At 41.9% G+C, this 270,224-nt stretch overlaps 1 protein-coding gene across 3 annotated transcripts; it reads right to left on the minus strand.

The window, feature by feature from the left end:
- Positions 1–22,759: 22,759 nt before the first annotated feature.
- Positions 22,760–226,393, minus strand: KCNIP1 (potassium voltage-gated channel interacting protein 1). Of its 3 annotated transcripts, XM_030459314.1 has the most exons (9): positions 225,951–226,075; positions 84,683–84,774; positions 38,439–38,563; positions 31,717–31,786; positions 29,170–29,240; positions 26,977–27,084; positions 25,895–25,999; positions 25,260–25,322; positions 22,760–23,018 (listed from the first exon to the last, which is right to left on the minus strand). In XM_030459314.1, exons 3-9 carry the CDS (start codon positions 38,538–38,540, stop codon positions 22,971–22,973), a joined length of 567 nt encoding a protein of 188 aa, XP_030315174.1. In that variant the 5' UTR covers positions 38,541–38,563; positions 84,683–84,774; positions 225,951–226,075; the 3' UTR covers positions 22,760–22,970. The 3 variants fall into 3 exon arrangements, with proteins under 3 accessions (XP_030315174.1, XP_030315176.1, XP_030315175.1); XM_030459316.1 differs by lacking the exons at positions 84,683–84,774; positions 225,951–226,075 and adding an exon at positions 226,276–226,393; XM_030459315.1 differs by lacking the exon at positions 84,683–84,774.
- Between the last annotated feature and the right edge of the window lie 43,831 nt (positions 226,394–270,224).

The following is a 270,224-nucleotide window of genomic DNA, read 5'->3' on the forward strand; positions in this document are numbered from 1 at the left end:
CTATGAATTAGCATTAAGTTGAAGTATAAGAATTCAAGCACTTCAGCTAAGAAGCAACACCTGATAAGCATCCCTCAGGAGCATGTTTTGCACAGGGGTTGTGATTGCATTTTGTGCATGAGTCACTTTCTAAACTGTTTGACTCTATCTAATCCTAACCACTAAGACTGCATTTTGAAAAAAGGAAATAATATTCTATTTATTTTGATGACTGACCAAGAGGATGGAGACCTCTTATGTAGTAAAAAGCCTTCTTGGGACCCTGTTGAGTCTTCAGTTAACACAACTGGAATGTGCACTGCAGTGTGTGCTACCACTATCTAGTGAGAGCAGTTGAAAAAAAAAAAGAATTAATAAATTTATAGCAGGTGCTGCCACAGACCTGTGTGAACCACAGAGTCTTGATTTCTCTGTGACACTGCTAAGTCTTTGCAAAACAAAGAAAATACTATTTTTGGTATTTGGTATATTGGCTGTGAATATAATAAACTCATCAAAGACTGCAAGGCAGTAAAAGAGGGATCTGTAAGTATCAAAGGGCTGAATACTATTCCTAAAGCTCACAGGCAAGAAAAAGGTGCCACAGTGTCTGAAGCTGAATATACCAAAGCATTTCTTTACTATTTAGTGTATCAGCTAACATAGTTCTACTTTTATAGTGCAGGTATGAGCTTCATTTTATAATATGAGCTTATTATATGAGCATATTTTTATATTAGCTTTCATCAAAAGTTACCATCCTCATTAGCACAGAAAATTGCTGTTCTGGTTGGAACTGAACCTGTGTCCTGTTGGGTCCTCTGTTTCAGAATATCTGAATTCTACCAAGTTGGGTAATAATTTGACCAAGTCCAGAAGGTCATTATTGGTCCAGCCCAGGCCCCAGCAAGGCACATGCTGGCTCTTGTGGGCTGGCTGCTTAGTTCTGCTTTTTGTTTTTATCTCTTGGCTTAAGTGGTTATCTGGAATCGTGGGCAGTAAACAGGTGACTTCATAATACTTGTAGAAATACTTAAAGAACTTGTGTGAACTGCTGCTGTTGGTAAAAAGTAGATTCCTTCCATCTATGTCACTGTCATGAAAAATTACCTCTCAGTTCCAGGAACAGCAGCCACTGCCCAGGGGACTCGCTGAGATTGTAGCACACACCCACACCAGCTCAGGCACCCTGGCAGGGTTTCAGCCCATGGCTGACCCTCAGTCCCCATTCAGGGGCTGATTCCCACGGTGGGCAACAGGGAGCAGCACCTGCACCCACAGGACACTGACAACCACCCAGAGAAAGCCCCAGGCTGCAGATGACAAGGCAACACCAGGTAACTTCAAAATACAGAGCCCTACCTAATTCCTGTGCTCTAGTACTGTGAGGGGAACACACATTTATACACACTGACTTTGTAGGCAGCCCTACTTCCAGTGTGAGAGAGAGGGGAACCAGAGCTATTAACTGTAAAGCACCCCATAAATTGCAGACCCAGTTCCTGTCTTGTTTTTCCAACAAAAGTCAGAAGCAATTCCAAGAAGGATTCACTTAAAATTAGATTCAGTATTTATGTCAAAACCATGCTCATGCAATGCACTTGTGTTCTCAAGATGTAAACTCATCCTCCCAGTGACCTGTGGGAAGTAGCGGCTATGCTCACACTTGCCCACCCAACATGGAACACAGGTCTGCCTGTAGCTTGCAAGCCTGACTTTTTTTACTCTGTTTCAGCAAATGCAATTTGCATTAAATGTATAAAGAATTACAGTATTATACAGCAATCTGGCATGCTCCAGGCAGCTCTTTTCCCCCTGCACTAGACACCTTACCTGCAGCTCTATCTGCTGATCATCAGTCTCCCCTGGCTGCAAATCCTGGAGCTCACAGCTTCAGCCTCAGTCAATTCCTGCAGGTTTCATTCAGCCTGCCCCTCACTGCCGGCAGGGATCGAGGTCTGGCTGCAGCAGGTTCATCCTCCTCCCCTCCCAGGCAGGCAGCTCACCAGCCTCAGCTTCTTTTGCTCTCCACTCCCCAGCCTCGTGTTATTGTAACCCTATAGAGATGGTCCCTCCCACCCCAGCTCGCTGAGCTACTCCATTGTGTGTGTACAGGTATTTTATGTGAGACATAATTACTCCTGTTCCTATCAGCTGAGACAAACATGCACGAGATTAACTATTTAAGTCCCTCACAGGGCATGGAATGATGCATGCACCCTGAGTACCTTCCAAACTGTACATGTAAAGAGGAAGAGGACAACTGTAGGTACTTGTGACAATAATGGTAAATAAAGTTGGTTTAGTGAGCAGCTGTACTGAGTGCTCTGCTCAGTTCTGTGTGTGCTAGAGGAGGGAATAGGAAATTAAAGGTAAGTATTTTGTAAAGATTCTACTATGAGCAGAGTTTGGTAAGAATGAATGTCATTTAGATAGAAAAGAATTAGCAGGGACAAGGGAATTCTTGCAGAAAATACAAACATTTTGTTTCTGATTATGGTCAAATTGTATCAGACAAAGGGCATGGTAAGTACACCAAAAGGCTCCAGCAGACACACAGCCCCGAAGTCCAGAGTGAACATGCAGAATTTTTTTCTTCCAAGCTTCCTGCTAACGGTAAAATGTAAAATAACCAACCTGCAGATGCACTGGATAATTTTAAATTGCTTTTCTTGGTCATTGTGAAAAATAAGGGTTTAAAATTGTAGTTTATTGTTTTGTTGAGTGTATCTTTCAGTTGAATCATAGAATCATAGAATCATAGAATTGGCTGGGTTGGAAGGGACCTCAGAGATCATCGAGTCCAACCCTTTTACCACCGTTGCAGTTGCTAGACTATGGCACTGAGTGCCATATCCAGTCTCTTTTTAAATATCTCCAGGGACGGAGAATCCACTACTTCCCTGGGCAGCCCATTCCAATGCCGGATCACTCTCTCCGTAAAGAAATTCTTTCTAATATCTAACCTAAATTTCCCCTGGCACAACTTAAGACCATGCCCTCTTGTCTTGTTGAACGTCGTCTGGCAAAAGAGACCAACCCCCACCCGGTTACAACCTCCTTTCAGGGAGTTGTAGACAGTGATGAGGTCTCCCCTGAGCCTCCTCTTCTCCAGCCTCAACACCCCCAGCTCTCTCAGCCTCTCCTCATAGGGTCTGTGCTCGAGTCCCTTCACCAGCCTGGTTGCCCTCCTTTGGACCTGTTCCAGGACCTCGATATCCTTCCTGAACTGGGGGGCCCAGAACTGGACACAGTACTCGAGGTGTGGCCTCACCAGGGCTGAGTACAGGGGCAGAATCAATTCCTTGGATCTGCTGGCGACGCTGTTCCGGATACAGGCCAGGATGCCATTGGCTTTCTTGGCCACCTGGGCACACTGCTGGCTCATGTTCAGCTTCCTGTCAATCCAGACTCCCAGGTCCCTTTCTGCCTGGCTGCTCTCCAGCCACTCTGTCCCCAGCCTGTAACGCTCATGGGGTTATTGTGGCCAAAGTGCAGGACCCGGCACTTGGCCGTGTTAAACCTCATCCCATTGGAATCAGCCCAACTCTCTGTCCAGGTCCCTCTGCAGAGCCCTCCTGCCTTCCAGTTGATCGACACTTCCCCCCAGCTTAGTGTCATCTGCGAATTTGCTGATGATGGACTCAATCCCCTCATCTAGATCATCAATGAAGATATTGAACAGAACCGGGCCCAACACTGATCCCTGGGGGACACCACTAGTGACCGGCTGCCAACTGGATGCAGCCCCGTTCAGCACCACTCTCTGGGCCCGGCCCTCCAGCCAGTTCTTAACCCAGCACAGGGTGCTCCTGTCCAAGGCACGGGCTGATAGTTTTTTCAGGAGGATGCTGTGGGAGATGGTGTCAAAGGCCTTGCTGAAGTCCAGGTAGACCACATCCACAGCCTTCCCCTCATCCACTCTACGGGTCACCTGATCATAAAAGGAGATCAGGTTGGTCAGGCATGACCTGCCCTTCCTAAACCTGTGCTGGCTGGGTCTGATCCCTTGCCCATCCTGCAGGTGCTGTGTGATTGCACTGAGGATGATCTGTTCCATGACCCTGCCAGGCACTGAGGTCAGGCTGACGGGCCTGTAGTTTCCTGGGTCCTCTTTCCAGCCCTTTTTGTGGATTGGCGTGACATTCGCCAACTTCCAAATCATCTGGGATGTCCCCAGTGAGCCAGGACTGTTGGTAGATGACAGAGAGAGGCTTGGCAAGCTCTTCTGCCAGCTCCTTCATTACCCTTGGGTGGATCCCATCTGGTCCCATAGACTTGTGGGGATCCAAGCATCTTAGTAGGTCACTGACTGTGTCCTTCAGGATTACAGGGGGGCTGTTTAGATTCATGTCACTTTCTATGAGCTCCAGAAGACATCCATCTTCAGGGTAACCTGTCTTTCTGGTGAAAACTGAGGTAAAGAAGGTGTTAAATACCTCAGCCTTTTCTTCATCTTTGACAACTATATTCCCACCCGTGTCCAGTAAAGGATAGATGTTTTCCTTGCCCCTTCTTTTGCTGCTGATGTATCTGTAGAAGGACTTTTTGTTATTCTTCACAGAGGTGGCGAGATTCCGTTCACATTGTGCCTTTGTCTCTCTGATTTTCTTTCGACATGACTTAACAATATTCCTTAATTCCTCCTCAGTAGTTAGCCCTTTTTCCATAATTGGTAGGCCCTCCTCTTAACCCTAATTTCTTTCAGAGTCTCCCAATTCAGCCAGGCCGGTCGTCTTCCCCACCGGCTCGCCTTTGGGCACACTGGGACAGCCTGCTCCTGTGCTTTCAAAACTTGTTCCTTGAAGTACGACCATCCCTCCTGTACCCCTCTGTTATCAAGGTCTGTTTCCCAGGGTATACTCTGAACAAGTCTTCTAATAGGCCAAAACCTGCCCTCCGGAAGTCCAGCGTAGAGGTCTTATTGACGACCCTCCTTGTATCCCTGAATATTGAAAACTTTATTATTTCATGGTCGCTAAGTCCCAGGCGTCCACCAACCACCACATCTCCCACCAGCTCCTCTCTGTTTGTGAAAAGAAGGTTAAGCGAGGCTCCATCCCTGGTGGGCTCATTTACTAGCTGGAGCAGGAAATTATCCTCTATACACTCCAGGAATCTCCTAGACTGCTTCCTCTCTGTGGTGTGGAGTTCCCAGCAGATGTCTGGTAGATTAAAGTCGCCCACAAGAACAAGGGATGACGATTTGGAGACATCCTCCAGCTGCCTGTAGAATAATTCATCATCCTCATCATCTTGATTGGGTGGTCTGTAACAGACTCCCATCACGATATCAGCCTTGTTGACCTTCCCCTTGATTCTGATCCACAGGCACTCCACCTTATTATTACAGACTTCAATTTCTACACTGTCAAGAGACTCCCTAACATATGGGGCTACCCCTCCGCCTCTCCTACCCTGCCTGTCCCTTCTGAAGATCCTATAGCCATCCATGGTAGCACTCCAGTCATGGGAGTCATCCCACCATGTTTCCGTGATAGTGACTACATCATAGCTTTCCTGATGCACGATGGCTTCCAGCTCCTCTTGTTTGTTGCCCATGCTGCGTGCATTGGTGTACATGCACTTTAGCTGGGCTGCTGGTTTGTCTCGTACCTTGGGTAGACCACCCTTAGGCTCCTTTCTGGAGAGCCCAGTTTCAACCCCATCCCCCTTCAAACCTAGTTTAAAGCCCTCCTTATCAGCCTCTCCAACCTATACGCTAGAGTCCTTTTCCCCTTGTTAGGTGAAGTCCATCTGTTTTGAGTACACTAGGTAGTACGGAAGTTGTCCCATGGTCGAAAAACCCAAAGTTCCGCCGGTGGCACCAATCCCTTAGCCACCTATTGATCGGATTAGTTTTCCTAGTTCTCTCCTCATTCAGGTCTTCTATTGCTGGAACCGAGGCGAACACCACCTGTGCTCCTGACCCATCAACTCAACGACCCAGTGCCTTCAAGTCCTTTTTAATCACCTTTGTGCTTCATCCAGCAATGTCATCACTGCCAGCCTGGACTACCAACAGTGGATAATAATCTGAGGTATGAATTAGTTGGGGGAGTCTCCTACTAATATCCCTCACCCGGGCACCGGGAAGGCAGCAATAATAATAATGTTTGTTTGGTCAGTTTGTTCAGATGGCATGTTGTTTCCTGTTGTTTTGGAGTGTATTTGTAAGTGTACTTACAAGAAAGAAAAGCCAGAAAAACAGGAGGTGGGGCCGACCGCAGGGGCCCGCGAAACAGGGACGTCACGTGACCATTCCCCTCAGTAACAGAGAGAAGCCCGTGAGGCAAGAACCAGTGCTGGGGGAGCCCGCGGGATGGGAACCAATGATGAACTGATGGGAGACTGAGGGGAAGGGCTTTATGAAAAGCCTAAAGGGCCGGTTTTACCTTATTGAAGGTGTGAGCCGGTGGTGGGGCTGCGGCTCCCTGGCCACCCAGCGTGCTGCAGCACACTGCTTTACTTGTATCTCTCTCAATAAAAAGTTTTTAAACATAGAGTCGGTGTTTTTGACAGTCATCTTTGATGGCCAGGACAAAGGGAAACAGTTTCCCTTGTAGCACTGTGCTAGCTGGTCTCCAATGCTTTCTGTGCAACCTCCAGGCCTGTGTTGCAGGCAGCTCTGTAGGGCTGTTCAGCAATGAATGTCATTTAGTGGGGCAACTGCTATGTGCCCTGGCCACCCTTCCAGGAGGAAAAGCAGGAGAGACTTGCTGACCCCTCAGAGAAAGAAAGGAGTGATGGACAGCGTCACTTCACTCTCGTTGAGCAGCTGCTTCCTGTGAGCACATGGGTGTCCTGGTGTGCCAACCTCAGCACCACCTTGCCCAGCAAGTGAAAGGACCCAGGGTGGCTGAGGGGAAGGATTAAGGATGGGCAGAGCTGCCAGTAACTCACTAATTGAAGGCTTGACAGCACTGACAAATTACATAAGTAAAAATTATCCAGTGGGGCCCTAAGGAGCACAGTTCAGACATAGTCATTCATCTTACATATATATTAGTCTGAATTTCTGTAGGGCAGTGAAACATTCCTCAACACAATCAGTTTTAGGAGCAAACCAACCATGTAAGATCTTGAACACTTCCCTAGCCCACTTTTTCCCCAATATATTTATTTTGTTCTTGCACGCAGCGCAGACAAAACCAAGCTGCAGCTGCATGTCCTTCCATGCCAACATTCATTTTTCCTCAATAAATACTCAATACCCTTATAACACAATGCATATAGAAACACAAAGTGCCAGCATTTGACTTGGAGTAGAATTTAGCTTTTAGTAGATAAATGCTTTAAGAGGAATAATTCATCCATATCCGTTTACCCAGACCTGAGGCTCCTCCCAGCTAGCCTGGTGATGTGACCTGTGGCAGGCAGATCTGTAGAGCACCAGCTTTATTTAAAATAATCCTTCATATGCAAAGTCATCAATAACTGCTAGCCTACTCCCTAAAAGACACATCAATTGACAGAGGCTATTGTAACTCCTTAAAATATTAATGCCCTATCAGGGAGCCAATTTCACTGGGCCTAGGGACTGTTCCATTATTAAAAATTATGCCCCAGCCTTAAATAAATTAACTTAATAAATGTCTTACCATGAATACAAATTCCTGTTTAGGGCTTGCAAATAAAATGATTGAAAGCTATTCTCTGAGGACAGATGAGGTGTTTAAACTTGAAAAAGAGAAAGGGCTACCATATTCATTAGTCTTCTGTTTTAAATGGACTTCTTTTTTTAAACTGAGTGCATCCCTTCTGGAAGGGAAGGGGAAATCTTCAGAAAATGGTTACATTTTCTTACACTGGGCTCACATGGTTTTAATTCTTCAGATACACAGATCTCTACTCATCTCCAAAGGATGCAAGGAAGCTGCTTGTAATTTTCCTGCTTTTAGCTGCCTCTGGGGTGGCTTTTAATGGAATTTATCTCTAAGGCAAAAGAAATAAGCTGGATATGGGATCTTTTTTGCAACCTTTCTGATTCAGCCAAGTGGAATAAGTGTGGCTATTTTTTCATCCTGACTTGTGTCTTTTATTTGTATATTTTCAGTTTGGGTCTGAACTGTACATGTATGTGTAAACTGGAAATTAAGAACTGGAAACACTGCATCCATTTTTAAGGCATTTGATCTTCTTAAGCTAGGACTGAGAAAGTCCCATGAGCTTTTGATTAGCAAACAACAGTGTTTTGGTTATCAAAAATCAAAATCTCATCAAATCAATACCTGAGCACCAGGAAAAGAGAGACTTCTATCTTCCCTGTGGTACTCCTGTTGATCATTATCTGCAGAAGGCATCCGTTTACCTGCACTGTCTTAAGAATGCCTGTGTCTCCACACTGTTTTGTGCTCAGGCATATTCTCTGGGGAAATGTTGTGCTTGTCCTTCACTGCAGCACAGAGCTAGGTGCATCTCTATGTTGTTGGGTCATTGCTCCGAGCAAAGGCAGCCTTCTCCTAAGGGTCTTCCCTTTGTTCCATTGACTTTGCACTTGTACCTGTTGCATTCCCACCTGATGCACAGGTGAGCTGTTAGGCTGGTTACATGAAACATTCCCCAGCAAGAACACTTGCTTATGGTGCTATAGCTTTTAAGTACAGCATCTGAATTAATTTCTTAGTGCCCTTCAGGCTGGAATAAATACAACCCCAGCTTAACACAAGTGAGAAATTGAGAGAAAGAGTGTACAGACAGGAGGGGGTGCAGCCTTTTGGGAGCCAGGGGGAGACAGACAAACAGGGGACAGAGCAGGTCTCCCTCTCTCCTCCTCCAACCCTCACCCAGCCCCCAAATCCCCAGCACTGGGAGGCCACTGCTGTGCCTGTGTGACCACTGGGCCCTAGGCACCTGTGGACACCACTTCCCAAAAGCTGCTCCCAAGTCATAAACATCCCTTCTGCCTCATTTTCCCTACAGACCTCACATTTAGCAGTTGTGTGCCCCCACAAGCCACAGCTGTGGTCCCACCCCCCATTCATTGCTGTGGGACCAACCCCCAATCCATGGCCAACCCACACAGACACCAGCACTGGGCTGTGTTCCATCCAGGGCCACTCAGATCTTAGATAACAGGAAAGTGTATCTGTGCTGTAATAGTTTTTAAAAAGTCTGGCAAAAAGGGTTAGGGCAGTGACTTCCCAGTCACTGCAGCCTTGTGGCTTCTCAGGAGCATGGCAGGTGGGTGGCTGCCCTCCCTGCTGCCACCCCTCTCTTGTCCCCAGCACCTGTGGTTTCCTGTTCTGTCTCCAGCCCCTGGCCAGGCTCTGCTCTGCTGCAGTGTAGCTGGAGATGTTCCTCGCTAGGTCCAGCTGATGCTTTGGGAGATGACTCCTTAATAGGCTGATCTCTGTGGTAGCATATGACTGGGCAAGAGAGGACTTCATTATCAGCTCTGATCTGCCATTACAGAATGCTTGCTGCTTTGGTTCTACCTCCCAAAAGCGGAATTAATTAAATGGGCTAGAAAATGCAGATAAATCAATCAGCTCGTATCACATTTATTTTCTGTAGCTATGGGTTGGGCTTCTGGGAGCTTAAAACAGCAGAGACACCCAGTCGTGCTACAAAGAGAGGGTAAGGCTGGGCTCTTGCCAAAGGCTACCTACAAAAAAGAGTAGTTGCACAGCACACAGGCAGGGCAAGGTGGTGGCAGAGATACAGCAGTGACCTGGAGTTACCTCAGCAGTATTTCTGCCCCATTTCAGCATTTAAGGTGGCTGTCAAGCCAGACTCTTAATGTAATTTATATTTCTAGGTTTTCTAAAATGAAATGTCTGAAAGACAGGATAGAAAGAGGAGGTGGAAAACTGATACTATGAGAAAAGAAAAAGAAAAGTAATTTTATACTGCAGACATTTACTGCAAACTCTGAGACTTGACAACGGTGTCTATAGCAACAACAACAACAAAACCCCTCACTAGTTGCCAGTATCCTTTTTTTGGGTGAAATGATAAAGCAAACACCAACCAGAGCCATTTTCTTGTCTGTGCTTTCCCACCCAAGGTGACCAGGGACCTGAGGTCCTTGTCCCTGGCTGTGCTCCCCAGCCCAGGCTGCAGCCCAGGCCAGCCCTGACCATTAGCCAAGGCATTTTCCTGGGGAATGTGCAGGTCCAGGCAGTGAGCCTTCACTTCCCTTCACTTCACCATGTGTCTGACTGAGCAGAGTGGGACATACCAACACCCTCAGTGCTCCAGCACCTTCACTCTGCAGTTTCCTCCTACACTTGGAAAAGGGCTTTAATATAGAAGTTACCTACCTCAGCTCAGAAAAACTAAGGTCTTGAGAGATGTAATTATCATGGCTATATTTTTTCTTATTAATTACTTGGCAGATCCAAAGCAGCAATTTTTTTCTCCCCACCTTTTAAAGTATTTTTAATTAATTAGCTGGAAAAAAAGCAAACAGCCAGCCCTTTTCTCCCTGGACTTTCAATGCAGTCCTCAGTGTTAATGGGGAGAGCAGAAGCATCACTCAGGCAGCCCTAACACAGCTGCGTGTCGCTGAGTTTGCCCTCCCAGGGCACCCATTCCCCTGTCCTGCCCCTCACAGCATCATGTCCCTGCAGACTGGCTGTCCCTGCAGACTGGTGCCCTCCACCATCCTCAGCCTCCACCACCCTAGCACCCTGCCAAGAGATCAGAAGAAGCCTGTCTTACTTTGACATTGCCCATTACAACCTGAAAACATTCTTTTATCTGTGTACACATCAGCACCCAGTGTTCATGCCTAGATACTTTTGCAGCTTTCTAATTTAATTTTAAAATTAGGAATGCACTTTAAAAATAAAAAAAAGGTCAGTGTAACCTCTTGTCAGAAACAAGAATGAGTTTGGGAACAGAGAATTTGTTGGACACTCAGTTTCAGGTGCACAACATTTTGTTTTTATCTCAGACTAATGTAAAATTCAGGTTTAATCTTTGGCTAAATCTCCTACCCGCTATGATGTTGTCCCTTTCTGCATCCTAACTTATTAAACAGATATTTCATCTGTATGTGACTTCAGCTGTCAAAAGCTGGGCATATGCTGTAACTGGAACTAGATTAGGATTGCTAAATATGCCTTATTTTTATGCTAATAGGATGAAATACACTCTGAGACAACAAATCAGATCAAGATGTACTTAGTAGACAAGATGCAGTAAGTTCTGGTTTCTGACTGACATGTTAATGAGAAGGAAATTCCAGTACTGGTAGTGCTTGAATTTTTTTACTATTCTGAACACCATAGAAGCAGCATAATTAAAAGGCTTTAATATTTTTTTTTTTTTTTTTTTGTCATTAAGTACTTTCTCCCAAATAGACATAGGCTTATATTGTTATATTGTAGTTGCCTTTTTTTTTCAAAGGGAGTGGGAAGTAAATGCAAAAGTACTTGGATGAACACTTCAAGTTACTACAATAATACTTTGTGCCTCTCCCCAAATGAGCTGGCATTTTCTGGTGGGATTCATCCCACTTCAGGACAATAGTGTCTCCACTGGAGCAACTGTAATGCCTCAGGGATGTGATGATGCAAGAAGGACCCTTTCTTTCAAATTCTTGCATTATGTTAGCTTGGAGCTGAGATGTTCTGAGAGTGGAAGACATTAGATTCACATTATCCACGTGGGATATGAAAGTAGGACCATGTGCTCCCAGCAGATAAGTAAAAGAGAGCAGATAATTCTCTCACCTGAAGCTCTTGAACTGTGTTACACACTATATTCCAGTCCCACAGCCACTGGCTCAGGATGAGCTCCAGCTCAGGAACAGCTCCTGTACAAAGAGCCCTTCAGATAGGTGCTCGTGTCCTGCATGGGGTCCCAGCAGACACAAGTTTGGTATCTCCACTTGGAAGGACACCTCTGAAAAGCATGTTCACAGAGCTCTGAAGTAATTTCCAAGGAACAAATATTTCTTGCTTTTGGATGAAACAAAATGAGATGGAAAAATTAGGGTTTAGCTTTATATTTAGTTGATAAAATAGTAGTGGTAGGTTTGCCACCAAAAAGACAGCTCTTGTTACTTGGAGCAGGTTGAGGCTTAGCAGTCTAAAAATTCTTCAGCTACATGCATGCAGTACAGAAATGTATTTTGTGTTAACCACAATCTCAGCACTTGTTAGAAAGGATTAAGCAGAATTGGGATTTTTTTCTTTATCAACGCAAGATAAACATGGACAAAGTAGAAGCATAACTGTTGACACTCAGTGAATGAGGCAATACTATTTTAATTTACTGTAGCCTGGAGTGAAACATTAATTTAGCTTTGATTTATGATTCAAGTAGCCTGAACAAACAATGCTGGGCTTTTGAGGGCAAAAACTTCGAGGTCTTCAAAACTGTGTTTGGAGTCTATCACAACAAACACACACACACCTTTCATTTTATCAGACACTGAAATGTTTACCTTTGGAGTAGATTATTTTGAACCACTGTGGAAATAAGGAAAAAAGAAATTTTATATACTGGAGGTTTTCCAGAGCTCTATGGAAATATTTTTAAAGGATAAAAAGAAATAATTGCTAACTTATCTTCAGATTTACATTTCAAAAGATATAGAAAAGCTCTTAACAGCATTTATGTAATTCAGTATGTGCTACCTGCGGAGTTCCCTGTACCTTCCGTGTGACATGGCTGATGTTGGCTTCCCAGAGGCTCAGGTAAGAGCAAGATTGATGCTCTTTGTGCGTCTGGAGTGAAGTAGGTTTCAGGTCACTGCTTCTCAGAGTCAATTCTTGATATTTAAAATGTATCAGGGACATATACCTGTCTGCCAGGGAGTGAACACATCAAATTGAAAGGGAACTTGCAAAAAGGAGGAAGAAATTTGACATTTTCACTCAAGTAATTATTTACAGTTTGCACGTGTTACTATGTAAAGTACCTCCACAAATTAAAGCCCTGGCACAAAATAAATAAGTTCCTGTTACCAAAAATCATTTGAAACACTCGTGAGCTCCAGGAAAATGTGACCTTTGGTATGACACAAGTAACTGTTAGAGAAAAATGTCTGGTGTCCTTAAAGGCCCCATAGCCTGTTTACTGCTACATCTCCTGTCACATCAGGTCATCACACACCCCTGAAGAAGTTATGTAGCACTTGGAAAATTACTGACCAGTACATCGGCAAGGGACCACTGGTACCTAGGTGCCCTGCCAGAGTCCTAGTATAATTATCAGAGGGGATGGGCTGATATTAGGGCCAGCTCTCTGCCTGCCAGGGAATGCAAGCACTGTACCAAAAGAGAGATTGCTGAGAGGAGGAACTCAACTGACACTGTCACTCCTGCAATTACTTACAATTTACTTCTGTTGCCACATTCAAGTAGTGGTAACTCAAATACACAATACACTCAAATACAAATGACTAATAAAAGAAGCTCTGCCACCCCCCCAAAGTAGGCAGGGCAGTTTTTATTACAGCCTGGCAACCCTGGTGAGTTGTAACAACACTTCAGAGCTGCTGGTTTGCATTCCATGGTAGGAATGACAGAGCCACAGACAGCAGTGTCCCCAGCCACTCCCACCAGGGTCTCAGGTGCCCCCCTGGCCTGGCTCAGCAGACTCTTCCCTGCCTTGGCTGCTAGAAGTCCTTTTGGCAAATTAATAGCTGCTCTGGGAATGCTGCACACTCTTGCCTGTAATGTCCCCTGAAGCACACTCCTGAGACAGAAACCTGATGGTGTGTCACATTTGCAAGGGAAAATTTAACTCTATTAAAGACTCATACATGGGGATTCACCACCACGTTTTCTCTAATTGTCTTTCATTAACATTCTCAACAGCCCTGAACAACAGCATGGCCTGTAACAGCCTCTGCCTAGAGGATTCTCATGGTGTGAATGATTCCCCTACAGCTTTCTAGTAAAAGCCTTATCATTTCTTCTTATACAGGTTTGATTTTGCTTTTCCTCTTTTGATCCTCACTCATCCCATGCTCTAAAAGCTAAAATTCATTTTCCTAACTGCCTAAGAGCCCCTGTTCATGGCCAAAGACACCACTGCACTTGCACATCTCTGTTCCTTTACCTGACTGTCCAGAAGTGATACTCCAAAATATGCCTGAACTTTGAGCCACTCAGCTGCAGACACCAGACGAGTAAAGAAGGCTTTAAAAGGTGTTTTATTTTAAAGTATGACATTTCAGTGTTGAGAAAAAAGGTACTGTACTGGGAAATTCAGACTATATTGATCTGAGGTGATATTTTCTGGGCCATATTGATCACTGTAAAACATACTACATCATTATAATGTCAGTTCTGTACATTTTGCCCAGCTCCAAGCAGGGAGTGGGGGAGCACCCAGAGGTGCCTCAAGCCATGGAATGGGCACAGCCATCTCAGACCATTTGCTTGTTTCTGTGCCAGTAGCCCAAAATCTCAGTGCCAGCTGTTTTCTGGGTTAATTCCCAAGTCTGTGTGCTGTGGGTGAAAGCTTGGCTTGGGAGAGCACACGTGCTGCCTCTCAGTGCTCATCCATCAGTGCACTAAAAATACCTCGAGAGCGAAACCACAGAAGCCCAGCCAAACAACATCTGTTTCTCCCTTCTTTGCCAAGTGTTAAAAAAAACAAAGGAGAAAAATCCCAGAACAGGAACAGGTCTGACCAGCTTTGTCACATTTCTTTTGCTTTTGAACACAGACTCAGGCAGGGGTTTTTTTCCATCCCTTTCCAGGCTTTTGAGATACCTCCTGCCTCTTCCCCAAGGGAGTTTTAGCCCACTGCCTTCAACCTTCTCCATACTTCCACAACAGGGCATCGTCTTACTCCATGGACTTATCCTTGAAGGGAAAAAATAGCTAATGCACAAGGACTGATATACTATGAGAGAGACTGGCTTAGTTCCCTGTTCTGTCAAAATTACCACTATAACCATGCAGCTTTTCTCAGCTCCTACACAAGACAAGGCAGCACTTCCCAGCCTCACTGGGGGCTCTGGAGACACACAGAAGATAACAAAGGTATTCACATTCCATCATCATAGTAATCCTTCAAAAATTATAAATACTGCACTAAATCCTTAGTAAAGCTAGAGTAAATAAACACCACGTCTCTCCTTGTTTATTAAGTTTTTGAACGTGGCTTTTACTGTCTCTAAAAATACCTACAGGTCTTTGCAGTGTCACACCAATGCCTGCAATGACCTTTTTTTGGCTCTGCTGAGCTGCTTGAGGTCTGAAATATCCTTTTCACAGGATGTAATGGGATTATAGGTGCTCTCACAAAAGTTAATTTTCAAGTACTGGAATTCTGCTTTTGGACTTTGAAGCTGCCAAATCCTCACTGTATTTTCCTGGGTTTTATTCATAACATGCACTAAATATTCACTGCTACAGTAAGATAGACTAAAATCTTAAATATTCCATTAATTTTATTTTATTGCTAAGTTCTCTGCAAACTGTTGATGTGACTGAAGTCTCTTACCTTCTTTTCATTTTGAAGTGTCTGTGGTTTGTTTCTGTCCAGCTGCTTTATTTGAATACAGCAGGAAAATGAGCTAGAGAATTGTTCAGTATTTTGTTTATATCAGATATCCTTGAAGATTTTTAGCATCACAATATCACAGGTTAGTGAAAAATGAAGCAAATCAAAGGTAAATTAACTAATAAAAGTTTTTTTAAAATAGGAAAATATTGAGAACTTAAAATTATTTTTGAAACTCAATTTATTATAGGATCACATAGGTTTTTCCAAGGAGTTTTACTAATTACCAATTGCAGCACCGACTCCCACCAGTGAGTGGGACTATACTCAATCACTAAATTAGTAGAATTTCTCTTACATACAATTGGGTTGGGGACATAATGTTGAGTGGTTTTCCATAACATCTCCTGCCATGTGAAGGAAACGTCTCTTGTACTTCCTTCATTTTCCGAGTTCTCTAAAATTTAGAATGTCTGTTCAGACAGAAAACAGCACATTGGCTTTTATCTCTGTGTATAGGACATTGTTACATAGTGTCAGTTTATACTGATTTATAAGTAAATCAATAAGATAATTAGAACAAACAGGCTGGATATGTTTATGTGAAATTGTCAACAAAGCAAATCTTAACCTGGGATTGTAAAATTCATCTTTGATTTTTTTAAATCAACAATTTCCAGTAACTTACTATCCTTCTGGACAGTTCAAGAGCAAAACCACTAACTTTTCACAGACGTTTTTACAAAAGAGATGATCGTACATTAATAACAACAGTTCTTTCACTTTCATCCTTCACAACAGCAGCCTATCTCCTCCTTGGTTTTCCCTGCAAATAGAAAGACTAAAGACATCTTTGAAGAAAAGTGACTTTATCAGTCTTTACGCCCCCATCAATTGCTAGTAGAGGAACCCAGGCTGTGGCTTCAGTTTTGGAGACAGAGGGAACATGGTTATGAGAAAATCTGTAGTGAAGGGAAGGAAGGGCACGTGGTTTCCTGAGGAGTGGTCAGGCTGACCAGAATAGTCTCATTCTTGTATTTCTTATTTAATCTGAATTCCTGGCCCAAGGTGAGGGCAGTGACAGTCTGGGCTGGTTTTCTTCTGCAACTAAACTTCGGATCAGAACTGATTCCTGTGAGCAAAGCAGCTGTTCGTGGCTGTGGCTGAAAATCCCAACAAGCTCCTAACTTAATAGTGTTCCAGATTTTTAAAGGAAATACTACCCTGTCTCCACTACCAGAAGCACTGTCAGGCTTTTGCACAATCCATTGTCCTGACTTAGGACTGCAGATTACCCTGGTAGCACTTTGTCTCTTCCACAAATTTCTACATGCACTGTGGGGAGCTGCCTATGCTGGATAAAGGCAAGTGGGACAGCAGATGAGTTCCCAGGGGAATTTCACCATCAGTATGGCAACTTATTCTAGTAGGAGACCACTGCTTTTCAGGGGGTTTCCCACCAGAGCCCCAGTGCAATCTTAAGTCCCTACAATAACAGAAAAACACTTTTCCTTTGCAAGACAAAAAGGCAAGTTTAAGCAAAACAGGTTGGGAATGGCCACATCCATTTTGGATCTGGAAATCCTCTGATCAATTTCCATCTCCCAGGTGCAAAAAACCAGTCTGGCCTGGCCAAGCAGCAGGGCTAGGTCCATTGCCAGCTCTCTCATCACTGAGGACAGGCAGGCTTTCTGCTTATGGATCTCCCATGCCTGAACCTGAGGCGATGAAAAGGCACAAAATTTTTCTTCAGTTCTCTGTGAATTCAAAAGAATTACTTTCCCAAAATTCTGTTCTTCAAAGTTCACCTTCCCTGCTCTTACATATACTTCTTGGGATATTTTTAATTACTACTTTTATAAAAGAAGCGTTACATGCACCTGTTGGGTTTTTTTCATTAATTCTCAAAGCCAGGTATTGAAGTCGGTGTGCTGGCTCTGGCTGCACAGGCACCCAGTGACATCTAGTGTTGCCTGACAGAGCCCAGAACACTGCTTCTGAAATCCAGACATCTATTACTGGTTGTATAAACACGAGATATTTAACCAGGAGCTGTAAATTATAACAAGGGTCATTGATTTTTACAGAAACCAAAAGCATTCTCCTAGCTGAAAGTAAAGCAGAGCCGTACACATGCATGATCTGCCTGGATTTGTTGAAGGTGAATGCCTATTAAAGATCTATACCTCTTCTGTACATACATACTTACCTTAACCTTTCTTTTTGTCTTTTTCAAAATATATGAGAGCTGTCCCACAGCTGAAAAGGTGGGCTGAAAATTTCCGAGGCTGAAAATGGGTCTGTCTCTTTTTAGACATCATGTGGTGCATGTGAACAGGAGAGCTCCATGGGGAGGTGACAGCACTATCTAAACCACCCCAGTTCCAACTCCTGACTTGCAAGATGAGCAGTTCTCATTATACTTAATACATGGGTAGTTTATGAAGAGATGTCTATCCTAGACTGGCCTGTTGTAGTTGATAACCTCTCATGTTAACTTGATGACTTAAACACATTGAGGGTTTAGCATCATTATTACCAACTCCTTGCTAATTTGGTTTTACTTTAAATGCATTTTTATTATTCTTTAACCTTTACTTGGTGTCATACAGACAATTAGCTGTCTTCAAATTTGTCTGTCATTTCGGTTTATTTTTCATAACATTTATTTCCTTGTTCATGTCCTCTATAGTTGTCTGCTGGCACTCTCTTTCCTGTCACCAGTTTGAATCTGCTTCACAGAGGTAAAGGAATTTAAATAATCCAGAGCACTGAATCAAGGGGTTTGTGCTGTGGTGTCAGAGAGATTGCAGCTAAGGAGATAGTTCAGGATGGAAGGCAAGGAAGTTATCAAGCAGCTCTTTTTCCAGAAGGAGTGCTTAGCGTGGACCTCTCAGTATTGATCCCAGTTGTGTTTAATGACTATGATGGTGATAAGGGATTTCTTCCTTTAAAGTAACCTATTAAATTAAATCTTTGCCCATCAGCAGCTGGGTACACTTAACAACTTGTGAGAGGCTCTAACCAAGCAGCTTTGATGGCTTTTCCTGGCAGGGACAACAAGAAGTCAGGTATGGCATTTTATAGAGGGAACTGTGTTCTCTTCTGAGTAGGCTGGTGCCTCGGTGACAGAGGCAGCAGACCCCAGGCTGAAGGACCATGGGGAGCAGGCAACACAACCTGTTTAGTAGGCACTGGAGTGAGACCAATAACACATTTCACACAGACATCTTTGTTTTCACACTTCTGCGTGTATGCAAGGGAAAGTTCTTTTTCCTAGGATGTTCTGGTAGACAAACCAGGTAGAGTTTAGCAAATTTTTTATATATGTATGTGTACGTACATATATATAGTCTTGCAGAATTTCTCCTGCGTATTCTATGTGTGAGAATGGATGTTTACAACAAGACAGAGCTAAAGGGACACTGCCAGGTTTTGTTTTATTTTTCTCACATATAAATAAAACAGTGTTTGCATTTTTCTTCAATTTGATTACCTGCACTCCTGGTTATACTTAAGCAAAAATGCTGAACGGAAAAAAACCATGCCTGCAAGCCTTCCACTTTTACTGCTCTGAGATACTATTGGTGATGCAGGTAGAATATTTTTGAACTCTTTGTGTAAATATATGAGGGTCAGACTATCAGTTAGGTGTGTGCCACTCCATCAAAGAGCATCCCATAATCAGTGAAGCAACTAAACCATTACCATGTAAATGCTATGCTCATGGCACAGTACAGCAATCTGACAGCCCCTATGCAGAGAGATAAGGGCTTATAATGGTTCTGCTTTTAAAAGTTTTCCTGTAAATTTTTAACCTGACAGTATCCCTAGAGAAAGAAGGACATACCAGGCTTAAGAAAGGACACTCTCCTACAGGTATTTTCTTTTATTATTAAACCCATCATTTTCAAAACCTTTCAACAAAATTTAATATAAATTGCTGTTGGAGAACAGCACTTGTAAGAGCAAAGCTATGCATTGCTGCTCCTTTAACATGGCTTTAGTTATCACAATTTATATTATTTGCACATTTCTTTAGGTCTTTCACAGCACTTCATGATAAAGAAAAGTTTGTTACACTGATGCCATCCTAGCAGAGATCACAGACAGACACAAAGGTGTTTGCTCTCAACACATGTCACAGGCAGTGCCGAAGTTCTGACACCGATGCTTAGACCTTACGCTCTCCATACTCTCAGGTTTATTTTTTGACCCATAAATAATCACAATATTGCAACGCATTCAAAGTAACAGGAAAACAAACACTGACATTAACAGGCATATTACATTTTTTCTTTTTGTATTATCATTAATCACATTCCTATTTTTCAACAAATTGTTTCCTAAAATGCATGTTAGAAAGGCTTGCTTTTGGAAATGCTGGCATGAAGATGCAGATTAATGTTTGTAACTAATGAAACAATCAGACTAATGATTTAAACATTCACAACTTTGAGAAAATTTGCACAGCTGGTACCACTGACAGGTACTCTAACTGTAACTGACAAGCCAGCACAGTAACCAACTTCCACATACTGGCAGTAGGGTTTATGATGGTACAAGATTAGAATAGCATGTTTTCTTTAGAAAGTTGTAATAGTATTTGCCATAAATATTGCAAGCCCCATTCATGAGTAGTGGGGGTCTTTGCAAGTTTATAAAGCAACATTCACGGAAAATATAAAAAAAAAAAAGCCCAGAGACATTTCCATGCAGAGTACAATTCTCTCACAGTCACTGGATCTCTGACATCCATACGCACATATACGCTGCTCATGGAAAAGTCAGAGGCCTCTGTGCACTGATCCACACCACCTGCTTGCTTATCCCAGTGGGATCAAACAGGATAATAAATGGTTTTGTAAAAGCAACGACTGTGCCACAGATAGGATTTCCAATTAGAGCTATGTGAAAATACAACTGGTGTGTGTCACTTTGCCAGTCCTCCTGTCTCACCTACAGTGGCCTTCAAGTGGAGCAGAGAGGTAGCAACCACGGATGAACATCAATCAGGTGTGCACAGGTGGGCTCTGGACTCCTTCAGACTGCACAGGGAGCAGAACCAGCACTAGAGTGGCTTTTAGCATCTCACTCCCTGCCTAAGGCATTCCCATCAGTACTGGGAGCTGAAAACACACACTGGAACAGAAAAGGAGATGCCAAAACTGCAGAGTCACTGATGGGAGCCTGATTTCAGCAAAGCACTTACTGAGGGTAACATCCAAATGTTTGGAATACGTTGCCAAATCGGTCCGGGCTCAGCAAGAAGCAGTCCCTGTGACACAGGCACCTCTGCACCACCCATGTAGCACTCCTGCTAGTGGATACACAGAAAACAGCTGAGGCTGAAGGCATCACAGTAACTCCAGAAATTAATTTAGCTTTAGGGACTGTGGTATCATGCAACTAATAATGCTCTCTTTGGGAAAGAACACACTGCAATTTTGCTACATTCTCAGGCTGTGTGCTCCATCTCACGTGCACATTTGGAGTCACACCACTAGAGAAAGGCACTGTGCTAGCCCCACACTAACCATATTTGCCATTATTTTGATCACTTCCTTCAGCTGAAGTTAACTCCTTAGATTGACAATAGACTGATACTGCTTTGATGTAGGGGAAAAAAAAATCAGGTTATTTATTATATTAAATTCTGCCATTTGCTAAAGTGATTGCAAGAAAAATTAAGAAGGAGCAGGGTAAACACTTGTTCATTATTTCAACTACAACTGATGTCTTTATCTAGTGCCTATTAAATAAAAAGTAAATAGACAGTACTAGACAACTGGAGGACAGGGGTACTCAACAGCATCACACCACTTCTGCAAATCACAGCACATTGTTAAAGTTGCTATGCTCTGTAACACTGTGATGAAGGAATTAGTTAATGGTATCTGTATGAAAGACAGGATAGATTCCTGTAACTTCCCTTACCTGAATAGCACTTCTGATAACAAGCTGGTAACTTAGAGGAATAAAGCCTACACAAAAGTCTATGGAGGAGCACAGTAAAAGGGGAAAATGTCCCATCTTGAGGCATAAGTATAGCATTACACTATTACTGATCAGATCTACTTGTATAATCAAGAATACTACAATAGATGAAATTTTTATAAAATATAGGGCTACAGAAATGAGGCATTCTATATATCTTGTATGATAAAAAGCTTCCTCTTATGTTTTTAAAATATATCTTCGCTTTTCACAGTATATTTGTAATATAATATATAATATAATAAAAGTATATGCTTTCTGGATGTTGCATTATGGCAGGGACTCTCCTGTGTGATTCGAGCAGCTTGAAAAGTTGTCTGTCCCCTCTTTCCTTATTTTCTCAGCCATCAGCTGCCAGGAGATGGTAATGACACTGTGGTGGTTTAACTTTCCTGAAAGAGTTCTCTGAAAAGCAGGCTCTGATGTGTTCCTCAGCTGACAAACAGTATGCTGGGCAAAATGCAAGCTTGGTGTAAGCTCACTACAAGACTCAATTTTACTAGTTAAAAAGCCCAAACTCTCAAAACAATGCTCTATTTGGCCTTAGTAAGGAAATGGGACTTGTGCAAGTCATGCAAGTACCTTGTAGAAAGAAAGAGTTTGCTATAGAAAATGTTAAATTACCCAAAGGACCATATGGACCCGGCAGCTGATTCTGGGATTCTAAAGTGGGCAAAATTTCACTGTAACTTGCAACACAAAAACACAAATGTTTAAATGATGAATGCATGTGCCAAACTGCACCAAAAGGGCCAATAGCATGCGAGTACAGTGCTGCTGAGGCACACTGGAGAATCACTCAGTGATTCAATATCAGGTGCTGCGGCTGCAGAAGGCAGCCAGAACCAGAGCAGGCATTCACTTTCCTATACCAGCCCTTATAAATCTGCCCATCTTGCAAGAGCATCCCATTGTTGAACAGGATTTTTTCTGTAGTTTGAAACTTTACATGTGCAACCCATGTTTTGGTCCTTTCTGGCTCACCCTAGCATGAGGATCCTCCAGTCAGCGTGTTCAGGAAAAACTCCAAACTGTGTGGTGACATCTGCGCATGTGAGAGTAAAAGGACCTGTGCAGAAATGGTGACACTGGCTACACAGACCATCTGCTAAATGTCCTGGGTGCATTTACTGTTCATTTTTTATAGATTACCCTGGTAGATTCAACTTTTGTCAAAGCAGATGAACCGCAAGGCATTCATAAAACATTTTGCTGTATAGTTGTATGGACCGAGCTTTTCATTTGCAGAAGATGACTGTGTAAGCTACTGACATGTGCTATCGTGTAATTTAGGCTTGCTAGATGAAAAGCAGGAATGGTGCCTAGCAAAAGATGTATACTACTCATTGAACTTCGAGCAGCAGTTCTGTCTTATCAGGTTTTATTAAAGTATTCACATGCTTCCAGAACGAAACAAAGGTCCACCGGCGTCTCTTGGGGAGAAGAGGTGGGATTGGTTGCATTCCGTTGGCATACAAAATCCTCACACACTGAACTTGGCTGAATTGTAAAAAGCTTTCACCCAGAAAGGAGGTCTTTGTTACTCAGAGTCTCTGGCTCCTCTAGTTCCCACCAGACAGTTACATCACGTTTTCAAAGAGCTGTAAGGACCGCATGATATTGTCATCCTGAAAGCAACAAGAAGACATCATAAAAACAGCACTGACAGCATGACTTGTAACTGCATGGCACAGGAAGGGTTCTGAAGCTGCTGCTGCAGGCAGCACCCTTGCTTTCATAATGCTTTTTATTACTGAAGAACTAGATTCAGTGATCAGGTCCTGATTTGGCGAAGCAGTCACTTTGGCACTTTAGTCAATTTGAAGTGTGCAAGCACAGGATGACACGCTTTATATTCAACATGGGCTGTGCTTTACTGAAGAAAACCAGCATTGAGCTGGTGACTGTACTGAACTCTGACTTCAGTGGCCGTGTGCATTTCATTGGTTCTGAATATGAAAATGTGCACTTAGCTTAATTTACTTCACAAGACCAAGTGAAGCTCCCCTGAAAGGCCACTTGATTCCAGAAGCACAACCAGTTCAAAAGCAAAACACTTCCAATCTCAGGCTCTCTGGGGTTCCTAGACCCACATGAGTCAAGTTGGAGACACGTGTACAAAGGAAATACCAGATTGTGTCTAATAAACCATTGAAATTGTACTTTGAAGTAATAACCAGAGTAATATCCAAAAACAATTTGGTTTTTTTTTTTTCCCTTTTTTCCAAAAGTTAGATCAACTGTTTGCCTATAGCATGAAGATGTTTTTCCACATTGAGAAATATGAGATCTATTGTATCTCTTTCCTCTATCTTTTGAGGCTATGTCCCCCGTCTCACCTCCAGCACAGTTTGAGGGGTACAAGGTATTGCTTTGCATGGGAAACCAATCATTCCCTCCAAAGCAATGCTAGGAGTTCACTACCCAGGAGCTGTAGCCTCAGAAGTGGCAGAGGAAAGCACTATCGTGCACTTGGTTTGCTCTTCCATAAAGAAAACAATGACTCCTTAGTGCTGCAGGGCCAGGAAGCCACACATGACAGTGCCTCAGTCTACACTGCTCCTTCTGCAAGCATGTCAAGAAGAGGAAGCACATCTAAACTATGGCAGAGCATTAAACAAACTCTAAAATTTAAAAGTAAAGCTGATTCAGTACTTAGACCACTGATCACAACACATGCATCCAGCCTGAAGGCAGATCACCAATGTAAAGAATAGTACACAACACAAAAGATCAAATTAAAGATGAGACCAAAAATAGGCTAAACGGCCATGAGGGACCAAGAATGAAGTAATTAAAAAACTACAACCAACCAAAAAAAAGCAGTCTGCTAACAATGATTTTGCCACCTGAAGTCCCTGACTGAGAAGTTATCTACTCGTTGCCAGAGTCAGAATGAGTAGGGAAACAGAGGAAAGGCAACCTGGCCCTTCTCAGCAAGTGTCTGCCCTTTGCTCAGGTACTGGGTTGCTGCTTGACTGTAGAACAGGAAAGATTTTTCCAAGGAAAGTGTAATACATACTAGGGCTGAGATGCAATTATTTGCACTAGTATAAACTTTCAAAAATGCAGAGGCCATTATCATACTGATTAAGTATTAGAGCTATCTCTGAAAAACCATTTAACAGTTAATTACAGTCTAAGATGAAGCAGTTTTCCTGTTTCATGTTGACGAAGATGTTTGTCTTTTTGCCAGTGCTAAAAATACCAACTAATAAATCTTACAGTCATTCTAATGCATGCAATCTGCAAGAAGGAGCTAATTTCCAAAAAAGAAAAAAAAAAAATAAATCATTGATACTACGACAGTATTTGTGTTTCATGTTTGGCCAAGAAAACATGAACTGGTTTGTAAGTCAGAGCTGTACTGACAAGATTTTTAGATACTTTCAACTCTGGGCAGTTATGACCATGTGGTACCAGCTAATGACATCCAGGGACAGATAAGAGAGACAGCATTAACCTCTTAAAAACAACAAAAGAAAAACCTACTAGAGAACTTCAAGGGCTGAGTTTTAAGTCTCAGCTTGACGGTGCTGAGATGTATCATATGAACAAAAATATTAGAGGGGGAGGACCAGATGATCCCTGAGGTCTCTTGCAACCTGATGTTTTATGATTCTATGAAAAGAAAAGCATTGGTCACCACCAGTGGAAATGAAGAGGTCCTCTTTGATGACTGGTCTCAGTCCCTAATACCCTATTCAGTAAAGGCTTCACAGAGACTCCATATAGAAACTGTGTTTTCAGAGCAAAGGAAAACTGGGATCCTGAGCAGCATCTTGTTTCCAACAAGATTTTTTATCCAAAGGGAAAGCAAACAGTGGCATGAACTAGAACTTTCATTGCAGTTATGATTTTGTCCTTACCTCCTGACACGATTCAATAAACTCATCTAATGTTACAACACCATCTTTGTTTTTATCCATTTTCTGTAAAATAAAATAAAATAATTAATTTTGTTTCCATAGGTGACACTGTAGCTACAGTATAATATCATATTTGATGCAACTTGTATAACCCCGGAGCACTTTACAAGCTTAGGTTATGGATTCAGTATTGTTGGATAAACTTTCTAACTGTTAAGGATTTGTTTACCCTGGTATTTGGAGCAGTTTTGGGTTCATCTCCACTTGTTCCTTCTTTGACATACAAAGCTATCTCTGTCCTTAAAACCTTGATTATTTTTTCACTGCCTCACTGGCCATATTCTTTCTCTCTTTAGGGGCAGCTGAGAGAAGCAGCACAGAAGGGCTGCAACACCTGCAGGGGCTGCAGACTTCCTGGATGTGGCTCATCCCAATGCAAAGAGTTGGGCTAAGAGAGAAGCAAGATACCTGGGAACAGGATGTCAGCAGCTACTGGGGTGTTAGGCTGAACGACTGCTACCATTTCTTCTGGAATGTATGGGGAGTGCATGGGATTGAACTCGGAGCTAACCTTACAGTAAAGTGTATCAGTGCAGAATTTAAGAGTGAAGAAAGCCAAATGAAAAGTAAAGTACCTGAAAGAATACTTCTACGTGCTGCCTTGGAGCATCTTCCTTGAGCACTGGGTATGTGTACTTTCCCATCATATCATAGATGGCCTTTACGATATCCATCATTTCCTGCAGCAGCACCATGACAGCACAAAATGGAAATTAATACACATGATAACACATTGCTTTCTTTCACTGCCATTTCCCTTCACCCTCCTTCTGCTATTACAAAACAGATGAGAATGCCTTTACATTTGCATGCAGACAGTTATATCTTACATACAGATGCATCTGTAAAAAACTAAGTGCTTCTTCCTGACTCTGACATGACTTTTCCACAGTCACTGAGGCTCCTGCAGGCTCACTTCCCTCTCCTGGCCACACTGCACTGCAGGGATGACATGGCAGCCACTGGGGATGATGCTGGGCTGCAGATGGCATGCTGTGTCCTCAGTACTGTGGCACTGACCCTGTCCCAGAGCTTCCTCCAGGCTCAAAGCAGTCACTGGGAACCTGGCCTTCTCCCCAGCTTGCACAAACTGCCACACAACTTTATTTTGATTCATAGAAATAGAGTTTCTCCATGACCAGTAGCAGTAAACACAAACCCTTCAGGTAAATACAATGGTTTTGAGAAAAACAGACTAAGATGTAGCTGCAAAATATCCAGGTTATCACAATCAAAACAAAGACTTCCAACAAAGAACACAAGCAATACCAGATAAAAAGATAAAACCAGATGGTAATTCAGGATCTGGGAGGGTTGGAAGTGTTTCAGAGGAGCTCACAGTAGTGAAGCCTGAAACCTCAGTGTAGCCAGAAACCCCTGGCACCTCAGTCACTGAATAGCTGTTGTCACCATCAACCTCCCCTTTGCAAAGGTTATATTAGTCAAAGCAATAACTAGAATTTTGCTCCTGGCTAAAGCAATCCATTGAAGGCACTATAATATAAGAAAATATGTTTACAACATAAGATCACCATGCACTTTACTTGGACACAGATAAATGCTCAAGTCCAGCCTGATTTGCATTTAATTAGCTGCATTCAAAAGTAATTGTGCTCTGCAACAGAAACCAGTCAGCTCTCATCAGAAGCAGCCTTACCTCCTTGTTTATATATCCATCCTTATTTATGTCATACAGATTAAATGTCCACCTCAGCTTTTCATGAACAGTTCCTCGCAACAAAATGGACAATGCCATCACAAAATCCTGGTTCAAGGCAGAGAGAGAAATGTGAATTTTCACAACATCCTGTTCTATGTGACCTTCTTTATATAATACCAGCCAAAACACCTTTTTAGGACAGAGCATTTTGTTATCAATCTCTTTCAACTCCCCTTACTAAAAATGCATCCAGACTGAACTCAATGGACACAGCATCTATTACGATGACCTGAGTTCTGCCATGCTAAAAAATGTGCATAAGGTAACGAAAAATCAGAAAAATTCATCAGAAAAATCCTCAAGTACTCAACTGCAGCCACTGTAAAGGCTAGGTTTATGATATGGGCTAGGCAGCCTAGAAAGGCTGGAAGGACCTGAGGGGTGCTGAAGCCTCAAAGCCTCCTAAGTCCTGGGGTGGGGAGTGTGAGAATGGCATGAGCTGAATAGCAAATCCTGTCTATGCCAGACAGAGTTAGATCCTGAAGGTGACATGACAGTGTCTGCTCTGGCTCTGCTTTGCCTGAAACACCACAGTCAGCTCAAGGCCAGAAGCTGGGACATCCTTCTTCCTATCCATCCAAATTTATCATGCTCCGAACTGGATGAATGTAAGTATGACAAAATATGTCTGGTTTGTAAGACCACTACCAGGTGTTCCTGCAGCAATTTCCTTCCTGCTTTGAGGAGTCAAGCTGCCTCCACCTGCTTAAACTCAGCTGGTCTCACAGAACTCACAGAACTCAGCCTGCTCACAGAAGCTGATGCTTTCTTTCAGATCTGGCTGCCAGGGAAGGAGGTGGGGAGGAAAACCCAGCATTTTCTCTGTGTCCACCTTGAGACAGACAGACAGACAGATCCCCAAATCCTCAAACATAAAGGAACTCAGGTTGTGATTCCTGCCACTGCTCAGTCTGGGGTTCAGCATTTTGACTGTATTTTTTGTTCACAGTAAATTTACTGCTTCCAATAAATTTGATTTGTTTTTTATACTGTGCAATGGCTCTGACACTGAAAGTATCATTGCTACAGGGATTTATTAGTACAGGCAGAGCTTCAAGCTAACAGAGCTATTCAGTTCCTGATCCCTCATTTAATGATCCCTCATTTAATGATAGTCTTTATTATGTACCTCCATTGGCTCTGCATGGGGCAGTGCATAACTTCTTAAAAACCTTTGCTCCTTTTTCCAAGGCTCAGAGGAACTAGAATTTGCTCAGTACTACAAACAAGAGGGTACAAAACACTTATGTTTGACAACCACTAAAAAGACAGGTTTGTCAGGAAGGAAAGCTTAGCGTTTTTTTTTTTTTTTAAATACTTATCCAAACATTTTGCTGTGCTTCAAACTGTTTAGGTTTCTGGAAGTCTCTAGCTACTAAATAGCTGCCATATGCACAAAACTCCTACTTCAGCAGTCACTACAGACACACATATATACATAGGGTAACATTGTGACTTTACATCTGATAAATGAACTAACTTCTTGGTCTTACCTGGAAATTAGTGGGGGATTTAGCCATTTGATGAAAAAGCAAGAGTGGCTATGATCCCTAGCTTTACAGTCACAGTAAACTGTCTTCAGAACCATGAGGTTCACCCTCCACAGGCCCTTTCCGGCATCCAGCTGTGCCTGGGAGTTTGAAGGATGACTGTAGCCATGGAAACAGGCATTTTAGTTAAAGGGTGGATTTGGTAAAAAGTGCCTGAGATACTGCTCAGTATATCAAATAAGCTAAAAAAAAATGGCCCATATTCCACGATCATAAAAAGGTAACTCCATGCAGGGGTGCTGCGAGGCATCGCTGCTGCAGAAGACTTTTCTTTGACATCCAAATTATCTGTGCCAATCACTGGACAGGTCCATCCTTGACCTCTCTTCTCTGCTACATAAATCTCTGCATTTTCTCCCTGTGGTACCGAGTAATTATTTATATGTTTCTTCAGTGGAAGGAAACATGCAACTCCATCTGCATAAACTGATGTGGTCCAGATTTGAAAATATCAAGCAATTTTGAACTGAAAACTCTAAGCCATCATCCAACATATCCCACTAGTTTACAATGAAGAATGGATGGTTAAGTTTAAAAACACATAACTTAAAAACATCAAAGGAGGATGCAATGCAATTACCTCAAACTTCACTGAGCCATTTTGTGCAGTGTCAAATGCATTAAAGAGATAATGTGCGTATGTGCTTGCATCTGAAAAACGCAAAGGGCAGCAAATGATACAACAGTTCATTATACTCTAATGACTCTACACAACATTAATGACTTTATTTTCCTTTTTTATAAAAAACAAAACTGTTGCACTGCCAGATAGCCTATGAACTGGAAAACATTAACATGGACTTGCATATTTCTCACACACCCCATTAAAACAACCTTGAAATGTAAAACCTTTTATTATAGTAGAAATTATCTGGATTATGGGGTACCTAAAAGAATGAGCAAAAAAAACCTCTCAGAAATGCGTGGGGTGAATGGGAAATGGAGTGAAAGCACCAAAGATTGCAGTGTGTATGCTTCCTTTACCTTTTGTGTGAGGTACAGCAGATATCCCTCAGGCCTGAACAACTTCAGAAGGGTGTAGTAAGTAATATATAATATATAATGTAACTCATGTAAGTTTGGCCCATTATTGTTAAAGAGCAATCTCATCTGAAGAATGTTTCTGTCCTTTTGAACCATAACCTGCTGGTTTTAGAAAATATCTTCTATTGACTTTCTATGGTTACATGGAGGATGGCTTTAAACTGGGAAAAACAGTGATGGCATGCAGAAGAAAATTCAAATTGGTGTAAGACCTTAAGACCTTCACTGGCCTGTCCTCTACTCTGGAGGCAATTCCCACTGCTCTCTGCATTAATAGAGCCCAGCCTTCCAACATGGAAACAACCAATATTAAATTCACTTAATTATTTGATTGATGAAATTATGAAATCTTTTTCCTTCATTCAAATTCAGGTAAGTCTAACAGCGTGCAGAAAAAACAAATGCTTGAGTCACTGTTACCTCTAAGGTTTGAATACGCTGGACTTTAGGAAAATAAGATGTTTACTACATTTTAAAAAAAAGAATGATGAAATAAAATAGCTCCAGAAAAAGAACCCATGGAATTATTTGTAGGATGCCTCTACAGAAAATTCCTATTAAGCTAAACTAAAGGACAGTAAAAATGCTGAACTAGTATATTCCGTAGTGCATGATTTATGATAATAAATACTAGATCACTAGTATTATAACCAAAAATGAAAAGCTCTCCAGGATACCTAATTATCACAAAGCCTGAGATGACATTGCACAGATTTTTTATTAATCAGAAGTACTTTACTACCTCTGGAATGTACAAGTTTATTTGCACAGAAAGACATTAGAGTGCAAAAAAATTTCTGAGGAATCTGAACTCTCAGAGTTTATGACACTAATGTTATACAGTTTGGAAACCAAGTAAAAGGAAACAGTGTAAGGCACAAAATCACATCTGCCATTAAGCTGGTTTAATATTAAGCATTCTTGTACTGCTGTCATCATTAACCAACGGAGAACCATATTTCAAAGGAAACACAGGACACACAAAAAAGGCAAGGCTTTTTCAGTCTCAGTAGAGGAGAAAAGACTTATCTATGCATGAAAAGTTGCAGTTTCTGTGTTTGTTTTTCACACCTGGGAAGGAAGAAGTCAGCTAAGGGGAGTCATGTAAAGGAGTTAGTGCAGTTACTTGGAGTACTGGAGTTTCTTGGGCTTACTGGAACTTGGGTTAAAATGCTAAACACATCTAGAAATACAATAGGATCATAACTTTTTTCATATTTTTTACAAATTTTGTTTGAATGTTTGCTTTTTATACAGAAAGAAAAGCAACAATAGTATTAAATCAGCAAGTCCAAACAGAAATATAATGTGAACTCTTTATGGGCATACAACTTTGAGGCCACATGCATTTTAAAACATCAAGTTAAAGTGGTTTATCTCTACTTTCAGCTAGAAACAGCTTGTTGATGACATTCTTAAAGCCAACACATGCACACATACGTTCTTGCAGAAACTTGAGTCATCTTACAATACGTATATATTGATGCATTTTAAAGGCAAAACTATACATTGAGAGGTTTATTTAATATTTCAATAAATGACATGACCTTGTCTTAATTAATCATGCAAAACAAAAACAATAATTTTAGGTATTTGTATGCTCACACCAACTAGGAACTACTTTAAGAATTTTATGGAGGTTTTGCTTAATTTTCAGGCCAAAATGAGGTCTGGGACTCCTCTGCACTAGATACGCCATTCACAGCAGTCCCGCAGCAGGGAAGAAAAGAACCACTGAGAGGAGTGATTTAGCTTTCTGCCATCCATAAAATCAGGACAGGAAAAAGCATCAAACCCCAATTTCAGTCTTGTGCACTGATTAATGGAGAATAAAGGGCTGAAAAGTGGTGGCAATCTTTAATGTGGGTTTGTCTCCATTGTTGTGAAATAACTGTTCAAGGGGTCTAACTTAAACAGAAATGTTAACAACAAGGTAATAAATTTAAGATCCTTCAAAGCTTAAACTCAGTTCACAGTTCTCACACAGATTATACAGCGCAGTTTCGCCGCCACCTGGCAGTAAAGAATGAGTAATGTTAAGGCTTCAGTAAACCCCACAGCAGACACAAAGCACTCTGCTTACCTCCATGAGGAAAAAATTGTGCATAGATCTGTTTGAATGTCTCTTCATTGACAACCCCACTAGGACATTCCTGTTGGAAAGCAAAAACAAACAAAACAAAACAATCAGATAAACCCTGCTCTGTGAAGGTTCATTTGCAAAAATTTACAAGCCCAGTGAGAGCAATGTAACAAATCACATCCTTGGTCACACAGTGCTTTCAATGGACAGACTGAGCATCTGAAGAAATTAAAATAATTCAGACTACAATTCCATTCAAAGAATCTCATAGGCTTGGTTCACCATTTCTAGCAGTGTTTAATTGGTGTTTTGTAGTACAACTTAGAAGCTTTCATCTAATAATTACAAATAACCTCAGTACCAGCTAACACTTCCTTGTCCAATGCCCCCACATTTATGAATTCCTTAATCCATCAATCCTCAGCAGAAGACTGGCTGAGCCATCACCAGCTTCATGGATGCTAACAGCACTTACCATAGTCATAAAATATTACAAAAAAGCAGTAGTATTGAGATGAAAAAAAAAAAAAAGATTATTTTTAAGCAGTTTATTTGGCTTGGTCTTCTGAGAAGTCATCTTGTGCCCATCTTTATTTTCTGAGTCGGTAGCCTGTGGGGTTGTAATATCAGAGCTTAAAAATAAAATGATTCTGTGCTTGGCCTGGGCTTCATGGAAGAAGTAGCTTGGGAGAGTGTGTCATGGCCCTAGGCAGGTTGCAAAGGAAAGCGGACAGCAGTACCGCTCCAGTTCTTTACTACCTGCAGCGTGAAGCCTCCTCAGCACATAACTCTGCAGATTCAAGATAGACAAATGCTGATTCTGGAAGTACTACAGGTTGTTGAATTTAAGATGAGGAAACTTAGAAAGTCTAAGAAAATCTCTGAATTGGTGACACAAAGAGATGGAGGAATATTTAAGTCTATGACTTATTTATTGATGAGTTCTTTAGATGCCTTTTAAGAACAAAAAAGACTTTGACAAGAAATTATTCCACTATGAAAAAGCCTATAAAGGAAAAAATTTATTTTTTCAAGCCTCTGATGTGTCATCATCACCTCCAGGTGATGTGCATTCACTAACCATGACAAAGGACAGAATGAATGAGAAAAATCATTTTATGCCACACAAGCTATAGAAGGAGAGGTACTTCAGGTGACAGAGAGTCAGTTCCTTAATCACATATTTATTTGTTATTGCAATTAGGGAGAGTAGATCAGAGCTCCTTTCTCCAGTGCAGAAAATCCTATCTTCCACTTGCTACATGGATAGAAAACCATCAGTGATTTGGGAGAGATTTGAGCAAAATAAAGGATAATAAAGGATAAATAAAGGATAAATAAAGGAAAAACCCTGAAATTATCTTTTACTATATGTCTTTATGTCCTGAACAACTGTCCTTCCATAAACGTCTCAATTAAACAAAAAGCAGACCCTGGGATTTTAGTCTCCCTGGGAGCATCCCCAACATCAGAGCTCAAGGCTTGTTTCACAGCCAGGGGATAAAAAGACCAACTGGACTGTCTGGAACTGCAGGCCACACCTTGTTTTTTTCATTTCCAGACAAAATGAAGAAAAAATTTTTAATTCTGTAACTCCTGATTAGATGAGTATCCTCAAAATGTTCCAAGGTTTACAAAACAGCCACTGCCTGGCTTCTTAGTCATGGAAAAGTGGTTACTGTCTGTGCCACTTCAATAAGCCAGAAATTAAAAGAGTCATAATTAGTGGAAGGTAACAACCACCATTAAAATATTTTCCCAAAGTTCATGTTTGCTAAAGTTTGTAATTTAATGTATGTTAAATAATCTGATATTTACTCATAGTATCTTTAATCATAGATTAAACCAAGTAGCTATTCTTGGCTAGAAATTTTCTCCTTTGTCACAGGAGTGCTTCTGCTCTGAGACCAACGACTCAGCCTTTGCACAGCTTCAGAGGAATTGACCACTTTATTCTTTTAAAACAAAATCTAGCAAAGCACCTCACCACTTTTTCAAGCGTAGTGCTACTGACCAGACTCACTGAAATGCATTTTTTTTCTCAAATCGTAATAAATACAACTATTATATCTACTAAGAACCTTCACTTCAACTTCTTAAAGACAGTTTATAAATGAAAGGACTAGTAATTATTTTATCTGTATTTTTAGCAACTGTAGAGTCTCTTGGGCCTGTTCCAGGCTATATTAATGTTCAGTGCTTACTGAGAACCCCAGTCCGTCACCAGCAACCCTGAGAATTAAGTTTAAGTCCATGAAGGGCAAGTTGCTGCTACATACACTCTCCTCACAGCAGCAATGGCTTCTTCAGTAGTTTTGTCTGCTGTGTCTGATTAAATTTTCTGAATTTCTGCATGATCCTTATTGCTTCTGATGCTCCATCTGGAAGCCAAATGAAAGTTTGCATCAAAGCTCCAGGTGTGCTGGGGAGAGGCAGTGATGACACTGATCAGCCTCTTTAGGTCTCTGTAACTGGATTGCTTTCAGACACGTATGTTAGTGCCAATTCATTTGCACTTAATTCATCACAGTTTTGTTTTTATAAGAGTCAACTAATGCTCAGGAGGCCTCATTAGTACTACTAAATTCAGCTGACTGGAAAAATATTTCTCCTCTGAAAAGGAGCAGGTAAGCTCAGTGTCAGTTTAAATTCTGCTGAATGTAACAAAGGTTTGCATATTCAGTATAGATTTATTGATAATATGAAAAGGCATAGTCCTTCACTATAATATTTGTAAGGTCTTCCTTTGATGGCAGGGAGTTAGATTGCAGGTAAATACCTAATTTTTTTTATCCCATGAATACTTAAGTCTAACAAGAACAGCAAACAACCTCTCATTTTAATAATGCTCCTGCTGGCAGAAGCAGACATGCCTGCCAGTCTGCCCTCTCAGACTTCTTTTAAAATAATAAACTGCAAAGGAGCCGACTCCACATTAAAAAAACATTCACAAAAAATGAACTAAAAGAAAATCAAACAAAAGTTGTACTTGCTGCTGGCATCAAAAACAAACTTCATTGATTTCTTCCAAACGTGCTGTTTGGGCAGGCAGAGACCAGCAGCAGAGCTGGGGCTAAGCAGAACCTGCCCATCAGGTTCTCAGCTAACTCAGCTAGCCCAGGAAAAGGAGAACTCAGGGGGCCACATTTTGCTAAACCAGGGGTAGTAACTTAGCTGACCCCAGACAGACTGTAATGTTTTCTCCCTCCAGATCAACAATGCAACAAGCTTTCACATATCCCTCTTACTTTGTTACTCTTACCATATTCTCCTCTTCTACCTTGCTCCTACTGCTTGCTCTAGCCTCCAAAAACCAGGTTCATTAGAGATGACTAAATCTCATACAATATTCCAGTACAGATTTACCATAGTCACACTAAGGCAAGGTTTCCAACAGCCCTTCAGTTATTTGGGTTTTCTGTTTTTTTATTTAGTATTAGAAAATTCTCTCTTGCATCTCAAAACCATTTCCCCTAACAGCACTGAAACTCCCAAACTGGTCAAAAAAGCTCATAAAAATCCCAATCCTTTTAAATCCATTAATGGTGATGAAGCACTGGAACAGGCTGCCCAGAGGGATTGTGGAGTCTTGTTCTCTGGAGACTTTCAGAACCTGCCTGGATGTGTTTCTGTGTGGCCTGCCCTAAGTTATCCTGCTTTGGAGGGGGTGGGGGGGTTGGACTAGATGATCTCTGGAAGTCCCTTCCAACCCCTAGCATTCTGTGATTCTACTGTTCTAACCCATGCACTTCTTTCCAAAAATGTAAGTCACTAGAAACATAATTAAAATGGGAAGTATTGAATTAGTGAGCTAAAACATCTGTCATTTTTGGTCACTTCATTACACCAATTTATCAATTTTCATCTTAGGGAAAAAAAAATCTCTCTCGTTCTCCTCTCTCCCATTCCACAACTATTCCTCAAAGTTCACTTCTCTGCCGAGTGGTAACTGTCTACTTTCAGCTCAACCAACTCTCCTAATGCATTACAGACAGAAAGTATCTTATTTTGTTAAGCTAGACCATGGCAATGTCCAGTGGAGGTTCTGTTGCTTTTGCCATCGCTGTTAATTTGCTTTTGCAGAACCAAAGCCAAGGCTTTTGCTTTTTTTACTTGATTAAGCAAAATGCCGTGTGTTAATCTGGCTACAGTCTGAGAGCAGCTGCTCCAGGGTGGAAAACTGCCTGCTCCTCATCAGGCAGAAACATACCGAAGGCCTTGGGGCAAAAATAACTAAGGTAGAAGTGAACTTCTGGTGTGGCATCAAGAGATGCTGCAATGCACCCCTTCCCAACTGGGAAATGAGTTGAAGGCAAAGAGAGAGGGGACATTTGGCAACTAAGGATGCTGGTCTGGTGCCAAAACACCGGATCTGAGCAGGGACACGCTTGGGAAGACAGTGAGAAGGTTTGAACGGAAGGGGAAAACAGGTTTCAGACATGAAGAGCGAGCAGGAATAAAAGCAGTGAGAATTAGGACTCTGGTCAGCACGGTCAGTAGTGTGGCGGCTACCCCAGGCTGTGCTGAGCCTTTGGCAAAACACCATCCATGTCCTTATCAGCCAGGCACTCAGCTCCTGTGACTGCAGCCAGGCTGAGTGGGACGTTGTTCTCCCTGTATCCATTACAAGTACCTGCAATGGCGCTGTGATAATCCAGGTGCTGCTTCATGATTAAACAAGACCTGTGCAGTCACTAAAGCAAGGAGTAAGTGCAAGCCAGAGAAGAAAATTTCTGTATTCCCCAGGGATTTCGAATCTCCAGATGGTACTGAAACATCATCCCAGAAAGCAGAAGGTTTGATAGGATAGCAAATTCAGTAACAGCTGAGTCAGTTTCCCTGCTGTGTATAATTACTCATCCCATTGCAACCACAATTTACATGATACAAATGCTAAAGCTGCCCTTTCCTTTCAATGTAAGCCTTAGATATTAAAGCTTCAAGCACAGCTTGTGCATCACAGCAGGAGGAAAACAAACTGCTTTGTCTTAACAACTTCATGCAAAACAAGATCTTGCCAGCACTACCAACAGCTTCAGTGAAATCTTATGAAAAGGTTTAAGCCACAAACTAAATGTACCTGTCATCTGTCATTCTCACCCTTGAATGTAATGGCTCTGTACTGTTAGGCAAAATTGGAAGGAGCAAGAGGTAAATGTTGGATCTGCTGAGTGAACTGCAAGGCTGCCTCTCTGCTTTGCAGCTCCTGGCACAGCCAGCTGCTCCCCTCAACATGGAGAAGTGCTCTCCTGCACGGGACGCCCCCCAGACACAGCAATACAGAAGGCATTTAAGAGATCTTGGGAAAACACTGCAGCTAAGAACTCTCTGGGTTTAGTCTCCCACTGTAGGCAGTCATATCAGGTTACCCTATGCTAACCTTCCAGGCTTGCTCCTGACAAGCCGTGTGATTCTTGCTGAGGGCCCAAAGCATGAAGAGGTTTCAGAGTATCAGCAGTGAGAAAACTTTGCATATGAATTAAGCTCCTACATGCAGCAAAGGCTGTACAAATACAACACATGCACCAAACAGAAAAACACAGAAAGCTGAGCTTTGTCTGTGCTCAGGTGGGTAATGAAATAAAGAATGAAGTCAAGCATACACTTGACATGTAAATCAATCAGATTTAAAGAATCCCTCAGAAAGAAATGCCCTTCTCAATGTCCATCATATTGCCCTCGTCACTTGCCTGTACTTGAGGCAGCTCAGCTTTCTTTTGGCAACCTTTTATTCAGTTGGCTTGACTTCCTATTTCCAGTGGGTTTCAGGATTTCACTGTAACAGCAGCTGAATGCTGGACCCCTTAAAGACACAGTGTTTATTGAGCTACCTTCATAATGATCTATTAATCATCATAAAAACATTATTTGGCATGAACCACCTGGGTGACTAAATTCAGACCCTCAGGCAAACATGTTCATTCTTCAGGGTGCACAAAATATCTGCTTCATGTAGGCTCAGAATTCCGTATCTGTTTCTATTTATTATGATGAGTGCAGCAGGACCAGAGGAGCTGACCCAGAAGCTGACGCTCTCAGAGCTGCAGACTCATTGCTGCCAGGGGGAGTGTGGCTGTAAGGGTTGTTCACAAAGATGAGCAGAATCTGGTTCCATGCTCACAGGCCAACTGGCATGGCTCCTGCTTTCATCCGAATCTGCAGCCTCTCTCATCTCCTCCGGATACCTGTATTTACTTTTGATTTCTTTTTGGCTCCTGCTACTCCAGCTTTATTTCTTACTTGCACAGGACTTTATAGTCCTAATGAGTTCTAATAACATCTTAGTACAAGAGCACAATTCCTCCAGCTGGATAAAGTAAGAAAAAAACCATTCTGGGCAGGTAGTTACAAGCAACCCGTACTGCTTATATTTAAACATGGGGAACTGACAACAAGAATTATATAATTAACTATAAAAAATTTTCAGGTTATTCTGAAGTACTGGCACACTCAAAGAAAATGCAGTATGTTTTCTGACAATTAGGGAACAAATTAAATAAGAATCACACATGCTGAAAACTCATCCAAGCCCAGTCTTAGTCAGATTACAGTGCCATAAATATTAGATGGAAAGACAGATTGTGCTCATTTTGCTGTGGGAGGGAAGATCTAGCACAAAGCTCCTAATATTAAGCAGGGAAGTGGTACAAAATGGAGCTGAGCTGTTGAGGCTGGTGGGGGGACTACATGCTGGATTCTCCTCATTTTGGTATTGTTCTTACATTTTTAAATCCTCTGTAAAGAACTTGAAGTTCTCTTTTAGTGAAATTGGTTTGTGCTTCAAGTTGTTCCAGTCCTTCCGGTCTGTGGCACACTGTCGTCATTTCTAATTCATCTTCAATTTTATCTGAAAGAAAAGACAGGAAAATATTTATTTTGGTTGTTACCTTTGCTCTATTAACTTGATGGACAGAGTGGAATTCAAGAGCAACAGAGAAAAAAAGAAATAATCCACAGAATTGAGCTGTGTGACTGTTTTCAACCTCTTGAAAGCAAAATAAAAACCATGTAAGTAAAGCAATAGTTCACACTTCCCACTGGGCCCCAGTGGATTCCCCATCCACAAAGGCCAAAGTGAAGACAGAAGGGCAGGCAGCAGGTACCTTGCTCCAAAAGGCAATGTCAGATACTATTATTTAATATTAAAAGAGTGGGGGGGATGGGCCTGTTAATTACAGGCTTTAAAGAAAGTTGTGCAAATCTAACAGAGAGCAGAGGTGCTTAAGCATATTAGACAACAATGAAGGGTAAAAAGTGAGAGAAACTATTCTGCTTGCTAGCCAAAAAGCTTGCTACAGAATCAATAAAGATAACTTTAAACTGAAGAGATACTCAAATTATGTCAACAGTGGTGAATCTGGTATTCATCCAGCCTGTGGACGTTGGGAGGAAACAGATAAGCCATGAAAAACAGTGATATGCATTTAGTTCAAGAAAGTGTTCTCCCACAAGGAAAACAAATACTCCAGACATACCACATCCTGTATTACTGTAATCTCACCTCTTTACCAAGGTGTGTTTTTACCTGGGAAACCCATTTCCCCAGCAATGTAGATACTACAGGTAATACCCAAATATATACAGATATTATTGTACTTCAATTTCAGACTCTTTAAAATTCAAGGACAAGAAGCAGGTTTTAGCTGACAAAAAAAAAAATCTCATCTCATCTACATCAAAAAGTTGGTTGGAACAAAAGCTAACATTATCAAAATCACACAAATTCTGCCCTATAAAACACATTTTAGGTTCCTAGGCTCAAGTCTCATATACTAATTCCTGCTGAAAGGCACGGATTTCGGAAGAAATCCTTGCACACAAGGAAAAGGAGTCACCCAGAAAAGAGGAAAAGCATGAACTCAGAGTAGACTGGCTCCGAGAAAGAACAGACCAGAATATATCTGTCTTTTCATAATTCATTCTGTATGTATATAAAAAGGTTAATGATAGAGAACACACCTAAGTGATAACTGTTAATTAACATTGCTTCATTGCTTTAGTGTGAAGAAATAATTTGAAATATTGGTGAATTCGAGATGAACCATTCTCTTCCTAATCTTCTGTGTACAGAGTTTTCAGCATTTGTGGTGCTTGAAAAGTGACACTACATGGCGAAATACCGTGCTCAAGGGAAAAAAGTTGAGAGACTGTAATGCCAGGGGAGTGGAGGAGAGTATCACAACAAAGATGCAGAAAAAAAAAATACTGGCAAGCAGCCAGAAGACCCTTATCCACAGAAAGGGGAAACAAAAATGTCAAAAAATTATAGCTAGCTAGAAGAAAAAAAGTAGAAAAGGATGTCTGCAGCAGGAAAAAGAATGTTAAATAAGGGGGGGGGGGTGGTGAAATAATTTTCTTTGTAAGAGAACACAAAATGAAGAAATGGTGAAGAAACTATAGAGACATAAGAAGTGGGGAAGAAATTCCTTCAAATGACGGAAGGGAAAAAAATGGACTGATTAGAAAAAATGAACAGTAAATCCATTTATAAGGGAGGCATGTTAGAGAGTCTCATCAGTAACCAATACACTGTATAGGAAAGGCAGAATGCAGCCAAGTTCTGTGCTGAGCCTTTCTCTGCTCCACAACCAGTTAAACATGCCCAGCTTTTTACTTACAGTTCCTACTGATAGATTGACTCTGAAGTTATTTAGAACTCCAGTCATTGTAAAATAAAACTCTTAAATACTGATCATCTACTCCTTATATCCTATAATAGAATTACACAGAGAGAAGGAAAAAATATGGCCTCCTGTATATCAGTCTGTTGGATTACTCTCATATTTAGTTTTATTTATGATCCTACAATGTGGCACATGACATGGCTTCTAAAGAAGTAGCAAGGATCCAGCTAAGGAAAGTCTTTGGAAAAAATTTTGATATGACTAGTTTTTAGTAATTTATTTGCCATATACTCTCTAGGCAACCCATTTTCCAAAAGTGTTATTGGAATTTGTGTAAGTCTTCTAAAAACAAATTACTAGAAGAAAAACTTCTTGCTCATGGAAAACTTTATATCTCCACTACAGCTCTGAACAAAATAGAAGGAGAGTAAGCAGGTTGCTTGGAGAGGCTCTAAAAATCTGCTGAAGATAAACTGCTGGGGAAATCCCACATTGTGGGGTATTCTGAGGACAGGAAGAAGAATTTCCCACTCTAAGGCTTATAAGCATAGCTCTCAGTTTTTGTAACATTACCTGCTGACTGATTTCCACTGATGACAACAAAGAAATGTAGATGCAGTCATTAGAGAAAGCATAATAGTGTCTTGATTTAGTAAGGGTGAAGCCAGACAATAAAAAGATCAAGAGCACACGGAGAGGTCCCACTGTAAATATTGGGCTTAAAAGCATGAATATTCATCAGAGATTGTTAACAGATAATGTGAAGAGATGTGCTGCAGACAAAGATTTTTTTTCTGCACTGGGTAGCCTCGTGCATTATCAAAATTTTACACTGTAGAAAACACTTTCTGGATATAGACAATATTTTGTCTTTCCAGAGATAGCCAAAAAGCCCTTCAGAAAGATAAATAGAAAATGTTCTTTTTTGTATCAGTACATTTTTCTTCATGGTATGAAAACTTCATTCAGCTTTCTATGTTCAACTGAAAATTAATCTTCCAAATTATTAAGATTAGAACTGTTTTTTTAATTTAACACTGATTTGATCTTTTTTCGAAAAATGCCACTTCTCAGTGAGCTCAAAAGAAAAATTTTTAATCATCAATCTCAAATTCATATGCTTATGTCTACTTAGCATATAGAATAAGACAAATAGGAGTAATTATGAGGTTGCAACCACCACTTACAAAACCTCTTCTTAAAAACTTGCAGAAGCAGTTGCTGAGAGCTTGATTATTTATCTCTTCCATGGGGAATTTTATGATTTTTTTTCCTAAATACCTCATGCTATTACTCTCTGGGCAGAAAAATAAAACTATTGCTAAGCAATTGCAGATCAATGAGAAGGAAAACAAATTGCAGCAGCTCAGATAATGTTGAGACTTATTTCTAACATCTTAGCTGCATGCTCAGGAACAGGAGGCCATGCCATAACCAAACATCTGGGCTGGATGTGGGGGACAGGGCTGCCCACCTCTACCTGACCAGGGTAGAACAGTACAGCAGCAGGGAACCCGACGTAAGACCCTACTTAAATCATATAAACCCAGGTGCATATTTCAATGTTATTTGACTTTATTTTCTTTACTTTGTAGCCTAAATAAAGATGAAGGAAAACCAAATGCAAACCTTGCAGGTACCAAAATAAGATGCAGGAAGCAGAGATAGATGAATAGAGAAAAAGAGAGAATAGAGAAAAGAAAGATTGCAATTGCAGCCATCTAATCCCGTTTCAGTAGTGACATGCTAACGATAGTAACATTTCCCCAGCAACCTCTGCATGGCAGCATTTTTATTTGTGCCTATGCCTGCTCCTCTGAAAGTTCAGACACTCTCTGAAGACCAATGGGTTTTATCTTGTTCCTCTTGTGCTGCCTAGAGAGACACTGTGCACCCCAGCATTAGTGTTCTGTGATCTGAGAACAAAACCTCGATGATCTCTGAGGTCCCTCCCAACCCAGACGATTGTATGATTCTAAGATAAGTACCCACAATCAATCTCCTTCAAACACTGTCACTTAATAAGTCATGGCTACAATTAAACTGTAGCATCTAACGGGACAGATGAAGATGCATTTTCCCCACCCCTCAAAAAAGCCAACCCTGAACCCCAGGGTCTGTCTCATATTCCCTGCAGCAGAAAACCTCAAGCTGGAGAGAAAAATCCTCTCAGCACATGAATGGTCTCTCAGCAGAATTCACAAGAAGTCATTTCCTTTTAGTAGAATCAGAGAAACAAACACAGAATACATCCTTCCCCTGAAAAGGGAGTTTTGCAGAACAAGCAGGATTTTTCTAGGAACACAAAGCAGTTTATGCAAATTAATTCTAACAGCCTTAGCAGGCTTGGACTGCAATAGTTGAAAAGACAAATGTCTGACACGCATTGCAGTGCCACCTGAAAGCTATCTTACAGGAGCGCTCTTTTTCAGGCTCTTACTCACAGTCATCAGTGGCATCACAGCATTGTTTGCCCATTGCAATAGAGTACAAGCAGGAATGTCACTTCACAGTGTTTAGCTGTTTAAGAATCTATTTCCAGCGCTGCCAGAGAAATGAATTACGTCCCAGTAACTCTCCAGCAGAACAGAAAGGAGCAGAGGCAATTTACTCATCAATACTATGGTAATAAGTGTACTCATATCCAACTGTGCTTCCCCAGCACTCCGTGCATGTTTCCTCAATGTCATCAACATTCAATTGATGCATCTACCTCATTACAAATGGTTTGATTCTGTACTTTGTTTCTGTGCTGTTGTGTATGACAAAGCTCCAGCCAGCTACAGCAGAGACTTTCTCCAGGCTTTAATTTTTTCTAGGCTGATATTTAGGCAGTGCTTAAAGTGAAGTATTTGCTTCTAAACCACTCCAAGTACTTCAAAGAGCAATCTAAATGCAGCCAAGAGTGACAGAGTGATGAGACTGCTACCAACAGGAAGACCTGATGGTAAGCATGCATTTGATCAAATAAGCATCCAAATTGCCTCTTCTGAAGGAGGAATTTTTTTTTCCCAGAGCTATTGGCAGTATACATGATACTGAACTTCCTTTGACTCCAGCACTAGTACAGCAGGTCAGGTTTAATATGGCTGGTGTTGTATGAACACATCAATAAATCCATTGCCTTATCCATAGAAGTGGACACGAGGCTTTCCAAGCAGGGAAGGGAACTTCAATATAGTGCTCCATCACATGGAAAAGCACAGTCACAGAAAAGACATGGACTCCTGGCTGGTACAATAAGGCAAAACTCAGCTAGCAGAGAGCAGAAGTGATTCACTCCACCTCACCAGCACCAGCCTGAGATAACCACAGCAAACCCCAGGGAAGAACTAAGAACAACTGTAATGTGTTCACTCATCTTTCCAAAGGCAACACCACCAACTTATCCTGAGCTGTCTGTAGTTTTCATGGAGCATCCTAGGGTTACTTCCCAAAGGCTCTGAACATTCATGACAGAGATACGTTAATTCTGTGGCTAGGGTTGCTCTTTTTCAGGGACTTTCCACCTGCTCATATTACAGGCTTCTTTCTGTGCTTCCAAATCAGGCTCTCTCTAGATCTAGGGCAGGTACTGAACTCCAGCTATATAGAATCCTTTGCTGTGCAAAAAAGCAGCACGACTAAAGCCAGGCATCGTGCTGTCTCTAGATTTGTTCAATCTAAATATAAAGAAAACCAGTATTCCAAAAAGCTGCAGTTCTTGGCACATCACAGTCAAGCACAGTGTGTGGAAGGAACAGTCTGTCAGCAGCATTCTCACCTAAGCAGTGTTCAGTGCACTTCATTTCTTCCAAACTATTCACACTTTGTAGGAAGGTTTTTGTTTAGGTGGTTGTTGCTTGTTTTTGTTTAAATGGCTGTCTTGACTCAGACCAACAACTTCACCTAGCCCAGAGAAGAGAATGAGAACATTGTGAACATACAAGGATTTCCTGAGAGCCCTGTCCTGGGCTGCAGCAATTTGAGCCCAACTTCCCAGTTCTGAGCAGCAGTATTTTCACTCAAGACATGCCCAGATCTTGAGTAAGTTTTGAGCCTATGTACTAAATATGCATCAGTACAATATAACATGCCTACCTCCTGAAATCAAGTGAAATCTAGATAGCACTGGGCAACATCACAGGAACAATGCTGCTCATCACTGAGACCTGTACAGCACCCAGCTGGGCTCACAGAGGATATTTCCCCTTCTGGAGCTTTACTTGATCTTGAAATCAGAGTCCCACAACTGCACAAATACATAATAAAAACTGTCTCCTTCTGACTTCCCATCTAAGCAGGAAACAAAGCATACAAAATATTCTTTCCATTTCAGCTGTTAAGAATGAATGCTCAGAGGGGAGCAGAGAAGCTTTCCCTGCAAGCCAAGGCTGTTGTGTGCCTGGGCAGTCCTGGTTCCTGAGCACTGGGTTTGCATCTGCCCCTCTGTCAGGAGATTTGCTCAGGAGCCTGGGACAGAGTTGAGGTCACTCTGAGGTACCCACAGTCACAGCTGGCTAGAGGAAGGAATCCATTAATAAAGGTCATAATTTGTAATTTTTGTAATTGTTTAATTTTTAATTGGTTCTAGATATAAATGAAAAAAAGAAAACGCAAAAATGCTTACACTAATCCTATTTCCTGAAAAATTACTGTCTGGCTAAACTGCAAAGACCCGTGTCCTGCAGTCTAATGCTTGACAGCCTTGAATAAGGGAGTGTCAGGGGTTGGAAGGGACCTCCAGGGATCATGGAGCCCAACTCCCTGCAGGAACAAGACCACCTCATGTAGGTCACACAGGAAGAGGTCCAGGTGGCTTTTGAATGTCTCCAGAGAAGATTCCACAACTTCCCTGGGCATCCTGTGCCAATGTCCAGTCAGAGACACAGCCCCACATCCCAACAAAGAGCAGTTTTGCAGAAGACCTCTTTCTTACTAAAGGCTAACTACTACCTCACCAGAAAATTCCTACCACAGCAGTAATCTAACAGCTTAAACACACTACTGTACTTTTGCCAAACTATATTTAGATCAGTAATTATTGCTTGTGGAAAGATAATATGAAATGGTAGAAGTCACCTGCACAAGGCACTAAGGTGCACAGAAGGCAAATAAAGGACATGGAGGCAGCAATCTCCTTAAACCAGTGACACCAAGCACCTGGATTGAAATGGGTTCCCCTCAGCTGGAAAATACAGACTGAACTGGGAGCAAGGCAAGATTTTGAGTCTAAAGCAGCAAGGGAAAAAAACCCAACAATATTCCAAGCCATCAAATTGTGATTTAATTTTTATTTTTTAAGGAGAACTATCAGAAACACTTCAGAGGATACTTAATAAATGAAATAGTTATAAAAGACTCCTGACTTATAAATTAAGTAACTGAACTAAATTTTTTTTTCCTGGTTATTTATAGGTTAGTCATCAAAACCTTCCATAACAATGCTTTACAAATGGACTTATTGCGGCCAATGTTTTTCTCTTTTACTCATTGAAAAGGAAATCAGATGCTCAAGTCCCTGATTTATTACTGCACAAATTTCCATGAATATTGGTTTGCTCTAGCTTTGAGTGGGAAAATGGCTTTTGGATGAATCATAATCAATTAATATATACTATCAGTGAATCACCCAATCAGAAATAGTAATAAGTTCAGTGCATGTTATTCAAGGGCATGTTATCCTTGGGTTATCATAGGAAAAACATCATTTTGTATTTGTGCATTCAGGCAGATTTTAATGACAGTCGAACAATTAAGTGGTTTTACCCCTCAGGGTAAACTGAACAGGTGGAATTGCACAGACTTGGCACTGGCTGTAGAGGTGACAAAACAACTGAGCAGAGATTTGGAAGATGAAGATGTATAGACACCTCTTCTAGTAGTGCAATTTCAGATTGGGAAAATAAATTAAAAAAAAAACACAACAGCTTATTTTCCACAATATGAAAGTTTAGAAAACCTCATTTTAGAAAAATCTTTCAAATCTCATTTCTCACAAATATAACACATGCATGATCACCACCAGACACCTACAATGGAATTCTGCACAACAGTAATGTTATGCTAGAGATCTTTAAAAATAATATAAAAATTATTTGCTATTTCTGTTTTGGCTTAATTTTCAGTTTGGTATGATCAGTTTGTTTTTTAAAAGGCACAGATTTCTGGGGGATTTTTGTTTGGTTGGTTTTTTGTTTTTTGGGGGGGGTTGTTTGGGTTGGGTTTTTGTTTAGTTTTGTTTTGAGGTGTGTGTTTTTTTTTTTTTTTTAGAAATCGTTATTTTCCCAAGATCAAAAAAGCTTTGTTTATGAACATGCACATCTACTTGTTTGGAAACACCAGTGTGTAAAACAAAATTTTCCATGCAGCAATGCCAGCAACACCAGCATCTGCAGCAGGAGTGAATCTGGGAGCAATTTTCCTCCTCTAGTAGCAGAGAGCTTATCACCAGGGTATGGGAACTACCTTGTGCAAAGGCCACAGAAAGTGCAGATTTATCTGGTGCAGGCAGAACTGTAGAGGGAAACCCCACTGTTAGAGAAGCAAGATAGAGATCACATCCAAATGAGATGGTATCACCCAAAAGGATTACTTCTTGCCGTTTCACAGAACTGGTGTTTAACTTGGCCAGATTGCTGCAAAATGTGAAGTGTAATTAAGCAGAACATAAGTACCAATTAAGCTCTATTTGCACAAAAGAAACTGCTCAGAAAAACAGGTCCTTCTAATTTGCATTCAGCCTAAAAACTTCTTCTTGACTCAGAAACAGAGCTGCTTTCAGTCTCTAAATACTCGTCTAAACTCCTCAGCCACATCTTTAATTGTTGCTATCAAGGAATTTAAATAGCCATAAACCAGGTACTTGGCTTTTATATGTACACACCACTGCCCAGGACTGAGGGCATTTTCTCACTGAAACTCTTAATCCCAAGAACTATCACCTCCTGATGTTAATCTAAAAAAATCAGAAAAACCCACCCTACTCACTGGATTCTTTGAAGGTAGTAAGAGTCCAGAGTGTGAAAGCAATAATTTCTTTAAAAACACCCAACAGCTATTTTATTTCCTTACAGTGAATCCTTTTCCCCTTTAGCCAAGGCTGTACTTGGTCTGTGCTGACACTCCCAGGAGCAGCAATTTTAGTCAGATATGACCTTTAATCACTCCCCATCATCTCCTGCTCTTCACCCCTCATTGGTCCCTGTGCTCCTAACTGAAGCCACGAGCATCCTCCAGGAAAGCAGTTGCTTGTTTAAATAAGCTCTGAGCTACTCTACAGAGAGGAACCAATTCAGAGTAGCTTCCTACACCTTCTCTTCCTGAGCTCTGAAAGCCTTGTCAGTCTACAGCCACGGGTACAGCAGGCAGCTTCAGATTTTATATGGGGGCAGAGCTAATCTCACTGGAACATGACCATGACCATTTAAAACATCTCCCCTAAGAACAAAATGGGAGCTTTACCAAGAATTACTAAGAAATTATTTCTTTTCATTGAGGTGACATGGCAGCACTCAGGGAAGCAAAGTGCATCCAGCTAAAACTTTTTTTTCCTCAGAATTTCAGGTCTCCTCTCACTGCTCGGCAGGCTGCAGGTTCCCATCAAGTTAATCAATGCAGTGAGGAAATCCCTTCTGGAAGTGCCCTTATTCCCTTGTGCCTTGCTCAGGGTGAGCAAACGAACACATGCACAGTGTGAAGATGAAAAGATTTTTTTTTTTTGCATGGGTTTCTATATGCCACTGAGAAGCATAGAAGTCATGCTTCATGGTGATGACAAAAGAGCAGACACATTGGCACTGAGCAGTAAGCAGCCCAATAAATCAGGAGGTACACAGAGCCACAGACCTTCTGCTAGGGTCAGTAAGCCAAGTATCCAAGGATCTTTTTGCTCCTGAAACATTAGTTTCAGGAAGACCATGAGGCTTATGACTTTCCAGGCTGGGGCCCATCTTTGATCAATCCCCCTAAAACTATCAGTACATTTAGAGACCTCATCTGTTTTGAGATACCACCCCCAGAGACTGATCTGAGGCTAATGCACAGCAGTGCTTGTAAACACTGGAGCTGTTCTGGATGAATGTTTGAAGCCTTCTGCAGGCAGAAAACTAACAAACAATTGAGAACATGACCAGTGCCAGAATGCAGCTTATGAAATTTTCATACTAACTCTGATTACTTTCATTTAGCAGCACAGATGTGTGACCAGGATGAGGACACAGTGCCCCTGAGTACAGTGAAATCGCTGGCAATATCAGCAAGATTTGGAAACCAATCACCTAAAGCAAATGCCACTCACAGATGCACTTATCAGCTCCTACCAGGAGCTTGATTTTAAAGAAACCATGAAAACATTTTAATATATTTGGTTTCATAATTCTGAGTCTGACATTCTGTTTTTAAGGAAGTCCCATAGTAGTCCACAAGTGACTGAGAAAACTGTGGGAGAACATTGGTTAAAAAAAAAAGTTTTTAAAAAAGGTCTAGAATCTACCTAAGGAATCTTAACCTCTCTGGGTACAAGAGCTCACTCCTATTTGTTTTAGGGAGAAAGAAACATTTAGCTTGAAATATTTTAAGCGGAGTGTGTGAAGAATAAAAAAGGGAAATGTCCTTTTCTGAATGCTTCAGATTTCACATTGCAATTCCAATATCCCTTTTAAAGATCCACAATAAATTTGTTTTTTGCCTGCATTAGCCTAATCCCAGAATAATAGGAAAATGGAGAGTTAGAGTTTTGTGGTACAAAACCATATAAAGGAAGCATCTGCAGCTGGAGCTGGTGTGCTGCCTTGAGGACAGGGCTGACACCTTCACCTTTCTATTCCATTGTTTGTGCCCAGCAAAACGGCTCTTAGCCAATACTCAGCCTAACAGTGGCTGCATGTGTCCTTGCCCTGCAACAGAGCCACACAGACCCCAGGCCAGCACTGTGGGTCCAGCCACAGCCCATCACTACCTGTGGGTACCACCAGCAGCATCAGTCCTGGGGCTGAATGGACTCAGGGACTGTTACAGCATTGGTGTCAGGAAGTGCAGTGAACATAAAATGAACAAATAAAACATTTTACTCTACCCACAGTGTTAAATCTCATTGTAAGAGAGAAAGGATTAATTGTTTAAGGAATTAAATTCATTAGGACTTAATTAAGATAGATTTGGACATGGAACCTCAAGTCCCATGTGTAGAAGTTTGAAACATGGGAGAGGGATTAAGGTAATGTTAATTATTTTCCATTTTTATTGACTATTTAAATAATTATCTCTTTCCAATTATGAGTCTCTGTAACTCAGTATTTTCAAGAAAAGCAGCCTTACCCTGGTCATCTCAAGGTTGTTCCTCAGCCAAGAAATGTCTCTCCCTACAAGTGTCAATCTATTGAAGCCATCTGAAATTATTCCAGATTTCAAAACCCTGCATGTCAAAGCAGCACTGTTGTGGTTGCAAGGCTTTGGAAAAAAAAAAAAAAGGCACGTGCGCAAACACAGGCAGGTCAGTATTCAGACAAGTGATGCTTCATGTCACATAGAAATGGTTCATCAATGATGTGAGAAGCTGGACCACAGCTCTCATTTTGAGACTTACTTAGTGCATCCATGATAATTTGGGAAATCGGTGTAAAAGAGAAATGTTAACATCCCAGAGGAGCAAAGCCATCTCAATGACTACCCTAGGACCAGTAAAGGAATGTGTTCTCAAAACCCAGGGAGGGCCTTAGAGAGTTCAAATCATTAGCCCCAGGTCCCATTCCTGCTTTCAGGCCCCTTCCTTCCCTCCTGCTGCAGCCACGAGGTGACATTGCAAAGACTGGGGCTGCTCATGTGTCCTGGTTTGGGCCAGGATAAAGGTGATTTTCTGTCTTGTACTTTTGCTTTTAACTGAGTCTCTTTCAGTAGTTGCACTTGCTGAAGATAACAGCAAGTTTCTCAGGCAGTGTGTGCTTCTAGGATTGATAACACTTGATGTTTATAGTTACTGCTAGAGACTGGTATGCAGAGCAAAGGACACTGCTCAGCTCTGAGGAAAACATTTTACTATCCAGGAGGACAAAGAGGTCCCACCTGAGCCCTCCTTTGGGGAGGAACAGACAAGATAGATGCCAGAATTGACCAGAGTATTCCATCCCATACACGTCACACTCAGTAAAAATTTGAGGGATCACAAGGGCCAAGCCAGACTTCTTGATTTCCGGATTTCCTGCTTCCCTTCCTTCACCCGGCACCCTGGAAGGATCCCATCCGTTCGTCTGCCTGTGCTCCTGATCCATGCCAGCCCATATCTGTGTGTTCCTGCCTCCAGTTCCCGACTGCTGCCGACTCCAGGAGTCCAGCCTGGACTTTCCCAGGGCTGCCCTGCAGCCTCGGTGGTGACGTGAGAGTTATTGGGGAAAAGGGGGGAGGAATGTGGTATCCATTTTCCTGTATATTTGTATATATTTAGTAATTTTTTCCTATTTATCATTACTGTTCATTAAAGTTGTGTAGTTTAGTTTCCAACCCATAAGTCTCTCTCCCTTATTCTCTCTCCTTTCTTTATCAAGGAGGAGAGAGAGATTAACAGAGAGCGTCTGTTATTCGGTTTAACTGCCGGGCCAGTGTTAAACCCTGACATCATGGGAACTCAGCTTCCAGAGTAAAAACAGAAAGCACAGCAGACTGCTCTTGTACAAAAACAAATTTCAAAAATCTGTTTAAGGTTCCAAACATCTTCTGTGTAATCGTTATCTAAATTATCATCAGTGGCACAAATCAAAGATCTTTATTTTTAAATGTGTCATTACCGCTTTTCAACTGAATACTCTTTTCACAGTAATTAATTTCTATAATTTAAAGATGCATAGAGAGGAAAAAAAAAACGGGTTTTTTTGTGATTGTACCACAATTATTTATTAGCAGGCAGAAAGCTCCTGGGTATAATAAAATCTAGTACATAACAGTGCAGCTGCCAGAGGAGACTGACCGTTAACTTTAATGAAACTGGTTTTAAAAAGCCTCCTAATATCACTTAAAATAACAAAAAGAAAGGGGCAGAGGTAAGAGGAAAAAAGAAAGCTTTTTTTGGTAAATCACAATATATTTGTTCTTTCTGCTAAATTCTCATATGAAAATAATCATCTTTACATTTCAGATGTAAAGGAAGTTTACACAATGGCTGTTGTGTTGCTGTGCTTCTTCAGGAGGCCAAGCCAAGTTTCTCTCTCCTGCTTTGAGGAAAGAAGTGGGTTTTTTTGCCATGGTGAAAGAGAAACCTGTTGAGGATGACTATACATAGCTGTCTTGATACAGGAATTCCTTTAAGATGAAAAGGTTTTGAGGAAGGAGAGTAGGTGGAGACAATACGTTGGTTCACCTTGCTTTTACCCACATACCCACTTTTGTCATTCATACACTGCTGATTTGCATTCCTCATTATTTTATGAAGCTGATCCTATTCTTTTCTAAGTAAAATCGGGCAGGTTTATGGCTTAGAAAGCTACGGAATGAGGAACCAGCTGGTTAGTTTCGTCCAGACTTTACTACAGTGTCAGATGCATCTTGGTTACAACCAACACAACCCCAGTTGATGATCTCTGGGCATCTCTGTACACAGAAAATGGGAATTTATGAGATACAGAAATGGCTCAGCTCTGAAGGTTACATATCTGACTGCAGAATAGGATTAGAAATACCAGGAGCTGCAAAAAATATTTTGGCAACACTCCCCACATTGCCTGGCTACTCAAGACTTCGTATGTGATTCAGTCCATAGGAACATGCTCTAGAGGAATATTAAAGTTATAAGTGGAATTAAAAAAAGTTATACTCTAGTGGAATATTAAAGTTTGGTTTTGTATTTGCATAAGAATTTGGCAAAATATTGCCCAGTAAAGATAATCTCATGTTTTTCTTAGCTGTGACACATACGTTAAAGGGCTGAGCACTGGACAGCACTTTCCACCTTTCTTTCCCTGTTGAATTTAACCATATTTTCTCAAAACTTTTCATTAAGTTCTGGATTTTTTACTTTTCAGTGGCCTGCAAAATATAGTGCCACAAAAATCAGATTACTAGGAGATCAGAATAATAAGTTTGCCTTCATTTTATTCAGTCCTGATTTGTATGATGTTTTCAAAGACTTGTTCACTAAAGTCTATTTTTCTTTTTTTTTTGCTAAACACATTCAAAATCACTGATTTGAAAATTTCACCATTCCTTGACTGCTGTTCAACAATCTTATCCCTTACAAAGCTTCAAAGGGACAGAATATGCAGAGCGAGGGAAAAAAAAAGACAAAAGACAGGAGGAAATAGTGGAAAAGGCTGAAAAATGAATCAAGACTAAAAAGGAAGGAAAAGAAATATAAAAAAAAAAAAAAAAGCCAGTTTATCCATGCCATATGTGCCAGCCCAACTTACATCGATTGTTCTTCTAATCCTAAATAGAGATGCCTGTCTTTGTTATGAGAAAACTGTCAATTTACTGAACCAACCTTGAAGAAAAATGTATTTCAAAGTCACACATAAAAGTTAAAAATAAGGAGATAGCCAAGCATAGCCTCAATAAGCAGCTCAAAACCTGGCATGGATCTAAAGCATTTATCTACATTCAAATACTACTGGAGGTAGGAGAAGCACAGCCCAGCACCAGGTACTCCTTATTTAAATCTGCCATTACCCAAGAAGAGCAATTCTGTTTCCCTTGCAGATGATATCAGGCACAGACAAAGGCCAGCAGCAGCTTTCCTCAGAAGGATTTCATTCCAAGGAGTAATTTGATAAACCCTCTAGAAATTCTGCAGAACAGAGATCACTTTTTTCGACTCAAAATTCGTCAAGACGTAGGCAGACTGCAGCTCATTAAAACTTACAGGGCAGTTTCTGAGGTCCTTTTCTTTTACTCAAGCAAACACCCACAAAGCCTTTCTGACTTTGCAGAGAGATAAACCATGGCAATCATGCTGGGAATACAGCCAAAAAAACCCACAGAGAAGGACTAAGGCTGTAGACTTTTGAAATGGAATTAGATACTGAAGCAGAAAGCAGTATTGTACTTGCATCTCCTGGCTGAGCATTTTTTTTTGTCGAGTTAATGCAAAACCCACAAATTCCTCTCAGAACAAAATAAAAGGTTTAACTTCATTGGGAAGTTACTGATTTCAGTGAAAGAATGTGTCCTGGTTTGGGCCAGGATAAAGGTGATTTTCTGTCTTGTACTTTTGCTTTTAGCTAAGTCTCTTGTAAGTAGTTGCACTTGCTGAAATTAACAGCAAGTTTCTCAGACAGTGTGTGCTTCTAGGATTGATAACACTTGATGTTTATAGTTACTGCTAGAGACTGGTATGCAGAGCCAAGGACACTGCTCAGCTCTGAGGAAAACTTTTACCCTTCCAGAAGGAAGAAAGAAGTCCCACCTGCAACCCTCCTTTGGGGAGAAACAGACAAGATAGATGCCAGAATTGACCAAACAGAGTATTCCATCCCATATACGTCATAGTATAAATTTGAGGGATCACGAAGCCAGATTCCCTGCTTCCAGCTTCCGGCTGCCTGTCCTTCCTGCCTTTCCTGCTTCCCTTCCTTCACCCGGCACCCTGGAAGGATCCTGTCCGTTCGTCTGCCTGTGCTCCTGATCCATGCCAGCCCATATCTGTGTGTTCCTGCCTCCAGTTCCCGACTGCTGCCGACTCCAGGAGTCCAGCCTGGACTTTCCCAGGGCTGCCCTACAGCCTCGGTGGTGACGTGAGAGTTTTGAGGGGGAAAGGGGGGAGGAACGTGGTTTCCATTTTCCTGTATATTTGAATATATTTAGTAATTTTTCCTATTTATCATTACTGTTTCATTGAAGTTGTGTAGTTTAGATTAGATGACCTGAAGCGTTGTGGGCCCATTTGGCCAAAAACAGAATGTAAACAGAATTTGCAAATTGTTTTCTTTTCAAAGGAGTCATTTGGAATGAACTCTGGCAGTGTACAGGAAAAGCACAGGATAACAGGACAGGTAACAATGATTGCTTCAGCAATAATGAGCAGCAAATGCTGCATTTGTGCCAAGACCCAGACCAGCACTCAGCATCCAGACAGCAGCCAGTCACTTCATTTCAGAGGAAGATTCAGAAGATTTAAGAGGGTTGTCTTAAAAGATAAACTTCCGTGCAAACTACTTCATCTTATGTTTTCATGGTCTGTTTTCTTCCCTTTCCTCGGAAGTAGCAGCAATGGTGCAGGGTGGGAAAGACACTGACGGGACTCCTGAGACAGCCCCAGGGACCCACACAAGCAGGTCCTCGTGAAGAGGATTTTGCTTCCCATCCCAAACATCCTGAGATGCCATGGTTTGTATCAAGTGTACCAGACCGTGGAGTTTAAATAGACATATTTGAGCAAGTTTGGCCAAAAGACCCCAAAGTTACTTTTAAGGCATATTGACAAGGTTTCTGTTGTCTGCTTTTTATAAAGAAAGAACATTAGAGGCAAGGAGAGAGCAAACACACCATGAGGAATTTAAAAGTCACTTATAATCTAATAGAGTATTCCCAGTACCATTACAAAAAATGTCTAAAAATGGTCAGTCCATTTCCCCACACTACCCTGCACATCAAGATACTTTCAATGAGATATTTTCAAATTACTCTCTGAAGGACTTGCATCAAATCATTATTAAAAAACAACAGATGTTTTATTCACACTATCAAAGAAATTTTGAGCCTCATGTGTTTGGCTGAAAGCCAGGCTTTCACTGACAAAACAGTAAAACATATGTCTAATTGAGAAGCTCTCAAGGTCTTTACAGGTCTATTTGGCAGTATATACTTTCCCAAGTAAGGACTAAAATTCAGAGGTAAAGAACAACTCATTCAAATTATATTGACTGTACTATATTTTTAAAATGCAAAATTGTGACTGTCGTTTTCTTTTAATATTGCTAGAAGAGCAAGTATTTTCATTTCAAGCTTGATAATGGGAGAAAGCCAAGTGGCTGGTTGTGGAGTCTCCGACTGACCTCATGTTTATTTCATTTATAAGTTGCCATTAAGCTTTTTCCTACAAGCTGACTCCCATCACCTGAGCAGCTCTCAATCCTCCCATCCTTTCTCAAGGAAAAAAAGTATGCTCATTTAAAAACTATTAAAATATAATGGATATCCCATTATACTTTTTCAAGCAAAACTTTTGTTAAAAACTGTGTTTTGAAAAGTACCTTGCTTCTGAGGAAAACAGCAGTGAACTCCTGTACTGGGAATTCATTTGTAATTATAGAACAAGTGCGAGAGTATTTTGTATGATAGTTATATACTTAAGTTTCTGCTGAGCTGTGACATACAAAAGACTCAGTATGATCTTAATATAAGAAAAGCCACTTTTTGGACAGGGTATGTAAGAGCAGGCAAAAAAAAACCAAAAAACAAACAACCTTGGAGTAAGGAAAAATGTGAGAAAAACAAACCTGGGATGCCAGGAGGGTAAGGGTAGAGGGGCTGGGTCGGCAGCTGGCACCACAAGCAGAGCAATTCAGCAATTTTGGATGCAAAGCTAATTTTGTGTTTCATTTTTTTTCATTCTTGTTCTATTTAAGAAGAGCAAAGAGCAGAGGAGCAACTATGTCCCGGTATATATATTCAGAGCAAGCATTGCCAGTAACTCAGTGGTTCATACCACTGACCCACCCAGCTTTACGATGGCATTGAAAAAGAAATAAGTGGCTTCCTGATCTTGCTGGCACCCATTTGTAGGCTTGTTTTGGTTTTCATCTCTTGACATAGGACTCTCAAAACCAAAGAGAACAACAACAAAAAGAATTAAATAATATATCCCTGTAGACATGTATTTGCCTTTCTGGGTAGCTCTTCCCAATGAGGAGACAACAGGAATGTCTCCTGGGCTTGTTCAAGTCTTTCTCACCTCAGCCCAGACAGCAGGGTGGGCTTTAACCTGTTAAAAATTCTGCTTTTAATTAGACAGCACATCTTTCTTACACAAACATTGCCAGCACTGTAAATTGGGGACAGAAGGATGGAAAGGTCAGGGCAGCCTCCACAGATTTCTTAAATTGGCACTAGGAAAGGTGTGAAAGGTTGGTGTAGAGTAGAAAGAGTAGAATGAAACTTCCACCTATTTTCATGACAAGTAAACAAGAATGTTACTGTCTGAAAACACGTGGCCACAACAATTTTTCCCTCTGCTATGTGATAGTTATCTACAGACTTTGTAATATGCCCTGGAAAATTTTACTCGGGAAATTTCGAGAGACAAATATTTCATTAAACTGCAAATTAGCTGGAAAAAGCATTAAATCAAAAAGTACCTTTACAATGGCCCTTGGAATGTCAAATCTAGAAGAATTGAGAGCATCAGTGGAAATGGAACGGTCTCATACCAACCTTTATTAAAAATCATTAGCAAACTCAAAAGACGAGAACAATTTTTACTAATAATTTGTTCAAAAAAATATTTAGAGAAAAAAAATATGAAGATTTTCATGGGACCAAGTAGCTAAACATCTTCCTAAAACCAAAAAGTTAATTAGGTGATTTTCACATTTGCCTGAAGCTTACATTTGAAAGTTTTGTTTTAATTAAGCTCTTCAGCATCGAAAGATATTAGTGTAATCTTAATGAACTAGCAGTGAAACTAGAAACGAAATGCAAACTTACATTTACACTCTCAAACACATTAAATGCAATTATTTGTAATTCCTATGATTGGAGTTGGATACAAATCAGACACCTTTAGGTGCAGAATTGTAATTCTTTACCAGTAATCTCTGTTAATCTGTAGTACCTTAGAAGAAAGCCACATTACAGATGTGTGTCCTGCATCCTTTAATGTAACTGTTGATTTTCTCACTGTGCTTCTAAATGCTTGTAGCTGGAAATCTGAGGGATATGTGACTGCATTAGGATGTCATAAAAAATAGAAACTGAAAAAAACAAGTCTAGACAAAAAAACCCAGATACTTTTAATAATGGGTAGGGTTAAAGAAACAGTATCTTGCTTTGTAATAAAAGATGCAGGACTAGATGGGGAAGAAAGAATGAGTATACTGATTTGCTCAGACCACTGTTTCTCTGAGCCTGATTTTACAATTTATGCAAGTTTTGCATTGGATCACTCAGCACATGCTCAAAACAAATGCTACAGGCTCTCATTAGTAAGGTCCAGAAATCCCTCCTGAGGACATTATGGTCTTCATTCTCCTGATTCCTACCTAGCGAGACTTTCACTGCTGGTGACACAGCCTTCCCTATTCCCACCATCCATTCATAGCCCCTGCTTTCCCTCCTGTCCCCTCACACAGGGCGTTGTTCCCACCATCTGCACCGTGATACCTTCTGACTCCCAGACTAGACTTTTCTCTATCAGGTCTTCCTACCTGACGGTTCCTTCTTCCAGATTCTTACTTTGACATTGCCTCTACTTTAGCTCCATAACTTAGGTATTGGTTAGATCTTACCCAGTTACATCCTCAATCTGCTTCCTTCACACCCTTCTGAACCCTTTTTTTTTTCTCTTGTGAATTATGCAGCTTTCCTTCTCTCCAGTCCCAGCCAAGCATCTACACTTTTCCCAGCCAAAGCCAAAAGTTTTGCCTGCTGCCCAAACTGGCTGTGATCACAGCAGTACTTACTGAGCCCAAGGTAAAGAGCAACATGGAATTGTTCACACACACAGCTATCCCTGAACTGCTGAATCCAGGCTTTATTGCTGAGACAACCCTTCATTGCAGTGCAGCTATGTGAAAAATAAGGGTTTAAAATTGTAGTTTATTGTTTTGTTGAGTGTATCTTTCAGTTTGGTGGTGTTTGTTTGGTCAGTTTGTTGAGGCAGTTTGTTGTGTCCTGTTGTTTTGGGGTGTAAGTGTACTTTAAGGAAGAAAAGCCAGAAAAACAGGACGAGTGGTCGACTGCAGGGGCCCGCGAAACAGGGACATGACATGAAACCATTCCCCTCAGCAGCAGAGCGAAGCCCGCGAAACGTGAAACCTTTCCCCTCGGCAACAGAGAGAAGCCCGCGAAGCGAGAACCAGTGCTGGGAGAGCCCGCGGTTTGGGAACCAATGATGAACTGATGGGAGACTGAGGGGAAGGGCTTTATGAAAAGTATAAAGGGCCGGCTTCACCTTATTGAAGGTGCGAGCCGGTGGTGGGGCTGAGGCCCCCTCGGCCGCCCAGCTTGCTGCAGCACAGTGCTTTACTTAACATTTCTCTCAATAAAAAGTTTTTAAACATGTCAGCGTTTTTGACAAGCTGTCAGAGCAAAAAACATCTCAGGATGGGTGCCCTCACTGCCTCTGAAATTGTCTCAACCCCCAATGAAAGACCTTTGTCTGAAAACATGGATCTTCAATTTTACAAGTCATAAGTGGCACAGGGTTTTTTAAAATTGAGTTGCTACCTCACTTCACTTCTAATATAATAAGCCTAATTATATAAATTCTCAGTGATTGAAATATGGGATGAGATTTCCAGAGAATGCTACCTCTGAAATACTGCACTGCCTCATAGTTCAAAAAAGCAATTAAACTTGATGTAGTTGGGAGAACAAACAATCCCAAAGTATAAAACACACTTTCAATTTTAAATCTAAACAAACAGACAAAAAAGCCATAAGAATAATGCTTAACTAGAGATCTAAATAATACATGCTGCTTCTGAATCTGTGTAATTTTGCAGCATTGATTAACAGGAAGCATTCAAAGAGAGAAGCTGTTACATCCTGCCACTAAACATGCATCTTGTCTTTTCCTATAAATCAGCATAACTGTAAAGCTGCTACTATTACAAGCTTTTAAAACAATTTAGATAGGGCATTTATTCTTTACCCTTTTGGTCAGCACCTTAGTTCTGCAAATACTGCAAATCAAATTCAGAAGAGAAGAGGTGAGTACTTCTTTGGTAGGATCATCTCTATTTTGAAAGGATCTTTTTGCTGCAGAAATTTGTTATTGCAGTACTGATTCCAGCTGCTGTGCCAGAATATCCCATTCCCTGCCAAAATATCACATCTGTACCTCTGAATTAACATGTCCAGCCTAACTCAAGGTTACTTAATTTTCTCCTTCAGCATTGTTCAGCCACTTTCCTTCGCAGTCCCCAGAACCTCACGATACTTCCCGTTCCTGCTGAATTTCATTTCCCTTTATACCTCCTCGAATGCCTTTTCACAGTTCTAGTAAATTCTCTCCTAACTGATCTTGATTCCTTTAGGCAAGGAATACAGGTTTTGGCTAAGATTTTCCTTGTGTTTATGCTTTTGATATCCCAGATGGCTGCCCAAGCTGTTCTCCACGACTGCAGAACTGGTCCCAAGAGAGGCCCATGCAAAAGGACTGCCCCTCAGATCTGCAGACATCACCCCTGGAGAGTGAAAGACCCATACACAGGGTGCCTGGTGTGTCCCCCAAAGAAAGGCTCACACAGCAGCCTCCACCACCAGCTGAGGGTGCAGAGAAAGCCCTGAGGCTCCTTGGTCCCTGCCAAATTTCCAAGTCAATTAAGATTATCAGACCAAGATCTTACCCACTGTACTGCTACAACTATTCTCAGTCCAGAATATGGGAAATAAAAGCAGCAAGTGGGTTTTTTTAGTCATTTCCCTATAGTAAAGAAAATCAGCAGGTGGTAATATTCTACCCTTTTCAGTCCGGGGTAATCTTCTAGAACAGAAAGTTTTGCCAAACAACATGTTTTCAGCTAGAAGCACCTATTGACTTCTAACATTTTCTTGTACAGGATGGCAGGTCTGATATAAAATTTGAATGGCTGGTAAATGACTATTCCAAAGAAAAAGGAAGATTTCCTAAAGGTATCCCCGAAGTGATTGTGGATTCATTTTGTTTCTTTTATGTTAAATAAAAGCACGCAGCTATAGTCATGTCACGCAGTTCACAGTAAATCTCAGTGAATACTCTAATAGAGCCTGCTGTATTTGCATATCCAATTAATACTGCGTGTGGTAGCATTCAGTTGGTTATGTCTTTAAACAGTGTTCAGTAATCTGCACTTCAAGAAGCAAAGCTTTTTGAGTGCTTTACAAAAGTTTCATTAATCTTCAGCAACTTCTTGATATGCACATTATCCCCTGTACTCCACCAATGCATAAAACTTTGCAAAAGAATCAATGTACAGATATTTTTAGAAGTTTAATATTTGGCCCTTAACAAGGCTTAAAAACCTGATAGCATCTGTGCCTTTCAGAAAAATAGTAGGAGTTAAACAGGCTTGCAGCTGGAACGGAGTGGCCTGCAATTTGTACTGGCATGAGACTTTTAAGGAGAAGAATTATTTGATTACTGAAATTATTTGATTCCTGGAATTACCAAGAAGGCTACCTCAAAGATGAACATCTTCCATCCATACTGTAAAAGATACTGCCCAAGGAGTAAGACAAGGGGAATGCAGCAAAAAGCTGCCATGTCAATATGCTTGAGCAACAAATAGAGCAGCCTCTGTGAAGTGGCAATATACAAACATGTATGGAAAAAGATCCACTATAGCCAACAAGGTTGTCCAATTCCTTTTTTTTTTTTTTCACATAGGCTATGGGGAAAAAAAAAAATCAGAGGAATATTCCTCCAGATTGGTTTTTCTAAGCAAAAGTATGGAACCTGGTTGACGTGGAACTAGATGTTTTAATAGGGAAAGAAGAGGTTAAAACTGAGTGAGATACTTAGATAAGCCAGAGGTTTAGAAATTTTCTGGGCCTAATATATTTCATCCTTGGCTGATCAAACATCATGGCTGATAGCAGTTATTAGCATCCCCGTGTTGAAGAACCAGAATGAGGTGCCCAAAACTGAAACAAGACAAATACACTTCTTGTCTTCACATAAGGCAGAGGATGAGGAGATGGGAAATTAAGTATCTATCTGCTTAGCTGCAGTTCCTAGAAACCACACAATTTGTAAAGAGAGAGAAAAATCACAAGAAAATGAGTGGCTGCCTGATTGGATTTGTTCAGAGCAATTGGTATCAAACCGATCTCATTTCCTTCAACATCTCATTTCAAGACAAAAGATTTTGTGTCACATTTTGATTTATCTCAATCTTTTCACAGTATTTAGCTTACTTTCTTGCATGTGAGATAGAGTTTGGAGGAAAGTACTGAAAGATGATGAGATGAAGAAATTCTTGAAAAACTATTTGGAGTAGTGTTCAGGCTTCATTCTCAAATCAGAAGACTTAAAAATGTCCTAAGATTCAAGTCTGAAAACAATCAAAGCCAGGTTTCTGTTCAACAAGAAAAAATGCAGAAATCTACACCTATGACAATATAATCATCAGTACAAAAGTAGGGTGGGAAAGAATCTTACTGATAATAGAGTTCCTTAAAAAAATGTAGGGCCTACGAAGGATCAAAACCCATATGTTAAAAAAAAAAGACAAATGAATGCTCTTCTGGAAGTACAAGGACAAATGAAATAGACAAGCTTGCAAGACAAATGAAATAGAACCTCTGTTCTTTTTCATACCACCAGGGCCTCAGCTAGAGTACAAGATCCAATTTTGGGCCCCAGACACCCAGAAAGATATAGGCCAACTAAAGGATGTCTAGAGTGGTGGTTATGATCAATAGTTTCGTAAACAAGACCTAAACAAATTTAGGTTACTTGGGAAAGGAGAGACCAAAAAGAGATTATAATTACGTGGAAGACTAGTGCAGAGGAAGAGGTTAATATACTCTTGTATGTCCTCAGTGGAGGAGACAAGTAACAAGTTCAAGTTCAGCTGTGAAGAATCAATTTAGCAAATTTAGCATGTGGAAAAAGCTTTCCAATGAAGAACGTAACAAAGCACTTTAAAAAATCATCTAGAGAGAGAGAAGCTGCCCTGGGGCAGACAAGTGAATCAGATTGAATCCAGAGGACTCTGCTGCCTTATGCCCATCCTGCAGTCTGCCAGCTCACTTTCATACAAACCACAGGAAAACTGTCAAAAGCAAACATTTTCTGTATTTGGTATGGAAACTGCCTAGTTAGGGTATCTTCCCCTTTCCTACTTAAGTCTTTCCTCATCATACCTTGCACATCTGTAATGTCCTAAGTGCTAAAGCTCTACACATAGCTGTAGGTATTTAGGGATATTTAGGAGATGTGACAGATAAAATTCCCAGAAAGAACATGCATGGCTACACAGAAAATCACTGACAGAGCAAATAACAGTCTTTTCTCTAGCTCAGGCACCCTTGCCATTGCCAGCTGCTCACACTATCCTCAAATATTTTAATACAGATGTACAGTGTCTGTTAAACTTTCTCACCAGACCAGAAAGCTAAAATCCAGATCCACTTTCCTAAGGTGCTGAAGGAGTTATTGCTATCATGTTCCCACAAGTAATTTTAGAACATATTTCATTTTCTGGGCAGTAAATGATTATCAGAGCTCAGACACTAGAGCTAGGTGTTACAGAATTACAAACTGTCTCATTTAGTGCCCTCGGTCAGGGACAGGTCCACCTTGACTACACTCTGCTAGAATTAGCAGTTCCTTCAAACCACAGGAAATAAATAAATAAGCAAGCAAGAACCTGTTTATATCTCTCTGGCCCTGGTTCCCCACATGTATCTTATTGCAAACCCACAATCAGAAATTAATTTAATTTTCTCTGTGTTCTTGCTGGGGTACCCTGGGACAAGCTCCTAGATCATATCTGGAGAAAACCTCCTTCTGCAGCATGAGCTGCAGTTCTGCTCCCTGAAAGCATAATTTGTTAACAACCACCCTGCTACTGCCCAGAGAGAATTCTGTGCAGGTGAAGATGTTTCTGCTTCCCTGGCTTTTTGTTCTTCAGTAATTTGGCTACAGAGGGTCTCCCAAGTATTCTGGAGAGTAAATGCTCTCTCTAGGGCTGCTGGCAGTCTGTGACAGGAAAGGGCTGGACTGGACATCAGCATCATCCCCTCAGCTGTGCCCTCCCCTAGCTAAATCTGGAGCCAGCCAGTAGGGTCTCTGGGTTCTGATTCTCCTTTTCTGTTTTTCCCACCTTCCTTTTGTGTTTCCATCGCTTGTGTCCTGGTTTGTGGTGGAGGGAAGCTGTCATATTGCTTCACTACCAAAAGATTTTTTTAGTTTGCATCCATGTGTTCTTGCATAATGGCACACGGAAGAGTTCAAAGCTGTTTTCTTGCTTTCAAAGTACTCCTTGCGTGGAAGCTGTCCCAAGCCTGATGTGCACCAGACTTGTGTTTTTGTTCCTGATTGAGTACTGCTGCACTATATTCTTTTTAAAACTCTAGCTATTCTGGGAGAGGTGTATAATTCAATATGTTCAACAGATTTCTTCTCAGGCATTCATGTACAGCTTCCTTCATCTTGCACTCAGGTGTTTGTCTTTCCACATTAATTGAATTTACCTCATTTGTGTTTACTTTCACAACCTCTAGTAAATGCTGCTTATTTAGCCAAGGACTATTAAAGGCTTCTCGTAAGCCTTCAAGAAGCTACCATGGAGGTTTTCTGAAACTTGCAATGTTATTTTGCAAGCAATTCAGTATCCTGTTTACATAGCTATGAATGTACAAATTCATACAGCCTGAATACTACATTTAGCAAAAACTCAATGGGTAGATGCAGAGCCACTTAGCATAGTGAGCCAGCTTCAAGTATCCAGAGACCAGGAAGAATAACTGCTTACAGGAATTGTTCTGGAGACCATTCATTGGCAGAACTGGCCTCCTCCTTGAAAGTAAAATGATAAATTTGAAGATATAGTGGAGAGAAGACCTTCTGCAGTGACAGGTAGCCAATGTCCCAAGGAAATTAGAGCCATAAAGCTGAGCTAGGATTGCAGAAAACAAAAGCTCTGAAGATGAGAGCTGTGCAACATCTGAAGCCTAGTCACACCATCTCTGTCTATAAAACAAATCTAGACAAATAATTCCCTTTCCAAGCCTTAGAAGTCCTTCCAAGGACAAATGGACATGGACAAAGTGGGAGAGGAGAAGCAGCCTTCCAGTCCAGAACTCTTCTCTGATTCACTGAACTCTGTTCTCCCCTCAGGCTGCATTAACCTACTAAGACGCCACAGAAGTGCTTATTTTCCAGGCAGACTCCTGTGGGCTCCCCTTATCATTTTTTCCAATGTGGAAAGACTTCCTGAAGTGGGATCCTTGAGGTCTTCCTCTTGTGTTAATTTCTGGTTCACAGAAGGCAATGATCCTCCACCTCCAAGAGACAACACTGATCCTCACACAGTGTGTGACACTCTACAGTTACTACAGCATTTTACCACTGAGGCAGAAGAGGATGACTTCCTACCTTCACCATGAAATACATTGACTCAAAGTATATTAAACAAGGCGCTACAAATAAGTGACTATATGTGAGACAATGTGAGGTCAAAGCATTGAAAATGTGCACAATGTTTTGAACTGCATGATAAGTAAATACTAAGATGCATCACTTTTATGGAGCACAACTTCTTTTTCCCACCCTAAAATACACATATTGCGCAGTAAATTATTCTCAAGAATGAAGAAAGAAGAAAAATACTTTCTGAAGATGTCAGAATTAGGTCATCTCAACATCGTTGGGCTGTTTATTGAATTCATATTTTTCCACTTCATCCAAAAGACACAATAGAAGGAATTCTTTAAGAAAGTATCAATTCAGAGGTCAGGATAAAAGGCAAAAAAAAAAGGGGGATGATTTCAACAATTGTTAAAATCCTTTGAACCCAGGAGAACTGAACTATGAAGCAATTTTAAGCACAGAAACATCCAGTCAGGACAAAAGTGGGTCAGGTGTTTAATGGAAAAGCACAGACTAAAGCAAAAGTTGGTTTTTTTTCCACTTCACAGCGCAGCAAACTTTGATTAACTAAGAAGCCCAAAGGTAGAGGTTTTTGAGATATAAAAATAAAATTGACATTCTGTCAGTATGAAATTGCTGTTAGTGAGAACCCTCCATATGACCCAGAGGGATTATGTTCACCACAGGGAACTCGGTGAGAATGATCGAGCCACAGAAGCCCCCCCTAAACTTTCACAAAAATCTGAGATGCTGAAGCTGTAAATAGAGCTCTTCATCTCTGGGGCAGAAGTATTTTTTACAACTGGAGTATGAATTATTGTGTTATTTGTAAGGGTTTATTATGATTATTTTTAACTCCTTTAGAAGCTTCCTGCTATACCCTTGGAGGGGCAGAGTACCAATCACTCCTGTGCAGCAAAGACCCTCTGACTTCTCAGACACAGTGAAGCAGCCCAGTACTTCAGCACTGCTGAGGGACTCTTTTACAGTTTTTGTCATGTTTAAGCTTACATAAATCTTTTCATAGCCTAATTTTAGGGAATATAGGAACCAGTGTAATTATTAACACAAGGCATCAACATCTCAGAAGTCTTGTCTCAATGAATACAACAAAGAAATGAAGTGGAAAATGTTAATGAAATACTTCTCAATAGCCCTAAACCAAATCATATACAAGTAAATTTGTGGCTGTACAAGCATCTTTAATGCCCATATAACAGGCTATTTCACTTCCCCACAGCAACATGAATCCTCACCTCCACCTAGTGATAATGGTAAAAAAACTCTGTTTAGCTTCCATTAAAAAACAAACATGGGCTCCATTGAGTATCACAGCTATTCACACAAAATCACCACTGCAGTCCATCGGCCACTAAATCTACTTCAAACTAAGCTGAAATAAATTATTCAAACTGTTTCATCTTCTCATGAGATAGAAATATAGAGTGGTCATACCTGTTTTAAGTGGGATTTAAGAGGCCAGAGAAACTCTTAAGATATTATTTGAAGGGACAATAAGTTAATCTTACATTTCACCAAAGCTGCCTCTGCCTTTGAGAAAAGAGCTATGCTTAAAAGACCCAGCTGAAGATCTGGACTTTAATAAGATAGCCTTGTTTCATATGTACACAGATAATATCCCTGAAAAAAAATTGTTGCTCAAACAACACTTGAAATGAGGGCAACCATCTTTAAATCAAAGTGAAGAAAAAACTGTGTTCACACTATGTCTGGAAGCTGAACAAGTATGCTCAGAAAAACCTGGGCCATATTTCAACATTTCGAGTTTCAGAAGAAAACCAGTGGAAGAACAATGTGAGAATTTTGTATTATTCTTAAAACAGTTTTGAGTGACCTTTTATTTTCCTGGTTTGCACAATGGGCAATTGGATGGGCCAACTTCTGCCTCAGCTTCTCTGCCTTTTAAACAAACGGAAAAGTGATCACTCAGAGCACCAGAAGCATATCAGCTGTTCTGGAACTCCCCACTGGACTGAAACTCTCAGCATGGAATAAGGTGTGAAAAATTAAGAAAAGGGCTTGGAATTCCATTTTAAAATGAGTCTGGATGAACAGAACAAAAAGGACAGCAGACTAGAAGGCCTTCAGGCTCCATCTCAAGGCCCATTGCTGACAATTGCTTGAGCCAACTGTGGGCAGGGTCCTAAAGCTGTGCAAGGAGAAGCTGGATGTTTAACCAGGGGCAGTCACACCAGCCCAGGTGTTTAACTGGCACGCTCTGCAGGTGGTGACTTTATTTCTGAGAGACTCAGCTATTTACAAATTCCCTCACTGGAGAAGACTCCTGCAAGGAACTAAACAATCCCCTTTCTCCTGAAGGCTTTTTTCCAAAGGAAGAAACCACAATGCTGATGCCTGGAGCTCCTGGATCTTCCCCAAAACACCCTATCCAGATGCCCCCCACCACTGAAATTCATCACAGCAAAAGCCAGGACTGTGACTGCAGCACAGACTCACTGCACAGACTGACGGCGCAGCTCAGGCACAGAGGTTCAGTGTTGCCTTTCGGGAAGAAAGGAGCAGAGAACATTCAGTACTGGTTCAAACACCAGCTTGCTGTTTGTGTTGCCACCATCCATTTGTATTTGTCTCATTACCATATCTGCCTTCAGCTACAACATAGTCTTTTGTGTCCTCTGATACACAAAGCAGGTTTGTTGCATTTCCATCTTTTGTCCTCCCCACTCTGAGTTTACTGACAAGAAGACATCTGGCACCTCTAGATGATGACAGATGATGGCACCTCTAGATGAGACAGACCTTATCTCTACCACAAAGTCAATCCTGCTCCTATCAGAATCATCAGATCCTCTCACCCTCACTGCTGATGTTTTCCAGCTAGGGTGTTGGGTAAACTGAAATAGCAGCTGATATAAACACAGACTGCCCTCCAGAAGAGAAATAACCTTTTGTGTTGCTACAGAAGGTGAGCAAGAATGACAGCAGTGTGCCTATGAGGGAAATCAGTTCCACTCAGCCACTGTGATACCAGACAACACTGAAAAATACATTTAGAAGGCAAAATTTTTATACTGTTTTAGAAGTTCTCTCCTATTATGTAGTAGTAGAAGTCTGGAATAGTCAAGAATAGTCAAGACTATTCTTGACCATCCTGCTCTATCTGCAGTGAGCTCATGCTCCTCCCCACCTAAGAGGTACAATCTTCTGCCCTAACCTGCCCTGCTACCTTCATCTTGACATCTTATTAGGAATTACAAACAAAGAAAGACCCTTATTTGGTTACTTTCTACATCTAAAGGAAGTGGGATGCCTAGGGAGGACTGAATATGAGAAAGGTGCAGATGTATATTTACCAGGAAAAATAGGATCCTGGTTCTGCATTATACCTGTGAAGTCTCCTGTGACAATCTCAGCCAGCTCCAAAGAAGTGAATTAGGTGATCACTATGATGAGGCTGTCAGTGGTGGCAGAGAGAAGAGACAACTTAATTATGTGCACAGCAGTGCATAATCACACACACAGCTGGAAGATTCTCAGGGTTTAAAGTCTACTAATTTAGTACCTTTCCATTCAAAAATTCTACATACTTTATGGTCCACGTTAAGCTTGCCGGAAGCAAACCAGGAATCTGCTTTTACTTTTAACTCATTTTTACATATGCATAAATTGAGTATGTAAAGAAAAAGTAATCTGTCTGTATGAGTACTATTTTCAGAAAAATGAGAGGAAAACCTCTGACACACTTCTGTTCTGGTTAGGAGTAGAAAACCATGGCAGACAGTAGCAAACAAGTTATTTCTGTTCAGGAGGTCCATGTGCTTCTGGTATTCTGTGCTCACAAACAGTTCCACAATCCTGCTAGCATACATGAGTGTGCAAAAGTGACTTGCAGGTGCTAGCTCCTCTGTAAGTATAAATGCTTTCTAAAGCTTTCTAACGATTTTATCTGCCACTCCAAAAGGCAGGAAGGTGCAACAAGTAAAAATCCCAAAGCTGGAACACAAACAGCTCCTGCTGAGTCCACAGCTGAAGCATTCACTCCCAAAATGCATGACAGAAAATAACATCACTCAAACTGCCCACTTTTAGATTAAATGTGATAACAATGCAGACCAAAGCAGAGGTGCTGACAAAGAGCTGAAGAGTCCTTTCAAGGAAGACTGTGTGTGACAAAAGAGTCAGTGTGCACTAAGTGTTAAGGTAACACAAAGGAAATACTACAGCTCTGATAACTATTTCTTTTCAGCCAGTAAGCATCTGACAGCTGGCTGGCTCTGTCAACTTTTGCAAGTACAGTCTGTATCCTTCAGCTCACAAAGGCAAACCCATACACAGAGTTGTCTTGGTTGTTATCCTGGAAGCTGCTGTTTTGGCTCAGTGTACCCACAGCCTTGAGTACACTCAGGGACAGACTTCTGAGGTCATCTGGGGACATTAGCACAATGACTTTTTTTTTTTTTCTCTTAATAGAAAGAACAGTCACAGATTAGCTGGAAAGGGGACATAAAGCAAAGGGACAAATCTGAATGTAGGCATGAGAAAGTACAAGTCAGTCCTTTCAGTCTCACCTGTGATGGTAGAAGCAGCACTGTTTATGCCTTTTGTGTCATAAAAGTGTTAGTACAGCCTGAAACACACACTCCACCTGGATCCCGACACACAGGGCTACACAGCAGCATCATTCCTGCTACTGCCTCTAAGAGTGCATCCAGCTTTTGCGAAAAACCCTGATCCAATATCCAAGAAATGCCAAACAGCCAGCAATGTATGGAAAGTGAGCAAAGGCCTGGTCTTAAAAATGCATCTTCTTAAAACAAATAAAGGAGGAACCTGAAAAGGAGTTAAGAGATTAGCGGAACAGACAGCTATATTTTCAAGATCACGTGCTATACACTGCAAAAAGGTGGGAATTGATATAAAGGTGCTGAAATCAAAATAAGACTACAAATGTCATCTGAAGATTTCAAATTCATTGTTCAAGAGAACTGTCTCCTCAGTCTGCCTTTCTCCACAGACTTTAGTGTCCCTTCCTTTCTCCATCACACTGCAGCTGTAGACACTGGGTAGCTGCTCCCATGCAATGCTCTCAAGAATGCCATAACATCAGTTGTCACTGCACAGGCAGCATCCAGACACACTGCCTGGCACAGAGTGACTCTGTACACTTCCTGCAATGTTATGTCCTTCAGGGACACGTTCCAAGATGCTCAGGGCCCAGGGGTGTGGATGTTGCTGCCCCCCTGGTTCTGCCTTGGCTCGGAGGCTGCTGCTCACACTCACAGCCCCGCAAGGTTGAGCCCATGGGAAGCAGTTGTGTGAAATGAGCCAGGGGGGTGGCTGGCAGCAAAGAAAACCCCCTGCAAAGGGCTAAGGCTTTATGATTAAATAATGATGACCAAAAATTACTGGCTGACAGAGTATTCTAGAAATTCAAGGCACAAGTCAAATTCTGGAAGAAGAGAGAAGAACCTGGTTTATCATGTGCTGTGCTGATTCTTGGTGCAAATTACTGACACTTGGTCTGGACTGGCCCACAATGAGCTGATTTTGCCTTTAATACTTCTTCAGCAGGTCGGAGATCAGTCATACCATCAGATTTCTGTACTGTGCAGTAGCAGAAGAGATGGGCATTATGTTCAATCTAAAAGAAAAGTACAAGTTTGGCTTTTCACAGTCCAGAATGAAATTTCAGTTTGATACTCCCTGCTAAATGGCCAGCTTTCGCTTTGAAGAGGAACTGTCTGCTCATCACTAAGAGACAGTAAAACTCACATTGCAGGGAAGTTGGGAAGTGCCACCTGGCCTGCCGGGGAAAAAGCACACTCCTTTCCTTCACCCCATAACAAGTTCTGGCACCTCATAAACCACAGCCTGCAGCTCTGTAGTTTTCTCCAGGAACTTGTGCTGAGCAGCTGCTACAAAAAGGTTCTCAGTGTTTTCAATTAAAAAGGTGAATGGTATGGGAAGTATTTTTGTGGGATTGTTTTTGGTTTTGTTTTTTTTTTTTTTTTTGTGAATCTTTGACTATTGTTTCAAAACCTGTTTGGGAAACAAAGAGAAGCTGGATTAGAACTATCAGAGTTCCCATTTGCTCAGTTAATGACAGGTGGTTTGGGATAGTGCTTTTAGAAAACAGTTTATTAGTTAGAATGCTCCACATGATGTTAGGAGGCACATTTCCAGTTGCACAAAGTCTTAGCTGGTTCTTCTGTTCAGTTGCCCACAGATGTTAAGGGCCAAAGGACAGAGCTGAGTACTCAAACTCAGCACAATCATCTCATTTCAGTGACAGTGACCTTCAGAAGAGCATATTCATTACTGGCAGGAAAGGTGCAGAGTTTAATGAAGTTGTTTCTGTTTCTGCCCATGCTGTTTCTGGTCTCTCTTCCTCCATTTAAAAATGTGTGGACTATAGATTTCATATGTACAACATTTTTCTATGGTAAGAGCATAGAGAGTACTGAAGGCTGACAAAAGACACAATAAATGAATTTTTCTGTTGGCACTGTCTTGCTTGCACAATTTGGTCATTTCAAGACCTTGCAAAGTTACAGCTTCTATGTAAAGCAATTACTAAACAATCTGTATTACTGCCCTATCTTCAAAATGCTGCTCATGGCTTATCACCAGGCACTTGTTAATTAATCCATAGAAGAAAAACAATCAAAACAGCAGGAAGTAGGAGAAACTGGTACATGCATGAGAATTAAATAATGCAAACAACCAGTGAACCAAAAGTTTTATAACTTTTTTCCTGAAATGAAGTACTTACTCTTAAGACTCCAAGGTTCTTTGAATCTTTGGCTACATGCTGTCATGTAATTAATATGAGGCCAGTAACCTGCCTTTTTTCCAGCTTGTCATGAGCTCTGAAGCAGAAAAGAGTAATTGTTCTGTATCTATGAGTAGTTGAAGGTAATTTTAATACCTGTGTACTTCTAGCTAACCGTGAAAAATGACCCTCAAGTTTCTATAAAAAAGCACCTGTTCAACATATATCATATTCAGGAGCATTTAGGAACACTTCAAATCAACTCTGCCTGTTAAACAGCGAGGCTATTTGCACAGACATATTTTGATTTACAGATATCAATATCTAAAATTAATTCCTCCTCTTTCTATTTAATATTTCCATGTCTCTACAGGAATTACATTGTTTATAAAACAGAAATGTAACAAGAATGAAAGTATCTTCAGCAGTCAGTTCCCTCACACTATATTTAAGCCAGGCATATTTACATTTCAGTCGGTAGTGTTTTGCTAAAACATACATGAGGCTTCAAAACAAGAGCAAGCAGATTTGTTAAAGGTAAATATTCCAAAAGAGGGCTAAACTGATTGATTACGACAGAAAAAAATCATCCAAATAAACTCAGGAAAGCATTTGGATATTCTCTTAACTATAGCCAGTAGCTAAAAATAAGCACAGTATTTCAAGCAATTAGAATTAATTGAGAAGGTAGAATGATAAACTTACTAAAATGTAAATCCTCCTTTCATCTAGAGCTTTGGGATGCAAGCAGCAGTTTAATGAAGCATACACATCTGTATTAAAGTTCTTAAAACAATCTTTAATATAGGCAAAGGATGGTTGAAGATTGTCACATTTATTTTCAGAGCTGTAATGAGAGCTACAATGCTATACTGATATATAAAATACATTTCATTTGTTTGCAGAAAGCATTGAAGTTATTTCAGCTACTATTCAGCTCCTCTGACACTCAAACACAGCACATGCATGTAGAGATTAAAGTATAATGCTCTGCAGCAAATGGCTTTCAGAATAAAACATTTTTCTATTTCTTTACATCCTACCTTCATAATTGCCTTCTAGGAGACCCAGATACTCTAGAGCCTTCACGAATCCAACAATTATCACCAGTACAACAATCATTTCAAGTCCCTCCAAGTTCATCTTGAAAAATTATTAATGTAAAAGCATCTTTTCTTAGGGATCTTACTGACTTCAGAAATAGACTTCAATTAAAAAGCCCTGCTAGTCCAAGACATGCCACACAACCAGAGAAACACAATGCTAGAGAAGCCCAGCATATTCCCACCATAAAACATTTCCATTGACATCAAGGTGAATAGAGGAATGTAAGGAAGTCAAATCTTACCATGTCTGCATCACTTGCCTGCATGGATACAGATGTTTCAGTCTCTAAGGCAACAGAATATACAGTAACCACACTGTTAGCATTTCCTCCCAGCCACTGCCAAAAGTCACGAAATCTGTCTGATATCATCAGATCTGATGTTCCTTTTTCACACTGAATTACAGTTTTAGAGACATCCCATAGTTTAAGAACACAGAGGATGAAGTCATCATTTGCTTGATACTAAACTGAACTTCAGAAAAATCAAAGCAAAATCATTTAATTTAGAAAATTGCTGTAAATCCCTCCTGAGTGAAATACAGTTACAGAAGGTTTGCAACATATTCGAGTGTTTTATTTACCCACACCACACAATTTACATGAAATGCAGGCATATAGTAAAATATTAAATTTGGCAAGAAGAGATTTTTTAAAGGGAAATCTGTTTTAAAATTTGAGGGATACATAAAAAAATAAAAGTTTTTCCCTTTTGCTGCCCAGCCCTGGGGGGCTTTGTGCAGGTGGTGGAACTGCCCTTGGTGTAGGTCAGCTGCTGTCCCAGATGAGCAAAGGCAAGGAATGGCATCTAGGACACACTATGCCCATAGCCAGAATTGCATGGAACTTTCTCTTCTGCTTCAGGAAGCACTTTTCCAAGCACTCAGAAAAACAAATTGTTTTGAAGTCCTTGACCTCACAGTGAGGAACAGATTCTCTAAGGAAATCTCATCTGAGTGCCTTAATAGAAGAGATCTGCAAGCACTTGCCCAGCCTTCCTCCTTGCCTTCACTCAGCTCCCAATATTTGCAGCAATGTTTCAGGCAGGGAGAGAACTGAATAAAACAGAAGATCCTTTAGAAAATCTGGCCACTTGCTCGAGTAACTCTGGTTATTTGGCCTGTGATGGTAGCCACTTCTGTGCACAAGGTTGCACACTTGAACACTTTTTCCAAACAAAACCCATTTTGGGATAATCTGATTTTACAAAAAAGATATATAACTAAAAAAAAAAAATTCTAAACTTACAAATATTGTTTAATATTAGGTTACATTAATAATACTAAACTGAAAGACTGAAACTTGACTGTTTTCACTTACTGTTTTTTAGCTATTTGTGTAAGTCTACTGATGTTTTATGTAAACATCCTGGGATATTCACTTAAGTGATATTATTGAAGGCCTGAGTGCCATGGTCCTCTATGTGCATGCCAGCTTTACCGCCCTGGACCCCAAAAAGGACCCCATAGTGCCATATAGAGCAGAATCCAACCCCCCCCTCTTTTGAAAGCAGGTAAACAGTGATTATTTCAATGTATTAATATTTTAGAAGTATTCCTTTATTATCAATACAAGGAATGTCTTTTTTTTTCAGCCAAAAATCAGTTTTTAAACCTCTGAGTACTTCCCAGCTGTTTTCTGGCCAGCCCAAGCCACCAGCATTTGTGCCTTAGGGAAGAGAAATAGAACCTACTTGTATATATACTCCAAACAAAACTTATTTAGCTTGTGTCAGCTGAGAGAAAAAAGCTACAGGCTGCCCATTTCCTCCTATTTATTTCCTTGTGGCAGTATCTCATACTTCTAACAAATTCTCAATATACTTTTTAAATGCTTTAAATACTTTTTCAATTGCTCTTTTTTGAGTCTCAGCAAATGACAGCGAAGGAAAACACTCCTATCAACTGATAAAGGCAGGAGAGTGTTTTGGGGGAAAATTAGTCAATTACTGCTGATTGCAGTGGCTGATTACCCATTCACCTTGCTGCAGTGAAGCAATGGGCACTGCACCCTTTGTTCCTCCTCTCTGTTCAGCGAGGAAGGTTGAGTGCCAGGGCACCCAGGTAGTAACACCATACAGGAGAGACACAGAGCACAAGGAAATCAAACTCTGTTCTTCCCTACAGTGTGAACACAGAATCCAGCATTCCTGGGAGTTCATACTGAATATATATGGATATAGATACTACCTATGGATACTATATATATATATATATGTATGGATACTACCACCCTAAGTACTTGCTTAATTAGCATCTGCTTTGCAGTTGGTTTTCACAGCATGAGATAAAAATTAAGGTACATCACAGATAGAACAAAAAGTAGAAAGAAAGAGGAATAGGTGATGAGTGAAAGGGGAAGTAAAGCAAAACTACAGATAGCTCTTCTGTAGGCACTCTGGAGGAACTTCACATTCAGTGCTCTGGTTATGGATGAAGTTTGAACTGGTGCAGAAGTGGGCATCCAGCTGGGGTGTGAGAGGCCAGGTGCTGGGTGCAAAGCTGCCGACCACATGGATAAACATCTTGTGTCAGTGTATTCACCACACTTGTGAGAAACATCATCCTTCCATTCCCAGTAAACAAGGCGTGATCTCTAGGCTAACTCACACATGCACCAAAGAGCAGGAGTCAGAAAAGTTACCAGGAGAGCACAAGCCAGTATCTATTTTCCTTGACAGATCCCCTTAAGGATGTGTCTTAGATTTGATCCTACTCAATCATAGTCCAAATACATATCCCACCCCTACACAAACCTCTTCCTTTCCTATTGTTTTTTTGTTTGTTTGTTTAAATGTTGGAAAGGTCCAAAAAGCAGATGACCCATTCAGCATCAGAGCTGCTCTGTGACTCCCTGCAGAAAGCCTCTCAGGAATCCACTCAGGGATAGAAGCAGCACAAGCAGAGCTGCAGACCTGCCCTCTACTCCCTGGCCCTTCACACAAAGTAAAGAAGGGAGCAGTGTCAGCTGCAGTGTTGAGACTGTTTTTAAAGGCTGTGTATTACACAATTACACTGCTAATTCTAGACAGGAATTCCCAAGCTAGTCCATATGCTGCTGCTCCTCAGGTTTTATTTTGCTTCACTTCTCCAGACAGTAACCAGTCTCTCAGCTCAGTCTTGTTGCAGCAGATGCTGGCTGATCCATCATTTTATTAATAGCATGATTACAGCATAAATATTTCATTTCATGGTGTGTAGGAGGCTTCATTATGTCTCAGTACCTTTGTATGCCTCTCTTTTTAAAATACAGCTCTGTTAAATTTATGGCAAATGTGTCAGTTCCAGCTCTTTCAATATTGCCTTTAATGCTCTCAGTATTTTCACAAATGCTAATAATTTTAAGTTCCACGCCAATTTATTTAGTGAAAAAAATCCATATCCAATTATATAATTTCATTTCTAATAGGGCCAACAAAAAATGATGCAGAAAGAATTCAATGCAAAGGCAAATTAAGTTTTTAAAAAGAAAGTTGTCATTTTAATACTTAATGCAATGCATAATGAAACAATATGGTAACTATTGGCTAGGTGACCAGGGCAAGATTTTTACATTTCAGTGTTTTACAGATAAGCTTTGTCACACTCTTGTGATTTTTAAAGCATCCTAGTCATAACCTTAGAATAAAGATTGTTGGGTTTTTTTCAGCTTACTGACCCTTTTCTTAACATAGACACTAACAATGGTGTTCAGTGATTTCACTCACCCAAGAACACTGGCAATGTGAACACTGAGCTGCACTTTTACCACAAGCACTGTGTGACGTTTCTGTTTGCTACTCCATCCCAGAAAAGAAAGTGCAAAACACTTGCAAAGTACATTTTAACTTTCCCAGCCCCTAGGGTCTACCAGAAGCTCACTCTGTAAATCTTTATTTATACATTTCTGATGTAGAAACAATATGGAGGTTTTTCTTGGGTTAAATAAATGATAAAATATTACATTAGGAGAGCTCAGGTAGAGATTTAATTTCCAGAAGATTACTGATGAGAAACCACATCTTGATTATGGTTTAATCCCCTTGATTATTATTTAATCCCAAAGTAAATTAGTATCTGTTCTAAACCTGGAGTTACAGCATGTTACATTTTTTTTAAACCGACTTTGAAACAAAAGCTGATGGTTCTGTATGCACACACGTTGAGTGCCTGGACCCACATCACACGTTTACAAAGCTGGCTGTGAGCGGGGCAGCAGCACCAAGAGCTGCTGTGGAATGTGAGGAATCTGTCCTGGCAAAGACAGTAGCAGTAAATGAGGCTCCCAAATTTTTCTTCAGTATCCTCCCAACTATACGAAGCTGTCCTGCTCTCATGGATTTAGCAAGGAGGACAGGGAACAGTAGGCATGTTAAGTAGCTGAACCTCTCACATAAAAACAAATTAAAATATGTAAGGGTGTCATCAACATCTCCTTCTGTAGAAGCCAGATGAAGCATGGAACTAGGGTTAAAACAGACAGCCCCCCCCCCGCATGGTTGTCAGGGATTTGTGCTGTTTTAAGAACACTCCTTACAGACTCTCATTTCCTTCCTGAAGCTTTTGGCAAATTGGCTGCACCACAGTGAAAGGGCTTTAGAAAAAGTGTTCACTTCCCCAACTGAATGAAGAGTGCCGCAGGTACCAAACACTGCAAATACCAAAACTACCTTTTTTTTCTCTGCTGTAAAAAGGAGACAGAAGCCTCTGATGGTATGAAACAAAGAAACAAACCCATACGGTGCATAGCAGAAGAAAAATAAAACAAATTCTCAGGCTCTGGGTGCAATTTTGGTTTGAAGCATATTTTTCTGATCAATCATCACAGCAGGAAACCAGGGTTAGTGAAAGAACTTGCCACCATCTGAGCAGGCAGACACCTGTTTGGGATGAGCAAAACCATGTCTAATATTCAGTGCACAAAACTCTCTGTCTCTATGTCTCAATAACTGGCAAGGATCAAATGTATTACTGTTAGCTAAATGTGTGCAAAAACTGTAAGAATGATTCCCCTCACCTCTTCACTGAAAGAATTGGGCTGGGAAAAGAAGAAAGAATGCAACTCTTGTGGGTTTTTTTATATACCATTTTTTTTTCTGCTTTTAAAAACGTTCAGCAGTGATTTTTATAAATCATACAAAAAAATTTCCTAGAGAAGGTCACAGAACCAGAAGTCTGGTCAAACACAGAGGCACCACTAGATTGAACCTACCCTGCCTCAGCAAGTTGTATATGATACCCAAGGAAGGGAAACATTTACTCTTTTTCATATTTTATTTCCATTTTATGATCAAAATACAGGAAAAATTTTCAACGTGCTTTGCTGAAGAAAAAAAACCCCTAGTCTTAACTCAACATACAGATTTGCCAAAATGATGAAGGTATATTTTTATATTTTTTTAAAATATCTTATTTCTAATTTAATCATGTGGAGCTCTCACTTGTCTGATCTTATTTTAGAAAATGAACAGCCCCGTGGTTAAATCCCAAGGCTGCCTTGCAGCTGGAACATGCAGCAGTCTGTATGACCTTATCATCTGCTGAAAGCTGCCAGGACACTGCCACATTGTCATCCACGTATGACTTACAGCCAGGCCATGATGCCTGAACTTCAGTTTTCACCATTAATTTTTAAAACATCACAGCAACATTAGTAGGCCAGTTGCCTTCTTTTCTGAATTATAATAAGAAAAAATTCTACTCAACATATTCAAAAGGGCAAATTATACTTGAAGACAAACTTTCTTGCACACTCTCCAACCTTAAGTATCTATTTCCAGCAACAGATGTCCTAGAAGCTAAAGGAGCTGCTACCTATTACTTAAAGATGCAAGTTCATTCTGGTCAATGGTCATGCTTACCTTTTTTTCTCAGCCATTTCTTACCAGCTCAGTGCAGATGCTGTTCTGACATTCCGATGGATGCAGGCATTGGAGAGGTTGGCAGCAAACAGGACCCTGTGGGCCAGGCTGCAGTACAACACTTTATCCTTCTCATCCCTTACTACAGCTAAGCAATGCACATGGTAGTATGGCAGGAAGTATTTCCTCCCCCTCACCACCATCCCTGCTGGGCACATCCTGGAGGCATAAGGGTCAAGATGTTCACTTGGCTGTCCAGTTACATTCTAACATCTACTCCCTTCCTGGGACTGATATCTACACAAGGTACAGGCTTGTACTCGAACTCACCTCAACCAAAGAGTTGATAAGAATCAAGGTCATGTCTATGATTTCAAAAGTAATAGAACTAGAGCAAAGGTTCTTACGTGGGCTAAAACGGAAGCATAAACGCAATATTGTGAGACACATAGGGTTTCAAAGAAACAGATATCCGAAAATATTAATATTGTTTTACAGGAAATTCTCTGCTTCCTTTAGATTCATATCTGGTTCTCTTTAAAGCATTTAGAAAGCTTTGGTCCTTGAGAAACCCTTTGATAAACCTCCTTTCCATTATACTTCATTGATTCATTTAGTATACACAGTTGCTGATGTCAAAGGGCAGAACTGAGTTATCCACCACAATGGTGGTGAAATGAGCTGTGAAAGCAGTCTGCTATGGCCCAGTCAGCTATTTACCTTCATAATTTAAAATAAATATTCAAACTCTGTACTCAACCCTAGTATTCAATCAATAGCTTGAAATCAAACATAACTGCAGCATTCTCCTACCCTGTCTTACGTGTGCATTTATTTCTCTTACAGCATTTTCTAATGGAATTGCTTAGTAGAAAACCACTTCAAAGTTCCTTTCTCTTTTTAGAAATTAGAGCGGTAAATGGCGCTATGCAGGAGGTCTTGATATTTGCTCTCTGCAGTTAAGCAGGGCACAGAGATTCACATGCACTTAAATCAGTCTATGCTTAAGGAGAAAAAAATTAAATGGCTTGTATTTTGAGGTTAAGTCAAGCATTTTGCTTGGGGCAGACTATATTTATTTTCACTCTCAAACATTTTCCCAACATCAAAATACTGAATTTTTTGAGAGCAAAGCTTTGGTGATTCAAACACTTGTAACAGTTGGAGTGGCATGAGTGAATGAGTAACTATCCTGTTATTTTCCACTTTTAGAGGAAATGTTATTATGGCTGAACTAGAAAGCAGATGGGCAGCAGTTTCATAGTTTTCAAACATCACAGATAGATATCTGCTTGTTGTAACGATGTTACCATTGCTTAGGCATACTGGAGACGGTGGCATGAAAACCATTTTTGACACTATGTTCCACCTTTTTAGTAATGATAATTTCAGAAAAGAAAGATTAAAAGGGGTGCTGAATGAGAGTTGAAACACAGAAACCATCTCGAGGAATGAAATACTGAAACCTAAGCTAGCAGGATTGATACATCTAATAAAATCAGAGACTACTGGATGTATTATTACTGAAAGTGACTTTCTCCATCCTAAACATGGGCACTACCTCAGGCTGTGCGGCCTTCTTATTGTGCCTGAACACCGTGAGAGATGTGGCACAGAAGACTACATATGATGCCATGAACTAAATATATGCTATGCCAACATTAGAAGTCTTTTTGTCCTAAGAAATTTTTGCTGTAAGACAAGTCCTCTTATGAAGAGGACTAAATTTCTGTAAAATCTAAACTGTATTCAAGAAGGCCACAGATATTTCCAGTTTTACATTGGCAGAAACACTAGAAAAAGTGCTTCATAACAGAAGAGATTCAACTCTGAGTTTGGCAAGAAATGACCTGTGGCCATGCTAATGATGTGGCACTTAATATACCTCTGTGCACTAATCAGATCGCCTGTGCGATCTCCAATGTGTAAATGACTACTAAACATTCAACTTCCACCTCAGGGAAGAAAATATTTGCAGACCAGATGATAAAATGGAGTTCTAATATAAACCCTCAATTTTGAGAAAAAAGTAACTAATAGAAATCTTAAGAGAACCATGTGGTTGGCTTCAGAAATAAGTGGGTTATCCAGACACCATGATGATGTACAGAAAAAGAAGAAAAACAGGGAAATCTGTTTCATCAGAATTTCTTTTTGACACAGGAGAGACATTTTTCTGGAAAAAGGAACACTAATAAAACATTGCAAGAAAAAAATAATCTCTAGAAAGCAATCAAAAAAGCCCTGCTTTTCTCCTCCACAAGCTGTTTCATAATAAATGTAAGCCACTTAACTCCGAAGGCATTAACAATATCTCCTTCAGGGGGAAAAATATCTCCTTCATTTGGTTCCAGATAACAGTTTTGTTTCAGGGAAGATAAGCTGTTTTTCAGCTACAGAGTTGCAGCAGAAATCCACGAGCATCCTGTGATTCCCATGAGTTTTCACTCAAGGCAGTTGCCTTATATTTCAACTTAAGATTAAGGACTAGAAGAGCTTCCACTGCAGCATTACTGCTCACCCAGTGCCCACAGGAATGGCATCAGTAGGATTTGTCACCCAGGAAAGCCTCAGGGAATTGGCTGGCATTTCAAGGACCAGACTGGCTGAGCCTGCTTAGAGGAGATTTAACACACTGTTTTCAGTATGTTGAAAATGACCATGTCTGCAAAAATATAAATCTACAGGAGGAAAAGCATGAAATCCTGACTCCATGGCTAAAGCTGAGCAAAATGTTTTATCAATTAAACACAGGAGCCATATTTCTCTTCATTCAAGGTTATAGAAATTGTTCTACATTAAAATGAGCACATCAGTTCCTTAGCCCATGGGTATCCGGAGATCTATAGCAAAAGAAAAAAATACAGTAAACAACTCTGTATTAACTGCCATTGCTGCTTTATCTTGGCTAGTGAGTACCATTGAGTTCCAGCCAGGTTTGAAGACTTTTATATATAACAGTATACTTCTAAGCTTAAAACCTTTATTTTATTCCCAACTGTATCAGCAGTTTCTTTTTTAAAATTGCCTAGCAAGCTCAACTAATCATTAAGAGTACCTTTTAGGTCACATCACACTCCCAGAATATCTTACTTTGTGCTCTGTCTAATCAAGTAGGCAAGACTAAAACTGAAGGTGCCCCCTGCACAGTTGCTTTGTTAATCCGAGGGCTCAAACCAACCACATTTAAGAATATGTTTTTTAATGTGTTGCAGCTCTGCAACCCATTCCTGCAAGAATAGGAAAAAGACTTTAAAACCAAGCAGAATTCTCTTTATAAGTTAAACACAGCTTTTATAAATTTGGATTAGTTATTAAACATAAGAAATAACCATATTCTTTTTTGATACCAAAATTGCAAGTATCTCAAAAGAAGAAAATCTTCTCTACCCCTTCTGTCTGCTATATTTCCTATTGCTTTTCCTCTGGTGGTATGACAATAACCTGCCCAATCCACAGCCTCTCCTTCCTACATGTAGCCAAGAGCAATAGGTTCTCCTTCTCTACTAAAACAATGACACCAAGGATTTTGGCATCAGCAGAGAGGTATAAATCATGAAGCAAATGCTGCCACGATAGATTTTGGAGTGCAATACTGCAATCAATCCTCAGCACACAGCCCATGGCTGAGATGGAGTAGATGCTTCCCAAAACAATTCTCTTTTCCACATGCTTCCCAACTTCCTTGTTTTGCAGCCTTCCACAGTCTAACCCAGCAGTGTAGCTTTCCATGGACACCACACACAAGTTTTTTCTGAAGACAGCTGCCAATTTCTGTCTTCTGTGATTTAGGATCCATTTGGTTTTAAGGCAGCGTATTTTAATCTCTGTGTCAACATTAGTTACAAAGGAATACTACTTGTTACGTTAGGCTTATAGAAGAGGTGTATTGTTTTAAAGTAAATTCCAAAGCCTGACAAAATCTACCATAGTGCTCAGTTCTGAGATACACTGGGGAGAACAAGGGCTTTACATGAACAGCATTATCAAAAGCATTCATTTTTAACTAATCTCCTAAAGACCTGGTCATTCTTTCCAGCCAAAGTAAGGACTAGAACCTGAATAATTATTTTGAATTCAGGGATGTGCAGAAGTTTTTCTGGTTTTTTTCGGGTTTTTTTTTTGTTGGTTGGTTGTTTTGTTGGGGTTTTTTTCTGTAGATTTCTTTAAATCTGAGCTTCTTTTCAAAATGCTGCTCATAACTTGGACAACATCACGTCATTTTTTAAGGCTTTTTCTTTTTCATTTTTCAGCATTATTATTCATATCTAATAGTTCCTTATCCCCCTTAAAAGCCCTTGAAAAACACATTTATGCATTTCAAACTGAAATTCTGAAATACAAATCTGCTTTCTATTGCAGTGAGACCTGACAGGTGGTATTTTCCCATCCAACAATGTTCCCTCTTCAATTAATAGTTTCAGAGTTCCTTAAAATAATAGACGTACTCCACAGCCTTGTTACACTACAGCACAGTTATTCCACCAATAATATGAAATGTGCCTTGTTCAACACATTGCTTTTTGCATCTGGGGGCAATGAATAAATTGTTTTAGGATTGTGGAGACTGCTGCTTGTGCAGAACCCCCAAGCCAAGGTTAATTCAGGCACCAAGTAATACAGAGGGGGGGATACAGCTGGGTACATAACGTATGAGCTCAGTACTTTGTGTACAAAGAGACACAGAAGTATCACATGTCATGACAGTCACACATGCAGTAGAGGCTGACCAGCTGCCAGAGAGAGAAAAGTTCTGCTCATTCAGCTTTTGTAAACCAAACTGATTTTGAAAGCCAAAATTAGAAAGTTGGAATCAAAACGCTTCAAAAGCCTCAAGCTTCAAGTGTAAGATTTCTGCAGGGAATGAGGGCAGGATGCAAGCCCTGGTAACACTGGTAGTCAGAGGGAGTTCCCAGAGGGTATGAATACACATTGAGGATGTCTTGCTTGGTGTGTCCACAGAGAGAGGTGAGCAGGACCAAAACCACTGTGATCTTTCAAAAATAAAAATAGAGTAGCTGCTACAAAACTGTAGGTCTGAGGTAGAACTCCAGTATATGTAGACCTACTAACACATTTTGCTGCCAGCTCAAATCTCATCTTCACTCCAGAAGTGAGGCAGTCACTAGCATAGGAAAATACTCCCTTGCTAGTTCATCCTTCATGGAAGCGATCCTGTGAAGAACATATGTTCCCTTTTCCAATTCATAAAAAAAAAACCAAAACATCCTAACATCCATCAACAGAGTTGGAAAGGAAAGGAAAAAAGCCAAGCATTAAAAAATTTCTTAGCATTAATATGTAATTGTGCTGTCTGATCTAAATACTAATTGAAATAAGAAAATGAATAAAATCTAGAATGGTGCAGAGCTATTGGTGACTCTGAGGACAGTGAGCAGCTTTCACAGTGTCTAGATGGAACATGAAAACAATGTATTTGGAAAATAAAAAATGTTAAGCTTCACAAATTACAGCAAGAGAAAATGCCCATGTGCCATTTTTACTATACTGATGCTCACTATCTGTCCTGCAATTAAGCATTATAATAGCACTGATCTGAACAGATACCACAGCACAAGCATGCAATAATATTGCTAAAAGGCTTTGTTACCCATGCGTGAATGGGAATCAGAGATTAAGAGAACAGAATCATTCACACTGTGGGCTTCTAAAGAAGCCACAGTTTGCTTTACAGAGACACCACTTCAAAAGAAAGTCAGTGCCAGAATGTGACAAGAGGGAAATTTAACTGTCCCTGAAGATAACAGGAGAAGAAAAGAGAGGAAGAAGAATTCAAAGTCGACAATTTTTAACTCTGTCACAATAAACATGACACCATTTGAATGGAATGTGCTCATTCCAGTGCAAGGAGCCGTGCGAGGTTTAGAGGCTTCTTACAGCCTGCAGGAGTTGTCACAGAACAACGGTTAGGTAGGAAGCAAAGCACGCCAGTCCAATAGCAGTATGTTACTGGCTCAGAGCAAGATCCTATTTCCAGGTTCTTAATAAAAGATAACCAGTTCTGAATAATCTTCAAAGCAAGCTTTTCACTGTGACACCTGTTAACTTGGCTCTATTCAAGAAGAAGCACTGAAATTTTTTTATCTGGAAATCTATCAGAACTAGAGAACTCATGCAAATGATAAATGAGAAAAAAATTACTATGAAAAACATGCATTAGCCTTTAGCATATCATTAATGTGAATATTTCATATTATCTCCACCCAATCTTGGTTTAAGGATGAACTGGAAAAGCAGTAGCCTGCATAATAATTCTCAATAACTAATATTTATTCTGTGGCATTCACAATTGACAGAAAGTTCATCTTGTGTCAGCACAGCCATCTATCTGCATATATATTTGCAGATATCTGCAATTATGCTATCCATTCCATCTTCATCTGTAAAGTATTAGAGTTCAGAAATAAAGACTATTTTTTACCTTGTTAACAAGCTGGGACAGCTTGAAGAAAGCTTACTTTATTCACTTACATTCCCAGACTGCACGGTTCAAAGAGACCAAGCCAGACTTACCTGCAAGAAAACAATATAAATTGTTATTTCATACGTAACAAATATCTGTCACTGAGAACACACATAAAAAATAATGTACCCCTGAAAAATTTTCTGCAGTTTTCGTTACAGAATGAGATTCTGGTGAAAAGATTGAGATAGACATTTTTCCATTTGCTGAATCACAGACAATTCATTGATGGTGGTTTAATAAGCATCACAAGAAAAACCTCTCCTCTGGTGGGTGGCAGGCTGCCATTTCCAACTCGGAGTGCTCCATGAAGTATATCCCATCCTGAGATTCATCCATTTCTAAATCCAGGGACTGCCCAATGCACCAATATGATCCAAGACACCAAAACCCAGAGTGCTTTGTTATGAGTCCCCAGCTGGTAAACTCAGCTGTGCCATGCACAGGGTCACCTCAACCCCTCACACAACAACCTAAGCTCTGACAGCCTATTTATTTTTCACAGACTGAAAGGGGGAGACTTCCCTATCCTGCCAGTACACAGGGTACTATCCAGAGTGTGTGTGTCTACCTCTGACATGTCTTTTCTCCTAACTCTTCCTCCTCCTCTTACCAAACACCACCATGCTCACTATCCTGAAGTGCCACACATGTACATGTTTGTTTTTTTTTTAACACCTCCAGGGGAGGTGACTCCACCACTTCCCTGGGCAGCCTGTTCCAATGCTTCACCAACCCTCTCAGTAAAGAAACTGTTCCTAATGTCCAATCTAAACCTCCTCTGGTGCAACTTGAGGCCATTTCCTCTTGTTCTATCACTTGTTACTTGGGACAAGAAACCAACAAACACCTCACTACAACGTCCTTCCAAGTAACTGTAGGCAGTGAGGTGTCCCCATCAGTCTCCTCTTGTCCAGACTAAACCCCTCCAGTTCCCTCAGCAGTTCCTCGTAAGACTTGCACTCCAAGGGTGCCTCTCTGCCAGGTTACCTATGGGCAGACAAGCCTCTCAGGCATTTTAACACTTCTGGAGGACCCAGCCCCAGTATGCAGCTGGGAGAGAAAATCCAACATAAACCTGAGAAGGATCTTATCCCCACCTGGTGGCACTGGTACTATTGACAAGAAGCCAAAGCAGCAAGGCAGCTGTCAGCCCTGCCTTGGAAATACAGTTTTCTACAAATTGCATTTGACTCTCAATGTGACAGAAACACCCAGATGGGTTTTTGTCACAGCAGCTACAGCTGAAACATCAGAGGCTCCCAGCGTCCAAGGGAAGGGCTAAAGGACTGCGGGAATGTCTCTGAAACAGAAAAGTTCCGTTGCAGCTGTCCCTGTGTCCCCTACCCCTTTCCAGACAGCTGGAATTGTCCCTGTGCCAACTATCCCTTCGCAGGCAGCTGGCGCTGTCCCGGTGTCCGGTTTCCCCCCAGGCCGCTCTCCCAGTGCCGGGGAGCTGGCAGGGTGCTGCTGCCCTCTGCTGTCACCCTGTCACACAGGCAGGGACCCGCGCTCCAGCCCGGAGGATAAGAAGGGGCTATTACAGGAGAAAAATGGTGGTTAAATACACAAAGTGCTCTACAAGCAATTGTCCTCCTTTCCTGCTGAATAAACCACTCCAGCTTTTTGCTCTGCTGACATTCGAATTTTCCAATGGATTATTTGGGCGATCCTGCAAACACCTTGGGTCACCGCACAAATGAATTGTGGTCTCTGTATCTGTCATCCCTGGAAAATCTTACCCTCCTTCCTACAGAAATTGACATTTGGGGACAAATCACACAGGACACGCATTCAAGCATTGTGGGAAAACAGTCTGCGGAGGCTTAAGGATTCCATGTGCACATCAATATGATCGTATGAAATCGTTTATTAACAACTTGCACTCACTTATATAGAAAAGTCTTGTTTACACCATCTTATCATGCAGGTAGCTTTGTATTCCAATTACACATTCCATTCTCACGGAAAGATTCTTCCTCTTCTGTTGTCAATTAAGTTATCTCTTCCCCATTAGCTCATTCTCAGAAAGCCTCTAACTAGGCCTCAATAACCATTAACCCAATGTGGCCTAAGATGAAGTAAGTCAGGATTGCTCACAACCTGTATATTTCTGAACTGTTTCCCCAACAAAGCACAAAGGTATTCCCATCTCCATTCAGAGTGCTCAGGGATATACTTTGCTTTCTAGCTGGTGAGACCTAAGCAAGTGCCTAATTACTATTTTCAAAAGGATCTGGAGGTGGTTCAGTGATGGATAACAAAAGAAACAGTAAGTGAAAGCAAGATCTCCTGAAAAGTGAGTGGCTGAACTGAATGAGCTTACACTCCCCGTAACTGCTAGGTCAGAACATTTTGTAGTCTCCATAAATTAACACATTTCAAACAAAGCCATACAACTCCTAGCTTTATATTTTCTAGCTTCATACTGCTTCTCTTCAACCAACCCAACATAGAGACCAAGTCTTTTAATGATAAGCCCATAATTTACAAGAAGTAGAGATGTGACTGGAGACTGCAGTCCCTGGAAACAATATCTTTATACCCTTTTTTTTACTCCAGAGAAACTCCTTCTTCTTGGTGCACTTAAAGACAAAGAAGATCCTATACCAAAGGAAATTCCCTACAAGCCTATTGACATTCATATGTTTGAACCATTCCTGCATCAGTATCAAACATTACATTAGGAAACACTTGATACAAGTGCAAAGATGCAGGGAAGCTGCAGAGAGGAGGAGCTCTGCAGAGATGGGAGTTCTCCAGGTCTTTGGCTGTACCAAAGAGCAGATGTGGCAAGTCAAAATTTTTTTTTTAACACCAGCTTTTCCTTTTTTCTAGCCCTTCTCTCACACTATATATGGCAGCAGATGCTTTTAGAGAGGACCATGACAGTGTGGCTTGCTGTTACATATGAAAGAAAACAGTTACATTTTGAGTAATCATTCTGCAGTCGCAGGGGCAAAAAATAAAAACTTGTCACTTGATGATTTTCATGTTGCTTTTAAAAAATATTTTTTAAAAATAAAGAACATTAAAAGAAAAAACCACGAAATAACCCCTCCAAAACATTTTTCTTAAGCAAATACCAAGTGCAGCTAAACCTACAGTCATGTTTGTGCTTCTGAAAGACTGGGAAATCCTCCTTTGAGTACATTGCTCCCTTCGCTTTGTGTGAAAGATAAAGAAATTTTAATAAGCAGCCTGAAATTTCTTAGCAGCATTTTTTTTTTATTTCCTGTGTTATCACAGGCAGTAAACATAGTAGCTGATAAGACTGAAACATTTTTACAAAGAGACTTAGAGGAAAAAACCTATCTATAGCAATTTAATTTCCAGTGTAAATTTTCCAAAATCTGAAAGGCCATCCCCATTTCTCACTCTTGGGCAGTTCAGATGTTGCAAGGTATCCTGCATTTTCAGTGTTTTTTTCCAGCCCCATTTTGGTAAGGTAACTTTACAACACCCTCTATATAAACGTATCTATATACAGTTCCAGGAACACAAGATCATCTCCCCCCCATTTTAAGGGACATGCATTGAACTACTCTTCAGTGGAAGATATTTCTACTTTTTTGCTCCAAAGCAAGCTGGTTTATGCTATGCAGAGCCTTTCATGTAAATCCAACTGAATTTTAAAAGCAAATGCCTTGGAATAGAATTTATATAAAAGAGAAGTGTGGGGATTTGCACGTTGGAATCCTTTGAAATAAGAAGAGCTAACTGTAGAGATATATATAATGATCACTGCATTAACAACCATCAGAACGGTCCTCAGTCCTTAGAGCCTATTCCCTGACATGTCACTGATTTAAACCTTTTGAGATGAGAATGTTGTTAAACTCTTGTTCTATAAAAAGCACAGTAATGTGCAATGTGTTTTACATAGGACTTTTGAATCTGAAGTTTCAAAGTGTGGGTGTTACTTTTCAAGCATGTCTCAAACAAGCAACAATCAACAAATATCAATCATCCTATTATACCATAATATATAATAGTACCAATTAAAATTTGTTGTTTTCCTATACACTGCCCTGCGATATTAAATTTTTGTATTTGCCATTTGACCACAAAATAAGCACTTCTGAAGTTCTATCATGCTGCTTCTACATTCAGATGTTCACCTAAGCCAGGCTCCACTGCCCAGTGATGCAATCCCAGCAGTCTGCTCCAAAGTAAACACATTATTTACTCTTATTGATTCCAGATGTAGATTAGGAGCTAAGTTGAGCTGGTGACACAGAGTCTACCAAACCTTGTGTTCTGTTTCCAAACCCTGGAATGCAATAACCCCTTGCCAGAACAATCCTCAATGCAGTGCCAGAACCAAAAGAAATACAAATCTTTTTGCTACACTTAGGATTTGCATCTTACCAAATACTGTTACGCTTGTTAATACAAAATGTCAAAGCTGTTGTCAGCACAACACAGCAGAGTGTTGTCCAAGTGTGTGTGAGGACGGCTGGATTGCAGGATGCAGGTGGATGCACTGGGGGAGGTGCAGTGCCTACATCTACATTACCTGTTTAGCAAATCTATCCTGCTTGGTTTTGATTCTGATGTATGCAAACAAGAGCATAACAATTAGTTGTGACTGCAGCATTAACTCATCTCTTATATTCTCTGTTGTGTCTCAAATCTCAACCAAGAAGATATTCCATAGTTTGATCTCTTTGTAGAAAACCTATGAAAACAATATTAGTTTTATTTTACAAATTTATTTTACAAAAATAAATAAATTCTATTCTACATTTTGTAGGCAGTAATAATTTCATGATAAGAAGACAAATGTGGGTTTAATATATGTGCCACAAAATCTGCTTCCGCTAGCCACCTGCTTTGACCAAATCTGCTACAGCATTTTTGTGGAATTTTTATTCTCAGTTCATTTTACCTTCTCAATAAACAAATGTAAAATCGAATCAGTAATTTAAAAAAACGAAGTCTTTTGGTAATACCTCCGTTAACAGAGAGCAAATTGCTGTTAAAATGCAGGCAGAAGTTTAACTTTCCTTCATGTTAAAAAAATGTCCAGTATTGCTTCAGGCATGCATAACAGTAGATATACCTATCTTTTTTCCATGCATGCTTTAAGTCTGCTGATTAGTGAACAGTTTATTTCCATAAGCGCTTAATTTATTAGCCCCGTCATCAGGCTTAACAAGCCAAAGTCAAGACGTCATTAAAACTCTGTTTCATTTTCCTCAGGTTTACACAGTAAAATTCAGTAACCGGAACATTTTCATGCCTTAGCCATAAAAAATCGAGAATAATTTCCATTTGAGCTGCACGATGGAGATGTAAACATTTATAGAGATGTTAAGAACTGACCATCAAGAACCTGAACAAGCAGCTTTTTACCTCTTGCACCACTTCCCCACTGTCAGGCTCCCCTGGCACTTCCCCAGCAGAGCACAGGCTGGAGGAGCAGAAATGGTGAGTGGTACTTCAGAGTAGAGTGACAAACACATTAAAAAAAAAAAAAAAAAAATGGCAAATCAGCAGATTTTCTTTCTTTCGCTTTAATGGGCATGAGGGAGGGGAGAGAAGGAGGAAGGAGTTTGTCCAGGCTGGAGTAGCCCCTTCCCAGCTGTTGCCTCCCCTGGCAGGCTGACATGGTGGGAAGGAGGGATGGTGATGCTGGTGTCCCTGGGCTGTCCCCACCACCTCCACGGCACTGTGGGACCGACGAGTTTCTGTCATCCCTGTCAGCTCGCATTCCCCACCAGAGGGAAGGGGCTTCAGCTGGGGCAAAGAGCCTTAAAAGCCGTTTGAAGGGAAAAGCTCCGTGGCAGGAGGGCAGTGAGGCCCCGCAGCAACACATCGACTGCTGACCTCCATTGCTGGGGAGGCAGTCAGCCTCTGAACTCACATTTTTAGCTTACTGGGTCTGAAGTGTAAATGATAACACTTTTGTGCCCAGTTCTGGGCCTCTCAGTTCATGAAGGACAGGGAACTGCTTGAGACAGTCCAGCACAGAGGCCCTAAGATGATGGAGTAGAAGATCTGAGGAAAGGCTGAGGGAGCTGGGGCTCTTTACACTGGGGGAGAATGAGGGGTGACCTCATAATGTTTATGGGTACATAAAGGGAGAGAGCCAGGAGGATGGTGCTAGGCTCTTCTCAGCTATGACCAAAGATAGGACAAGGGGCAATGGATATGAAGTTGAGCATAGGAGGTTCCATATAACACTCAGAAAGTTTTCTGCACAGTGAGCACTGGCACAGCCTGCCCAAGGAGGTTGTGGAGTCTCTTTCTCTGGAGACATTCAAAGCCCACCTGGACAGGTACCTATGGTGACCTCCTGTAGGTGACCCTGCTCTGTCAGGGGGTTGGACACCATGATCTCTCAAGGTCCCCTCCAACCCCTGACTTTCTGTGATTCTGTGATATGCTGTGGGGGTACCAGAGGATTGGGATCACTCCCTGAGGACTCTGGAACCCCCCAGCTCTTGGAGACAAGAGGGAGCCTGGCAGGACCCCATCTCACACCACTACCAGGAGCTGAAAAAACCTCTGAAACAACCCCCAGACTAGGGGTGACACTGCAGACATCCCTCTCGCTACAAACAGGAAGCCTGGGTGGGTTTTCTGATGGGAAACCTGATGGGTTTTCAGGCATACGCAACACAACGAGGATTTGCCCACCCATTCTGCATCTTACTACAGCTCACCACGAACATCTTGCTTTTCTCTGGTTTGTTGCTAGCAAGGAGAAACTCTGTCATGGCCTGGGACCATCAAGCAGCCTGCTTTGGGAGAAGATGCTTGGAACAATTACCAGTGATTTTGGGGCTCTATTTTAGTGGTTTCTCAGATTTCATCTAGTCTGAGACATTTAGAGTCCCCTCACAAGACAGATACAAAATTCATCTGCAGGAAACAAACCCTTCTGCCTGGACATAGCTGTGCTACCCAGCCATGGCAGTGTCCCTGCTGCTCCACACTTGGGGTTTTTGTCAAAACGAGCTCCTCCCTGCCTGGTGCTCTGAAGCAGAGGAGGCCTCCCCATGGAGGGGCTTAATTTCTGCAGGCTTTTTCAAACTGCTTCTCTAAAACCAGTGAGAAAGAGAACAATATTAATTTTCCTACAGGTTTTCCTGGTCAAAGAGAAAAAAAATCTCCTTCTTATGCAATTAAACACAGATATATCCTGCTATGAAAATCACAGCTGGTATTAGAAATACTGCTGAAAGGCTGCTGCCCCTGGTTAGAGGCCAAGACAACTTCAGCTCCTCTCAGCTCACCAGCCTCAATGAGAATTCTGCAGCAACATTAATCAGTATGAAAAAATAATGCTGTGAGGGGCAGCGTGTGATTTCTTTATTTCATTTTAATTATAATTTAAAATTTTATGTCAGGAATTTGACAAGTATTTGAGCAAGAAGAATTATTGCCTCAACAGCAGTTAGGGTCAGGCAGAGAAATGTTCTCAATCCCAAAGAAAAGCAATGAATTTGTCCTGTAACAACAATGCAGTTCAGATCATTCTGCTGTTTGCTGTTCAGAGCAAACAGGTTGGTTCAGAAGCACAGAGCTCCTTCCAAAGTGTATGCCTGTTTCCCAATCAAAAGTAGACCTCGCCACACTGCCAATTTTAGCAAATTCCAGGCTTCTGGAAAAGGAGCATCAGCCCCCACCAAAAGAGAATAGGGTTCTCTAACATGAGTTAGGTTGAATCTATGTTCCCTAAATTATGGGATGCAACAGAGGTCAGACTATATGGGACATCTTAGGATGTTGAGATGAAGGACCAGGCAATATTGATCCAAGAGATTTAAAACACTTAGAAAAATTAAAATGAAGACTTTAGTGAGTATCTATCTAGGTAAATGGTTTATTTGAGAAGATCATCATAACTTTCTAAAGGGCTAATAATGAAATAATAAATAATAAAGGAAATAATGGCTTAGAAGATGACACCATTAGAGACATGACAGAGGAGATGTCAACCAATTTGTAAAGTTCTAAAAGAAAGCAAAGAGTCCCATGGTGGTAAGTCTCTTTGCACAGCAGAAATGAGGTTTTAAAGAGGTTTTCAAAACCCTCCTGAAATCATATGATGCTTTAGTACAGTTTCAAGGAATTGAAGTTAAATTTCTGTCTTATTAATAAGTCTTATTAACAAGTATAGTAAATATCTAAGAATTTTAATGCTTATATGCCTAGTTAAGTCCACTCTCTATGTGCTCAGCAACCTATAATAAGCAGTTTTAATGATATGTTCCCCAAAGGCTTTTTTTGTGGTTTTTTTTTTTTTGTTTTGTTTTGTTTTTCGTTTTGGTTTGGGTTTTTTTTGTTTTTTTTAACTAGTACCATACTTCAAAGTGAACCAGATTCCCGTTACCTAGAAACCCAACTGTAACTCTTTGGAGCAGAGAGTGATTAATATTTGAACAGCCCTCTCCCTTTTTTTTATTCAAGAACAGTGCAGCTGCTGGGTCCCAGGGTCCATGCCAGGGCATGAGGTAGCAGCACTGGAAGAGCCAAGGCCACTGTTTGGATGCTGACCACCTCTACAATCTGGGACGTGTAAGGTGTGTGTCAGGAAAGGATGAAAGTGAACATGGCTTTGAGAATGTTTCCACCAAAGGTGTAAAGCAGGTGTATTTGTAGAGAGGGTGGTGATGGGCATCACATGAAAAATGTGGACAGCATCTCCAAAAGCAATGAGGTAACTACTCCCGGTGCAGTCCAACCCACTGTAAATCAGAGTAATCCTTGTGGTTTATGACCTTTGATCCTGTTGTGGCTTGGCTGCTAGTTAAAAGTCATTTCCCATGAGACAAAAGGTCATTTGCTTAAATATGGAATCATTAGCTCACTTATAGCAGAAACTATGAGTTTCTGCTTTTCAGAAAATGAGGCTTGCAGGGCTGATTTGAACTATTTAAATGATGAGATTTACTGAGGGTGGACTAGAGTGTGCTTTCATTAAAGAAATGGAAAATACAATGAGACTTGTGAAGGATGTGAGTTAATGACTTTGTATTTAATTATATGTTTTTAATACTATTAGGTTTTATTTCTCTTTTGGCCTAAGCTCCAGCAAAGGATGGAGCCTGCAAAGGAGATGCCTGCAAAATGCAAGTAGTTTATGAATTAGAAGGTTTCTATGTGACAGATTACTTGCATTGTCAGTATTTTGAGTTTTCAAAAGACTTTAAAATAGTAAAGGAAATTAATCACTGAAACCGTCTCCCTGCAGATGTGCAAAATCCACAGCCAAGGGAGAAGCTTTGGAAAAGAGATACAAGAACGTGTTAAACTGGAACTAGTTTTCCCTGGAGATTATCTATTTATGGGATAGAAAATCTGTGTTGCAGACACCCTGGGAGCTGTACAGACATGAATTTGAACACAATAGGTAGGTGTAAAGTCAACCCAAACTGGGCATGGGCTGGGAGAACCACGATTCATCTATTTTCAAGACTGGAACTTGAGTTACAGGACAATGATAGATTCAGATTGGTGCCCACCTAAAGTTCACATGAAGAAAGAGCTGCATGTGTAAATCTCTTTTGCACACAGAAGGAAGGTGCAAGAGATAGGAAGTTGTAGAAATGTTTTGGCACACATGCTAATTTGTGAAGCTGTTCTGGTAATTTAACCTTACACTTTTCTGTACTTAGAGTACATAAATACTGATGAAATGTAATTCCTTCCCAGGAATAATAGATTTGAAGAACTTCAGACAAAAATAGAAATCCTGTAATTTCCTTTAAAATGATGTAAAAAATTGACCATTTACGTGTGAAAAGCCTTGTCCCTTTTATAAAGTTTCCTTCCCTAGAGAACAAGCAAATCAGGCAGCACCAGGAGCTCAGAGTGCAGAAAGCAGCAGGGAGAGCTCTGGGACTGTGTGCAATCTTATATCCAAATTTTTAGCCAGAGGTTCCAGCTCTGGGAATCTTGGAAGTTAACTCCCCCAGTGAGATAAACCCTGTGCTGAAGGCAGAAGGGTGTGGGGCAGCTCTTCCCTCGGTGTCTGCCTGCGTTTAGCCAGAGGAGGTCAGCAGCAGGCAGCTCTGCTGGAATTAATTCTCCAGACTTAGCAACACCAGGTCTGAGGGAAGCACAGGTTTTGCAGTCTTATCTGTTGTCATGGACAACAGAGAGGGCAGTAATTATGCATAAAAGCACCTTTTTAAATTGCTTAATTTTCTTCAGAATCTCTTTTTGGGGCTTTGATCCTAATGAGTGTAAGCTTAGTACCCTGTACAAGGAGGGAGCTGTTGGTAAGAGGAAGAGCAGGGGTGCTGGAAGGGTAGAGCAGGTTGGAGCTGCTGACATTATTTCTGGTGTATCTTTACATTTCAACAATTAAGTGCTTTTAAAGAGCAGTTGGGACTTACAAATCTGATTATTTTGTAACATGAGTCATATTCTTAAAAGCCTTTCCCATTTACCACCTACTATTCCTACTGTTAGCAAATCCTTTGTCACTTGACCTGGAATGCAATCGCTAAATATGCTTATTTCAACAATTTTATGGAGAAGTCGTCTTTTAAAAATATTTTCCCCAAAACAAACCTTTTAGAGCCACTGCAACTAAATTTAAGCAGCACTGTCACATCCCTGCACAACATACCTGGAGAAACTGACCTGCCTTGGCCTGCTGATCTGGTTCCTTTGGAGACTTTCTTTTTTTAGTACCCTTTGCAGCACAAGTGCTTGGTTTTCCTAGGAGGTAGAACGGTTCCCTGCAAGGCCACCAGTGGCACAGACAAAATAGTGTGACAAAGCTCCAAAGCAGAAGAATTGTTTGATTTCTTAGCTCTGTTCCCTTTTGTGCACACAGGCACAGACATACCTAGGAAGTGTCCCCAAATAGCCACTGAAGTTACCAAAGCAGTTCCTCCTGTGCTGGGGTAGCTGTGGCTCAGCTATGCAAGTTATTTGTGTTTGGGTTGCTCCCAGGGAATTAAAAAAGAAAAGATCTCAGCTTTGGTAGAGCTAAAATTCAGTCTGGAGGGAGAAGTCACTTCCATGCACCTAAAAGTGGCTGGAAGTGTCACCCAGGTTCTGAGAGAGCGGGACAGACCAGAAACACCCTTGCAGCCCTGCAGAGTCCAGTCTGCCCCTCCAGCTCTGACACTTGAGCAAGTTCTCAGACCAGAGGAGTTGGCAGCTTCTCCCTCAGTTTAACTCTTTAACTCTTTTGGTAGCTGGCAGCTACAGCTGAGATGCTAACACTGGGGAGTTACATGAAAAAGTATTAATATGTTTTTTAAACATTTTAAGCATATTTGAACATACAAAGTGTGGATTATAGATCCCCATGCTGTTGCTGAAGTTAAATGCTGCCTCATCTTAAGCAATATGATTGCTTCAAGAATTGTCTGTTGAATTAATTTTCAAGTGTTTTCGCAACTCCTTATTTTCAGATACATACATATGGATACAAATATATACACATTTACATACAAACATTTAAAATACCCTAAATTACTTACAAGAGATAGTACACATTTTCTGCCTATGTAATTCCAGGGGAAATTGATGCAAAGAACATGAGAAGGACCACAAAATAATGTATCACCTCAGAAGGAGCCAGCTCTAACTCACTCCCAATGTCTGTTTTTTCCAAAGGCAGATTTAATTTTCCACTGGAAAGCCAAAGCCATTCAAACAAAAGATCTATATGTGGACCCTTGAGCCCAACAGCAACACCTGAACGGCTGTCTGGAGGCCCTGAACACAACAACACAGCTGCCACCTTGGGCTGCACAGGAGCCAGAACATGAGCCATGAGATTTAAACCCCTAACACTTTTGAATGCTTTTCAAAACCTTGACTAAAATCTTGCCTGGGGAGCATCATCTCAAAGCTGAGATTTCCACCTGAGGGAAACAAACACCTTCCAGGGAACAAATCCCATCCTTCCTGCCTGGAACTACCAACCCTGGTGTCACAGAATTGAAAGAATCTGAATCTCTACACTTGCCCATACTGTTCACCTCATTAACTTCCATGCCTCACTGACATGCATATCATGCCCCATGCTGCCAACTCTTTTATCTTGCTCTGAAACACAAATTTTTAAGTAATTAGGAAAAGCTGTGGACTGCTCCCTGAAGCTGCACTCCTGCTTGTGCCCTGGCCATTAAAAAAACCCCAAACCTCTTCTTGTTTTCTTTTTTTTTTCACTGCGCAACTGGATGCTCTTGAAGGATCCTGTTTTCTGCTTTCAGACCAAGTGACACAAGATGTACCAACATTATCACCCAGTGCAGGATGCCAAACTGCAGCTTCCACTGGAAGGCACAATCTTGAGAATTTTATTTTGAACCATCAGAGAATTATATGCCTAAAAACAGTCTGGAATATTGAAATGTAAGTGGAAAACTAGAATATGTGGTTTGCAGGTTGTGGATTACAGCTGGAACAGTTAAGTAGGAAAGGCTTTGACCAATATGGTTTGCTCCCTATGTGCTGACAACATGGCTGGGACTGGGAGAGTGAGGAGTGCTCTCCGCCTGATGCATTTAGAAAAGAAAGAGTGCAAAAAAATAATAATTGGAGAAGACACCCACACAGTAGATCTCAGAACTAGAGGTAAATCCCTTTCCTTCCTTGTAAACTGAAAAGATAATGCACAATATATGCAGATTAACACTTGTGAGGCTCTGAATAAATGAGTTTTCAGAAGGGATTTCACTAATGAGCGAGGAAAACTCTCCTGGCAAAAGGAGTTAAAGCCTAAAGAGCAATACTTTAATACTTTTTTTAAAGCACAAAATTCCTTTTATTTTTCTTTGTAAGCCCTTGAGCATTTTTGATGCCTGCAGTTAGTAGCAAATGCCAATTCAGACCTGCTGACAGCTGGCTGGAAGGTGCAGAGGGCTCTCTCCATGCTGGCTGGACATAGGGAGGGGAAGGTGAGGATACAGCACCGGATCCAGCCCCCCCAAGGCTGTTGCAGCTGCAGGCAGGAGGCTGGGGTTACCCCTGCCCAGGGACAGGAGGGCTCAGTGCTTGCCTGGTGCTTGTGTGCACAGCATCTCCACAAACTAGAGTGAACGAAGCCACCTTTAACTGCTTGATTTATGAGAGCATCATTTGCACAGCTCAAGAGGGCTGTAAACAAGGAATGTGTCTTTACCATATGGTGGGGGGAAACTGTTGCAGTTTTCCCCTCCAAACCTCTGGCTGGAGCATCAGGGGCTCGGTTCTGTTTGCTTCCTTGCATTTCTTATTTAAAACAGACTTCCCTCCACCTCCCCATGTTCCCTTCATACTGTGAGGATAAGAGCATAAAATAGCGTTAGGGTCCTTTATGTTTATTTTTGATCACAATAAATAATTGCATTTAATTGTCTCCTCTTACAACAGTTTTGCCTCTTAATAGGTGGACCAGATTTGGTTTTGTTTTGGTTGGGTTTTTTTTGTTAATATATTTGGGTTGGTTTTTTCTGAAAAGGCATTATTGAAGTGGATTTCAAGGCAGGAGGAGTCTGATTTAGCTTAAGGGATGGGTGCAGCCCCATATGCTGGCACTTCCCAATGTGAACAGCAGAGTAGATGCTGGCTTGGATCACTTCCTTCACACCAGCAGAGATCTACATAGAAACTCTGGTGCTTCCTGCTTTGCACTCTATGTGTGTCCAAACACATACTGGTTCTGTGCCCTGCACCAAAGCAATAGGAAATACAGAATCACCAGAGGTCAGAGGCTGCTGCCATTGCTGGGGTACCCTGCTGGGAGTTGTTACAAACCCATGAAGCAGAGTTACCCCAGTTCCAGGCGTGCCAGGTTTTCCAGCAAAGCTGGACTTATACTAGCAAGAGTTGGACGAGGTTGTCCCAACAGAACCTTCAGACTCTGCAAGACAGGAAAAAGCTGAGCTAAGGTCTGCCAGGAAGACAGGGGCAGATTTCACCTGGGGCAAGGGAGCTTTTCAGCCTGCCCCAACTCAGTTTTTCAGTGGGGTGCAGGGCACAAGAGCTGCTTCATCAGGGATGGATGATTCCCTCACCTGCAGTAATCTCAGCTATGCCCACAGCAGCAGGTTACTGGGGTTTTATTGCAGTGGTTACGAAGCTTTTATAGCAGCTGCTTTTTCCCATAAATCAAAGTTGTAAAAAGCTCAGCTTGCTGTAAATCAGGTGTCTCACAAAGCCTGGACATGCATCCAACTCTCAGAGGCCTGAGGAGGGGTAACTGCTTAGGAAAACAAAATGAGTAGAGAATAAGGTTACAGCCCTGTTTTCTATATTTTGAGGTAGGCAGAGCAACTTCTGGAGTAGGCATAAACTTCACATTCAAGCACTAAAACTCGGTGACATTCAACTTCTTTTACTCCTACTGCTTATTGCTTCCCCCCCCCACACTACCTAAAGATGGAAGAGCAAAGGGCTTAACAGACTGGGCAGCATCAGTTGCTGAGGAAAAAAAGAGCAGTGGAGCTTGTATGAGCTCAAGGAGGGAGATGGCAGTCAGCAGCACACAGCAGGGCCACACTCTTAACTGCAACCCCCAATGTACACAGCTATTTTAGGTAGAAGATTATAAAAGCTCATCTGTAAAGTCAACAAACTATGCTTTGAGATGGCTCCCTCATGAGGCAGAGCCTGAGTGCTTCAAACAAAAGATCAGCAGATTTTCTCTTTTGCCACATGAGGTTTTATATCCTCTTCTACTTAACTCTTGTGTAGATCAACACCATTTGCAGTAACAGCTATGGAAAGAGTCAAGCCACAAAAAGCACAAAAGTCCAAGAGACACACTTCTTTAAGTAAAAATCCTGTAGCAGATTTTTAAGTTCAGAAACAGTCTGAGATATAAATTTTGTTCTTAAAGTGTATGATATATTTTTCTAAAAGAAATCACTGTTGTGCTTCTGAAATGGGGTCAGCTGATTGTGCTGAGGTATGTCTCTATTTCAGCTGTCCAATGCAGCAGCCCAGCCTTCTGCTCTGTCCCCACTGGTGGCCATATGGTGAAGGCCATAACCAGGAGGAGATGAATTCTCCCCCTGCTGTGATTACTGCCTCTGTCAAGAAGGACACCAAGAATGAGGGGAACATGTATTTTCCAACAGACATTGGATATACACCACCAACTAATTTTTCATAGATCTCTACTGAATAAAAGAAGGAAGGACCTTCCACAGGGACGTGGAACAGGCAAGGGAGTGCATAGTGTCTGTCACTCAAGTAGATGGCTGTAGGTACTGATTTTTCTCAAGTAAACACCATATGGGACTGCGCAGAGAGCATCAGCCTGCAGCTAGAAGCAGGGATGCTAGGAAATCTTTGGCCACGATAAACAACAGTCCCAAAGACTTTATCAAGTCCCAAACTGGCTGCTGAGCATCCCTGATACCTGGGCAGGGGGAGAACTTTACACCTCTCACAGACCACTGCCAAGAGTGCACAGAGTCTTTCAAGTTTGTGAAAATCTGGATTTGCCTCAACTAGCAGATATCAACTCCTGTATTCCAAAATCTGTTTGCTTTGAACTGGAAAAACCTGCTTATCAATCAGTGCTACCTGTAGCTATCAGCAAGAAAAAGTATGACACTAAAGTATGACACAACCACTGTAAAAATGGGTAGAAAACACAATAAAATGAAAACCTGGACATCTACATTATTTACAGAAAACTGCTTCTAGAAAACTAGGCTGTGACACCCAAAGGAGAACAGGAGACAACAGCAAGAGTAAAGCTGTTCTGTGCCTGCAGTACATGGACTGATGATAAAGGATGGCCCCAAGGCTGTGCAGAGGGCACAGTGATTACAGGCAGGAGCTCGTGTCCATGTTAATTGTGGCAACTGGACAGGCCAGGGATTCACTGCTCTACACAGAGCCCCTGTCACTGGCAAGCCAGGAAAGCCTTGAGCAATAAGAAAAATAAGACTTGATACAGTTTGCTGCTTTCAGGCAGTTCAAAACAAAGTCCCTGTAACAGTAAATATAATTTACTCCTCCCCCACCCCGATGCGAACAAACCTTTTTCATTGCAATACAGGCATTAATGCCATCTTGCAAGCATGGCTCAGAATCCAAATAAGGCTCTTAACTGTTTCAGGGAGGGTGGAAGACATGGAAGTACTATTAAAATACTGTGCAGGAGCACAGTCGTCTCCTGCAGTCCAACTGTCCCATGTTACAACTTTCATCCTGTTGTAGAAAAATCAAAAAACCCCAAAAGTCCTTAAAAAAAGCACCTCCATCTAGCTGCAGATTTAAATCAAACTAGAATGGAAAATTTCAATGAAGTAAGACAAGAACTGTAATACACCATTCAAAATCTAGAGAATTAAGTTTTATATTTTCTTTTGATTAATCATTTAATTTTTTTATTTATATATTTTTTTTAACCCTAACCAAGTGATGAAAATCCAGACAGAAAAGTTCTACAGGCAAATCCTGAGGAGATTCACCACTGGAAGTGGCTGTGATGCAGGAGCAGTGCCCGGGGAGCCCAGCACCCCCAGGAAGATGCCTGCAGCCACTCCCTGCTTGGGGTCCAGCACCTCTCCTGCCCTCTCAAAGCTGTGTCACAGGCTCAGCCATTTCAGATCCACAGCTAAACTGAATTTAGACAGAATTTAGCCCATGGCTTTCCACCACCCTAAGCCTCAGCCTGCTGCAGATCTCCCCAAGATCTCACTGGTGTGTATGAGCAGTACCTTACAGAGGACTTCTCCTGGGAACCAGTTGCTGAAGTTTCACTTGCAATTAAGATTCGTGCAAAAAGAGTTGAGGCCCTTGTGATTTCTATTCATGGCATGTCTTAGAAGCAGCCATCATTAAGGAGCTGATAGCTCCATAATCACAAACATTATTCTATGTTAGCTGGAGGGAGTAGCATGACTCACTGGCTAACAGAAGCGATCTGTTCATAAAATAAGAAAACTTCTAGCCAAAGAGAATTTCCTGATCCATGAACTACTTTGGAGGAAGTCCTAATTTCAAACAAATTACTTATATAATTTGTGCTGTCAATACAAGAACTTTCTCCTAAATTAAAAGCCTTTTGGCCAAGTACAGAATTACCTTCCCGGATGACCTACAGTGCATCAATCCATGAATCAAAAGAAAAATTTTCTGTGAGGGATGTCACAGCTCTCTACTGTCCTTCAGGTTAAACCACATTTTCCTTTACTTTCCACAGAGTACTTATTTTAAGAGTTGATGAGTTAAAAAAATGGTATGTTTATCCATTTGCTCAGAATAAACTTAAAACAAATACTAAAATATTTTAATTCAAGCCACCAGACCTGTTGGGGAAACAGTTCAGAAATATACAGATTGTGAGCAATCCTGACTTAGGCTACATTGGGTTAATGGTTATTGAGGCCTAGTTAGAGGTTTTCTAAAAGTGAGCTAAGGGGAAAGAGATAACTTAATTGGCAACAGAAGAGGAAAATAATTATGTGAGAAGAGTGGTTCCGTGAGAATGGAATGTGTAATTGGAATACAAAGCCACCTGCATGATATGATGGTGTAAACAAGGCTTCTCTATATAAGTGAGTGCAAGTTGTTAATAAACGATTTCATACGATCATATTGATGTGTACATGGAATCAATCCTTAAGCCTCCGCAGACTTTTTTCCCACACAGACTCTATGTGACTGTTTCTCTGTGACAGAGTGATCTGTTACTTGAGGACAAAAACACAGAAGGATAAAGAACTAATGCAGGCTTAAACTGGATTTTTTGTGTCTTTTGAGGTCCAAAAAATAAAATGGAAAGGTAGAAATCACTGCAGTATGGACCAAAGGGTTGGCTTGTCTCACAGAGTTCATTTCATGAAGACTGCAGTGCTAAAATGGGGTCCTTTTGCTCTAGGAATAGGCTACAACATGCAGCCAGCCAGGCAACTAATTTGGTGTAAGTGATAACAGGTCACAGCCCCACAGGAGAGCAGCTAAACCACTCTGACACCTACTTCAGCTTCAGAAAGAGCTTAGTTACGGGCTTGAGCCAATTTGCAGGATTTAGCTCAAGACTACAAATAGTAAGTGGTCTGACTGGATGAGATGACTTCCTCTAGTGCATTGATGATAACTTCTTAATGCAAATGGTGGACAAGCCGACTAGAAGAGGAGCGCTGCTGGATCTTGTACTAACCAACAAGGAGGGCCTTGTTGAAGCAGTGGTGGTCAATGGCAACCTTGGCTGCAGTGATCATGAGATGGTAGAGTTCAGGATCCTGTGTGGAAGGAACAGAATACCCAGTAGGACCAGAACCCTGGACTTCAACAGGGCAAACTTTGGCCTCCTCAATCAACTGTTAAGAGAAATCCCATGGGACAGGGCGCTAAGAGATAAAGGGGCTCAAGATAGCTGGTCAATATTCAAGGACCACTATTTGCAAGCACAGGATCAGAGCATCCCTATGGTTAGGAAATCTAGTAAGGGAGCTAGGAGGCCAGCATGGTTAAAAAAGGAACTGCTGGGAAAACTTAAGTGGAAAAGGAAAATCTACAGATCATGGAAGGGGGGACTGGTCACTTGGGAGGAATATAGGACTGTTGTCAGAGGATGTAGGGAGGCAATTAGGAAAGCTAAGGCCTCCTTGGAACTTAACCTTGCAAGTCAGGTTAAGGATAATAGAAAGGGCTTTTTCAAATACATAGCTAGCAAAACTAACACTAGAGGCAATATTGGCCCACTAAGGAATGAGCTGGGAGCCCTGGTGACAGAGGATATAAAGAAGGCAGAGGTGCTGAACGCCTTCTTTGCCTCTGTCTTTACTCCTGCAGGGTTTCCGCATGAGCCCCAGATTCATTTAGCCCCAGAAGTAGTCAAGATAGATGAGGAGTTTGACATGGTAGATGAGGATTGGGTTAGGGATCAGCTGAGTAATCTGGACATCCATAAGTTGATGGGTCCAGATGGAATGCATCCAAGGGTGCTGAGGGAGCTGGCGGAGGTCATTGCTAGGCCACTCTCCATCATCTTCAGTAAGTCATGGGTAACAGGAGAGGTGCATGAGGACTGGAGAATAGCAAATGTCACTCCAGTCTACAAGAAGGGCAAGAAGGAAGACCCGGGTAACTATAGACCGGTCAGCCTCACCTCCATCCCTGGAAAGGTGATGGAACAACTTGTTCTTGTCACTATCTCCAGGCATATCAAGGACATGGGGGTCATCAAGAGCAGTCAGCATGGTTTTATCAAGGGTAAATCATGTTTGACTAACCTCATAGCCTTCTATGAGGAAATTACTAGGTGGATAGATGATGGAAGAGCGGTAGATGTGGTTTATCTTGATTTCAGTAAAGCATTTGACACCGTCTCTCACAGCATCCTTGTAGATAAGTTGATCAAGTATGGGTTTGGTGATCAGGTAGTGAGGTGGATCAGGAACTGGTTGAAAGGAAGGAGTCAGAGAGTTGTAGTCAATGGGGCAGAATGTGGTTGGAGGTGTGTGACTAGTGGAGTCCCTCAGGGGTCGGTACTGGGACCGGTGTTGTTCAATATCTTCATCAACAACTTGGATGAGGGTATAGAATGTACCCTCAGCAAGTTTGCTGATGACACTAAGCTGGGAGGAGTGGCTGACACACCGGAAGGCCGTGCTGCCATTCAGAGAGACTTAGACAGGCTGGAGAGTTGGGCAGAGAGAAACATGATGAAATTCAACAAGGGGAAGTGTAGAGTTTTGCATTTGGGGAAGAACAACACGATGTCCCAGTATAGGTTGGGGGCTGACCTGCTGGAGAGCAGTGTAGGTGAAAGAGACCTGGGGGTCCTGGTATACAAGAGGATGACCATGAGCCAGCAATGTGCCCTTGTGGCCAAGAAGGCCAATGGCATCCTGGGGTGCATTAGAAAGGGTGTGGTTAGTAGGTCAAGAGAGGTTCTCCTCCCCCTCTATTCTGCATTGGTGAGGCCGCACCTGGAGTATTGTGTCCAGTTCTGGGCCCCTCAGTTCAAGAATGACAGGGAAGTGCTTGAAAGAGTCCAGCGCAGAGTTACTAAGATGATTAAGGGAGTGGAACATCTCCCTTATGAGGAAAGGCTGAGGGAGCTGGGTCTCTTTAGTTTGGAGAAAAGGAGACTGAGGGGTGACCTCATCAATGTTTTCAAATATGTAAGGGGTGAGTGTCAGGGAGATGGAGTTAGGCTCTTCTCAGTAGTGAACAGTGATAGGACAAGGGGTAATGGGTGTAAATTGGAGCATAGGAGGTTCAAGTTGAATATTCGAAAAAATGTTTTTCCTGTAAGGGTGACAGAGCCCTGGAACAGGCTGCCCAGGGGGGTCGTGGAGTCTCCTTCACTGGAGACATTCAAAACCCGCCTGGACACGTTCCTATGCGAAGTGCTCTAGGTGGCCCTGCTCTGGCAGGGGGGGTTGGACTAGATGATCTTTCGAGGTCCCTTCCAACCCCTAGGATTCTATGATTCTATGATTCTATGATTCTAACTTCAGGACTGCTTAGACCAAAATTTAATACCAACCTCAGCTCTTTCATTGAAAACATTTATTCTAGCACTGGGGATTTTTAATGTAGCAGTGAGCCAAAATATCCAGTATCTGCGACCAGAATTTCTATACCTTTCATGCTCTGGAGTCTTTCTACTTTCTAATTGGCAGTACCTGAGTGCACAACAGTGTGTGAGAGGGGACACAACTCTAACACAGGTGATAAGGAGACATCCCCCAGGGATGCCCTCCTGCAAAGGGACAGGAGTGGGACTGAGCCATGTGTGCAGGGTGGGGAGGGAACCCAGGGGGCCCCCTCATCCACCCAGAAACCACAGCAGCACCAAATGCAAGTTCTCTCATATGACACCTTTACAGAATTGATGTGTTCATTAAAACTGTAGAGCCTTGGTAAAGAATACCAATGCACCAGGAAAAAGCTGCAGTTTGATATTGTAGGAAAGGAAAAAGAAAAACATGATATTTTACTTTATTATTTGCTAGAGCTCAATAATTTCTATATAATACACAGTTTATTACTACCACAGTAGTAATAAAAGGCATACAAGGACACTAAAATTAATATTTTTTATATTACTCTTATGCTGTTTTATTTAGGGTAGAAGTGTTTTGTTAAGCCCACAGTTTAAAAACCAAAAGCCAAATGAAACAAAATACCTAGAACTGTACAGTTCTAGGGACTGCATATCAGCAGTTAGGGCTTTATTAATATTCTGCTTCCAAAGGGCACATTGGAGCTCAAGCTCTCTCCTAGTGTCACTCCTCATCAGCTTACTTTTTAAAGATGTCCCTGCTCAAGGGACATACTAAAAACTTGCAAACTCCCCAGAGAGAGGGTGGCCTGAGGAAGGACATGGATTTTGTATAGGTGCACAATTACAGCTATAGCTCTATGCTGTGTGTGGTATCAAATGAGTGTCCTACAAGGAGGAATTTCTTGGTTGTCTGTCCTCTTTGGGCTTCACTTACTCAGGGATTAAAATTTAGTCCTCCCACGGCTTGCAGCAGAGCTACATGATTTGTCACAGCGTGCTGGTCTGGACATTTTTCTCCCTATCTGCTTTAGCGGAGATGTCATTCCCTGCACTGCTAATTGGGAAAGGGCACCAGATGCTCGTGCTATCACATAGTGCTAAGCACTGAAATGCTTTGCCAAATTTCAAACCAGAATTCAAAGCAGCACATAAGAGCCCTTGGGTTCCCTGTGCTCTCCCTGAAGCCATGGTGGCTCTGTGGACTCTCAGAAAGGACTACCTGGGCCGTGTTAGTGCTGGCCACCAGGCTGGCAGGGAGCATGGGGTCTGCAGGCTAAGCTGAGCTTGGCTTCTTCAGGACCCTGAAATGAGGGAAATCCAAGTAAGCATCAATCTTTCTGCTAAGTACATAGTCTGAAGGGTATTTGGAAGAATATTTGTAAATTTCAGTCTTGCACAAGTGAACCTTCCTGCCCCAAATTCACGCTGTTCTCCAGTGATGCAGGGTGAGGTTTCAGACACTCACATCAAGCACAGCTGTCACCAGGTACTTGGATGACCCATTACTGCAGAAAGCACTCAGAAGAAAACATTCACAGACTAAGAATCTCTTTCCAGTGGATACCTAGTACCAAACAACTGAATTCACTGAAATCAGTTCACAAAATAACACAGACACAGAAAAGAAAGTGCTGAATCTGAAATACACTACCAAAATAGCTCCCTTTCACTGCAACCAGTTGGCCTGTAACAGCATTCTGGTTTACTGGTTGGACTTTCCCTTCATTTCAAGTACCAGGTCAGCAATGGAGAGGGGCAACTCTAACCAAAGCAGAAGGGCAGTGAGTTGGGATCACTCAGCACAGGAAGAAAAAAGTTTTACTTAAGCCATATCAAAAGGGCTTAAGTCTTAAAAAAGTTTGCATACATCAGAACATGTTCAGGAAGTACAGCACAGGCATGTGTGGCAGTGCTGAGCTCAGCTGTGCCCTCCACACAGAAAAGAGAAAAAAATGGATCAGGTTAAGCATCACTCCTGTCACAGCCCTTAAGAAATGATCCTTTTCAGCCACCATCAATCTTTACTGCTATTAATTGAATTTAATGTTCAGCTGCTGGCGCTCTGGGTGAGCCTGTGGGTATCACAATCCTTTTTCATATATTCTTTAAAAGACACAGAAACTCCACAGTAAAGACACAGTGTTGCAGGAGGTGGGCAGATAACCCCTGTGGCTGTGCCCTTCCTGTGACTGATGTTAGGAGACCAAATGGGAGATGAAGGGATCAGGTAAAGGAATGGATGAAAGCAAGGAAAAGTGATTCTGCCTTGAAAACTGGCACCAAAGGAGTATTTGATGCTGTTAGCTCTGGTGGCATTCCCCTGGTGACAAAGGAAACAGACACATCCCACTCTGAATCTTTCATTAAACCTCAAAAAGCAAAGGAAGCTTTTGGTCTAATGCAGACATAAAAAAGGGTAAAATTTAATGGCACTTGTCAGGACATTAGAATTTTCCATCAGACTGGCTGGCACACAGTGTGGCAGTGTGGCAGCCTCACTAGAGAGCAAGGCCTCCCAAGAGGCTGACATGGATGGGAAGGGGGGGCTGGGAGACCTGATCCCAGGACTTGGGAGACCCAGTGAGTCGAAGGCAATTAGGGTAGTGAAGGATGCTCAAGCTCTGTGAATGTTGGTAAGAAACATTTACATTTGAAGCCTTTTCCCGAAAGCAGCAGGGAGATACTTGGGAGCATGCACAATACCAGTTGGAGGTGGTAAAACTGTTCTTCAATTCATCAGGAAAAAATGCTTTTTTGAACAAAATAGGAACTTCGTGGAATGGCTCCATCTTCTGTAACTCCTCACAGTTAGAAGATGGGCATCTCTTTTGCTTTGCTTTCTATTTTACAGGAAGATTTTTTAAAAGGGAGAAATTATTAGGAGAAATTTCCTAAGAATATCTTGTTTTAACCTTGTGCTAGAAAAAGAGCCAGCTATTTCCAGTCCTCTGTGTCAGAATATAAGAGGTAAAACTTCCTAAAACAACACCGGGTACCACACCAAAGCACACCATGTTTGATAAACTTCTCTATGAATATTTCAGGCATGATTTCTATTACAGCCAGATTTCCCCACTCAATTGCTGAATTTCATTTCACTATGAATATGTAACTACACAGGGATTTTTGGCAGCTTAGTGTTGTTCTAACCCATTAGTCTTGTAATTAGCTCCTAACGTTGTTTTCGTGAAGCTGTATTCTTGATGTATCATAAAGTCCCTGGTTATGTTCTGTACTTAGCCTACTATATTAATACTAGGGAACGTTAATATATAAATAGCATTAAAACTGCAAAAAGGTTCTGCCTGGATGTTTTCCAGGTACATCTTTGGAAAGGGAAGGTTTTTCAGATGTTCTTCTTCTGAGGATGCACCAAATCTCTATCTTCTGGTAGATATTTAGAGCTCAGTATTCAAAAATGCTGAGTTTTGCTCCATGAGGCTTTTCGGCAGTGGGGCTCAAGGTGGTGGAGCTCATGGCACAAACAATGATCAAATCTTGCCCAAAAGGGGTCTTCCTGATAGATTGCCTGTGGTCTGTGAAACTTGCAGTTTCAGCCTTTTTAGCTCACATCCTTTTTTGCTACCTAAATATCCTCCTGATACCAGGATTCTGGCAGAAAATATTTTAAGACCGATGCTGGGACTGAAGTACCTGAGGGCAGGGACACAAAGGTCCTACACAGTGAGCAAGATTCCAGGGAAAGAGTTCACAGAGTGAGATGATTGCCATCCACAGGGATTCTTCATGCTGCTGGTCCAAACTGAACATTTATGTATTTTTTAATAGATTTATATACTTATGTATAAGCCCATACATAGGTAAGTGTTCTCTGGATTGAATCAGCCTGAAAAACTGTTTAGCCCAGATGGGAGAGCTGGTGATAAATGTGTTCTTACTTGTTTTTTGTCTTTACTGCCATCTTATTAGGAGACACCAGGCAAGTATTGGGCTTGCTGCCTGTATCATCAGACTGGGAAACCAATACCACAGCAGTTATAATGTGAAGTGAAGAGGGGAGCAGGGAAGGATCTCCCCAACTCTAACAGAGGGTAGGAGAAAGATTGCTATGGGCAAAGCACCTTAATCCAGACCTGGCTGCAACATCCCTCAGTGAAATCATACCAAATGGTCAATTAAGGACTAATTAAGGTAATTTTCAAATGTGCAGCCCTGAACTTTCCTAGTACCCTTGTACTGAAAGGCCCTACAGCCCAGGAGAGATAGGAAAAGAGCATCCTCCCAGATTCAGGCAGCAGGTTACCAATAAGGTTATACAGCCATTGAAGAGCTTTCTTCATGATTTAGTCCATTGTGGTAGGAGTGAAGAAAAGCATTGTAACAGTTAAGTACTGGTTTACAGCTACATTTGGGCTTTTCTTTCAAAAAGGCCCCTGAGAAACCTGCACGAATGGATACAATTTACAACAAGAACTCCAGCATCCCTTGGGGCAATTGCTGGACAAATGGGGAGGCAGCACCAAGCCTGGCACAGTCCCTGCCCTGGGTACAGGTGGGCTGCCCCCTCTCCACTCTCTTTGGCTGTTGTCTGAAGGGAAAGCTGATAGACAACTTGAATTTGTAAACTTATAGGTGAGCATTTAATGTTACTGAAATGTGACTGCTGAGTAATTCTGGCAGATGGAACTCTCAGTTCATTGTGCAACTAATTTATTTAGTGCTAAATGTTTGCCCTTGCTTTCTTTACACACGAAAAAGTCAGATCTAGGTAAAAAAGCTGTATCTCAAATAAGACAATTTTTTTTCGAAGTTACATAAATGTTAATCTCTGCATTTCACATAAAACTCTACACAGGGGCACATATTCTGCCAAGACAGAAATGGAAGGTGTAGGCTGCTCCTGATGCCTACATAATTAGAAAACACATGATAGAGATAATTCTCATTTCTACTAAACCAGTAAATGGAATGCAGATGAAGAACTGAAATAGATCCCGCAGGTAGGGGATGGTTTTGGCTATGCCAATGGACCAGGAGCCCAATTCTTTCACCTCTGGGTAACAAATTCAGAGCATCTGTGGTATCCTGCAGCATGACCACCACAGCATCCAAATTGGCTGTCAATTTATTACATTACACACAGCAAATGAACTGTGGTAGCCTTAAAAAAGAACAGACAACCTGAGAGTCAAGAGGGAGGTATAGCAGTCCTGTCATGCTCCATGGGCTGAAGGGGAATATTTCATTTCTTAGTTACGCTTCATGTTCAACAATTGTACACAACACTGACAGAGCAAGTGAAAAACAGATCTGTTCCTCTCCTGAGTTTCCTTTCATATCCTTCCAAATGCAAATACTTGAATTACCAGTTTTTTTGAAATTAAAAGAAGGCTTTCTGCCCCTTTTACTTGCCGTTCATTTTACCTCTTTGTTGTGAATGTTTCTGAACAGAAGGTAACAAGTTCTGGTGTGGCAAAGAAAACATTCATTCAGTAGAGAATAATAAATGGAGAGATTCAGCAAAGAGAGTAAAAAAAAAAAAAAAGGCAGACACAGGGTTTCACTTTCATTCCTCTCACTTTTAATGTCCCAGTAAACTTCAACTGACATTTTGTACCAGCTTGCCAATACTTTGCTCTTATTATTGACAAATAATCAGATTTATCTGATGCCTGGTAACTATTAGCACTTTGAGACTAGATCTAATTGAAATGCCTTGGTTTCTCAGCTGTTGTCTTCTAGACAATGCACCTCCTAGAGATCTGAAATCTCTCCAAGTTACAATGAATAATATTCTTCACCTCTACTCTCACAACCACACTCAGGATGGATGTTTTGGCCACACATTTGTACTTATACTCATTGTATCAAACTACACCCTGTGCATGAGACAGCCTGAGGGATGTCATTGATGGTCCCATCCTTTAAAACTTCATCAAATTCGTGAAAACAAACAATGTCAGTTACTATGGCAGAAAAAACAAGTGATGTTTTTCTTAAAGGGTTGTGTAGTGTCATTTTTACTGTCGTTTTTACTATTTAATGTTTTGCAACTGAAAGTGGTGCTGACTGTTCCTTGGCAGAGGCTCCTCTATTTGCCATAAGCTTCCAAGTAACATCCACAGAATTAAGTATGGAGTTAGTAAGTATAAGAGTATAAACATGTTTTGCAAAAAATAAATCACACAGACACTCCACTATATCATGGATTAAATCTTTATAATAAGCATCTTTATGAAGTGTCTGTGTGGCCAGAAGCAGTCCCAGGAGTTGCCCACTAATGTCCTCTGCTCACTATTTTAGAGAAAACTTTCTACAGTGGCAATGTGTTAACCCTATTTTTTTTTTTCTTTTTGGAAATTTATCTATAGCAACTCTGCTATTTTATAGGTGAAGCTACAGAAAAACCCCTATTTTTTGTATTATTGAAATAACTGGATAATCTCTTTAGCAGCTCAACCTGGGCTTTCTTTTCCCTTGGCTCCTAATGAGTTTCTCCCCACCAGACCAGCATCTATGGCCAAGACTGGAGATTAATTTAGTACAGAAAATTCTCATTCTGGTATCACTGGGTTTTGAATCCTTAACTTGGCACCACTGGTGCTGTGCTCCTGGAAAGACCTCTCTGCATACAACCAGAGAGGAACACAAAGCCAGTATCCCTGCTAGGAAAACTGTCATGTAAGAGGGATCAGAAATCACTTTTTCTGTTTAGTTATTACAGCTAAAGCCCAGCTTACAGTAAAGGCTTCCTTTACTGTCCCCATAAACCCATGGATAGGTGAGGGCTGAAAGGTCCTGAGTCAGCAGTTTGGAGAGCAAACACAGGCTGCTCTTCACTTCAGAGAATCTGCATCCAGTTTGTGCAAGACACACTGCAAACCAGCTCAGTGGGAATGCCCCAGGGACCTCTTTGAAGGTACTGTCAGCCTCCAAAAAGGACTTTGCAAACCCACCTGCTGTGTGCCCTTGCATTGACAGAACAAAGATTCATAGCATGAGAACTGTATAAATATACATCACTGCATTCCTACTGAGATAAACAAACATCTCTACAGTCCAGGGAAAAGGCAGAAATTCAATCTCCCTTTCCATCTTTATGACAGATGCCACTGGATTTCCTTCAAGGAATTCTTATGAGCCCCAACACAAGGAAAAAACCAACCAAACAACAATAACAAAATTAAAAGTTTGTATTTCCTAACAATCACAACCTAGTTACTTCTCCTATTTGGTATGAAAAAAAACCCCACTAAAATTTTGAAATGCCATTGCACCCCAAGCTGCTCCAGCCTCAGCACACTAATGTCTGGAAAGAAAAGATTGGGTCTGGGGGATGAAGGGCACTGCAGGGGGGTAAACATCTCCTTTCCCTCCAGCACCCACACAATGGGGTGGGTGCCCCTGCATGTCCAAGAGTGAGAGCTCAGCCCCATGGCAGCACAGCTCTGGTCAGGGGCTGACCCAGAGAAATTATTCTGTGTTTCTCCCACACTGTCCAATCAGTTAGCAAATAAACAACTGATCTGAAAGAGTGGAAGAAGTGAGAGGCATTCTGCTGAGCAGCAGATTGCAGGGCTGTGAATGAGACTTGTGACTATTTTACTCACAGTCATCTTATTCTGTCTTCAGCATTTTAATTCAGTGTCATAAATACAATTTTATTCTTTGCAAAAAGCCATCTGGGGGGAAGCTGAATTATTTATTTCTTGAAATGGCCAAACAAACTGCTTGTCAAAACAGATTTTAAATCTTAAAACAGAATCTCAAGTAATGGAAGAGCAATTGAAGTGGCAGAAGGTGCAAACAGAGGAAATGTGTGGACATGGAAATAATTTGATTACAAAGTTCAAAACTGTCCCACTCACATTTTTAACTGCTCTATAAACAACTGAGCTTCCTTTGAGCACTGCACCAAATTCAATTAAATGCTAGTGCTTACAAGACAAGCTGGAGACAGTCCTCAAGGGACCAGTAAGTGCCCACAGGCAGTACCTGTGTCTGGATCCTGAGTGGGCTCCCAGCCCTGGGTGGCCAGGCACGTCCCAGCAGAGGTGTCAGCCACACATAGGGCTTTGGACAACTTAAACTGAACATCAGTCACAAACTTTGTTGTACTAATATCAGACAAAGAGCAAATGGATGGGGGAATACTTAAGAGTAACCCACCTCAGCTGCAGAGCCTATTTTTGTTTCATTTAGGATTTTCTAGAATCTGTGTGTGACCTTGTAGTACCATTCTGTTTAATGTTCATATCTTTATTATTTGTCATTTATTGTTCTTACACTTCATGTCTCTAGATGCTGGGCTTTATGGTTTTAAAGACTTGAAAGAAGGGACAACTGCTCAGACAGTGGGACTTGGGGTGAGAGCATTTGCCACAGAGCTCCAGGTGTGGAAGGAAGGATGGAAATCTGCCCTTGGATTAAAAAAAATAGCAAAAAGCCAAAACAAAACCCCAAACCAAAACCAATCCAAACCCAGCTGCACGGGGGATATTTTATAGTAAAATAGAGAATCAGGAAATCTCATGTGTTGCCACATCTGCTGCTTGCAGCTTCTGTCACTCCCTTAAGTTTGTGACATCCCCCCTGTTATGGATCATTTATTGCATCCCCTGCTGCACATTAGGGCTGTGGCAGAGGCCCAGGATGCCATTTGAGCAGGAGTTAATCCCTACATCCTCATGTCAGCATTCCTAGGATACAATTCTTTCTAAGTACATTTCAGGCCAACTTCTATGAGGCCATCCAAAATACCAGAATACCCAAACACAAGGTATCAGTCAGGCTTGCAAAACCACACCAGAAAATTCCCAGGATCAACACCAAATCTGTTATCAGCTTTCTACCCTGAGAGCAATTATACTGCAAGCTTTCACATCTGTCATTTCTAATTGTATTTACAGTTCAGATTGCCAGAGACATAAAAGAAACAGGAAAGCTTCAGTATGAAATGTCTTCCTGATGCTTTGGTCAGGTAGTAGAGACTGGATTAAACAGCAGCTCTTATGCATTTTACCATTTCCTTCTCATTACCTAGCTAATGTTTAAATGATAGTTAAAAACAAACAAGCAAACCAAACCAAAATTTAAAAAAAGGAAATAAAAGCAATAGAAAAAGGGATTTCCCTGAATTTCATTATCAAATAATTTACTTTTCTGCTATGAAATAATAATATTGACCTTCTCTGTACCACAGGAGAATAAAGATCGGGAAAATTATTTTCAAAGGCTTAGTCAAAACTGTATATAGAGATACAAAATAATTAAGCTCTCCGTCAAGAGGTTTTTCACTCCTAAGAAAACATTAAACAAGAGTTAAAAGATCAGTAGGTATATTAAGAAGAACATAGGTTTGAAATTAAATTAGTGAACATTTCCTTCTCCTGCGTTCAGAAAAAAAAAGTCACGATCTCTCAGAAACTGTATTTCACTGGATGTAATACTTCTTCTACTTTATAGACAGAGATTTTGCACTAGAGGCTTTCTGGATCACCTGGCATGAAAGTAACAGCCATCATTTAGCACTTCTATTGGAACAGAAGGAAACTGCCAGTGTGGTCTCAGCATCTTAGCTGTGTCCTGTATCACTGCTCATCATGAGACATGGCAGAAAGAGCATGTGTTACACCTGAGGGGAAGTTTGATGTTAAATGCATTTCCTTCCACTTTGTTTCAGACTATTTTCCATTATACACCAAGTCTTGGAACTCCATTGGGTCCAATTATTATCCAAAAAAGAACTGGGGCTGGAAGCAGTGACAGTGCATACTGGGGACTGTATAATAATGTGGGAAATATTTGGTTTGAACTCCCTGGGCTAAAGGGCATTTTTTGTAAGTACGAATATCAGAAATTATGAGCTCCTCAGCAAGTGAGGGAACAGTAAAATGAAAAGTAGCCTCAGGTCGTGGAACATGTTCTAGGAACACTGAGAAAGTTTAAGGGGAAAAACAAGTGCTGCCTTCATCTGGATGAAAAATGGTTCAGTGCCTCCTCCCTGCCTACCCCTGGCTCCTGGCAATGCCTTCCAAACCTGCAGCCCTGAACTGGAGCAGCTCTGCAGCTTTTTGTTACTTGCAGGAGGGAGTTGGCAAAACAAGGGCTTCCCTTCCACAGAGAGGTGTGAAAATAATCACAGAAAGTAAGAGCCAGGACAGGCTCCACATCAGGCCAGAGGGACAAGCCTGACTACAGGCTCCAAGGTGATGCTGAGCACTGCTTGCTGAACATAGCACAGGAAATTCCAGCTGCCTCTTCAACAGACAGAGATCAAACCACAAAAGCATTTGCTCCTGATGCACGAGCATGGCTGTTTTCCTGTTCAGGGTAACAACATTGCTGCAAAGTTTACTTTTTTCTGCTTACTGAAAAAATTTTGGCCAGATCTAGAGCTGGTGACAAAAGGAAGTAACAAAACCTGTAATAAACCGAAGTGATAAATAGATATTTGTTAAAGAAAACAGATTTTTCCAATTCATTAGCTCTAATGTTCTCACATCTAATGTGATTTGGGGCGGGTAGAAGTGACAGAGTGACAACTATTAAAAGCGTGCTCATCAGGTATTTCTTTCAGTGTCTAAACCATGCCTGTAGGCTCTTATGAAAACACCAGGGAGAGCCAGACCTCTGAGATGGGGTGGCCCAGCTTCAGCCCCAGCCAGCAGCACCCCAGGAACCCAGCAGCAGGAATTCGGGTCTCTAAGCCAGCTCCCTGCCCCAACACCTGCTGACCACCAAATGCTGCCTTGCTTTGCTGCAGGGTGCTGATTTTCACCCCATGTATTGCCAGTGCCATCTGGCAGCAGCTCCTGCACTCCAGTTCCTGTGCAGTTATAAATGGCTCAGAGACCTGTCAGGCTGCCAAGGGAACCATCATTATCATTCAGGATATCATTTAGCACATACTCCACATGGCAGACAATTGCTTGTGTTATAATCACCTCGTAAAACTGTGGCTCCACAGATAGAGTATCCCTGCGAGACAGTCTTTACCTGTTATATTAAACTTACAGATATTTAAAATGTCAGATAATCTTTCATCTGAATTGCACTGCTGTCTGATACAGTCAATCAGCAGTGCCAGCAACAGGGTTCAGTTCTCAGGATAGAGGCAGGAGGAAGCAGCTCTTCTTGAACTTGTTCTCAAATGTCCCACCTGTCCTCAGATGCAAGAAACTAACTTTGTTGTGGGTAACCCTGAGACCTTTGGATATTACACCACTCATTTTGAAAGTTCACCTTTCAAAGACAACTTGTCACAGTGTAAAATCTCCTCTTTCATGTCACCTTCACACTTTTCATCCTGTATGATAAGCTCAAAATTAAAGTAAAAATATGCTACAAAGAGATAATAATTTCCTGTACATTTTTTAAAAAAAATGTTTTTCGCTTTTTAGCACTTAAACTGCTGGAGCTACTGTGGTTACTGAGCTGAGGAACCTCATTTATTACCTACACCAGCTTCCAGAGAGGACAAAGCAACTTCTGTTTCCACTTTCTCAAAGGTAAGGAAAGGGAATACTAAAGGGGACAAAGAGGATCAGAGTTGGCTCAGGGGACCAGAGCGGGCCCCAGAGGACCAGAGCTGGCCACCAGCTATGCCCAGAGGCTACAGATCAGTGCAAAAGCTCTTGTTCTATAAAACATGCACCTGCTAGACTGAATTCTTGGTTGGCTGCACAATCTGCTAATACAGGCAATACCCCACAAGCCACAGTCCCTGTGCACACAGCACTCACACAAACACTGATGCTCTCTCTGGGGACACTGTGGCCCCAGCTAGGTCACCCCATGCTAGGAAACGGCTGTGCCCAAGACTGCCTCTGCTACAGAGCATGACCACTGATTTCAGCTCAGCTGCTCTAACCAAACCTTTACAGGAACTGCAAACATTCCCTTCCCCTTCTCTGCTTTCAGGACTTTCCCAGCTCCATTCACGTCCCAGGTTAACAGCCAGCAGAGAGGGACAACCCAGCCCCCAGATCTGGTGAGATGCTTGTTACAGTCAAGAGGAACATTAAATTTTTTCTTTTTGTTTTGTTTTGATCCATGAGAACAAATTCCAATCATCAAGGGTTGGGTGCAAACGTAAACTTTTGACAATTGGCACAAGCAAAATGATAGAACCCCATGAAAGTATGGGGAATATGTTGCCAGGCAAAGAGAGAGAGAGGAAAAGGAGAAGATGCTAAAAGAGAGAGAGGGAGAAAGACTGAGAGCTGGGAGAGAAAAGAGTAAGAAGGCGGGAAAGAAAAAATGAGAGACAGTGGCAGTCAGTACCAGGGCTCCAGCTGTCCCTTGAGGTTTCTTCAAGAAAAGTGTTTGGCTCCTGGATGGGGCTCGTTGTGAGATGCTGGTGGGTCAGGAGGACAAAGCAACCACTGAATGGACAGCCATATACACCCCAAAATTCCTTTGTTCCCAAGGGGAGCTGTCAGTCAGCCAGTTTCATTAGCATCATTCCAATCAAGGTGTCTCCCCATCCCAGCCAGAGCCGCTGCAGACAGTTACCTGGAGGGGACTTTGTTTCAGCCTTCCACGGTGACTCTCAGAAAAGGGGAGGCTCCACCCGATAACCCTTCCAGGCTTCACTCCCCCCTTCATTCACCAGCCAGGTACCTATTAGAAAAGTACAATCAAGGTGTTTCCCCCCACCCTAGCCAGGGCTATTCACTGTAAAATTGTCTTTGAGGCAAATAAAATTCCATTCAGTGAGCTCATCAGTGGAATCTCAGGATGCTGAACCAGACCTGGGCACTCCGTGCCACAAGATGCCAGCACCACTTCCTTTGCAGCAAGATAAACAGGTTCAGCTGCAGTGTTGGTATCTGCAGCAGTTCAGCTCTAACCCTTTGATGGTCAGCTCAGGTGCAGCACATTGCCAACTCTGACACTGCTCTGAAAGCAGCAGCACTGTCCCCTACCACAGCCACGGCCACCTATTCTTTGGACTCTCTTAGGAGGCAGCAACTGAGACCCCTGTGTGACTGCCCAGAGCAGGAGGAGTTACAAGTTTGGTGCTTTGAGAGCAGGAAGGGGCAAAGTGTTCCCACAGCATGGCCAGGGCCTCTGCTGTCACCCTGCTGCTCCCCCAGTGCTCAGCAGACATTTCATTTATATTCCCCAGCAATCAGAGCAGGAGTCCTCTCCTCCTCTTCTTAGTAGCTCAGGTAACTGGTAACTGTGTTTATTACCACCCTGATGCTGCTTTTGTGCCTTTATTATTGGATTGCTTTGCAGGGAGATGGTCTGATACAGCACTCAACACCTGGCTTGATAGTACTCTGGGAGAGGATCAAAAGGCCAACCCAAGAGACACACTGTGCACTCTTTGCCCAGCTTCTGTACCTGATTCCCAGAAATGCTTAATCAAGGTGATGTCTCACCGAGGTACCTCCAGATGTGTCTGAGTGTGTTTCTTTTATCATGCAAAACCCATTTCACATTAGCCATGGTGTTGTTATGGCAATACAGCATCACAGATTTGGACTAGGAAATAATTCATGTGATGAGCCTCAATTTGAGACACACAAAGGATTCAATTTCAGAGGACTTTGGGCAATTATGTGCAGTTCTGCACTAAAGCAAAAACCATGCTTAGAATGAGCACTGGAGTCAGGCAACCAAACTCCCCCTAAAGCTACTGAAACCCAGAACTACAGTAACTGATTACTGTGTGTATGCATTCAGGACCAGTGCTCAAAATGAAGCTGCTCTCTGCAGAAGCAGCATCAATTTACAACAGAGCTTGCTGGTAGAGTGTCTCCAGCTCATGTGCGTTATGGTCACAGCAGACCAGTGTAGGAGAATATAGTTTCCTTCCTTGAGGACAACTGCTATGTAGCTGCAGCAGGGTCAAAGTCATTTGACTTCTCCACACAGTCCTTTCCTTTCAGTCAGCAAGATGATGAGTAGCACAGACATTCACACACTGAACCATCTCAGAGTAGCATCACCTATTTGTTATGAGAAATAAAAATTTTTCTATATGCCAAAACAAACAAACAAACCCAGAAGCAACAGCTCTCCTCCTCCTCATTCTCCCCAGTGTGAGTCAAGCCCTATTAGACCTGCACATTCTGAGTGGTAAATTTGACTTTATATTTCACTTAGGATATTTCTATTTATTATTATGCTTATTTATGGAGTCCCTAAAGGAAGACACATGCAGACTTCAATAGCAGTATAGCAAGAAAGTGATTGTAAATCTCTGTAGATGGGCTCTGTGATAACCCTGATTTTTGACACACAGTGGACACAGGGGGACAATCCAGACCTGGGAAGATCAAGACACAAAAATTTCTCATCTTCCCAGCAATAATTCAGCTAGAGAGACAAAATTAAACAGGTCTTTCAGTCACCCTCTAGGCCTGTTAAAGTTTCCCCAGGAAGTGATTTCTGCCTTTTGCACTCTCTCTCTCACCCTTAGCAGGGAGCTCACAGTTTTACAGGGTGCCAGACTGACACCTTAGGCCACCAAAATATTAAACACCAGAACAGATTAAGTCCTTGAAGCCATTTTCAAAACTTCAGTGAAAAAAACACATCCACAAACACCTGAGTTTATCCAGGATATGTTGATAAAGAGGGGGAGACCCTGACTGTGCTAGATTATTTCTTGCAGATGTTTCCACTGATGCTAAAACACTTGCAACTCACCCCTGGTTTGTAATCAGTAACAGAAACACTAGAGCTCTCTTCAGGCCTTCCAACTTTAGGTTAAGACTGAATGTAAGGGGAAAGATGTGATGCCCAGATGGCTCTGCAGAGGGTGCCATGCTCAAATCTTCATCTGAGGGACATCCTCTGCCCAAGGGACCCAGCACAATCCCTGCTAACTGTGAAGTAGATTGGTTCTTTGTGATAACTTTGGGCACAGATTGGACACTAAGTGCCACGCACCAGTAAGGCTTGAATCTTTATAATTTGAGTGCTGGAGCCCAGTGGTGGTCCCAGCAAATTGGTTTGGCTCGGCAAAGGCAGGGGCTAGTGCTCCAGCCTGCATGGCCTGCAGCATCACCTCTCCACTCCTGCACTGCTCTGGAGATCACAAAAGCAAATGAAGATGCTCCTTCTCTAAAATGAAATTCGATGAAACAGATATCTGGGGCTTTGTCAGTAGCTCCTCACTTCATCCCGCCCAGGGGCAAAGCTATAAATAAGTTTGGTGCTCTCAGGAAGTGTGACAGTTATTATTCAATAACTGAATTACAGGCTCACTCTTGGAAAGGAATAAGGGCAGGCAGGGAAGGGAAGGGACAGTGGCATTTCACTTCACAATAACTGAAATACCTCAAAGAGATAAGAAATCTGTGATAGGAAACACTGATGAGGGCTCTGTACTTCGGTAAATTTAATTCTTGGTATTTAAAAGCATTTGTGATATACAAACTGTAGAGTAGCAAACAAATTAAAATCCATTTCTCTGTCAACATTGTATCTTCCAAATGTGCTGGGAGTTGTGGAAATTGGGAAGGCTTGGATCTACTGGAAGGGGAAGGACTCCAACCTTCTACCACAGCTGTGTCCCAAGCCACCCACACCAAACTCCAAAATAAAATCTTTCAGTTCAAATACAAAACTTTGAGGTGGGGAGCAAAGAGCCCGCTCCATTTTTTCTTGGAAAGGACTTGAGAGTGGAGAGCCCTGAGCACACCACGGGGATAAGGTGTCCATGAAACACCTGCTGGCTGGAGGGATGGTGCTAGAAGTTGAGGCTTCTCTTTGAAAGATGAACCTGGAAGGCTGACAAACACAGGAGAGGGGCTGAAACCATCAACGTGGAACACAACTACATGGGTTTGCAATCCAGGCAGCAGAAATCCTGGGCTCAGTAACAGCTGCTCAGGGGTCCCTAGGGTCCAGTGATGCTCGCAGGAGTGTGAGGAGCCAACACACACAGTGTCTGACCCAAGTCACACCTTGAGTTTGGGTGTAGGCCCAGCAAAGAACATACTGATACATTCAGCATCTGCAGGTTTTGGTATGTTTAGGTTCATTCATCATGGAAAATCTGTTCTGTGCTCACATCTCCCACAGAGGAACACCAATTTACACTGCAACAATCACCTGCTGAGTCTGCCAGCATCAGCTTCCCACCGTGCTCAGCAAAGCCTCAGCCTCTCCAGATGCCTGAACCAGGCTTCCTGAACCTGCCAACATCCCCTGGACAATCAAAGCTCAGCTGTGGTGTGGGAGACCTGGCAGAGGCACTGGCACTGCACCTCCCACAGGTCCCCATCAAGGCAGGGATCTGCATTAGCATTTAACCATTCATTGATAGGAGCTAAAAGCACACAGTATTGGAAAGATTCCTTTTACAGAAACAATAAATACAGTGGTGTTGATATTACCCTGTATGTCCCTTTTCACTTCATAGATTTCATGGTTGCTACAGCATCTTTATAATAAGTCAAGCTGTTTGGAAAGAAATCACCCATGCTAAAGCTTTCATTATTCATGGAAAGAAATGACCCAGCATCAATGAAATGGAGAGCAAATTTCCTTATGCACAGAAAGTGGTCATTGCTTTAGATGAGGGTATAGCAATAGGTCCAAAACTTCATGATATTATAAGTTGACATGTGATTATTCTGGAGTGTAGGTCTAGTAAGACTGTAGACATCATGAGGAGGTACAAAGCTCTTGAACTAAACAGACTCATTTAGACAAAACAACCTGACAGAGAAAGGAGGTAACAAAAAGTATAGGTAAGTTATAGGTAAGTTATGAGGAGTACTGCCCTATTAGTGTGTGCTAATGAGCAATTTGGCAAGGCAGTGAATTGAATGATGCTCAACAATACTTATTTTCTCTCAGCAAAGGCTGCCCTTTTTTACACATCAGAGGCTTTCAAATAGCTAGCTGGTACATGTTCCTCTTTTTATACAGCTTTCCCCCTCCCCCATTCATTTGGTGCTTTTCATTTAGGTCTTCCTATGTTTTTGGAGCCAGCATGGCCTAAGGCACAATTTGCAATCCAAAATGATTTGCAAATAGCAGCACCCGAGTTTCTTGGGAGCATTTTGAAGTCACAGGAGCCTTTTCAACCCTCACTGGGTGCCTTTGCCCTGCACTTTCTCCATCTCTGCTGCCAGCTCAGCTCATTCTGCAAAAGACTGAGACCATAGAGCTGGGGGTGGCAGAAATCAGCCCCAGCTTCTACATTCCCTGCTCACCCCTGGAACATAGGATCCAGCTCCTCCTCTGAAGCCGTGTCCCTTGAGAGCAACTCTTGCTCCTCTGGGATACCACAAACCATTTCTGCAGAATAGACCAGGAGCTCGGATCCCATGTGCCACATCTGCTCCCATTCATACAATACAACTTGGGTCTGTATTTCTATTCCCATGAATAATTCTGAAGCCCTTTTAGTGGAAACAGAATTACTGATCATAACAGTAAAGTCCAGAGACAGGATATATGGTCTATCAGGTGCATTTAGCTGGGTACAGAGATTAAAATGTTGTTGTTAGAAACAATATCTAGAGCATTATAAAGTTGAAGACAACCTCTTCAACTCATTTGCCACAGTAAGAAAATTGCTTTCTTCTTTTCATGTTTGCCTGCTTAAACTCTGCTATTTTAGTGAGAAGAGTTTTACAGAGTCACAAAGTCACTAACTGTGCTTTATCTGCTGCCAGGGTTCTCTCCTGGCTGCAGACTTTCCAAGTTTTTCTGCTGGAGAGGCAGCAAGCATGCTCTGTACCACAGCCACACTCCGAGAGAAATTCTAGTAACAAAAAAAGCCACATCATCAGAAGAGAACTGGCCCCTGTGACGGGTTTGGCAGGGAGATTACAGAGAGCAAATCCTGTGTTGCAATCTGAAGGCAGATGGGTAACAACAGCCAGGACAAAATAAACTAAATATCTTGGAAATTGAAATTCAATATTTTTTTTTACAAGCTAAAGTGAATTAACTTCATTTTCCTGAGGGACTGCGGATTGCATTAGTGCAGCTTTCTCCACTCCCACTAGGAAAGCCTTGGCTTCCTAACCCTGCTGGCCCTGGAAACAATGCTGCTAATCTGGACCAAAGGATTTTGTGCTCTAGTGAGCACATCCTCCAAAGGTACTGCTTGGAGCAAAAGAAAATATTAGTAATCTGAGTCATTGGACAAGTTTCAATATGTGATTAGTCCAGCTCTGAGGCAGATCCTACTACTTTTGCCCCTGGTTGCTCAGTGCCCAGCAGTGCTGTGGCAGAAAGCCTCAGAGATCCCAGGGCCCATGCTCCTGCCCTCCCACAGGTCCCACTGGCTCTTCTCCAGAAGAAACCCCAGCCCCTGGCCAGGAACCGGCAAGAGCTGAGGAATGGCCCAGCTCCACCAGCAGCCCTGAGCTGCGGGTCACTGGGCTGATGAGCAGCAGTAAGGAAGCTCTGGCTCATAAAAGCACCGTATGAAATGCCTCAGGACATTTTGGCAGAAGTGTTAATACTTAGGTTAAGATGATTTTAAAATATCCCATTTTTATTTTTCAGAATAAAAATTAACTTCTTGGAAATTATTTTGTTTTCTGAGAATTGCATCTTTCTTAAGAAAAAGGCTTGAACAGGAATTGCTCAGCCACCTCTCCCCAAATGCTGCTTTTCAATAACATCTGGGTGAGGCTGTTTGCAGACCTGCCAGGGAGCCATCTTTAAAATGAAATGTAAATCATATCTTCCATTTCCTAAATTCATCTGGGAGCTAATCAAGTAGAATTGTTCCAAAGCCAAATGGAGGAAAAGTAACAATGTGTGTGAAGTAGAGATGCACAGTGTCTAACCTTGGATGGCAAATGTCTATTTGCTTGTCAAGCTGCACAGTAGTTTGGATACATGCTAGTTCATCCATGATGAAGTTTTATTTCAGGTTGGCCTGGGGTCCTCAGCAAGCTGAGAAGCCTGCAACAGGTCCAGGAGGGGTAGGGTATCTCTCAGCAGCAGCATTGCTGACTGCTCTGTTATTGCTTTGGATGGTGAAATGCTTCTATAGAGCTCTTAACTGAAAGCTTTAAGGCAGTGTGGGCTGTAGAAGAGCAATTATCTGCACTGTATTTGTAACAGAAAGGAACTGATTGTGATGAGTGGCACTGGAGTAGAAGTCATGCAAAGGCCAGGCAGCTTTAACATACTATACCTACACCTGAAGGGATTTAAGCAGTAAGAACAGATGAGTCTGGCAGATTTTGGGGGCTTCAGTGAGTTTAAGACATCCGGAACAATTGCCACAATGAAAAAAAAACAAAACAACCTGGGACTGGAGAGATCTTTTTGCAGCCAGCTAATTCCATAAGAGCAGCGAGGCAGGCAGGGAAGCCAGCACAGGCTGCCCCACTGCTGGCCTCTGCCAGCCCCACAACAGGAATCACTGCTTCCCACTACCCTCTCAGAGCACCCAGCAACACACTGGAGACCTTCAGCATGAGGGACCTTGAAACAGGTTTGAAAGCATGGCTGAAATGGGGCTTCAGAGGGTCTGTGTACCAACTGCAGCCTCCAATTTCCTTTTTGTATTTAGTAGGCAATGAATTTAACAAAATGGTTTCTGCTCCCTCCTGAAGAAGTTTACAAAGTGAAGCTGAGGAGAAAGAAAATAATCCTGTACTGCAGCAGCACATGAGGCTTTCTACCCACCCCACGTAATCCAGGAGGAGCTTCCAAGTCCTCCTGAGCACTGGGGAGGGATTCGATGTTTCAGCTGCTGGGGTTGTGCTCAACTGGATCAGTACCAGGGCCAGGCATGAGGCCCTTGCAGCTTCACCTCCTGCCACCCACAGCTGAGGGCCAGGCCTGCTGGGGACAGCCCAGCGATGACCTGATGCTGCAGCCAGCAGCACTGACCTCTGGTTCTCCTAAATGAGCCAACCGAGTTGGTCTCTGGAATTATCTGTTTCTGAAGGATTTTCAGGGATGAGCTCAATCAGGATATCTAACATTTAAGCACTTTCCTGGTGTAATGAGTCATCCAGGCTCTTTCTACTCAAAGGAGAGGAAAAGCAAGTGATTTATCTACTAAAATAGGTACCCAAAGGAGCTGGGACAGAGACGTGTGGAGCTGCCTCTCTCCTCCATGAAGCACTGAATACACCTTCCTCACCAGTCCAGTCACAGCTCAGAATTTCTACACTGCTAATTTATGCAAGATTAATTATACAGAATGAATTAACACATCCACTGCAAAATTATTATTGAACAGCATGGGGAATCAGGAATAAAATGAACTAAGAAAGAGCAAGGCAATTAAAATTGCACCTAAGTTTTAGAGATGAACTGGGAAAAGTTGAGCACAGATCTCCTTCTGAACCTGCAAGGGATGGGCAGTGAGAAAGAAGAGAGTCAAAAGTCTCATTTTTGACAGCATCTACTTTTGAAGCACCTGGTATTTGAATGCTTTTGAGCTAAATTCAGCAGAAGAGATCAAACCTCAAGTTTCAGTAGAAATGTCAAGAGAAGCTATTTGATGAGGAGGGACTGGCTCAAAACAGAGGTTAATTTAGTCATGTCCCAGAGGTGCAAATTTAGTGTGTATCTCTGAACTCCATTAATACTGAAAAATGATTTCTTACTCCTTCTTTTACTCCTATGAACAGGAATACAGCTGGATTATCTCCTGGGTCAACATCAGTGGGCCTGTTCCTGAATTAAACCAGGGCCCTTAGCCAGGATCTAGAAAACAACAGAGTAAGTCCTGGGGCAAATCAGGCAGACCCAGATCCATACCCATGATGCAGCTGCTCCTTTTGCCCACAGGCCTGATCTGCATTTTAGAAATCAAACCATTTTACAGAATTCCTCAATTTCATCTCAACACAAAAGTGATTTGAATGCTAAAACCTCATTGCTCTCTTTTCATACAATCATCCCTGTGTTTCTAAGTACTGCATCCTGACCCTTTCCCTCATCAGCAGTAGATATTGCTAAATTAAAACCACATGCAGTTATTTCTAATGGCACTAATTATTGTTGCTAATCATAAAAGTAACAAGATGATGATTAAAAAGTTTACAGTACTCAGTGTTCCTCTGAATTGCCTTTAGGGAAGTGATTTGCATTTCTGTTTAGCATAGATGGCACTGGAGTGCATAGCTGTATTTTCATAGTGCTTCGGCAAAATCATAGAATCATAGAATCATAGAATTGGCTGGGTTGGAAGGGACCTCAGAGATCATCGAGTCCAACCCTTGAACCACCATTGCGGTTGCTAGACCATGGCACTGAGTGCCACATCCAGTCTCTTTTTAAATATCTACAGGGATGGAGAATCCACTACTTCAGTGGGCAGCCCATTCCAATGTCTGATCACCCTCTCAGTAAAGAAATTCTTTCTAATATCTAACCTGAACTTCCCCTGGCACAACTTAAGACCATGCCCTCTTGTCTTGTTGAAAGTCATCTGGGAAAAGAGATCAACACCCACCTGGTTACAACCTCCTTTCAGGTAGTTGTAGAGAGTGATGAGGTCTCCCCTGAGCCTCCTCTTCTTCAGGCTGAACAGCCCCAGCTCCCTCAGCCTCTCCTCATAAGGTCTGTGCTCGAGTCCCTTCACCAGCCTGGTTGCCCTCCTTTGGACCTGCTCCAGGACCTTGATATCCTTCCTGAACTGGGGGGCCCAGAACTGGACACAGTACTCGAGGTGTGGCCTCACCAGGGCTGAGTATAGGGGCAGAATCACTTCCTTGGACCTGCTGGCCACGTTGTTCCTCATACAGGCCAGTATGCCATTGGCCTTCTTGGCCACCTGGGCACACTGCTGGCTCATGTTCAGCTTCCTGTCAATCCAGACTCCCAGGTCCCTTTCTGCCTGGCTGCTCTCCAACCACTCTGTCCCCAGCCTGTAGTGCTGCATGGGGTTGTTGTGGCCAAAGTGCAGGACCCAGCACTTGGCCATGTTGAACCTCATCCCATTGGAATCAGCCCAACTCTCCAGTCTGTCCAGGTCCCTCTGCAGAGCCCTCCTGCCTTCCAGCTGATCCACACTCCCCCCCAGCTTAGTGTCGTCTACGAATTTGCTGATGATGGACTCAATCCCTTCATCTAAATCATCAATAAAGATATTGAACAGAACTGGGCCCAACACTGATCCCTGGGGGACACCACTAGTGACCGGCCGCCAACTGGATGCAGCCCCGTTCAGCACCACTCTCTGGGCTCGGCCCTCCAGCCAGTTCCTAACCCAGCGCAGGATGCTCCTGTCCAAGCTGTGGGCTGACAGCTTTTTCAGGAGGATGCTGTGGGAGACGGTGTCAAAGGCCTTGCTGAAGTCCAGGTAGACCACATCCACAGCCTTCCCCCCATCCACTATACGGGTCACCTGATCATAAAAGGAGATCAGGTTGGTCAGGCATGACCTGCCCTTCCTAAACCCTTGCTGGCTGGGTCTAATCCCTTGCCCATCCTGCAGGTGCTGTGCGATTGCACTGAGGATGATCTGCTCCATAACCTTGCCAGGCACTGAGGTCAGGCTGACGGGCCTGTAATTTCCTGGGTCCTCTTTCTGGCCCTTTTTGTGGATTGGTGTGACATTCGCCAACTTCCAATCATCTGGGATGTCCCCAGTGAGCCAGGATTATCGATAGATGATAGAGGCTTGGCGAGCTCTACTGCCAGTTCTCTCATCACCCTTGGGTGGATCCCATCTGGTCCCATAGACTTTTGGGGATCCAAGCAGCTCAATAGGTCACTGACTCTTTCCTTCTGGATTAAAGGGGGGCTGTTTAGATCCTTGTCACCTTCAACAAGTTCCAGAAGTCAGCTGTCCTCAGGATAATCTCTCTTACTGTTGAAAATCGAGGCAAAGAAGGTGTTAAATACCTCAGCCTTTTCTTCATCTTTGACAACTATATTCGCGCTCATGTCCAGTAAAGAATGGATGTTTTCCTTGCACCTCCTTTTGCCATTAATGTATCTGTAGAAGGACTTTTTGTTATCCTTCACAGAGGTGGTGAGATTCAGTTCAAGTTGTGCCTTTGTCTCTCTAATTTTCTTTCTACACAACCTGACTATATTCCTGAGTTCCTCCCGACTAGTTAGCCCTTTTTTCCATAACCAGTAGGCCCTCTTCTTTACCCTAATTTCTTTCAAAGTCTCTCTGTTTAGCCAGACCGGTCGTCTTCCCCTCCAGCTCGCCTTCTGGCACACCGGGACAGTCTGCTCCTGTGCTTTCAAAACTTGCTCCTTGAAATATGTCCATCCCTCCTGGACCCCTTTATTTTCAAGGGCTGTTTCCCAGGGTATACTCTTAACTAGTCTTCTGAATAGGCCAAAATCTGCCCTCCGGAATTCCAACGTAGAGGTTTTATTGACGATCCTCCTTGCATCCCTGAGTATTGAAAACTATTATTTCATGATCACTGAGTCCCAGATGACCACGGACCACTACATCTCCCACCAGCCCCTCTCTGTTTGTGAAAAGAAGATCAAGAGGTGCTCCGTCCCTGGTAGGCTCAGTTACCAGCTGGAGCAGGAAATTATCTTCTATGCACTCCAGGAATCTCCTAGACTGCCTTCTCTCTGCTGTGTGGAGTTCCCAGCAGACATCCAGCAGGTTAAAGTCACCCACGAGAACGAGGGACGATGATTTTGAAACATCCGCCAACTGTTTGAAGAATAATTCATCGCTCTCATCCTCCTGGTTGGGTGGTCTGTAACAGACTCCCACCAGGATATCAGCCTTGCTTGCCTTCCCCCTGACTCTGACCCACAGGCACTCCACCTTATATTACCGACTTCAACTTCCACAGAGTCAAGAGACTCTCTAACATACAGGGCTACCCCTCCACCTCTCCTACACTGCCTGTCCCTTCTGAAGAGCCTGTAGCCATCCATGGCAGCACTCCAGTCATGGGAGTCATCCCACCACGTTTCTGTGATAGCAACTACATCATAGTTTTCCTGTTGGACGATGGCTTCCAGCTCCTCCTGTTTGTTGCCCATGCTGCGTGCATTGGTGTACATGCATTTCAGCCGGGCTTCTGGTTTGTCTCTTAACTTGACTTGTCCACCCTTGGGCTCCGTTCTGGAGAGTTCGGTTTCAACCCCTTTCCCCTTTTTCTTATAAGAAAGGTGCACGAGACTTACTTGCAAAGGGTAAATATATATCATATTCAACAACAACTGTGGCAGGGTTAAAAATTACTGCATAGGTGGAATAAGCAATAAATAAATTCAAGCTCTTACTTTCCAAGCCTGAGCTCCCACATGCAGATCACTCCTCACCTTCCTTTCCTTCCCCTTTGCTAATGGCTTATGTCTTTGGGCAATTTTATGCAGTATATCCTTGTTTAAAATTAGTACTATCCGTTACAAGATGAGATTTGCAACTGAATGGAGATATCCCCTCTGCCTCCTGCACTCATGCTTTAGTGTCTTGGGGTCTAATATAAAGCAGTTCCATTTGCACATGACACTGAAAAGTATAATGGAAAGGGGAAAAAACCCCAACATCAATAATTGAAAAACTACCAGACTAGTAAACCAGAAGCTTTATTTCCTTGGTACATAGAGGAAAGTTACTATTGGCATAGCTTGAAAAGAACCCACCTGTAGTGAAATGAGGCAGCCAGGTGCCACTGATTGCCAGGGAGTGAGCATGAGCTTGTCAAGCCCACCTGTGCCTAATTAGGGTGGGCCCCCACTGTGCATGAGCAGGACCAGGGGGGCAATAAAAGGTAAGGCCTAAGACACAAACTCCTCAGGCTTTGAGGAGTCTCGAAACCGCGGCCCTCAGCATTGCTCGGGCTGTGTCGTTGCGCGCTTAGCCGGCTGCGCCACTCAAGCCTCACCCTGACGGCGATGAGCTCTAGTGGAGCAATAAAGGTAGTGCACTGCTGAAAGCAGCAATTAAGCCAAGCATGCTGAGATTGGGAGTTCCAGTGTGAGCTGAGTTTGTGTCTTAGGCCTTACCTTTTATTGCCCACCTGGTCCTGCTCATGCACAGTGGGGGCCCACCCTAATTAGGCACAGGTGGGCTTGACACAAGCTCATGCTCACTCCCTGGCAATTAGTGGCACCTTGTTGCCTCATTTCACTACACCCAACTGTTTCATAGAGTAAGTAATAAAAAAAGACAGAATACCAGTATGAGTAAGGCAAGGTATGTATTTCGAAATCTCAAATGGTTGAGGTCTCAAATTCATCCTTATTCCCTTATTACCTTGATTTGTTTGGACTTTATCTCCAAGACTCCATCAGCAGGGAATATAGAGCAGTGAGCTCCTGCTGTGAAGATGAACGGGACAGGGCCTGGGTCCCTGGAGCACCAACACCTCTCATGTGCCAGCAGGTGCCAATGACCTGGCAGAGACTTTCTTGCAGAAACATGATGAAAAGAGAGCAGATGACATTCACCCCCAGAAACACAAATACTTTGGGACCTTTAAAGAGGTGAGGAGACTTCTTGGTAGTGTGCAGGGGGTCATTTATGGATGGGCAGGTGAAGCTTTATGGAACCATCTGCTCCATTTTTGAAGGATCCTTTTCAGCAAGTGGAAGGAAACAGTCTTTAGAAATTGTACTTTTAAGACATTGGTTCATTCACAGTGAACTTTGTTTAGCATGGTGCCCCAGGCAAGAAGTGATCTCTGGTCAACCGTAACCCTGGATGTGTAACAAAGATGGACAAAGAATCAAACTGTTCACTGAGTGTGGGAAAACAGTCTGCGGAGGCTTAAGGATTCCATGTGCACATCAATATGATTGTATGAAATCCTTTATTAACAACTTGCACTCACTTATATAGAAAAGTCTTGTTTACACGATCTTATCATGCAGGTGGCTTTGTATTCCAATTACACATTCCATTCTCACGGAAAGATTCTTCTCACATAATTATTTTCCTCTTCTGTTGCCAATTAAGTTATCTCTTTCCCATTAGCTCATTCTCAGAAAGCCTCTAACTAGGCCTCAATAACCATTAACCCAATGTGGCCTAAGATGAAGTAAGTCAGGATTGCTCACAACCTGTATATTTCTGAACTGTTTCCCCAACATATTCCCCCTTTTGTTTTTTGAGCAATTCTGACTTCTTTCATTATGTAAGATAACATGCTAATGATATATTGTCATAAGCAGCATACTAACAATGCAAAAGCAATAACATCCCAATAATGCAAAAGCAATAATAATATATATACTGATGCAAAAACAATAATAACATACTAGATATATAAAAGCAATAATAACATATATAACTGATAAGCCTTGCTTAATTAAATCTGTAAGCCAACAAGCTAACTGGTATATTTTATGATTTTTATCAATTCTTACCAAAGGCTTTTCCTCTTGCTATGTGTGATACAAATGAAAAAGCAAGAAACCCAAATTTCAGATTTTCACTTATATTCTAGGCCTAATTGTTGCACTGACCAGTTTGATCACAAATGTTATTGATAACTCATTAGTGCTCTCATGAGGTCATGCTCTTTTTTCTTCTCATGAGGTTATACGCTCTTCCCTTGTCTTTTCCCTTTTTTTTTTCTTTTTTTTGATTGTATGAATGAAAGAAGTTTTATCATGTATTCTAATGGTTTCAAACTAAACTTGAAGAAATTTCTTTCTATCACACCACTCCCTGCATAGTATACAATATTTTGCAGTGCAGCTTTGAGCATCTTTTAAACTCTTCTCTTAAATAATGGATCAAATTATAATCAATGTGCCCATCAAAGTAGGTTTGTTTTTTTTTTTTTAAATAACTGGAATTTGCATAAAAACAGAGTAGTGACACTACCTAATTGAAGTTAATTATTTTTTATATGTAAATGTCTTCATCTTTTTATATGGCTTAACACATTAAAAAGATTCTATTTCATGGATAGCGAAAATCTCCTTTCAAAGAAAAGAAAATATCACTATCTTTCATGAGTAGCAGGTAACCCTCAAGTTACTGCCTACCAAAATTCAGGCCTGGACATTTGATGCCCAGAACAATGTAGAAATATTTCCCACTTCTGCTTCATACCTTTGAGAAGGCATTAGAAAAACTTTTCTTTTTTTTTTGTCTTTTTAATGAGGCTATGTGGTGTCCTTTCCTCCCCCTCCCAGCAGGACTCACAGCTACAGTATCTGCGGGGACAGAGGCAGCACCTGCAGCTATAGCAAGCTTGCTGGGAGCAATCGCCAGGCACACGAAGGGGGGTTGAATAGCAGCTGCGGGGGAAAGAGGCAGGGGGTTGGGAATTTCTTTCTCTCCGCAGCATTTCTCGGCCTCTGAAAAACATTCTCATGAATCTATCATACTCCTTACCAATATATGAGAAAAATTTAACAACACCTACCAAAAACTCTAAAAACCAAAACACTATTACTACTAAAATCTGGTGGAATCAGCCGAAAATAAAATAAATCAGTACAATCTCCCAAACCAAATACTTGTATCAGAAATATTATCACTGTGGATCCACATTTAAAGGCGTTTGTTTCCATGGTCGAACCCATCTGCTCGGTACCCAATGCACTCCAGTACCTGTAAGTAAGCACATATAACCTCGACCAGTCAGTTTCACCTCTGCCGGCCCTTCCCATTGTCCAGTGATGGAATTCTTGAATTTCACCAAAATTTTGTGGAAGGTTCCGAACCAAAGTCTGCTAAAGCTTTTTGGTGAATCAGTATCGGAGGTTCTGTACGATCTCCTGTAAGGTGTAAATAGTTCATGACATATACAGCCTTACTTAACCAGTCCTGAGGAGGACTCCCTTCCTCCTCCCTTTTTGTCTTTCAAGGAGTGTCTTTAGTACCGAATGGCAATGTTCCACTACTGCTTGTCCTGTAGGGTTATGAGGAATACCAGTAACATGTCGAATACCCCATTGTCCACAAAACTGTCGAAAACAAGCAGAAGTATAAGCAGGGCCATTGTCCATCTTAATAGACTGAGGTACTCCAAGAACAGCAAAGGATACATATAGATGTCTGATAACATGTTTCGTTGCCTCACCAGTCTGAGCAGAGGCCCAAACGGCCATAGAAAAAGTATCTATAACAACAGGCACATATTTTAAGCGACCAAACTGTTGTACATGAGTGACATCCATTTGCCACAGTTCCAAGGATTTTAAACCTTTAGGATTGACTCCCATCCCAATACCAAGATCAACCTTTTGGCAATCAGGACAAGATTTCACAATTCCCTGGGCATCCCCCAGAGGTAAATGAAATTGCTTCGCTAGCACTTCAGCAGATTGATGAAAAAATGCATGAGATTGTCGAGCCTGTGAAAAAACATCAACAGAAGGACCAGTCCATGCTAGTGCAACTAAATGGTCAGCTCGGTTATTGCCGATAGCCAAACCTTGGTCACTAAGATGACTCTGGATATGAGTGATAAAATAAGGATGTTCTCTTTCTCCTAAGAGTCTTAATAACTTCTGCAATAAGAAATACAAATGCTTATTCGAAATTTCCTTCAAAATGTCATGATACATTCTTAAAACAATAACTACTACATAAAATGAATCAGAGACTATATTTACAGCAGTATTATTCCACATTTCAAAAACCCAAATAACCGCCGTAAGTTCAAGGGTTTGCAAAGAGTCAAATGACTTCCCTTGAATTAAATGTTCTTTCCATTGCCCAGGCGTCTCCTCCCAGGTAGCAACAGCTTTATGGGATTTTCTTCCAGCATCCGTAAAGACCATTAAGCCGTCCACTGGACTGTCAGACAAAAAACTACATGACTCCCACTGCATGTTAGATAAAAGTGGTAACAAGCGATATGAGGGGTAAGAATTTGTGATTTCCCCACCAAACTGCGCTAAGGCTATTTGCAGGTCTGTGGAAGTTTGCAGCAACCAAACCAAATAGTTTTGCATAAGGGGCAAAATGATCTGTCCTGAGTCCACTCCAGCGATGTCTTGACATCGCGCTCTGCCCTTTATAACAATTTGAGATAAAACTGCAACTCTTGTTGTAATTGTTTTGCGTAAACGGATTGACAAAAAGATCCACTCTAAAATTCTTAAAGCGTGTATTTTCTTAGCATCCCATTGAGCTAATAACCCAAAAGGATGAACTCAATCTTGACCTGAATTTATTACCATTAACGTTATTGGCAACTCAGCTACAAAGCGAGATGCATGACACGTTAAAATTTTCTCCTGAATAACAGTCAAGGCCTTTTGATGTATGGGCTGTAACTCTCTTTTATCAGTCACATTAGACGTGGTACCCAAAAGATCAATCAAAGGCTGTAAATCACCATTAGTAATCCCACAAAGTGATCGTACCCATTGGATATCACCCACAAGTTTCTGTACATCTCTTAAAGTATTAATTTCTGTTTTAAAAGCAACCTTCTGTGGCCGTACTGCACTCCCTGTGATTGTCCACCCCAGATATTTCCAAGGCTCATGCTTCTGCACCTTTTCTGGGGCAATTTTTAAACCACGTTGTTCTACAATCTGTGTTACATGAGCTAAAACATCATCGTGGTTGAGTGTTCTCCCTGCAATTAAAATGTCATCCATATAATGATAGATAATCAACTCAGGAAATTGCAATCGTAAAGGCTGTAGGGCCCAGGCAACATAATTTTGACACATTGCTGGGGAGTTCTTCATTCCCTGTGGTAATACAACCCAGTGATATCTTTGTGCCGGCTCAGCCTTATTAACAGAAGGAACTGAAAAAGCAAAACGTTTAGCATCATCTGGATGTAAAGGAATTGTAAAGAAACAATCTTTTAAATCTATTACCAATAGATCCCAATTTTCTGGTAACATTACCGGGGACAACAGTCCAGGCTGTAACGCTTCCATATCCTCCATGACTGCACTGATAGCACACAAGTCATGCAGTAAACGCCACTTTCCAGATTTTTTTGGAATTGTAAATATAGGCGTATTCCATGGTGAGGTGGACGGTACAATATGTCCAGCCAGGAGTTGTTCTTGTACCAATTCCTTCACATGCTGGAGCCGTTCATTAGTTAGCAGCCACTGATCTATCCAGACAAGATTGTTGGTAGACCACTTAATTTTTAGGATAGGCTGCTCCTCAGTGACCGCTACTAAAAAGGCTGTGTTACGAGCCTAGCATTAAGCTGACTGAGTACATCTCTCCCTATTGACATAATAGGTGCACGCATAACATACAGTCTGACACTTGAGAGCCGTCAGTAAATTGCAAAGCAACTGGATCTTTACTAATCCTAGTCTCCTGCGTTCCTCCCACCCCCATAATACTTGTGGGGGACGGTACCATGGGCCACACTGAGGGCCAATGCTGCTGAGAAATTATTGTGACATCTGCTCCTGTATCAATCATCATTGTCAATGTAATAGTCTCATTCCATTTAGATTTGAGCAGTACTTCTACCTCAGGTTTCCCTTTCATTATATCCATTGCAAAATAAACCTCTGGCACTCCAGTGGAGCCAAAACCTCCACTTCCTCTATCCCTGTCACCTTTACACGGCACCTGTGACACAAATTGTGCTATCCTACTGCCTTTTGGAATGGATACCGGTGGAGTAATAGTATAAACCATAATTTTTACCAACCCAGTAGAATCAGCATCAATCACACCAGGAACTACAAAAATACCTTGCCTAGAAGTAGATGACCGTCCTAAAAGTACACAAATTATGTCCTAGGGGTCCCTGAATATTCGAGTCCATTAAATGCTCGTCAGTGTTTAACAATGTTACATCTACTGCGGTTTCCACGTCAACTCTGGCACTCCCATGCATGGCGGAGCTGATGGTGTCCAGGGCCCCTGAGGTCCCTGACCAGCGGACCAAGCTCCTCGAATTTGTGTCTTGGCACGCGGGTAATTCGCGCTCCGCGGACGGTTTCCCGATTGTCGGCACTCAGATGTATTGTGATTATCTCTATTGCAATTCGAGCACCATTTCCATCTGGGTCCTGCACCTCTGCATTGCGATTTAAAATGACCTGCTTTACCACAATTAAAACATTTTTTATCATTCGGCAACCTACCTTTCGGCGCTATTGAAACCACATCTTTTAGCGCTGCAGCCATAAAGGCGGCATTTTCCGATTGCTGAGTGCGTTCCACGAGCTCAATCAGATCTGCAACCTCAGCTGTTCGAGGCAATGGTCCTAAAATTTGCCTTGTTTTATCATTCGCATTATCAAAAGCTAAAACCCTAAACATATGCTGTCTGGAATCTTCATCCAAATCAGGGTGGTTTTGGATCGCCCTGAACAGTTTATCAACAAAATCAGAAAAAGACTCAGACCTGAAAAAGAGATGTGACATCACTTTTCCACCACCAAGTGTACATACATTATTGATTATTCCAAAGCTTCATGAATAGTGTAATTTGTCATCATAAAAAATTAAAGAGGATGCTGACGAATGGAAAACAAGAAGGACAAATTTGGCTCTTGATTTTATTGCTATTCCACCACAGTGGAGCTGGAGACATTTTCTCACATAATAAGAGAAGGAGAAATAAGGAACCTTCCCTCTCCTCAAGGCAAACAACTGCTCAGGGCCACTCAGATGGGTACTGCCCAAAGAGAAGCTACAGCAGCACAGGACATGTTCTGCTGAAATCAGGAATGAAACTGGGCCAAGAAAGGTGGAAGACAGAGGAAGGTGTTTAAAGATATGGTTTTATTTCTAGTTACTCTACCCTGACTCTAATTTGCAATAAGTTATTTTCCCTGAATCAGGTTTGTTTTGCCTTCAATGACAACTGCTGAGTGATCTCCCTGTCCTGATCTCAACCCATGAGCCTTCCATTCTATGTTTCTGCCCTTGTACGGTTGAGGAAGAGACATGATGGAGTAGCTTGGTGGGCACCCAATGTCCAGCCAGGGTCAGACCCCTCCCCTTTTCATACCTACTCCTGGCAATATTTTATAGGAGCATTGTGGTTCTCCAACACAGTCAGACAGCCCTTCCCAGTGCCTGCCTGTGCATGCCAGCATCTCCTGTACCAGTCACTAACATCTCCATAAGTTATCTAGGTCCTGAGAATAATTAATTTTAAGTTCTCTTTTTGTAGAACAGAACTGTGACAAGGACCTAAAATCACAGCCCTATTATCTATCTATTTGTGAGGCCATCCCAATAATGAAACACACAGCCCTCTGGAAGTGGCACCAGCTCAAGAAAAGGCTTTTAACTGACATTTAAATGTCAAACCACTATGTTAAATGTTATGGGTATTTCATTTCTTAACCCAGGAGAAACATGAACAAACCAAAAGCTCCTTAATAATCAGCCACATGAAATGTTGATGGGCTTTGGCACCTGAACAGCCAGCTGCAGATTCTGTATTTAACTGATGGTTACCTGCCTGATTCAGCTGCATGAATGGAAACCCAGACACATCTTCAGTAGGCCACAGAGAGTCTCTCAAAATAATTGTTTCAAGGATAATAAATCCATTCTTTCTGAAAAAGTCCCATTCCTAGAGTTATATAGGTTCTTTCTGCTCTACTTATTGTGAGCCTGCCCTTATCCTACTGGTATCCAACTGGAACCTTCAGGGCTAAAACCAAGTGAAAATTTGCTCTGTTCATCTTAAGAGAGTAGGAACTCACTGTGCACAGACACGTTTGCTTGGAAGAGCATCAGCCCTGCTGCTCCATTTATCTGAAACAATCCAATAGCCTTGAACATGTAATTGAAAAAAGGTACTTGTAATAATCTCTCTGAATTAAAGCAATACTCTGCGGTTTTATATATTATTTAAAAGATGGAATTGGTCATTCTTGGCAAACCCAGTGACATGTCTTTCAAAGCTGCAAAAACCAAGCTAAATAAAAGAGTAGGTAAGAGATGTAAAGTTCAAAGTGGCCAAGGCAGTAACAAAAGATTCAGACTGCTACTGGATATTCCCAGACCCATGCCCAGAGAGCACGCTATGGCTTTGAGGCAGTGGATCACAGTAATGGTAGCACACATGGCATCTGCTAGTATTTATTAGCATCACAAAATAATTTTTGGAAGTCTACCTAGTGTATTAAACTGCTAATTTTCATTTTCATTAGTCAGAGCTGGGTTACTGTAACTGATGGCCAAAAATACTAATTTCTTGAGCTCACCTAGAAGAACTCAAGATCTGTCCCCTGGCTTCAAAAGGCTTTCAAAATATCACCTTTGCTTAGGGAGCAAACCTCCCTTGCTCTGGGAGATGGGCAATCAAGTACAAAAAAACTATGAAAACACAGAATATAATGAAAGTGTCTACTCTTCACTGCTATGCAAATGTAACTGCTTTCAAAATAAAAAGGCCATAGATGCAGGTATATCACTAGGTGGGAGCCCATGTGATGATTATATAGTGATTAAATAAGCAAGCTAGACTCGAAAAGGGGCTGAACTGGTATTAAGAATATGAAAAGATGTAAAAAATCACTTGGCATCCAGCAGCTGACACAGCAACATGTGATCCTCATCTTGGAAATGGCAGAGGTGCAGAATTTAAAATCTGCCTCCAGTATTGTCAGTGACAAATGATGAGCACTGAGCCATGCATCACTGGGGAGGTGAACTCCAAACATTCTATGCTCCTTTCAACAACTGAATCACTGGTTTCTATAGACTGTATGGGACTGAATAATTATGGAATAGTCATTGTGGTAGAGATCATGAGGCCCCTGGGATTCATTTAAACATCCTTGCATTATAATGCAGATGACTAGCAGCATGAACCAAGAAATGTAGCAAATTTACCATGTTTTTTCTGTCAACAGGAGGACTTGGCAGTTGTCACATTGACAGTTAATGAAATTCATGGCTAGGGCAGATAGAATCACATGGCTGCCATAAGCCAGCATCTCAGTTTTGACAAGTGAGGCAGGATTATTATTTTGTACCTGTGCCCAAGTGAATAATTAAGCTGTAATTTTAATGATTACAGATGATATTATTGAGCTGAAATGCCAAGAAGATTTATGTAATCCATGCATACACATCACTAGCTTTCTACATTACAGCTTTCTTAGGAGGACATCCCATGTGAAAAGCTCTAAATGATCATTTAGGTCTCTGCCGGCAACTCACCTATGAAGTGTCCCCTTAACACTGGTAACACTCTTCCAGACTTGCTTGGGGCCTAACCTGTACCCTCTTGTCTTTTTTTTTTTTTTTTTTTTTTTTTTTTAACCCAAGCAGCAGAAGAACTTGGTCCTGCCTCTTTCCACTCCTGGTAGTTAGCCCCAAGGATGCAAAGGGAATGCTTCAAACCCTTTGGATCAGGATGGCTTCAGTAAGGAGCTGGAAGGGGACACATGTCCCCTGTGCAGAAATAAGAAGGATGAGAGAAGAGCATCCAAGTATCTGCTGGGAGTGCTTTTGCTGCTAAATGTATTCAAGCTATAGAGGAAAAATGGGGTCTGCAGAACAATATTGCATTTCTGCCTATTAGGTACAGCAGCTGGAGTAAGAGGAGCAGGACTTTTGTGTCAACCAAGCTATTGAGGATTCATTTTTGTACAGCTTAGGGCCAATGTGGCATGTAAACCCTTATGGTGTGACCGCTACCTTCTTCCTCTTAGCTGTCTTTCTATTAAAACTGCCACATTACATTTCAAATCTGTCCTCAGCATAACACAGAAATAGCTCACACAGTGTGAGCTAAAGATTTCCCTGCCTGCAGGATGCCTTTCCATGTTCTGTGCAATAATTTATGCTCCTCTCTCCAAAATCTGGGTGGAGAAAGGCATTTAAAAGGAGAGAACCCAGACCTCTTCTTGCTGCTGCTGCCTGCAGGATCCATGACCCTGCATGATTCCTGCAAAACGAACCACATCCATCCATCCATTCATTCATTCATCCATCCATCCATCCATCCATCCATCCACATCCATCCACATCCATCCCACTGCCTTCCAGACCAAACAATCCAGGTGGGAAGTGGCTATTTCCAAATCCAGTAAAATTTCTGTGGTGCTCCTGGGGATTAGTTTCTTTTTCCTTTGGTCAGCCTGATTTTCATTACAATAATTTTCTTAATGATTATTAATGAGCATCTTTATTTCTTTTAGCAGGAACACCTTTGCTCTTAACTGGCAGTTTGAGGCTCACACTTCCCCAAACTGCCTGCAAGAGTGGCTATGTTAATGCCATACGTATGGACCACCTTCCTCTATTTTATTTAACAAGAAAATGGCACTGCAGAGAAGCTTTATTGTTGCCTACTCTATTTATGATTATCTTGTTATGGACAGTTCTGGCACCGAATTACCCCTTGCTGTGGAAAATTGAGAGGGAATGACTTTGAATGGCATTGCAAGGTCCTGTTCAAAACACAAAGGAAAGGACAGGACAACCAGTATCTATTTTAGTTTCCAAGAACTGTATATCTTTGATTATAGAAATGCAGTGGCAGACACAAATATTTCAGGCACTAACCAGCTTACACATAACTGGATTTGACAGCAACCTCCTGTATCCAAACAGCAATATTGTGATGTAGAGGAGTAATGTCTAGTGGATAACAAAAATTTTTTGCTCTCATGGAGGCAATTTCAGTTAGATTAATGTGATAATGAATTGTAACAACCGCAGAGGATCTATTATGATCTTAGCATTTTCACAGAACATTTTAATTAGTGGTTAAAAAGCTTCACTAAGAACTGTAGGCATTCAAACTTCAGATGGAGAAGTGGTGCAGCCAACAATGCCCAGGTCCTGTCAGCAGAATGAGGAGCTATTAAAAGTTAGACCATAAGTATCTTGAACTTCACATTCCCCTCAAGTACCACTCCTGAGTTTTTTCCTTCTAATGTAAGAAAATATGGTGATTGAAACAAATTGTAAGTACTCTGCCCTGTGCATACAGGAAAGATACTTCATTCTAGCATTAAGAACTAATTATATCATATTGCAATTAGAGCAGAAAATGTTGAAAGTATCTTGGTAAAGCCCAACACCAGTGTTTTTAGCTACAGTATCTTGTCCCTGGTTGAATTTTGTTTCACTCTGTCTCTAGAAATGGGAGGAAAAAGTATGGACTGCCCAATGGGCTGTCTGTTAATCCAGTTTTGTATCTTTTGTTCCAAATTCTGCACAATCAGTAATTTTCTAGTAACAGGAGACCAGGGCACAGTATGTAGAAGGGAAAAGTTCCTCACTCTGAAGGCACCTGGTCACTGCCTGAGACATCTTTAAATGCACTGGGAAAGATCAGGCTGCCAAACTCTGCATCCCACCTAAGCTCCATTAGATATATGGATGATATTATTGAAAAAATTGAAGGGTTTATTTTTACATTGTTTTCATGTCAGCAGAGTGTAGTTTTCCTCCATCATTAGTCCAACCAGCTCCTGGGTAGTGCTATTGAGCTGCAGTGCTTCCCTACAGCACAGCAGATTGGATTAGGAAAATCGGTCTGATGGGGCATTCTTTGGTTGCATGTTACCACCTTGGGAACATCCACCTTTTCAGCCCTCTCTGTGTGCCTCCCCGTCACCTCTCCATAACAACTTCGGCATATTCCAGCTCAGGCCAAGCAAGTGGGAAAACCATGACAAGATCCTCAAGGTCAGTTCAACTCCGACAGGTGCCAGAAAACCAGGTCTTATACGAGCCATAGCCAGAGGGGAAACTTCTTACAAGAACCTTAACAGAAAGAAGAGCTCCAGGTTCAGAGAAGCTGGGGTGCCTGGCAGGTCAGCAAGTATTCCACCAGTAAAGATTTGGTGTTCTTTTTGCCTCAATTTGAAACTCACATGGAGCTGCAGCCAAGGCCTTCATTCACACCATGGAAACCTCAGTTGTTAACAGAGCCTTGTTTGCCATTGCTACTGACTGCAAGGTCATGGATTCTGCCTTCTCATACAAGAGACCTTTCTGCCCAGATCCACTCTGATTTCTTGCCCATCTCCCAGTGCACTCAAAGCCCCTTTTGTCACTCAGCACTCCATCTCCCTCTATGCCTACAGAAACCACAAACACAGGAACACATGTTCCCTTCTGCTGCCCAGGACTAGTGCAAGTCCAACACACTACAGATGGATGTGGAGGACCAGGAATGAGAACTGGATCATCACAGCACTTCCCTCCCTGCTCCTGGTCCAGACAAGCACAGCTAAGCTGGTCTCACCTCTGCTCTGGGACTGAGGTGCTCTGTGTGCCAGAGCTTCTCCCTGCTATTCCCACAGTGCAGATCCCCCACAAAGCTCATGGCTCATGTTTTGGTGAGGAACTTGAGGCAGACAGGCAACAGGAAAAGTCTGAGTCCTCAGCATAACTTAATAAACAAACTGCAGCAAAGCCAGGAGAACAAGTGTTATCACTTTGAGTTCTCACAAAAAGTTGGTGCTGTATTTTTAACTGCAGGGCAAGGGGTCTCAGGTTAGTGCAAGATGTGACCATACATTCTATTGTCAGAAGGAAAGATCAAATTGTCTCATGCAACAGAGATCCCAGTCAAGGAACTATTGTTCTATACAGTGATAAATCCTCAGTTACCACACTGAGTTGCCACCAACAGATCTGAGACTTGATACCAAACCTCCCACAGGAAGTTCTCATATTTAAACAACATTCACTGCAAATCACCAGTTCGTCTCATTACCCTGCTAATTGCTGAAGAGAATTCAGAAAGAAGAGATGGATATAGAAGAATGCAGTATCAGGCCGCTGTACTCCAAACCACAAGGAGAGAGAAGTTTTCCTGACCCAGTGCATGTCCCTGCTCTTCAGCACTCGTGTAATTATAGCTGAGTCTTTTGAACATTCAGTGCATCTCACAGAAAATGACACATCCACATATTGTGGCTTAATGAAAAGAACTGAAGGAAATGTACCAAATTATTGGTTAACAGGCAGCTGCTTCATAAATGCTTTCTCCCATCTGTTTTCTCCTTATATCAGCTCATTCAGCCTAATGCCTATAAAACGCTGAGCCCAGTGTTTCAGGGCTTCTCTAAACTCTCCTGCCAGTGCTCTCAGAGCACTACCCTGTCCTAAACTTGGCAGCCCCCACTGCTGCAGAGGTGTTGAGAGAGGGACAGTTAACATTGCACTCAGTACCAAACTATACAAATAAATAAAAAACTCTTTTTTCTTTTTCTTTTTCTTTGTTGTTGTTGTTGTTGTGTTGTTTTGTTATTGTTTTTTTGTTTTTGTTAATCCAAACTCTGGTGCTAATAAACCTGTCAATAGAGGAGAGAGTTCTTCTCACCTTTCTATAAAGTTTCCCCATTTCTCTGGAGTCAGAGTGATGACACAGAGCCACTTCCAGAGCCATATCCATGAATGCCTTGTACGTCTGCTCCTGGGAAAGTCAGTAAACCAATTACTTTGTTTTACAGATTGCTAACACAGGATGATTTCCAGCAGCACAGCCAGAGGAGATCCTTCTGCTCCTCTGGGATACCTCAGGCATTAGCTGCCAGCAGAGCATTGCTGCTGTACCTAGAGGATTATTGATCTGATCCAATAAGATCTGTTTGTTTGCAGCTTTTTAAGCAACATGAGCAGCAGCACATGTATGTGGGATGTGCCATGTCCCAGCCTCTCCAAAAGACTTGCCATGGAAGCCCTAGTGTAGGAGAAGTTTGGTGGTGAGGGATCTGGGCTGAGGTTTTCCCCAAAATGAGCCTGTTCCACTCTCCAAATTATTGTCTGCTCTCACACCATTTGCCTGCTGCAGATGTCCAAAGAAGATCAAAAAACACTGATAAGGGCCCAGTTTTCTCAGCCACGGGGATGTCAAAGGCATCAGTTGATGGTTGCTATGTTGGGTAAAACCTCTACTGATGCCATGAAGATCCTTGAAAATAACACCCAGCCAGGACAACACGTTGCCCAAGGAGGGGAAGACTTTTCCTGTCATGCTCTATCTCTCACACAGGGCTACAGCTACATGCTATTCCACTGATCCAGCTTAATCCAACATAAGAGCAGACAATGGAAATCAAATCCTCCTGGGTCCCTGAGGAGCACACAAGACCAGGTGTTTGCAGAGGTGTGAGCAGGGAGAGCCACAAGCTGACTCCTGTGCTCCCTGTTGTGGAGCTCAGCCCAGAAATCTGAGTGATATCAACACTAATTCCTTCCTAATTTACCAAGCTAGCAAACCTGCTGAAGCAGACAGCTGTGTGTACTTGTTTGTTATTTCCCCCTAGCAAAAAGAATAATTATATTTCTCTTCATTCCAACTAGAGCCGCTATCATAAAATATTCGAGTCATCCAGTTCCATGTTATAATTACCTGCCAAAAACTGCTAATAGATCTGCTTCTGCCATCAACATGATGCTGGCTAATCCTCTGGGGAACTCTTTTTAATTAACCACTTAATACAGTATGACAAACATTGAAAATATGCACTGGTCCTCTACTAAGGATGTGGCTTGATTTCTGAAGTGCACCTCATCAATTCAAGTGTAATATTTACCGTGGCAGCAAATCTTTAGGACTTAATTTTTCAGGCAAAGGCTGTTCTAGCAATTCTATCATGAGAAGGGATGAATGAGGGCAAATAAAGTAGCTGCAAACCACTGTTTGCAGGATGTAGGGGTGCACTCAGATTCAGGGGTACAGCACCAGTAGTGTCACCCCCAGTGTCTGACTGAACTGGGATGTAAGGAGCTAGAACCACTTAAACTCCCAAAGCAAGATGGGAGCTCAGACCCACAGACCTCATCTGCACAGGCAATCCTGGTCACACTGAATCCAGAAGCCCCAGGAAGGAACCAGAGGTAAAAGATTTTAAGGATCAAACAGTACAACCACAGAGGGCAGGGAACAGCTACTACAATTAAGACATGATCTGTAAGAAAACTTATATGAAAACCTGGGCTGATGAACACAGCCCAGTGTAAAGTCCTGCATTATTTAAAAGCCATGCAAGTTGATCTGGTTATTACTACAGCAAGGATTTGAGCAAACAGCATTGTTTCAGAAGCTTCCTGTGTTTTATAGTCCTAAGGCTATGAGATAGATGAAGTGTGATTAACACTTCTCCACAGACTGGGAAACCCAGCTACCAGCCCAGAGAGGCCATCAGGTACTTTCCACACACAAGATGATCTCCCAAACCATATTTTCCTGACATTTTGTAATCAAGCTTTTCATGTACCTGGAGACAGGAACAAATTAGAGTGAGAAATCTCTTTACTCTCAGCTGCTCCACAGCAACCTCCAAAGTGAGTCCTTTATGAAGTGTGGCACTAACAGGTGCTCTTTCTGCCAGAAAAGCAAATTTCCAGGGCTTAAGCCATTGCTGGGATGTCCTGTCTAGAGCAGGATGTTTAGTTATAATGATGCATATTCTTGTGTGATAAGCAGGATCTTTTTTTCTTATCTGGAAGAATGAGCTGCAGAAACCAATCAAGCTGTCAGGGAACTGAGAGCAGCTCCCCCTGCTAATACATAAAGTCCCTTATTCTGATTCAGTTCACAGGTGCACTCATGCATCTGTCACTGAAATCAATGAGACCCGAACTTACAGATTCCAGTGTAAATTCATGGATTGCAACGATTCTGTAAAAGCTTTAAAATACCATGAGGCTGGCCAAAGGCTGTCTGAAATCACATTCTTATGTTTTTCTGAAACCACATCAAGCAGCAAACATAGCCAGTGTCCCTAAGCCAGGACAAAGAAAAATAATCAGTAAAAAATAAACTAAAATTTCAAGGGGAAATATATTACAATGACATTTACATGCATTTCTCCGAATCTAGATTTCAACTTTTACACAGTTTCTCCTAAGTGAGACGAGGACCAACTGGCTTCAGTCCAAAAGGCACTGCTGAATGTGTGCAATAAAAGCCACCTCAGTGCCTTGGTTGAGGATGCCAGAAGCCAAACACCAGAAAGCTTTGCAGGGCTGATACCACTCTTGGGTCCTGTAAATGATGACCTAAATTCAGCCTACCCTCTCACCTGGAGATCAGGGCTGTACCTATAGAAAGACACAACCTGCAGACTGTGGGAAAAATGAAAATGTGAAAAAATGAGCTCTGGACCCCAAAGCTAACCAGTCAGACACGCATGGAAGTGCCACAGTGACTGACTGCTCCTGTGCTCAGGAAGAAGGGCCCTTCTCAGAGCCAGGAGCCTCCAGGAAACATTCCAGTTTCCCATAGCTGGAGGAGAGGTGGGATAACTAGAGAGAGCAGCTGGGAGGGCATGGCTGCCCCCCAGTACAGACCAGTTTTCCCAGACCCTAAGGCGTGAGGGATCACAACCAGCCCACTCTTGGCATTCCAGCACAGGTGACCCATTGCAAAAGGGAATTCCTTAAGTGTCCTCTTCAGCTGTGCCTTCTGGTTAAAGACTTTGAAGCACTCAATATAGGTCATTCATATACTCAGCATTTTTGAGGATGAAACTTCCTTGCTACTCTGGCTTTTATACTGACAAAAATTTGCATCAAATGAAGTTCAGAAAATGAAAATCTGACCTTTATTTCTCTCTGCCAAACTAAGCAAGGAAAAACAAATTTAAAAAGACCTCAAGCTCTACCACCACCAAGTCCTACACCTAGAATTTTATGGAAAGGGATTTAATAAAATCACCCTTTGACTGACCTGCCTTAGCTGAACACTGTTACACATCAGGCTTTGCTTTGGTGCCTAAACTGAAGACCAGTTGTGGCTTTTCCCTGCCTCTGACCTCCACACAATTTGCTAAGGGGTAACTCTTACCAAATCCAACTCCATCAGATCTTCCCAGGCCAATCTTTGCACAGACACGCATGGCAGTGTCCCAGTTGTAGCCCAAGCCTGGTTCACTGCTTCTTAAAGGAAGTTAAAAACATGGGGCACAGTAGAGATTTTAAGCACCACTTTTCAATCAAGTGAAATATTAAAGCTGAAACTAATCCTGAGGCAGGCAGTAAGCATTTGGGGACCCTGCCTTATCTAATCTGCTGTCATCTGAAGTAATCTGTGCTACTAATATTACCGTGAAGAACATGCCAAAGCTTCAATTCCTCCCTTCAGCACAGACATTCAGGGAACACGTGCCAGAAGGAGTGAATGCTCCTCTTGCCTCCTCAGCCTCCAGCCTGAATACTGAAACCCCAACTGCAGAGCAGCAACAACATAAAAACAACCACCCAGGTGGCTGTGCAGGGTGTACAGCCAGCTGAGACTGGTGGGAAATATTCAACAGAGCTCAAGGAATAGGTGGGAGTCTAAGTCCTTCCAGGAACAGCTCCCTGTCGTGAAATGTCTGGTATGGAGCTTCTGTGGTTCCTAGTATGGACTCAAAGGACAGAGCCAGACCAAACATGGCTCCACACCTCATTTGTAATTTGCATCTTTGGTTTATATGAACAAAAACAATGGGAAGGTGAATGGAGCAGGGAGTTTCTAAATGCACACCACAGGAAATTTCTGCTCCTCTGTTCTCCACTAGAGCCACCTGGTACCACAAAGGTCACACAGCTGGGGAAGAACAAGGAACAGGGAAGGTCCAGGGCAGGAACAATAACATGGCAAAGACATGGTTATGTTAGAGGAGGTCTCCCTGGCTACAACCTTGTGAGGTCAGACCCAGGGCTCACACCAGCTTGGCTGGTGGGGTCTCCCTTCACACACACATGCAGAAAAACTGACTTGGGGAGGAGAAAAAAACTTGGTTTGGGAGGAGAGAACTGGGAAGTGGCTGGAGAGCACTGCAGTTATGGCTGCACAGTATGTGAAGGGACCCGTTGTGTCAGGCATCCCCCCTGCCCTGGCTTCACTCTGGCAGCATGGATGAGAATGACAGCAATGGGAAGGACCCAGGTGCCATGGAGTGTACTGTAGTCTTCCAGGAGCTCCCACACAAACCCTGGCTGTTGCTGGAGTCAAGTAAAGAAGCCCCTGCCCACACACACCTCAATAACCTGCTTGCTCTGCTGAGATGCTGACAGTATTCTGAATTAGACACCTATGCCTTACCTCACACCTTGAAACTGTTCTGAATCACAGAATCACAGAATCACAGAATCCTAGGGGTTGGATGTTCTGACATCTCCACCCAGTTAAACCTTCCTGACTACAAAGCATGCTTTTAGTCTATTCTGATTTAATGTTTCTATTCCTTATTAAATCCCCCAACCTCATAAGATAGCAGTACCTTATAAAGCAGAGGACAAAAAATGGTAGCTGAATAATGCTATTATTATATCAAAGAGAACAGAAACATGGAGAAAATACTTAAGAACAAGAGGAATACATTGGAAGTTATCTTTGCAGCAGAGTCACAATTTGTATGTCAAAAATCTTGGACAGTGTGCCCAGTGCTGGGGGGGCAGAGGGAGGATGTTTCCTGGACCAGATGTAATCAGAACCATCCCTGCCAGCTTGGGCACAGTGCTGACAGATGCTACGTGATGCTTTTCAGTGTTAACATCACATGTGTGGGGCTGGAATGAGAAATAAGAAACCCAGTTCAGCATTGTTCAGCTGCTTTTGGACATAATCCAAGAGAAATAACCCATTGATTGTCTCCTGAAGAAGCCACAGCACTGTGCACTAACCCAGTCTTTACCACAGGCATTACAGAAGGCAAAAAACCCCCCAGCAGAATCCCAGGTACAATTAATTGACATCTAAAGACCTTTGCAGATTGTACTTGATGCGCACTGTCCCTTTAATACCTTTTACTGTCATTAGCTATGATTGCTTATTTGTTGCTATTACTCAGGCTAATAAATAGGACAAAAGCATTTAGCCCTTCAGCCCCAGCTGGGAACCACTCAAATGTAGCTTTAAGAGATGAGTTCTGTTGCAGCGTGCCAATCCCCAGGGCTGCTGAAGGGAAAGTTGTTGGGAGGGGAAACACCAGCACTGCCTGGGCAGCCATTGACCTCACTGATGCTCAACGTCCACCAATAACTCCAAATCTTATTTTATTGCTAGGCTTGGGCCCTGCTAGAATCAACACAAAGCTTCATCACTGCTCTAGGAAGATCCATTTTTATGCAAAGCAAATGCTGAACTCTCAGACAGGGCACACAACAAAGTGAGCACGGAGCTCTCAGACTGACTGTACAAAGCTTCCAGTGCTATGGAGACCTAAAGGGAATATATCTGTTCATGAAGGAAGCTGCTATCCTAAGCCACAAGAATTCCTTTACCTGCAGGCCTGCCCAGTCATCCTTCACCTGAGCCCTGTGCAGCCACCATGTGCAGCAGTCACAATAAAGCAGGAAAAATCTAACCAGACAAGAACACAACTGTACAGTCTGCAGCCTGTGAAACAGAGCTCTATTTGTGCAGAATGCTTCAAGTTTTCCACTACTTTTTCATATTTTGATATTTTTTTAACATTCCAGCATCAAGCAAATCACTCAGTAATAAGCACAGAAAACACTCAGCTCTTCATTGATGGATTCTAATGCTGTCTGGATCATGCATTTATTATGCACATTAAATACTTTTTTTTTTTCACTCACTGTTTCATTGCCTGGCTTTTCAGCCTAATGAGTGTATTAATCTGTTTAATACCAGCAACAAATAAGTTTGTGGGATAATTTTTTTTAAATTATTATGCCATTCCACTTCCTCACACTGCAAAATTTTAACCACATCTCTCCCTGACATTGATTAGGTTTTGAAGTGTTCTAATCAATAATCTTTATAAGCCTGAATGTATCCACAGGGATGAGATTGTGAAAGGAGATCACTGTTGCTAACATGTTAGATTCTCTTGAAGAATAAGAATCCAAAGAATAAAAAATCCCCACTGCGAAAAATAAGGGTTTAAAATTGTAGTTTATTGTTTTGTTGAGTGTCTCTTTCAATTTAATAATGTTTGTTTGGTCCGTTTGTCGAGATAGCATATTGTATCCTGTTGTTTTGGGGTGTATGTTTAAGCGTACTTATAAGGAAGAAAAGCCAGAAAACCAGGAGGAGGGGCCGACTGCAGGGGCCCGCGGAACAGGGACGTCACGTGACCTCAGCAGCAGAGCGAAGGCCGCGAAACGTGAAACCGCTCCCCTCAGCAACAGAACGAAGCCCGTGAGGCAAGAACCAGTGCTGGGAGAGCCCACGGGATGGGAACCAATGATGAACTGATGGGAGACTGAGGGGAAGGGCTTTGTGAAAAGTATAAAAGGGCCGGTTTTACCTTATTGAAGGTGCGAGCCGGTGGTGGGGCTATGGCTCCCTGGCTGCCCAGCGTGCTGCAGCACGCTGCTTTACTTATATCTCTCTCAATAAAAAGTTTTTAAACATAGAGTCAGCGTTTTTGACACCCACAAGGTTAGGCTGAACCTTCACAAGGGGTGTCCAGCTTTGCAAATTTTTCATATCAAAAATGGAACCACTTTTTGTGCTTATGGATTTTTCTTGTTGGTTTGGGATTTTCTTTTAACTTCATGGCATTAAGTTGTATGTAGAGGTTAGAGTGCTCATGAGAAAAATGTTTCATAAAATTCTCCCATGGATATGTTTTTCAGACTTTCAATGACTTTTCTATCCTTATGAGAAAAAACCCACACTATGATGCTGAGGATGGTTAAGAGACTTTGTAGCATAACACAGAAAATAATCCAGAAATTTTCTGCTTTGAGTTTTTTTGCTGTACTACAGGGAAAGAAGGCACCTAAAGAAGACAATTATCAAACCTGCACTATGAGTTTTCAGAATAAGAGATCTTTCACTAATTAATTGGAGATATTTTTGCTGTTGGCTTGCCATGAGAACACTGTGTGCATAATTTCCCAGGGTTTTCAGAAAAAGACATAATTTCAAGGACAGAAGAGAGAAAGAAAGAGTCCCCTTGAAATTTTCACACCTGGGAAATGAATACCACATACTCCTTAATGGCAGAATGTCTGAAATGAAGGAGTGAGAGGATGGATCAGGTGCCTGTCAAGCTTCTTGCTCCCTGGCTGGGCTGGGAGGGCTGCTTGGCTCCCAGCAGAGCATGGGAGCTGCAGTGGGGAGACCAGAAGGGAAGCAGCAATCTGGGAGAAGACAACTGATATTATTAACTGAGACCTGTAACACTCCACAGGAAGAGGTTTATGTGCACCCTAATAGGCATCCCCCAGTCCAGACTTTTTCCTTCCTAAATAACCTAAATATTTCAGGTTTTTCATTCAGCCTGTCCTGGGACATGCAGTGCGCCTACCCTGCTGGTGCTATGAGCAAGGCTCCCATTCTGCAGGGCTCCCAGCACCCAGTGCAGGAAGGCTGGGGGTCTGAGCAAGCTCCCACAGAAGGGCAGCATATTCTCTTCTGCAGAAAACATCAAGCAGCAATTCACTGAAGGAAGAACAATCATTTTTCAGATACCACATGAAAGAAAGAACATTCTGGTTTTCACTAGATTATTTGGGACAATATGTAACATATTCCTAGCAAGTTATGAGAGTGATTCATTCCTTGTATTGAATTTGTTCACAGTAATGAATGTATTACTTGTTCCCTGGAGGACCCAGTTTTCTCTCTCACCTTTATTGATCAATGGCTCATAACTTTGTAAGTGTTTGCAAAAACTGATTAATGGAACTTAGTTTCTGGTCTTAAAAACAATGTAAGCAATTAGGGCTAATACAGCAAGCACTTGCCTAGCCAGGAGTAAAACTGCTGGAAGTGTATAGCATTAGCTGATCCATTAGCCTGTATTTCAGCACAGAGAGCACTAAAAGGTTGCATCAGCACTGAACTGAATGACATTCATCTCTTCAAAACCACTCTATAAAATATGGAGGATGGGCTAAGAAGAATTAATGGCTACTGCAAGACCTCTTTATAAGAAGTGCATGGAAATAACTGTGAAAGTGTGATTCTTAATCAAAAGCAATGGCATAATTCCTGGCTTCTGCAAGACAACCAGAGAATTGATAAAAGGCTGTGGCTGTTGGATTGGGAAGGTGAGCTGAATAAGAATTTAGGAATGATGCAACATGGAGCTGCAAAGGCAAAGATGAGATCCAAGGTTGCAACTTGAAGTAGATGAACACCACCCTAATGTTTCAGTTCCAGAAATTTTCTAAAACAATATCTCTGGGTTCAAGTTGATGATGTTTCAGACTGACCTAGGGGATGCCATCCCCCAGGTTTCCCTGGGCTCTCAGCTATGGACATACAAGGCATTCCTGCAGCAGGAGATGGGACAAACAAGCTTGGCAAGAGCCAGCCAGGCAGCCTGGGATTTCTCATGGGCTTCCTCCTGCAAAGCAAACCCCAATGAGCCAGCAAGACACATCATTATTTTGTGGCTTTCTGGGGAAGGTAATCCAGCTGCTGCTGTTCAGTGCTAGAAGCATAAGAACTGGGCTTGGGTTTTGCCCAACCAAAGCCCTTAAGGCTCATGGAACAGGGCAAGAAGCCACCCACAGGGTGCTCCCCCTTTTCTCCTGACAGGTGAAGCAGTGCTCAGATCATCTCAGTGCTGCTGCTTCATTTCTGAAGATGTGTGCTTACAGGGAAAACCATTCTTGCACTTTTTTTTCCCATTACATTTCTGAATTACCACTCAGTGAATAAAACCACCCACATCTCCCAAGCTTTGTATGTGTCAGGAGAAAGAATCTATTGCCTCAAGGCTTCTTCTCTGGTAAAGCTACATTATGAAATAGTTTAGAAACAATAATAACAAGCAAATCAATGCAGAGCCTACAGCAAAAATATGTTGTGGCCTTCCCTCACTGATGGTGTGAAAGCATAGCATAACCACCATTGATCTAAAAGAGTACAATGAAAAACTCTGCTCAAATCAGCAAGCTTTTCCTGTTTCTTTTCAATGAAAGTAAGTGCAAGCATAAAATATAGCCAACCTTCTCCTTAAAACAACCACCTAATCTTTATTGTACTGTATATATACCAGAAAAGCAGGTATGTCCAAATATATTTCCTTTACAGGTACGTCCGAATCCCCAGGGGGCAAATTAGGGATTAGCATATTTCACTTTATGTTACTAGAATTACAACAAGATGAATAAACACCACTTTGTCTCTAGCAAGATGAAATAATTGGAGGAAAATCCCCTTCTAAATAGAAACATTTGTCCCTTTTGCATTAAGTAAAAAAAACACTGGATACCTAGAATCTCACTTTACACACTGATATTCAGGTCTTACTCTGTTATTCACCAACAACGAGTTGTAAGGTTAGAAAAATGTTTTCCAAAGCAGTGGCTTCCTGATATGCAGAGCTTTGTCCCTTACCAGGGTGTTACCACATTCATTTTGCTACTTTACAAGCTACTAAATAACTGGGAGGAGTGAAGAGCCTGAGAGAAGCAATAGCATCATCCTCCACATGAAAAAATCTTTCAGACTGAGATTTGGAGTCCAGAAAAGAAGCTACTTCAGGCAAGGCAGTAGATGAAGGTGGTTGGAGGGCACTTTACAGCAGAGGTGAAGAGCAGCATCACCAGATACTCAGGTTACAGACACTGAAGACAAATGGGAGAGCTGAGCTGAAAGCACAAGTGGGGAGCAGGAGGATGCTCTGGGGGATGCCCACAGCAGTACTTGCTGCTTTGTCTGCTGCTGTGCTGCCTCTGAAGCCAGCACAGATCCCTACAACTTATTTTCTATCAGCATCATAGCTCCAGTCACAAGACAAGTCCTCAGGAGTCATTTGTCATAACACCTGTAGCAGAAGTCAAGGCAGCTCAAATAAATAAAAATAAATTAGTTTAATACTAAGGTGTAAACCAATCTGAAAATTGTCTTTGCTTACAGACACACATTCAGGCTCCCTTCTCACAGTACATGCCATGTTTTTTAACGTGCTCATTGTAAGTCTAAGGCATATGCAAGCATCTGCCAAATGCAGTAATAAATGGGACTAATTTGTTTGTTATTTTAAAAGATATTCAACACTGCAGTTTTTTTAGCTGACCACCTCAGTCATTGCTGGAATATACAGTTCACAGGACTTCAATAGGATTTTCTTACTCACAGGGATGCAAAGCAGACTTTTCCTAGGAAATGTTCCTGAACCTGAAGCTGCACTTGTCTTTGGGAAAACTCATCCTTTTAACTAAAACCAGATGCTTCTTAAAATTCAGACCAAAGAAAACATGTTTTGCCATGTTTTGAGAACTGAGATCAGTTTGAGCATTTACAGAGAAACTGCAAGAAAAATCCACTCTCAGAGCCTAACCTTTTGCATATGCAAAGTACTTCTGCTTAGAAATAGGTACTTGTGATGCAGCCTCATGCTTCATGTCTCACTGGAATCTTTCCCACTTTGGTAGAACAGTTGCAAAGTGAAGAATCACATGTCAGGGAACCAAGAGTCTAAACAGCTGCAGAATGCCATAGTACTGAGTAGTATATATAATACTGAGCAAAACCTACATCAAACCATTCCTAAAGTGTTCAGTGCAGATGAAAAAAACCCAAAACACACAACCCTGTGCTCTACACAAATTGCATGCTTTAATTGAGTTTATTTTATTTTTTAAAGAGTATGAGGTCAAGTTGTGCTGAGTTTTTTCCAAAGCCTCTCAAAGCTTGCACACCTTTGTATTGGTTTGCAGCTCATTTTGCTTTGCAAATTACGTCTGTGATTTGAGCTACAACTGGAACTCCCAATCCAGCTGAATAATGCCAAGTTTTGTATGAGTCAGTGAGCAATCACCAGTTGAGAAATAATTGAGGATTAATTGCCTCCAGTAAGAGCTATTTTTCCTACACACACATAAGAGCTGCCTGCTACTCCAGCACATGACCCTGCACTTCAATTATCTCTGCTGCAATTACTAAATCAGGTCCTAAGCAAGGCAGCCTACTTCACATTTCCAATGGCAAAGAGAAAGGATTTTTATTTAAATTGTTAGTTTATTATTGTTAGTTTACTATTGTTAAATTTTTAGACCTCTTCTGTACTGGCCACAAAAGCAGGATTCTATAGCCCCATGTTACACACTGCTTTAAAACAAGGAAGTAAAAGTAAAGGTCACATTTAGTAAGAAGCAGAGGAGCTACCACAGGAACAGAGATGCACATTTCCATACATATTAATCACAGGCAGCACAGAGTGGGGCCACAAACATCCTCTATTATATCAATTACTTCTTGGGATTAATTTTTCCTATTTTGCCCATCAAAAATTCAGGCATCAAGTTGAAAGAACAGCCAGGTAAGAACAACAAGCAATTTTTTCTGTTCAGAACCTCTCTAAGAACATGCTCTCTTTAAAATTGCCATTGACCATTGGATATTTTAGTATGTAACAGCATCGGATGACTGAAACATTTCTCTCTCTATTCTGTTTTGTAGCCAGCAAATTTTGTGGATTAAAAATATTCTTCTTGAAAACACTTTAAAATATGTGCTTAAGGTTTTATCAGACCACTGGGAACATCACTTACAGCAGAATTAACCACAGTTCACCTGAAGGGCTTATCTGCTTGTGTTTCTCCATTTGTATAACAAAAATAATAATAAAAATACTCTTCTGTCTCCTGATGCAGCCTGACTCTCTGAGCTCTGCTCCACACAGGGATGAGACACTGACCCCAGGGTGCCTTCTGTCTCATGGCCACCAGCCCTAAATACAGAAGTGAAACTTTTGCACATTGACTTTACTCCTGATGAGAATGCTTTGATTTAGTTTTTCTAAAAAACCTATGACCTGCCAGGCTTGTGAGCCATTTGTTGACGGGGGGGCACTGTTCGAATGTGAACCTTGCTGAACTTTCCCTCCCTGGGCAGAGAGCAAATGAGGACACCATGGCAAAGGGAGGGCCAGCAGCCTGCCTTAGCTCCAGCCACCTGGGGATACCAGGATGCTTGAACAGCCTTGCACGACTGGATAGAGGGATTATAATCAATAGAGGAAATTTAAACAGAGTCTATTAAGCAAAAAACCCAAAACTAACAGCCCAAAACCCCAAACCAAAAGCCCTGTACAACTGTAGAAATGTTACCATGTAGAGGGCAACAAAAGAGCTCTTGATCCCACTGTAGGCTCTGAAATTAAATACAGTTACTAAGAAAGCATTTGGAGATGTGTGACTGGAAGGGCTGATTTTGTAGACAGACATACAGAAGGTGCTGTATCCATACCCTCAGGCTACAGAGTGCTTGTTAGCATCATTCCAAACCTAACCCAAAGATTTAATAAAATTCTGCAGCTTTATTTTTACATACAATGTACAAACATCAAGGTCATAAATGATGCTAATTAACAGATTTCTGGCGTTTTTTTAAATGGAAGTATTTGGAAAAATGTGTTCTGGTGTCAACAGCCTTATTTATGGTTACAAGAGCAAAAGAGCATATGTTGACTTTTGATGGATGTATTCTGAAAAGATAACACCACAGGGAGGCACAAGGGGAGAATGGCTGCAGGGAAAGGCCTGGCTTGGTCACCAGCTCTGGAGAGTGAGAGAGGCTGAGACCTCTGTACAAAAGGCTTATGAGGCCATCTGACTTTGAAAAATGCTGTTAAAGCCTCTGTTTTCAGCAGGGAAAATGAGGCAGGAAAGATGCTCAACAAAGAGGCTGGTGGCTGGTTTGAACAAGTGCTCCTTTCTGGACTATGTTCTCTTGAGGAGATAAGAGAAGCAGAGTATCTGAGTACCTTCAGGGAACTACTGGGAGGTATTTTCCAAATATTAAGCTTTGATGCCACCATGGGAATTATACCAGAACTGAGATTACCCCAGTCTCTGAGCATGCCTCTGGACTTGTTCCCTAAGCCCACAGGTCTGTGGTCATCTTTGTGCTGCTGCTGAACTTACCTGGTATAAATGTGTCCTTCAGTACCAGTTATTTTTTCATAACCTGGAGTCACAGCATGTCAGGACTACAGTTGCAGGCCACAGAAAGATCCCTGTAGCAGTCACTGCTGAACACCTTACTTGGGTAAAAGGCTTCACAACAATCGTGTATATATGATCCTTTTTTTTTCCTAAATAGTCCTCATACCTCTCATCACTGCCAGGAATTAACTTTATCCTTTCTGAACCATCCTACTCTATTTTACAGAGAAGGAAAGAAACGTCATACTATAAGACAGATGTTTAAATGTATTTGGGTACCTGAAAAGGCAAGAGGCACCTGCTTGGATTTTAAGATAGGCCAGAGCTGCTCAAGTGCTTAAATGAGATAAAAGGCAACAGAAACTACTCAAATACTTTCAGCAGAAAAAAACCCACTCCTGTCCAGTGCCTGGCTATCTATGTAAAACCATTTTGATTCCAAATCCCCCTGGTCAAGCAGACTCAAAGGACTTGTTTCTGCTCACAGGGGTGTCTGTGGCTCCCTGAGGATCAAAGCCATCCCCCCAGCTGTCTGAGCCCATCCATTCCCAGCTGCTGCCAAAGCCCCATGGCTCTGCTGTGCCTCAGCCAAGTCACTCTGTCTGGAACCAGGGAGCAAAGAGAACTGGGGATGCACAAAAGGACATTTTCCTCAGGGGACCTTTAAACTAAGACCAGAGTTTCCAGAGGCAGCAAATCTGCTCTAAATCATGTCTTGGCTTTTATTTTTCTTTAGAAAAATATGGAGAAAGGCAGCCAGCCGGAGCAGCCTTTTACCACTGGCATGGCAAAGACTGTACACAGCAGGGCTTTGGGGATAACACCAGGGGGAATCCTTGCATGAAAAGATTTATTAGTCAGCTCTGACATGGGTTGTTAACCTCTTTCTAATCCCAGCCCCAGAGACAAATAGGGGCTTTCACTGGAGAGCCTTGACAAAGTTGCTGCCTCACTACATTCAGCTGCACTGGGCTAGAGCTGCATTCAGTCACAGCTATCATGGAATCATTTGCTATAAATCAAGCAACTGACCACAGACCAAATGCACTATTTCATTTATCATTTATCATTCTTTTATCATTTGAAGAGTTCATTTTTGGGACAGTCTCTTTTTCTAAAGGTGAGATTCTGCCAAAGTATCCATGATAAGTTAATGAGATTCTGCTAGGGAAAGCTTTGATTTGCAGCCCAGATATTCTCAGCGAAGGGCTGAGGCAACTGGGAAGTTGGAAAAGAGTGAATAATTCACCTCAAGGGATCAGGAACTTTGGTGCAGGCAATATTTTCTAAAAGCAGTAGCCATGATGCTACCCACATCCTCTCCATTGCTGCTGGGGGGATGCAGGTACAGGCTGAGCACGACACCGAGTGCAGACTATTCTCTGCTGGGCTAGGAACTCAGCTGCATCAATCTCAATGGACTGACAGATTTTCCTCCTCATTAGTGCACACAGCAAGAAAGAAGTCAGCCTGTCATGTATGCAGAGGATGGGGAGAGAAAACACCTACAATGAACCTCAAATCCTAACACAAAAGGATCAAACTATTGATCCTTTGCTAGGAGATAATAATCTCCTAGCAGAAAGCATTGAAGGAGAAATCTGCAATTCTGCTGTAGCTTTCACCCAACCATGAGCCAAACAATCATTTCATTTCAGCAGGTAAGAAATGAATGCTACAGCAAAACAAACTGGAAGCACAGAGCATTTTTCAACTTTAATTTACAACATGTGCCCTCTTCCTGGAGCCGCAACTGATGAGCTGGGGGACAACCCAGCATCACCACAACAAACTCATCCACTCTCAAACAAGCAGAGCAAGGTCCCCCCCAAAACCTGTGCTCCCTTTAGCACCCTAAACCATACCTGTTGAGGCAGTATGCTCTGATTAACAAAAATACAAATCAAGGTGGACATGGTATTGAAGAACAAGAAGAGAAATCAGGATAGAAAGAACTGAGGCTGGCAGCATCAAGGTGTTGCTGGGGACTCCAACACTGCAGCATTGAGTGGCCTCACAAGAAGGAGGAGTGGTTGATCAGCAGGTGGATAGGAAAAGAAACTGGATAGGGAAGAACTGTTGCTAAGAAACCAGTAACCTGAATGAAGAGTTACAAAATTGCCAATGGACACCTCTTGAGTGCTGGTGGCCCTTTATAAACGTGGCAAAAAGCTGCACAACGATTTGACTTCAGTCTTTTTTGACCTCACATTAGCTTTTAGTAGGTCTGAAATACTTCCTAATAACTAATTCAATTTTTACTACAAACACCTGTAGAACTGAATTTATTCAGTTTGTATCATTGTGAGATCCAGATTTTCATTCTTGTTTGGCCCCAAGCCCCAAATTCACAACTGAACCCGAAATGGAATTCAGATTGTAACTGGGTCAACCTCTGGTCCACATCTGGTTGCACGTTACAGCCCTGACTCTCCTCTCACCTTGATAATCCTTCAGTCACAGCTAAGTCACAGGGGAAACAAGGAATCTGTTTTCTTCCCTGTTTCTTCCCTGTTTTGGTTGTCTGAAGACAATTTGAAAATGCAAGAGCTTAAAAGTTCTGTGACTCTAGAAAGAGATATTATGAACATTTGTCAAAAATAGCCCATAACCCAAGATGATTAGAAGTGGCAGCCTTGAAGTCGGTCTTGAATGCTTTGATGATAGCCAAATTTTTTTAACAGAAAGTGTAAAATTTTTGCTTTATTCCAAACCACTGGTCAAATCCTGGGCACAGTAGCATCATTTAGGGTGATGAGTATCTTTTACCGAATGCTATACCATTACTTTTTATTTATTTTTTTATTTTCCAAGTGTGACCTTGAAACTTAATGTCAAAATAATTGAATAGACTAAAATTTCTCTACTGGTAGAACTGAAATCTCGAATCAAGTAAAAAAATGAATGTCCAAGAAATCACTCTTTTGCAAACCTGTGGCTGTTTCCACAATGAAAACAAACAAATCTCCGTATATTTTAGCTTCTCTTATATTTAATACATACTTCAGGAAGGTGTAGAAGATGAACACTAAGCTCACAGACACAGAGGGGCTAAGCACACTTGCTGCCTCATACACCCCACAGGAAATCCCTTCTCACCTTCTGATGAATGTGGTAACACACTCAAGACAGAAAATAGCATTTCAGTAGATCAAAACTCAATTCCAGCCTGGGAGAACTCTCAGACAACCCCAGAATTAACTAACATGGAGACATCCCCACATTTTCCTTCACTGATGTTACAACCATCCAGCATCTCCACACACACTATCTTAGCCTGGGTCTGCAGAAAAGTTTGGGTGTTTCGCCATAACTGTGACAGGGAGTGAATTTCTGAGGCAGCCACTCTCTGGTTACATTTTTCCTCATGAAGCATCTCCCTGTAGTGCCAGAAAGAAACCCCATAGTTTACTGCCAGTTCCACAAACCATCAGAATTATGAGAAATTGCCAACATACTATTATTATTATACCACACTTTGCCCAAAACACTAGTTCTGATAGATTTCTCATTTTAACCATTCTTATAGGGATGTGCTGAGAGATAAATATTTAAATAAATGTTGTGGAGCATCTCAGGCATTCGGGTATTTCTGTCTGCAGGTCTGTAACACTCTGGGAAAGGAGAGAAATGCTGCACAGGCAGCAGTGACAGTCAGGCAGAAATCACTCAGAGCATTTGCCTCCCAGGGGAGGAGATGTTTTGGAAACACATCAGGTCTCCTCTCTCAACATTTTGTGGATATGTGAATGAGTAGGAAGAAGAGAACAGAGCGAGAGTACTTGTCTGGTTTGACTAACAGGGGAGAGAAAAATGTTTCCCCCTTTCAAGACAAAGTATAAACTTACCTTGCTAAAGGTGGTATTTGTAACTTTCAAAAATTTCACAGAAAACAGGCAACAAATAATCACTGCATAGGGATTTGATATAAAGTGTATGCCTTGTTCTTTGAGTTCAGGGATAGCAAAGGGAATCAGCCCAGCGCTCAGCTGTAGTTTTGAGGCCAGATGTACCCATCAGAGTCAGGACAGTCCCACCTGCCTGGGCTGTGACAAAACTGGGAACATAGCAGCAGGAATAACAAGAGCCTGCTGAGGACAGAGGGATGGGAGATGAGAAAAAAGTACTCAAAGCTTTATCTATTTCTACTTTTCTTCTCAGCAGAAGGATTTTTTTCCCTGGTTGTCTTAGATACAACATGCCTGCCATTGTGAGAAGGCACTTGGAACAGTTGGTAGCAAACTGTCTACTGCTTCCCAGAGACACTGCCAGCCCCAGGTGAATGTCAGTGAGCTCTGAGTGCAGCACAGCCCCTGTGCTTCCTGCTGAAAAACATCTGGAGAAAGAGAGAATGCATCTATGTACCCCCAGACTGGAGCAATACAAGAGCCTATCGATAATCTACTGTCTTGTGCCATGTACATTAGCAGCCAGGGGTGTATATACACAGACACATATATAAATATACACACACATCTCTCTGAGTTTAAGGATACCAGATGAGACCATGGCAGATGCACATCCCCGGAGGGTACAGCCACAAACCAGCAGATGGGAAATGCAGCCACCAACAGTTTAAAACAGGGAGCTGTGTGGGGACAGGGGCACACACTGCCTAAAGCCATTGGTAGAATCAGACATCAGGAAATGGCAACCCAAGCAGTTTCTCTGAGTGCTGCTGGCAAGCTGAGCCCTGCCACATGTCACAGCCCAGCTCCCCCTCTGCTCACTCCCCAGGCATTTGTGTCCATCAGAATGCAGGAAGGGTCAGGACCTCAGGCATTTAAGCTGTTTATTGTTTCAGGCTACACCATTGTTCTTAACTCTGAAATCTTTTCTAGGTATAAATAATTTTTCATAGCCTTGCAAGCCCAGTCAATGTTACAGATCAAATACCTGCCTGGCATCTGCCAGAGCTCTGACAGGTCTGGTTATAACCTCATGAACAAACCATTAACTACAAGTGGTCTTTGTTGATGCTAGCAGAGCTATTTCTTAGCCCTGGTATTAAATAATAAAAAGTAATAGCAACATTTATAGAGTTCACAAATCCTTTGCCCCGTGATCACCCCCCCTCCAGACAGGACCTGCAGGGTACACTTTGGCAGAAGGGAACTCACTCTTTCTGTCTAGCAGATATCCCACCCCTAATTCTGCAGAAGCCAGGGCTGTACTTTTAAATTCATGTTCCTACTCCCTCATGTGAATGACAGTGTATTTCCACATAACAGACTGTCCTTTCTGCTTGATTTTTGACAATTTAGGATTACTTTAGCAAAAAGGCACAATACGAAAATAATTACTTCATGCTGATTTCACTAGAAGTGTCTGTGTAATACTATTTGGAATCTGCATATTCCTCAGGAAGTAAACAGATATTATTCTTAGATAGGACCCAGGTTTGCTCCTTCAAAGGGAATGGAAAAGCTTTGGGAACAATATCCTGGGCTGTTACTTTCTCTGGGAACATTGGATTCTCCTGCAGTTCAGGGCTGAAAGGTGGGGAAGGAGTGAGGGAACTGCAGGAAGGGGAACAGATGGTCTCAAAATTGGGTATTGTCATCTTCTGGAGGGGGGACTACACCTCTGCTACAGAGCTCTTGTTAGGTCACTAATTGCAGAAATAGACACTAATTGCACGTTCATCATTCTGTGCCCAGCATGAGAGGCTGGGACTTGATTTGTAAAATGCTGAGTACTGAACAGCTTGAGCTGAAGTCGATGTGAGCTGTGCTTTGATCCTCTAAAGCACTACAAAACAGGGAATAACTTGAAAAGTGAGGCCATGGGTATTCCCCCTGCATGGCTGAGCCTGGTGTCTGACAGTCTGTGTGATCACAGCCTCTGGAGAGCTGTCAGGAGAAACACATTCAGGTTCATAAAGCACAGGATGCTACAGTGATGGACAGCTTGGGAGAAGGAATATATAAATCACCTCCTTACATTTTTGGACAACATTTTTCTATGGCATTTGTGAGACTTGGAACTGACCATCCAATCTGGGAGCTGCTCTGAGTTACAGATGCACACATTAGATATACCAAAGATTTAACTTCCAAACAATGTACCTGCAAGCACAGCCCAGGATCTGTGAAGGTAACAAACTGCTCAAAGGCTTTTTGCTGCTCTATAGCCATCAGAATTAATCCCAATCTGGAATCTTCTCTTGGGTGGTAGCTGCTGCTCAGACATTTTTCTCAGCAGGATGCTGACTTCTCAGGAACCATTAAAACAAAACTCTCAGAATAATCTTCCAACTTTGTGTTAACTGGTACAGCCTTGGGAACTGTGACAAACTGGGAGAGTCTGTCACTTCTTTTCACAGCATTCACAATCTTTAATGCATTTCCAAACTGCAGACAGAATTCCTTTTCAAATCCCCCTTCCCTTACACAGGGAATGCAAGGAAGCACCTTTTCAAATACAGAGAACTTTCACTTGTCCCTCTTCATATCCCAATTCGAGTAGGTGCTGCTTGGAGTGAAGAAGGTCAAAATCCTTGCCTGGGAATGTAGATGGGGACATCTTTCTAAGGGATTCAGCAGAAGAAGGTTGCCCACATTTTAAAACCAAGAATTTATGCTAGGGCTTTAATAGACTAGTAGGTAAGTCTGTCTCAGGCTGTCACCAAACTAGGACAGTCCAACAAGGTTCAGGAGAGGAGGAATGTACTGGGTGTCCATGCAGCCACCCATCCCCATCACATTCCTGGGAAGGGAACCTGCAGGCCCTTGGAGAAACGATTTTAGGGTGAGGCTGCAAAGTGCTAAGGTGGGCATGTTCCCTGTTCCCTTAAAACATCTCAAAGCTTTTCACCATAGATTTTGCAGAACTAGAATTCTTTCCACCCACTGTCAATGTATCTATGTTCTGTTTCTGTACACATGCATCCAAGGATTTCTGGAATAGGCTTCTCTCCTTCAGGCATCTTTTTCAGACAGGAGGAGTAAATTGAGTTCTTTCCAATCTCAGCCAGCAGAAATGCTCTTTCCAGCCTCTGAAAATACTCCCTAATTTTTTCCAATTCTTTGCTTTGTTCCTTTATTTATAATATAGCCACAAAAGCAGGCATTCTAACATAGGCAGGGTGAACCTGTTGGGAGAGCCCTATTGTCATGGTACCTCCAGGGACTTCCCACAGCAAGAAGAGACACTCCCACTGCTTTCAGGAACCCACATTTAACACATCCAAATGTGCAAATTGTCATTTGGGCAAGAGAAGGTGCAGGTACAAGTGTCCCATCCTGCCTGCTTTAAACTGAGGGCTTAGCCCAGACAGTGCCAGGCTCTGGCTCCGACTGCCTCACACCCTCATCTTTCTCCTTTGTAAAACCTTGGTAAAACCAGTTTGTCTCTGTGTCATCCTACAGGGTGGAGCTGGGACTATTACCAGAAACTCAACCAAAGAGCCGCTCATAATCTTCTGTATCCTCTGCCTCTTCCCCAGACCTGAGCAGCTCCTGCCCAGAGCACCCAGCAGAACCCCAGCCTCTCCCAAGCCACAGAGGCTGCTACAGAAGAGAAGAGCAGTTCATTTACTACTTTTGGAAAAATGGATTTCATGCTTTCCCACTGATAAGGTAAAAAACATACACCAATAATGCAAAAAAAAAAAAAAAAAAAGTATTTTGACATATCCTGCTAATGCAGCTGGGGAAAGAGGCAGCCCAGCAGCCTGAGCCTGCCACTTCCCAGCATACTGGCATCAGAAGCAGGTTCAGAACTATTTGGGAGAGCAAAGCTTCTGGTACAAATACAGAAGGAAAAAGTGGCAAGAAGCTCCTGTGACACAGTGTATGTCAGAGGACATGAGCTCCAGCAGCTCTACAGAAAGAAACACAACTGGCATTTCCCTGGGTTCCCCTGACTCAGACAACCTTTCCTTCTCATACAGAGATATACAATTACTTAATGAAAACAAAACAGAAATGTTACTAGAGCTAAGAAGAAATATTGGTGTCACTATGCAACATAAATTTCATTTTAAAAATTAGAAAAATATATATAGAAAAACTTCAGACCTTTATTACACATCTCTGAAGTTCTTAATTACTGCAAAGCCCATTCCCTGGGACTATCAGCTGCAAAGTGTCAGCACTGAAGTCTAAACATTGCAGTCAGAATCATTGCAGTGCTCTTACACCCACCTACACTTACACTGCAGCCTTCAGTTTTCTTCTGTAGCCCAAATGCAGAAGGCTTGGGCACTTCCAGCCCTTGTAAAAGCACCACAAACCCTTCTCAAAGGCTGCACCTTCCAGATGACCACATACAGCTATGTGCCCAGATGTTTCCCAGGTGCACTCACAAGCTTCAGGCAACAAAATCCAAACCTGCTAAATATTCTGCATCCATGTACATAGCACATTGAGAACTCCAAAGTGCAGCTGGGTTATCCAGACTGCCCCTGATATTGGATGAACTTTTTCCTCCCTGCCACTTGGAGTAAGGCACTGTAGTGCCACTGCTTTTAGAGAAATCACTGGCATCCTGTTTAGAAGAGAAATGACACAGGAACATATTTAACTATACTGTACCACAATGAGGACACCAAATACTTTGGAAAGAGTATAAGAACAAGAGAAATATACAGATATGCCTTCCCAGGCTCCAGGTATTTGTGACTCAGGGACTTGTGACTTCTGTCACTGTCTTGTATTTAAGAAAGCCTATTCAAACACACAGCATACTGGAGGTTCCATTCTACCATGGAAAATGCCCACCTACAGACCCATCTGATGTTGGATGGGGAGTGCAGGGAGACAGGCAGTGTCCTTGAAGCTCTCATCTGCTGTCACTCAGTGGCCCCCCCCTTACATGAACTGAGCAGAAGCAGCAGAGAAGAATTCTCAGACTAAATGTAATCCCTCAATGTCTCAAGGGGAAGTCTCTATTGCACTCACAATGCTATATTAGACATGTAAGAAACCATAAAACTAAGGAATTAATCATTTTAGTATGGGAAATATCAAATGTCATCTGTGATTATATTGTATTTATGGCAAATTAAGCTGTCCAGTCCTGTACAAACCAGGAATATCAGGCTCCTCTGTTGAGTTTTAGACCAAGTCAGAAAGGTATGTTTAGAAACTACTCATTTGGGATATAATCCATGCCAAAAAAAGCCCAAACACAAAGCTTTTATACTAAACACAAACCACATAACCCCCTTTGTGAGGTTGAAGTGATCCAAATGCTTTGCACTGGCACCCAGCTGACTCCCTCCTGGATGTCCTACTGCTTAAAGCTAAAGCAGTGCAGAAAATGCTTTTCAAGGGGCTATCTCAGAAGAGGGTTAACAGGAGGAATGAGTCTCAAGTTCATTACTGGTTTTGTTCTCTTAGAAATACTTAAAATCCCATTTAAAAAAAAAAAAAAAAGCAAAAAAGCAGTGCTCCTGCAGTGAGGAAGAAATCACATTTGCATAAAGGTGAAGCCACCTGAACATCGCACAAAGAGAAGATGTGGAAGGAAGCAAGGACCAAAACAGGAGCAAGGAGGAGAAACTTGGTGTGGAATGAAGTGCAGTAGGTACCGAGACATTTCCAGACATTCGTAAAGTGGTTGACAGGTTTAGAGTGCCTCAGACCCACAAGCCACAAGAGTGACACACAGAGGAAACCCCAGGGGCAACAGGGTCAGAAAAACCCTGCAAAATTATTTGATTGTTATGCTTTGAGGAAAACAGAAATACCAAAGCCAGGAGGGAAGTGGTAGCTGAGGAGTGGGATTCAGTCTCTCAGGTGTAATCCAGCCCTTTTCTCCAAACCACCCAACTCTGGAAAACCTGAGGAGCTGCACAGCACCAGAGCAATGGGAAGGACTCCAAGGGATCTCCACACAGCAGGAACAGAGAGGAGGAAAGAGGTAACACGGAGACAGCAAAACGTCCAGAGAGAAGCTCAACAAGACAAAAGTGAAGACAGGGGAGGAGAATCGCACAGCAGGGAAAAAAAGTATAAGTACATAAAGAAAGGTTTAGAAGAAAGTAGGATGTTGAAATCAAGAAGCAATTAAATGTCAAAATGACTGGAGGCCAGCCCAGAGCTTTAGCAGCAAGACAGCACACTGGCAGAATCTGCATCAGGAATAACTTTGTCACCAGGGCCTTTTTATTAAACAAAAAAAACAGCAGTTTGGAGCTGGAAGAGTAGCAAGTATCTAAGTGTTTTGTTAAAGGCCTCCAGAGATATCACCTGGAGGTGCAAGCTCACTAATCCTATAGAAAAACTATAAAGCCCCCTCTGAGGATGGGTGACACTGAGTATCTGCAGCTCAACGGAACCATCCCATTGTGCCAGAACACTGCTTTACCTGCCTGTGTCCCATTCCCCAGTGCTATCACACTGGCATCCCCCTCACCAGCCAAAGAGAAGTTTCCTTTGGTTATATTTGGCTGTGAAAATCTGTGAACTTTGATGAGTGAAATATTTATCTCTGAGCAACTGAGAAATCTTCCCTGGGCTTTGCTGCTTTTCCAGTTGGGTGAAGGACAGCAATGGGAGGGAAATGGTGCTGCACACACTGTCCAGCAGGCTAAGAAAGTAATGATTTGTAGGTATGCATCTCTGAAATGCCACTGTGCTGTTCCCTGAGCTGGGTGTCCAGACAGGGAACCCCTGGCAGCAGCATAGGAGGCTCTGCGGGCTGCAACCTCACTGCCTCTTCTCACCAAAGACTTCAGACAAGAATAAACTGAGATGGAAAAAGAGGCATCTGAAGGACACACAAAGGGTGGCTGAGTTAAGGAGGAACATTTATGTTCACACTATTGTGTTGGCAGCCACAAAGCATCTAAGATCCTGTTCTCCTGCAAATGCTCACAGGTGGACAAGCTGGGAAGTGTCACACTTTAAGGTTTCTCACCTCAGCTGTTCCAGCCTGGCTGTGGGGGAAACCCTGCTGCCTGCTGCTTCCTCAGCTCTTTCACCCAGGCTGCGCAAAGCCTTCAGTAACACCTTCAGCCCATCCCCTGGACAGCTTTTTATCCTGTTCCTTCTTTCAGAGACCATTTCCTCAGGTGCTAATTACAACAGATATAACTCCCCAGTTTGTTCATGCAATTTAACTGCTGAAAATAAGAGACAGCAGTCATGCTCAACAGCCTGCCAGTGATCCAAAGCTGAAGAATCTGCATTACAGGGAATCTTGGGGGTTTTGTGCACTAACCTAAAAATGGTCTGTATAACATGAGTTCATTTTTCCCTACATATTACAGCCGTACCTAAAGCCATGGAAAACAGATTTCCATCCAGCAGGAACACTGCTCGTTCCTGTGCCCAGGCAGCTGCTGATGCCAGGGAGCTCCTGCTGCCATCAGTCATTGTCCCCACCTGTCCCATCTCCCATGGGCTGGGACAGTAATAGACCTCAAGGTTTTTGAGACCCAAACTCTCTCTTTATACAGAGGTAACACAATAGCCCAGGCTGCATTTGTCACTGCCTTTCCTCCCTTCTGTGTGAGACAGAGCTGAGAATAACACAGCAAGAATAGAACCAATAAGCAAAATCCCTATCTGAGCGCTCATTTCATTCTCCAGCTGAAATGGAGATCTCAGAGCAGCTTCCCAGCACATGGATCTTTAGGGCCTGCTCCAAACACTCACACTACCTGCCCTGGGATGTGTCCTACCCTCCTAAAAGCTTTAACAGCCTTGTTAAGCAAAAGTAAATTGTTACCCTGGATTTTCTTGGTGGCCCTTTGGATTCCTCTTGCTGTAGAGATAACCTTTTCTCCTGTCCTCATTTGCTTTGGGTTGGTTTTGCTTTGGGTTTGTTTCTTTCTATTTCTGCATTTTCCTCTTACAGGCTGATGTGAAATAACTTTTCCATATAGACATAACATACAGAAACCATGTCACTTCTTCCTTGTAGCAGTTTGTCTGTATCCATACAAAAATACTAAATTGGCTTCATGTATACTGTTTGTTAAGCTTTTAAACTTACAAACACATATAAACCCTGTGAGCCCACCCTGACTGTCCTAAAAGGAGATGAATGTTGTACCTAAAGAAATAAACACGGGCTCCTGACATTAGCTTGCACACTCATGTTCAGAGATGCAGTTCCTCCTCTGAATTTTCGTGACCTTCTCTTTATTCTGGCCCTAACCTCTTACCATGCTCCTTAAGACAACAGCAATAGACCCTGAGGACACACAGGGCTGTAATTCAGGCTTCTTGACCTTTTTCTCAGTGATTTCAGTCCCAGCCCAACAGCAAAAAATGCATTTTTTTGAGGGCAAAAAACTTATTCTCATATATTCTTATTTTTGTCCTCAAAACTCAAAAATAGTAAAGCAGGAAGAACACCTCACCGTACAAAGTAGTAGCTGGGACTAGACCTTGGACATCTTTTAAAAAGTTATTAAAGCAAATGTTCACCTTCAGAAGGCTTCATGGCTTGAGTTCAGGTGAAATCTCATCTGCCTATTCAGAAGTGGAATATTCAGAGGCCATGGACACCTGAGCTTGGGTAGCTGCACATTTTTTCCCCAGTGTCAATCACTCTTTTTCCTGCTATGGTTGTTAAAAATAAAAAATAAAAATAGTAATAATAAAAAAAATTGCAAACAAGGAGAAAGTTTAAAACATTTGTCACTGCAAAAGCCATAATACAGAGAGACAAGATCTTTTGATGAACACAGCAGAGGGGTTTTCTTGAAACAAAAAGCCTGCTATTTGAGTTTATAAATTTACAACCTTTATCCAATAATTTTGCTCTGTATAAATAGTTTAGTTACTAAGCAGCACATAACCAGCTCTCTGTGCTGTATGCACAAGGTTCTCATCAGCTCTCAGTGGTAGCAGGAAGTTCACCTCAAGCCAGGATGCAAAGACCATTAAGAGCAGGGATGGTATTTACAGCCCCCAGCCAGGCAGTTGCTTTGCATGAAGTGGAATTATGGATGCAATGTGGCTTGGCAAGCAACAAGGGAAAATGTTTCCTCTGCATCCTGTCATGTGAGAGGCTTTCTCTATAGCATGCTGATCACAGAGCTGTTAGGTACCTATATTTAGGAGTACTGAGTTATAATCCATTCACAGAGGCAGTCTACAATTTATCCCAAAATTATTTATTAAGCAGGGGTGGTGATTGCATTTGGCACAAACTGCACATGAAAAGAACAAAATGTCTGTAACATGGGGTATCCCCCCCCACCCCCCGCCATCTGCCTGAAAGCCCCAGGGGAAAGCCTACAGCTTCCAGCACCTTTATCCAGCCTGCAGCCCAGCTTTGCCAAAGCCTGCAATTCCAGGATGGGAAGGCAGAGGTGGTAAGGAAGCAGCCCAGCTCCTGTTGGAGCCAGGGGAAAAAAGGGGAGAGTGGGAGCTGTGAGTGGAGACACAGGGGTGCAGGAGCCCTGGCTGTGTGCCCTTGCAGAGGATGGTTAAATACCTCACAAGTTCTAAATAGGATGTGTTTAGGTCCTTTTGGAATGCAGTTTGCCTGGACAATGGCCAAACCTCTACAGGTTAATGCAGGAAATCCACTGAGAAACACCAGAAGCACTCTCCAGACACTTAGGAAAAGCAGAGAGCCCCAAACCCCTCCAGTTTCCATGGGTCTCAACAAATCTGCAAAGTCCAGTTCAAAACTGTCTCTAACAGACCCCAACCTGCATTTCATACCTGCATGTGGCACTGTGCCTTCTTCACTACAAACCCTGAATGTCACTGAATATCTCCTGCTACTGGATTTAATGACTCCTATCCAGGACTTGTCTTTTATAGAGAATTGTATTTACTTTTCATTTGCCAAAACAGTGGCTCCCTCCTACCTTCCTGCAATAATACAACCCAAACTGCTGCTGCTGACAATAGAGCTAATATTTACTATTAATTACTGAAAATATTTTTTTCAGTTTTGTGGATCCTTCAGTGAAAGATGGCAATTACACATAACTTCACAAGATAAGATTTGAGTCACAATAGACAAAATTCCTCAGAGAGCTGGTGTTTGTAGATAATTCTGTAAACCATATAGACACTGTAGATACAGAAGCATTTTAAAAATAGCTGAGATGATGATTACTGCTTCATGAGGGAGAAAATGGATACTTTGGAGCTAAGGTGCATTCCTCTTTAGCTCTGCACAGGCACCAAGGCTGATGTTGGGTGATTTATCATCCTACCTAGTAGCTAAAGCTCCTTCAGAATAAAGTAGAAGCCTGTGTTCAGTTTGTCAGGCTATACTTTTTTCTTTGGGTTTTAGAAATGAAAAATGTCTTTTTGAACAGTATTTTTGAGGGAGAAAAGACACAGACTCCAAGAAGTTTTAATCAAGAGTCAATTTGGATTCTCTTTTTTTCCCCTCTTTTCTACCAGGGAAGGAAGACATCAAAGCATACCATATGTTTGTTTACACCAAATACAATATATTAGCTGTAATTAAAAAAATACATTATCTCCAAACTTTCATCCTATTTTTAAAAGTTTCCACACCTTGTGGTACATTTCTGGGATCTGTATTAATAGTTCAAAAGGACAAAATGCTGTCCTGCTTCTGCCTGCCACCCTTGCATAGAAGGAGACGTCCTATTTGGCTTTAAAGGAACTTACGGAGGCTACTAGAGATGTAGCTCTGAAACAAAATACATTTGTACCCAGGGAACAAGGACTCATGTTGCTATACAAGCCTCTTCCTGGCTTTCCAACTACTGTTGGTGCAACACCCCTGAAAAAGAAATCATGGGGAAGTCTCTACTCAACCTCTTTGAGTGAGAGAGGGTTTCCACTGCCTGAGATGCAGATGTTTCTCTAAGGTGGCTCCTAAGTAAGGTCCCTGGGTCTCCCACACATCCATAAACTGGGCAGAGAGGTGCTGAGCATCCCCTGTGCAGCTGGGGCAGGGGGGCAGCAGCAAGAGGAGATCAAGGCAGGGGGGGGAAGAGAAAATCCCTCCACAGAGACCTGGAGAAAGCTGCAAGGTGAGTCTTTGCATCTAAACCTTTAAGTAGGTTATTGCCACCAAGGGGAGTGAAAGCCTGGAAGTTAACCTACACACTCATCATCTCTCTGCCCAATACCCAAGTTTGCAACTCTGGAATAAATTGGAAGAGATTCACTGAAGTTCACTGCAACTCTGGCAGAGCCAGCCCCAAACTCCACAAGACTTGACAAACTCAAGCTCCACAAGACCTGGGTACTTAGGTCATGCCTTCAAACTTTTCTCCTAGACTCAGAGGATGCTGTAAAAAGTAGGCTAACATTTTTCCTGGACTTGCTCAACTTTAGGAGCTGAAACTCAGGGAAAAGAAGACAACACCACCTTGAGAGGTTTGAACTGAGAATCCTACTCATGTTCTAGCTAGGAAGCATGGGATTTGGGGAGCTGGATTTCACAAATCCACATTTCTATTTTATACAGATGTTAAGGGGGACTAATCAGAGCACTGCAAAAATGAAGCTATCCAGTTCACCTACCGTGTTCCCCTACACTGCCATGTCTCAACAGGTTTAGCACCCAGCAACTCTTGACCATCGAAAAGGACTGCTCATTCTCATGACTTTTTTTTTTCCCCGTGATTTGCTGATAAATCCCTTCTGTAAATCCTTTCTGCAAACTGCAGAAAAGTCAACATCAACTGCAAACAGTAACAAGTGATTTTCCTCAAATTTCTGAGCAGTTTCATTCAGTAAGAATCTCCTTGCCTATTGCAGTCCAATAAACACATCTAAGATGGAAGAGGAAGATGAGTGAAAATTCATGTCTGTATTTGAGACTGAACTTAGAGGAATTTTAGATCTCTACTGTTGTTCCTCTAAATTCTCTTGAATTCTGCAAATATCTTACTTATGCTTTAGGTTCTCTGCTTCAAAGCTGCACAAGCCTGCAGAGACTCCAGGAATGTGCACTCGGCTGCGTTCTCCAGCAGCGCGTGTCCCAGAAATGCATATGCATGAAACCAAACAGCAGGGAAAAAAGCTTTGCTTCATTTTCTGGAATGCCTACAATGAAAACATAGGAGGGAGAGAGACAATTTTGGCAGTATCTTTACATTTATGTGGACCATGAAATGCAAATCAGTCTGAGGCTGTCTTACGAGTACAAGAAGTATTCGGTTACCAAATGTCTTGTTCTCTGGGAACCAGACCCAGACACCACCTTAGCATTGTATTTGTTAAAATTTAAGTCATACTCTGCATACTCTTCCAGCACAGACACTAACATCTCCACGTCTCCCTGCTCTCTCCCTGCTGCAGGTTCCTTCACACCAGTTCCTTTCTTACAGCACCAAACAAGTAAACATCCAAAACACTATTTACTAAAAGATAGCACTCAGAAAAATCAAAGAAAAAAAAGAGGAGAATAGAAAATATATATTAGTTCACTTTGTCAATCAGCTTGAGGTAACTTCAACTTGACTAAAGGTACACTGTGCTGAATTAAAATAAGGAGACATTTCAAAAATCACAAAAAACAAATATTTGAGCAGTTATTGCCGAGTTCTGTTCATTCTGTATAATATTTTATGGTAAATGGCAGAGAGATATCTCAGGAAGGCAGTGGTGATTTCCATGCACACATATCCCACTCTGGTTCTGCAGGTTCCCACCTTTCTCTGTCCATTCCAAACACCAGCCTAAAGACACATTCAAAGATTCCCACTTCTTTATAACCACAAACATTCCCACTGGTTTTCTATAATCCCTTTCCCTGTGCAAGAGGCATCTCTTTCTGCCAATCTGCATGCTCTGGGATTCTCATTTACCCAACCTGCAGGACATTTCTTCTGTTCCTCCAGACCTGCTAGAGAACAGCCCAGGCCCTTCCCATCCCTGGCAGGCATTGATGGGGTATGGCCAAGGTGTTCCACTGCTCTCTGGAACCAGACTGCCCTGAGCTCCTTCAGCTCCAAAGGACTGTTTCATTCTCTTCTGTCCATGTATCCAGCAAAAGAGTTCCTAAACTCAAGAGGTATGGAGGAAACAAACTCTGTCGGAAAGGATCATAACTCCCATGATGGGATGGGCAACAAAAATTTCCCTGTCCACATTGGAAAGTGGCCCATGTCTGCAGCTATCTCAGCACCATGTAGCCTGTCCACAGCCCTGTGAGCCTCCTGAAGCACAGCCCTGAAACTGCCAGCAACATCAGATCTACTGGCAGAGAGCAAAGTGGGAGGTGACCTTGCAGATGACAGTGATTCTGGGCTATGCTCATCATAAGATCAAAAGTGGCCTCCTTATTCCAGCCATCCTACCTGGCTCACATACCAGCAGTGACTACTACCTGGTTAAGACCAGTAGTACTGCTCCACAGACAAGCTTCTGCAGCCCACTGCTGTTTGAGCCGAGCTGTTTAACGTCATCCTTGACCTTCACCACTGGAAGCAGCTGAGCCAGGCCCCATCCACAGCAAACCCAGGTGGACACCTCGTGTGGTACTCAGGGGGATGGGCTCTGTGCTGTCTGATACTGGAAAGCAGCACTCACAGCATGAACAACAAGTCCTTAGCCTTGACCTCCTCTTCTCCTAAACCTCACGTGCTTGGGAGCTATCTCATAAAGCTTAACAAAATACAGCAAACTAAATCACAGCAAGCAGGCAAGTGAGAAGCAATTAGGTTAGGCAAAACTCTACAGCAGTAATAGTCACTGCACAAGAAAATACAGCAAAATGCTGAGGATGACTGAGGGTGCTGACACTCAGCATCCAGGAGCATCACCCCCAACTCCTCTGGCACATTCAGTGGACCCAGAGCTTTGCACAGGGAGAGCTCAGATGGAATCAACTCTCCAGCAGCATCATCCCCACTCATCCTGCCTCAGGAGTTTGATTTATAAGGCAGTGAAGTTCTTTAAACAGATTGCTTTACAGTAGTAGCTAACAGGACAGAAACACACTCATTAAGTAAATGGCACAATTTGTGCAGGCTTCTGCAGAGAAGCACCTCTTCACGGAATTATATGGAGATGATCAAAGGCTTGTTCCTCATTTCATGCTCTTTCAGAAATTCAGCAGAATTTGAAATATTCTTGCAGGTGAAAAATACTACCAGACCTATAAATGCCCCTAGTAGTTGCTTAGAGCTGGCTCACTGGCTTTACACATACAGTTCAGGCACATTAAATGAAAACACAGGGTCCCACTATGGACCACAGGGAACATTTCTGGGCACTGGTGTCCAGTCAGGAGAGTGTCCCTCAGTTACAATACCAGAGCAGCAAAGCTGCATCTGTGCTTCCTGGCTCTGCCAGGGCCATGAGCTTGGCTTCAGCTACAGCTCTGCTGTAGCCAAAGCAGAAAGAGAAGGGAAGGCAGGAGCCCAGCAGGGTGCAATGGGAAGCAGCCCAGTCAGAAGATGGGAATCTTGGTGTTTTCTGAGTGATCAGAGCCTGAGAAGTCAGAGGTGGCAGGGGGATCATGGGGCTGTCACTGACTTCACACACCAGCAGCTTCTAACAATCCTCTGTCTGGTTTTGATCCAGCTGGAGGTTAAGAACATTTACCCGCTAAATCCCCCACTATCAATGATTTCCAGACAACAACACTAAAGGGACATGGTTTTGTTGAAAACAATGCAGACATTTGACAAATTGTATTCCAAGTCAGAACATTTCCAGAAAAACTCACTGTGTTGGGTTGAACTAAAGTTTCGGGTTTGGACCAAACTTTTAGTCTAACACGTAATTTGCTTTGGAGGTCTTACAGACTAGTAGTGAGCAGAACACAGGAGTATATTTGCTTCAACAGATGCAGCACCACATTTGAACCTCACAGCATTCTCCCAGGTCTGAGTTGGGCTGTGGGTATCATCCCAAATGGCTCTGTGCTGGGTTCTCTTGGGCACTGCTGGACAGCAGCAACAATTAGTGCCCAGGAAAAGCACACAGTGCTCCATTTCCTGCACCATGTGAACTTCTGAACTGCAAGTCCTTCACCTCCATCAATAGTGAGGACAGATGAACAAGAAAGGCAGCATCAGCTACAAAAATTGCAAATGTAGCCATGTAAAGTCCTATAGATGATGGTATAGCCCAGAAAACTCGTGATCAGAAAATTCCCTTTGTTGGGCAGCATTTTTCCTGGAGGGCTTTGGTGATCCATGGGCAGCTCCATGCTCCACCACAGAGGTTGTTAGAAATGATATGGCAGTAGTTTAGATGTAATGTCCTCACTCCTGCCAAGCAGAGGATGCCAAATTGCTGATAGAAATAGTCCCTTTTGATGCCTATACAGCTCTGGAAATAAAAGGCACTTTCCTGAAAGAACAGCCTCTGGCTGGATTTCTGTCCCAGCACCAAACCTGCTCTGTGTGCAGAGGTAGCTGCTGCATACACAAACAGGAGCAGACCTGTGGGACCAGATTTCCTTTGCAGAACTGCACACTTGCCTTTACCTGTCATTCAGTACAGACAAATATCCACCTAGGCAGGGTTTTCTTCATGCCCTAGTGCAGCTCTTTGTCTAGATAGCTGCAGCCTGGGTAATTCTGTATGCACAGAATTGCCAACTAGACCTTTAGTCAGCTCACAGTAAAATATGAGATAATAACAAGCACCTTCTTGCAGGGACTCAGAGCCAAACAAAGACATAATACATACTTTCAATTCCTGGGGCACTGGTATCACAGTCCAGGGTCGCATCTGACTCTCCCAGTGAAGCACGTAAACTGGTTTGCCAATTCCATTACAAGGTTTAGCAGACAACAATCCTCTGCCCTGACACAAAAGTTTTCTGCTTCCTATTTTGCCTTTTCCTGTGCCAATCCCAGTTCAGACAGCAACACATACACCACACCCTGAACTGTGAGGATGACTAGTGCAAAGGGGTGACGCTGATGCTCCCTACAGCATCATGGGGTTTGCCTCAACAGGGTGAAACTGTTGTTTTATGAAAATTTGTCCTTCCCCACAGATGCTGGGCTGGCTCCTGACATTGCTCAGATAGGGAACTAATAGTGTGCATGCCCTACAGAGATCAAGCCTCAGCCTGGGCAGTTCTATGTGCTAATTCGGGGCCCTTGCCCAGTGTCTCAGCTGAATCAGAAAATCTAAGGGCTGATGTATAGCATTGCTCACTAGAAGGAAGCCACAGCAGCCTGAGAAAACATACACCTGGGAGCTGAGCCCTGAGATGCAGGCAGGCAAAGTTAGAATTGTCAGAACATGTGAGCTCTGCTTCTGGAACCACATTCTAACTGGCTACACCATGTGAACATGGCTTATTTAATCTGTATTTTCTTGCCTATCAATTTGACAGGCAGAAACATTTATTTTGTCAGAGTACTAAAAGCCCCTGATGCTCAGCACCAAGCTCCATCACTGCAGAATTCAGCTCTGAGGTGACACTGTCCCTTTCCACTAAGGACCCCTCAGCAGAACAATGCAGGATTCTGGGGTTTCCTAGAAACTTCTCTCCAGCAGCACATCACCCATCCTCACAGCCATGCTCCCCATTAGCTGTTCTCAACCACAAGATAAAATGTCCTGTGCCTACCAACTGGCTTGCAGAGACCTTAACTGTGCCCATCTATGGAAATTCTGGGAAATTCTGCCCACAGAAGCAGCACGGGGGGAGGAGGATTCTTATGGAGCGAGAGAAAAGCAAACACTGGTGTCTGTGGAGAGCTGTGGTTGTTGAATATGTCAAGAAAGTAATGTTTGGATTGAGGAAAGCCAAACAGATGTAGCAGAGCCTTGCCAGGGAAGGACAGGATGGCTCTGTTACCCAGCTCATATCTTCCTTACCCAGGCTCTGCTCTCTGCAGCTCTCCCCCAGGTCCCAGTCCCTCCCCACAGCCATTCAATGCCTCTCAACTCCCTCTCATTTCTCCTCCAGCTTGGTTAAACTCTCCAGACCTGCCCCACCACATCCTCCCTACCCCAGCAGGAGTTGCAGCCCCATTTTTATGGGTTTAACAAGAAATTAATGGACTGTATCTGTATTATTTTCAGTCCAGACCAAAGACATTACCCCACAGTGATGGCCACGAACACAACATGGAGGTAACTGGGCTTCCCTCACTTTTGGCTTATTTTGAAAGCATGCATACAGTTTACACCTTTAATAATTTTTTTTCTTTTTCTTAAGTACAAGCCATCCTCAGTAAGTTATTTCTCTTCCCCCTAGGAGCTCAGAAGAAATACAAAGGGAAAAATTAAATGCCTTGCTTGGAACCCTGGGTATATTTTGGTTAGAAATGCTGCTGTAGTTCCATATGGCTCTAACTTGCATTTCCCTGGGTAAGCCACCTGCATTGTGGCACCTTCCTACAGGGCAAGAGAAGGGGTGCCCAGACCATCCCACACCTGCTGGGAAACAGAGAAATGACCACATAGCCCCTGTGTAAGTGTTGGCACAAGTCTGAGACCCTGAGCAAGTACCCAAACTTTCAGCATCCATGTGCCATCACATTCTCTGGGTAATGATTTTCAATCAGAACCATGGCACTTGACACAAATGCCCAGTTCTGTCCCCCTCAACAACAGAGGAAGAACTTGGGCAGTTACACTTCTCTGTCCACATCTAAACTACAATCAAATTACAAGGCAAGGTTTTGGTGAACAAGCACAGTTAATATAATTTTTGATTTGTGAAACATTTCAGCTAAAAAAAAAATCACCTTTTTGAAACACCTGTTAGTCTACATAGTTTATAATAAAACTTAAATAAATATCAAAATAAACATTTGGCTGTAGGTTCCTAGTGGAGAAATAAATCATTTTTTTCCCCCCACACATTTGACCAAATTCAGCATGAGTTTATAACTTGCTTTGATTGGCCTTGCCTCGTTTTCATAGATAAGATTTTTTCTTCCAAAAATTCGTACAACACTAACTGACTTCTGTTTACTTACTTGGTGACATAAACCTCTATAAATCTGGGAATTTTTCAAAACTTTTGCTATGTATTAACTTCCAAGGTTTTCATATCTACAGTGTCAAATATTTTCAGTTGCAAAAATCAATTGTTTCCTCGTGCCAATTCCAAACACCAAATAGCCAGTAATTGACACTGGAAGGGCTGAGGATGAAAAAGGCTGGAAGATTACCAGTGCTGAAAGTTAAAGGCTGGGAAATATTTTCTATTTTATCCTTTTGGATTACTGTGTAACAGAAAGAAACTTCAAAGCACTGCAGCTTTGGCATCAGGTCTCTAATCACATCTTCTGTGGTGGGATTTCATGGCTCTGGGTGGGTGTGCTGTACTTTGAGTGGCACACGGCACCCATAGGAAAGGACAGGAGATAAGCAAACACTTTGCTTCATCCACTTTTCTTTATCCCAAACCTCCACACTGGGTCTGACTACAAAAGCTCAGGTAGGTTCCTCATGCCTGTAAGAAACACGCAGGGACAAATATAAGCTATTTTAATTTAATCAGTGCTACCCACTCTTAAGACCAAATATTTAAGAGCTGTAACTATAAGGAAGCAAGTGGGAAACAAAGCAAGAGGCAAGGTCAGAAATTTAAAGCAAGCAAGTAAACAGGACATAAAAAAATTTTGTCTGAAAGAGGGGCAGTGGGGAATGGAAGACAAGTCCCAAAATCCTACCCAGCCCTAAGCAAACCCCACATCTGCATGGCCTCTCCAACAGGTTGCTGAGGTTGTGGGAAAGCAGGAGGCAAACTGCTCCCACATCTCTGTGCCCACCATCCCAGACACATTCCAGGCATACAGCTGGGATGCTGGGATACTGATATGCTAAGCAGCCTCCCACACATCCTGCACCCAGGAGAAACCAAAGCATTTCACCCACAGTGCCATGCTGTGGCTAACACTTACTGGTCATGACATTTGTTCCAGACTGCTGCTGAATGAGTGCTTACAGCAGTGTTGTTGCTGAGCCCTGCTCCATGCAGCCATGACAAAGAAAATTCCCTGGAAGAATCTGCCTGTCAGACCCTCAGCTTCCAGTGCAGGCAGCTGAGCCTATACCTGACGTGCCAGACTGTGTCAGATGACGAGCAGAGTGAAAATGAGAGGTCAGAGAGAGGTTTTGGATCTTGGGCACAGCCAGGAGAAAACAAATCAGCCATTTCTTCCCCTCACTCACCTGCAGGCTCAGGTCTCTGAGTAGAGGGAGGGATGCTCTCCTCGCTCATCCCTGCAGGATGGGGAACAGAGATCTCTGTTCATAAGATACTCAGAACAAAGGGTTGTAAGTTCCAAGTCTTCAGGACACACACATTCATTCCAAACAGTGTCAGGCTGTCAAATTTCAAAAGCCTATAGAGGATAAAGCTGTCATAAACAGCTTGAATAAAAATATTTTGTAATGGCACATACTTGGCAAAATAAATGGGCAGGGCAGCTCCCTTGGCCAAATCAGCCATCTCTGTTTGGCAGCTGCAGGTCCAGGGCTGAATAGACCAACTCCTTGAAACACTCTTGCATTACTGCTTTTGAGCAGAGAAGGAGATTGTTCTAGTGCAGAGAACTAAAAGGGCAGAGCCATGGTTGGCAATGTTAGGGGCTCAGGTCAGTCTGATATTCTTATGAAGACTGAGTAGCCAAGCAATGCTGAGTGGTTTCCTGGAAAGTAAAAGGCTTAAAAATGCATCTGATCAGACACAAAATATGATGCTTCTGGACAACAAGCCATTTCAAAACAAACTTTCCTTCAAAGCAAAGTCTAGAAATTGGTCACTATAAAAACGGCACAGCTGACATTTTAAATGAATTCCTGCTCTTAGCTCTTGCAAAATTAAACAGCTGTGCCAGGCTCCTCTCCATAGTTTAGGTTTGTGTTGTCTTGGATCAAACCAGTTACTCACATTCAACAAAACTCAGATTAGCAGCTGAAAGCCCTGTTGCTTCTGTGGGCACAGTCAGGGTAAGAGGTGGGGCCTGCAGCTCTCAGACCAACAAGATTCAGATATTGAGAAGTAAATAATAGATTTATATCTCACTGTTACTGGGGGGGTGTAAAGAAAAGAAAGATCAAATATAACTAATTCCTTATCCCTCTTTTTCTCTCTACTGGAACTGACCTTGCCCACAAATGGCAGTGGAACCATCCCCAGTGCACACCACTGGGTAGGTAAAGCAGTCACAAGAAATTCCCCCTGCTTTAGCAATCTGCTAATCTGAATGTTTCCATGATGAATATGGAAATCTCTGATTCTAGGCACAAATTCGGTCATGATTGGCTGCAAACTGTAAAAATATCAGCAGTGTCTATTTCTGCAGCTAGCTGGAACCAGAGATGCATTTGTGTGTACATTATCTGCTCGGCCTCCCAGTGTTGTTGTGGTTTTGGGTTTTTCTTCCTCCTAATTTATGGTTCTATTTCTTATGTGTGCTGGAGAATATGATATACAAGCAACCTGACATCCTCAAGTCCATCTTATTCTTGTATCCAGCCTCTAACTGCTAACACAATAAGAGAGGATGAAGCACCTCTCAGCTATCCCTTGTGTATGGGTCTGCATACTGTGTGGGAAAAGTGCTGGGAAAGGCAGAAAAGAAGAATCTCAACAATGAATGAAGTTAAAATGGCATTAGTTGAGGAGAAATAAGTTCCTATGAAATACCCAAACAATTCGTGGAACTGCCCCAAGCTACTACAGAAGCAAACTGCACAAATCTCAGACTACCCAGGGACACCCCAGCCAGCAGGGAAAGCTTCTTCAGCTTTACTGATACAATTGCAAATTTACAAAGCAGAAATCTTTATCCCCCAGGACAGGCTGTGAGGCACATAACCTGCCTAGACAAAACACCCAATTATATTAGATTAAGTTTTCACATTCAAGCCAAATGAATGATCTCCTCTCCAGACCCCTAGCAGTGCCCACTCCCACAAACAAGTCTCGTTCTGAACAGAGAATTGCTGGGCTCCTCCTGCCTTTATTGATTCAAGTTCCCCGTTTTCATTAAGGCATGCAATTAAATCTTGAACGGAGCTACAGTATACCCTCCATCATTGCTGCTGACAGCTGAAAAACCCAAACCAGGCACCAGTCCTACTGCCAGTGCCCTGAGCCCAGAGAGGAGCAGGGGCTGAGGGGGACCAACCTGCAGAGCCATGTCCTGCACTGAACCTGAGGGTCACTCAGGCCCTCTCTGCCAGGACCCCCCATGCTTACTGATATTAATCCATCTCTGGAGACTCCTCACCTTACACATGAACTTTTTATTTTATCTTTTCTTCAAATACACATACATGCATTTTGCTTTTAGTTTATAACAGCAAAGCATCCTCAGATAATGTGCGAGCTGCTTAGTTAGGAAAGGCCCCACAAATTGTCTTCAAATGAGCTGGAAGAGCACAGCTTCACCAAGACAACAGTGTGCTTGCAGAGGTGTGAAACTAACCCTTTTGTAACTATTTTTCCAAGCCCTTGATTTAACAGCAGTAATTCACTCCTACATAAATCCTGCAATATTGAAATAAACACAGAGATAAAAATAATAAAAGAGATAATAGTTGATAATTCAATAAAGAAATAGATAATGAACACTTTACTTAAGAAAAAATAGACACAGTGATATCAAACAAAGCAGTCAGACCTGAGCATCATTAGCAAGGTGCCCTCTGACAGAGTGGGCAGCCCCTAGAGCAGTCTGCATCAGCCACCAGGCAGCCAGCATTGGGCCAACTGAGCCTCTCCCTCTGCTGAGCCCTTGTGTGAGCACAGCCAGAGTGCTGCAGCCACTGCTGGGCTCCCCAGTACAAAACAGACATGGATACACCAGGGTATGGTCCAGAGGAGACCATCAGGATGGCAGGGCTGGAGATGCTGGAGGAACAGGTGGGCAACACTAAGGAATCCATCATGTGATGGTGATTGACTTCTACTGACTATTTAATTGACAAACAGTTTCAGGTTGTATTCAAGCTCTGCAGATATCAGTCTTTTGTTGTTGACAAGGTGAAGTGCTCACAGTCAGCATAAAAGAAACCAAGCAGCTTACAAGCACAAGTGGCAAACATGCCCCCACCACTGCTGTTGGGAGATCTGTGGATCTGCAACTGGCTGAAGTCAGCCAAAACCTGCAGCCTTGGTCTATAATGTTCTTTCCTGTCACATAAATAGTGACTAAAAGGTGTAAAAGGTATTTACTAGATTTAAAAAAGGACCAAGAAAATCAACTGAACTTCTTCCAATTTGTTCTCTCCAGCTGGATGTCTTACTAACCAGCAGAACCACATGGATAAGATAGAGACAAGAGAAGATCACTCTGGGAACACAAGTTTTGATAAATATAGCTAAACAACCACTGTCAGCAGGCATCAGCAAGATCAAATCCCACTATAAGTATTCAAACGTGTGACCAGATGCTGGATTTTTACTTCTCATGAGCTCCAACAAAACACAATTTCTTCTGTCGAGTAGAAAATTCAAGCACAAGACAACAAAGCGGCAGAGAACAGATACATTCACCCCAAAATGATCTACATTTAGGGGAAATCAGAACCAGCTCCCAGGTGTCTGACAGGTGGGTAAGACAACCATGAGTGTCACAGCAGCCACCATGCCCTGTGCACCCTGTTCAGCTCTTGTGTATTTTGCAGAGCCTAACGACAACTCAGCTTCAAATTTGACACAGTGCTTAGAGAATTACACAGTTATGCATGCAGAGTAAATAATATCAATTATGGCTGCATTATAACAACACAGAAAGGTGAACTATAAACAAACTATAGACAAACTATAGGTGAACTATAGACAAACAGTCTAATGTAAAATTTTGTCCTAACCTGGATGTCTTGCACCAGGAACACAGAATTTTACATTTGGTCACACACTTGCCACAATCAAATCCTCTGCACATCCCCTCCCTGTTTCTTTTTAGTGATTACTTGATGTTTGATATTTCCTAAGACTTTTTTAAAAATTTATTTTAAAATACTAGAAAATCCATATCAACTTGCAATGATACATATGTGAAATGTGCAACAGATCCATCCAGTGGCAACAGAGCCCTACCCTAGAAAGACCCTGAGAGTCTAAACTGCAGAGGTTCTGGCAGGGCATATTTCCACATAGCAGAAAGACTTGCCCAAGTTTGTCTCTCTGTTTGCTAAACAATACTCATTCTCTATGGTATGGACATGACCCTGACAGTGCTTTCAACTTTCTGCTCAGCAGCATCCCATAATTTTTGGATTAACCCAGAAAGAAATTGAGCAAAGCTCAAGCAAACACTATACAAACCCAACCTCCTGAAAAATCAGCATTTCACAGCCAATACTTATGGTTTTAAGGATTAAAATCCCTGGGATTGCTGCTTGCTTTCTCATTTTTCATTAGCTTCTCCTCCTCTTCTTTATGAAAACACCCTAATTCTTTTCCTCTCTTGATAATCTTTACAAAACACACATCATTAATATTGCACACTTGGTGCTGTATTACTAGATATACAACACTGCCCCTACCAATACTTTCTGAGAAGGAAACCACAAGGTACTCGAAAGAATTTGCTGTGTATCTACATTTTATTCCCCCCTCAAAGGGTTTACAAAGCATGGGATGTGGGAATAAACAGGTCTCTTCTGCAAGTGCTCTGCATATGAAGCCACTGAATTTCTCCTCCTCACACATGCCTGTATGAAGGATTACAATACTTCAGATGCTTTTCAACCCCCAAACCCCTCCACAGCAATTTCCTCATGCCCACACGTTTCCTCCACCACCTCGCATCCCACTCTACTCTGCAAATTACACCTCTCATAAAGATTGCCTGGTTACTTATAAGTGGCACATGTTCATTTTCTCCTCCCTTTTTATATAAATCTCTCTCCCAGCAAAGATACAGAAAAGGCAGGGAAAGCAAAACGACAGGTCTTACCTTTTGATGGTCTTCTTTGTTTCGTTTGTAGAGAAGAGAACGTACCCATTACAGCACCCATTGCAAAAGCTACTTGTGAGTTTTTGAGGAGGATTTATTTTAGCTGGGATTTTCTTCCTTGATTCTTCTCACGTCACCCACCTCCCCCACCACGACCAGTGTGAGATGCCCCCAAGAACCAAACAAAACAGAGGAAGTCAAGAATGAAAAGAAGAAAGGAGGAAGGAAAAAGCAAAGCACTGCAGCTCAGCATTCAGCAAGCGTTAAGCTTTGAGGTTTTTTTTTTTTTTTTTAAGTCAACACACATGCACTGACTCACAGCCAGCTGCACTGTTATTATTCAAAACAGCTCCCCATCAAAATTTAAATGCTAGGTAGATTCCCTCAGACCAGAGCTGGCAGCAGATGCATCAAAATATTTACTGGAGCACAGCCACATAAATACACAGGATAATTCTTCTTCCCGTTCTCTTATGGCTCCAACCAGCAGGCTGCAGGTCTGCCGAGGGAGCATCAGAGCATCCCTTCCAGTGAATTCTAAACTGAAGTCCTGGAGACAAGCTGAGGGGCTTGGGGGGAAGGGCCAGGGCTCGGGGCTGGGTACCAGTTCCCAATGAATGGAAATCTGAGTGGGAAAGGATAGAGAGAAAGGCACTAAAGCCCCGGCTGCACGGACTGCCTGCTCCTGCTTATTAAGCGTCTGACAGAAAGGTAAGAAGCAGCAATCTCTAGCAGCCTTCTCAAGCAGAAAAGTCAGAGGAAAATAAGTACCATGGGGGAATACAGAAAATTTCACCAGAATCCTTGTCCTGAGCACCAAAAAACCTGTGCAAGATGTGTCGATAACTTATTTTTCTGCAAAGTACTTAATGTTCTTAAAAAATGATATGCACATGCAACAAACTGTTGAAACAAAATTCTGCAAATGCAAGGTGGCTTGAAGGAGGATGAAAATTCTTGGCATTTTGCTCAGTTCTCATATTTAAAAAAAATCAGCCCTGCATCTTACGTTTTCTCAGGTGAGATAGCAAATGCTTAGGTACAGAAAGAGTTAAATATACCATGGTAGCCATCAGAACTAGAATTAAATTGCTATTTGCACTCAGTAGATGCGATTAAGACAACATTTGTGCAAATACTGTATCTGCCTGAAGAAATCCATTCCTACACCAGAAACCAAAGCACTTTGTCTCATGTTTCCCCAGCTGACCTCCAATTTTGGATTAAAGACTTCATCAGACACAGATCCCAGAGACCCCAGGATCATAAGCTGCACAGCATCAGTGTCCCTGGAGGTACAGCCCCATGGTATCTTCTGCTCACACACTGCCAGCAATGCTGCCTTTGCCTGCACAGGTGTATTTGCATCCCTTGTGTACACCAGCAAAAAGCTTTCAATTAGTTGCAAGTCACAGAAGGCATTACACAAAAAGCCTTTTTTTCCTCCTTTTTTTACAACTCAAAATACACCAATTAAACTTATTCTGGGCAATATCTGAGGCAAGGTCTTGGTGTTTAGATGCCAAAATCCTGAACTGAATTGTATCATTTGGCAGGCAGGTGCAAAGTGCCCTGGACTTGGGGCACACGGTGCTGCAGTTGTCATCATGGGGATGCTTAATAACTGACATCAGATGTAGGCAAAGTTGTCTTGTTAGAAGAAATCAACAAATTGCAGCTCTGGTCACATCATCCACTCCCAGTCCCACACAATCAGTTCACTCTTACACTGAGAAAAAGTGTTTTGCACCGAAGAGCTTAAAGTCACTGGTTGCAAAATACTCCACAGACTATCAGACAATCATTTGGGTTGGAAAAGACCCTTAAGATCATTGAGTCCAACCACAGACCTACCACTGTCAAGTCTGCCACTAAACCACCAGGGATCCTTTAAGCACCACATCCACACAGCTTCTAAATCCCTCCAGAGATGATGACTCAGCCACCACCCTGGACAGCCTATTCCAATGCTTGACAACCCTTGCAATGAAGACATTTCTTCTAATATACAATCTTAATCTCCCCTTGTGCAACTTGAGGCCATTGTCTCCTGTCCTGTCACTTGCTACTTGGGGAAAGAGACTGACACTTGCATTGCTACAACCTTCTTTCAGCAAAAACCATCTAGAAAGTATCCGGCTTTAGGATTCCTCCTGACATCAGCTGGATCCCAGCCACACAGAGAGAACTTGGCCTGAGAGTGACATATTTGGCTGTCCATATGGTGAGATAACCTAGAAAAATGTAATTTGAGAAGATAAAAGTGCACCCCTGATGCCTCAAGTGTTGTTTACTTGAAGCAGCATGGCATATGAAGGTAGAGGGCAAATGTGGGTATTTGGTTTTCCTTGAAATTTGAATGATAAAAGGATTTGTCTTGGCTGGAAACCCATAGTAATGGATCTCTGAAATCACGGGGATAAACAGTTACATGAGGTTTTGTTTGTATGACACAAATATACAGGAATGGGGACAAGAGAAAGGGAACCATGTCTCTGCCTACTGCAGTCAAGCACAGAATCACCAGTGCAAATGCTGCCACTTTGTCTCACAGCTGAAAATCAAGACCTCAGAGGAGCAGAAGCATTGTGAACACTAATGAATTAGGGTATTTGCCACAGAAGGCAGGAATTCTTTCCCCAGAGATGACCATCCATATTTATCAACCTAGGAGATAACACTTTGAGATGCAGCAAGTGCTGAGGGTCATCCTCTACCTGAGGAGCTAAATATTTTTTAAATATTTCCCTAAGAGATAAAATGAAAACTGAGCTCTGACTGTGACAGGAAAATGTGCAGTTCTATCCACATGGCTACCTAAGATGGCAGCTTGGGTTAGAGCTTCCATCAGAGGATCAAAAGTACCTTGAAGAAGGGAGAAGCTGAATTGTGCCAAACCTGACTCCAGCCCCCAGGATGGACTTGCAGAGCTCCAGAGCCCAAGTGCTGCTCACTCCCCAGCTGCACATCCTGGGGCTCTCTCATGGCATGATTTCCACACAGTTCTTAAGGAATTGCTCACACTGCTGAAGATACGAGCTGCTTCAGGCATATGGCACGAGTAAACCCATCCACTTTCCCACAACCAGTTAACCCTGCAGGTGATTTGCATTGCAGTGTCTCTAAAATGCAAACGTAACACCCTCAATTAGGGAGCAGCACCACCAGGTAGCTGGTATCAATAGAGGATGGAAATGTCCTGCAAGCAAGGTCAAAGGAACTGGTACAGCTCTTCTCCATAACACAGGAACAGCTCCTCTTACCAGTAAAGAAAACATCTTATGCAAAATGGAGCCAGACCACACAGTTCTGGTATTGTGGGTATATAAAGGAAAGTAGAAGGAAAAGGTTTTTTTATTATTATTCAAAATGTGGACCGATGCCAGGAGAAAATACCCTCCCTAAGCAGAGTCTCTAGGGACCCAGTCTCTAATTTATCAGCCATTACCTCCTACAAAGCAAAGCTGGCACAATTTTCCTGCAGGACTAGCAAGGGAATTCCTCAGACATACCCAAATCTTAAAACTTGGGACAGAGTGAAAGTCATTCTGATGTATTTCTTTTTATCTCCAGAAGTACAGCAATGAGCATAACAGAAACCCAAATAAAACCTGAAAGCTGCCTGTTTATACCAAGCCCATGTCATCATTTGCTCTGTATCTATCAGCCTTAAGTGGTTCTAGGTCAGTCCTGCTTTAGAAAGCTTTATTTAATCTGGAAGTGATTGATTCCTTTTTCCCTTCTGGGTATTTTAAGAATGAAACCCAGGCAGCATTGGCCAGAGTTTCTTTCTGTGCGCTTAAGACTAGAAACTAACACTTGTTGCCAGGAAGCATTTTACAGTTACCCAGCTGGAGCACTTAAGGCAGAGGGGACTTTCTGTTTGCCTGAGCAAGCTGCTTATCTTGATCAGTAAATCAGTCCTTCCAGCCAGGTGCTGAGAGTGCACAGGTTGCAGACTGGGAGCTGGGAGGATGCCACATGAGCCCTGGCACAGTAATGCTCCTGCTTTCAGCTGTGACCACTCCACAGCAGTCTGGTCAGATGCTCATTAACAGGAACCCACCGACTACTGCTCAGTTCTCTGGCACTGAAGTGTCCCCAGCAATGGTGACAGACTGCCCCCCCCCCAGCAGCACAAACAGAGTTTCTCCTCTGATCCTCAGGGCCTGGACTCCTCCACAAGGGATGGCAGCTGGGGGGAGGAGGAGACAAATTTTGTCCTCCCTTGAAAAACCTTCATGTGCACCATGAGAGCTGCCCACAGGCTCTTGCCATCCCTTCAAGCAGCTCTGATTTTTAAAGCAGTTCATGAAACATGGCTATCCAGATGAAAAAAAAACAAACAAAAAACAAACCTAAAGATCAACACCATGAAGGATGACAGAAGGAAATGAGAGTTTCTGTTGCTTAGCAAATTTTTAACCAGTTGCTGTTCTCAGCTGTCTGAGCCAGAACATCCTCTGCCAATTACTTGGCCTGGCCCTGACTCTCCAAAGAAGACCTGGGAGGAGCCTTCCTGAACCTCAAGCTGCCCAATTGCCACCATCAGGGCTTCCCTGAGGCTGAGGAGCTGAGAGGGAGCTCATCTGCCCCACCATGGCAGAGCACTCCAGACATTCCCTCAGTATCTCCATTGGACTCATCCTTCAGGTCATTCTGGTACTGAGGCTCCAGGCAGCTGCATTCCTCACAGCCTCAGATTGGAAGGTCTTGAGGAAGACCAAGGTGCAACAGCCTGGCATGAAATAAATTAAAATGGCTCCAGAGGGAGTCTGAGGAGAAGAGGAAGAAATCATCAGCATCATGAGCAGGAGCCCAGAGCTTGGCATGCTGACAGCCCCCATCGTGCTGCCTCCCAGACCAAGCCCAGAGGCCCCTGAGGAGCAGCAGAAAGGGGAGCACACCAGTGTTCTGCACTTGTAGTCATAACTTCAGCTATCTTTATTTTTCTGCTATTATTAAAAATTAAAGTAATTCCTTGATTAGTCTTCTAGGGTTTCTGTTACACTAACCAATACATTGAAGGTGTGTTTCTACTACAAAGATAAATTACTGACTTATTGAGATTGTCCCCATTCAAAGCAGGAAGACTGACAGCTAAGCAGTCACCCCATAAACACAGACACAGTGACCATGGAGACCTACAGGGAGAAGCTGAAGCAGCATTGGGCTCTCTGCTATGCTGCTAGAAAGCAGCTTGACCACAGAGAGACTAAGATGAGGTAGTTTTTTGCAGGTGTATACTTGTGGATAGTGTCTGGGGATTTTTTGAGTCATCTTTTGCATTTTGTCTACTTCAGGACATGTTGGGTCATCCTAAACAACATTTTAATGAAGTCAGAATTCACCAGGGATGCATATTTTTCCCCAGCACCTATTTTTTGAAACGTTTCTTCCAAAAAAGCAGTGGCACACAAGAGCCTGGTTTAATCCTCTTTTTCTTTCTTGGCACTTACAAGCCATAATAATCTGCAGGGATGGTTTTGAATAAATCCTTTTGCTCTCAGTAAGGACGTGGTAGCAGGACACGAACTATTAAAAAATTCATCACTGCACTTCTACAGGCCCAAACCAAATTCTCATGTTAGCTGTGCCACATTTCAAAAGCTAGAGGTACCTTGTTTCCTTTTTGATGGAAATATATTTTTCATGATATGAAAGCCAGTGAATAAATAATAATGCTGAGCAATACTGAATAGATGAGGCTGAGAGCTGTGGGATCATCTAGATTTTCATATAAATAAAGCACTGACAATATTAAAATGTTGCAAAGCCAGTTGATTTTTAGTCTGTAGTAAATACAGCTATGCAAAACCAAAAAAAAAAAAAAAAAAATGTGATGGGCACTTAATGCCACCAAGCAGGAAACAAAAAGCCAGGCGTCTGGAGCTGAGCAACACGGGCTGTTCATCCTCTAGCATCCCAAGTAGGAAAGTGGAGAACAGAGATGGCATTTTGCATTCTATGGTTTGGAGCAAGCCGTCTCCTGAAATAGAGCACAGAAAAACTCTGGCTTTTCTTCTTGCTAATACCAAAAGAAATCACCACTGCAGCTGCACATGGGTATCCATGGACATACACATTTGTGTGCCTGAAGAACTAAAAAGAAAAGAGATCAAGGTATTGGTCTGCCAGTATGAAGGAGCACAGTCAGAGCTGAAAATAAAACTACATTATTGTCTTCTGGTGCTTTGTTGTTATAATAATAAAACTGGGCAGAACTCCACAGAGCAAAACTAATGTACACCCCAAGGATTTTCCCCAAAAAAGACACCTAAGAGCTCAGGAAGGGAATCCTTCACATTTCTTGTGACAGCTTCAACAAAACATGAGGCAGATACTGGTTTATATCTTTGGTTGGAGTATTCATTCTGTAAACAAGGGGAAAATATGATAATGAAACCGATAAACTTGAAGACTTTTGTAACAGGAAGGGAGGAAAGAAAGACAGAAGGTAGTGCTGATGCCAGGCTGCCTGGGCAGAGTGCTCGGAGAATCCGGGACAGCCCAGGAAGGCTGGGAGGAGGCTGCATGCAGGAGAGTCAAGAACTGCAACTTTTTGTTCTTAGGAGGTCATTTCAGTAATGCCTGAGGAGGAAAATCTCACATTTCAGTAATGAAAACCATCTATTACTCCATGAGATCTGTTTGAACATTATGCCGAGTGAAGTAAAATTTTAAAATCCATACATGAGAAACTTCAAGATTATTTGAAACAGGACATCCTGAGGAATATTGGCCAGAATTGTCAGGCTACAGAGAAGGATGAGAAGCAGGACACCACCACTGCACTGTGGCAGCTGCTCCAGTGTCATTTAAGCAGCATCATATGGATGTGAATGTAATGCATTGAAGCATTCCACACACTTGGAAGGGGGCTTCTAAAGGGAATTTTGACATCCAATGGCAAAAGATTCCAAAATTTTCCCGTTGCAGGAAGAGACACCAGGACAAAGATGCTGGAGCTTCATCCCCTTGTGTTCCACAAAGGCTCACCAAGCCTGGCCTGTGCAAGAGGATGCAATAACCCAGATGCCAGGCAGGCATCAGATCATGCTCCATATATTGTCACTGGCAGTGTCAAGGGGAATATTCACAAAATAGGTACTCGGCTGCTAAAAACACTGCAGGAACATCAAATACCATGCACAAACCCAAAGATCAGCAAACAAGTATTTTATCTTAATACATAAGCCTTTCTACCCCATCCCCAGCTTTTATGAATGTACAGCTAAATCACCAGGCTCAGCATGACATACACGGCAACCAAGCACAGCAAATGATCCTGGGGAAACCTGTCCTGGTGGTGTCCATGATGACAAAGACACCTCTCCCCCTGCTGGGACAGGCAGTGCCAGAGCATGGCATCTACATTTTCCCCTACTCACACACCCAGAGCCAGCTTGCCACTGCTTGAACTTACAAACTGAGCAAGCTAAGCAACTGACAAGAATTCAACAGTGTTTTGTTCCCAGAAGCATTAAAGAGAATATGTCAAAACTAGAGAAGCAGTGTGAGCAATATATGTCAACCTGGGTTAACAGAGAGTTTCACTTCTGTCTGGTAAGAAAGGTCAAAGAAGGCTTTCTGAGAAAGCAAAGCCATTTTTTAATTATTCATTATTTCCATGGATGACTGATAAACTGAGACCAAACAATTCAACACCCAGTGAGGTTGTTTCAGGGAAAAGAACTTGGAGAAGACATTCATGTCACCTTGCGTCTCTGTGTTCCTTTTGCTTTAGTGCCCTTCAGTCCATACCACAGATCCATGTACCAGGGGGGAACTGATGTGGATAGTTAGATAGTTACCCAGCTATTGTGGTTTCACATTTCACTTCTCACCATAAAGTCTTCTAAAAGAGAAGAGGAGCAGCCATTACACACCCCAAGCTCAGCTTGTGTCAAGTGAAATCACATCAGGCAAAAAATATGCTAAACAGAAGGATATTCAGTTTGTACATTTGTGCTGTTTCATTTTGTGGTAGGAATACCCAAAAGGAATGAATGTTTGCCTGGCCAGGTCCTGTGAGAATATGCTCTACAAAAGTCAGAATTCTTAGTTTTCTAATTCTTAATGACATCACACTTCCCCTGACATGACACACAACATTCATTGCATCACTTCATAACTTCCAAAATAAACATGAGTTTCTTAATGAAGAGTAACAATTTTATATTTGTGTTCTTTGCTCTAATCTTTATTGCTGGAAGAAACTCTGATACAGTTTTTCTACTGAAATGACTGCTGTGTGCAGCTGAGTAAAACAATGTGTAAAAAGGGAGATTAGCTTGCCAAGTTTCATTACAGGAAGGTGAGAACCATCACCTCCCAAACTCTTTTTTTCCTGAGCACTGAACAGCCAGGTTTGTGTCCTTTAACTGCACATCTTCTGATGCTCCATCTAGACAACCTGCTTACACTAAATTCAGAGTTTGGTCTTGATACTGTTTGGTACACCAGTGTCAGGCTGAGGTATTGCCTGGCAATGCTTTGATTGCTGTTAATGTGTCTTGAATATCCTTTTTGTGCAAGACAGAGCAGACTCTGCTGTAGACCAGACAGGCTTTGAAGTTAAGGTGTGGTACCTGTACTGAATACACAACTAAAACCAGATTATAACCTGTACCCTGCTATAGAAACAGCAATCCCAGACAAAAGCAAGCTTAGGAACAGGTATGGTGTGAGTAGGGCAGGGGTTTACCAGTGTGCCTGCAAGTAGCCATGGGAAATCATCTCAATAGAAACCTCAAGCTCTTTGATATCTGGAACAATTCCTGCCAGCAGTTAATATACTGAAGTCATTCACCAAATTAAAAATTAAATTGCACCAGAAATATCATACACTAGTTTACACATATAAGTAAATGTAAAATTTACAAGTAAAGGAAAATTAAATGGGCTTGGGGGTTACTGAGTTAAATCATTAAATAGAAACCTCCTTACCACAGAACCTAAGGGACAAAGTAAAGTTTGTTCAATGCTGGTATTCTCAGGGAAAAAAAAAACATTCAGGTACCTCCCAAATATTTAAAATCACTAACAGCTTCACTGAAAATCTTCAGAATTGATGAAGTCCTGCAGTCATAATGGGCTCAAATCCTTCCTACCTTTGGCCAAGGGCAAACAAAAGAAAAAAGAGTTTGGGAAATCTGTTTCTCAAGCAGCAAGGTTTTTTAGCTTGGTGAAGTTTCATCTAGAAGGCCATAAACCTATGAAGTTAAGATGTGAAAAATACAACCCAAAACACTTTAAAAATCTTAACAAGTTGAGAAGTCTCTGCATTTTTCAGACAATTACCCATGTTTGGAAATAACTGAAACAACTCCTTAGTAATGTGTTTCTCCAAGAAGTACTCACCAAGCAGTGAGTATTTCCACCTGTAACTCCATCTGAACTACATTTATGTGAGAGAATTCCCATTAAGGTTCCAGCAGATGACCTGTGCTTCCAATAAAGGGGATATAAGTCATTCCTACAGTGCTAATTTGGGGACTGAATTATTATTAGTACAATTATGTAATAACATTCATCTTGATGCTGAGGTGCTCTCCAAATCACCTCACTGGTGGGAGGTATTTTCAAATTCTGCCCACTACACTAATTCAGATAGTCTCTGGAGTTATTAATTAAAATATTCCATTTCAACATTTACCAATGAGTGAGGAGAGCCAGCTCAGACACAAACTGTGGCACCACTGCCATTTCTGGCACAGAACTGCTGTGTGCCACATCCCCAGATAAAGCAAATGGATCCAAACCTTAAATGCAGATATTCAATCATAATATCTGTATTAGAAGATACATATGGAGAACGGAAGAAATGTCCCATTCAGAATAAAATCTCCAGAGCAAATAGAATTATTGTCTTGTGCCTCAGATGCTTTTCACACATGCAGAAAGCTGCACTGCTATTTTTGGTTCTTTTCCTCCTTCCATCAGAGTCCAGAGCAGACCTTCCAGTAGCTGAAGAAGTTGGCCCACATTAGGATAGGGCAGTGGTGTATATATATATATACACACCTGGTATTTGTTACAGGGGCCCCATGTGAGCACACACAAGCAGGCACTTACCTTTTGGGCAAGGCAAGCATCTCCTCACTAAAACCCTGCTGCTAATGCATGTGGGGGGAAAGTTTGCATCTCTGGAGAGCAGCAGAGTGACTGGGGATGCCTCTCAGTGGAAGAACAGCCACACCAAGCTTTGCCATAACACAGCCAGTATGTAAATATCTTAACACCTACAGCATTGGCAAGGTTCTCAAGGAGCTTGATGAATAACTTCTCAAGTGCACCCCACTACATTCCAGTCCTTTGCTTTCTTTCCATGTCCCCTCCATTTGGCTTCTGCAGAATACTTATTCCTTGATTTAGAATTAATTCTTGCCAAAGGAGTGACAGCAACAAAAAAAAAATTTAATAGCAAACTTACAGGAAACAAATCTTCAGCAAGCCACTTCTGTGACCTATGAAGATTTTCATCAAAATTTCATTAATCCCATGGCATAAAACAGCCATCAAGAATCTCACATTTGCAAGCTGGCTCCGAGCTGGGCCCTCAGGGCACAGCAGGTCCTGGCTGCTGCTCCTGGCTGTGCCTGGGTTTGGAGAAGCCCCTGGGGTTACCTTCCCTCCAGCACAGGCAGTGAATACAGATTGTAAGGGAGTTTGTCTGAACAAAAGGACAGAGACACAGGCAGACAGCAGCTTTAAGTAAAATATGCAAATCCTAAGTGGACAAATACAGAAAACTATGATGAGGCTACTATTTGCTCAGTGACACCCAGAATAGAGTATCATTTAAAAAACTGAAACCTTCTCTCATTAATGGGTCTAGCTAAGGAAGTCTAATGTTTTCCTGCACTATCACATATAAAGATAAGGAAAATTCCACATTCAGCACCAGAAAAAATAGAATAAAATCCTGCTTCTGATCTTTGCAGAATCACCAGCTTCACTACTGTAAGATACAGCAGTAAAAAATACTCAGCTAAAGTCATCCTATGTTTCTGCTGTGAATATCTGAGCACACCAAGAACATAAACCAAAGTCTGTAAGCACTTAAACCAAAACACCCTGCAGGATGCACTGACCTTTCCCAGCTTTCTGGTATGGGGCTGGCAAGCTAAAGAAAGCAGTGTCATGCAATAATTAGGATTTATTTCCAGTGACATGCCAAGGGAAGGAAAAAATCAGAAACAAAGGAAAATAAGAGATGCCAGGATTGGCCAGTTCTACTAGAATAAATTTTAGAGAAAGTCACAATGACAGTTTTATAAACTGCTAAATTTGAGCAAATGTTACATAAGAGTTGAGACTATTCTATATGTTTTGGCATGAAACTTGAATGTTCACTCTAAATATATATTTTTCCTCCCAACTATCCTAGTTATTTTTCTTCTTGCTGCCATTTACATTAAGATACTCAGTTCCTAAACTGAAATTTAGATTATACTCTGCCAAAACACTAAACACACATATAGCTTTTGTTCTCGAAACTGAATATAGATACATAGCCAGCTGCAGGTTTACCCTGGTAGTGCTGAGGGATCTCTCTGCCAGTAACCTTAAAAGGTTACTGGAACCAGCCCAGGACCTGGGTGATGTACAGATCCCAAGGAGAGCTCTCCCTGCACTAAGCTGCTATAGAAATGTCAGTGTCAGGGCTGGGCCTGACTCATTGCTGAAATTCTCTGTGTAAAAACCAAGTCCAAAGGAGTTTTTCCAATCATCTCTACTTTGCATATCAGCTCAATGGGGTTAAGGTTATAAAGCTTCATTATATATTTTGTAGCCGAAGAAAAAAAAATAAGAACAGAAATGAGTAATGATAAGCACTCCCCAATATAATTTATTTTCATGCTGGCAAATAAGCAAACCATTCTGGCTACAGATCCATGCTGGTTGGAGAACTGATGCACCATAAACCCAAAATCCTGGAACTTGTGCTCTGATTGTTATATAGCCACCCCAAAGCAATTTATCTGGTGTTTCTTGATTACAAATTTTTGTTAAAATTATCTTTTCTACCTTCCTGTCACAGACAAAGTAGCTGTGCCTAACATTTAAATTAGGGCACTCAGCAGCCTTGCTTATGGTAATTGATACTAAATATGTTAATGAGGATTAGCATGAGTTATATTAGCATGGATTAGTATAAGTATTCATACATGAGGATGCCTGGTCCAGAGACAGGAGACATGAGCAGCAGCACATGCATTTGAAGTTCTTCCACTAGTACACCCAATCCAACATCAGTAACATTTCAAAAGGGATGTCACATCAAGCTGAAAAATAGCTCATTTTTTTAGGTGATGAACAAAAAAATCTCTCCACTGGATGAAGTTACAGAAATTAATGGGCAGTGAGGTTAGAGACTACTGCTGGGAAAAGCTGTTTTCCAAAAAAAGAGCTGATACATGCCCTGTCCCTGCAAGATACTGACCAAAGTGCAAAAGCTGGGAAAGGAAGGGGCCCAGCTCTAGAATGCAAACTCCACAAGCAAAGAAACCACTACAAGTAGCAAACTTGGAATCATTTTAGATAAATGCTAGCCATGAATAAATACATCCATATTTCCCCCACACCTGTACCAAATATATCCTCCTTTACTAATTAGCATCCAAATATCTGTCACTTGCTCTTGATCTAGAGGACCAGTCTAATGCTACCCTAGTTACTGGTGTTTCTTTTCCCTCAGTTGCACTCTGGGTTCAAGGTCAGACAGCAATGAAGCTGGAATCCAACACATACCAAAAGCAGCTGAAAGAGCTGAGCTGTGGCAGGAGGAGCTCAATAAACTAATAATAAACTAAATACCCAATAGGCTGCCTGAAGCCAGGCTCTGCCTTTAGTCTCCCACATTTAGATGTGCCCACAAATGGTAACAGGACATTAAATACTGATCTGAGGGGGGATAGGGAGGGGAGTGCACACAGAGAATGAAAAACAGGATAGGAGGATTAAAAATCTTGCTCTTTGAAATTATTTGATCCTTCGCCCACTTGAAAATTAAACATCTCTTCATGAAGGTTTTCTTCCTGGAGCACTGGGAAGCAGCACAGGCTCATCCCATTTTGGCTGCTGCTGGATGAGACCAATTTCCTCCAGAATTTCCTTCTCCTCCTCAGTATTTCTGATCTCCACCCTGCCAGGTGTGCCCTGAGGCTGATAATTCATCAAATCTCTCTGATAAGTGTCTGCTGCTTGTGTCAATAAATGGCTTCTTGAAGCCCTGCTGAATTTTTAGTGACCTCTTGTCCTGTTCTGCTTTAAAAATTCTGTTAAATTCTTTAACTTTTCCTGCAATCTTCTTTTCTCCCTTCAGCTTTGCTTTGCTGTATTCTCTCACATGGTGCTCAGTGTTCTCTGATCTTCTGATCCCGCTTTTGTAATTACATCTGATGCCTCCATTCCAACCTTCCTGGTGCTGTTTTAGGGGACTGAATTTTCTTGATGGTTAAAAAAATAATAGAGGTAACAGCAAGCAATATATTAAATGTGTGGTTACCTAACTTAAAGGTACAGTGCAATTGTGGGGTAGAAAATGACATGTTTTGAATTAAATGGCATTATCTTTTTCACATTTATTGCCATTCCATGCATCTAGTACTTTCACAAAAGCCCTTGTTGGTGTTTCTGTAACCAAGTGAACAAGAATTTACTGACAAGTACCTCTATTGGGATAAAAATAAATAAGTATTTTTCAAGTATCCACATAGACATAAAATATATAGTAAAATAATTTTAGACCTACTTTGTGTTAAGAAAATGGCACATAACTTATTTTTTAACTATTGTCTCTATTGAGCAAGTGAGATGTGGGCACCTAGAGCAAACTGATTTGAGAAATTGACTGAAGGATGTGCTAAACAGACTGTCATGATGCAATGAAGCAACAGCACTAAGTAATCAAGTACAAGCTTGATCTTAGAGATAAAGAGTTGAAAAGATTTAAGACTTTTCCCAAATCCCAAAGAAGTGGGGTTTTTTGTTTGTTTGTTTGTTTGCTTGGTTTTTTTTGTTTTGTTTTTTGACTTAGCGTTGAACATTGACTTATTAAACCAGGGAACTGTTTTTTTCCTGATTCTTCCTGCCCTGACTGCTGCAGTCTCCAGCCCTGCTCTGAGAGCCCCTTCTGCTTTCTGCAGCCTCAGGCACCCCAGCTTTTGCACACCTCTTCTTGGGATTGTTTCCAAGGATGAAGTTGTACAAAATATTCTTCTCACTCATTCAACGGACACCTAAATTTGCCCTTAATGTCCATGTGTTAAAGCTTTTGATCAAGTCTCATTAGCCTGGCAGGGATTACAAACTGGAGCTCAGCTTCACACAACTCACCAGCTACTGTAGCGGGAGGAGCCATTCTTGCTCCTGAAGCTCGACGAGCTACTGGTCTCTTCCAGGACTCCAGCCACCACACAGCGCTTCCAGGGTAGAAGTGTAGCGGGAAGAGCCTTTCTTGCTCCAGAGGCTCGACGAGCTGCTGGCCTCTCCATGCCTCACACCAGAGTGAGCTGAGGTCTTCTCTGTGGGTGTGTGTCCCACCTTTATTGGTCCCCTGGCCTTGCTCATGCCCAATAGGGGCCTGTCCTAATCAGGCACAGGTGGACTCACACCCACTCACTGGCAATTCGAGGCACCTGGTTTATCTTGTTTCTCTACAAGCTACTAAGATGTTTGCATGGCTCAGATATTGGTTGGTGATGTAGCAGTTCTCAGAGCAGCTAAATTAATTCTGTTAAATTAATAACTTGTCTTTCCTACAGATTGCTGATTTAACTGGAAAATATCTGGATTTGTTGATTACAACTTCCTGACCGTCCCAGGTCCAAGGATGCTGGTATCAACACAGCCAAGATTGCCTCAGCATTGTCTGTTAACTTGGCTCATATGCTTTTAATGTTGCTGCTTAATTTTTCTCCAACTTGACTTCAATACATTTTGGATTACTACTTTTATCACTTATTCAGACCAAGCTGAAAGCATGAACAAGTCAAATACAGACACAACTTTGTTTTCCTCACAGCATAAATGACAACAACAAAGTCTGCTACATTTACAGAAACCAAAATCATATTTATTTCTGTGGTAAATCTGTCACAAAGTAAAAAACACTTCGCCTCACTCCCCAAAGCTCCAAGTAATTGCTAGCTTAGGCTGTCTCTTCCATCCTTCTGTCTTTATGGCACCAGCTTTAAGCCAGGTAACAAGCTTTTTTAGTTTATTAAATAGTGATGGATGTAATAAAACTCAGTAGTTCAGGGCTGCTTTTTGCAGACCTGCCTGGATCAGAGATGGCAGGGGAGCAGAATAGAGCAGCCTTGATCACGACCACCGAGATGCCCATGGAAAGAAAGTGGCCTGCAGGTCCTTGGCTTTCTGTAGCTAATCCATCATATTCTCTTTAGGTTCAGTCCTGTGGGTGTATTTTGTAAAAGCTCCTATTAAGGTGGGAAACTCAGGGCTTTGGACATCAGTTTACTTTTAACGTCTGTTCCACGTCTTCAGAGAATAATGGGATAAAGACAGTCCTGGAATCTGCCTCCTGTTGGACTTTTATGCATACTCAGAGCATTGCATGACAGAAGAGACCTTCAAGAACAGGAGGTGGCCACTGTATGTGGCAAATGATGACAGAAACCCTTGTGTTGCTGGCAGAAGGATGCAACCTAAATATCCATTTGCCAACCCCCCTAGGTTTCTGGCTTCCACTGGCACCTTCTCAGGTGTGAGCAGGCAGCAGCCTAGAGCTGCATTTTCAGCTGACAGAACATGAACCCCACATTCACTTAGTGCAAAAACCAGTTGTAAACTCCTTAAAAGCAGATTAGATCTTCACTCATATACCAGAGTAACAACAAATATTCCAGATTTGGAGAGGCTGAAGATTAACTACATCTAACAGTGGAACAGTGCAGCTCTGGCATGTTCCCAGCCTCCAGAACAAGGAGGGCTGTGCCCATCCACCCAGCACTCAATTCTCTCTTCAATAAACCAGACCTACAGCAAATTTCTTCTCCCAGAGTAAATTCATAGCTAACAGATGATCTTCAGAGCTCACACAACAAGATAGATGGAAACCGCAAAGCCAACAGCTAACACCCTTCTAAAACTTATCACTTCTCAGAGCAAAGGGTACAGACTGTTTTGCCTAAGCAAAGAAACCTGGAAATTCATAAAATCTTACCACTCCAAGAGCCAGAAAAGGTGGGCAATCCAAATTATACTATGTACAGCCCAAAATCTGCAAGGTGAACACAAGCTGCTTGAGCATAGGACATATTTTGTGGTCAAGATATCCCCTCAGTGACCTTACTGCATCTCAGTCTTCTCAAAAGAGCACAGTTCTTCAATAAAACATACCCCTTGTGCCCAGCAAATACTGGAATACTCCTCCATGTTAGTCATATCTGCAAATAAACACCATTTGTGATTTTAGATAGCGTTAAGAAAGGTTTCAAAGTTACTGCAATATGCCACCACTAAAATCCTCTTAATAAATATCTTAATAAATATCTTGTACCTCTAAACATCAGCCCATGTCAGCACAAGGTGCAGAACTGCTATGCACATACAATTTATCCTCTTCTCCAGAAACAGTGCTAGGGATAGGATAGCAGAGACAGGAATATTTATCTCAAAATCTTTCAATATAAACATACAAAAACCAGAGTCACCAGGACATCAACTTCAGCATCTGGATTTATTATGATAAGTGAGTGTGAAAACTCCACAGGAAAACTCCACTGTCCACCCCATTTGTTTTGCATGCAAATTCCCTGCTGATGTTTCCCCATCCTTACAACAGGATTTTTATATTTTTATGCAAGTAGACCAACACTTTTTAAAGGCAGTAGCAGAGAGAGCAGCAGCCCGCAGCAGAGCTGGAAACAGCAGCCACAGCTCTGAGGACATTTCTGTCCTTCATCCCTTCTCCCCCAGAGCCACCCATGGGGATTTCTGCAGCAAGGCTCTGCTGAGCACTGCCCAGTTCCTAAGGTCTAGGACAAGGACACTAAATACAGCCTTGGCCTCTGGGGATCAGAATGAATATTTTATTTAATATAACTTCTCTGTAATTATAAAAAAGCCAACTAACAATTAAATGACAGAATTTCATTTTGTTTTTACCTCTGTGGAAGATGATTGTGGCTTTTTAAAAGTTCACTTGATCTCAAAACAGCCTAAAAAGAGCAAATGTAATGAAAATCTTCCAGGAACATTGTGACTGATTAGTTTAATCACTAGAAGCCAGCAAACTACAAATATTACATCCATTGCCATCAGAAAAACAACTCAGCTGCTCCTGCCACAAATAGGCAGCTCCTGATTTAATCATAGGTTAGGTTACTCAGTATTGCTGTACACATAGGGGGGTTTAACCATCTGCCCATAAGTACACCATAAAGCCCAAGGAATGGGATATGTCTAACTTCAAACATTGATTTATGTATTTCCACATCCTTCTTCATCAGATGTCTCCTGCATAAACTCCCTGCCACAGCTGCTGGCAGAGGCAGCACCCTGGCACCAAGCAGCAGCCTTGTACATACACATCACAGACATCATCTCTTGCTCTTCTTTCCTCATAAAGATTGCAAGGTGACTCCAGGGACTCAGGATCATTTTTATTTTCAGGGTACACAAGAGCACTCCTGGTGAAGAAGTAACTCAGCAAAGCCAAGAAAACATTTTTTATGCATTTCCATTCTTAAAAAGAAAGATAAAAATTTCCAGCCAGAATATCGCTCAGGCTTCAGTAAAGAAACAAACAAAAAAGCTCCCTGTGTAGTGCTCTCTGCTTCCTTCATGTCAGCTGTTATAAAAATGTGGGTTTAATTCTTCCCTGGTTTTTGTATGAGCTTGCTGAGCATGAGCACTGCCTTGCAGTATCTGAGATAAAACAAGTTCTTGACTGACTTCATGTCCTGAATGACTTAGGAAGACTGAATAACAAATCTAAAATAATTTTAAAGTCAAGTTACATCCCTGTTACTATAGAGAAAATTTCACTGTTGGCAATTCCACTATTAGAATATTCTTTAAAAAAAAAAAAGATTGTTTTAAATTGCTACTTGCTACTTGCACATACTTTTAAAAATCAAGATTAATTCCCACCCCACCTGCTGTTTGTTTTGTTTTAATAATTACCCTCTATTTTCAAAGTAGCGTATTTAAACTATTTAATCACAGCAGAGTCATAGTCTCAAATTAGTATTAAACTTCAACTACTCTTTGCCACTTATGATTCTATAGATCAGATCTGAGTAGATCTGCAGGCACTTCTGTGGAAGCAGCCCATAAGGCAATGGGAAAAGTAGCCTTATAACAAGAAACAAAGGAATTTTAATTTTGATGGTTACCAGCAATAAATGCAAATCCTTATTAGGTCCTGCTGGGGCTGTGCTTGTATCTGTAATGCTGTTGGTATTCATCTTAATAAGATCAATGCTTTAATATGGATTTAATTTTTATATTTATTTTAATAATAATTATGAATAATAATTTAAATAGTAAAATATTTATTTTAATTTTAATTTTTTAATTTTAAGGATTTTAATCATGCACTGATTACTGCTAGTGAGAAATACCACTTGCTCTGGCATTAACTCCAGGTCAGTCTGAAGAAATTTGTTATCTAAATGGAGGGGTAGAGGAAAGACTGGAAATGAGAAAATATATTTTAGAGCTTTCAGGAAAAAACAACAAGGCCATTTTAAGTGTAACACTTCCGGGAAAAGGAAGCATTGTTTCAGGGAGAGCTCCATGTTACAGAGATCCTACAACCACACAGAACTTAACAGTCATTAGACCTGAATTTGCCCTTTAGCAGTGGAAGTGGGGGTCAGGGCAGGTGAGAAGGAAGCCTCAAGAACTGAGCACTCTCAGCAACAACCTGTTCAGCCAGTGCCGCTTTTTGCCAGACCAGGAGTCACAAACTTTGTGTGCAGCTTTGTCTCAAACAGCAAAGCCAAAACCTCCCGATTTGGAACTTACTTGGGTGTCGTTGCCTTTTAACAGATGAGAAACTTGACAAACGTGCCAAACAAAAAGGAACAAAACAAGTGCCTGTCCTTAGTATGCTCCTTGCACTAGGACAGGCCAAGCCACTGTTTAAAAGGAGCTAATGCCCTGCTCAGAAAAGGGAATTCTCAGATCCATCTCACAGAATTACAGTGGCCAAAGCATTCACAGAGAATTTGATCTGCAGTGAGAAATAAAGAAACAGGATTTCTACCTCTAAGCTTCAGTGTTATATGTGATAATCTGCCTTTAGAAACATTTCCTTTTCTTTTTTTTTTTCCCCGTTCTTTTCTCTTTCCTTTCCTTCCTTTTTCCTTTCTTTTCTTTCTTTCTTTCTTTTCTTTTCTCTTTTTTCTTTTTTTCTTTTCTTTTCTCTCTTCTTTTTTCTTTTCTTTCTTTTCTTTTCTTTTCTTCTCTTCTCTTCTCTTCTCTTCTCTTCTCTTCTCTTCTCTTCTCTTTTCTTCTCTTTTCTTCTCTTTTCTTCTCTTTTCTTCTCTTTTCTCTTTCCTTTCCTTCCTTTTTCTTTTCTTTTTTTTCTTTTTTCTTTTTTTTTTTTTTAATATCCTAAAATGAATCACTTCTGAGTAGATATTCCACTTATTTTTCTAATTGTCAGTGATGCCTTTTAATTTTCTCTCTTCACTGGTATTCTAATGTCTTCCAGCTTAGTATTCTCTGCAAATTTCATTAGTGTCCTGTTTAACACATCTTCCCAACCAGCAATGAACTTGAAATCGAGTCCTGAAATTGATTCTGGCAGCCCTCCACCAGGAGCCTTCCCCACACCAATGCTCAAGCCCTCGCCAAAGATTTCCTACCAGCTCCCAGCCCACAAGGCCCAGCCTAAGTCACACCAACAGGGACTTCGTGTTGCTTGTTTTTTTTTTTTTAATAAAATGGAAATCTGAAGGAGGATAGATCAGCTGAGTTATTCAAATCCAAATATATCACATTAGGTGCATATTCTTAACCCATGGAAGCCGTTACAACCATAATTAAGTGAAAGTAAATAGGTCAAGAGCATTTATAGATAAAACAAAAAAAGAGCACTGGGGAGCCTTGAAGCAGAGAACTTTAGAAAGTAGTTTGAAAATGCAGTGCAATCCAGCTAAGCTACTTCAATAGCAAGTCCATAGCCAGCCATTCTAGAATAATTATCTTTTAAAATAAAGAAATGAGAGGGAGACAAATTCTGTTAGACTGCTGCAGACTGAGGGAGCCACTACAGACTGAGGCATGAGCAGAGATGGCTCCTGGACAGGCTTTAGTGGTGGAAAGCCCAGATATCAAGTAACCACCTGACTCATTATTCTACTTTAAACCAACATTTGGAGGAATTTTTCACTTTCTAAAAAATGGCTGACTCTAAACACCTAATTTAATTTCTTTAGGGTTTGTTTGCATCCCAGCTGTTTAATAAGTTGCAAGTTGTGATGCCTAATGATGAAGTTTACCCTCTTTATTTGTGGGGCAAAAGCAAATTAGGCACAAATGCACTAAACTAGGGTCTGAAATGAAGCACTGTTCACACAACCTGCACAACAGGATAATTTCTGCTAGAAATACACAGACACAGTTCTGTTACTTGAGCTTTGCTGCTGGCAGATAACAGCACAGAAGTGACAGCCAGAGGGAGCAGGGCTTTGGGGAGCGTGTTGGCTCCAAAGATCTCATTTAACAGCTGGTTTTACCTGTCCTCAGGATGCTGCCAGCAATTTCTGACAAGTGCACATGACCGCAAGTCTCAAGGGGCTCCTTATGACTGTGTATCTTCATTTCATAAACAACCTAAAATATTTATTAGAAATTTTCCAAAATGTGAATGCCCAGAACATGATGTCAAACCACCAAACCAGCAGTTTTGTGAGGCTCCCAGCTGAAAGATACAGCAAAGGGCAACCCACATCTTCCACACAAAGTCCCTTACTCGGGGCACTAACTCTGAACTCCATCAAGTGGATGGATGGATGCCCCATCATGTAACAAACACTTGTAAAATATGAACACATATTAACTCCCAGCTCATTTTCTGCACTTAAAAAAGCACATCTGCTCTAATGTGCTAAGCTTTCTCTGCTTTTTGTCTCTCTCTTTCTCACTCTGGGAGAATACAAGACTGAATACTAAACATCAAAAAATATCTGAAGATAGTTGTACCCAGGCTGCCAAGATAGGCTAACAAGTACTGATCTTAAGCCTGACTTCTGAGAAAGCTGATACAAGTTTTGAAGCACATCCCTATGTGGCCTCCACTGATTTTAGCAGAGTCTTAAAAGAAGGCTCCAGGGGAGACTTGCAGCCAGCTCCTTGCATTAATCAGTTTAGCACCTGACATGGGTGTAATCCCAGGCTTCTATTATTTACTACTGACCTATGTCAAGTTCAGTTTTTTCTAACATTTCTACCTGATTCATAAGGACTCTAACAAGAACATTAAATATGAGCCATTAGATTTATTTTTACTCGACTAGGTTGTCTTTATTAATGATTCTATTTAGAGTAATACTGGGAAATCTCTGGACATGGATTGCTTTGCAGCACAAGAAAGATTATGGGAAAAGATTGTGTGTGAGAAGTACTCTGTGAAGCACAGTGTTTGGGTAGAGACAGCTTGAGCAGCACCTGCTGGGCACCCTTCTCCTTTCACCGCTCAGTCATGTGTGATGGATCCAGGAGCTCTGTGGTCCCCAAAATGACAGCATTGCCACCCTGCTGCCAGCTCAGCAGCTCCTTCTTCTCTTGCCTACACACTGTGTTGCCCAGGGAGGGGGTTTCCCCTCACACAGCAGCTATAATTCAGGAGAAGAGAGACCAGGGAGCATTTGCTTGCTGTAGACACCCCCTGTCTTCCCCTTCCTTGCTCCCACACACTTTTCCAGCAGGCAGCTGCTCAAAGGAACAACTCTCATCCTGAACCAGGAGCTGCATTCCCCACACCTTGATTTGCTTCCTGAGTTTGCATCCAAAGAAGAAATGGGTTTTCATGGCTGCTCTGGAAATAAACCAAGGTGCTTTCATAAATGGAAAAAAGGAAGCTTCAGATAGCAGCTCTCCATCTCTGATCCCTAGCTCAGACACTGGCAAAGACCCATAACAGTCCATGAAGAAACCCTGAGACTGTTTGCATCTATGAGACTGCAAAAGTGGAGATAATGTATTTCCCAACAGAATACTTTCAAAATTCTGATGAAAATTTTATGACATTTTAAATCAAGAATGAAAATGCCCTCTGGACCAGATGGTGCTTTTATCTGAATTCAGCTTCAGTGAAGAAGCTCCACTGAGGTTCTTGATGATGTTTAAGTGGGATGCAGAATACAAATATTCTTATCTCTTTTTGGAAACCCACTTATTGTTACGAATTTTGCCCAGTAAAAATCTACAAAAAATTTCTTACTGTACTATGAACATTAACATCTTTTGCTAGGCTCTAAACATCTCATTTCTATTCTCTTCCCAAGTTACATAGGAACTTCAAGCCAAAGTCACAAGAGATTTCTTGGTTTTCTGCAGTAGCCCTTTTTCTAGCAGTAGCATAGTGATACTGCTTGTGTTGGGAGATGAGGGCTTTGGTTTGTGGTACCACTTTGTCCTGTTTTAAATGCCTTTCCATCTCAAGACAGAGCCACAAACTCAAACTCAAATTGCTTACCTTAAATCACACCACACACAATCCAACAAGCATGATCCTGTTAAACATGCACTAACAATCTGTCACCCTCCTGTGGATAAATTGCAGGATCTCACTTTTGTTCTTTTTTCAGGGCCCTTTTTTCCACCATTTTTCTCCCTTTCCATTTCACTTTCCATTTACCCACTTTCTGGTTTCCCCTCATCTAAGTCTCTCCCCCTGACTTCACCTGCCATGTTCTTCCTCCTTCCCATTTCCCTCACCTCTCCTCTTTACATCTCAATATGGACTTTTCTTTCTAGCAAGGTTTACAGCTCATTTTTATTTCTTTGCCCAGGAAACCTCCTATCCCTCAAAATTCATTCTTTCTAGGGCAAGAGAACATTTCTGCCCTTAATATATTATCTTCCTCAAATTGATCAGTATCTTCTACTTTATTTCCATTTCACCTACAACCTCTGACTCCATTCTTCTCTCTGAATCCTGACAGGAGGTACCTGCTGGTGAGCAAGCCAAGAATGTTTGAAAGCCCTGGAGGAACTCAGCAGGAATCTCTGCACCAGAGGAGCACAGCAGGGTCCTTTCTCACCGTGAGGCACTGGAAGCTGCCAGCAAACTCTTACAGGTTTCTGCTTACCAGAGCCACAGCTGGTGATCAACTGGCTGAGACACAGTGTTTTCACTGGAGATGAAGATTCTAAGACTCTGAGTGATCTCTGAGTTGAGGATCTTCTTGGTTCTCTCTTTTACCTTTCCAAGAACTGGGATCAGAGTTATCTGTGAATTAAGCACTCATTCAATTGCAGGAACCTCCTGCTGGACTAACTCAAGTAACCAAAGACAGTAATAAAATTATCCTTTTCATTGCTCACATTAAATTTTATAGATAAAATTAATTACAGAATAAAAGACATCAATTACAGATTTTAAGAAAGCACGAAAATAACTTGAATATTACATTAGCTTGAAAAGGGCCAAGCAGTAATAACTGACCCGGCAGGAATATAAATGTGGGCACTGGTAGGGGTAGTAAAGCAACAGAGTCTTTTTGATCATAGCAAGTGAGATGCCAGACAGTCTGTGCTGCTGCTCCTGTCCTCCCAGGTTTGGAAGAGTCTGCAAGAGGATGTGGTCCCTGCAGGGCCTGAAGCAGTGCTGGTTGTCCTTCTGTAACTCTGCTCCTCATCCTTGCCCTTCTTAAACATGGGAAGTGGCCTTTCCTCACCCACCCACTGCCTTCCCCACTTGTTTCTTCATAGCCAGATGCCTCAATCACTGCCCAACATTGTCTGCAAATCCCATTGGATTCATCCATCCTCACCACAGGGTGCCAGCCTATGCTTCCATGGCTGCCTCTCTCTCTCCCATCTTCAGGGGTACACAGGGGGTTTGGAGAAGACAAAATGGGCATTGGGAGCTCTGGCCTTTCCACTATCATCTCCAGCCATTGGTACAGAGATTTCTGAACAGGGGTTGCAGAAAGCTCCACCAGAGCAGCCCCCTCCAGCCCTCTGAATGGCACCAGGGACCTCCACAACCTCATCACTGGTTTCATACTGGAGCTCCAGAGAGTGTGAGATGCACTTTCTTCTTCATAATAAAATGTTTCTTTCTGTAGTACAACTATTGCAGCCCCATAATGGAACTAATCAGTATTACACCCAATTAACTTATTCAATAATTCAGCCTCTTGCCATTTATTAATCTAACAGTAGATTTATACATTAATATAATTAAAAGTTACTTGGTGTGAAACCTATTTGTATTATCAAGTTTGCCCACAGTTAGAGCATCCTGTATGCTCCCTAAGGAAGTCAGGTAAGCTGAGCTCTCAGTTACAGTTTTTACAGGCCTGATGAACCCAAAACATGGGGAACACAATTGCCTCAAAGTACCAGGAGTTTATTGGATACTGGAGATCAGCTTCTAAAACCACTCAACACACTGTTCCTGTTCCTTTCTTGCTCTGCTGCCTGAGTCAAGAGTTTCTTAAATGGTAATTAAAATGCTGATCTTCAGTTGCACAGGTCAAACACCCTCTCTCTCTGTGTTTTAACAGCTTATCATCTAAAGCAAAAAGATGTTGGCACTCTGAAATTGTTTACAAGACATTGCTGCTTTTAGATTGCTCCAAGGATAAAAGCACTGAACCCAAAGCCCACATAAAATCCAACAGTCATTAAAAAAGTACACTTCAAAAGCTTCAGAAAGCACTGAGGAGATGGAGTGTGCAAGATACAGGTGCTTCTCTAAAGCATACACCTTGGTGGTGAAACCATGAGTAGGAGGCAGGAGCTTGAAAAATTATCAATACTTCTTTATAAAAGCCATTACTTCATTGCAAATCAAAACATTAATATGAGAATGTGCTTTTCCCTAAGCTCAAGGCATGTGAATTCACTACAAAGAGCTGTTTCATGTTTTAGGCAGGAGGTAGAAAGGTAGTTGAACACATTCTCATTTATCTGGTTTTCCTTTCCTCTAAAACACTTCAGATGTGCACAGAGATGTCACTTGGCTCCCACGCCAAAGCAGGTTCTGTGTGCCTCTGGGATATTTATATTATTATTCCAAAGTAGCATTATCAAATCATACTTTTAAAATTACTTTTTCCATTTCTTACAAAGACTTTCAGTCTCCCCAGAAATAAAAAAATTCCATAGAAACACACACCCATGAGATACACGTGACAGCTTCTGAGTTAGTGTCTAAGGTTCCTGGCTGCTGGAGAACAGAACAGAATTCCTCTCTGCAGAACAGAATTGCTGGTTCAGCCAGAACTGGGGCTTTTCTCCTTCCTATCAGTTGTGCTTCTAACAAATCTGATGTCTGCTGCTCCACCTCTTCAGGAGCCAGGGAAAGGGGCTTGTCCAAAGCAAAGGAAAGTGCCAGAGTCAAGTATTGGCTTTGGACAGGGCAAGAAGTATTTGTGTTTTCCATGGGTGAGCAATGAAAGGCCAAACAAGCAGCTGTCTGCACCAATTCACACTGCCTGCTCAATACCAGACTTCAAATACTATTTGCAGTTACAGTCTGAACATGCAATGGATTTCACAATGCAATGAAATCACTGCAAAAATATCTTGTCATCAGCTGACCTCTTGTCTGCTCACACATAGGTGGTGTTACTGATGACACAGCACACACCAAGGTATGACATCATCTGATGGTTTTCTGACTGACGAGCACTTTGTCCATAGCCCCCAAGGGTGGATGCATCCAATGAAATCATCTCCTGCACAGACACAAGGAAGCCTCCAAGGAGCTGACACCTGTATGCAGCTGAGAGCTGAGGATGTGCAGAAACTGACTTGAGGGGCTCGTGCATTGAGAGACAAACAAAAAGCAAAAGATTAAACAAGCTCAGGTTGCCATTCCCTGACAGGCACCCTGACAGACAGTGCTGTTTTAATCATGTCACTGAAGGATGCATAATACTGCAGGCCCACAAGAGAGGGAAACAGCATTGCACAAACAATATTAGTTCTGTTCTACTTCAGAGTGCTTGATATAGCTTTAAAAAAAGCAATTGATCACAGTGTTTTGCGTAACTTTTCCTTTTTTTTCCCAAAAGATGAAAAAACTCTCCCATTCTGTATGACTGAAGGAAGATCTGCACACCCCAGTACCCATCTTTGTCACATGGGCTGAAGGTCAGACCACAGGAGCAGACACAGGAGGCAGGCACTTATCCCTCTGTGGACTGGCTGCTCTGAACACAATGTAGAAGCAGGTTAAATGTGTTCTAAGAGCTCTGATTTACATATGGAATGGATGCTGATCCAGGCACAGTGGGTATGTTTTTAGAGAGATATTCCCATATGTTATCTTAATCCTAACAAGGAGGCTCTCTCCTGACTCCTCTCCACAGCCTTTGGTCAGAGCCTGGCTCTGGAAAGGGATTCACTCCACCTAAGTTGGGCTCCTGCTCCCTGCAGATGCTCTCATCCTCCTCTCTATACAGAGTCCCCTGGAGAGATGAGCCTGAAATCAGCCTTTGTGAATACCCCCCTGTATCTAAGCAGCACAGTCATACTGAGCTCTGAATTCACTGCCAGCAGGGATTATTTTCATTATATCATGTTGGCAGGGACCATGGCTTTATTGCTTTCCTCAGCCAGTGGAAACCCTCAGCCGTATCTTATCTCATAGTTCTTTGAACTGGCAGGACCCCAGACACAGGCAGTTCCAGGGCTTATCTGATCACAGTGTGTGGCACATCATTAGGCTATTTTCTTGTTGACCAAAATATTTCTGGTCTTGACTACCTGTTTTTGACAATGAAAACTGTCTTCCTAGAAAGGATGATGCTCAGATAAGCCTCCAGTTTTGAGCTTGCTTGCTTTCACATTGCATGAAAAGGTGAAAGAATAATTTCTTAGCTTAAAGACCTCCACAGATCAGAAACAGAGAAGCTGATGTCTCATTCATTTCATTCACTTCATATTCATGTGTTTGTTGCAATCTGCACTTCAATTTGACCAGCAGGCTGATTTCCATCACCTCCACTCCCTTTGTTGTCTTGCTCCCCCTCCTCCTCCAGATTCACCAGGCAGCACTGGAAACCAATAGTTACCTCAGTATTAAATCTGGGTTAATGAGGACAGCAGAAGATGCAGAGTCTTACCAGTAAGTATTATGAAGGGTTAGGTCAGAAAGATTGAGCTGATTTCCCAAACAGACCTGGATGCTTTAAGCTGCTCCTTTCAGAGAAGTGCCAAAGACTGTCATTTGGCAGCGAAAGGCATAAAATGTAATTCTGTTCAGAAAGTTAATAAGAGTTCCTGGGCAATAACTCATTTGTATGGCCTCAAACAAGTCACAGAGATTAACATATCTTTCTCTATACAGTGGAAACATTAAAAATCCTACAGGCTTCCTACACTGACAGCAGATAAAAATTCAAAGAGGTTCCATGCTACAGGCAGTAGAAACCATATTTACACACAGATATTTTAGTCCTGTATTGCTCTTAGGAAAGGCAGTAAGATTTATTATGCAGCAGACCCAAATGCAGTAGAGCTTCAAAGAAGGAACAGTAGCAGTCTCTTCCTCCTAGCTCAGCAGCCATAGCAAAGAAAAAAACATTAAACCCTGTGAGAGGCTCCACAACCTGCCTTTAAAGACCAGCACTGGGCATTGCTGCCTGGGGCTTGGGGATTCAAGAGTTTAAATGATCCTCTACAGGTGCCAGAGGACATAACAGAGCTGCTGTCACCAGGGGACTGGGTGGTGGCATTTGTGCAGGAGAATTGCTGGGGGGAGATGCCTCATCACTCATCTGAGGTTTCCTCACACTGACAGAAACACATTTGCTACCTAAAAAGACACTGATAGAACAATCCAAGTATGTTCTGGATTATTAATAAAAGAGAAAACATCCCTTAAATCAAGAAATTTGTGACTGTGAAGCAGTGCCATGCCTGTACAGATGATGTGAATCATTAATATTGAATAAACACCTGAAAGGCTGTTTAAATTACCTCTATTCTGAAATAATCAAATACAAACCTCTACAAAATTGCTTTCTGCAGGTTCCAGCTTCCAGCAACTTTTGACAAGTGAAGCTGACAGGGAGCTTTATACCAGCCTCAAGATCTGTAGCTCTGCAAAACACCAGTAATTCCTTCCCCATCCCCTTGCTGACTGAAATCCTGATGTGATGCAGTGAACAGCCCCCTCTGACAAGCATGGCTGGAAGTTTTCCTGTTACCTTAGGCACAATTATCAAAACAAATTATGCCAGCATTCATCTTTCTCTCTTGCTTAAAGTATGATTTGTCTGAGAAATGAAAGGGCAAAGTGACACCCCCAGATACCAGAGCTGATTATTCAAATCCCCTCATGGACCCTTAGTTACAAGAAGTGCATGGACAAGCATAAGGAAAAGTATGTTGGATTAGAAAAGAAGGAATACATTTGGATTTGGTCTTTTAAATTCACCTATCATTGTCACTACATGAATAAATAACAGATGCAAAAATTGTGTTTGGGGATTTCTTGCACAATATCACACCTCACTCTAAGGAAATGCACAGATCTCTCCTGAAATCTCACTTTCTTTACCCATACTCTATGTCTGTTACTAAGAGGGACTGTTCAGTGGCATGGCACATCTCATGGCACAACTTACCTCAGTTATTACTGCATATATTTAACTGACTTGTTTCTTTCCTTAATTTCACATCAAACGTTGCCCAGCTCTCTCTTATTCAGAAGGTAGTTTTTAAGATGAAAGATTTCTGAGATCAAGAATTCCTTACAAGTGAAATTGTCACACTGCCTGTTTACCAAGTATAAAAGAAATTCAGCAAAAATTACTGTTGGAACGGGAAGAACATTATGTAAACGGAAAGGCTGGCATCCTATTTCTGAGAAAACAGGAAAATCTAGGAACAAGGCTGAGAAGAAAACAGGCAGTGAATGTCAAGCTAACAGGATACAAAGCATGGCTGTACACAAAACTGTGCAACATACAACTATACTTGTCTTATCAGACTGGTCAAATAACCCCACAATTACTGGCAAATTAAAGATTTCTAGTATCACAGTCTGCTACCCTACAAGATATTTTCTGTCTTTTCTCCTCTTGCAGTTCCCACAGCAACACGAAACAGCAAAATGTTATACATTTTGTCCAAATTTTCATGCATGAACACATCCCCATAGCCCCACCATATTCAAGGTTTTCCAAAAGCAAATAAGAAGTGGATTTTGTTTGAGAGATCAAGTCACATCACATAAAGAATGGTAAGACAGATAAATCTTGAAGTCTCATGTTCAGCATATGAAAAGTTGAAGAAAAGGGAGGAAAAAAAAATTTCATGGCATGAATCCTCGCTGCATGCAAAGGAACAAACTAAATCTTGGCTTACCTAAAAACTATCAGCCTGCTTCCCTCATGGGAAACAAGATGATGGTGAAAAACCAGGTAGTTGATTCTCTGTCAGCAGCAGGAATGGGTTCCACAGTGGCACTGGGTCCTGGGCAGCAAGAACTCCTTCTGCAATGTGCATTCAGAGAGTTTTTAATCAAAAGTTATCCCTTCCCCCAGGCCAGCTTGCTGCCAGGGAGTGTGTGTGGGGGGAACTCTTCATGAAAGAAAAAAGAAGCTCATTAGAACCTTCTTTCAAGAAGTGAAGCTGAAGTCCATTCACAAGAGACACTTCTCTGAAACAGTGACCATCAGAGGCAAGTTAATTATTCCTTAACAAAGGCTTGATATGAAATCTCATCTCCAGATGGTCACTGACCACTTAACACAACTCCTAGCACACTGCCCATCAAACACACAGCTTTGACCTCAATTACTATGGGTCTCTTACAAGTTGCTTCTAAGAAACTATTCCAAAGTTCTGGTGGACCTGTGACCACAGGATTGTAATAATGAAAGTTCAGTTTTATATAATCCCCTGGATGGTCAAAGTGACCCTTACAAAGTCAGGGAAACCATTTCAGAATGTACCCAGATGTTCATGTCTGCATCTCCTGTGTCACCACCAGCATTTCTGCTGTTTGCTCATGGCAATTGCATGTGCAGAGAACTAGAGGGAAAAAAACTTCATACAACTTGTGATGCAAATATACACATTAACTTTTTTCTCAAAAAAATCTGATCTTCTACCGCCATGTCTCTTGCCTTAACTGTAAGCTTTTTAATGAATGAATGCCACAACACATAACACATGCTATTAAAATCAGCCATCTCTTAGAAAAAGGTTTTCTCCACTTTGTTTACAAAAAGAGAACACAGTAACTATTTTTAGAGAGTGCTCATACAAAGTTACAGATTGTACCAAAGGTGCTCAAAGAGACTGAGGAACACTTCAACCACATAACACTTGCACTACCACTATGTCAACAATTTACTGGTGTTTTCTCACCTGCCAATTTGCATCATCTTGAGCATCCAAAAAACAGTCTAGGTGGCAAAATCTGAGCTTCAGCTCAGAGCATCTCTGTCCTGCAGGGTAAGGGCTGAACCAGCCAGCAGACCTCATTGCCATGGAGGTGACAACACAGCAGCCAAGTGCTGGCTCTGCACAAAATTTCAGGAACAATTTATTTTTACAAGTTAATGAAAAAGCACAAGGTACCATTCACAACTGAAACTAATCTGTTAAATTCCACATTTTCAGCTAAGCTCCTTTTTGATGTTTAGTTGAAATCTCAAACCAACACCTAGTGGCTTGAGTTACTGACAGAAAAATTAGTGTTTTGGGGACACCAAGAACTGCTGGTTTGGCACAGGACACAAGGTTTAGCTGTACTTTCTAAAGGAAACTGGTATTGCTTTGTAGCTTTTAGAGATGTTTTGACATTCTTGGCTTCTGGTAGCTGTTATCATTCTCTCCATCACCATCACCAAGATTGTGAGCATGAGCTGCTTCACAAGGTACACCAGAGCAGGGACCCTCTGGTAGACATAGGGACCACATGGGGAGAAGAAAACTGTTTGTCCTCTCAGGTTTGTCCCAATATATACAACCTGCTGGGCTGGAAATTGCTGCATTGTCCAAGTGTGAAGCAAAGACAGGGAAGGAGAGATGAGGATATCACAGAGGTTAAAAAGCAAAAGAGGAATCAAGAAACAGCAATCCAAGATGTACAACACAACTGTGAAAATCATATTTGAGAAAATATGCTTGACTTATCACGTTAGTTTTGAACCAAGCTGCATTCACCCTCTAAAAATCACTTGTCATTATACTGATGCTATTTTCCATCCCAAAAGGCAGATTATTCAAGCCTGGTACATGCCAAAAAGCATGATTACAAAAGGAACATAATCTCTTTTTTACAGCTAACACCATTAAATCAGAAGTGAGTACAGCTATCATAGTTTAAGTGTGACTTCGACCTGAGCCCAAGAGTCTCTTGCATTTTACTGTCTTACACTGGGTGAGAATCAAAGCATCACAGTTCTGATGTCTTCAGGTCCAGTTGTGCTGACACAGGAAAAGCAGTAGAAACAGCTGAGGCTTGGGAAGGCATACAATCCATGAACACCCTAAAAGCTCCACTGGTATCCTTGGTAGTACCAGCAGCCCTTTACAGACACAGAAAAGGTGGTTAAAAAGTTTGTCAACTTCAAAATGTGACCATGACCTCATCCAGCTGCCATTAGCCATTTCTGTGCTGAAGAACTCTGACCACCAAACAGGTTTCCATTTCCTGTGAAGTGAAGGAAATGCAATCAAAGACTTAGGGAAACAAAGGTAACTGTTTAGACCAAGGTATTGTCATCATGAATCTTTAAAAAGAAAAGGTGGCATCTCAAGTCTGGCATTTTCAACACCACAGAGTAGAACTGAACACACAGCAACAAATACCAAAAAATTTGCAATTTTTGCTGAAAAAAACAGGACTTCAGGTCTCCTCTTTGCATTTACTGACCAGAGCAGACACTTTGACGAGTCCCTGGTACACTGTGGCAAGACTAGTGGGATCCAATACCTTTAAGGCAAGCCAAATATTAAACATTTATTTATTATTATCTACTCTGTAGATCTCTGGCCTTTGAAAAGTGACTCAGCTGCCACTGACTGCAGCAGTGGTCTCAGTCCCTTTTACTGCTGCACTAGCAGCTATGTTTATTCAACAGCCCTCCTGGCCCTGGGCTTTCTCCCATAGAAGCCCTGACCATTCAACATGCAGAATGGCTCAAATTTTTTTGCTGCAGAACAGACAAAACCTTCATTTCACTCCCTACACCTTCCCCTCAAGCTTCTTTCCCACCCCTTTTCCTGGCAGCAAGTTACTATCACCACCTCACACCTACCCCATCCTCGGTAGTGCAAGGAGCACTGAAGACACATTTGGCTGGCACGGGGTTTTATTAATGCCCTGGGCAGCAAAACTGCATAGAGATTGCTGACAGCTTTCCCCCATCAGCCCAGAGAGGTTGTGCAGCCTCCCAGAGCCCCATATGTCCCCTCTGTGGGGCTGCCTGGCCCTACCCCAGCCAAGTGCCAGCTCCCAGTGTTCATCCAGCTGTAACCAGGCTGGGCTGCCACCCCTCTGCTACTCACACATTTCCTTTTTTTTTTTTTTTTTCTTTTTTTGGTTTTTTGTGTTGTTTTTTTGTTTGGTTTTTTTATTGTTTTTTGTTGTTTTTTGTTTTGTTCAGGAACACACAGTGGGGTAGATCTTTCTGAGATGAATGATAAAGAGGAAAACTTTCGAGGCAACATGCAAAACTTCCTGTGATTACACTCAGGTGAACTGGAAAACAGCATGCCTCAACAACAGCAGAGATGGGAGAACATTACAGCTTGCACATCATCAGTGAGAGATCAGTCCTCCTGGCCTGCAGGGGCTGAAAAGCACATTTGGGGAGAAAAATGCAAAAAGAGAAAAACTAAGAGATCTTATGAATTCCTCTTAAGTTGCTGGGAAATTCCAAACAAAGTGTAATTCTGAGAGGTGCAGACTGCTTCTGTACATTCTAGTGAAATATCCACACTTTTCTCCTTGACACCACTGTTTCTGTATTTCCTTGGGTTTTAACCAAGACATCAGAACAAAAGGATTTTGAGCATCATCACTGCAAAGCAAGCAGCACAAACCCAGCACAGCATCCCTCCCTATTTCCAGCTTCCCCCCATGCCCTCAGAAGTGCCACTCCTGGGACAGCTGCCTGAGGCCCAGCTGCTGTGGGTGCTGTGGGTGTTCTCCCAGCTCTTTCCCTGCATTCAGGTCTCCCAGGAGCCCTCAGAGACTCAGAGGTGACACAGCACAGAGCAGGGCCCCTTGGAACACATCACCACAGCTGTCTGGACAGGAAAAGGTAGATGCCCCCGGATTACTGCCTCAAGGTGCTGTATTTTAGCTATCATGCATAACATGTACAGCACATGAGAAAGCTGCAGCAGTTGCAGACTTAACCTTTGAAAAAGGGAAAAAATGCCTCAAAACAAAACAGTTTTCAAGCTGTGATTTCTGATTAGCCATTTCTCTTGGATGTTGTACACTGGTGTAACACCACTGCTTTCAAACCTGCTCTCTTCAAGAATATGACCATATGATCCAAGAATTACAACATCCCACCATCTACTAAATTTCTCTATTTCTACCTAAAAATATATGAAAATAACAGTATTTTCCAGTTGGTAAAGCACTGAGAAGATACTGGCATGTGCCAGGATGCACGACAAGAACTCAGAAACAAAAATCTCCACTTCTGTTTCCCAGCACCAGACAAACACCTGCACATCAAGCTCCCCTTCCTGGGCTACTGCCCTGTGCTGAATCACCACTGCTGCTCCTCATCATTTCTTCCCCCCCTTTCCAGACATATTTACCACTAAAGTTTGTACCTAGAAGCCTGGGAATTTATTTCTGAACTTGACAAGAGGCCACAGCTTACACTGCTTCCCAGAATGTTCTCTGACCCTACCCCAGGGGCTTATCTGTGCATGGGGGCTGAGGGACCACACAGCACCAGTCCAAACTAGATGATCTGAGGAGGGTGGCACAGCCTCAGCAATGAGACCATCCAGCCAGCCAGCCACCCACCCATCCCCACCTGCCAGCAGGTTCCTGCCATCAGTACTTTCCCCCTTACCTTTGGCCAGTAATAATTTTTTAATCTAACTTCTACATCTTACACTACAAACCTCTTCTTTCACATCCCCATTGCATTTTATCATGTATCAAGGTACTGATTTCCCTGGTCTGTTTGTCAGTGTGCCCATTCAGTGAGCATGCGCAGCTGCTGGGTTTCACATCTCAGCCCCAGCAACAACTCTACATAAGCATCAGGTCCTCCATTTTAGGAGACTTCGAAGCAAGTTACATCATTCTCATTGCTGCAGAAATGTTATATAGAGCAGGAAGGACAGGATTGAACCAGATCTCAAAAAATAATTTAAAAAAAGAAAAAAGAAGACAGTTATCTTTTATTCCTGTTCTGTGTCCTTGCTGAGATAATTGAGTTATTTAAAACAGCTCACCACTAAATTCTGCATTAATCTCCTAATCTTGCTGTTCTCCAAAGGATTAAAAAATTCATTATATGGCTATTGAAACCAATTGTGTAAATGCAGAATTCAAAAGGCCTGAATAATTGCACATCTGAGAGCAGAACTAGTTATGCAAGATGAAATAATGAGGTCAACAAAGTATTGTGCTTCAAGGAATCCATTAGAGGGGTCAGGAAGGAATTACACTGTGTACAGCTTTGCAAACCTGCCTACTCGTTTTCCTGAGACAGAAGGTACCCTCTTCTGTAGAAAAGATGAGAGTTTGCTGTTCCTACAGATTATTCTTTTGATGCAACTAATCACTAAATCACACTGAGTTTAGAAGGCAGCCCATAGGAAGGACAAGAGTTCTCCAGCTGGAAGCTTCTTTGTTAAGGAAAATCTGAAATACAGGAATGCATTTTGCCCTATGTCGATTTTTTTTTCACATTTTCTTTCAATAAGTTGCTGAAAGTCATCTTACTAAGTCTTGCTAGATATAAACTAAGGTTTTCTTTAAACATGTATAAAGTACATGCTATGGAGCTTTCCTGCTCCCTGTCATGTTGTGTTGGTGGCTGTGCTCACACTGATTCTCTTCTGTTCTGTGCTCTGGAATGGTAAAATAATGAGGATGAACCATGAGCCTTGGCCACACAGAGCTGCCCCAGGGCAAGGGCTCAGTGCTGGGGAAGCTCTGAGGAGTTTCCAAGCTCAAGGAGTTGGACTGCTGCATCCAAGGTCAGCAGGCTTATTTTTAGGCAAACATATATATGTATGTATGTATGCATAATACACACACTTCCATGTAAATTGCCTTTCTTTGTCCTCAGCTGTAACTATGACACGATAGAATTTTTGGCTAAGAATGCTTTGATCAAGACATAATATTCTGTGAATACTTTTAAGGCTTCACACAGACCTGATGCCTTGTCAAAACTGTCTGTCTTAAACACCTATATAAGAAATTATTTTAACACAGAGAACAAATGACAGCAACCCCAAACCACGTGTTTATCTGCAGACTAAGTAGCCCTGACACTCTGCCTTGCATGGGGGGTATGGTTCAATTCTGCTTCTTGGAAGTGTTACTTGAAGGTTTTCAGGAATCATCACAGGAGCCATGGAGCAGCCCTATCCTGCTGTGCTGGAACAGATTTTAAGATGATAAAGGCTTTCCATGTGAGACTATTAAACCACCCTTGGTTTCAAAAGGAAAACTGTCCAACAACAGGGTATCTTTTATAGAAAAAAAAAGTCTCTTTCCTCCACTGAGACAAAAGCAAGCACATAAACAAGAGAAAAAAGGCAGGAAAGACAAAAAGCACCAAAAAAAAGGTCAAAACTCAGAGGCTCATCTTTGGACAGACACAGATCTTCTTTGTGAAGATTCTACTAGCTTTGAAAAATCCATCTGATGAGAGAAAAGGAGAGAGAGAAGCAGCAGCATTTCCTAACCTGCTTTATTAAAAAGAAACTGTTTTACACAAGGTAAAGCTCTCCAAGCTCGTACTGCAGCTGCTCCCCTTGGACAAACCTTCCATATCAAAATTTGCTAAACTAGAGCCCTTCCTCAGCGCAACATTCATGCAAAGGTACAAAAACCTTTGTATAGCTCTGGAGTGCAGGAATGAGTTTTAACTTCAGCCCTGAATGCAAACCTGCATCCTCACTGCCCTGGGACTCATCCAGCAGACAGGGCCAGCACTGCACACCAGACAAAATCAAACCCTGCATCCCTCAAGTATGCAAAAGATCAGCCTCATCCCACCCCCTGTTATTTACATCTGCCAGGTAACAGGTACTGCTGCATCTCCAAAGAGCTTTGCTGCAGGAGTATCCCCACCCTTACTGTGCAGCTCAGCATCTCCAGCCCCAGAGCATCCCTTCACCTACCCAAGGCAAAACCCTTCTGCTGAGGGAGGTCTTTCCCCAACTGCTCTTTGTCCAGTCATCTCCACTAATTTAATCTAATTATCCATTCTGCTTCAGATCTGAGTAAATACAAATGGAAATACAAAATAAAATACAGCATCATGATGAACACTGAGTATGGATGTATCAGTCAGGGTATTAAACAACAGTGATATTAAGGTAAAGAAAGAGCTTTAAATGCCCAGATGATTTTTTGTTTTTTTTTTAATAAGATATCATATTTCAACAGTTTCAAACTATCTTTTTGAAACATCATTAGTAGATAATTTAATTTTTTGCTTGCCAATTTGGAACTTCAAAGAGAATAAAACAGCAGTAGGGAAATAAAGATTTTTATACAAGTAAGATTTTTGCCTTCGTGGATGTATAATTTGAACGGCCAGACTTACAGACCACTTATGGTACAAAACAGTTATCAGTAATAATCGTGTCCCTCAAGATATCTACTAATTTATTTTATTGCCCTTTTATTTTTGTCCTCTTTCATTTTCTGAAATATGATCAAGTTCAGTGACTTAGTGACTTCTGCAAGGAATCAGGCAACAAAGCTTTTGCTGTAATGATACACAGCAAATGAATCACAATACCTTAGTTCCCTTTATTGTTGCCTCATTTGAGGCAAAATTTACACAGATAAAGAACAGAAGTATTAATGTCCCTACACTTTTTGAAAAATAAAGTAAAAATAAAATAGTCATAAGTTACTGTGAAAAGAGTGTTTTTAAACAAAGCTTTCCCCATCCTCAAAGAAGAAATAGCACTGAAGAACCAAGTGCCTTTTTTTCCTCCCAGTGATGCCAGGTGTGATGCTTCAGTGTACACTGAAGTTGGGAGCCAGGGTTCTGTTGACTGATATATTTCAAAAGAGAAAACTAAGCTGGGGAAATGGTGGAAATGTTTTCCTACAGTTTAACAGAGATGGTTGGGGTAGGGAGAAAATCTGTTAATTGTGAATAGCTTTGATACATTTTAAAAGAGTGGAGAAATGCTGGATCAAGAGACAATTTCATAATTTCAATGTCTCCACCTAGGCATTTGTGGGGTTTTTTTGTTTGTTTGTTTGTTGTTTGCTTTCTTAGTGTCTCTTGTTCTCATGATGGCGAGAATCCGTGGTTGGTTGTTTTATTTGTTTTGTTTGGGTTTTGTTTTGGTTTGGGTTTTTTGTTGTTGTTTTTTGGGGGTTTTGTTGTTGTTTGGTTTCTTTTTTACTTGTTTGGTTTGGGGTTTTATTGGCTGTTGGTTTGGGTTTTTTTACCCTGTTGAAGGACATGTTCCTGCCTGGTAGCTTTGATTTCACTTGGGAACCTTTTTGGTTCAGAGCATGTTCCACACCTTGTTTACTTCAATATTCACTTGAGATTCTAAGCTCAAGGGCCAACTTTTGTCATTCCCTCCAGAAGACTTTGAGAAAGCCTCAAGTGATAGTTTCTAAGCATTTCTAATGGATCCAGTATCCCAGGGATTTTCAGAAGTGAGCAGAGACCCAGCCCCCTTACCCATGCCCAAGGAAATCCCTCAAGAGGGGCTGAACAGGCTTTACACCAACTCAAAGGCTGTGTGAGGACTGAGAGCCTGGATCCAGTGCAGAACCAAATGTTACACAGCAAACTCAAAATATGAAATGAGACAAACTAGTATGTACCTGTTCTGCCTTTGAGATAATCGTCTTCCATTTCAACCACTCCATTTTCATATTTCAAATTTCCAGTCCACATCCTCAAAAGTAATTTGCACATGAAAAGTGGGCAAACAGATGCTGTTCCATGTGATCAGAGCCCAAAAATGCTGTTTGTGCATAAAAATTACAGTGTCTGGTCCCTAGAAAATTGACACACTAAGGGGAAAATGATTCATCTGGTAGGCAAGAGACATCAAGAATAAATATTTAATCATTCGACTAACTTGAAATACCAGGGAATCTTACAGAGTTTACAACATTAAAAACAATCCTCACCTCAATTAGGACCACTGTACTTGGATGCTAATATGCAATTCCTACATTGAGACCATTTGAAAATTGACTCAGTAGCTGAGGCCCGATCCTGATCTAACTGATGGCTCTCATCAATCCTCTGACAAAGGATTTAGTTTAAATTTTTACCCAAGGAATGGTAATTTTGATTCATAGTTGTGTCAGTTTTGCTGGATGATATGCCTTAGAGAGGTCATCTACCTCTTTCACTTCATTGTCTATTTCATTTTTAAGATAACAGTGTAGATGCCCACCAGTCTAAATTTCAGGGTATTCTCTTCCTGATGGAAAACACTGAACACATTTAGACACAATTATTTCCCATAAGATCTGTGCATTTACAGCTTTCATTTACAGAACATGACAAAATGTGCTTCCAAAGCAACCACCCCAACTGTAATTTAGCAGAAACATTTTGTTTTAAACTCGAGAACAAGAGGATTTACTTCTTCTCCTAAGAGACATAATGCTCATTTAGATATATGCATAGGCATTTAAATACTGTATGAGCACTAGAATAACAAGAATGAATAACAATTTGTAGTTTGCTTTCACTTTTCCTGTGGCTTTGTCTTTCAGGCCTCTGGGGTCTGATTGCAGTCCCAAGGTCAGAGTGAGAGCAGCAGAAACTGCACAGTGCTGACCCTACAAATGCTGCCCCATTTCTCTTCCCCAAGCTCATCACTGTGTCCAGGTCCTGCAGCTTAACACAGAACCAAAATCCAAGGCTCAAAACCAAGTCCTGGGAGACTTGCTCACAAAATTATCAGATTTATAATGAAGTTTTTATAATACTCAAGTTCCTGATAAGAAAAAGTATGATGTTAGATATCAAGAATATAAAGAGGAGCAGGAAGAATCTGGAAGAGCCAGACCTGCTGCCCAAGATGCTTCAGTGATGGCAAAAAGCAGCTGAACATTTCCTCAGGTGGTGCAGCAGAACCAGTCCCAGGCCCATGCAGCAACAACTCCAGGTCCAGCAGTGATCACTCTCTTTCAAAAATCATACAGGACTGAAAGACCAGTAGGCTCAGCCCTTCTTTATTGATAATTATTAAACATATTCTGGGCGAAGTGAAATAATTTGCTGTAGCATCTTTAAGAAAATATCCACGTCCCATTCAAATACATCTCAGTAGCTTTGGTCTTATTTCCAGCTTTCTCAAAATGCAGCTCTTTCCCCCCAGTCTTTACTCTGAAGGGCAGCAGCTCAGGGCCCTCTGTACCTTTGTTTCCAGCCATTCTTGAGGCCCAACAGCTCCCAGTGTGAGCAAGTTTACAGGGAAGGATAAGAAATAAGGAACCCTGTCTGTTCCTACACTCCACTGCCATAAGAAGTGGTTGGAAATTGGGGAGAGCACCCCAAAACCAGAAGAGAATGGATGTGAATGATGTGTTGCCCAAAATTAATTCGCATGATTAAACTCAATTCCCATTGACCCCATTCCATTCCTTTCCTCTGTGGGGATCCTGCCCCAGATCCTGGCTCCTGACTACACATGGAACCAGATGATAACTGCCCATATTCTTATTCTTCATGGAATTTTTTCCTTCTGCCTTTTCCTCACATATTATAAACTCAACTGAGTACCTTCATCTACAGATTGTATTCAACTCCCAGAAGGTGGATAAGCATTCAAAATAGGTCAGATGTCAGCAGCAGTTTAAATAACCTGCTCACTTAGGTGACCAGCAGACTTCCAGATACATAAGATTCTATTTTGAGAATCTAATTATATGAAACTGGTTTCAAATGCAATACTAAACCTGATATTAAGAAACCAAAATGAGGATTCAAACACAAAAGTAACTTTTTGTATCCAGTCTGGCAGAGAGGATTATATTCAAGTGCTTATATTAAAAAAGGTAGAGCTTCTATATCTAGTAAGCAGATAAATGTATAAAAGTTGTTATATGAACTCACTGGTTTCTTGGTCAGAAACTTCAGTGAAAATACTTAATACATGAGGTAGTTTTTGAAACTTAATTGATTACAAGAGTGTAGAAAAAATGGAGGCTTAAGGACAACACGTAGTCACCAATATGGTTAAAGTGAAGTCATCTATTAACAATTCACATTTGCTTTATATAGAGCCCTTGTTTATATAATGATATCTTGCAGGTGGCTATATCTTGGCCACAAATCCTGTTCTCACAGAACTTCTGCTGGCTACATCATAATCATGTTGTTACTCTTTTCTGCTGCCAGCTTCCTTATCTTTTGCCCATAGCTCATCTTTCAGTAACCTTGAAACTAGGCCTCAAGGCCCTTAGCTTACTCTAGCTAAAACTAGTCAAGATTGCTCACATGTCTGTTTTCTTCCAGACAGTTTCCCAACATATCCCCCTTTTTGTTTTTGAGCAATCCTGACTTACTTCATTATGCGAGATAACATGCTAATGATACATTGCCATAAATAACATACCAATTATACAAAAGCAATAATAACATACTAATAATTAAAACCAATAATAACAAATATAATTGATAAACCTTGTCTAATTAAATCTCTAAGCTATCCCCATATCCTTAAATAATTTAACCATTCATTTAACCCAGTATATGCAACAGTTAATTTTTTCATGTTATCTTAATCAATCGGTTTTGGTTGTGAATTGACTCAGAATGATCAGATAAATTTATGCAAATGCACTCCATCCAACTCTTCACAAACATAACCTAAAAGCTAACAATAAAAAGTCAGTGGCAACACAATATTGTAAAACTGCATGTCTGACACTATCGACATCTTTTAGCATCTGTGTTAAAATACCAGAAGTTAAGTTCATCTGCTTAACAGTGCAACAGAATAGCACAATCAACAATCAACATATAGACGACGGATCCCATAATCAACATATAAACGATCACATGAATTACAACATTAAAAAAGCCTGTTATCAATACAACACAATACGAAAAGCACATTTCACACTGCAGTGGAAGGACTTAAATACCTTTTTAGTATGAGGAAGGTCAGGTGTCCACTGGCACGTAGAGCTAAGGGGGTATAGGAGGCTTATCTGACAAAAATTCGTCGGGGGGCCTCTTATGATCCGAGTTATTATTTATATTTTGACTGGGGGGAAAATTCAGCCACTACTTATAGACAACGTGTGAATTTTACAAAAATAACAAGGCGTTATGATTTAAGAAAGTTACAAGGGTTTATTTTAAACAGGGAAAACCAGTTTCCAGGCTAGCAGAAAGCCTTTGCATAAATTAGTCACCTTGGAAAGAGAGTCATTAAGGTAAAAGGAAAAATCAAAGAGATTTTGTCACCGTCCGCCGGCCCTGGCCTCACGCTATAGTCGTTTGTGAAGGATCCATCACTTCTGCCGCCTTTCCATTCCTCCGCTGTGTCTGCCTCGTAGCTGGAAACCGAAGTGCCAAGAGAAGGAGGCATTTAGAAGAAGCTGCTGCTTTTTCCTTTTTTCTTAGGGTTTTTTATACCCCGAAAAGAAGGAGAGGTCCCTTTATTGCATAAGTCCCTGACACATACATATTTCCAGACTTCCCAGAGATGAGTCATCCTTATCTTTTTGTCTTTTGCTACTTTCATTGTTTTTGGTCTCCACCATGCACCAGGAGGCGACCTGATAAGCAATCTTATCTTTTAAGTGTCTGTCAGGCATACATTGAGGTAAACATATCCTAATTGCAAGCAGGAAGAGAGAAGAGAAAAAAAAAAGTGATTCAAGAGACATATTTTGTATTTTCAATTCCACGTGTGTACATCAGGGCCCCAAAAGCATCCTCAGACCCCTCCCAGGTCATGGCACAGTGGAGTCCTGGTTTCCTCCATAGTTGCCAAATTGAGGCCCAAAAAGGCCTAATAAAATTGTTTAGAGACAGAATTCCAAGCCTTTAAAAAGCAAAGGCACACTCCTACCCCTCCTTTTTTTTCTTTTTTTTTTTTTTTTTTTCCTCTGCTGCGGTGTCTGCAGCAAGGCTCATTTTCTGAGCAGCAGCAGTGTGTGTGTGTGTGGGCGAGAAGTGGCTGCGGAGGCAGGAGTGTGGGTGCTCTCTGTACAAGGAGCAGCTCTCTCCGCAGCAACTCGGCCTCCGAAAAGGCATACTCATTCTCATAACTCTCGGGCTTTTTTTTGGTTTTTGGTTTGGTTTTTTTTTTGGGGTGGTTTTTTTTGGTTTGTTTTTGGTTTTGGTTTTAGTTTTTTGGGGGGTTTTTGTTTTTTTGGGTTTTTTTTTCTTTTTTTTGTCTTACTCCTCACCAATATATGAGAAAAATTAACAACAACCACTCAAAGATTCAAAAATGAAATGACATTGCTACTAAAATCTGGTGAAGTTAGCCTAAAATAAAATGAAATGTACAATCTCCTAAACCAAAACTGCAAGTATAATTACCAAGTTTTTCATTTTTTTTAATTTTTTATCTCTGTAAGAAACACCAATGCACCATGCACCACAATATACATCAATATTGAGGACCACATTGCAATGATGGTCCTTATGCAGCTTTATCTGCTTCTAGCATTCACTCAGAAGCTTCTAACAATTGAGCTGCTGTAGCACTTTTTGGGAGTAGCCCTAATGCATGTTTAGTTTTTCCATTAGCCTTGTCATATGCTAACATATAAAAAAAAAATTCTGTTTTCATCTCTTCTGACAAATCCAGATGTGATGTTATCGCTGAGTATAAGCAATCCACAAATTTTGAATATGGCTCTGCTCCCCCCTGTTTAATATTTGTAAAAGAGGGGATTGCTTGTGCAGGATCATGCACAGTTTGCAAAGCTCTATACACCAATTCTTGTGAAAGTTGCAAAACTTCAGTTTGAAACCATGCCTGCAAATCTGCACGTACAAAAGGACAAGCACCCAGTAACATTTGTGCTTGCACTCCATATAATGCATTGATGTTCTGTCAATCACAGAACAGCTGGAATCACAGCTGCATTTTCACATAGCATTTACCATTTATGATGAAATTGCAATTGTTGAGAAGGAGTTAACAGAGTATTAATGAGCATTTTTGTGTCATATGGTGTCAACAATTGAACAGTAAAAAGATGTTGCAAAAGAGATTGAACAAACGACTAAAACCGATTTTAAACTGTACTGCGTAATGGCAGCTTTGGCTTCTTTTATCATTTTCCAATCTAATGCAACCCATTGACCTTCTTCTCCTGGTCCCACAATCACTGGAAAAGCCATCAGACCCATATTGGGGACCATTTCTCCTTCAGTAGCATTTTGAATAATTCCCTTCCATCTAGTACCAGATACACACTCCCACCCATCCCACTATCCCCCCCACCACCCTCCCCTCCCCATGTTAGATCTGTAAGAGGTGGAGCAGTGGGTGTTAAAGGGTTAAGGGAAGTAGGAGCAGGAATAGGGAACGGATCAGGGGGTAAAAACGGATTAGTGCCCCTGGGTTATTTGCAATGTTCCCTGGAGCAAAAACTAGTTTTTTCAGGGGTATACTCATCCTTGGTCTCCAGTTCTTTCAGTTTCTTCAGCAGTTCCCTTAGTTGCTTGTCTCTGAGTCCCAATTCTTTCCTTGGTTGTTGCTCTATAGCAGGCACTGATGGTGTTGACAGGTGAAGCAGAGGATTAATTGATGCCAACTGTGGTCAAAAAGATAAATGAAGTGTCAGAGGTGGAAAGGTGGCAGAGTGGCTGCGAGCCGCAGCAGGCAGGCGCAAGGTGGGGAGTCTGCATTCCAAGATTCCTCACCTGTGTTCTCCGGCTTCTCTCCCTCTGGGTCCTCCGATGATTCTGGTGGTGTTTTCGGTTGCTTTTGGTTTTGCTTCTTGGTCCCATTTTTACTTTTCATCTGAACCCCAGGGTCAAATGGCACAGTTGGCTGAGCTCGAATCACTATAGTCCCTTCGGGTGCTGGTGGGGGTATTTTAGGTGTCCCAAATAACTGTTTAGAGGTCAAGTTCATACTTTGAGCATTCATTGGTACTGGTAGATCAGGCATTAAGGCAGCAAATGCTGAGGCTGCTGCTCTTTCACTTTCCATCTCTTTTAAGGTTTCTCTAATCAATTTCCAGAGTGTCACTAAGCATCGTGCCTCCTTATCTCCATTGCTAATTTTATCCCATAGGGCAATACCTATGGCTTCCCAAGCAGGTAACTCAAAAACGGTACCCATCAAGGGGATCAAATCTCTATCCTGTGCCCATTTCAGTAATTCTCGTAAGGTCCTGCCTTCGTATGATAAACCTCTCTTAGAGAGAATACATTGGAGGAACTTAACTACTGCCTCTTCTTCTTTAGAGAGTGTAGACCCCATCTCCTCCCCAGCCGCCACCTTTTTCCTGGCGAGATTCTTCAATTCCAAGGTACCTCTTTCGTTCCATAGCCGGGCACCAGCTACATAGACCGCCAGGGCAGCAGTCTCCTTTCGACTGGCTTCTCCGCTCCTGCTGCACCGTTGCTTCGGTCGGCTTTCTTGCTACCCTCTCATCCCAGCTGTCTTCATCGCTCCTGGAAGCAACAGCAAGAGGGTCCCTGTTTGTGTGCCAAATGTAGAAAAACCACGGAGGCTTAAGGACAACACGTAGTCACCAATATGGTTAAAGTGAAGTCATCTATTAACAATTCACACTTGCTTTATATAGAGTCCTTGTTTATATAACGATATCTTGCAGGTGGCTATATCTTGGCCACAAATCCTGTTCTCACAGAACTTCTGCTAGTTACATCATTATCATATTGTTACTCTTTTCTGCTGCCAGCTTCCTTATCTTTTGCCCATAGCTCATCTTTCAGTAACCTTGAAACTAGGCCTCAAGGTGCTTGGCTTACTCTAGCTAAAACTAAATAGTCAGGATTGCTCACATGTCTGTTTTCTTCCAGTTTCCCAGCACAAGAGAACCTCCAAAAAAGAGGAACTGTCCTCTTATGCACAGGATTACCTTTGTAAGAACATCCCTATTTTTGCCCAATAAAAATTCTGTAAATTAAAGATGCTTCACTGGAAGACTATGCATTGACCTTAGCAAGCTGAATTAGTGTGACTTTTTGCAACATCTTCTCATATGCAAGATTTTGTGCTTTGTTGTGAACAAAACTGCATGTAGAGAAATGCACAGAGCCTGTAAACAACTTTAACATCTTTAAAATAGCTTAAAAAAACCTTGGATTCCCAGTCCAGCACATCTGCTTTAAGGACCTAAATACTAAGAATAGAACAGCAGTCAAGCCATTTCACTGTGATTTCTGTAATTCCACCTAGATTTCAAAGAGTTATTTAAAATTATCCATTTGCCACATAAGCCCCCAAACCTGCTAACAGCAGATTATACTTACAATTCCTCTAACAGGTCTAACTCCCACACCATGAACTTTGCAACGCAGGGAATCTGTTCCCCAGGTCGAAAAGTTTAGATTGGGAAGCTGCACAGAAAGAGAGAATAACCAGATATTTGATGCTGAATAACATTTTCTCCAAAAAAGAAGTCTATTTAGGGAGCAGCCTATTGGAATGAGGCAGGGGAAAAACCTATACACCTTCAATTTCTACTTTTACATGGCTCTTTTTTGCTTAGCTGGCAGCATGGAAATCCAGGGCAGCAGGATAAGCAGCACCAAAAAAAATCTCCAAATTGTCCTGGGGTTTTGCTACTGTGCCACTTCTGGACCATTCCTGAAGGTTTTCATCTTCAACCTTGTTTTTACATCATCAAGTAAGAGCATTAACACCATCTACCTCCCTTTTTTTGTGACCATCATAGAATCATAGAATGATTTGGGCTGGAAAATACCCTAAAGATCATTTAGTTCCAACCACCCTGAATGGCAGGGGCACCTTCCACACAAAGCCAGGTTCCTCAAAGCCCCATCCAATCTGGGCTTGAATATTTCCAGGGAAGAGGCAGCCACAACCTCCTTAGGCAATATTTTCATGATTTACTAAGAACTTTAATTAAAAAAATAAAATAAAAAAAGAAGCCACTTCTATAATTAATTTCTCCCAAGTAAAACCAAAACTATTTAGCTTCTCTTTAATTGATAAATTAAGTTCAGCTTCACATCTGCAGATTTTACAAGGTAGAACAATAAAGAACAACGTTCCTTATTTTCTGTGTGTGAAATCCTTGATTTTTCTAGAATTTTTATCAGATGCAATAATAATTTAAATTTCACATTGGTACGAGCAAAGTAGCCATGACCAGTACAGATGTGGTAAAGCATTTAAATATAATTTACAACAAAAAGATATTCAGATTACCTCTCATCCAAGACATGAACATTAGGACAGTCAAAACCACACAGTTATGACTGTTATAATTCCAATTATAATTCCAGTTTTATTTACTTACATATGCATTTCCATTTTAATTTGATGCTTTGGATAGGCTGTTTTAAAAGATGCATGCAATAAAACCTGAAGCAAAAAATGGTTCAGAACTGATCTCAAACTATGAATTTTGGAAGCTTCTGGATTTGAGTTTGATAGTTATGTCAGGTATAAGGAATACTTATACACACAAGTAGCATCAGGGCCTCTCAATAGCACATACTTGGCTACAAAAGAAGAGTTGACCTAAAAGCAAGAATCATCTTCACTGCTGATAAAGCCTTTTCTCTTGCTCTCTTCCTCATAATGATGAAGCCTGTGTTAGGCAAGAGGAAGCATAAGAGTTTGGAGCAATTATCATGACTCCAAGAAGGATAAAAGCTGCAGACTGCCAAACAGAGGTAAACACACTGCACAACACAGCAAAAAGCCCATTCTCAGGCTCCTCTCAGTATCTACCACATACCAAGAATGGTTCACACTACAGCAGCTCAAACACAGACATCTCTCACCAGAACTAAAGCTTACACCGCATTTCATGGAAGTTACAAGATCACTGCAAACTACAGGGCTACCCCAGTGACTGAGAGTTCCAACCAGAGATTGTCCCAGTGAGAGAGATTTCACTTTTCTATCAGAAGGACAAAAATGCAAGCATGGAGCCAAGAGTAACTAAGAGATCTTTTCAATACAACTTAATTTTACTGCAAATTGTGTAGTCACTGAAAAATAATCTGGTTCATCACTGCTTTCATTGTGGGTGAGTTAAACTGTGACAAGGTGCATACTCAAGCAGGCTGGATGGGCATGTATCTGCACCTTCTCTCTCAGTGTAATTCCATTAAGATCTCTTTGTTTGGAGAAAAAACACTGAAAAGAATCCAGCAGGATATTGCTTGCGCTGTCTCTCCCACTCTCAAGTTCAGTAAGTCTATAACCTTCTGGAAAAGGTGTAGCAATCAGACAAGCAAACATGAACTGATCAGTAACTGAAGACAGGGCCTGATGCTTTGGAAGAAAGAAATCAGCTCCAGCATGTTCATGGCTGAATCTGTCAACTTTTGCCATGCCACTTCCACAATAAATGATTCAATTCACTGTAGCACAGGCCCAAGGAGTGCCCAGCAGGAAAGAGCAGGTAGGAGCAGCAAGTCTGCTGCCTCCATACCAAGACAGTCCTGAGGTGGGAGAGCCACTCAAAAGCTACAGGGCTACAAATGCAAACCCTAAGACAACTTTAGGCATGAAAGAGCAAATTTTAGGCTTTCATTAAAAACAAGCTTCTTGAAAACTAAGGTATTTTCTTGATGACAGCTTTGTGTGAATTGCAATAGGAAAGCATCTCAGCAAATATTTTCTGTCAGTATTAGAGACTTGTTTTACTCCCCAAGTAGCAAGAAACTGCTTGACCTTTCCGCCTATATAAGCAGGCGCATTGTCGGTTTTTACTACTTGGGGGACCCCCATAACAGCAAAGCAATTGGTCAGGTGACGGACCACATGTAAACCCTTTTCCCCTGTTTGAGCTGTTGCCCAAAGCATGCCTGAAAAGGTGTCGATCATTACATGGAGGCATTTGAGTCGTCCGAATTCTGGAACATGGGTGACATCCATCTGCCAGATCTCTCCTGCTTGCAGCCCACATGGGTTGATTCCCACTCCTAGGGCAGGGCCAAATTGTGGACACTGAGGGCATGCTTTAACAATCCCTTTTGCATCTTCCCACGGAATTGCAAACATGCGCTTCAGTGCCCTGGCATTTTGGTGGAACAAGGGATGGCTGTTTTGAGCCTTCGCAAACTGACTTATAGGACCCTGCATTCCTAGGCTGACCAGGGAGTCAGCCCTTGCATTTCCTTCCCCTAGGCCTAATGATGTTTTATGGCCATGGATGTGAAGAATACAGCACAGCTGTGTGCGAATTTTCAGCACACACTGTAATGTGAGGAAGAGTTCTAGTAGCCATTGGTTTTGTACTGGCTTGATGAGAGCATTCTCAATATGGTTGGCCACTCCTACCGCATATTGCGAGTCGGAGACGATGTTACGGGGGACACGTCGCCCTTGTGTTAAGGCTCAAATGATAGCCAGTAGTTCCAGAGTCTGCAGGTTGCCTTTGTCGGTGCCCGGAATCAAATGTTGCTTCCACTGTCCCTTATCCTGCCATACGCAGGCGGCCGTTTTCAACCTTTTTCCGGCACCAGTGAACACGGTGATACCAGGCACTGGACGCTCTGAAACAATTGGTCATTCTATCCAATGGAACTGGCTGATGGCCTGTAGGTGCTTGTGTTTTGGGCCTCCATGACGGATATCTCCAGAGTATTTGAACAAGGCGAGTTGTAGTGGTGTAGAGCGTTGCAGCAACCAATGAAAATCAATTGTTTTGACAGGGATGCTGATCCATCCTGGCTCCCAACCATCTACTTCAAGGCAACACTGTCATCCCTTTCATATCAGGAATGCTGTTATTTCAGTTTGTTGCCAGATACCTTTCTGGGCCGTGTGGGGTGGAAACAACCATTCCAAGATGGCTATTGAGTCTGATTTTGGAGAGCTTTGGTTGTGGTTTTGGTCAGGGTTGTCATGGTGGTGTTCCCCATTTTCCCTTTGCCAATTGAAATCCTGCAACAGCAGTGCGAATGGGAATGAAGGGTGGTTGCATACCCAGACTCCAATGGCGTGAGTGGCATCTCGACGATCTGCAAAGCTGGTTGCCAGTTTGTGGATGACCCGTTTTAACACATTGGTATGGTGGTCCAGTCCACTAACACATCTGGTTGCGTGCCCCACAATAGTGACAAAAAGGGGTGGATATCTGCGTTGGTGAGACCTATAATGGATCGAACCCATTGAAGATTGCCCACTTGGGCGTCATTCAATGTTTTGATCAAACTGATTACTTCTAGTTTTTGCAGTCTCACCATGGCGTGAGTGATTTACCACCCTAAGTAGCTCCAGGGTGATTGTGTTTGCACTTTCTCAGGAGCTACTATTAATCCTTTTGTCTTCAGTAGATTGGTCAATATCTGACTGATGTTGTCAGGGAACAGGGCTTCCTGGCAAAGCAGTATGTCATCCATAATAGTGGTAGATTAGTGTGTCTGGCATTTCTTTTTGGATTGGTGAGAGTGCCCATGCCACATAAAATTGGCATATTGTTGGCGAATTTCTCATCCCTTGGGGCAACACTACCCATTTGTATCGCCTTGCAGGTTCGTTTTTGTTGATCGATGGGAGGTAAAGGCAAAGTGAGCCGTGTCTTCAGATGTAGGGGAACAGTGAAGAAGCAGTCCTTAAGGTCAATTACCAGAAGGTGCCAGCCTCTGGGTAACATTGTGAGTAGGGGCAGCCTGGGTTGGAGGGCGCCTATCGGCCACATCTGGTTGTTGACCTTGCGTAAGTCGTGCAGTAATCCCCTTGTGGCTGGGGCCGGGTGTAAAGTGCTGGCCCAGCTACTTGTGTCATGGCGCGGGGGCCTTGCGCGCTGCGCCTTCTGTTTTTTGTAAACCTGCATGCCAGGTTGTTGTGGTTGTCTTTCTGGCATCGGTCACACCACATTGTGGCTGAGCAAGCTCTTGTTGAGTGGCCTGGGGCTCCACATCAGAAACAGACAGGGGTGAATTTTCTTGATCGATTTCTCCTTCTGTATCAATTTCCCCTTCTGTCTAGTTTCTGCACAACTGCCACGAGGAGCTTTTGGGCAGGTTCCAAGGCAGCAGCAAAGGCACTGGCCATGCCTTGGTTTTGGTGCGTTTGGGTGGCCCTGGCAGCTACTTCTAACATCTCCGAGATGTCAGCCATTTTTGGTAAAGTGGAGAACAGTGACTTCATTCTCGGATTTGCGTTTTCAAAACGCCAGTAACTTGAACATAGATGCCTTTTGCTCTACTCCCAGATTGGATTGAGCCATGACATATTGCCAATGTCGGTCAACAAAATGTTGGAAAGGCTCATTCATCCCTTGTTTGATGGCGGTAAATGAAGGGGCTGGAGTAGGCTCTGGGACCACATAGAAGGCTTGGCAGGCTAGGTGCGCAGCGACGTGGTGGAGCGCAGTCAGGAACTGGAGCTGGACTTGGACATCTGCATAGCGTCCTGAGCCTGTGAGCAACTCGGCGGTTATCCCTGATAGTGGATCCTCGGGTGCTCGAGGGCGATTTGCCTCTACTTGGGCCAGGCGCTCCCATTCTTTGGCCCAGACAATCTGCTGGGAGGGGGTGAGCAGGTACCTGGCCAGATTGCGGCAGTCGTGGGGGCAATTAGTGTCGGAGGTGAAAAGCCAATCCTGGACAGCCTGACCACTCTCCGATTTTAATCCTCCCCCTCTCAGGGTCTTCTTGGCTTGCTGTAAGCTTTTCCAACTGTGCTGTTCAAATTGAGGTGGCCCGTTGTTATCATGCAGAACAGGGCAAGCAATGGTGCTGGCCTCCCAATCCCCTTCGAGAATGGCACCGTGGATGACACCAGACCATCTTCCAGATTGGGGTTTATCAGCACCTCTGATGCCTTGGTTGTTCTGTCGTGATTGTAGTGGGGTTGGAATGTCCTCGGGTCTCGATATTTATGGAAAGACGAGCGTTGTTCCATGTCTGTCATCCTTTTCTCTAAAGATTTCATGGCCTGATTTGCTTGTTCCAGGAGGGCTTTTGTCCTCCAGGCCGATGGGTGCAGCTGGTGGGGTGGCCGCTTCTTTCCCATGCTCTTTTTCTGAGCTGGGAGGTGGCAATAGGGGTGGTTTCAAGCAGCAACTGGGGCTGCCCATCTTGGGGTCATGTGCTGTCGGCATCTTTGCATTCTTTTCTATGTTTCTATCGGTGCTCGGAGCAGGTGCTTTTTCTTCTTCCTCCAGCCCAATGTCCGATAGAAACTCGGCTATAGAGTGGTGTGACTTTCCTGTCATGCCCCTAATGGCAAGGCCATTGTCCCTTAGTCCTAAGAATGCCTTCTGGGATTTTCCACCCTCAGGAGGAAGGGTGGGTAGCAGAGGCGCTGTGGGGACAACACTGGATCCTGCTTCTGGTGGTGGTGCTATGGTATCAATACTAGTGTTTGGTGGAAGTGCTGCAATGGCGGTGATGGCAGCTTCCGCCTCGGCTTTTATTTCTTTTAGGGCATTGATCACCACTCCCCATGTAACGTCTTATCTGGTTATGCTTTTATTCATTTCTTGGGTATGGAGGTTTCCCAACAGGTCAATGACCTCCTGCCAAAGTTCCCATGCGGCCGCAGAGGACGGGGAGGAAGAAAGTTCTTGCTCCTTCGCCCTTGTCACCAGCTTCTCATTAACAGGAGTGCTTGCTGACAATCCTATCTTTTCCTTTTTCTTGTGAAGCCCAAAAGGCCAAACAAAACTGTTTAGAGACAGAGTTTTGAGCCTTTAAACAGCAAAGGTATTTATTTTCGGATCTGGGGAACTCCCAGCTCGCGCTGGACAAAGAGTTCCAAGGGTTAAGGGAAAGGGTTAGGGTATTTATATAGTAAAAGGGGAGGTGACGTACCTATTCATAAGTTTGCAACATATAATTAATATTCATGACAGGCGGAGTCTGCGCAGAGCCTAGGTGGAGATGTTGGGGGGGGGGGGGGGGGGAGTCTTTGGATGAAGTAAGAAATCTTTATCTCTCCTGTTTTTGATGACTTCATCCTCTTAATTGGACCCTTGCGATAATTTCTCCCTTATCTGCTGGTTGTGGCTGCCTCATCCTATCTCTGTGCAGGTGTTCACACTCCCCCAGTGCCTAGCTAGTGCCTAAATGGCCTTGGCAGTGCCTTGTTTCAAGAACAAGACTTACACTTTTAAGTATCTCCGAGACAGAAGTTAATCCCGTTAGGGTCTTGTATTGGTTACATCGTTCTAGTGGAAAACGACATGTCTCAGCTGCTTTGTTTACTTCTTTCTCAGTTTAACCCTGAATTTTATTGGTTATGAATACAAATTCATTAACATATATTACAAGTTTTAATTCTACATAAAGTAAATTCACACAAACAGCTTGGCCTGATCTCCTCTCCTTACATGAGTTAGTCCTGTCAGGATCTTTCTTTTTTTCACTTGGTCAATTAGTGGTAGAGAAGGAAATGTAGTGGATCTTCTTACCCGACTTCTTGGGTTTTCAGCCAATGTTAGTTTGCGCCGAACTGGCTCCCTTTCTTCTGATTTGACTGAACAGGGGCTAGATCAAGGTTTATGCCCGCATTCTCCACCAGATGTTGCAAGACAAACGTCTTTTAGGGCACTGCACTCCAAGGTCCAACCAGGTGTTCCAGCAGAAACTCACAAACAGTGCTCTGAGTCTATTGCCCTCAGGATTGACTAGCCTAGATTGGTGCTATTGCTCCAAAAGCAGCCAGTCTCTCTGCTGGCTTGCTCAGGAGTGAGCCAAGCCTGGGAGTTTGAGCCTCACCTTTTATTGGCCCCCTAATCCTGCTCATGCGCAGTTGGGGCCTGCCTTAATCAGGCACAGGTGGGCTTAACACAAGCTCATGCCCACTACCTGGCAATTAGTGGCACCTGGTTGCCTCATTTCACTACATAGAGCTGTCATTGTCTACTCTTCTGAGGAAGTCTTGGCTGGTTTTGCAGCAGAATACCTGACTACAATGAGGCATCAGACCATAGGATCTAAGAATTCTGTAGATCTCCACTGTGCTGTTGAACTCCTGCAAGATGTACCCCAAAAGCTAAAATCTTGGGAGGTGGGGTGAAAACATTGCTATACATCAAAACATTTCCCTCTTTTTAAGTCAGCCAATGTCTTTTTATCAAATATAGTGAGACAATATTATGCATATGAAGGATTTCAGTAAGCAAGTCTTTTCTTCTCTCTGCATTACTAACTGGCAGTGAGAGGCAGGTAAAAAGGATTCTCAATACTTTCTTTATAAAATTTAAAAAATTATGAAATTTGGGGTCTAAATAACCATGCTAGGCATCTGTCCTCACACAGAATATTTTCATGGCAACCAAAAAGAAAAGCCATATAAACTGCACTGCAGCATGGGGATAACATTAAGCAGCTCTTTACATCTGCTCTGCCTCACAGTTCTGTGCTTTGTTTCAGGGAATTACAAATTTGCAACCTGGTAGTTGTCATCCAAGTTGTAAACGTTCACAAAAAATTTTCTCATCTTGTACATGCTCAGTAGAGACTACTTACAGCTAATTAATTCCTGTGTTTGTGTGTTCTTTCACACCAGATGGCTTGGTGAGCTATTCAAGCACTGCCAAGCAGGATCCTTTTTGGCACTTTCCTCACAGAGTGGACACCACTAGCACTTTGGCAATGGTTTTGTATTGCTAGGAACAATGAATAAATAATGCTGAGAGGCTCAGCTGTTCCTTTGGTCCAGAAAACATACTCCTGTCTTGATAAACTTAAGCTTAGTGAGCATAATAAAAAAGGCAGATCCAAACAGGCTCGGATTGGGTGTCTATCCATAATCTCAGAACATGCAGCTATTCTCCAGCAGAAGCCATTTCCATGGAAATTCCAGCAAGACACCATTACAAATGAGTTCTCTGGTTTTAGACCTAAGTAAAACTCTAAGTGAGAAATCCCTCTGGCACCTGTGTCTTCTGCACATGCCACAGGAAACCCAGGCATCCATTTCACAGATGAAATGGCACAGACCAAGACCTATATTAAGCCTCTAAAATGCTCTTGGTAAAAGTGACTAACAGCTAAACTTGGAGAGTATTAGGAGGTAAAGTAGGGCAGAAGCTTGAGCTGTCAAAAAGTCAGTGTTCTATCCCTTTTCTGCAGAAAAAGTCACATATTTGTCAGTGGAAAAATACTATTTAGGCCAATAGCAGGGAAAAATAGTCAGGAATTATTGAAGAGAGATGACTTGGGATCAACTAAGGCATCCATTCTGCAGGTTTCTTGTGTGCCTCTACTGACAGTCTCCTCTCAGATGTTGTACCTTTTGTCTTTAAAATGAAGATGACTACTTATTTCCAATCTTCTGCCACATTGTTGTATACCCTGCTTTGCATTCAGCACAGGCCACAGGAGACCTGGTAAAATTCAGATTGTAGACTTTCATGGAACTTCCAAGAAGGTCACAGTCACCTTTCTCCATTGCATTTAATTCAAGTTAGACCTGGACTTCCTTGAACATGAGCAGAAGTCTGCCCTAGCTGGTTCCCAAAGATCTAGGAAGGAGTTTCCACGTGGAAAGCCATCCCTTCAAATAAGAGCACCTCAGACAACAGCCCCCTCCAGCATTTCAGACATCCTGAACTCATGAAGAACCTCTGACTGGTGCAGCAGTACAGCCAGAGGTGGTTAAATATTTATTCCTTGGCAAATTCAGCTCTTGCTTACATCTTATCCACTAGGAGATTATAATTATAACTGGGTTTAGGTTATTGTTTTCATATATGTATGTGGGTCTCCAGGTTTACAGTTCATTTTGCAGACTAGTTTTATGCAGGTTGATTACAATGACTCAAAAGAAGAACCTCTGATTTAATTTCTGACTGTGACCTCAGCATAGTTCCCAAAGCAGCTCATGTGGGGAATGCTTGGCTGCAGCTGCAGAGTCAGCCTTGGTCACAACCCCACTGCTCATGGCCATGACCTCACTTCTCAATGCTGATGAATGTCTCTTCCTAACTTACTTTCCTAACTTACTTCCTAACTTACTTATTCTTACGACATATTCTAGAAGCAGCAGGAGGTAAAGCACAAACAACAAATGATGGAATATTTTAAACCTTAGTATTTCCAGTATTGCAGGATATGGCTATAACAAAAAGACAACAATAATAACCAAGCTGTGCTCCCAGCAAGCCACCCACAAGGAAGAGTGACACCTTAGGTCTTACATGGTGCTACAATCTGCAGACTAGAGAAGACAGCTCCTGTTGTGCTGCTGATACCCTACTGGGCTTTTAATATTGTTATTTCATTGGGATTATGAGGGCTGTTCTTCCGGTGGGAAAACTGAAGGCTCACATTTGCTGCAGGCTGTGCTATAGTCAGTGAGCCCCAACAGAACAACCCAGGATGTGACAAGGACATCCCAGCCCAGCAGTGTTCACAAAGGACAGACATCCAACAGTGTCAGGTGGTGGAGGATCAGAACAGAAATAATTGGATCTCTAGGTCAGAGAAAGGCAGGTCTGCAGGAGCAGGAAACAGTTTCCCTACCCTACACAGACAAAACAGGAAAAGCACTTCACCTTTGCAGAAAACAGAAATGGGATTTTCTTTTCTAAGCTGAATTCTGAAACAAGTAATTCCCTGGCAGACAGCAAGTCCTGGTCAGCAATTTCCAGCCTCAAGGAGCTATCACCTGACTAAATTTAGGATGACTCTAGTCCTTACAATTTTTACTCTCCAATCCTCAGATACACCTCAAAAATAATTTGTGAGCTTTGTGGCAGCTACAAGCTTTCATCTTTTTTAAGGATTTCCACCCTGTTACTGAGAAAGCAGGGCTTTGGTTCATTCCTTTTTGTAACATTCACCTCACAGACATCTCTTGAGAACTAAATAATTAAATCACAGATGATGGAGATGCTTATGATTACTGGACACAGTTAAAAGAATTTGAGATCCTAGGAGCAAAGAAATTTCCATGTACTTAGGCCTCAGTTTCCTCAGCAGTTCCTTTACAACACTGGAATAGACTCTGCACTAGGACAAGATAAGAACTCCAAGCAAAATTTTGAAAAGTGAGTATCAGAGGGCAGAGTTAAAACCCCACCAGTGGGGCCTGAAACAAACATGAAGACACATGATAAAAGCTTCAAAATAGGTAACAATCACTGGTGAAATGTCACAATCTTGGAACGTTCCAAGAGATCCCAGGTATCAGCAAGGAAGATGAACCTGAGCATAATGGAGACATATTAAATAGTGATTTTTCTTAAACATTGCCCTAAAGCCCCGAAGACGCTGATCTCCTAAATATCATTCCAGGAAACCAGGATGAGAGGGCAAGCCTCCAGTCTGCAAGTCTGAAGAATACTGCAATCTGAAATACACCTGTTAGGACACATGACTATTAGAGATGTCTACAGAAGGAAGGAAAGCTTCCTGAAGCACTTTGGACTGCTCTTAAAATAACAAGGCAAAGAACTGTGATACTGCAGCAGCTTATAAGACAGTGACCGTGCTGACCAATGCAGATCTATAGGCAAGGCTGTTTCTGCCTTCAGAAAAATCAGTGTTGAATGAAAATGTTGTAGTTGCCCACCTAAACAGGGATATTTTGAATTTACCAAGCAGACACAGCAGCTTTTGCTGCTCTGTACAGCTCTCCCAGGCTTGTGGGAGCAGAATGTCAGCTCCCTACCTTGTTTGTGATGTGAAGATTGCACTTGTACACATAAGTTTTGGAAGCCTCAGGCCAGAGACTTTGATATATCACATTGACACAAGCAGAACATCTGATGTAATCACTTCACACATGGCTGCGTTACTACAGAAGAAATAACATTTCTCATACCTGCCACAACACAGTCAACGAATGAACATCCCCACAGGCAGTCAGGCAAAAAGTAGCTCAGTGGTTTTAATTCCTGTTGCTGTTTTCCTCTATGGGTGTAAATTAATGCAAAACTTCAAAACAAAATTCTGCTAAACTTAATGAGTTCTGCACGACAAAAAGAGACTTGTTGAGCTGATATAAAAGTCAGCAAAAATGTTGGAAATTACACCAAGGTTTGGTTCAAAAGTTAATGAATTTCAATGAACTCAACTATCAATACAGGTCCAGAGTTTTATCAGTACCATGGGCAAATGGAATCACACAAAGAAAGAGGTATCCTGAGTTTCAAGGAATGCAAGACTTGAGGCTGTGGAAGTTGTGTAGGTGATGGCATAACTGTGACTTCTCATGGTGCACAGCAGGACACTGACCACCCTTCCTTACTGTCCTTAGTTTCATTTTTTTATGTCTTCATGATAAAAGGAGCACAAAGGAAGTGTAGTATTTGGCATCCCTCTTCATGGCAGCAGAACTGCTGGAGCCAAATGTAAGAAACTATATGTTCATCACATGTAAAAAGTGACAAATGAATTAGAAAAACCACCCTGTTTGGCAGCTAAGTGCCAGATCACAAACAGGTGCAATTGGAGGTGGTGGGGACACATCCAGAATAGCAGTGACATCTCTTGGGATGGTTCCCAAACCCATGCTTTTCTAAGACCGTCTCTAGGCAGTTGGGTCATTTAGCCTCTTCTATAAACTTTCTTATGTCTTCTGACAATAATTAGCAACATTACTCAAAACTTCACAGTCTCACTTTCATTCGGGAAATTACTGTTTTGCACCACATCCAAACTGTGCAAAAGTCAGTGAAAAAAATGCAAAGGGATGAACAAATCATCCAAAAGGCAAAGAGCAGGCACAAAAACCAGAAATCTGAATCCAGTTGGTTGAGCTGCTGCTTTCTTGTATAAGTAGGACTATGTCCCTTCTGGCAGAAGGGAATCATTATGATTCTCCATTGGATATTTTCTGCAGAAATGTTGTTTGGACAATTTTTTACTGTCCAGAAACACTTGGAGAGATTGTGGTTCCAGGACCCTACTGGATGCCTACACTTGGCTGAAGGTCAGAGGAATCCCTGCTGTCTGCAGCTTTAACCAAACACCTCATTACTTGAGAACCCAGGGCTTACAAAGATCTCAGATGCTCCCCATAGTAAAACCTCAGAATTACAGAGCTGGCTGGAGTGTTTGCTTTAGGTAAATAAATATTTTGCTATGAATTACTAGGTAGATGTTAGGTACAGACAGGTGTTATTTGCTGGTCAGGAATGTTTCCAACTTCTAAATACTCTAGCAAACAACAAAAAAAAAATCCCAGAAAGCCAGCCTTTATGTTGCTGTGTCACTTGCATTATTAGTAATTTTACCTGCTTATTAGTAGTTAAGTAGTATTAATTAGTAATTTTCACCTGTTTATTAGTAATTTCTAGCACCCAAGACCTGCACATCAGCACAGTTGTCTTCTGCAGTATCAGGAAAATGACATTATTTAAAAAAATAACTTTTACTGAGGGTGTAGCATATGCTGGGGCTTGATTGTTAAAAATTCTGACTTGATGTTTCAGCAGTAAAACTTTTTATTGAGAACGTGAGAGCTATATAAGTAAAGCAGCGTGCTGGGTGGCCTAGTAGACACAGCTCCAGCAATCGGCTCGCACCTTCAATAAGGTGAAGCCGGCCCTTTTATACTTTTCATAAAGCCCTTCCCCTCAGTATCCCATCAGTTCATCATTGGTTCCCATCCCGCGGGCTCTCCCAGCACTGGTTCTTGCTTCACGGGCTTTGTTCTGTTGCTGAGGGGAAAGGTTTCACGTTTCGGGGGCTTTGCTCTGTTACTGAGGGGGATGGTCAAGTGATGTCCCTGTTTAGCGGACCCTCGCGATCGGCCCCTCCTCCTGTTTTTCTGACCCATCTTCCCCACAAGCACGCCCAAACTTACACCCCAAACAAACAGCCCAAGCAAACATTATTAAACTGAAAGATACACTCAACAAAACAATAAACTACAATTTTAAACCCCTATTTTTCACATTGACGTTAAACTAAAAAATTAATTTTGTTAGGTACATATACTTACGGCACACATTAATAGAAGAGATAAATAAACAGGGAAAAAAAAAACCAAAACAACAAAAACCACCAACAACAACAAAAAATCAGTTTCCAGGCTTCCAGAGTGTCTACCACCAAACTGGAAGGGTTGTTTTGGTTTTTTTTTAGAAACTTTAACTAAAAATTCTTAATCCTGGCAGACATAAAAAAAAAATAAAAATAGAAATTACCAACAACAAAGCAGTATGCAAAATGCTAGTGGTAGAGGAATGCTGTCAGGATGCCAGCAGCAGTACTGTGGTGCAGTTAGAGACCTACGAGGTTGTATATTTGCTTCACAGCAAAAAACACTCTCAGTAAAAGATGTATATATGTCTTCTATAAATATTTAATAACTCCCCGTCAGAGTGAACGAAGTAGAGCAGATAGAGCCATCATTGGGTACCAAGCTCTCTTTCCAGCGGTGCAGACAGAGGTAACACCACCCTCTGCTGTAGGAACCCAGGAAATTCCTGCCTGGAGAGCCCCAAGCCACAGCCCCAGGACACGGACCCCTCCTCGCGCCCCCACAGTGACCCCTGGCCCCTCCCGGTCCCTGCTTCGAAGCCGCTGGGGGGGATGGGGGTGGCAGCGGGGACCTCCGAGGTTCCCAGGGCTCTGGCTGAGCCCTTACCTGTCGTCACAGCCCTGCTGGTGCCGAAAGCAGGAATCCATCCCTGCCCTTGCTCAGATAGGCACTATCAAAACGCTTGTTTCAAAGGTGCATTGAATTACAGCTTTTCAAGTGTGTCTGTACTGAAATAGGGTCACTTATGCCCTTGTTCTTCTTTATAATTTATATTGCATGTAAAAGATTTCTAAGTCTCATTTAGCCTTCTATTACCCTTTCCCCATGACACATTCGTTCCCGGCTCAAAGCTCCAAGTGATTTGACTGGAATATTTACTTCCTAGAAGGCTGAAAAATAAGCAGTTACTTTGGTGCCATAGACAACCTAAAATCAGACCCGCAGTTCAGCCTTTGCCCTCAACAGCAGAGCCCAGGGCTCCCTGAGGCATCTCCCGCCTCTCCCAACCCCTCAGGAACCCCCATTTCCATCCGGATGGGATGCAGTATGCCGAGAACACAGAGTACTGGGATCTGCCTTAAAAAAATACATAAAAAACCGAGTCTAAGAAATTCCCAGCTCTGGGGCTGCACAACCAAGGAGGGTTCAGCCGAGAGCCGCCCTCTGTACGTCTCCTTCGGCAGCAAACCAGGATGAGCTGAGTCAGCAGAAATCCACCTGAGGGCAGCCATATTCCCTGTTTCCTCTGCTCCATGGAGAAGCTGCACTCACAGCCCTGCAAAGCCCTGAGAAGCATCGCTCCACATTGCTCTGCTGGGGAGACAACCCCCAGAGTGTATTGCCCTCTGGAAATCACAGCTGATACAGGTTAGAAATTCACATTATTTCAAAAAGTGGCTGAAAAAATACACCTCGTGGATAAAAAAACAGTCTAAACTATTAAGTATTATAAATATTTACTATTAAATATCATTAATATTTATTATTAAATTTGAAGGTCTTCCCTTCTAGAGTGCAATGAATTCCTAGACTATGGATTCTTAGTGATTAAGAATTTATTTAGGTTAATAACTACACATCCACATCATGTCATAACAGCATTTCCTTGGCACTTGGCCCACCCAAGCCAGGCTAGCAAGTCTGTTAAAGCTTTTAGGCAAGCTGACTATGGCGGCACTTGCGGCTCAGAAATATTTCAGGGACTGCACAGTTAAAAAGAAATGAAGAAACACAGCTGCAAGGTTTCTGTGAAAACAGGCAAGAGATTGTTTGGTTTTTAAGATTTATCTTGCTGTAAAAAGTGGGTTAGTACTAGGGATTACACCCACTTATTTCTAATGCTGATGGTCTTAAGCCAAAATGGAAGGACCCTTTGGTGGATTAATTTTATTTTGAAAATGAAGGATAAGAACGAGAATTATGAGTACTTGAATCCTGGCAAATAACATCTAGGATTTAATGAACTGTAACAAATGCAGACTGACCTCACACATTAGGGCAGCATCCCAAACACAGATCTGACTTCAACAAGGAAACTGAGGTGAAGCTCTGAAAAACAGCTATCTCAGGGACTAAAGTAACAGAAGAATTAGGGCCATGGAAACAGAGAATTCCCCAGGGAAGAGGACAAAGGTTGGAGGAACTGGAAGGAGCAAGCTGCCCTCCCCAGTGACACATTTTCTGTGCGACCATTTTAATTTCCCACCTCTAATGCAGAAATGCAGCATTTTCTTTCTTCACAACACTTATGCAGAGATGAGTTTGTTAAAGTCTGAGACACTCCAAAGCTACAAACACTACAAAGAGCTGAGGTTGATCTACTGAACTTCAACAGGGATTTTAGGAACCTTTTTACAGCTACCAAGTGAATAACAGCTTATAGAATCATAGAATCATAGAATTGGCTGGGTTGGAAGGGACCTCAGAGATCATCGAGTCCAACCCTTTTACCACCATTGCAGTTGCTAGACTATGGCACTGAGTGCCACATCCAGTCTCTTTTTAAATATCTCCAGGGACGGAGAATCCACTACTTCCCTGGGCAGCCCATTCCAATGCTTGATCACTCTCTCCGTAAAGAAATTCTTTCTAATATCTAACCTAAATTTCCCCTGGCACAACTTAAGACCATGCCCTCTTGTCTTGTTGAAAGTCGTCTGGCAAAAGAGACCAACACTCACCTGGCTCCAACCTCCTTTCAGGTAGTTGTAGACAGCGATGAGGTCTCCCCTGAGCCTCCTCTTCTCCAGGCTGAACATCCCCAGCTCTCTCAGCCTCTCCTCATAGGGTCTGTGCTCGAGTCCCTTCACCAGCCTGGTTGCCCTCCTTTGGACCTGCTCCAGGACCTTGATATCCTTCCTGAACTGGGGGGCCCAGAACTGGACACAGGACTCGAGGTGTGGCCTCACCAGGGCTGAGTATAGGGGCAGAATCACTTCCTTGGACCTGCTGGCGATGCTGTTCCGGATACAGGCCAGGATGCCATTGGCTTTCTTGGCTACCTGGGCACACTGCTGGCTCCTGTTCAGCTTCCTGTCAATCCAGACTCCCAGGTCCCTTTCTGCCTGGCTGCTCTCCAGCCACTCTGTCCCCAGCCTGTAGCGCTGCATGGGGTTGTTGTGGCCAAAGTGCAGGACCCGGCACTTGGCCGTGTTAAACCTCATCCCATTGGAATCAGCCCAACTCTCCAGTCTGTCCAGGTCCCTCTGCAGAGCCCTCCTGCCTTCCAGCTGATCGACACTTCCCCCCAGCTTAGTGTCATCTGCGAATTTGCTGATGATGGACTCAATCTCCTCATCTAGATCATCAATGAAGATATTGAACAGAACCGGGCCCAACACTGATCCCTGGGGGACACCACTAGTGACCGGCTGCCAACTGGATGCAGCCCCGTTCAGCACCACTCTCTGGGCCCGGCCCTCCAGCCAGTTCTTAACCCAGCACAGGATGCCCCTGTCCAAGCTGTGGGCTGATAGTTTTTTCAGGAGGATGCTGTGGGAGACGGTGTCAAAGGCCTTGCTGAAGTCCAGGTAGACCACATCCACAGCCTTCCCCCCATCCACTATACGGGTCACCTGATCATAAAAGGAGATCAGGTTGGTCAGGCATGACCTGCCCTTCCTAAACCCATGCTGGCTGGGTCTGATCACTTGCCCATCCTGCAGGTGCTGTGTGATTGCACTGAGGATGATCTGTTCCATGACCCTGCCAGGCACTGAGGTCAGGCTGACGGGCCTGTAGTTTCCTGGGTCCTCTTTCTGGCCCTTTTTGTGGATTGGCGTGACATTCGCCAACTTCCAATCATCTGGGATGTCCCCAGTGAGCCAGGACTGTTGCTAGATGATAGAGAGAGGCTTGGCGAGCTCTTCTGCCAGCTCCCTCATCACCCTTGGGTGGATCCCATCTGGTCCCATAGACTTGTGGGGATCCAAGCATCTCAGTAGGTCACTGACTGTGTCCTTCAGGATTACAGGGGGGCTGTTTAGATTCATGTCACTTTCTATGAGCTCCAGAAGACATCCATCTTCAGGGTAACCTGTCTTTCTGCTGAAAACTGAGGTAAAGAAGGTGTTAAATACCTCAGCCTTTTCTTCATCTTTGACAACTATATTCCCACCCGTGTCCAGTAAAGGATGGATGTTTTCCTTGCCCCTTCTTTTGCTGCTGATGTATCTGTAGAAGGACTTTTTGTTATCCTTCACAGAGGTGGCAAGATTCCGTTCACATTGTGCCTTTGTCTCTCTGATTTTCTTTCGACATGACTTAACAATATTCCTTAATTCCTCCTCAGTAGTTAGCCCTTTTTTCCATAATTGGTAGGCCCTCCTCTTAACCCTAATTTCTTTCAGAGTCTCCCAATTCAGCCAGGCCGGTCGTCTTCCCCACCGGCTCGCCTTTGGGCACACTGGGACAGCCTGCTCCTGTGCTTTCAAAACTTGTTCCTTGAAGTACGACCATCCCTCCTGTACCCCTCTGTTATCAAGGTCTGTTTCCCAGGGTATACTCTGAACAAGTCTTCTAATAGGCCAAAACCTGCCCTCCGGAAGTCCAGCGTAGAGGTCTTATTGACGACCCTCCTTGTATCCCTGAATATTGAAAACTTTATTATTTCATGGTCGCTAAGTCCCAGGCGTCCACCGACCACCACATCTCCCACCAGCTCCTCTCTGTTTGTGAAAAGAAGGTTAAGCGAGGCTCCATCCCTGGTGGGCTCATTTACTAGCTGGAGCAGGAAATTATCCTCTATACACTCCAGGAATCTCCTAGACTGCTTCCTCTCTGTGGTGTGGAGTTCCCAGCAGATGTCTGGTAGATTAAAGTCGCCCACAAGAACAAGGGATGATGATTTGGAGACATCCTCCAGCTGCCTGTAGAATAATTCATCATCCTCATCATCTTGATTGGGTGGTCTGTAACAGACTCCCATCACGATATCAGCCTTGTTGACCTTCCCCTTGATTCTGATCCACAGGCACTCCACCTTATTATTACAGACTTCAATTTCTACACTGTCAAGAGACTCCCTAACATATAGGGCTACCCCTCCGCCTCTCCTACCCTGCCTGTCCCTTCTGAAGATCCTATAGCCATCCATGGTAGCACTCCAGTCATGGGAGTCATCCCACCACGTTTCCGTGATAGCGACTACATCTGAAAGGCTCCAAAGAACATCACACTCAGACTCAAGCAAGACATCCTCCGATGGGCAATTCTAGCACCAGGAAGGAAACAGAAATTATCTGTTGGTATCTGTGATACCAGAGTATTCCCCTTAGAGCAGCTGCTACTTACTAGGCTGCTGCAGCCTTTCTGCAGGAAACTGAGCTCCCAGAACTAACAGGCCAAACTGTACACAACTTAATTGTTTTGTTAAACCCACTTAAAGCACTTCAGAGCAAATTATAGACTTAAATAATAAGCATTCATTGCTTGTGTAGACAACCCCAAACCAGAAGGTTGGTGGAATTATGCTTCCCCAGCTCTGCTCCAAGAGATCAAATCTGAGCTCCATGCTTCAGAAGCTGAAAATTAATTCCAAGATATGGCACACCCCAGGCACTGCTACAGCTCTTTTGCATGAACTAATAACACCCCTAAATGATTGCTGTATCTGACTATGGGATTGCTTTTTAGTTCTATTATTTTTCATTCAAGTTTTGTTACTGAAGGAAGAGGGGGAAGAAAACCAATTAATGAGTAAAGATAATAAACAAAACTCATGTAGATAAAGAATCACCCATGCTCACTTGATATTCAAGTGGATTCTGGATAACTTCAACAACTCCATTTTTTGTTGGTTTTGTTTGTTGTTTTTGAGGTTTTTTCCCAAAAAAAGTCAAAACAATTTCTCAGCACATGCTGTTTTCTTTGTCAAAGTACAAGTTACACAGGAAGGAAAAAAATCTAAGAATCAAAAAGAAAACACACTCTGTGGGTGACAAATAATGATCATGTAGAAGAATTTTCATCCCAGGCAGTAAGCTTTCTGTCCCTCAGAGGCTTCACATCAATCTGCTGTGCTGACCCTCAGTTATGTCACACAACCACCTTTCCAGAGTAAAAAATATGCCTTTGCTGTAATTTTCAAACACACAGACAGCTAAATTTTACTTAGGATTGAGAGCCCTCAAGTCATCCATTTGGTTGAGGATGGGCACAGCATATTTTTGTGTCTCTTACATTACAATAGGCAAGAAGAAAATATAGAAACTGCATGTGCAAGACACTGAAAAGACAGAAAATCAAACTGGGTTCAACAATATAAAACTAAGAGGGCAGCAGACTCAATTTTGGATGAGATACACTGCCTGCTGGCCTCCTCCTCTCTGCATTTACACTGGAAACAATAAAAAAGGACCAGAAGTTTAGACAGAAGTTAAAATAATTGGTAACTAAGAGAATACACTAAATTAAGAGAATTAAGTGCTGTTTAAGAGAGATATTGAGTGTCAGAGGTAGAGAATTGGCTGGCAGGGTGTGTCAGGAGGAGCAGTGCAGCCCTGGCTCCACTGGAGTGTGCTCTTGGGTTGCAGTAGGAATTTCAGCCCTTGGCGTTCCCTGTGCGCTGCTCCCTGTATCTGCGGCGACCCCCGCTCCAAGGGAACTGCCAGTGCCTTCCAGATGTTTGCTGGGAGGATCCTGGGAGCAGCCCGGAGCAGCATTGAAGCAGCAGCTGATCCAGCACGGATGCTCATCTGCCAGAGAACTTCACCTCTGGCTCACCCCGGGCACAGCTCCGCGCTCCCAACTCCGCCAGCCTGGAACCTGGCAGAGCCACTGGGATATAAAAGGTCTCCAAACACAGACCTGTTCGCTGGTTTATTCAAGTGGTTCCACTCATTAGCCACCCTGCAGGCTGATAAAAATGGAGAGCAAAGAGGGCAGAGGCAGGCTGTACTTTGAGGGCTGTGAAAGGTCTCACAAGTTTGCTTCAATCCAGAGGAAAAAACCCCAACAAAACACAACAAAACAAAACAGGAAGACAGAACAATTGTGCTGCAAATACCAAGTGCTTGAATAACTTTGCCATCTGTAGCAACTATTGAGAGCTTGACCTCCAGGACAGAAAGCTGGGCTTGATTCAGTGGAGCCACCACAGTGAAAAGCAGAGGCTTGGACCCTTAGGTCCCAGTTCACACTTCTCTTCCTACAGAATGCAGTTGATGAGTAGGAAATCAGTGAAAATGGATATAGTCTAAAACTGTATACCTGAACCTTTTATTCTCTCTTCATAGTATACATTAAAAGGAACTGCTCTGTCTAGTAGCAAGGAACATAAGCAAGTACTTAGATTTAAGCTTAGAAAAAACCTTACCACCATCTCTCATTCTTTCACCTATTACTGGTGTAAAAATCACACTTCTGGCAGGCATCAGAAAAAAACAAAAACAAGAATAAACAAACAAAAGAAACAACAAAGCAACCAACCAAACAAAAAACCACAAACAAACAAAAACCACCATGGTTATTTACTTGCAAAGTTTTGCTCCTGTGACTTGAGAGCATCCATTTGGGTTTAAACTCCAACAGCTGCTGTGGGAGTCAGGATGCTGAGGTTAAACCTGGATGGACAGAGATAAGCAAACTCTTGGGTGGTTTCCACTGGTAAATTCCTACATAAAAAGAGAGATTCAAAAAGGCCATGCAAAGCAGGGTAGAAAGATCATTTACTAGCTACTCTCTTCACTTATTTTAAGGGAGAAATGGGAAAATTAGTTAAGGGAGCTCAGGGCTTCAGGTAAAGCACTTGATGGACTTATGTGGAGCATCACTGAAGATGGAAAGATGGATTTACAAAAACTCTGCAGTAAGATCTGTATCTACTCATTCCCTTCTGTTAATTATTCCATTCTCACTTTTCAAACCCTTCCCATCACAGCCTCACCCTGAAGAAGGGTACTTAAAGCCAGGCCATCATATCTGAGAACTTCTACCTTCATTTGGAAGCAGTAGCAACTTTGCACACAGGCACTGCATGCAATGTCATGTAGAAACACAGGCAAATGCCTGTCCTGCCTGAGTGCACCCCCCAGAGCTGCTCTTCTCCCTGAGACCCCAAAGCTGTCCATGGGGAAGATGCTGAAAACTAAGTTAACTCCCTTGCCTGGGTTATACCTGTGCTCAGAGCTCCCTCCCTGTCAGGCAAGCAGGGAGCTTGGTCACCCCATGGGCAGGGCTTAACCTGGGGCATTTCTGCTTCCCAGAAAGATAATAACAATAACAATAACAATAACAATAACAATAACAATAACAATAACAATAACAATAACAATAAGGGAACTCCAGTGGTTTCAGGAGAAGACAACTGCAACCCCTTTCCCCTGCAGGAAATCATAGGGGTCACAGCTAAGTGAAAACACATTCAGTGTTACTTCAACAAGTTCAAAAAAAAGCTGACAAGACTTGAGCTGCTTCTTTAAAATTACCCAGTAGATGCCATGTGCCTATAAACCAAAGTGACAACCATCAGTTTTTACTACACTATATATAAGTGCATACATAATGAAAACCCCATCTACTCTGCTGGCTCATGGAAGGGGACAATTTGTTTGAAGTGATTTTGTCTCTTTAATGTCCGACAGCAACTGCTGCTGCTGTCCCAATGGTAGCACTTTGTTATTTTTATGTCTCTGTTCCCTGAAAAAATCTAGGTGCCTCACTGTGAACTAATGCTGCCATACAATAAAACATTAAAAAAGGCATTAAGCACAGCACTATGCCAAGAGCTACTGCAACTAAAACCAGAAGTGTCTAAATCATCCCAGCTAAGAGTCCAGAGCACACAAAAGAAGATGTTTTTCTTGCTTACATCACAATATCCACCATATATTACCCACTGAAACCCTGGGTTGGTGAGGTCAGGAGCAGGTCCCCAACATGTAGAAGTGCAGAAAAAATTTTAATCTTCGTACCAGTATAGAATAGCCAGGGACTGCTTGGGTGCCAAGCACTTCTATGGATAACACACACCTCCTCGTGGTTCTCATGTGCAGTGGAAATGTAAAAGCCTTTCTACTTGTGTGCTCTAAGTTGTGGAGTAGATGAAGAAGAATCTCTAAAACTGCTGCTGCAAATTATCCTTTAGATCTATGCAACTTAAAATGTTAGCTAAAAGAACAGAGGGTAACTATTTTTTCCCTCTGTAATCCTGTAGGACATAAGAACAGCCCCTGTGGGAAGAACACTGGTGGAGGAGGGAGGTGTTCCTTTAAAATAAGAGCAGATATAGCAGTGAAGTTGAGTGTAGAGCTGATTTTGTACTGCTCGTCCTCTGAGCAGGGGCACTCCTGGCCTGGGCACTGTGTAGCAGAATCAGAGGAGAACCAAAGCCACCATTTCAGAGTGTATTCATTGCTGGTGCAAAGTACATGGGTGTTTCTACTGATCAGCATCCTTTACACACTCTCCTGTCACTACCATCATGCAGGATGCCAAAGCTTTTGAGAAGAGTTATCAGCCCACATGTCCCATGAGACAGAAGTGCTGAACAAAAGGACAGAACAACTCAATGCCCTGACAGCCCTGCAGCAGCCCTAGTGAGAAGCCAGGCTCACCCTGTGCAGGGCTGCCCAGCTGTCTGTCCATCCTTAGGACAAGTCTCCACAGCTCAGCCAGACAAGCCAGAAATGGCTCACCTGTTGTTCTCAATTCACACATAGCTCTGAAACATGAAAGCACAGCCTCTGCCATGGCTGTTTCACACAATTAATGGCATGGCTCTGGTGGATAATCCCAGCTGCCATCTGTCCAATGGCTGAGGCCAGAAAAACCAGTTTGGACTTAAACTGACCCTCTACTATTATCCCCAAACAGAGCAGTGGGTCAAATGAGAGTACAAAAACCATCACTACTTTCTCAGAAACGTCTGCTAAAAGTCTTGGGGTAGGATTATTTTTTGAGGACATGAAAATTATTTTCAAACTATTGCTAAGAACACTCTGACAGTTCCATATATCCCTGTCTCCAGAGAGCTGCTGCCCTCTCTGAAGGGGCTGTCAGAAAAGAAACTTCAGACCAAAAACCTCCCACACTGCATATCCATTGGATGCACAGCAGCCACAGAGTACCCAGCAAATATTTTCCTTCAGAAACAGAGCAAATTCTTTGTATGAATCCAAAACACATCTATCTCAATTTCCTGAAAATGATCCTACATGTACTGGTGTTCTTTTAATAAAGATACACAACTTGGTGGCTCACCTTTCATTATGATGATGATGATGTTTACAAATAGAAACTATTTAATATTTATACATTATAATGATAAAATCATAAATATCATATTCATATTTATTGTGTTATATATACTATATAAAACATAAACATGTTCTAATAGATTATCTATTTATATTATGAAATTATAAATATATTTTGTACATTTATACCAATAATACTTATTTTCTTGACTAGGGACATTATTTCTTGATTTTAGGAACTGGTTTCCATTACTAGGAACTGGTTTTATCACAAGAAAAGGGAGGGGAAATTGCCAGGTATCCCTGCTAGAACACTGTGTACTTCCTAAAGAACAGTGTTAATAAACCTAAAAATATTAATTACTGTTGTGTAGATCCCCTGGTCTAATTTCTATTGGAACCCACAGATACCTTTTGCTATCAAAGTATATTCCTCTCAGGAATGTGAGATGAGCTGGCCAAAAATACACATCTTTACAAGAAATAAAGCAGTAGCTCAGGATGAAATGGGGGAACTCCCATAGCCAAGCCAGCAGGAAAAGTACCTCCTGCCAGTTTTCCCAAGTAGACTCCAGATTCTGAAGTTCAGGCAACACTACTACAGGAAACAATCTGATAGCATTTAAATACCACACTAGAAAAACTGCTGTTTGTTTAGGTTTTTTTTTTAAACAACATTGTTATCCATGTTTTCCTGACAGGGTTTTTAAAACCAGGGAGAAAATAAAATAAAGTCTAGATTGAAGCAAATTTCTACACAGCGTGTGAAGAAACCACACAGCCAAGAGGAAAATTGCTCTGCACAGCCTCTATCTGATGGGGAAAGGGTCTTCAACTTTACCAGAAAAAAATACACTAACCCAGGGCTCTTTTGTAGCTCACAATATTCTGAAAATGGATTTCATTTATTTCTCCATATTGTAAAAGTGGTAATAAATTTACTTTAGGAACAGATTCCACATTTTCTGGCTTTGCAGACTCTCACATTCTTGTCTCAGTTTTGCAGGTGACACGAACTTTGTTTCCCAACAAAAACACTGCTGTTGAAGTGACACTTCTGGACTCATTTTAGGTCAGTACAGAAGAAATAGCTTGGTCAGATAGGTCACAACCAAGAAAAGTTCTCCCTGTAACTATTAGATTCATCAAATAAATATATCTTCAGTTTTCAAAATCCCCCTAAATTCAAAGTTCCAGCTGAAACAACCTCATTGACCATTGAGAACAACCTGAAGAGCCAGGGCAAGAAGCTGGCAGTGCCTCACCCTGTACTCAGCTCTATTTTGCACATTCTCATTCACAGCACTAACCTAGGAAAAGGTATTCCTGGGTCCCAGTCCATGTTGACAAAGACTCCTTCCTACAGGAACACCTTTTGTAACTAAGGACATAAAGAGAATGTGAGTTCCCATCTATCATGAATTTCCTGTTTAACAAATTTTGGCTCTTGGATGTTCTAAAAAGTAAAGTGTCTGTCATTGCAACTTGGATCTCTCCATCCTAGATGTATGCTGTCAAACCCCTGTAATATTAGGTAACCTCCCTTTCCTAATGTTTTATTTGTGTCACTTATTCTATACTGGTCCACAGTAAAACCATTCAGAAACAAAGGGAGATTTCCTGTTGAATAAGATTTTTTTTTCCAGCATTATGTTTGGCAGGTAAAATGCAAAGATTATATGTTTATTCCAATTTAAAATTATTCCCCATTTGCCAACCATGGGTACTGCTGTGAAACTGAAAAGTCTTCGCCTTAAAACCTGGCATCTCAAAAATCATGGTGGGTTGGGACAAAAACCAGATGCATTTCCCAGAATTAATGCAGTGAGGAACAAGCACAGAAATTCTTTTGTTTGCTTTGTTTCTCCATGAGTGCTCAGTAATTCTGGTAATCCACATCCTCTTCTTTGCAATATCCTTTTCATTATTCAGGGTCATTCATATGATTGTCAGAAACAGTTAATAAGATACAAGGAGGCTGGAAATCTGGCCTGCAGACCATTCAGCAAAGCTTGGAATAGACACTTCAGTTAGAAATGATACCACATTAAGAAGCATAATATCTTTTCTTTTTCCTTAAACTGCCATTTCCCTTGCAATTCTTACTCAACAACTGTTAATATTAGAAACCATGATCTATCTTGAGCTTGATACTATGAAATTCAAAATAAGTATCCACTTGCTTTGGGAATTACAAGGCAATAGAAGACACAAGACCACAATCTATTCACATTTTGGTATTAAAATTCTAATATCCAAAGGGAACAACAAGCAATACTCATTGCTGTTGTTTCTCTTCTATTCAGACACACTATTTAATTCTGAAGATCAAATAAACAGCCACTGGGACAACTTTAAACTTTTCTGAAAGAAGTACTAAATCCTGCCCCATGGCTTTCTGAGCACTGGGTTCATAGCTGATGCTTAAGAAGAACAGGTGAACAAATACAGTAATGTTCATCAAACCAAAAGCATTCTTGGTGCTATGCAAAGAAAATGCTTTCTGCTAGATGTGGGTAGGCCTAATTTGATCTGAAATCAGATGAAATTCTGGATTGAGGAAAAAACCCCAAAGACAAAGTAGGCTTTCACTTTACTCTTTAGAGAGAGAGAGCTCCCACTGCTCCCAGACAGTGAATGGGAGTGACTGCGGGATCTGCATTCCTGGTGTGAGCCTTGGGATTGGGGAAGGGACTCAATAAGGGACTATGAAGGATCTGGGCATGGGGAGGACTGGGACAACTACAAAGTCTCCATCAGGGAGATTGTTGGTGTGAACCTGCCTGAACATCAATCCTGCAGCAGCAGCTGATGGCTTTGTTTCTCCCAGCCTCACTCAGAAGGGCCTCCTCCAGCTAAGGTGGCTTGGCTTGGAAAATAGGCACTGTCAGTGCCATATTTGGGTCACAAACTATTTTGGTCTTGTGGCATTAACTAAACTTTAAAGAAAGCAATAGTGAGGAAAAGGCCTGAAATTTTGTGTGACCTGAAAGAAGAGGACAAACCAATTGATGCTTTACTATCTCTGCTCTCAGCATATGAAAGATATTTTGAGGCCTTTTGGCAAGACAGTCCTTCAACAGGCTACAGAGATAGATAAATGTTATCACAAGTCTTACCACCAAAGGCCAGAGGAATCCTGGAATTAAATTTTCTCAGGTTATGAGAATCAGATTTAAGAAATAGAAGTGATTTGACCTCTGATTTCCCTCCCCAAATTCCTAGGCCAGCAGAATCCAAGCCAACCCACCAGATTTTTTTGCTGCTCTGAAAAAAGAATGAAAGTAACAACAGCCATTTGGAAGAGTATAAAACACAAAGAAAGTGTAAGATCTGCAGAACTATTTCTGTATAACATCCTCCTCCCTTCGCAAAGTTGATATTAGGTCTGCAGATGGCCAATATTTCAGATCATTGTGCTGTGCAAAGCCTCACATGAAGTTCTTTGGAAAATGCAGCTATTAATTAGCCCTAATGAGGATACAATTTGCTTTCAGCAGGCTTACTTTTAAAGAGCAGGAGAAACAATTGAGCTGAACAACAAAACAAGCTGCCATTAGAAGCGGAATGTCCACTGGCTGTAGAACAACATATACAGCTGATGTTACTGACAAATTCATCTACATCTTCCAGACTAAATTTTGATCCCAGTGTAGAGCATGGAAGAAATATGATGTGTCCTATCAGCCTTGAACTTATCAACTTATTATTCACTAATAACTCTCTCTTAAGAGCCACAACACATCTGGAAACTGCAGCAGCAGATCTGGGAGGGAATCAGGAGTCTGTCACTTCTTAATGTCCTCTGACATCTTAAGAAGCAAAAACAAGTTTTTTAAATGCTGAAGTCAATGCAGTGTATAACAGACCCCTGTTAGACACACAAATGCCAAATCCTGAGCTGATGAAAACTATCAGAAAGAAGAAGGGAAGTGGCAGAGGGGAACTCTTTAAATTGCTAGTGAGGGTTGGTAAGCCAAGCAGGTCCCAGAGAACATGAGTTCTTTGCAAGAAAAACAAACTGACATAAATTTTTCCAGCTTTCTGGTGTCCAGGCCTATTTTAGGTACTGTTCTCCCTTCCTTGGCATCACAGACAGGGCCATCAAACCAGAACTGCCTGTGGGGAGCAGTGATATAGGTACTGAGCAACTCTACATGACATTTTCCTGGGACTCAACTCCAGGAAAATCAAAGGACATCTATTCCTTCTCCCCTCAACACATAAAACCACTATATTCTGAGTTTAGATTTAAACCACTCCAGAAGAAATATGAGATATTTGAGAGCTCATATCTCATCTCAGATGAGCTGTTTGAAAGATGAGATATTTGGGAGAACAGGACAGGACATAATTGCTGACCTGGGACCCTTACTTAGATCATCTTCCTGCTTAACAGCCTGTACTATTCTGGCAATAGTTGTAGGATCTGCTTTACATCCAAGGAATCAGCTAGTTCCCACTCCACACATATACTATTATTCATTAATCTCACCAAATAGGAAGAGTTAAGAGGAGATTAAAGCCATCCAATATGATTTTAGAGAAATATTCAATTCATTACAGATGAATTTAAAATTTCACTTTATCTTTTCTTGTAGTCATTTCCCTTCCTCCACATGCAGCAGATGATTTGTTCAAACCACTGCTTTTCATCATAGGGTGCCTTTAACTGTGATTGAGTTTTGAAAATACTTTGAAAGACAGTTATCTCAGGATTATTATCCTCTGGAATATTTCAGAAACATGGTTGAATAATGATCTGGCTTGGTTTCTTTGGCCTCTGTACAACCTTTGTATCCCCCAGCTAATCTTGCCTGTATCAGGAAAGGCAGCAGAGATACCAACAGAAAAACCTTGACAGGTGTCACCAAGGTCATAGTGAGATGTAATGGAGTTGTACACTAAACCTTGATAAAAACCCAAACTGAATTAATCCAGTTCCAGCTATTTCCTCACGCGCTCTTTCTCCATAATTCTCCTTTAGCTCAACAGAATGTCATTTCCTATATTTCCAGCAGAAGTTAATTAATCAAATCTCATAAGAAAAGGATTTTTCAGTATTTCAACCACACTAAGTTGAACACAAACCCAATTTATATTCTTTTCCAAATACTTTAATGCAGCAAGAACAAGTGTAACACTCATTTGTTGAATCTTGGTTATTTGTGGTACTCTGTGTACTTTATTCAGTGAAAAATTTACAACACATTCTATGTTATGATCAGTCACAGTGAGATCAGACGCATGCACACACACACACACACACACACACACACACACACACAAAAAAAAAAAAAAAAAAAAAAAAAAAAAAACCATGAAGGAAAGGTATATAGAGCAAATTTGCTGCAGGCAGTAGCTGAGAAGCAGGTTAATAACCCAATGCAAAATCTAAGGCTTCTGAGACAGCTCCAGGCACAAGAAAAGACCCAGAGCATTCAGAAGCTGCCTCAGTAACAGAGCAGCTCTGTGCAGTGCTCCCATATCCTACAAAGCTGTGAAGCAGCACTGGGAGTTTAACAGATGGCCCAGTGGGCATCACAGCTGCTCAGCCACCTGAATCCTGCCCTGATTTACACCTGACTGCTGAGCTGCCTCTCCTGGCAAGAACAGTTTCATATCCATGTTTCATGCAGTGTCCACAAGCCTGTACTTCACAGCACCAGCATTTCACAGCAGTACATCAAATGGAGGGTCTTGCTGCGTTAAGTTGTAAAGTTTATCTACATCAGTTTAAACCTGAAAACACCTCGTGTTTCTACAAGGATGTGCTTTAAAATTATGGTGATACAGATGCACAGAACACACTGAATAACTTTTCTGTAACAGTTAAAAGATTGAATCACACAGTAGCTGAATATTCAGGTTTAACACTGGCCTGGCGATTAAACCAAATGCCAGATGCTCTCAATCCCCCTCCCCTACATGATAAAGAGAGGGGAGAGAATAAGGGAGAGAGACTTACGGGTTGTAAACTAAACACAGCTTTAATGAAACAGTAATGGTAAATAGGAAAATGTATAAAATCTATACAAATATACAGGAAAATTGATACCACATTCCTCCCCCTCTCCCCCAATAACTCTCACGTCACTACCAAGGCTGCAGGGCAGACCATGGAAAGTCCAGGCTGGAATCCTGGAGTCAGCAGCAGTTGGGACCTGGAGGCAGCAACACACAGATACAGGGGGGCATGGATCAGGACCACAGGCAGAGGAATGGATGGAATCCTACCAGGATGCTGAAGCAAAGAAAGGGAAGCAGGAAGGGGTTTGAACCTCACAATCCCTCACATTTATACTGAGTATGATGTGTATGGGATGGAATACTCCGGTCAATTTTGACATCTATCTTGTCTGTTCCTCCCCAAAAAGTGGGACCTCTTTACTCGTTTCCTACTTCCAGAGCGCAAAGTGTTCCTCAGACCTGAGCAATGTCCCTGGTTCTGCACACCAGTCGCTGGCTGTAACTATAAACATCAAGTGTTACCAGTCCCAGAAGCAGACACTGACTGAGAAACTTGCTGTTAATTTCAGCAAGTGCAGCTACTTACGAGACTTAGCTGAAGGCAAAAGTACAAGGCATAAAATTACCTTTATCCTGGCCCAAACCAGGACATCAGGAGAGAAAATGCTTGAATAAACCATGTGATATCATGAGTCATACCAATGTAAAATGTCATCTATAGTTATTAATTAAATTTAGCAATGATTGGTCAAAGACATTGATTCAAAAGATAAAAGTGGTTTTGCATTAATACATTACAATAGCCCAAAGTATTCCTCCGAGGAAAAAAACCTAAGAACTTGGGATTCACAAGAACTTTGGGGTCACTGAAGCCCATGTATCTGAATCTCTTCCACTAACCAGAGTGGATGGTGCATCTACCATGCTATGTTTGCACCTTATGCTACAAAGGCAATTATATGGGACAATAAAAATGTAATTAATAAAAAAGGTTAGAAAGCTAAAAAAAATGAAGAAAAAATGAAGAACAAATTTCTTCCCATATTTACTGCTCATCAGTTTCTCAGGTGAACATCAAGGAATGAGTCAGTTTAAAGATTTCAAAACAAAATTTCAACAGAAGCTTTGAGTCCAGGCAATGTATTCTCAGGACTGGCAAATAGAACCAAATCTGAGACTGTGACAAAAAATGTTATATTTTAAGGCTTGATTCATCCTTATTTCCACTTTCTTGCAGCAACACTTACTATAGCATTTCTCAAAATTTCCTTTCTGTTCACACTTTGCTTTACTTTGTTCCAGCATGCAGCACACCACCATCATAGCAAATTTCATCTGAATCTGTAATCTGTAATCAGATTCATCTGAATCTGTAATCAGAAAAGTGACTTAACTCAAATCTGTGAAAACTGTCAAAATCATGCTTCTATTCACCCTCTAGTCTCTATTCAAAGCTTTTTTTTATTCAGTTGACCATCAATTATTCTGTACATATTTAAGCAGACACAAAGTGCTGCTTTAAAGTATGTGAACACAGATTTAAACTATTCTAGCCTATACTATAATAACATACTGATGTGATATTAAAACTTAAATACTTCATTTTCAGAGTACCCAGACACTGTTTAAAAGAAGCTGAAACAGAGAATGGTACACATGAATTAAAATTAAGTTATAGTTGAGCAAATATTTATGAGACTTGCTGCTCATCAATTATGTAAATCAGAGCTGCAGAGCACCATGGTTTAATGGAGGTTTGTCCTCACAAACTAGCAACAGACCTTCAGCTGACAAATTACCTTTATCAGAAAAAAAAAAAAATCACATGCTATTGATGTTCTTTGGCAGTGTGAGGCTGATCAGGAAAACAAGCTCAGTGCTTGGGTAAATTTTTACATTCAGCAGTTGGTTTTCGAAACAGACTCAATATTTTTATTTTATATTTTGCTTCCTATTTTCTTGCACCACTGTAAAATGCAATTTGTAAATATTAAAAATTCAAGAGATAAAGTAATTGCTATAAAAGTTGTATTAAGCATGGAATCATTAAGTTAGGACATCAGTTGCTCAACCAGTACATGGTACATCTTTTTCTCCTTGTCAATTCCATTATGTGAGCCAAGATCCCCAAGCACAAGAGGGAAGCACAGCCAATTTGTTGAAATTAAAATTAAATATACTGAGAAAAATTCTCACCTTCTGAAGCCCTGCCTATTTTAAGGCAATTCCAGCTTGATCAAAACTCCTCATTACCTCTGTGTAGTCACCCATTCACCCTTAGGGCTATGCCTAACATCAGGCTCCCCAAACTCAGTGGCAGTCTGGGCATCTTTAGAGCACATATAAACTGTATCAATTTCTTTCTTATCGAGTTGATTTTACAGAAATGGTCTGATATTCAAATTCTCTAAACCATCTGGGCCCAGTGCCTCACTGGTTTGGCTGTAAAGCAAAGCAAACTCTAGCTAGGACACTTCTAGGACACTTTTTTTTTTTTCCTATAGATGCTCTAGCAAATGTAATGCCGCTCATACATCCTACTTCTAGATGGTGAGAGATTATAGCCATGTCCCTGCATAGTACAGGAATAACATTGCTTATGAAACAGTATCATTCAACTCCAAAACTAAAAGGAAAGTGATGAAGCCCACACTATGCAGAAAAACTATTCTGGGAGAGCATGGGTCATCCACATGCACAAATGCTCTGCTCATCATCTGCTTCCGTGTGAAACTGGACTCCTTCCTTTCCTACTTCAATTCTCTTATCCCCAGAGATATTTTATAATCATTCTTGCTTTCTAACAACACATTTGCTGATTTTTAAATTTCATTTGCTTTAAAAACTGACAGTGGAAGAAAACTAGGCATGTTTTCACACGCATACTTAGAGATTCTGACATCCACTTCACTGCAAAAAAGCTCTGTTTCTGCTCTTTTTCATCCTCAATAGATAAAATATTGTTAGAAATAAAGTGCCAAAGTAATAAGAAAGGCTAATTTTAAAAACACTGGCTAGATGGCTATTTTATTGAGAAAACTTTCTCAAGTAACACAGATGTATTTGTTTTTATCCAAGAAAGCATTATCTGCACAGGTCAGAGGCTAACCTGATTTCAAATTTCAAAAGCTTTATATTTGGTACTTGTGAAGAACACTGAGCTGTGTTTTAACTACAAGAACCTGTGCAGGTTTCTCATCTTCATGACTAAGTGTGCTTGAAATATCTTCCCTAGCAGAGCCTGTTCAAAGATCTTCAAGTCTGAGAATCCCATTTCTCCTGAAATGACCTGGGTGTTTTCACAATATAGTTTGTCATTTAGTTAAATCCACACTGAATTAAAATCATCACATAGCCCAAATGGTTGGACTAGAGCAATTGCTACACCTAAGTGTTACATGGAGCAGCCTGCAGGTTCCATCTCACAATAACATGACAAAAGATGATTTTCTTGGGGAAACATGAATAAAAAAATAAAAATTTAAAAAAAAAAAAAAAAAAACAGAGGCAACTAATTTGAGATCTGCTGGGTGCAGCAGATTTTTACACATCTAAGGCTGACTTGATGCCACTGGCATCCATTAGCATTGTGGTCTTTGAGGAAGGTATGTTACAGGAATACACAGTCATCAATAAAGCATAGCACTGTTCGATGGTTTGAGAAAGAAAACCTGTGAGAAGTGCAGAAAAAAAAATGAACACATTGCAAAACAGAAATGATACCAAAGCATCTTTCAAAACCCTCAAACCATCTTACAGAAAAAGCAGCAGCAGTCACAGAAAAGAGTTGTGATTAATATTAACTGGGCCACTTTTATGAGCAACCAACTCATTAACCATTCTTCAAGCACTCTAAGAGTCTGGAAATAATCTAATATTGTCTTATAAATTTTCTGGGCAATTTCAGCTGCTAACACTACTTTATAGCCTAGCACCCTCAACACAAAAAATACCAGCAAAATTTGGTCCTGTTCAGAGCAAAGCATACTCCTGCAACACTTAACCCATCTTTCCTTTCTCTCAGGGAGTGAATTTACCACAGGAAAGCAGATTTTCAGAACTCCACTATCATATAGCTATAGACAAGCCAATACATCTTCTTTTTATTCTTTTTGGTAATATTTATGTAATTAATTTGCAAATATTAAAAATATATATATATATAAATGGACTCTCTGATCTTCTCTACTGTTAGCTGTCTCAAGGAGTACCTAGGACTCTTTACCTCTGGTAAATCAAATCTTTGATCAAAGGATCAGTGCTGTTCATTCCCAGACTTCAGAGCAATCACTGCAATCACTGCAATTTGAGCCAACTAACTTTAACATCCCATAACTAAGCCAAGTGACCATGAGAGTCATTTATAATCCTTGCAGCATATAGCTTTGGTTTCATTTAGCAGCTCTTTATTGGTCCAAATAATAACAGGATAGGAGTATTTCTGGTTCTTTTTCAGAGTTGAATCCACTCTTGAAGAGCAGAATATGTCCATCTCAAACATATGCTCATGCAAAATCTTGGCTGTGTTCACAGAATGATACCATACTTCCCAAAACAGAAAAAGTTCTATGCTGCTCAGGCTACAGAATATACATACAGAATATATACACAGAATATAAGAATATACAGAATATAAGCAGATATTCTAATCTTCTTACACTGGCTGCCAGCCCTTGTTGTTTTTTTCATCCTACCTCAGTTTTTAAGCCACTTAGGATTTGCCATTCTCAGTCATTGATAAAAATACTGTCAACATCCCTCACTGAAGTTGGCATTTTGATTCTCTGCTCCATCTCCACAAAAGTCATCAGGTGTGGCACAGTAAAATTAATCCTGCAAGTCAAGAATGTGCTTATAAACCAGGGAGAATGCAAAACTAAGGCTCTGATTTTCTCAGTGAAAAGTTGTCAGTAAGATGGGAGGCAGATGGGGTGGTAAGCCTGTATTTGCAATTTGCATGCCAGGGGAAAAAGTGATGAAATAAATAATAATTAAAAAAACCCACCAAACCACAAAAAAAAAAAACACCACAAAAAACAAAAAACCACAAAAAACACCAAACAAGTAAAACAACAAACCACACCCTCCCCCAAGAACAACAAAAAACCAAAAAAACCCACCCAAACACCAAACAAGTTAGGGTACTCCAAAGCTCAGCACTCTGTCCTAAATAGGCCTGGGAAGTGTTTACCATTGAAGCTTTACCATTTTCTCAGAAATAAAATAGATTCTTAGGGCAAGCAGTGTAAGACTAAACATTCATAGGGGCTTGTTAGCAGCAGCCATCTGTGTAACAGAGCAGTTCCACACGCTTAGGGGCTAAGTTATTTACCCAGTTTACACACAAGTAATCGTCAAAAGTGGGTTTCCTTTTTCAGCTGACTGTAGCTGCCCATAGCTCTGTGTATCCTGCTATTACACTGACTGTATTTCCACCCAGGTGGGTGGCAGGCAGTTTGCCTTGCAATTGAAGTGTTTAAAGAAAGAAGCAAAATCTCAGAGGTCACACATGACAAAACAGCCCCTGCCTTCCCACTGCTGCCAGTGGATCAGGGATGTGTGCTCAGCTCTGAAGCAGGTGGAGTAATGGATGACAAAGAAGTTTTTAAGTACTTCAGCTTCTTATCTACCTCTTTGCAGTATATTGGGTAATAAAAACAAAAATAAACCCAAACATGCAGCTATTCACAGGCTCAGAGATAAGCACAGCCCAGCACAGGGTGTGATCTCTACATGTACTTATGGAAACATCAGCTTTCAGCACTGTCTTAGGGCAGATTTTGGTTCCTGCTACTAATCTTCCTAGCCAGATATCATCCCCACAGAGTCACAACTATGGAGCTCCTCAGCTGTCACAGGCATGAAAAAGGAAGCTGAACATTGCTTCTCATTTCTTCTGATGTTTCTTATCATCTTCTATTTCCTTCATAAACTTTTCTGGTAATTTCTTGTTTCTCTTATTTCATATTTTTCTCTCTCCCTTGGTCTTCTGTTTCTCAACAGAATATATAGTGGCTTTAATGACAAAAACAAAACAAAACAAAACCAAAAACAAAACCAAAAACAAACCCAACCCAAAACACCAAGCACCAAGATGTGCATTAATTTCCTTCATTGTGGAAATGAGCCTTTACCCCTCAGTTTAGCAGGCTGCAGACTAACTCTCTGGGGGTTTAATTATATTTGTAATTAGCCAAAGGTGTCACAGCAATTTACTTTACTGAAGACCATCAGTAGACTCAGTAGGTGTCAGGCACACCAACACCAAACCTCAGTCCTTCCTTGGAGGCATCAGCACTTCTAAAACGTTGCCACTTGTGTTATTTTGTTGGAATAGGATGTTAAATATGCCTTCCCCATGGTCCTAACTTCTGCCTTGTAAAAGACAAGGGACAAGGGAAGAAACTTCAGCTGTCCACACCAAACCCCTAAATTGATTCTCTCTTACAAGTCAGTCTCTGTTGTTTTCAGCATCCCACTTGGATGCTATTTAAAAGAGAAGATGGTAAAGAACTCAAGTTTTTTTCTGTCTAATTTACCGTTAAGAGAAAAATCCCAAGATTTGGTCTCTTTTCAAGTTAGCTGTTGTCAATGAGGTGCATCCATCTTTCCTTCTGCTCCCCTTCCCCTTTCTCAAAAAAATTACTTTTCTGAAGAACTCCAGCAAAAAGAAATCAGTCCAAAGTCATTAGTAGACTTACTTATTGCTAAGTTCTATAGACCATGAAGTATATTAAGACAGAACTTTTTAAAGAAGAAATATACTGATAGGAAATGCAACAATGAAAGGCAAAATCATGACTCCCGAGATGGTACAAAACGTGGGGAAGCTCCACTTGATGAACTCAGGAAGCCGACTCCAGTCTCAGAAGCAAGTCCAACAGGCTCAATGTAAAGCTGCAGCAAGCTGAAAATTTGTATGAAGGAAAGCAGAATATATAGTGGAAAGCCACCACCTGGTCAAGGTGAATGGCAGAGACCTCTTGTTTTGCACATAAGCCAAATACTGAATTCAAAGCCAAAATAGTTAACTACATGGAGCCTGATTGCCAATTCTTTTAAAGTCTTCCCTTTTACAAGGAAAAAAAAAAAGGAAAATAATAGGAATTAGAAAACACTCCTTTTTCAGACCAGCAGCTAAGGGTACCAAATATTGTCTCAGCACCCCTGCTATAAGCAGAACAGAAGGAGACCGGAAAGGCCAAGGATCCATCTTGTGGGAACATATTGCAGGCAAATGAGGCAATCTGCTGCAGCAGCTGGGGATCCTCTCACCAGAAATTCTTGGCATCCACATGGTTCTGGGCCCTCTGCTACCTGGGCTCTCTAACACTGAGCCAATGAGTACAGCCAGTGTTCAGATTTTTAAAAGTCTGGATGCATTTGCATTTTGTGCTGTGAAAGATACTGGCAGGATGTCCTAATCAGTGCCATTTTCATATCTGGGCATCACAGAGGTCTGATCAGGTGAACAGACACATGCTGCACGGTCTGGGTCATGAGCACACAATATAAATACAAGTTGTCGTTGTCTCTTTATATTAGTTTTCATAATAAAATTTTATGGAACATTTTGCTGTCTTGACCTTGGCTATAAAATCCAAAAAGAAGTTTGCAAACCCTGGAAAAAAAAAAAAAAATTAAAAATCTACTCTGTTCTCTAGCCTGTTCCTACTAATAGACACCTTCCAATTTGTGCAGATTCTTAACATTTTTTTGGCTAGCACATCCTCAGTTCTGTCCAAAATATCCAATTATTTTAATGAAGAAACTATGGAAATGTTTCCTTGTGCAGCTATCAGCTTGGCAAATTACTTTTGCAGGAATCTGATCTTGTTAATTTAAATGGAACACATAAACCACTTCAGAAAACAGAACCTTACACAAACAGCTATTTGGTACATGACAGCAAACCCCCAAGTAATATCCAGGAAGGTTATTACAATTCCTGTCTCTACTATGTCACTGCTAACAATTTTTAAGCTTTTGGAGAAAAAACCCCATTGTTTTTTTATGTTGTATTTTTCACCCATCCTTATATGCTACTGTTTAAAAAAAAATAAAAATAAATTGAACTCTTGTGTGAGACACCACCATTCACTCTCCCCACCTCTCCCAAAAACCGTCTAAAAGTCAAGACCATTTACTTTTTTTAATTCAAAGCATGCTATGGAAGTGTACCCATGTTTCACACACCATCACCAGGATCACTGCAGTTTTATGTAACTGATTACATTTAATCCAAGTTCAAGAAGGAGTAATCAACTTCTCTAGTCTTAAAAATAAATAATAATAAAAAAACTTATTCACCTTATTCTTATTATTTGAATCGAATGAGAAAGGCAGCAGACTGAGAGAAGCTGAGGGGGATAAAATAATTCTGCTAAGAACAAAGTCCAGGGGGAGTACAGAACTGATGAGCAAGGCCAAGGAGACAAAAAGATTAAACATCATCTCTGTTTATACCCTAAAGTACTGATCCATAGCAATTCATCAAGTAGTTTCTAAATCCTATAAAATGCCTCAGAAGTTCCTATTCCAACACCATTAATAAAGCTCACTAATGAAGGGGTAGTATTTAAGTTTGTTTTGGATGGAAACTGTGTCAAGCCCAGTAAATTTTTAATATAAACCACTTCTATTTTCATAACTCTTCTTAAAACAAACTCTATTGAAAATGGTCACCTAGAAACAGTTGATATTTTAGTTTGGAGGCTGAATTAATATATTTGACTTGGATTTCTCTCACAAGGCCAAGTAGAAAATCTTTCTTAATTCAAAGTAAAGGTTTTGACAGAGATCATGCAGTTTTGCTAATCATTTCCTCAAAACATCATCTGTCTTCAATTTTACAATACCATAGATAAGCATCTCTTAGTTTTCTACTTCATGCTGTAGTTTTTCTGCTTCACAAACAAATAATCCTATGAGTGGAATGGAGGGTGGATATCTCTGGACAAAAGAAGTCCATGTTCTGAGGTAAGGTCTTGGGGCTGGGAATGCATCTCCAATTAGTTTACATCACAAAAAAAACCCAAAAACAAAAACAAAAAAACCCCACCAAACTTCACCAGGAATACTGGGAAGGATAATGTATTCCAGCATACTCTACAGCACAAAGGTTAGGAAACTCCTAAAAGTGCTTTTGGTTCCAACATCTCCGGTTTAGGTAATCAAAATTATGAACTGAAATTACTTTTCATAAATTCTTTAGTGCTCCTAACTGCAGTACCATGAGAAGGGGCTGGGAAGGGTAAGAAAACTTTTAGTGTTCATAGGCAAATACACAGTACTGGGATCCAGCTCTCCAAGTCATCATTTTTAAGTACAACAGAAATGTTTCAAGGACCTCTCCTCAGCTAGGAAGGTCTTGCCTCTCCTAACACCCAGCATTACAGGAAACTGAGCCTGCAAAATGAGGCTATGAACTGTATGAGCATCAGCTCATACAGCATTGCATTTCAGATCAGGAAAAACCCACTGGATTTACAGAAGTAGAACAAACACCCTTACTGTAGTCATGGTTGCATTCATGCTTTGGAACAAGGTAAACTAGGGCAAAGCTATTCATACCACATCCTGGGTCAGATATGTTGAGCAGAGGCTTGTTAAAGATGTCCCAGCACTCCAGAGAACAGAACATCACTTCCTGAAGGAAAGGACAAACTAAAACATTTAGGCCCTGACAGTCCAGTTGCTCCTTTCCATCTGCACATTTAAAACAAGGAGAAAACCATATAATACCTCTTAAAATGAAGTACTGACTCCTTTCACTTCTATCAAAACCTCTTGATATTGCAGAACCTCTTATCCTCTACAAGTGTCTGTTCCTGCAGGGGGTGTGCACAGACATCAAATCCCTCCCAATGGTCACAGGTTTCTATCTTGGTTCATCAGTCCAATGATCACAACACTGCAAGAGCAGCAGCAATAGCACAGAAACCAAGAAACTAAGGACCAACAGTGATACCAGGAAGCATCCAAGGGTAAAATGTACAATTATTACAAGGAAAGCTGACAGAAGGCTGGTTCATTTCTTCTTCCCACAAAAAGAATTAGCATTATTTTCTCAAACAGCATACATTTTATTAAATCTTTGAAAAATGACAACTCAGCTCAAGACCACTGGCAGAACTAAATCATGTTGATTTGTTTTCTCT

This window comes from Calypte anna, chromosome 13 (genome assembly GCF_003957555.1).
Source record: "Calypte anna isolate BGI_N300 chromosome 13, bCalAnn1_v1.p, whole genome shotgun sequence".
Taxonomy (NCBI): domain Eukaryota; kingdom Metazoa; phylum Chordata; class Aves; order Apodiformes; family Trochilidae; genus Calypte; species Calypte anna.

Bases quoted from the DNA above. Each gene is read 5' to 3' on its own strand.
- KCNIP1 (XM_030459316.1), bottom strand. From the start codon at position 38,540: ATGACGACAGTGTGCCACAGACCGGAAGGACTGGAACAACTTGAAGCA. The intron at 27,085-29,169 runs GTAATTGCATTG...GCCTTGAACCAG, and splicing joins ATGGCTCAGTGAAGTTTGAG to GATTTTGTGATGGCATTGTC. The intron at 25,323-25,894 runs GTACTTTACTTT...TTTATTTTACAG, and splicing joins ACGTAGAAGTATTCTTTCAG to AAAATGGATAAAAACAAAGA.